Here is a 244,885-nt window from a genome sequence, read left to right on the forward strand (position 1 = left end):
GGTTGCGAGGATATTGTCACATATTACGTCAACAAGTTATTAGCAATACCGGATTCATGTATATTACTGTATGATACTGTGGTCGGTTTGAACTGGTCTTTAGCTGGGAGCCCAGAAGTAACCTGTAATCACATCACAAGATTAGGTGTCACTCAGTGTTCCAGCTGACCAATGACACACAGTGTACTGAATATGTCCCGCCCCTGGACCAATGGAAGACCTTACATTCCCCATTGTACTGTTATTGGAACATTGTATAAAAGGACGCACCTGGCCCAGGTTTCAGTCACCTTTCTCAGAGGTCATCTTGTAAGACGACTGAGGCCTGGAATCTGGTGGCGCAGCGTATGTATGAAGGTAACTTACTATTGTATTGTTATAGTTGTATTGCTAATTGTACTCGCATTTATTTCCCGTCTGTTGTATATTATTGCATGTATTACTGTATCTTTGAATTGTATTGTGTTGCTACAGTGCAGCATTGTTATCCCTTTGTGTCCGCTAGGGACTAATATATATGGTTATTGGGTTGGACCTCTAATCCTAATTTACCCATCTGTCTCCACTAAGTTATTTTGTTAATCTGGCGAAGCGTCAGGGACACTTCCGACACTATACTAAGGTCTAAGTGTGTTATATTGCTGTAGCCATATATATTCACGAAGGTGTTACGAGAGCGTCACACCGCTCAAAAGGTACGCTAAGTGGTGCTACACATAGCGTAACATTGAGGAAACTGCGCAACTGACTTATCGTCCATCGGTTTATTTTAAAAACAGTTTATCACAAAGTTAAAAAAAACAACAGTACATTTGAATAGACATAATTTATTTAAAACCAACAAATGATAAAACTATTTAATTACACAGAGAGACCCCCCCACCCCCTTCCCCCGTAATATCATCCAACTATTCAAATGAGCTGTCAAAATCAGACATAGCCAAAATTAAACTGGAAATATTTTGCTTTTAAACAACTTTATTTCATATCTTTAATACACATATTTTTGTCTATATTTTAAACTTAAAAAATACTTTACTCTGCACAACAGCCTATGGGGGTCATTCAGACCCAGCCGCAATAGTGGCCCGCAGCAGTTTACCCGGTGGTGGCAAAATGCACATGCACAGCGGCCACACAGACACACACATTGTGGTCGCATCCCTGAGGGGTGAACGCGGGCAGGGTGGGACGATTTTCTGGGGGGGCTGCGTGGTGTCACATCTGTGTTCATCTCTGATTAACCCCCTATAAGCTTCTAGAGTGTACCTCATATCTCATCTTTTCCAAGTTACTACAAATGATATGGATCGGTAGCAGCACTACTTTCAGGATTATTACACAGAACACACATAGAGGCTGACACAGCAAATAACAGTAACACATATAAGGGATTAACTAGAAATAAGGAAGCATGATCATCATTAAGTCTAATTATCAACTGGTTCTGTGCGGGACCCATACACCTCTTTACTGTCTCCAGCAGCCCCTAGTACTACACTGCAGCCACCTGCCCTGTCTACCACCCACTACTGCCACTATCCTGTCTCCCCCCCACTACTGCTACCCACCTTGTCTCCCCCCAGTACTGCCATCCACCCTGTGTCTCCCCCACCACTGCCACCCACCCTGTCTCCCCCCACTACTGCTACCCACCTTGTCTCCCTACCTACTGCCACCCATCCTGTCTCCCCCCTACTGCCATCCACCCCGTGTCTCCCCCCACTACTGCCATCCACCCCGTGTCTACCCCCACTACTGCCATTCACCCCTTGTCTCCCCCCACTACTGCCATCCACCCCATGACTCCACTACCACCCACCCTGTCTCCCTGCTCTGACACTTCAGCGCTGCTTGGGGACGTTTACCCACATAGATACTGCCTACAGCAGCCCCCGCTACTGCACTACTGCCACCCACCCTGTCTCCCCGACATCTAAGCACTGCTTGGGAATCTATGGTACTGCTAAGTCCTTCATCAACAGATGGAAGAAGCTTGGGCAGTACGGAGGCAGAAGCTGCTTCTGGTACCGTGGTCATGCAAGGCTGGGAGAGTCAGTAAGATTATTTAATAGCGGGTCTAATTCAGTAAGGATTGCAGATGCTACTAATTAGCAGAATTAGCAATCCTTTTCCTAGCGCGCTAGGGGCCGCCCATCACAGGGCAAGGCCACCCAGCATGCTGACCGCCGCCTCCTCCCTGATGAAGCAGAAAATGCGATTGCCTCACAATTTCTGCTTCATCGTAGAAGTTAGTGAAGCCTCCTGCTGCAGCTCAGTTGCGCCCGCAGGAGGCCCGACGCATTCTTCTCGAATACAGCGGCTGCATGTCACAAAGCCACCATGATGATGTCCGTTTGTCCGCCTTTGCCCTCTGTTCGCGCTACACTGCCCCCGCACCGATTCGCACCTCCCTGGAAATGGAGCATTGCCCACCAACCCTCGTGACCGCCTCTGCCTGACAGGCAATCACATTTTCTGTGGCCTCTCCGCAGAAAATGCGGGCGCATGCACAGGATGGGTGCAGTGGATGCGCCCGCAACTTTTTCAGAATAATTCCATTTGGATCACACACTGCGATCCAACCTGAATTAGGCCCAGTCACCATCTTACAGGCAGCCGGTGCAGGGACCAGAGAATGGGTGTTATGTGGCAGGAACGGGCTAGTTAGGTAACAGCCTGGCTGCTGCATTCTGTACATGCTACAACTGGTGCAATTCTTCTGCTGGGAGACCCAGGTAGATGACATTGCAGTAGTCTATATGAGATGATACAAGTGCATGTACGACATCAGGTAGAGAATTAAGTGCTGGAGTCTGGCTATGGTCCACATATGAGGATCTGATTCTGGCTGATACCGGATGTCTAATGGTGTCACTCCACCATCCAGGACACTAATATTCTGCACATGACCAGCATTTTGTAATTCTGAACCCCCAAGCGTAAGTCTGGCTGGTAGCAAAGCTGAGCTGTAGCCCTGCCCTTTGTTGGTGAGCTTCTATCATAAGGACCTGTTTCACCAGGACTGAGTCACAGCGAACTGGCATCACCCACACCTGGAGCTCAGCTAGACATTTAGGATTGGTGCTGGGTTCTCAGTACCCAGAGCAAAAGACAGGTCATCTGCATAGCAGTGGTAGATGAGGGCATGACACCTGATTATTTCACACTGTGGTAACATGTGTATTGCAAAAAGTATAGGAGATGATAAGAACCTTGAAGAACAACACATGGCAATGATAAGTATACTCCAGAAGATTAAAATGGCTTCTCACCTGTGTGTCTTCTCTGGTGTGTAACAAGTTGTGATTTCTGTGTAAAACATTTCCCACACTCAGAACATTGAAATGGCTTCTCACCTGTGTGATTTCTGTGATGTATAACAAGAGCTGAGTTGTCTGCAAAACATTTCCCACACTCAGAACATGGAAATGGCTTCTCACCTGTGTGACTTCTGTGATGTATAACAAGAGCTGATTTGTGTGCAAAACCTTTCCCACACTCAGAGCATGGAAATGGATTCTCACCTGTGTGACTTTGCTGATGTCTAACAAGATGTGATTTCTGTGTAAAACATTTCCCACACTCAGAGCAAAAAAATGGCTTCTCACCTGTGTGACTTCTGTGATGTATAACAAGATCTGATTTGTGTGCAAAACATTTCTCACACTCAGAACATGCAAATGGCTTCTCACCTGTGTGACTTCTCTGATGTTTAACAAGTTGTGATTTCCGTGTAAAACATTTCCCACACTCAGTGCAAGAAAATGCCTTCTCACCTGTGTGACTTTTGTTATGACTAACCAGATCTCTTCTCACCTGTGTGACTTTTGTTATGACTAACCAGATCTGATTTGTGTGTAAAACATTTCCCACACTCATGACATGGAAATGGCTTCTCAGCTGTGTGACTTTGCTGATGTGCAAAAAGATGTGATTTCTGTGCAAAACATTTTCCACAGTCAGAACATGGAAATGGCCTCTCACCTGTGTGAATTCTTTGATGTCTAGCAAGTTGTGATTTCTGTGCAAAATATTTCCCACACTCAGAACATGGAAATGGTGATATACCTGTGTGACTTCTCTTATGTGCATCAAGAGTTGATTTGTATGTAAAACATTTCCCACACTCAGAACAGGAATATGGTTTCTCACCTGTATGTATTCTCTTATGTATTACAAGAAGTGATTTGTATGTAAAACATTTCCCACACTCAGAACATGGAAATGGAGTCTCACCTGTGTGACTTCGCTGATGTTTAACAAGTTGTGATTTCCGGGTGAAACATTTCCCGCACTCAGAACATGGAAATGGCTTTTCACCAGTGTGATTTCGCTGATGTGTAACAAGATGTGATTTCAGTGTAAAACATTTCCCACACTCAGAACATGGTAATAGGTTCTCACCTGTGTGACGTCTCTGATGTGTAACAAGATGTGATTTCTCTGTAAAACATTTCCCACACTCAGAACATGCAAATGGCTTCTCACCTGTGTGACTTCTCTGATGTTTAACAAGTTGTGATTTCCGTGTAAAACATTTCCCACACTCAGTGCAAGAAATTGGATTCTCACCCGTGTGACTTCGGTTATGACTAACAAGATCTGATTTGTGTGCAAAACATTTCCCACACTCAGGACATGGAAATGGCCTCTCACCTGTGTGACTTCGCTGATGTATAACAAGATTTGATTTCTGGGCAAAACATTTCCCACACTCCGAGCAAGAAAATGGCTTCTCACCTGTGTGACTTCGCTGATGTCTAACAAGTTCTGATTTCCGGGCAAAACATTTCCCACACTCAGAGCAAGAAAATGCCTTCTCACCTGTGTGACTTTTGTTATGACTAACCAGATCTGATTTGTGTGTAAAACATTTCCCACACTCATGACATGGAAATGGCTTCTCAGCTGTGTGACTTTGCTGATGTGCAAAAAGATGTGATTTCTGTGCAAAACATTTTCCACAGTCAGAACATGGAAATGGCCTCTCACCTGTGTGAATTCTTTGATGTCTAGCAAGTTGTGATTTCTGTGCAAAATATTTCCCACACTCAGAACATGGAAATGGTGATATACCTGTGTGACTTCTCTTATGTGCATCAAGAGTTGATTTGTATGTAAAACATTTCCCACACTCAGAACAGGAATATGGTTTCTCACCTGTATGTATTCTCTTATGTATTACAAGAAGTGATTTGTATGTAAAACATTTCCCACACTCAGAACATGGAAATGGAGTCTCACCTGTGTGACTTCGCTGATGTGTAACAAGATGTGATTTCAGTGTAAAACATTTCCCACACTCAGAACATGGTAATAGGTTCTCACCTGTGTGACGTCTCTGATGTGTAACAAGATGTGATTTCTCTGTAAAACATTTCCCACACTCAGAACATGGAAATGGCTTCTGACCTTTGTGACTGCACTGATGTGAAACAAGTTGTGATTTGCAGGTAAAACATTTCCCACACTCAGAACATATCAGTGGCTTCTCACCTGCCTTAGCTGCCAGATGGGTAATAAGCTTTGTGTTCTGTGTAAAACATTTGGCATCTATAGAACAGGGAAACACTGTATCTACTCTCAGAGCTGTAACAGATGCACCAATATCAGAGTGATCAGGAGAACATTTCCCAGGATCAGAGGGATCAGCTGATAGAGCTGGATGTATAATTGGGGTAATGGGATTATCTCCTGGAGAATCCTGTCTGCTGTCATTATCTTTTATGTCACAATCCGGGGATAACATTAGATGTCCTTCTGAGATATTCCTGCTTGTGGGTCCATCTGCTGGAAATAAAATACATTATGGGAATGTGACATTTTCTGTAACAATATTAATCTTGTAAACAATAGGAGAAAATTACATTTTGGGACACTTAATAGTAAATGTGTGTATTAAAACATAACATTTAATGAAGGCTTTATAATAATGTCTCCTAACGTTACTCCTGGAAGCATTGGTAAACCTGTACATGTGTTACTCACCCTTATATAAGGTATATTGCTACAGCAGAGTAGGTGTGGAACAAGGTATTTTACATGCAATACACCATATAATACACTGCAATCATCATCTGCTAGGTTATAATCCATTGTTACACCCCCATCATCAGTGTCTTACTGTACCTCTACTCTCAATAGTAATAAGGAAGATGTGTGTACGGTATGATATAGATAATAACATATCAGAATCTATACAGCTGCCGCCATACTTCTGCTTCTCATATGTGTGCTATTGGCAGCAGTGAACATCTGAGTGAGAGTGCAGGGAAGACAGCAGAGTCTGATGAGAAAGAGATTGGATCTGCCTTTGCAGGGATGTACCACACCTGTCACCCCGGTTATTATATAATATAATAAATAAGAGGGGCGTGGACTATCCAGACGTGCTTTCTGGAGCTCTCCTCACTAAGTGGCTTCTTATCTACCCTACCTAAAAGCTCTCAGCCACCGCTGGGACCAAGACCCAATCTATTAAGTCCCCCACTCCTCCTGCCCTAAAGCCGCTCACTCCGCTCAGTCTGGGCACCGTTCACTGCTGCAGCCTAGTGACGCAGCTGAAGCCACGGGCTGTATTCTGGGACTACGTGTGCCCAGTCTTTCCTGCACGCTCCGGAGACCTGACTTGGAGGCGCTTTTGCCTCAGGTGGGAGCACTGGCTCTTCCGCTACTGCTGGGGGCAGAACGGGCTGCGCACAGTCACCGGAGCCCGGCAGTGTATTGGAAAGTGAGGTGATGATCAAGCACTCTTGCTCCGTTGCTCTTTCTCCAAATTCCACTAGCCGATCTGCTAAGATATCCGTGTCGAACCCCCTACCCCGGAGCTGTTGGACCTCTGGCCCTGCTAGGTATGAAACATAGCTGCTGCTAGGAGAGAGGGTGGGGCTTGTGGAGCTCACCGGTTCTGTACGAATGTCTACTGGTAGGCCACCATCTTCAATGCCAACGCCCTTAGCACTCTACCTCCGCCCAGAGGGACATCTCCAAGCTCACAAGTGCCGCCCTCATGATGCTTCTGGATGCGTTGAAAGGGATATCCACACCCTTCTCCTGATACACGATCTACAGATCGTCCTTAGACATTCCGCTGAAATCCACCATCTTGTGCTTTCTCCTGCGCTGCAGTTACTCCTCTATTAACTTGGCTTCTCCAATCAGGTGACCGAAAAGCCACCTAGGATTATCCCACCGCTATGCTAGCAATTTCTGTGACCGGATGGTTCTCTATGAAAACCCTCGCCCTACCTCGCGTCCCGCCCCAGTCACAGAATGGATGTTTAGGTCACAGGGGATCTGGCCAATTAGGGGATTCCCACTTACTGTCGGTAACCGCCTACTACTGACACCACCCACTGCGCAGTGGGCGGGTACTACACTGTTACCACTAGACTCCTTGTTGCCATGGAGTCAGGAACCATGGTACTGCTCTGTATGCATCGACACGCTAACCACACCTGTGTGGTGTTGACGAATCACTAGTGGCTGGACTAGGACTCTGCACGGTAGCTGGCGGGAGGCAGAGCTTGGAGACGCTGAGTGCACCCTGGACAGCCAGAAAACAGAACTATGTTTGGTATAGCTCTGCAGATCACAAGATGAAGCTGTCGTCTTGAGGCAGATGTTTATTCACCCAGTCTTAAAAAAGACTTCCCTACTGCTAGGGGCAACAAGAATACAGCAAGATGTTTACAGCAGAGTGAAAATGGTATAATACCTTTGGATGCTCATAGGCCTCCTCTTTTTATCTTACTCTAATATACATACCACAGGGGGTAAGTCCACCATGCTATTCTCAACCATTGTTTATCCATGTGATGTGCATGCCTTGGCCACATGCACAGCTACCATTGTCCTCTATGGACGGTGGGGAGTAGTCACTCTCCTTTGACCGTCCCATCCTGGAGGGTTAGTATCCGCCCTGGTGACGCTCAGTCTAGGCTGGGGGAAGTTTTCCCATCTAAACTACTTCCAGGAATCTGCCCGGGTACCCAGCTCACCATCTCCAGCCTAAAATTGGGCTCCAGAGATGGGCAGCCTAGAACCCCGGTCAGGGTTTCCTGCCCACCGACGGTGATCACTATGGAGCTCCAGAAAACCACTCAGCTTGTTTTAAAGCTGAGCTGCTCCTCTTTCTCCCCATGATACTTCCATGTGGGAGGCTAGAGAGGAAGGCATTCCATTTTGGGGGGAAAGTACTGGGGGAATCCAACAGCCTACACCAGGCATGTCCAAACTGCTGCCCTCCAGCTGCTGTGAAACTACATATCCCAGCATGCCCTGACACAGTTTTGCTGTCAGAGAATTCTAAAGCTGTTTCAGGGCATGCTGGGATGTGTAGTTTCTCAACAGCTGGAGGGCAGCAGTTTGGACATGCCTGGCCTACACAGTTATGGATTCACCCCTCCTGGAACACACAACCAAGTGCTTAGAGATTAGAGATATAGATATATATATAGAGGTACAAATCAGCCGGCACTCACTCGTCTATTAAGCAGCTTGCCCCGGTGCCGTAATCCAAATAAATGCATATAGGTCCAAACGTGGAAAAAAAGGCACTCCAGAGGCACATGAAATAAGCAAACTTGTATTGAAAGTGTGACGTTTCGGGGATAACCCCTTCCTCAAGACATAACCATATATCTTGAGGAAGGGGTTATCCCCGAAACGTCACACTTTCAATACAAGTTTGCTTATTTCATGTGCCTCTGGAGTGCCTTTTTTTCCACGTTTGGACATATATATATATATATATATATGTTGAAAGATAAGCCCGGCACTCTGTTTGTAGTCCAGATTTAGCCCCGTTGCCTCCAGTGTGGAAATCAATAGTAAATAAAGGAGTCTGCGGCACTCAAGGTCTTATCAAAAAGCTGATTGTTATTGAAACATCAAAACAGGGATGTTTGATGTTTCAATAACAATCAGCTTTTTGATAAGACCTTGAGTGCCGCAGACTCATTTATTTACTATATATATATATATATATATATATATATATATATATATATAGCATCACATGTCCATCCCGCAACAAAGTCACTAGTATAGACAGGACCAGCACACTGTAGTCTAGTCAAAATGCAGTATTTACTCCATATGTGTGAATAAAGATACATGGCTCAGCATATACTCATCGTTAGCAAGCACAGGGAAACACAATAGACCTCCCGAACAGCTGTTTTCGGACTTAATCCATCATCAGGGGAACAGTCATCAAAAGTGCCATAGTGCCTTGTGCAAAAAATGCCTGTATAAAGTGCCAAAACCAAGCTCACTTGTGTGCTCTATTTAAGCACACCTACTGGTGCTTACCTGCCGCACCTGTGATCTCCACCACCGCCCCCCCCTCCCCCCGATGATCGTATCCACCACCCTGCCTGTCTGGGTCCCCCGCCGTTGGAACGCAGTGGTGCAATGTGAATTGGTACTATGATGTGGCCACGCCCCTTCTCCACAAAGCGATGCCCCTACATTTTTGATGGGCGCACACTGACTTTGCTTTACAATATGGGAGGGGGAGCACCAATGCACTTTCTGACAAATTGTCTAGTTCCATCTCTGGTGCAGAGTGTCCGGTATAGCTACACAGCCCAGCAGCACTGTCACCCCCCCCCCCCTCCCTCCCCCCTCACAGCACTTTTGTAGTGTCCAAATCAAGGCTGAGTTTTTATATTTAAATCATTAATAAGAACCTTAATTCCGATGGAACCCAGAACAGCACAGGTAGGACCCCAATTTTGAAAAGTGAAGGGTCCCTGGGACCCACTTTTTTTTGGGATCATCGCGATCACTCCCTGGAGTGCTGAGGTGCCGGGAGCATAGCTCCCAGACCCCAGCGCCCTACGATCCCCCGTGAGTGGCGCACGCTCCTGCAGCTTGGGGCGCTCGTACCGGCTGCCGTGGCTTGCCACCTCTGTAGTGCTCCGCTCACAACGGCACACACAGCGCTGCCACAGGAGCGGATCTCCTGGCTGCAGTGGTTCCGCTCTTCCCCGGCACACCGGGGGGGGGTTCCCTCACTGCCGCGGTCGCCGGAGAGGTCCATACATTTTAAAGATGTCACCTAGCGCCAGTATACACCACCGTTCAAAAGTTTGGGGCCACCAAGACAATTTCGTGTTTTCCATGAAAACTCAGCTATTTATCAAATTAGTTGCACAATGAATAGAACATATAGTCAGGACATTGCCAAGGTTAGAAATAATGATTTTTATTTGAAATAATAATTTTCTCCTTCAGACTTTGCGTTCGTCAAAGAATGCTCCCTCTGCAGCAATTACAGCATTGCAGACCTTTGGCATTCTAGCTGTTCATTTGTTGAGGTATCTGAAGAAATTTCACCCTACGCTTCCTGAAGCTCCTCCCACAAGTTGGATTGGCTTGATGGGCACTTCTTGCGTACCATACGCTCAAGCTGCTCCCACAACAGCTCAGTGGGGTTGAGATCTGGTGACTGCGCTGGCCACTCCGTTACAGACAGAATACCAGCTGCCGGCTTCTTCCATAAATAGGTCTTGTATAATTTGGAGGTGTGCTTTGGGTCATTGTCCTGTTGTAGGAGGAAATCCCTTTTACCTTGTACAAATCTCCCACTTTACCAGCACCAAAGCAGCTCCAGACCATCACATTACCTCCACCATGCTTGACAGATGACGTCAGGCACTCTTCCAGCATCTTTTCACTTGTTCCGAGTCTCACAAATGTTCTTCTGTGTGATCCAAACACCTCAAACTTCGATTCATCTGTCCATAACACTTTTCTCCAATCATCCTCTGTCCAATGTCTGTGTTATTTGGCCCATATGAATCTTTTCCTTTTATTGGCGTTTTCTTTGCCACTCTGCCTAGAAGGCCAGCATCCCGGAGTCGCCTCTTCACTGTAGACGTTGACACTGGCGTTTTGCGGGTACCATTTAATGAAGCTGCCAGTTGAGGACCTGTGAGGCATCTATTTCTCAAACTAGAGACTCTAATGTACTTGTCTTCTTGCTCAGTTGTGCACCAGGGCCTCCCACTTCTCCTTCTGCTCTGGTTAGAGCCTGTTTGTGCTGTTCTCTGAAGGGGTTATGAACCACAGGTAGTGGTTCATTCCTGTTTTCCGTATTTTATGTTTATAGTTGTCTTGCAGGCCAGGATTTCCCGTTGCTCTGGTTTAAGAAGATTCTTGTTTGCTGCCAGTGGTGAGTCTGTGTAATTGCAGCTCGTTCCCATGTGTTCAGCCTCACCTGTCTGTTGATTGCACCTCTCAGTTGTGCAGCAGGGCAGCTGCACGACATAATTAATTAAGACTCTGTTATATTTTGGCTCAGTGCAATTCACAGACGCTGGTGATATTTCCAGGGTTCCAGAGTTCTGAGCTAGTCCCTGCCAGTTCCTGAGCTCCTGTCTAGCAGTGTCTGTCTAGCTGCTTCCAGTGTCAGTTCCTGAGTGTCAGTTCCTGTGTCTGATTCCGTGTCCTGCCATGAAGCATTCCTGTCCAGAAGTCCTGTGGCTTTGTCTGTGCCTGGTCGAATATCTGGCTTCTTGTTGTCCACCAGTCTGTCGTTTGGGACTCTGCCTGTTCTCCAGTTCTGAGAGTCTGTGTCGGCTACATTGGGGGTTCCTGTCCGTTTGCCAGTATTTGTACCGGTTCCGTGAGTAGCGGCTTTGCTGCATCCGTCGGCCTAGGCCGCAGTATTCTTTAGTTATATTTAGTTACTGGTGTTTTGCAGAGGGTTCTGCTTATGCTGTCACCGCCGGTATGCAAAAGTATTGTGTCGTCGTGTGGACAACATTTCCTTTGTTGTTCTTTTCCTTTGGCGGCGTGCCGCACATATATTTAGTTTTAGGGTAGTTAGTAGCCCCTAGCTTTCTGTTTTAGTTAGAGGTCCGCTTTTTATTATCCTGTCTCTATTCACGCCTTGTTTCACACCAAGACCTGGGGGCATCGGAGTTGGGCAGACATAATTCGCCCTTCAAATGCGGCTGCCATGGGCCCAAGAACCCATAGTTACTCAGGCGTGAACTGACCACAAGGGTAAAACAACGGAGGTAGGGTGCTAGTGGCTATTTCCACACCACACCTTATTTCAACGTCACGTTCTGGTGCTCAGGACTCACTACGCAACATCTCCCTTGTTCTGAGCACCAGGAACCTAACATTATCACCAGCCATACCACAAAAAAGAAAAAAAAACAAAAACTTTTTTTGGCCCAGTCCAGTGTCTAGTCTAGAATCCAGTCTTGTCAAAAATCCAGTCCTGTCTAAAACTCAGTGTGCAGAATCCAGTCCGGTGTTTAGAATCCAGTCCTGTCTAAAACTCTGTGCAGAATCCAGTCCGGTGTTTAGAATCCAGTCCTGTCTAAAACTCTGTGCAGAATCCAGTCCGGTGTTTAGAATCCAGTCCTGTCTAAAACTCAGTGTGCAGAATCCAGTCCGGTGTTTAAAAATCCAGCCCAGTCTTGTCTTGTTTAAAAGTCCAGTCTAATCTTGTCTTACAATCTTGTCTTGTCTAGTTTGAAATCCTCCTATGCAAGCCCTGCAAGCATCTCTCAGCCCTGAACTCTGCTTTCAGTGCTTTGAAACCTGAGTGGCTGGAAGTTTTGCAGCAATCCTTAAGGCAACTGCAAACCTTCTGACCAAATTTTTGCTTATTTTGCCAGAAGTTGTTGAGAGTTCATCCTATAAAGAGACTCTTGCTCACAGTATGGTGACAAGTGAATCCTCAGGTTTAATTAAAGAGAAAAGGTTTAAAAGTTTTCCACGGCCCAGGCTAGTCTAGAATCCAGCCCTGTCTAAAACTCAGTGTGCAGAATCCAGTCCGCTGTTTAAAAATCCAGTCTTGTCTAGTTTAAAAGTCTAGTCTTGTCGTGTCTAACAACAATCGTGTCTAACAACAATCGTGTCTAACAACAATCGTGTCTAGTCTTGTCTTTTTTGAAATCCTCCTATGCCTACTATGCAAGCCCTGCAAGCATCTCTCTCAGCCCTGAACTCTGCTTTCAGTGCTTTGAAACCTGAGCGGCTGGAAGTTTTGCAGCAATCCTTAAGGCAACTGCAAAACCATCTGACCAAAATTTTGCTTACTTTGCCAGAAGTTGTTGAGAGTTCATCCTATAAAGAGACTCTTGCTCACAGTATGGTGACAAGTGAATCATCAGGTTTAGTTAAAGAGAAAAGGTTTAAAAGTTTTCAGCGGCCCAGGCTCTCAGAATAGGAGCGTCTGCATCGCAGAATCTTAGATTTATGCCTATATTGTGGGGGTTTAGGCCACTATTTGCAGACCTGTGAGTTGAGCAAGCCAAAGTGTGGCGACAAGTCATGCCCTCTGGCCAAGTTGAGTCAGGATACATGACCTACTCCTGTCAACTGTGGCAGAGGTGCTTGTCACACAACCCACACTAAAAAGCTCTCTGTCCTATAATTGGGGTTTTTGGGCTAGGGAGCCCCATTATAGATTCAGGAACCAAAGGAGAATGTTCCTCTCCTCTCTTGATTTTCCTGTGGAAGCAGAGTTGCAAACCCCTGGAGCCGGGCCCGATGCCCAGAGTCCTGGAGCCGTGCCCAATGCCCAGAGTCCTGGAGCCGTGCCCAATGCCCAGAGTCCTGGAGCCGTGCCCAATGCCCAGAGTCCTGGAGCCGTGCCCGGTGCCCAGAGTCCTGGAGCCGTGCCCGGTGCCCAGAGTCCTGGAGCCGTGCCCGGTGCCCAGAGTCGTGCCCGGTGCCCAGAGTCCTGGAGCCGTGCCCGGTGCCCAGAGTCCTGGAGCCGTGCCCGGTGCCCAGAGTGGAGCCGTGCCCGGTGCCCAGAGTCGTGCCCGGTGCCCAGAGTCCTGGAGCCGTGCCCGGTGCCCAGAGTCCTGGAGCCGTGCCCGGTGCCCAGAGTCCTGGAGCCGTGCCCGGTGCCCAGAGTCCTGGAGCCGTGCCCGGTGCCCAGAGTCCTGGAGCCGTGCCCGGTGCCCAGAGTCCTGGAGCCGTGACCGGTGCCCAGAGTCCTGGAGCCGTGACCGGTGCCCAGAGTACCGGGTGCTCTAGGTTATAGAGGGACATCGAATATTATAGCTCAGGTGTCAATACCAGAAGGGGTCTCAGAAGCTGTTACCCCAGGTAAGGACTTGAAAAGAGCAACCCCAGAAAGGGTATCTAAAACCATATAGTTCCAGAAGGGAACTCGAGAAGCAAAACTCCAGAAGGGATCTTTGAAGTAATATCCCCAAGTGGGGTCTCGAGAGACGCAGCCCCTAAGAAGGGTCTAGAGGTCGCTTCCCCAGGAAAGCACTTAAGAGGCATAGCGTTAGTGGAGGTTCTGAAGGTTATAGCTTCAGCAAAAGTCCCGGAAGTCATAGTCCCGAGAGAAGTTTTTACTGGAACCGACGGCCCGGTCCCAGTAAAAGAATCCGAGGTGCTGACAGCAGCGGGGTTCCCGAAGGCCACTGCCCCAGCGGGGTTCCCGAAGGCCACTGCCCCAGCGGGGTTCCCGAAGGCCACTGCCCCAGCGGGGTTCCCGAAGGCCACTGCCCCAGCGGGGTTCCCGAAGGCCACTGCCCCAGCGGGGTTCCCGAAGGCCACTGCCCCAGCGGGGTTCCCGAAGGCCACTGCCCCGGGTGGGGTTCAGAAAGTCACTGCCCCGGGTGGGGTTCAGAAAGTCACTGCCCCGGGTGGGGTTCAGAAAGTCACTGCCCCGGGTGGGGTTCAGAAAGTCACTGCCCCGGGTGGGGTTCAGAAAGAGTCTCAGCCCATTGCTTTGACTACAGGATGTGCTTTTCTGTCATCTTCTAAAGTTTCGGTACCTAGGGGAATGCAACCAATCTATGGTCTGCTCTCAGATTCCGAAACTGATAAGGTTTCTTATATGCCGGGGCACTCTGGTAGGAGACGGAAGAAGCATCTGATTGCTCGACCTATATGTTTTGAAGAATGTTATGAGCCAGAGATTTCTTCCTTTCCTGGTGTCGCCAAGCAAGCACAGGGTAAAAAAGAAAAATAAATTTCTCTTTCATCCACTAGGGGACACTGGAGTCCTATACAATAGGGGTGTGAAGCTTGCAACCGGAGGTGTGGTACAATCTAAAATTAGCATTGCCTGCACAGCCGGTTCCTCCCCCTTCACATCCCTCCTCCCTCAGTTTAGAAAATTGTGCCGAGGTGGTAACAGGCACTGAAGAGAGCTCCTGCTCCATGAAGTTTTGTTTATGTATTTATTTATTTTTAATCCTTTATGACTGGCCCAATCCCTCCTAACTAAAGGGAGGGTGCAGGTCTTAAAAGACAAGATGGTAAATGCCCTATCCCACCTAAATGAAAGGGGGTGCAGGCTTTACCAGAAGTGAAAGCTGCGTCCCCCTAATAAAAGGAGGACAAGGTTCAGGATTGAGAGACAAGGATTCCTTCTAAAGGGGTCTGCATCTCTCTCAACATACAACTGTGAGTACTGGTTGTTTTATTGCAGGCGCGCCGGACAGCGGTCAGTGTGGGGCGGGATCCCCTGTCAGCAGGTGCCGCTACGGGGCCCGGGGAGAGGAGGAGGAGAGCGTTCCCGGTGCATGCCGTCTAAAACATAGTGCCGCGCGGTTGAGATCCTTCAGTCGCATGTGGGGGAGGCCAGCGGGGAGCGCACAGTAGATAGCGCACTTTAAGTCTTCCCTGCCAGCAGAGAAAGACGCCGCTACGGGAGCTGTGAGAGCGGTCCCGGCGCGCGACGGCCAGCGGGAGATTTGTATTACAGCGCTGTGGAGCACTTAACCTCAGCCGCCGGAGGCGGGGAGGAGACGCTACAGCGAGCACGAAGCTGAGGAGAATTCCTCAGCCGCGTGAAGACACGGCCATAGAGTGTAAGCAGGGGGGCTCACCAGTGGAAGATCCCCCTTCTAAATAAAGTGTCCAAAATTTTTAATTGTCGGCCATCTTAAAAATCATGCAAGCATGGAGTGCACCTACCCCTATTATAGATTAATAGTAACACAGCGCACCCTGCTGGTGAAATGTTATATGAGAATCTCCTGAAGAATATAATGGGATTATGAGGTCTTTTCAAAGGAACTCTATTACAAAGAGCCTACAGAAAATACGTAGAAGCAAGTGAAGCCAACTCTAACACCGTAGCTGACGTACAGTTGGGTGTGAGGCGGTTGCAAGTCGGCTGGTGTAAAGACAAAAGAAATTAAATATTTTTAATTTATTTTTTATTTATATTTTCTTCTCTACAATATAGAGATATTTCCAGCCAGGCAACTCAATACCTTTTGCTTCCGTCATATATCACAGTCTTTCTCTTCCTAGTTTAAAGGGTGAAAGCGCTGCGACACGGTCTGGTAAGGGGTTTAGTCAACATGTCTAAAACACCAACCAAGACATCCAAGACCTTTTATGTTTGCATGTAACGGAATGAGCATGCGGATGGCAGCTCCGAGGTGTGCGATTCCTGCTTAGACAAGGACATTCCACCTGAGAGCAGTGCTCCGGCTAGGTCATGGAAAAATAACCTTGCAGATAAAATCTCCAATGAGATGGCGGACTCCCGCACGCAACAATCAAAGGCTGCAGGATTCTCAAAGACGATGGAACACGTTCTCATCAGGTTAACGCCGCCCGCACAAGCCGTAACAAATGTATGCAGGGCAGTTAAAAGGCCTAATCCTCTTGTACCAGAAGCAGAGGAGAAAAGGGTCTTCTCATTGATACAGAAGCGGAAGAGGGCTTCTGATCCTGGGAACTGGCTGCTTGCTGCAGTCTTTTTCCCCTCCCTATGCCCCGGGGCAGAAATGAGGAGCCTTTCGCTCGCTTTCCTTTATTGGAACGAAAGGACTGCGCCTGATAATACGGCGTCTTCTTATTTTGAGAGGCGACCTGGGGTAAAAATTTGGATTTTCCAGCCGTTGCCGTGGCCACAGAGTCTGAAAGACCTACCCCAAATAACTCCTCCCCTTTATAAGGCAGCACTTCCATATGTCGTTTGGAATCTGCATCACCTGACCACTGTCGTGTCCATAACCCTCTTCTGGCAGAAATGGACAGCGCACTAATTCTTGATGCCAGTCGGCAAATATCCCGCTGTGCATCACGCATATATAGAAATGCATCTTTTAAATATTCTATAGTCGGTAAAATACTGTCCCTGTCTAGGGTGTCAATATTTTCAGTCAGGGAATCCGACCACGCTACCCCAGCACTGCACATCCAGGCTGAGGCAATCGCTGGTCGCAGTATAACACCCGTATGTGTGTAAATACATTTTAGGATACCCTCCTGCTTTCTATCAGCAGGATCCTTAAGGGCGGCCGTCTCAGGAGAGGGTAGAGCCACCTGTTTTGATAAGCGTGTGAGCGCTTTATCCACCCTAGGGGGTGTTTCCCAACGTACCCTAACCTCTGGCGGGAAAGGATATGATGCCAATAATTTTTTAGAAATTATCCGTTTTTTATCGGGGGAAACCCACGCTTCATCACACACTTCATTTAATTCCTCAGATTCGGGAAAAACTATAGGTAGTTTTTTCTCACCGAACATAATACCCCTTTTAGTGGTATTATCAGAAATATGTAAAACATTTTTCATTGCCTCAATCATAACGTGTGGCCCTACTGGAAGTCACATTCGTCTCTTCACCGTCGACACTGGAGTCAGTATCCGTGTCGACGTCTGTATCTACCATCTGAGGTAATGGGCGTTTTAGAGCCCCTGATGGCTTTTGAGACGCCTGGACAGGCACAAGCTGAGTAGCCGGCTGTCTCATGTCGTCAACTGTCTTTTGTAAAGAACTGACACTGTCACGTAATTCCTTCCAGCATCTCATCCACTCAGGTGTCGACTCTCTAGGAGGTGACATCTCTATTATAGGCAATTGCCCCGCCTCCACATCATTTTCCTCCTCATACATGTCGACACACCGTACCGACACACAGCACACACACAGGGAATGCTCTGACAGAGGACAGGACCCCACTAGCCCTTTGGGGAGACAGAGGGAGAGTATGCCAGCACACACCAGAGCGCTATATTAATATACAGTGATAACCTTATATAAGTGTTTTTCCCTTATATAGCTGCTATATGTTCAAATATCGCCAATTAGTGCCCCCCTCTCTTTTTTACCCTGTTTCTGTAGTGCAGGACTGCAGGGGAGAGTCAGGGAGACGTCCTTCCAGCGGAGCTGTGAGGGAAAATGGCGCCTGTGTGCTGAGGAGATAGGCTCCGCCCCCTTCTCGGCTGCCTTTTCTCCCGCTTTTATGAGGAATCTGGCAGGGGTTAAAATTCATCCATATAGCCCTGGGGGCTATATGTGATGTATTTTCGCCAGCCAAGGTGTTTTTATTGCTGCTCAGGGCGCCCCCCCCTAGCGCCCTGCACCCTCAGTGACCGAAGTGTGAAGTGTGCTGAGGAGCAATGGCGCACAGCTGCAGTGCTGTGCGCTACCTTGGTGAAGACAGGATGTCTTCTGCCGCCGATTTTCCGGACCTCTTCTTGCTTCTGGCTCTGTAAGGGGGCCGGCGGCGCGGCTCTGGGACCGGACTCCATGGCTGGGCCTGTGTTCGATCCCTCTGGAGCTAATGGTGTCCAGTAGCCTAAGAAGCCCAATCCACTCTGCACGCAGGTGAGTTCGCTTCTTCTCCCCTTAGTCCCTCGATGCAGTGAGCCTGTTGCCAGCAGGTCTCACTGAAAATAAAAAACCTAAAAACTAAACTTTTCACTAAGCAGCTCAGGAGAGCCACCTAGTGTGCACCCTTCTCGTTCGGGCACAAAAATCTAACTGAGGCTTGGAGGAGGGTCATAGGGGGAGGAGCCAGTGCACACCAGCTAGTTCTAAAGCTTTACTTTTGTGCCCAGTCTCCTGCAGAGCCGCTATTCCCCATGGTCCTTACAGAGTTCCCAGCATCCACTTAGGACGTCAGAGAAATTTAGTTACTGGTGTTTTGCAGAGGGTTCTGCTTATGCTGTCACCGCCAGTACGCAAAAGTATTGTGTCGTCGTGTGGAGAACATTTCCTTTGTTGTTCTTTTCCTTTGGCGGCGTGCCGCACATATATTTAGTTTTAGGGTAGTTAGTAGCCCCTAGCTTTCTGTTGTTTTAGTTAGAGGTCCCCTTGTTATTATCCTGTCTCGGTTCACGCCTTGTCTCACACTAAGACCTGGGGGCATCGGAGTTGGGCAGACATAATCCGCCCTTCAAACGCGGCTGCCGTGGGCCCAAGAAACCATAGTCACTCAGGTGTGAACTGACCACACGGGTAAAACAACGGATGTAGGGTGCTAGGGGCTATTTCCACACCACACCTTATTTCAACGTCACGTTCTGGTGCTCAGGACTCACTACGCAATATCTCCCTTGTTCTGAGCACCAGGAACCTAACAGAAGGGAGTAGTACAGACCGTTGTAGGAAATGTTCAGTTTCTTGGCAATTTCTTGCATAGAAGTAGTCTTCATTTCTAAGAACAATAATAGACTGTCGAGTTTCACATGAAAGTTGTCTTTTTCTTGCTATTTTGAGAGTATTATCAAACCCACAAATGTGATGTTCCAGATACTCAACTAGCTTAAAGGAAGGCCAGTGTTATAGCTTCTCTAACGAGCAAACCCGTTTTCAGCTGTGCTAACATGATTGCACAAGGGTTTTAAAGGATTTTCTAAACATCCATTAGTCTTCTACCGCGATTAGAAAACACAATGTACCATTAGAACACTGGAGAGATGGTTGCTGGAAATGGGCCTCTATACAACTCTGTAGATATTCCATTAAAAACCAGACGTTTGCAGCTAATATAGTCATTTACCACATTAACAATGTATAGAGTATTTCTGATTAAATTTAATGTTACCTTCATTGAAAAAAACAGTGCTTTTCCTTCAAAAAAATAAAATTTAAATTTAAAAAAAAAAAGGAAATTTCTAAGTGACCACAAACTTTTGAACGGTAATGTATGATCCGGTGCATCTGAAGATGTGAAACAGACCACTACCTCAGGAGATCCAATTGAAATGTTCTGGCATGGAACCTTCTGTACTAGAGCGCCTGGTCGTAAAACCACTCGGACCACATCCTGGAGCGTCCTTGCCTTGTCCTCTGGGAGGAACACTCTCTGAGCCACTGTATCCAGAAACAGCCACTGAGTAGGCTCCTGTTCCTGGGAATGTTCCTCAGAAGTAGGGACTTCTGTAAATTGAGGATCCACCTATGATGTGACAGAAGCTGAATAGTGCGGCCTATATTGAGCAATAGAAACTCCCTGGATCTCACCTTTATCAAAAGCTCGCCTAGGTAAGGGACAATATTGATCCCCTGGACTCGGAGCTGGAACATTATCTCTGCCATCACCTTTGTGAAGACCCTTGGAGCTGTGGCCAGGCCGAAGGGTAGCGCCTGGAACTGGTTGGGATCGTTCAGCAGGGCAAACCGCAGTTAGGTAATAAAAATAAATAGCGCTAGTGGGTCATAGATGAGATAAGTATATCAAACAACATATTTAATACTTAATAAAATCAATATAACATCTATATGGAGTAACAATATATGATGAATAAAATATTTAAAAAACCTTAATGAAAAAGGATTTTAGGAAAAAACCGCAGGTAGGCCTGATGGGGTGGCCAAATCGGGATATGGAGATGATCATCCTTTATATCCAGCAAGACCATGAACTCCCGTTCTTCCAGACCCGCAATCACTGCTCACAAGGATTCCATCTTGAACTTGAAAACCTTTCCTTAAAGGATTCAGCAATTTTAGTTTCAAAATGGGTTTTACTGAACAGTCTGGTTTTGGTACCACAAACAGGATGGAGTAGTAACCCTTTCCCTGTTGTTGTAGTGGCACTGGAACAATGACTTGGGACTGGGCTTACTTTAGTTGCGGCAGCGGGGAGCTGCTTTCAGTGGGTCCTTGGGCGCATGTGTGGCTTCCGGAGGTCGGGGGCCGGGTGCTGCGGTGGGTAGTTGCTGCAGCAGAGCCCTGTATCAGTGACTCAGTCTCAGGAAGTCGGGGCCGGAGCTGGGTTAGCTAAAGTGCTGCAGCTGAGAATGTCCCCAGTGCTGGGGGTGGCCATGTTGGAGACCTGAGATCTGCCAATGAAATCCACACTCTGTATCCAGCCAATCCAGTGTAGTCTTCCCTTATAAAAGGGAGGCTGGCTCAGGGAGAGAGAATGCCAGTGCTTCAAGTTACTTTCCTGTGAAAGGTGCTCCAGCTCTATGCTCCCAGGCTGCTCCTGGTTCCCCAGTTTCGGTTGCTATTATCTGTCCATGACCTATCACTGCTGCAGTCCTGTCACTTATCCCGTCGCCACTCATGGAGGCGCTCACGGGGATCCCGGTCGTTAAGGGGCTTCTGGTGGTAAACACTGGTTCCTGCGAGCGTCTCGCAAGCCCAAGCCATAGTCTTCATTTCTTCAAAGTCAGTTTCTCAGCCTCGTCTACCAGTCACAAGCCACAGACTTTCAGTTCTTGAAAAACCCAGTCTCCTTCAGCCTTGTCTACCAACCACAAACCACAGTCTTTCAGTTCCGCAATACTGGTGATCTTCAGCTCCATTTCTCAACTCGTTTAATCATAGACTTCAGTTCATTATTCCGTGTCTTTCAATTCCTCAAGTATCGGTGTACAGTTTCTTCATTAAAAACAGTTATCCATCTACAGAGTTCTCATTCTTTTTATGCCCTCCAGCCAACTCTAACACCCACTAGGCCTCCACCTCATGAGGAAGAACTACATTCAACCTTCTCGTCTACTTCCTACACAGTCAGCTGTCCTCCCAGCCCAAGTTCTATTGCCAATCTCCACCGATCGGGACCACGCAGCCGAGATACCACCTTGAGATTCCCTCGGGGTGGGGGAGCACCATCATGCCAAGGCCCTAGTGGAAGCTGAACTGGTGCTTTGTTCCCGAGAACCTGTGGTGGCGGTTTTCTTATCTTGTCTCTGGTGCCTCTCGCCGCATTTCAGGTGCCTCCGGCTCTTGATCTGAACCTGGCAGTCCGAAAGGACTGGGTAGACCTCCTTGGGTAGGAACGCCTAGCCAGCTGGGCCCCAGAGGGGAGAAACGTGGATTTACCTGCAGTAACCTTTGAAATCCATGTATCCAACTCAACTCCAAATAGCCACTCCCCTGAGAAAGGAAGATACTCCACACTCTGCGCTTGGAATCTGCGTCCGCTATCCACTGACGCAGCCACAAAGTTCTGCGCACAGACACTGCCATAGCAGTAGACCTAGCGTTAATAGCGCCTTTCCCCTTGAGAGAGTCACACAGGAGGCGTGCAGTGTCCTGAATGTGCTTTATGAGAGTCACCAGGGACGTATCTCCCACAAGGCTTTCTTGAATTTGGGCCGCCCATGTATGAATGGCATGTGTCATCCAGCAACCCGCTATCACAGGTCTTTGTGATACACCAGCCGCTGTGTAAATAGACTTTAATGTAGTCTCTATTTTCCTATCCCCAGGGTCCTTTAATGCAGAGGAGCCAGGGACTGGTAATAGCACTTTCTTTGATAGGCGAGAGACTGATACGTCTGCTGCCGGGGGCTCTCCCCAGTGTTTCCTGCCTTCTGGAGTAAATGGGAAAGTGTGCAGAAACCGATTTGTCACCTGGTATTTTTTATCAGGATTTTTCCAGGTTAACTTAAACATGTCATCTAGTTCCTTAAGCTGGGTACACACTGGCAGATATATCTGCTGTCCAATCGATCTGCAGCTATATATGCAGATGGGGATTGTTCATACACACTGAAAGATGCACTAATATATCTGCAGATATATTGCAGCTGCTGTGTCTTTCACAGACATATTGCTTGTACACACCTGCAGATCAGCAAAAGATATATTGGACAACCAACTGATTGGCCAATATATCTGCCAGTGTGTACCCAGCATTGGAATCAGGGAAAGGGACACTTTTTTTCTGTACTAAGAAAAACGACTGCTGTACTGCAGCGTCTTCCAAAGGGACTTTTATCACATCCCTGATAGCAAGTATGAGGGGCTTGATACTCTGTGCAGGTGGTTAATCCTCTGTAATAGGATCCCATTCCTCCTGTACCTCGGTAAATCAGGCAGCCCACGCTTATGTGGCCCTGAACTAGGGAGGGGGGGCTGTTTATCATCTGCCCTTCCAGCTAGGTCTGCTACAGCCTGCTGCAGTTGTTGTGTCTTTTGATTATTAGCAGTGAGCTGGGATGACATGGCTGCCATCATGGTTTTTATGGCACTGAGCCAGGATGCTCCTGACCCTCCCCCCCTTCCCCAGCCTCCTCACTAACTTGGAAGGATTGGCTGCATTGTTCACATGAGAGGGAACCATCCGCAGAGGGAGAATCTGGTGTGACATACACTGCATAATTGGTGTTTTACCATGTTTACAGTACACACACGTGTATATATAGCAAGCCTGCCCTTACTGTATGTGAGAAGGAGACACAGAGAGAGGAACAGCACACCCAAACCTGTCAGACTCAGTATAACACTGGAGTCTTGTCCTTTTTAGGACACTATAGTGTGTATAATAGCGGCTCTCCCCCTTATTTACACCCCTGTACCAGTTTCCTGTGTGTCCCGAGTGTCTGGAAGACCCGTCTGTCCTTGCTGCTGCAGCTGCAAGCAGAGGAAGGCGCCAAAACGCTGCTGCACCCGCTTTAGGTAGCTCCGCCCCCTATAATTGCGCCATAGATAAGCATATATTTATACTGGCAATGTCTTCTAACAGGTGTAAAACGTAACATGAATGCCTGTTTCTACCACCGCTGCCAGTGTACACAGGAAACTATAGCGGATTCCTCCGTGGAGCGTCCCCTGTAATCGTGCCGCACCAAGAGCCGGGAGGACCCCTTGGGGGTCCTCTGGTTTGTACTCACCACTCGTCTCACCTCCCGGCATTGCTAGGTGTGTGCGGCATGCTGAGATTGCGTTTGGTAAGGCGGAGTGCCCTGCGGTACCAACAACCTCTCAGGACGGTGAACCTGCAGCGGGGAAGCGGCTCTGATGCCTGAAGAGACCGGTAACCCCCCCCCCCCCCCCCCCCAACTCCCTCAGTGCAGGTCTACTGTTATGCTGTATGGGCAACAGTATACCGACAATAACAAAGTTTAAAATAAACTGAAGAAAAAATCCTCTGGAGCTCCAGAGTGGCATCCTCTCCTGAGGGCACATTTTACTAAACTGGCTTATATATTATAGATATATTAATATATCTATTAGCACACGCCGGTCTATATGGTTTATGTATAGACCGGCGTGTGCGAATAGAGACACTCAGGGCATCTAATACCATAGGCTGAGGTACTGCTAGCACACAGTATGGCTGCTGGTGAAAGTGACATGATGTGAGGGGAGAGCAGGAGTATAATAGGGGCTGATGTCTCCTGATGTACGAGATACACCAGAGAGTGTGGAGAGGAGACTGGTCAGATCTCTGGGCTGGTAACACAGTGACATGATGTGAGGAGGTGAGCAGGAGTATAATAGGGGCTGATGGCTCCTGATGTATGAGATACACCAGAGAGTGTTGGGAGGAGACTGGTCAGATCTCTGGGCTGGTAACACAGTGACATGATGTGAGGGGGAGAGCAGGAGTATAATAGGGGCTGATGGCTCCTGATGTATGAGATACACTAGTGAGTGTTGGGAGGAGACTGGTCAGATCTCTGGGCTGGTAACACACAGTGACATGATGTGAGTGGAGAACAGGAGTATAATAGGGGCTGATGGCTCCTGATGTATGAGATACACCAGAGAGTGTGGGGAGGAGACTGGTCAGATCTCTGGGCTGGTAACACACAGTGACATGATGTGACGAGGAGAGCAGGAGTATAATAGGGGCTGATGGCTCCTGATGTATGAGATACACCAGAGAGTGTTGGGAGGAGACTGGTCAGATCTCTGGGCTGGTAACACACAGTGACATGATGTGAGTGGAGAACAGGAGTATAATAGGGGCTGATGGCTCCTGATGTATGAGATAAAACAGAGAGTGTGGGGAGGAGACTGGTCAGATCTCAGGGCTGGTAACACACAGTGACATGATGTGAGGGGGAGAGCAGGAGTATAATAGGGGCTGATGGCTCCTGATGTATGAGATACACCAGATAGTGTGGGGAGGAGACTGGTCAGATCTCTGGGCTGGAAACTGTGACATGATGTGAGGGGGAGAGCAGGAGTATAATTGGTGCTTGCTGCCGGAGACCCTGGCGGCCACATGGTTAATAGCAGCCATGGCACTGAAGAGGTTAACACTAAGTGTCCGGCGCCATTTACAGGACAATAGGCGCTTGGCGCCACTTTTAAAATGCACTGATGCTAGGCACCAGGTATTGAAATGTAAAAAAATCATCATCGATGGCGCGCTGCTGCGGCCCGGATCCTCTCCAGTGGCAGCGAAATGGTAAACCCCCGGCGCGTACACACACCAGCGCCAGAGGAGAGAGTGCTGCAAGGCGCCGCAGCTGGGAGACCAGGACCTCCGACTCCCGGTGTATGCGCCGGAGAAAGGAGCCACAGATGACCAGATTGCGCCACAGATGGGGGACCAGGCTAGCCGGCTCCCTGTGCGGCGGGAGGAGACAGGTGCTGAGGTCCAGGAGCTGGGCTCCCTGCGCCTCAACATTGCACAGGTACAGGGCCGCGGGGGCCAGGATGAGCGTCATGGGCTGCCGGGCTCCAGGAGGGAGCAGACACTGACGCCATGGGTGCGCCACTCACAGGGGACCGGGCTAGCTGTCTCCCTAGCGGCGGGGGGCACATAGAGCGATATGCACTGAGTTATGGGAGCTAAAGGCACAGAGCCGCGGTGGCCGGGAGGAGCGTCCCGAGATGCCGGGCTATCAGATAGGGGGGTGCGCCGCAGCCTCAGATCTGGGGGCTGCGGCGAGGCAACAGATTTTGGCCACACTGGGTGGTGGTGGGGGGCAGCAGCGGGGCAGGTAACAGTTAGCCCCTGCTACAGCCAGCCCCCCACTCAGTGCACCCTGCCGACCCCTGGGGAGAGGCCTAGCAGTCAGGCTGCAGAGCTAGGGCAGCTGAGCGCTGGGCACAGTACAAACAAACCTAATAATGTATTGAAATGTATTTAATATATATAGTATGGTGAGGCACTGCAGTGCCTGGGTAAGTGGAGCCTGTGCAGGGCACTGGCTCAGTGTATATATAGGCAACAGTGTGTATAATTTATTTGATTTGTATTTTAAGTGAAATGCACTTACTTGGTGGTGTGTCCCAGGAGGGGGGAATCCATTACTGTGCAGGCTGATGGATTCCTCCAGACCTTTTCCCCAAAAATGTAATCCCTTCCTCTCTAGCCTCCCACATAAAAGTATCATGGGGTTAGAGAGGAAAAGCTCAGCTTCCCAACAAGCTGACTGGTTTTCTTGAGCTCCATAGAGATCACCCTCGGTGAACAGAAAACTCTGACAGAGGATCTAGGCTGCCCATCTCTGGAGCCCGAATTCAGGAAGCAGCTGGTGAGCTAGATCCCGGGCAGATTCCTGGAAGTAAGTTTCAGCAGGAAAACTTTCCCCCAGCCCAGACTGATCATCACCAGCGTGGATCCCAACCCTCCAGGATGGGACGGTCAAAGAAGAGTGACAACTCCCCACTGTCCATAGAGGACAATGGAAGCTGTGCATGTGGCCAAGGTTTGCACAGCTCATGAGTAAATAGTGATTGGTTACCCCCTGTGGTACTGTGTGGAACATGGACATAAAAAGGAGGCCTGCAAGCCTCCAGAGTGTGTTATACCATTTGCGTTCTGCTGTAAACATCTGCAGTATTGCAGAGTCTTTTTTAAGACTATTTTGGGCAAATAAACATCTTCTGCCTCAAGATGACCGCTTCATCTTGCGACCTGCAGAGCTAGGCGAAACCTAGCTCAGTTTTCCGGCTGTCCGGGGTACACTCAGTGTCCCCAAACTCCGCCTTCCGCCAGCTACCGTGCAGAGGTCTAGACAAGCGACAAGTGTGGAATAGTCAGCACCACACAGGTGTGGTAAGACAATGTGTCGACGCATACAGAGCAGAACCGTGGTTCCAGGCACCACGGCAGGGTAGGAGTCTGGTGGTGGCATCATAGTCGGTAACATGCGATTACTGACGGTAAGTGGGAATCCCCTATCTGGCCAGGTACTGTGTCACCTAAACATCCATTCTGTGACTGGAGGCGGGACTCGAGGTGGCGAGGGCCCTCTTACGGAACAGTCAGGTCACAGTGCTGATGGCTCCCGACTCCCCCACTGGAAAAATACACATTCATTAGTTTGTACTGACAGAGGAGGGTGTCAGATTGCTGTAGTCACTGAGTAAGGAGAATATGTGTTTATTACTCACCTGTGCTGATATCTGTAGGGATCTCCTCCTCCTTACACTGCTGATCACCCCTCACATACGTGTCTTCTTCTCCCTCTATATCTTCTGCCTTTATATCAGTGACATACGTCTCTACTTCTCCCTCTATATCTTCTGTCTTCATATCAGTCACATACGTCTCTTCTTCTCCCTCTATATCTTCTGCCTTTATATCAGTCATATATGTCTCTTCTTCTCCCTCTATATCTTCAGTCTTTATATCAGTCACATACGTCTCTTCTTCTCCCTTTGTATCTTCTGCCTTTATATCACTCACATACGTCTCTTCTTCTCCCTCTATATATTCTGTTTTAATATCAGACAGACGTTCTACCTAAAAACACAAAAATTTGCACAGTCAGACTTAACTGAGGTGAAACAGTATAATATCAGTGTATAAGACACACAGCTCCTCTACAGATCATATAGTGACAGTCACTGAGGTATATTGGAGAGACCCTAAATCCCACCTACCTGATCCTCCTGTGGGATCCTGTGATTCTCCTCTGTACAATCCTGGGAATACAGAGGACGGGGACATCTCTCTGGGGTATCTCTGTTACTGGGACCATCTGTAGGAGACACATAGTGAATGAGTACAGTATATATATGTGATTATCAGATGATGTGTGTGTATATAGGGGGCCCCCATACCTGCTCTCCCCTGTACAATACATGACAGTCTCCTCTTACCCAGTGATGTGAGGGGCCGGTGATTCTCCATCATCACGTCCTTGTACAGACCCCTGTGTTCCTCTATATACTCCCCCTCCTGCATGGAGACATAGACAGTGACATCCTGACACCTTATAGGAACCTGACACCCACAGTGATACAGTCATCACCCAGACACATCCCCTGGTGTTACTGTAGAATGTCCCATTCCCAGCAGTCACCTCTCCAGTCATCACCCAGACACGTCCCCTGGTGTTACAGTATAATGCCCCATTCCCAGCAGTCACCTCTCCAGTCATCACCCAGACACATACCCTGGTGTTACTGTATAATGCCCCATTCCCAGCAGTCACCTGTCCAGTCATCACCCAGACACATCCCCTGGTGTTACTGTATAATGCCCCATTCCCAGGAGTCACCTTTTCCAGTCATCACCCAGACACATCCCCTGGTGTTACTGTATAATGCCCCATTCCCAGCAGTCACCTCTCCAGTCATCACCCGGACACATCCCCTGGTGTTACTGTATAATGTCCCATTCCCAGCAGTCACCCAGACACGTCCCCTGGTGTTACTGGATAATTCCCCATTCCCGGCAGTCACCTCTCCAGTCATCACCCAGACACATCCCCTGGTGTTACTGTATTATGTCCCATTCCTAGCAGTCACCTTTCCTGTCATCACCCAGACACGTCCCCTGGTGTTACTGTATAATGCCCCATTCCCAGCAGTCACCTCTCCAGTCATCACCCAGACACATCCCCTGGTGTTACTGTATTATGTCCCATTCCTAGCAGTCACCTTTCCTGTCATCACCCAGACACGTCCCCTGGTGTTACTGTATAATGCCCCATTCCCAGCAGTCACCTCTCCAGTCATCACCCAGACACATCCCCTGGTGTTACCGTATAGTGTCCCATTCCCAGCAGTTACCTCTCCAGTCATCACCCAGACGCATCCCCTGGTGTTACTATATAATGTCCCATCCCCAGCAGTCACCTTTTCCAGTCATCACCCAGACACATCCCCTGGTGTTACAGTATAATGTCCCATTACCAGCAGTCAACTCTCCAGTCATCACACAGACACATTCCCTGGTGTTACTGTATTATGTCCCATTCCTAGCAGTCACCTTTCCTGTCATCACCCAGACACGTCCCCTGGTGTTACTGTATAATGCCCCATTCCCAGCAGTCACCTCTCCAGTCATCACCCAGACACATCCCCTGGTGTTACTGTATTATGTCCCATTCCTAGCAGTCACCTTTCCTGTCATCACCCAGACACGTCCCCTGGTGTTACTGTATAATGCCCCATTCCCAGCAGTCACCTCTCCAGTCATCACCCAGACACATCCCCTGGTGTTACTGTATTATGTCCCATTCCTAGCAGTCACCTTTCCTGTCATCACCCAGACACGTCCCCTGGTGTTACTGTATAATGCCCCATTCCCAGCAGTCACCTCTCCAGTCATCACCCAGACACATCCCCTGGTGTTACCGTATAGTGTCCCATTCCCAGCAGTTACCTCTCCAGTCATCACCCAGACGCATCCCCTGGTGTTACTATATAATGTCCCATCCCCAGCAGTCACCTTTTCCAGTCATCACCCAGACACATCCCCTGGTGTTACAGTATAATGTCCCATTACCAGCAGTCAACTCTCCAGTCATCACACAGACACATTCCCTGGTGTTACTGTATTATGTCCCATTCCTAGCAGTCACCTTTCCTGTCATCACCCAGACACGTCCCCTGGTGTTACTGTATAATGCCCCATTCCCAGCAGTCACCTCTCCAGTCATCACCCAGACACATCCCCTGGTGTTACTGTATTATGTCCCATTCCTAGCAGTCACCTTTCCTGTCATCACCCAGACACGTCCCCTGGTGTTACTGTATAATGCCCCATTCCCAGCAGTCACCTCTCCAGTCATCACCCAGACACATCCCCTGGTGTTACCGTATAGTGTCCCATTCCCAGCAGTTACCTCTCCAGTCATCACCCAGACGCATCCCCTGGTGTTACTATATAATGTCCCATCCCCAGCAGTCACCTTTTCCAGTCATCACCCAGACACATCCCCTGGTGTTACAGTATAATGTCCCATTACCAGCAGTCAACTCTCCAGTCATCACACAGACACATTCCCTGGTGTTACTGTATTATGTCCCATTCCTAGCAGTCACCTTTCCTGTCATCACCCAGACACGTCCCCTGGTGTTACTGTATAATGTCCCATTCCCAGCAGTCACCTCTCTCCAGTCATCACCCAGACACATCCCCTGTTGTTACCGTATAATGTCCCATTCCCAGCAGTTACCTCTCCAGTCATCACCAGACACATTCCCTGGTGTTACTGTATAATGTCCCATTCCCAGCAGTCACCTCTCCAGTCAGCAGCTGAATTATCTTGTTAGGGAGTTCCAGGATCTTCTGGTCAATGTGTCTCATGTGTCAGTGAGTGAGGTGGAGGCACCGTGATGGGGCTCTGGGTCCTGCGCAGTCCTCCTGACACACGGGGATGGCTGCTCGGTGTCTCACACTCACCGGATGTCTTCTTCACTACTGTGTAACCCTGCGAAATGGGGGGAGACATCACTGTAAATACACACGGATCCCCTCACCTCCCCAGTCATGTCCCTGTATTATTAATATAGATATGTGATGTCACTGTGATGCTCCCAGTTCCCCTCACGTCCCCAGTCATGTCCCTGTATTATTACTATAGATATAAGTGATGTCACTGTGACACTCCCAGATCCCCTCACCTCCCCAGTCATGTCCCTGTATTATTACTATCGTACCAATAGACACGCTCATCCCAACCCACACAGTGCACCTGTCCTGTAACGGGCACACTTACCTCTGCATTATGATTACCTCCTTTCTACTCAATGTACCTACCAGACATACACACCAGGGACGTGCGGTGAGGTACATTTATCAGGAGGCACTGGCTAGTACAAGAGCCAGATTTACACACAATATATGAGCCCAAGGATTACACATAGGTGCAGCGGTATACACACGTGGGCATTATACACAGGTGCAGCGGTATACACACGTGGGCATTATACACAGGTGCAACGGTATACACACGTGGGCATTATACACAGGTGCAACGGTATACACACGTGGGCATTATACACAGGTGCAGCGGTATACACACGTGGGCATTATACACAGGTGCAGCGGTATACACACGTGGGCATTATACACAGGTGCAGCGGTATACACACGTGGGCATTATACACAGGTGCAGCGGTATACACACGTGGGCATTATACACAGGTGCAGCGGTATACACACGTGGGCATTATACACAGGTGCAGCGGTATACACACGTGGGCATTATACACAGGTGCAGCGGTATACACACGTGGGCATTATACACAGGTGCAGCGCTATACACACGTGGGCATTATACACAGGTGCAGCGCTATACACACGTGGGCATTATACACAGGTGCAGCGCTATACACACGTGGGCATTATACACAGGTGCAGCGCTATACACACGTGGGCATTATACACAGGTGCAGCGCTATACACACGTGGGCATTATACACAGGTGCAGCGCTATACACACGTGGGCATTATACACAGGTGCAGCGCTATACACACGTGGGCTATATACACAGGTGCAGCGGTATACACACGTGGGCTATATACACAGGTGCAGCGGTATACACACGTGGGCTATATACACAGGTGCAGCGGTATACACACGTGGGCTATATACACAGGTGCAGAGGTATACACACGTGGGCATTATACACAGGTGCAGCGCTATACACACGTGGGCATTATACACAGGTGCAGCGGTATACACACGTGGGCATTATACACAGGTGCAGCGGTATACACACGTGGGCATTATACACAGGTGCAGCGGTATACACACGTGGGCATTATACACAGGTGCAGCGGTATACACACGTGGGCATTATACACAGGTGCAGCGCTATACACACGTGGGCATTATACACAGGTGCAGCGCTATACACACGTGGGCATTATACACAGGTGCAGCGCTATACACACGTGGGCATTATACACAGGTGCAGCGCTATACACACGTGGGCTATATACACAGGTGCAGCGGTATACACACGTGGGCTATATACACAGGTGCAGCGGTATACACACGTGGGCTATATACACAGGTGCAGCGGTATACACACGTGGGCTATATACACAGGTGCAGAGGTATACACACATGGGCTATATACACAGGTGCAGAGGTATACACACGTGGGCTATATACACAGGTGCAGAGGTATACACACGTGGGCTATATACACAGGTGCAGTGGTATACACACGTGGGCATTATACACACGTGGGCATTAGACACAGGTGCAGTAGTATACACACGTGGGCATTAGACACAGGTGCAGTGGTATATAAATGTGGGCATTAGACAGGTGCAGTGGTATATACATGTGGGCACTATACACAGTTGCAGAGGTATATACATGTGGACATTATACACAGGTGCAGCAGTTTATACACATCTGGGCATTATACACAGGAGGAGTAGTATAAATTTGGTGAGTGCGGGTAAGGTAGGTGGAGGAGGGGGGGGGGGGGGGAGCACTGCCTCACCTACCATAGAATTTTTACTTTAGACTTTTGACTACAGAAATGATTAGAATAATACAAAGATGATATTTATATGTTCTTTGTATTTTTTATATACTGTATACAGTCTAAACTGGGGCGTATATGTTAGTATGACAGGAAAAGCTCCGTCTCCCCGCACGTCACTGATACACAGGTACACCCAACCCCGTGTGTGCGGAGCGTTCTACCCTCACTTCTGCTGTGCACACTTCTCCCACCACAACCTAACTGTGATGTGTGCGCATCCTACCCTCACTGATGTGCCTACTGGTCACACACCCCACCCCCATGCAGCTACAATCACACATCCCACCCTCACTATGCTGTGCCTGCTGGTTATACCCCCAATGCAGCCACCGGTTACGCAACCTCACCCCCATGCAGCCACAAGGTCACACAACTCCTCCCTCATGCAGCCACCGGTCACGCAACTCCTCCCCCATGCAGCCACCAGTCACGCCGACAGGTGACGGCCAGGGGGAGAGGGGGGGGGGGAGGCGGGAACGACAGGTGACGGCCGGGGGGGGGGGGGGGACACACAGGTGACGGCCGGGGGAGGCGGGTGGCGGGGAAACGACAGGTGACGGGGTGGGTTTGAAACGACAGCTGACGGCCAGGGGGGCGGGGGAGAACGACGACAGGTGACGATCAGGGGTGGGGGAACGACAGGTGACGGCCATGGGGGGGGAACGCCAAGTGACAGTCAGGGGGGACGGCAGGTGATGAAAAGGGGGTGGCAGGAGAGGAAGATGCGTCAGGGTACAGCCAGGCAGATGGAGGAGAGGCAGGTGATGAGTAGGGGGCTGCAGGTGAGGCAGCAGGGTACAAGCAGGAGAGCCAGGTGACGGACATGTGGGTGGCAGGAGATGCAGGTGGTGAAAGATGACGGGCAGGGGGTGGTAGAAGGGGCAATGGAGGAAAGGTACAGGCAGAGAGGCACAGGCAAGACAGGCGGTGGCAGGTGAAAGACAGCGGGTGGTAGTAGAGGCAGGTTACAGGCAGGAAAGTGGCAGGTGATGGGCAGGGGGGTGGTAGGAGAGGCAGGTGGTGGCAGGTGACAGACAGGGGGTGGTAGGAGAGGCAGGGGGCAGCAGGAGTGTCAGGCAACTGGCAAGCGGCTGCAGACGACTGGCAGGGTACAGGACAGGGTGGTAGGGTATAGACTGAGGACGGCAGGTGGTGGCAAGAGAGACGGGTGACAGATGGGGTGGTAGGGTACAGGCAGGGGGTGGAAGGAGCGGTGGGTGGCAGGGTACAGAAGGGTACAGGCAGGGGGTGGCAGGTAAAGGCGGGTGACAAACAGGGAGTGGCAGATGACATGCAAGGGATGGCATAAGAGGTGGGTGACATGCAGGGGGTGGCAGGAGAGGTGGGTGACATGAGAGGCAGGTGACATACAGGGAGGGGCAGATGACAGGCAGTGGATGGCATGAGAAGTGGATGACAGACAGGGGGTGGTAAGGTACAGGACAGGGTGGTAGGGTATAGACTGGGGGCGGAAGGAGAGGCAGGTGGTTGGGTACAGGCAGGGGGTGGCAGGAGTGGTGAGTGACAGGCAGTGGGTGGCAGGGTACAGGCAGGAGGTGGAAGGAAAGGTGGGTGACAGGAGTGGTGGGTGACAGGCAGCGAGTGGCAGGGGCGTCAGCAGAGGCAGGTGACATACAGGGAGTAACAGATGACAGGCAGGGGATGGCATGAGAGGTGGGTGACAGGCAGGAGTGGAAGGGTAGAGGCAGGGGGTGGCAGGAGAGGCGGGTGACAGACGGGGTGGTAAGGTACAGGCAGGGGGTAGCAGGTGACAGGCAGGGGGCAGCAGGTGAGGGGGCATTAGGACAATGTCAGGGGCCGCAGGTGAGGGGGCATTAGGACAATGTCAGGGGCCGCAGGTGAGGGGGCATTAGGACAATGTCAGGGGCAGCAGGTGAGGGGGCATTAGGACAATGTCAGGGGCAGCAGGTGAGGGGCATTAGGAGAATGCAGGGGCAGCAGGTGAGGGGGCATTAGGACAATGTCAGGGGCGGCAAGTGAGGGGGCATTAGGACAATGTCAGGGGCGGCAGGTGAGGGGGCATTAGGACAATGTCAGGGGCGGCAGGTGAGGGGGCATTAGGACAATGTCAGGGGCCGCAGGTGAGGGGGCATTAGGACAATGTCAGGGGCAGCAGGTGAGGGGGCATTAGGACGTCAGGGGCCGCAGGTGAGGGGGCATTAGGACAATGTCAGGGGCAGCAGGTGAGGGGGCATTAGGAGAATGTCAGGGGCCGCAGGTGAGGGGGCATTAGGAGAATATAGGGGCCGCAGGTGAGGGGGCATTAGGAGAATATAGGGGCCGCAGGTGAGGGGGCATTAGGACAATGTCAGGGGCCGCAGGTGAGGGGGCATTAGGACAATGTCAGGGGCCGCAGGTGAGGGGGCATTAGGACAATGTCAGGGGCCGCAGGTGAGGGGGCATTAGGACAATGTCAGGGGCCGCAGGTGAGGGGGCATTAGGACAATGTCAGGGGCCGCAGGTGAGGGGGCATTAGGACAATGTCAGGGGCCGCAGGTGAGGGGGCATTAGGACAATGTCAGGGGCCGCAGGTGAGGGGGCATTAGGACAATGTCAGGGGCCGCAGGTGAGGGGGCATTAGGACAATGTCAGGGGCCGCAGGTGAGGGGGCATTAGGGCAATGTCAGGGGCAGCAGGTGAGGGGGCATTAGGGCAATGTCAGGGGCAGCAGGTGAGGGGGCATTAGGGCAATGTCAGGGGCAGCAGGTGAGGGGGCTTTAGGGCAATGTCAGGGGCCGCAGGTGAGGGGGCATTAGGGCAATGTCAGGGGCCGCAGGTGAGGGGGCATTAGGGCAATGTCAGGGGCCGCAGGTGAGGGGGCATTAGGGCAATGTCAGGGGCCGCAGGTGAGGGGGCATTAGGGCAATGTCAGGGGCCGCAGGTGAGGGGGCATTAGGAGAATGTCAGGGGAAGGAGAGGGGGTAATAGGATAGGTTGGGGGCAGGGGAGGGGGTATTGGGAGAGGATGGGGGCAGGAGAGGGGGTATTGGGAGAGGATGGGGGCAGGAGAGGGGGTATTAGGAGAGGATGGGGCAGGAGAGGGGGTATTAGGAGAGGATGGGGGCAGGAGAGGGGGTATTAGGAGAGGATGGGGGCAGGAGAGGGGGTATTAGGAGAGGATGGGGGCAGGAGAGGATGGGGGCAGGAGAGGGGGTATTAGGAGAGGGGGTATTAGGAGAGGATGGGGGCAGGAGAGGGGGTATTAGGAGAGGATGGGGGCAGGAGAGGGGGTATTAGGAGAGGATGGGGGCAGGAGAGGGGGTATTAGGAGAGGATGGGGGCAGGAGAGGGGGTATTAGGAGAGGATGGGGGCAGGAGAGGATGGGGGCAGGAGAGGGGGTATTAGGAGAGGGGGTATTAGGAGAGGATGGGGGCAGGAGAGGGGGTATTAGGAGAGGATGGGGGCAGGAGAGGGGGTATTAGGAGAGGATGGGGGCAGGAGAGGGGGTATTAGGAGAGGTGGGGGCAGGAGAGGGGGTATTAGGAGGGTTGGGGCAGGAGAGGGGGTATTAGGAGGGTTGGGGCAGGAGAGGGGGTATTAGGAGAGGTTGGGGCAGGAGAGGGGGTATTAGGAGAGGGGGTATTAAGAGAGGATGGGGGCAGGAGAGGGGGTATTAGGAGAGGTGGGGGCAGGAGAGGGGGTATTAGGAGGGTTGGGGCAGGAGAGGGGGTATTAGGAGAGGATGGGGGCAGGAGAGGGGGTATTAGGAGAGGATGGGGGCAGGAGAGGGGGTATTAGGAGAGGATGGGGGCAGGAGAGGGGGTATTAGGAGGGTTGGGGCAGGAGAGGGGGTATTAGGAGAGGATGGGGGCAGGAGAGGGGGTATTAGGAGAGGATGGGGGCAGGAGAGGGGGTATTAGGAGAGGATGGGGCAGGAGAGGGGGTATTAGGAGAGGATGGGGTAGGAGAGGGGGTATTAGGAGAAGATGGGGTAGGAGAGGGGGTATTAGGAGAGGATGGGGTAGGAGAGGGGGTATTAGGAGAGGATGGGGGCAGGAGAGGGAGTATTAGGAGAGGGGGTATTAGGAGAGGATGGGGGCAGGAGAGGGGGGTATTAGGAGAGAATAGGGCAGGAGAGGGGGTATTAGGAGAGGTTGGGGCAGGAGAGGGGTATTAGGTGAGGTTGGGGGCAAGAGAGGGGGTATTAGGAGAGGATGGGGCAGGAGAGGGGGTATTAGGAGAGATGGGGGCAGGAGAGAGGGTATTAGGAGAGGTTGGGGGCAGGAGAGGGGGTATTAGGAGAGGATGGGGGCAGGAGAGGGGGTATTAGGAGAGGTGGGGGCAGGAGAGGGGGTATTAGGAGAGGATGGGGCAGGAGAGGGGGTATTAGGAGAGGATGGGGGAAGGAGAGGGGGTATTAGGAGAGGATGGGGGCAGGAGAGGGGGTATTAGGAGAGGTTGGGGCAGGAGACAGGTGGGATGAGGGGACATTACCTGGAGGATAAGGCAGCAGCTCACACCCTGGCCTGGACGGAGAAATGTGTTCAGGAAGTGGGCGGGACGGCATTTCCGTGGGATCGTCAGCATAACGCATGGGATTATGGGTAGTGAATACCACGGTAACTCAGCAACCAGGAGCAGCCCCGCCCACTCACTGCTTATAGGCCGCAGCTTCCAGTCACTATCACACTCAGCCCCGCCCTTACTCCCTCTCATAGGCCGCAATGCTCTGTCACTCATTTACCTCCAGCCCGCCCACTCATTGCCCATTGGATGCAGCTTCTCTTCACACAACAACCTCTCCCTGCCCGCCCACTCTCCCGCCCATTGGCCGCCGTATCCTATCACTCTCCTGCTGTACATTGGCCGCGGCCACGCCCACTCTGCTGCTCATAAATCGCAGCTTCCAGTCACAGTTACACCCAGCCCCGCCCTCTCTCCCTCTCATAGGTCGCAATGCCCCGTCACTCAACTATCTCCAGCTCCGCCCACAGCACGCAGATTCCCGTCACTCAGCCATCATTAGCCCCGCCTACTCTCTGGCCCCGGCTCCCTGTTACGTCATTATCAGAGCTCAGACTCATTCCCACAAGGCAGCAGGAGCAGAGAGCAGCCATTGCTGTGTCTGGCAGCAGGTAATGATATTATTATTATTATTCTATAGGCTGAGCAGCTCTGGTGTCAGGTTCTGTACTACAGGGGGAGCAGCCTCTGGTGCCTTGTTATAGTGCAGCTGGAGCAGCCTCTGGTGCTGCATTATCCCTGTACAGGTGGCTGACACTCTAGTGTCCTATTACTGTAATACAGGTAGCGCAGACCCCGCCGCTACCGTAATACAGGTGGTGCAGACCCCGCCGTTACCGTAATACAGGTGTCGCAGACCCCACCGTTACCGTAATACAGGTGGCTCAGACCCCGCCGTTACCGTAATACAGGTGGCGCAGACCCTGCCGTTACCGTAATACAGGTGACACAGCCCCCGCCGTTACCGTAATACAGGTGGCGCAGTCCCCACTGTTACCGTAATACAGGTGGCGCAGACCCCGCCGTTACTGTAATACAGGTGACACAGCCCCCGCCGTTACCGTAATACAGGTGGCGCAGTCCCCACTGTTACCGTAATACAGGTGGCGCAGACCCCGCCGTTACCGTAATACAGGTGGCGCAGACCCCGCCGTTACCGTAATACAGGTGGCGCAGACCCCGTCTTTACCGTAATACAGGTGGCGCAAGACCGCACCGTTACCGTAATACAGGTGACGCAGCCCCCGCCGTTACCGTAATACAGGTGGCGCAGACCCCGCCGTTACCGTAATACAGGTGGCACAGAACCCGCCGTTATCGTAATACATGTGGCGCAGACCCCACCGTTACCGTAATACAGGTGACACAGCCCCCGCCGTTACCGTAATACAGGTGGCGCAGACCCCACCGTTACCGTAATACAGGTGGCGCAGTCCCCACTGTTACCGTAATACAGGTGGCGCAGACCCCGCCGTTACCGTAATACAGGTGGCGCAGACCCCGTCGTTACCGTAATACAGGTGGCGCAAGACCGCACCGTTACCGTAATACAGGTGGCGCAGTCCCCACTGTTACCGTAATACAGATGGCGCACATCCCGCCTTTACAGTGATTCAGGTAGCACAGAACCCGCCGTTACTGTAATTCTATAAACGGGACATTACAGGTGTTGTGTCCTGTGGCATTGTACTATACAGGTGGAGCGGCATATGTTGTATTAATATTCAGTGGAGCTGTATTAAAATACAGGGGAGTGGCATGTGTTGTCCTACTGTACAGGGGGAGCGACCTGGGGCATCCTCCTATACGGGGTAGTGGATTATGACATCCTACTATACAGGGGGAGCAGCCTGTGTTGCCCTTTTATACAGGGTAAGTGGCCTGTGGTGTCTTGTTACTTTTATTATATAGGGTGAGCGACATGTATTGTCTTTCTATACAGAAGGAGTGGCCTGTGTTGTCATATTACAGGGGTAGCATCCTGTACTGTCATAGTATACAGGGGGAGTGGCCTGTGTTGTCATAATATACAAGTGGAGAGACCTGTGGTGTCTTGTTACTATTATTATATAGGGTGGGCGGAATGTATTTTCTTTCTATACAGAATGCGTGGCCTGTGTTGTCATAATATACAGGGGCAGCGGCCTGTGTTGTCATAATATACAGGGGTAGCATCCTGTGTTGTCATAGTATACAGGGGGAGCGGCATGTGTTGTCATAATATACAGGGGCAGCGGCATGTGTTGTCATAATATACAGGGGCAGCGGCCTGTGTTGTCATAATATACAGGGGTAGCTATCTGTGCTGTCATAGTATACAGGGGCTGCGGCCTGTGTTGTCATAGTATACAGGGGTCGCTTCCTGTGCTGTCATAGTATACAGGGGGAGCGACCTGTGTTATATTTATTAGCAGTTTCTTATATAGCGCAGCATATTCTGTTGCGCTTTACAATTAGAACAGCAGTAATAGAACAAAACTGGGTAAAAACAGACAGACATAGAGGTAGGAAGGTCCTGCTCGCAAGCTTACAATCTATAGGGAAATAGGCATTGATACACAAGGATAGATGCTACCTGTTGCATAATGGTCCACCAGCTTGCCAGTTTCTTAATGGGTTGTATGATATGATCACCCAGCGATGAGATGAGGTACAGACTGAGAACAGCAGAGGACCCAAGACTGAGCCTTGCGTTACTCCAACTGATAGAGGTAGAGAAGAAGAGGTAGAATCAGAGAAGTAAACACTGAAAGAGCGATTAGATAGGTAGGATGAGAACCAGGAGAGGGCTGTGTCCTGAAGACCTAAAGATTGTAGTAATTGAGAAGAGAGTGGTCAACAGTGTCATAAGCAGCAGAGAGATCTAGAAGAATGAGTAGTGTGTAATGGCCTTTAGATCTAGCAGTGACTAGATCATTCACTACTATGGTCAGCGCCGTCTCTGTGGAGTGTTGGGCATGAAAGCCTGACTGAAGTGGGTCCAATAAGTTGTGGGAGTTAAGAAAGTGTGTTAGGCGAGTGTAGGCAAGTCTCTCAAGTAGCTTGGAGGGACTGGGTAGCTGAGAAATGGGACGGTAGTTAGAGAGTGTGTTTGGGTCAGAGGTGTGTTTTTTTAGTAATGGGAGTAATCACTGCATGCTTAAACAGAGAAGGAAAGATACCAGTAGAGAGAGAGATTACAGATTTTAGTTAAGGTTGGGATAAGCACAGGAGACAAAGTTTTACTGACCTGTGAGGGTATAGGATCAAGAGGAGAATGTTGATACTTCATCTTCACTTGTGGGATCAAATGAAGAGAAAGTGCCAGAGGGTTCAGGTAGGGAATTGAGCAGGTCACTGGCTAAGGAAGAGCATACCATTTCATCTCAGATTTTATCAACCTTATCCTTGAAGTAGGAGGCAAGTTCTTGTGCACTGATACACAAAACACTATTATTTGCAGCGCCTGCATCAATTAAATAAAATCAGAAAAAATATTTAAAAAAATTCATTGGTGGGGACAATGCTTGGTATACGTTCACCAATATATAGGAGTTGTGTATTGCTCCAATTAGGAATAACTACATGAAAGAAATATGATAGGGGCGCTCATATATCAAAACACTGTACCCAACAAGATAACAGCCATGGAGTCCCAATAGTTATTAAAATGACTTTATTATAAATAACAAATACTTTTGTATCTGTATATATTGCTATTAAATATTAACTATTCTTGTACAATTGTGTAGCAATTTCATAACACTTGTATAATTAATTAACAGTACTTACAGAGTCATATAAAAAGCATCTAGAAACCAAATACATATATTAATGTAATTGTTCAGTGGTAATATGTCCAATATATCCAACCGGGCGTCCCCGGAAAGAAAATATTGGTTGTGGCTTAAAAACAACTGCTGGAAGATAAAAACACGTTTATATGCCAAGCCCAGGTGGGTGCCGGCGCGGAACTGATGAGAAGAGAACCGTCAAGTCCATTGGTGGAAAATCCGTTATGCGCTTGATGTATATTCTCCTCCAGGATTACGTCACCTCTTCCACTATAGCTGGATTGTATGGGTAACGGTCCCAAGATGTTAACACTGTTGATAGAAGCGGCGTGTGGACCGTGTCCACAGCGGAGATGGAATTGCCGCTAAATAGTGAAGATCTCGTGGTGGATATATAAACCATAGTCAATTTTTCAGACTGGGGGCAGTTTGGATTCCCGTCTCTTATATGGGACTTGAGGTGACTCGTACCTTGTTTGTGCTGCCGCTACAGCTTTATCGTTGGGCTGATTGGCCCTGGGATATGGGCGCTGTTGGTAATGTCAGCATGTGAACCGCTGTATAAGGCCGTATGGTGAGAGTCCCGTGGTGGATGATATAAGCTGCAGGGGGATTAGCTTCCTGACTCCCATGCAGGGCTTGAGATGGATTGATCGGTAACATTCAAACAGGGCCGGTATATGGAGTAACCACCTGGACTGGTTTGTGCTGTTGTAGGCACTGATAGTAGCTAGTGGGGGAGGTGAGGGAGGGTAAAGAAGTGATTTAAATGTATTAAAAAGTTGCTTGGGGTTGGTGGCATGAGAAGAGATGAGAGACTGGAAATATGTTTGGCAGTGTCCAGGGCCTGATGATAGGAGTGGTAGGTGGTCTTGTATCTGAGGATTCTGAGATTTACGCCACTGACGTTCTACTTTACATGACAGTTTTTGTAGGTGTCTTGTTGATTTAGAGTTCCATGGTTGGCATCTAAGCCTATGTAGAGTGTGATGGGTAGCTGGAGCCACTTCATCAAGAGTATGATGGGTAGCTGGAGCCTCTCTAGGGTCTTGTGCAGGTGGGATACAGCAGTGTCAGGTGTGGTAAATGTAGGGATTGGTGAGAGCAGTTGTTGCAGAGAAATGGAAAGTTGGTGAAAATGTATATTGTTAGTATTTCTGCGGGTTAGAGGAGGCTTGCTAGGTTATAGTGTCATAGAATTTAGAGTAATAGAAGAGATTGTGAAGGTGATCAGGTTGTGATCAGAGAGAGGGAAAGGAGTGTTAATGAATTCAGAAACTGGGCAGAGCCTGGTGAACACAACATCAAGGTAGTGGCCCTCCTGGTGAGTAGAGGAGTCAGACCATTGGGTGAGGCCAAGAGAGGAGGTTAGAGAGAAGAGTTTGGAGGCATGAACAGATTGTGGACTGTCAAGAGCTATATTGAAATCCCCCATAATGATGGTGGAGATGTCAGAGGATAAGATGCGTAGAAGCCAGGCAGAAAAATCTTCTAGAAATTGTTATTCGAGTTGCCCAGGAGGGCAATAGATAGCTGCAAAATGCAGAGAAAAGATTTGAAAATCCTGATAGAGTGAACTTCAAATGATGTGAGTGCGAGTGATGGAACCTGAGGTAGAACAGTGTATGTGAAAAATTGGAACAGTAAGATTCCAACCCCACCACCTTTACTATTACCAGGCCTGGGGGTGTGTGTGTGAAGTGGAAACCACCGTGTGACAGTGCTGCAGGGGAGGCTGTGTCTGATTGTGTGAGCCAGGTTTCTGTTATAGCCAGCAGATTAAAGTTGTGAGAGATAAAGAGGTCATGGATGGATGGCAATTTGTTACAAACAGAGCGTGCATTCCATAAGCCACATTTTAGTGACTTGGAGGGGGATGGAAGACACGTGATATTTATGAGGTTAGATGGATTTCTATGTTGTTTTGAGATAGCTGAGTGTGAGAGGGACAGGTGGTTTGGGGCCTGGATTTGGTGATATGGCACCAGCTAATAAAAGCAGAAGAGTGAGATAAATATTGGTGGATGTTTGCGAGTGTTTATTCTAGTGGCCAATTGTGGTTGTCAAAGTACTTGTAGAGAAGTAAGTATAAAGCTCATGAGTGGTTAGAAGAGGGGAGTGGAGAATAGAAGCTGTAATGTGCACAGAGGGGTGAGTTTTAGGGTGAGTGTAGAATGTGTTACATTTGGTGAGAATTCCATGAATTGAAATAAGAAACAGTAGTTTGATGAACATGCTGTGGTCGTTTGTGAGATAAAAGTTCTTTAAGTAAATTACCTTTCCTTAATGGTGCTCAATGTTTGTTCAACTGTTTATTTAACTGTTCGGATAACACACTTCTTAATTCCACACTTATTAAATTCCACGCAAGCTACCCCCAGAAAGCTGACCCCTTGACATTACACAGTGACACCAGGGGATGTGTCTGGGTGATGACTGGAGAGATGACTGCTGGGAATGGGGCATTATACAGTAACACCAGGGGATGCGTCTGGGTGATGACTGGAGAGGTAACTGCTGGGAATGAGACACTATACGGTAACACCAGGGGATGTGTCTGGGTGATGACTGGAGAGGTGACTGCTGGGAATGGGGCATTATACAGTAACACCAGGGGATGTGTCTGGGTGATGACTGGAGAGGTGACTGCTGGGAATGGGACATTATCAGTAACACCAGGAGACGTGTCTGGGTGATGACTGGAGAGGTGACTGCTGGGAATGGGACATTATACAGTAACACTAAGGGATGTGTCTGGGTGATGACTGGAGAGGTGACTGCTGGGAATGGGGCATTATACAGTAACACCAGGGAATGTGTCTGGGTGATGACTGGAGAGGTGACTGCTGGGAATGGTACATTATACAGTAACACCATGGGACGTGTTTGGGTTATGACTGGAGAGGTGACTGCTGGGAATGGTACATTATACAGTAACACCAGGGAACGTGTCTGGGTGATGACTGGAGAGGTGACTGCTGGGAATGGGGTATTATACAGTAACACCAGGGAATGTATCTGGGTGATGACTGGAGAGGTGACTGCTGGGAATGGAACATTATACAGTAACACCGGGGGACGTGTCTAGGTGATGACTGGAGAGGTGACTGCTGGGAATGGGGCATTATACAGTAACACCAGGGGATGTGTCTGGGTGATGACTGGAGAGGTAACTGCTGGGAATGGGACATTATACAGTAACACCAGGGGATGTGTCTGGGTGATGACTGGAGAGGTGACTGCTGGGAATGGGACATTATACAGTAACACCAGGGGACATGTCTGGGTGATGACTGGAGAGGTGACTTCTGGGAATGGGGCATTATACAGTAACACCAGGGGACGTGTCCGGGTGATGACTGGAGAGGTGACTGCTGGGAATGGGACATTATACAGTAACACCAGGGGATGTGTCTGGGTGATGACTGGAGAGGTGACTGCTGGGAATGGGGCATTATACAGTAACACCAGGGGATGTGTCTGGGTGATGACTGGAGAGGTGACTGCTGGGAATGGGACATTATACAGTAACACCGGGGGATGTGTCTGGGTGATGACTGGAGAGGTGACTGCTGGGAATGGGACATTATACAGTAACACTAGGGAACGTGTCTGGGTGATGACTGGAGAGGTGACTGCTGGGAATGGGACATTATACAGTAACACCAGGGGATGTGTCTGGGTGATGACTGGAGAGGTGACTGCTGGGAATGGGACATTATACAGTAACACGAGGGGACGTGTCTGGGTGATGACTGGAGAGGTGACTGCTGGGAATGGTACATTATACAGTAACACCAGGGGACGTGTCTGGGTGATGACTGGAGAGGTGACTGCTGGGAATGGGACATTATACAGTAACACCAGGGAACGTGTCTGGGTGATGACTGGAGAGGTGACTGCTGGGAATGGGACATTATACAGTAACACCGGGGGATGTGTCTGGGCGATGACTGGAGAGGTGACTGCTGGGAATGGGGCATTATACAGTAACACCAGGGGATGTGTCTGGGTGATGACTGGAGAGGTGACTGCTGGGAATGGGGTATTATACAGTAACACCAGTGGATGTGTCTGGGTGATGACTGGAGAGGTGACTGCTGGGAATGGGGCATTATACAGTAACACCGGGGGATGTGTCTGGGTGATGACTGGAGAGGTGACTGCTGGGAATGGGACATTATACAGTAACACCAGGGGACGTGTCTGGGTGATGACTGTATCACTGTGTGTATCAGGTTCCTATAAGGTGTCAGGATGTCACTGTCTATGTCTCCATGCAGGAGGGGGAGTATGCAGAGGAACACAGGGGTCTGTACAAGGACGTGATGATGGAGAATCACCGGCCCCTCACATCACTGGGTAAGAGGAGACTGTCATGTAATGTACAGTGGAGAGCAGGTATGGGGGCCCCTATATACACACATCATCTGATAATCACATATATACACTGTACTCAGTCACTGTGTGTCTCCTACAGATGGACCCAGTAACAGAGATACCCCAGAGAGATGTCCCCGTCCTCTGTATTCCCAGGATTGTACAGAGGAGAATCACAGGACCCCACAGGAGGATCAGGTAGGTGGGATTTAGGGTCTCACCAATATACCAAAGTGACTGTCACTATATGATCTGTAGAGGAGCTGTGTGTCTTATACACTGATATTATACTGTTTCACCCTTAGTTTAAGCTAACACTATGCAAATGCCATTGTATTATTTTCTCATACGTCCTAGAGGATGCTGGGGTCACATCAAGAACCTTGGGGTATAGACGGGATCCACAGGAAACATGGGCACTTTAAGACTTTCAAAGGTGTGTGAACTGGCTCCTCCCTCTATGCCCGTCCTCCAGACTCCAGTTTAGAATATGTGCCCAGGCAGACTGGATGCACACTGAGGAGCTCTACTGAGTTTCTCTGAAAATACTTTATGTTAGGTTTATTATTTTCAGGGAGCACTGCTGGCAACAGTCTCCCTGCTTCGTGGGACTGAGGGGAGAGAAGTCAGATCTACTTCTGTGAGTTTAAAGGCTCTGCTTCTTTGGCTACAGGACACCATTAGCTCCTGAGAGTCTGATCGCTAGGTACGCCTAGATGCTCGTTCCCAGAGCCCGCCGTCACCCCCCTTGCAGAGCCAGAAGTCAGAAGACAGGCGAGTAGAAGATGATCAGAAGACTTCAGTGACGGCTTTGAGGTAGCGCACAGTGGCCGCGCTGCGCGCCATGCTCCCACACTCAGAGGCACTGCAAGCTGCGGGGGGGGGGCAGCAATTTAACCACAAAATAACTGACTGGCAGGAGCAAACATGGTGCCAGGGCACTGTCCGGACCCCCGCCAGTATAAAAAAGTTTAAAAAAGAGCGGGTCTGAAGCGGGCCATTATGGTGGCGGGGCTTAGCCCTCACAGCACACAGCCCGGCGCCATTTTCTCTACACAGGCTGCAGAGACGCTGGTCCTTCCTCACACTGCTGTACAAGTAACAAGGTGCAAAACGGGGAGGGGGGGGGGGGCACAGTGATTTTGATGCATTGTATGTAATTTATAAAAGCGCTGCAGGTCTGTGACATTTTCTGTAGTATTTTCAGACCGGGTTTGGGCGCTGGGGTGTGAGTTGGCAATATCTCCCTCTGTGTCTCTCTGACAGGCTTTACTGTGGGTCTGTCCCCTATATGCGTCTGTGGGTGGTGGGTGCACGTGTGTCGGTATGTCTGAGGCGGAGTGCTCTTCCCAGGAGGAGACTATGTCAGGGACACAAACGGCTGTGGGAGTGACCCTATCGGCACCGCCGACACCTGATTGGGTGAATGTTTTGAGTGCTTTGAATGATAAATAAAAGATTGGATAAATCTGAGTCCCAGAACCAGGCTTGGAAGAAATCCGTAGAGGATGTGTTGTTTCAAGTCCAGACCCCCTCGGGGTCACAAAAACGTTCATTTGCCCAGCTGACAGACAGGGATACCGACACGGACACTGACTCAAGTGTCAACTATAGTGATGCCAGATTAGAACCAAAACTGGCAAAGAGCATTCAGTACATGATTGTGGCAATAAAAGACGTGTTACATATCACTGAGGACCCTACTGTTCCTGATGCTAGGGTCTGTATGTATAAAGGAAAGAAACCTGAGGTAACATTTCCTCTCATGAACTGAACACGCTTTGTGAAAAGGTTTGGAAAAGTCCTGACAGAAAGTTTCAGATTCCCAAAAGGATTGTAATGGCGTATCCGTTTCCCTCTGGGGATAGGGAAAAATGGGAGTCACCCCCCATTGTGGACAAAGCTCTGTCACGGCTGTCCAAAAAGGTGGCTCTCCCGTCCCCTGACACGGCAGCCCTAAAGGATCCTGCGGATCGTAGGCAGGAAAATACATTGAAATCCATTTATGTCACCACGGGTACGCTACTCAGACCAGCCATTGCATCTGCGTGGGTGAGCAGTGCTATCGAAAAATGGGCAGATAACCTGTCGTCTGAATTGGATACCCTAGATAGGAATAGCATTCTTCTGACACTGGGTCATATCAGGGACGCTGCAGTCTACCTAAAAGAAGCTGCGAGAGATATTGGCCTCTTGGGATCAAGGGAGAGCATTGTGGATTCATCAATGGAATGCTGATGCTGACTCTAAGAAAGCTATGGAGTCTCCACCGTATAATGGTGGTGTGTTGTTTGGTGACGGCTTCGCTGATTTGGTATCTACGGCTACCACGGGTAAATCATAATTTTTACCTTATGTTCCTGCATAACAAAAGAAAACACCACTATCGGATGCAGTCCTTTCGGCCCAATAAATACAGAAAAGGCAGAGGGTCTTCCTTCCTTGCTACTAGAGGAAAGGAAAAAGGTAAACGATCACCGGCCGTGGCCGGTTCCCTGGAGCAGAAGTCCTTCCTGGCTTCTGCCAAGTCCACCACATGACGCTGGGACTACTCTGCGGAAGTCTGCACCAGTGGAAGCATGTCTCAGGCTCTTCAGTCAGTTCTGGGCTCATGGGTTTTGGAAATAGTGTGCATGTGGTACAAACTGGAGTTTCAAGACGTCCCCCCTCACCGATTTTTCAAATCAGCCTTACCAGCTTCTCTTCTAGACAGGGAGGTGGTATGCGCCGCAATACAAAAATTGTGTCACAATCAAGTCATAGTCAGGGTTCCTCCGTCGCAACAGAGAGAAGGCTTTTATTCGAGCCTGTTCGTGGTCCCTAAGCCAGATGGCTCAGTCAGACCAATCCTGAACCTCAAATCCCTCAATTTCTACCTAAAAAAATTAAAATTCAAGATGGAATCTCTCCGGGCAGTGATATCCAGTCTGGAGGAGGGGGATTTTATGGTGTCAGTAGACATAAAGGATGCCTACTTGCATGTTCCCATTTATTTCCCACATCAGGCTTACCTGAGGTTCGCAGTTCGGGATTGTCATTACCAATTTCAGACGTTGCCATTTGGTCTGTCCACGGCTCCGAGGGTTTTTACCAAAGTAATGGCCGAAATGATGGTTCTCCTACGCAAACAAGGAGTCAAGATTATCCCGTACTTGGACGATCTCCTGATAAAGGCGAGATCCAGGGACCAATTGATGCAGAACATTATGCTCTCCCTGACAATTCTGCAGCAACATGGTTGGCTCCTAAACGTGCCAAAATCACAGTTGGTTCCGACGAGACGGCTGTCGTTTTTGGGAATGATTCTGGACACAGAATTACAGAAAATCTTTCTTCCAGTGGAAAAGACTCTGGAACTTCAATGTCTGGTCAAACAATTGCTGAAACCAGCAAGAGTATCGATGCACTCGGTTGCTGGGAAAGATGGTGGCAGCCTACGAGGCCATTCAGTTTGGCAGATTCCATGCCAGAGTGTTACAGTGGGACCTGTTGGACAAGTGGTCCGGGTCCCATCTGCACATGCACTGAAGGATAACCCTGTCTTCCAAGACCAGAATCTCACTCCTGTGGTGGCTGCACAGCTCTCACCCCCTAGAGGTACGCAGGTTCGGGATCCAGGACTGAATCTTAGTGACCACGGATGAGAGTCTCCGAGGCTGGGGAGCAGTCACGCAGGGGGAAAGCTTCCAGGGAAGATGGTCAAGCCAGGAAATGTGTCTACACATAAACGTTCTGGAGTTAAGGGCCATTCACAATGGCCTTCTGCAAGCGAACATCTTCGTAATCGGCCCGTCTTGATTCAGTCGGACAACATAACAGCAGTAGCGTACATAAACCGCCAGGACGGAACAAAGTGCAGAGCAGCAATAGCAGAGGCCACAAAGGTGCTCCGTTGGGCGGAAAGGCATACAAGCGCTCTGTCAGCGATCTTCATTCCAGGAGTGGACAACTGGGAAGCAGACTTCCTCAGCAGACACAATCTCCATCCGGGAGAGTGGGGTCTTCATCAAGAGGTCTTTGCAGAAGTGACAAGTCTTTAAGGGAATTCCTCAAATAGACATGATGGCGTCTCGCCTCAACAAGAAACTTCAGAGATATTGTTCCAGGTCAAGAGACCCTCAAGCAATAGCAGTGGATGCCCTAGTGACACCGTGGGTGTTTCAGTTGGTGTACGTGTTTCTTCCGCTTCCACTCATTCCAAAAGTGATAAAGAGCATAAGAAGAACAAAGGTTCTAGCGATCCTCATTGTTCCAGACTGGCCAAGAAGGGTTTGGTATCCGGATCTTCTGGAATTACTCGTAGGAGATCCCTGGCCTCTTCCTCTGGGGGAGGATCAGTTACAGCAGGTGCGTGTTCCAAGACTTACCGCAACTTCGTTTGACGGCTTGGAGGTTGAACGCCGGATCCTAGCCCGGAAGGGTATTCCCGAGGAACTTATCCCCACTCTTATTCAGGCCAGGAAGGGAGTAACGTCTAAACATTACCACCGTATTTGGAGAAAATACGTGTCTTGGTGTGAATCCAGGAAGGTTCCTACGGAAGACTTTCAGCTAGTACGTTTTCTCCATTTTCTACAAGTCGGTATGGATGCAGGCCTTAAGTGGGCTCAATTAAAGTTCAAATTTCAGCCTTATCGGTTTTCTTCCAAAAACAATTGGCCTCTCTTCCAGAAGTTCAGACCTTCGTGAAAGGAGTGTTGCACATCCAACCTCCCTTTGTGCCCCCTGTGGCACCGTGGGATCTTAACGTGGTGTTGCAATTCCTGCAATCTCATTGGTTTGAACCTTTGCAGAAGGTAGAGTTAAAATTTCTTACTTGGAAACTGGTCATGCTGTTGGCCTTGGCATCCGCAAGGTGGGTGTCTGAATTGGCGGCCTTGTCTCACAAGACCCCTTATTTGATCTTTCATGAAGATAGAGCAGAATTGAGGACTCGTCAGCAGTTTCTGCCGAAAGTGGTTTCGACGTTACGCTTGAACCAACCTATTTTGGTGCCAGTGGCTACTGACGCCTTGCTGGAATCAAAGTTTCTCGATGTAGTAAGAGCTTTGAAAATTTATGTCGCTAGAATAGCTCAGTTTAGGAAAACGGAGGCTCTGTTTGTCCTGTATGCTCACGATAAAATTGGGGCTCCTGCTTCCAAGCAGACTATTGCGCGCTGGATCTGTCCTACGATTCAGCAGGCTCATTCTATGGCTGGATTGCCGTTACCAAAATCGGTAAAGGCCCATTCTACCAGAAAGGTGGGCTCGTCCTGGGCGGCTGCCCGGGGGGTCTCGGCATTACAACTTTGCTGAGCAGCTACTTGGTCGGGTTCAAACACCTTTGCGAAGTTCTACAAGTTTGATACCCTGGCTAATGAGGACCTCATGTTTGGTCATTCGGTGCTGCAGAGTCATCCTCACTCTCCCGCCCGTTCTAGTGCTTTGGTATAACCCCATGGTTCTTGATGTGACCCCAGCATCCTCTAGGACGTATGAGAAAATAGGATTTTAATACCTACCGGTAAATCCTTTTCTCTTAGTCCGTAGAGGATGCTGGGCGCCCGTCCCAGTGCGTACTGTATCTGCAGTTTTTAGTTGTGGTTACACACATGTTGTGTTACGTTTATAGTCGGTCTGTTGCTGATGATGTTCATGCCGTTGACTTGCGTTGTGTTAAATGCCATGTTGCACGGCGTGCTTGAGGTGTGAGCTGGTATGTATCTCACCTTAGTTTAACAATAAATCCTTTTCCTTGAAATGTCCGTCTCTCTGGGCACAGTTCCTATAACTGGAGTCTGGAGGAGGGGCATAGAGAGAGGAGTCCGTTCACACCCCTTTGAAAGTCTTAAAGTACCCATGTCTCCTGTGGATCCCATCTATACCCCATGGTTCTTGATGTGACCCCAGCATCCTCTACGGACTAAGAGAAAAGGATTTACCGGTAGGTATTAAAATCCTATTTTTTGGGTAATTTAGGAAGAATGTCTGATATAAAGGCAGAAGATATAGAGGGAGAAGAAGAGACGTATGTGACTGATATAAAGGCAGAAGATATAGAGGGAGAAGAAGAGACGTATATGACTGATATGAAGGCAGAAGATACAGAGAGAGAAGATGAGACGTATGTGACTGATATGAAGGCAGAAGATATAGAGGGAGAAGAAGAGACGTATGTGAGGGGTGATCAGCAGTGTAAGGAGGAGGAGATCCCTACAGATATCAGCACAGGTGAGTAATAAACACTTATTACAGAAGTCACATATTCTCCTTGCTCAGTCACTACAGCAATCTCTTATCCTACACCCTCCTCCTCCATCAGCCCTGTTGTCAGTTGGGAGACTCTAACACAAGGCTATCCATGACAAATATCACATGTAGAGAGTTATTACACACAAACTAGAATGTTATGAAAAGTAACAAGCAGAAGTTTATTATTAGTGATTATATATAAATGTGTATATAATATAATTAGTATTGTTTTTTGTGGAGTGCCTAATTTATATGCATTTTGTTAGATGATGCAGGTATGAAATATTTCCTGCTATACAGTAGACCTGAGCTCACCAAATACAATTCGTATAAGATTCAGAAATAAAATGAAATTTGAATCTAGAACTTCAAGTAAAACAGATTAAAAGCTTATCACAAGTACATATCTGTATAATCATAAGACAAGCATTTTGCACTTGTTGTCACCCTTGCATGGGCGGGCTTGTTCTTATCCACTCCAATTCACTCTAAATCAACCAACGCGTTTCTTCAATAGTGACTTCTTCAGGGGTGTTTTCTGTTAAAGGCTTTATCCTCAAATATCAGTTGTGTAGACCTGAAATAATTGTGTAACCTTCAGACAGTAATTGTGGACTTGTTCATGATGAACACATTCCTAATTACTTGTGAATAATAGTTCCTGCTCTGTGCAGTTCTGAGGTTATGACTTTAGGGAATGTAATGGCCAGATCCAATATTGCTCAATCTAAGGTCTCCCAGTAGCCTTACTACATACATAAATGTGTCTTGCACTCACTATATTAACTAACCATAATAAACAGTGGCGTTTTAGTTCATGTATTGCTCAATGCATTTAAGCCTGCAGCCCCCGACAAGGGACCCCACTATACTGCAGGTCCTACTCTATTGCCCAAAATAATTACCATAAAAACAGCTATAGCATTAGTGTTAACCTTTAGGTATGCGCTCAGCGGTGGAACAGTGACCGAAGGCTTGGATTGGTTTTAAGAGCACCAGTCTGACGTGCCACCACATCTCACGTGGCCCTCCAGTTCACCAGATCTGGGACTGTGGGACTGTTTGGCTGGGTCCGGCATTGTACTGTTGGTGCAGTTCCTGGTGCGTTTGGAACGATTGGTGGTTGCTAGGCGACCTAAATGCCTGTGGTCCCGATTTGTCATGATTACTTTCGCCCACTGTTCCGCCGCTGAGATTCTTGGTGTCCATGCTTCTTTCACTGTAGATGGATACTACTCATGGTCTACAAGGGATCACCAACAAACAAATGCCGGTCTCAGCCACAACCAATGGCTCCCTTTTGCCAGTCGCATCACGTGCACGACCCATGGTTCCATCTGAAAAAGAAACAATATCTCAACAAATTTGCATTGTATCAATACCTCAGACATTCACAATGATCATCCAGTAACTTTAGTGTCACCATCTACACGCATGTGCACGTCCCGTGTCATTGTACTTTTTTATATATATATATATATATATATATGTGTGTGTGTGTGTGTGTGTGTGTGTGTGTGTGTATATATATATGTATATATATATATATATATATATATATATATATATAACACACATATACATATATATATTTTGGATTTTGGTAAAGCGGCACTCCTCAAGAAGACCTGAAGTAAATATTAAAGAATCAATAGCCGGTGCCCTCCAAACCAGGCTGTATCAGCTGGTGTAACGTAATGTAGAATCCATACAAGGAGGCACTCAGAATAAATAGACCAGGCAGGTTTAGTGTACCAACGTTTCAATGCTGTATTCGCGGCATTTTCATCAGGGTGCAGAACAAAAGAGACATACAACCACTCACCTAATATACCCGGTGGAACCGTCCATGTCGCCATCCGTCGCACTCCAGCGCATCAAAGGGACTTCATCTGACAAATGCTACGTCCGGAGACACGGAGAGAACCTCGTCCACGTGACCTATAGAAACCAATGGGGACAAAAGTATAAAGTAACCTGCCAACAAAACAGTGTAACAACACCGATCAAATTCTATCCTCTTAGATATATATCTATTTCTCTGACAGGGTCTACAGGTTATCCACAAGATAACATTGGGATATGATGAAGTGACAGCGGATTTGCAACAAATGGTCAAAGCTTTCGGCCTCCCAGCATGCAACGGGCCTGTCCATATATCCCCGCCTCCTGGCTCAGGCAAATCAGTTTTTTGTTTGGTGCGGCAGGAGCCGAACCATGGCCCTCATTCCGAGTTGTTCGCTCGCTAGCTGCTTTTAGCAGCTTTGCACACGCTAAGCCGCCACCTACTGGGAGTGAATCTTAGCATAGTAAAATTGCGAACTAAAGATTTGCAGAATTGCGAATAGAAACTTCTTAGCAGTTTCTGAGTAGCTCGAGACTTACTCTGCCACTGCGATCAGTTCAGTCAGTTTCGTTCCTGGTTTGACGTCACAAACACTCCCAGCGTTCACCAAGACACTGCCCCCGTTCCTTCAGACACTCCCGCGTTTTTCGCACACACCCATAAAACGGCCAGTTTCCGCCCAGAAACACCCACTTCCTGTCAATCACATTACTATCACCAGAACAAAGAAAAAAAACCTTGTAATGCCGTGAGTAAAATACCTAACTTCATAGCAAATTTACTTGGCGCAGTCGCACTGCGGACATTGCGCATGTGCATTAGCGACTAATCGCTCCATTGCGGAAAAAAAAATAACGAGCGAACAACTCGGAATGACCACCCATGGTCAGAGGGCTGCTGTTTTTTTGCAACCATCAGTTTTCTTATTTTATTTTAGTATTACTATTTTTTTTTGAGTGATTTTTCTAAAAAGCATCTTATACGCACCTTAGAGTCGCTCCAACAACTCCCCGCCCGGTCGCGACAACGCTTACCCACGTGTATAGTGAGGCAGGCACAGGTTCTGGTGAACCTTCATGGGCTACTTTGCACAGACATTATCCAATGTAGCTGAGCAGTTTATACCAGTGATAGGTTTCCCTATTAACCCTTACATGCAACATTCATTCTGAGGTTTATACACCTAGGGAATTGTCAGCCTCTCAAAAAAGCAGAAAAGGATTTTTTGGGAAAATCGTTGACGCTCCTCTTCAAATCTCTGCTGCCTCCCGCTTTTAATCTGGATCTATCCCAGAAGATCCAGAGAAAATACAGGAAAGTGATAAAAAGTGGAAAGAAAGGGTTGGCGCTGAGGGTGAAATAAAAGATTGATACTTATCTAAATAACGGGGTGTGTTGACTTTATGGCGCGTCTCTTCTTTCCCCTTTATATTCTTAATGGTATTCCTCCAAAGAATTTCGGACAGTGCATGTAAAATAAGGATTGCAATGATTGTAGATTATATGTTGAACCCAATTACGGATGAATTATTGCTGTCTGGTTATTCTTATATGTAATTTATAGTAGGATGCCGTTTGGAGGACTGTGAAGAGAATGTATAGTGATGTCATCTGCTCCAATTTCCGGATTTTTAATATAAATACATTCTCTTCACAGTCCTCCATCAGCCTTGATAAAGAGTAGTAAACTCGAAACGCGTTGGGTTAGGACCATTGCCTGCTGGACAATACACGTTCGTTTTTGGGAGAAAGGTACGGCCATTGTTTTTACTATATTTAGCCTATAGATGCCGGTTCTTGTAGACTGAATATTGGTCCTCCCAATCCCTAACACGGACGGTGCTTTCCTGCAATCAATGCTTTACTTATTCTCTGTAATTCTTTTATAAGATTTTTTAATTAAAATTTGTTATACTTTTTAAATGAGCCTCCATCTTCTTGAAAAGAAGACAAAGATACCTTGATGTGACTGCAATATATAAGAACACCTGTGAGTACTGGTACGCCCTTTTGTACTTGAAAGATACCTTTATATGAGGATATTACACCTAACCAGTGTAAGTTAGGTACGCACTGTAGGAACCCATTCTGTGCACTGTTTTGTTGTACTGTATTGGAGCGTGGTCTTGTCTTAAAGATACGTTGATAAGTCTGCTATCAATTTTCATTGTTTAAGTTGAGGTACGCGTCCACCTCATGAGATTACCCTATTGAAATATGTGCGGTTCCTAAATCTTCTGAAAAGAAACTGCTATGGGTTTCATTATACCATTTATTGTGTAAGCTTGGTACATCTATTAAGATAAATTACATATAAGAATAACCAGACAGCAATAATTCATCCGTAATTGGGTTCAACATATAATCTACAATCATTGCAATCCTTATTTTACATGCACTGTCCGAAATTCTTTGGAGGAATAACATTAAGAATATAAAGGGGAAAGCAGAGACGCCATAAAGTCAACACACCGTGTTATTTAGATAAATATCAATCTTTTATTTCACCCTCAGCGCCAACCCTCTCTTTCCACTTTTTATCACTCTCAAAAAAGCAGGCTGAAAGGCTGGTGGTGAGTAAATCACATAGACATGATACAACATCTTCACAGTCTACACATGATTTAGATGAGGATTCGTTGGAGGATGAGGACTCATTGCACTGCAGATGGTCTCAGCTCAGTGGACATACCTGAGCTAATTAGTGCTATGTAAGCCATTCTATCCTTAGAAGAGGCAGCAGAGCCTGTGTTAAAGACTAAGGCAACTGTGTTTAAACATCCCAAAACAGCTGATGGAAATTTTGGGTTACGCTCAGTAGGAAGTTAGTATTCCAAGAAATGGAATTCCAATTATCCTCGTCCAGCTGGGGACTGTTTAAAAAAAAAAAAAAGGAAGGTGGCTCCCAAAGTAGATTCGCAAGTCTTAGATTGGTGCGAAAATCTGCATTACTTTTGTTTTCAACATCAATAAATGATGTCATGGATAGAAGAGTTGATGGTTTTCTAAAGAACATTTTTTTCTTTTGTCTTGTACAATCGTTAGACCAGCCATGGCTTGGGCTGATGCATCGAAGGAGGATATTTTAGTGGCATCTAGAGTAAAGATCCCATATTGCACATATCAAACAGGCAGCGATAAGTGGACCTGGATATGGGTACAATGGCCTCCCAGACAGCAGCGAGTTGGCTATGTACATGGGTGACAACGCTTATACGAGTATTTTTTCCCGTCAAAATTGTTTTACTGTGGCTATGTACATGGTAAGCTGACTCAGAATCCAGGAAGGTTCTGGGGTCTTATCTTTGCTTACTGGAGATATTTTTTTGGTAAGGAATTAACAGTATATTGGAGTCAGAATCAGACTCTAAGAAAGTGAAGTTTTCTTTCACACAAAATTTCAATCCTAGTTTCCAGCTTTCCGGTCCTTTCCGAATCAAGGAAAAGCAAATGGAAAGGGTAAAGGCAAACAGTCCCAATCCAACAGGTCTGGAAAAACTAAAAGGTATTGGGCTACCAGACCGGTTTTCAAATCTGAAGATAAGCCATCAGCCTGATGGTGCAGGCCTCCTCCTGGTGGGACCCAGGGTGGGAGGCTGACTTCTTCAGTTTGCACAAATCTGGCAGCAGTCTACTACAACCAAGAGGTCATCAGTTTAAATCGGGTAGTGTGCCACTTCAGACCTAAGACCATTTTGGTAAAACAACCAATGCCATTTCTGTAGATGCCATGAAAGTATTGGCATATGCTGGGGCCACTTAGGACCCCATGGCACAGCCTGGCACTTGTAAATAGTACCCATTATCATAGAAAAGATAATTTCGGGTCTGAAGTGGCACTTTATTTGAGATTTATTGATGACCTCTCGATTGTTAGGACAGCAGAAGAGTTAATGTGGATACTAGACACACACAATGAATGAGGGAGTGTAGTGCAAGTAACGTATGTGCTGCAGAGTAATGGGCAGAGATGTTGTCCTACCGCTTATGTGCTGCGCCTGCTGTGAATCAAGTGCTGCTTCCTCAGGTGGGTCGGCTTCTACTAGGGGCCCACTGCATAATCCAGGAAAGGCATATACCGACGCACCAGCGCCGCACATCACACGCAAGAGCCACACATCGTCATGCGCCATCTTTGATTACTTTTGCACATATGCACTATGGGTGAGACACTTTTGTTTGTTTTTTCATATTTTTGCTCTGCCGGCCAGCGTGTTACACATTAAATTTGTGTAGTAATATTGTTGCTTGGGGCCCCTTGGCACTTTGATGCCCAGTACAGGGGTCACATTTGTACCCTCGCTGGGCCTTCATATGAATATTGGGAATGGTTTCTGCAAGCTTGGAGACAGCAGTGTTTTCCCTCTTCATCCTCCATGTCAGCCATTGCAATGGGTAACTTCCTTGTATGCAGTATTTACAAAGGGAACTCTCTTCATGCTCCTTACATCCCTGCCGCTCTAGTCCATATACTGATGGTTTCATCATCCATCAGAAGCAGGAGACATATGGTAATAATATAACCCTCCAAGCACTGGGACTAATGCTGAGAACTCAGTCCTTTTACTATAAATCACTTTTCCAAGGAGCGTAATCTGCATCAGCGGGCCCGTGTCCAGGAACCTGGCAGTGGTAGGCAACGGTTGAGGACCTCCGTCTGCAGTTACCAACAGCACAGAAGTTGTCTGCAGGGGGTATCTGCAGATCTTCTTATGCTATCCCCTCAACAGCCCCTACCCCATCCTTTGGGCCTTACATCACTGTTGCCCCCTCAGTGGATTATTGCTGGATGTCACCTGGAGGATCCTCCATCTTCCCCAGATCGCTCACCTCTCCCATCCTGACCGGCTGAGGGCCTGGCTGAATGCTATTCTTACTCTTGCTGGCATCTCCTTCATGACCCCAGGTGCATTATCCCTTTCTCTCCTCTGTGCTATGCTGGCTAGACTTGAGTCTTCTACATCACAGAGAAGACTGGGTTGCAAGTGTTGTCTCCTAACATCCACTGTATCAGCATTTGCTTGGATGTCTCCTAGTGCTGACATAGTTACAGTCCACAAAACTTTTATGGGGCTTACAGTAGCGCAACATATCCCCATCTAGTTCCCGCTCTGATCTTGGGTTATCAGCCTCTGATACACATGTCCTTTCTAAACCACAAGGTACAGACCAGCTCTCAGATTTCAGCTCCTCACTCTCTAAATTGCTAAGTGGGAACAATAATTCATAATTGTCTTGTCAGCTGAATATGCTGGTCAGCCTGGGGCATGATGCCACCCTCCACTGGTGGTCAGGAAGTAGGACAATAATACCCCATCCATGGTTATCTCCTCTTGGACACAGTCCTCATAGATCCCCTGCCAGCTGGTTAATAGGTGTCCATCTTCTATATCAGCAAATGGGAAGGTGTAGTTGTGCAATACCCACTGCTTGCCACCAAATGTGAAGGTCCTAGGTCTATGTATGTGCCAAACTGGCACCCTGGTTCCTTCTCCAAGTCCTACAGATCACACAGGACACACAATAGCAGATACAAATGATACTTCTATTTTACACACACTGAATATACATGTAACATCAGTAAATACAATCTATATACACTACATACAGAATGGCCAGCAGTATTAACCACACTCTGAGAACCTTATCATGTCCAAACCACTTTGGCCTGAGGAGTCCCCTGGACAGGAACCAAGACGCCACAGTTCCAGTATCTCAGGTTTCAGGAAGTGATCTGAGATAACATATAAAGTCCTCGGTTTGCCGTTATAAAACTTCTGCTTTTACCTGATGGGTGACACCCTTGAGGCCTAGCTTTGGGTGATATGAATGAAGGGACTGGCTACAGAACAGTCTGTTTTCCCCACTTACCCCTGCGGATTTTGGTGCCTGGCTGTCTGACAAAGACAAGGTTACAATAAAGCCCACTCCATCACATTGACAGGGGGATTTGCATCTCGGGGCAATAAAACTGGTTGCTATTAACCCCTTGCAGTTATTTGTGATGTCAGAGCCCCTTCAGCTATTCATGGCCTCCAGTAAGAGAGGGGGCAGTGTGGGGTGTCAGCCTTGGGACTTCCTGTAGGTCACACAGCAACACTGCCAAAGAGACACAGGATAGCTTACCTGGCTGGGCAGTCACCATGGTGACCAAGACATTACACCCTATAATACAATAATCAATATCTTCATGTATAAACAGGTCATACACATTCTGTAAGGAACAAATCCGCCTTAGAGCCCTCATTCCCTGATAGGCACACCCATATAACAAGAGGGACGATTTCCCACACCAAATACCTATATTTAATGACAGGCCTGGATGTCACCAACTGTTATCTGCCCATGCGTGTGCAATGCATCATGGGAGGTAGCTAGATTCAGGGGACCATGCCGTAGATAGGACCCAAAACGGCTGCTTAGTTCCCAATTTCTAAAACAGTAATGGGAACTGTGTGTGACATCTGGATACCTTTAAGGGTAATTGGATAGGGAGTTTTTGCAATGAACTGAATCCCCCCCATAAAGTGTTTATACATACAGTGTGATGTTACATTGAGATTACCGCTGGAGGAAACTCTGCCACAATATAATTGAATGTAATTTAGCCCGTCCTCGTATGGGTGTAATATATAAATATATTCTTACTGAACAGGATTACCAGCACTGAATCAGTTATCACCCAATATAATATACATGCCGATTGTGTAACAACAAATACACTTGTTTCTTTATTACTTTATTCACCTTTATACATTTACCTTTGTGTTTAATATATCACTGATTTCATTTACATACTTTACTGTACTTAATAAAGGTTATATATTATTTATTAGTGCGCAAACAGGACATCACTTTCTCTTCTTTGCCGTTTTATTATTGCAAAACCCATGTCACCTCTAGTAATCCCACATGAGCGTCGGTGTCACCTCTAGTAATCCCACATGAGCGTCCATGTCACCTCTAGTAATCCCACATGAGTGCCCATGTCACCTCTAGTAATCCCACATGAGCTTCCATGTCACCTCTAGTAATCCCACATGAGCGTCCATGTCACCACTAGTAATCCCACTTGAGCATCCATGTCACCTCTAGTAATCCCACATGAGCGTACATGTCACCACTAGTAATCCCACATGAGCGTCCATGTCACCTCTAGTAATCCCACATCAGCATCCATGTCACCTCTAGTAATCCCACATGAGCGTCCACGTCACCTCTAGTAATCCCACATGAGTGTCCATGTCACCTCTAGTAATCCCACATAAGCGTCCACGTCACCTCTAGTAATCCCACATGAGCGTCCATGTCACCTCTAGTAATCCCACATGAGTGCCCATGTCACCTCTAGTAATCCCACATGAGCGTCCATGTCACCTCTAGTAATCCCACATGAGCGTCCATGTCACCACTAGTAATCCCACATGAGCGTCCATGTCACCTCTAGTAATCCCACATGAGCGTCCATGTCACCTCTAGTAATCCCACATGAGCGTCCACGTCACCTCTAGTAATCCCACATGAGCGTCCATGTCACCTCTAGTAATCCCACATCAGCGTCCATGTCACCTCTAGTAATCCCACATCAGCGTCCATGTCACCTCTAGTAATCCCACATGATGAATCTCCAGTATAAGCATCCTAGCTTTTTTGTTTTTTAATGATTACAGGTAAAAAAAATGTCAGTTATAGAATTATATATTGTATCCTGTAACACCCTCGGTCTTGTCTACTCATTTTATATTTTAATGTATTTTATTTCCAGCAGATGGACACACAAGCAGGAATATCACAGAAGGACATCTAATGTTATCCCCGGATTGTGACATAAAAGATAATGATAGTAGACCTTATTCTCCAGGAGATAACCCCATTACCCCAATTATACATCCAGCTCTATCAGCTGGTCTCTCTGATCCTGGGAAATGTTCTCCTGATCACTCTGATATTGGAGCATCTGTTACAGCTCTGAGAGTAGATACAGTGTTTCCCTGTTCTATAGATGACAAATGTTTTACACAGAATACAAAGCTTATTACCCATCAGCCAGCTAAGGCAAGTGAGAGGCCATTTCCATGTTCTGAGTGTGGGAATTTTTTTACACACAAATCAGCTCTTGTTACACATCAGAGAAGTCACACAGGTGAAAAGCCATATTCCTGTTCTGAGTGTAGGAAATGTTTTCCACGGAAATCAGAACTTGTTACTCATCAGAGAAGTCACACAGGTGAGAAGCCATATTCTTGTTCTGAGTGTGGGAAATGTTTTGCACAGACATCAGCTTTTGTTACACATCAGAGAAGTCACACAGGTGAGAAGCCATATTCCTGTTCTGAGTGTGGGAAATGTTTTCCACGGAAATCAGATCTTGTTACACATCAGAGAAGTCACACAGGTGAGAAGCCGTACTTCTGTTCTGAGTGTGGGAAATGTTTTGCATGGAAATCAAATCTTGTTACACATCAGAGGAGTCACACAGGTGAGAAGCCATATTCCTGTTCTCAGTGTGGGAAATGTTTTCCACGGAAATCAGATCTTGTTACACATCAGAAAAGTCACACAGGTGAGAAGCCATATTCCTGTTTTGAGTGTGGGAAATGTTTTGCATATAAATCAAATCTTGTTACACATCAGAGGAGTCACACAGGTGAGAAGCTATTTTCATGTTCTGAGTGTGGGAAATGCTTTACATATAAATCATATCTTGTTACACATCAGAGAAGTCACACAGGTGAGAAGCCATATTCCTGTACTGAGTGTGGGAAATGTTTTGCATTGAAATCAATTCTTGTTACACATCAGAGAAGTCACACAGGTGAGAAGCCATATTCCTGTACTGAGTGTGGGAAATGTTTTGCATTGAAATCAATTCTTGTTACACATCAGAAAAGTCACACAGGTGAGAAGCCATATTCCTGTTCTCAGTGTGGGAATTATTTTGCACATAAATCAAATCTTGTTACACATCTGAGAAGTCACACAGGTGAAAAGCCATATTCCTGTTCTGAGTGTCGGAAATGTTTTGCACGGAAATCAGATCTTGTTACACATCAGAGAAGTCACACAGGTGAGAAGCCATATACCTGTGCTGAGTGTGGGAAATGTTTTCCACGGAAATCAGATCTTGTTACACATCAGAAGTCACACAGGTGAGAAGCCATATTCCTGTTCTGAGTGTGGGAAATGTTTTCCACGGAAATCAGATCTTGTTGCACATCAGAGAAGTCACACAGGTGAGAAGCCATTTTCCTGTTCTGAGTGTGGGAAATGTTTTACACAGAAATCAGATCTTGTTACACATCAGAGAAGTCACACAGGTAAGAAGCCGTACTTCTGTTCTGAGTGTGGGAAATGTTTTGCATGGAAATCAGTTCTTGTCAAACATCAGCGATTTCACAGGTGAGAAGCCATTTTCATGCTGAGAGATAAATAAATCCGCTCTTGTTGAACATATTAGACATTACCCAACTACGGAACCATTTAAAATAAGATTTTACTCACCGGTAAATCTATTTCTCGTAGTCCGTAGTGGATGCTGGGACTCTGTAAGGACCATGGGGAATAGCGGCTCCGCAGGAGACTGGGCACAACTAAAGAAAGCTTTAGGACTACCTGGTGTGCACTGGCTCCTCCCCCTATGACCCTCCTCCAGACTTCAGGATACTGTGCCCGGAAGAGCTGACACAATAAGGAAGGATTTTGAATCCCGGGTAATACTCATACCAGCCACACCAATCACACCGTATAACTCGTGATACAATATCCAATTAACAGTATAAAAAATTAACTGAGCCTCTCAACAGATGTCTCAACAATAACCCTTTAGTTTAACAATAACCATATACAAGCATTGCAGACAATCCGCACTTGGGATGGGCGCCCAGCATCCACTACGGACTACGAGAAATAGATTTACTGGTGAGTAAAATCTTATTTTCTCTGACGTCCTAAGTGGATGCTGGGACTCCGTAAGGACCATGAGGATTATACCAAAGCTCCCAAACAGGCGGGAGAGTGCGGATGACTCTGCAGCACAGAATGAGCAAACTGAAGGTCCTCCTCAGCCAGGGTATCAAATTTGTAGAATTTTGCAAAAGTGTTAGACCCTGACCAAGTAGCCGCTCGGCAAAGTTGTAAAGCCGAGACACCTCGGACAGCCGCCCAAGAAGAGCCCACCTTCCTTGTGGAATGGGCTTTTACAGATTTAGGATGTGGCAGTCCAGCCGCAGAATGCGTAAGCTGAATTGTGCTACAGATCCAGCGAGCAATTGTCTGCTTCGAAGCAGGAGCACCTATCTTGTTGGGTGCATACAGGATAAATAGCGAGTCAGTTTTCCTGACTCCAGCCGTCCTGGAAACATATTTTCAAGACCCTGACTACGTCCAGTAACTTGGAATCCTCCAAGTCCCTAGTAGCCGCAGGCACCACAATAGGTTGGTTCAAGTGAAAAGCTGATACCACCTTAGGGAGAAACTGGGGACGAGTCCTCAATTCTGCCCTATCCATATGGAAAATCAGATAAGGGCTTTTACATGACAAAGCCGTCAATTCGGACACACGCCTGGCCGAAGCCAAGGCCAACAGCATGACCACTTTCCACGTGAGATATTTAAAATCCACGGTTTTAAGTGGCTCAAACCAATGTGACTTTAGGAAATCCAATACCACGTTGAGATCCCAAGGTGCCACTGGAGGCACAAAAGGGGCCTGAATATGCAGCATTCCTTTAACAAATGTCTGAACTTCAGGCAGTGAAGCCAGTTCTTTATGGAAGAAAATCGACAGAGCCAAAATTTGGACCTTAATGGAACCCAATTTTAGGCCCATAGTCACTCCTGACTGTAGGAAGTGCAGAAAATGGCCCAGCTGAAATTCCTCCATTGGGGCCTTCCTGGCCTCACACCAGGCAACATATTTTCGCCATATGCGGTGATAATGGTTTGCGGTCACTTCTTTCCTAGCCTTAATCAGTGTAGGGATGACTTCCTCCGGAATACCCTCTTCCTTCAGGAACCGGCGTTCAACCGCCATGCCGTCAAACGCAGCCGCGGTAAGTCTTGGAACAGACAGGGCCCCTGCTGCAGCAGGTCCTGTCTGAGCGACAGAGGCCATGGGTCCTCTGAGATCAGTTCTTGAAGTTCCGGGTACCAAGCTCTTCTTGGCCAATCCGGAACAATGAGTATAGTTCTTACTCTTTTTCTTATTATCCTCAGTACCTTGGGTATGAGAGGAAGAGGAGGGAACACATAAACCGACTGGTACACCCACGGTGTCACTAGAGCGTCCACAGCTATTGCCTGAGGGTCTCTCGACCTGGCGCAATATCTTTCTAGCCTTTTGTTTAGGCGGGACGCCATCATGTCCACCTGTGGCCGTTCCCAACGGTTTACAATCAGCTGTAAGACTTCTGGATGAAGTCCCCACTCTCCCGGGTGGAGGTCGTGCCTGCTGAGGAAGTCTGCTTCCCAGTTGTCCACTCCCGGAATGAACACTGCTGACAGTGCTAACACATGATTTTCCGCCCATCGGAGAATCCTTGTGGCTTCTGCCATTGCCATCCTGCTTCTCGTGCCACCCTGTCGGTTTACAGTAGACGTGTCGTAGGGACCAGCTGTGACTTTGGAATATTTAGAATCCAACCGTGCTGTTGTAGCACCTCCTGAGATAGTGCTACCCCGACCAACAACTGCTCCCTGGACCTCGCCTTTATCAGGAGATCGTCCAAGTACGGGATAATTAAAACTCATTTCGGCCATTACCTTGGTAAATACCCTCGGTGCCGTGGACAGACCGAACGGCAACGTCTGGAATTGGTAATGACAATCTACCACAAATCTGAGGTACTCCTGGTGAGGATGGTAAATGGGGACATGCAGGTAAGCATCCTTGATGTCCAGTGATACCATGTAATCCCCCTCATCCAGGCTTGCAATAACCGCCCTGAGCGATTCCATCTTGAACTTGAATTTTTTTATATACGTGTTAAGGATTTCAAATTTAAAATGGGTCTCACCGAACCGTCCGGTTTTGGTACCACAAACATTGTGGAATAGTAACCCCGTCCTTGTTGAAGGAGGGGCACCTTGACTATCACCTGCTGGGAATACAGCTTGTGTATTGCCTCTAACACAGCCTCCCTGCCTGAGGGAGTTGTTGGCAAGGCAGATTTGAGGAAACGGTGGGGGGGGGAGATGTCTCGAATTCCAGCTTGTACCTCTGAGATACTACCTGAAGGATCCAGGGATCCACCTGTGAGCAAGCCCACTGATTGCTGAAGTTTTTGAGACGGGCCCCCACCGTACCTGGCTCCGCCTGTGGAGCCCCAGCGTCATGCGGTGGACTTAGAGGAAGCGGGGGAGGGCTTTTGCTCCTGGGAACTGGCTGTCTGCTGCAGCTTTTTTCTCTACCTCTGCCTCTGGGCAGAAAGGACGCGCCTTTAACCCGCTTGCCCTTATGGGGTCGAAAAGGACTGTACCTGATAATACGGTGCTTTCTTTGGCTGTGAGGGAACATGGGGTAAAAATGCTGACTTCCCAGCTGTCGCTGTGGAAACAAGGTCGAGAGATCATCCCCAAACAACTCCTCACCTTTATAAGGCAAAACTTCCATGTGCCTTCTAGAATCTGCATCACCTGTCCACTGCCGAGCCCATAACCCTCTCCTGGCAGAAATGGACATTGCACTTATTTTAGATGCCAGCCAGCAAATATCCCTCTGTGCATCTCTCATGTATAAGACTGCGTCTTTTATATGCTCTTTGGTTAGCAATATAGTGTCCCTGTCTAAGGTATCAATATTTTCCGACAGGGAATCTGACCACGCAGCTGCAGCACTGCACATCCATGCTGAAACAATAGCTGGTCTCAGTATAATACCTGTGTGTGTGTGTGTGTATATATAGACTTCAGGATAGCCTCCTGTTTTCTATCAGCAGGCTCCTTTAGGGCGGCCGTATCCGGAGACTGTAGTGCCACCTTCTTTGACAAGCGTGTGAGCGCTTTATCCATCCTAGGGGATGTTTCCCAACGTGACCTATCCTCTGGCGGGAAAGGGTACGTCATCAGTAACGTCTTAGAAATTACCAGTTTCTTATCGGGAGAAGCCCATGATTCTTCACACTTCATTTAATTCCTCAGATGGGGGAAACACCACTGTAAGTTTTTTTCTCCCGAAACATAATACCCTTTTTTGTGGTAGCTGGGTTAATATCAGAAATGTGCAACACATTTTTCATAGCCTCAATCATATAACGTGTGGCCCTATTGGAAGTTACATTAGTCTCATTGTCGTCGACACTGGAGTCTGTATCCGTGTCGACATCTGTGTCTGCCATCTGAGGTAGCGGGCGTTTTAGAGCCCCTGATGGCTTTTGAGACGCCTGGGCAGGCACGGGCTGAGAAGCTGGCTGTCCCATATTTGGTATGTCGTCAAACCTTTTATGTAAGGAGTTGACACTGTCACGTAATTCCTTCCACATGTCCATCCATTCAGGTGTCTGCCCCGCAGGGGGTGACATCACATTTATTGGCATCTGCTCCGCCTCCACATAAGCCTCCTCATCAAACATGTCGACACAGCTGTACCGACACACCGCACACACACAGGGAATGCTCTGACAGAGGACAGGACCCCACAAAGTCCTTTGGGGAGACAGAGGGAGAGTATGCCAGCACACACCAGACCGCTATATAACACAGGGATGAACACTATAACTGAGTGATTTTCCCTTATAGCTGCTTATATATCACTACTGCGCCTAGATTTAGTGCCCCCCCCCTCTCTTTTTTACCCTTTTGTAGCTTGACACTGCTGGGGAGAGCCAGGGAGCTTCCTTCCAGCGGAGCTGAGGGAAAAATGGCGCCAGTGTGCTGAGGGAGATAGCCCCGCCCCTTTTTCGGCGGGCTTCTCCGGCTTTTTTCTGGAATTCTGGCGGGTATTTTTCACATATATAGCCTCTAGGACTATATATTGTGATTTTTTTGCCAGCCAAGGTGTTAATATTGCTGCTCAGGGCCCCCCCCCCAGCGCCCTGCACCCATCAGTGACTGGAGTGTGAGGTGTGCATGAGGAGCAATGGCGCACAGCTGCAGTGCTGTGCGCTACCTTGTTGAAGACCGAAGTCTTTTACCGACGATTTTCAGGACCATCTTCTTGTTTCTGGCTCTGTAAGGGGGACGGCGGCGCGGCTCCGGGACCGGACGATCGAGGTCGGGCCCTGTGTTCGATCCCTCTGGAGCTAATGGTGTCCAGTAGCCTAATAAGCCCAAGCTGGCTGCAAGCAGGTAGGTTCGCTTCTTCTCCCCTTAGTCCCTCGTAGCAGTGAGTCTGTTGCCAGCAGATCTCACTGAAAATAAAAAAACTAAATTATACTTTCTTTTCTAAGAGCTCAGGAGAGCCCCTAGTGTGTATCCAGCTCAGCCGGGCACAAGATTCTAACTGAGGTCTGGAGGAGGGTCATAGGGGGAGGAGCCAGTGCACACCAGGTAGTCCTAAAGCTTTCTTTAGTTGTGCCCAGTCTCCTGCGGAGCCGCTATTCCCCGTGGTCCTTACGGAGTCCCAGCATCCACATAGGACGTCAGCGAAATCTTCTGGAGTATAATTATCACTGTCATGCAATGTTCCTCAAGGGTCAATCCTATCTCCTATGCTTTATAAAACATACATGCTACCATGGGTTATATAATCAGACATCATGGCCTGGTCTACCACTGCTATGCAGATTACCTGCTTTTTGCTCCATGTACTGAGAACCTAATACCAATCCTAAATGGTTGTCTAGCTGAGCGCCAAGGGTGGATGATGCCAGCCCAGCATTACATGGTCCAAGGTACTAGAAGCAGCTTCTGCCTCCTTACTGCCCTGCTTGCTTCTACAGATGAAGGACTGTTACCAGCAGTACCAAGAATCTCCTGTAATTCATTTATGGGTTGAACTTTTAGTTTTGCAGCCCTGACCATGGAACTCACTGCCTTGCACAGTCCAAGAGGCCTCCACTCTAGAGACCTTCACAAACAGACTAATGACTGTTACTCACGCTTTTCATTAATGTACCTCTATTTACTTCCTAAATAATACATCCCAAATGCTTAGGTCTTTTTTCTGCTGTTTATTTAGTATCTTGTGCTTTGTGTAAATGTGAATGTCTAATACCAGTTTCCACAATCTGTATTGCTGCACGACAGTATGGCGGCCATTGGAACGTGTTTTCACTTCTTCTAGTTTGCCTAACTTGTTGCAGACACTCATCTTGATCAGGAGTGTTGAGTGTTTTCTGATACAAGATCCTATCCATATACACCCTGTACATTATCATGTGCATTAGAGTCACCCGGGTTCCATCTGCGGTGGTTTGTTGTATGTTACATCTATATGGTGCGGATACTTCCCTGTATGATTTCATAATAAAAGCTTTTGTTTGCATCTAATTATTGCTGTATAGCTTTTATTTCTCTTACGTCCTAGAGGATGCTAGGGGCTCCGTAAGTACCATGGGGTTTAGACGGGCTCCGCAGGAGATATGGGCACTATAAAGAACTTTTAGTATGGGTGTGCACTGGCTCCTCCCTCTATGCCCCTCCTCCAGACCTCAGTTAGATTCTGTGCCCAGAGGAGAAGATAGAAGCCGGGTGAGTATAAGAAAAAAGAAGACGTCTCAGGCGGCAGAAGACTTCTGATCTTCACTAAGGGAAGCGTGCAGCGTTTCCGCTGCGCGCCATTGCTCCCGCATGTTACACACACGGCAGGCACTGATGGGTGCAGGGCGCCCTGGGCAGCAATATATACTTCTTTTTTAGGCATATTAGTCACATATAGGCTGCAGAGTCAGTGAATATGTTTATCCACCGCCATTAATTGTAAATTTGAGCGGGACCGAAGCCCGCCCCTAGAGGGGGCGGAGCTTGGTCGCACAGCACTAACCAGCGCCATTTTCTCCACAGTGTGCTGAAGAGAAGCTGTCTCCCCGGACTCTCCCCTGCAGAACGGTGATACAGGGCTGAAAAAGAGGGGGGGGGGCACATTTTGGCGCAGTGAGTGTATTACACGATTGACATAATATAAAAGCGCTATATCTGGGAATTGTTTCCAGTGTCAGTTGGCGCTGGGTGTGTGCTGGCATACTCTCTCTCTGTCTCTCCAAAGGGCCTTGTTGGGGACCTGTCCTCTTATAGGAAGATCCCTGTGTGTGTGTGAGAGAGAGTGTCGGTACGCGTGTGTCGACATGTCTGAAGCGGAAGGCTCATCCAAGGAGGAGGTGGAGCAGATGATTGTGGTGTCTCCGTCAGCAATGCCGACACATGTTTGGTATGATATGTGGAATATTTTAAATGCTAATGTGACCTTATTACATAAGAGAATGGACAAAGCTGAGTCCAAGGGAACAGCAGGGAGTCAATCCGCGGATTTGACTGGGTCACAGGGCCCGTCAGGGTCTCAAAAGCGTCCCTTATCACAAATAGTAGACACATGGATTCTGATTCCAGTGTCGACTATGATGAGGCAAGGTTGCACACTAAGGTGACCAAGAGTATTCATTATATGATTGTGGCAATAAAAGATGTTTTGCATATTACAGATGACCCCTCTGTCCCAGACACGAGGGTGCGCATGTTTAAGTGGAAGAAACCTGTGGTAACGTTTCCTCCATCTCAGGAACTGAACAAATTATTTGAAAAAGCGTGGGAAACTCCAGACAAAAGGATCCTTATGGCGTATCCTTTCCCTGCAAAGGACAGGGTACGTTGGGAATCCTTGCCCAGGGCAGACAAGGCATTAACGCATCTGTCTAGGAAAGTGGCGCTACCATCTCCAGACACCGCGGCCCTTAAGGACCCTGCTGATCGTAGACAGGAGACTACCTTAAAATCTATTTATGCACATACAGGGGCTTTACTCAGGCCGGCAATAGCATCGGCATGGGTCTGTAGCGCTGTTGCAGCATGGACAGATATCTTGTTGACTGACATGGATACCCTGGACAAGGATACTGTTGTCCTGACTTTAGGCCACATTAAGGACGCAGTCTTGTATATGAGAGACGCTCAAAGAGACATGGGGCTGCTTGGTTCCAGGGCCAACGCCATGGCAATTTCGACAAGGCGAGCTCTGTGGACCCGCCAATGGTCGGGTGATGCCAACTCAAAAAAGCATATGGAGGTTTTACCTTACAAGGGTGAGGTTTTGTTTGGGGATTGTCTAGTGGACCTGGTGTCCACAGCTACCGTGGGTAAATCTACATTTTTGCCTTTTGTTCCCCCACAGCACAAGAAAACCCCCAATATTAGATGCAGTCCTTTCGGTCGCATAAGTCCAGAAGAGGTTGGGGTTCCTCTTTCCTCGCCAGAGGTAAGGGTAGAGGTAAGAGAACACCTGCTTCGGCGAGTTCCCAGGAGCAGAAGTCCTCCCTGACCTCTGCTAAATCCACCGCATGACGCTGGGGCTCCACGGAGGGAGTCCGCACCGGTGGGGGCACGTCTTCGACTCTTCAGCTAGGTCTGGGTCCTATCGGGCATGGATCCTTGGGCGTTAGAAATTGTATCCCAAGGTTACAAACGAGTTCGAAGAGGTGCCCCCTCGCCGATTTCTCAAGTCGGCCTTGCCAACTTCTTCCCCGGAGAGGTGAGTGGTTTTAGGTGCAATTCAAAAGCTGTGTCAACAGCAAGTGATTGTCAAGGTTCCCCTAGGCCAAAAGTGAAAAGGGTACTAAAGTCTCCTGTGGTGGCTGCAAAGTGTTCACCTTCTAGAGCAGGCATGTCCAAACTGCGGCCCTCCAGCTGTTGTGAAACTACATATCCCAGCATGCCCTGACACAGTTTAGCTGTCAGAGAATTCTAAAGCTGTGTCAGGGCATGCTGGGATGTGTAGTTTCTCAACAGCTGGAGTGCCGCAGTTTGGACATGCCTGTTCTAGAGGGTCGCAGGTTCGGCGTTCAAGACTGGGTTCTGGTGACCACGGAAGCGAGCCTCCGAGGATGGGGAGCAATCACAAAAGGAAAACATTTTCAGGGGATATGGTCAAGCCAGGAGGCTTGTCTACACATCAGCAATGTTTGTGGTCCCGAAGCCGGATGGTTCGGTTAGACCAATTTTGAATCTCAAGTCACTAAACCTATACTTGAAAAAGTTCAAATTCAAGATGGAATCACTCCGGACGGTGATATCCAGTCTGGAAGCAGGTGATTTTATGGTGTCGCTAGACGTGAAGGATGCCTACCTTCATGTCCCCATATTTCCTCTTCATCAAGAATACCTAGTACAGGACTATCATTACCAGTTTCAGACGCCGTTTGGGCTTTCCATGGCCCCGAGGATTTTCACCAAGGTAATGGCAGAAATGATGGTGCTCCTGTGCAAGCAGGGTATCACAATTATCCCGTACTTGGACGATCTCCTGATAAAGGCGAGATCAAGGGATCAATTGCTTAAAAACATGTCCCTCTCCCTGAGAGTGTTACATCAATACAGTTGGATTCTCAATCTGCCAAACTCACAGTTGCTTCCAACGACTCGACTATCCTTCCTAGGCATGATTCTGGACACGGAACAGAAAATGGGTTTTCTACCAATAGAAAAAGCCCAGGACATCCAGAACATGGTCAGGGACCTACTAAGACCAAACAGAGTGTCGGTGCATTAATGCACTCGAGTTCTGGGAAATATGGTGGCAGTCTACAAGGCCATTCCCTTCGGCAGGTTCCATGCGAGGACATTTCAGTGGGACCTTCTCGACAAATGGTCAGGGTCCCATCTACAGAATAAAGGGCCATATACAATGGCCTACGACAAGCAAAAAGTCTTCTTCACGACCTACCGATTCTGATTAAATCAGACAACATCACAGCAGTGGCTCATGTAAACCACCAAGGCGGAACAAGGAGCAGAGTGGCAATGGTGAAAGCCACTAGAATTCTGCGCTGGGCAGAAAACCATGTAAGTGTTCTGTCAGCAGTCTTCATACCGGGAGTAGAATCTGGGAAGCAGACTTCCTCAGCAGACACTATCTCCATCCGGGAGAGTGGAGACTTCATCAAGAGGTCTTTGCAGAGATTGCAAGTCTTTGGGGACTTCCTCAAATAGATATGATGGCGTCACGCCTCAACAAAAAGCTTTGGAGGTATTGTGCCAGGTCAAGGGACCCTCAGGCAGTAGCGGTAGACGCCCTAGTGACACCATGAGTGTTTCAGTCGGTCTATGTGTTCCCTCCTCTTCCTCTCATCTCAAAAGTGTTGAGAATCAGAGTGCAAGCAATAATCATGGTTCCAGGTTGGCCTTGAAGGGCCTGGTATTCGGATCTTCAGGAAATGCTCACGGAAGATCCGTGGCCTCTTCCTCTGAGGGAAGTCCTGTTACAACAGGGGCCTTGCATGTTCCAAGACTTACCATGGTTGCGTCTGACGGCATGGCGATTGAACACCGAATCCTAGCAGAGAGAGGTATTCCGGAGGAAGTTATCCCTACTCTGATAAAGGCTAGGAAGGAGGTAACGGCAAAGCATTATCACCGTATCTGGAGAAAGTATGTATCTTGGTGTGAAACCAAGAATGCTTCTACGGAAGATTTCCATCTGGGACGGTTTCTCCACTTCCTACAGACGGGAGTGGATTTGGGCCTAAATTTAGACTCCATTAAGGTGCAGATTTTGGCCCTATCTGTATTTTTTCAAAAAGAATTGGCTTCTCTCCCAGAAGTCCAAACTTTCGTGGTGGGGGTGCTGCACATCCAGCCTCCTTTTGTGCCACCAGTGGTGCCATGGTACCTTAACGTGGTGTTACAGTTCCTTAAGTCACACTGGTTTGAACCTCTTCAAACTGTGGAATCAAAATTTCTCACCTGGAAGGTGGTTATGTTATTAGCCTTGGCATCTGCAAGGCGGGTGTCGGAGTTGGCGGCCTTGTCTCACAAGAGCCCCTACTTGATTTTTCATGTGGATAGGGCAGAGTTGAGGACTCGTCCTAATTTCTGCCTAAGGTGGTTTCTTCGTTTCATTTGAACCAACCTATTGTGGTGCCTGTGGCTACGCCTGACTTGGAGGACTCCAAGTCCCTGGATGTGGTCAGGGCCTTGAAAATTTACATAGCCAGGACGCTAGGGTTAGGAAAACAGAGGCTCTGTTTGTCCTGTATGCAGCCAACAAGATTGGCGCGCCTGCTTCTAAGCAGACTATTGCTTGCTGGATCTGTAACACGATTCAGCTAAATCTGCAAGGCTTGTATATAGTTGTTGCTTACATAAGGGTTATGTTACAGTTGGAGTCGGTCTTTGGCTGATACTGTTTTTTTCATTCATACTGTTAACTGGTTATGTGTATTCCAGGTTATATGGTATGATTGGTGTGGGCTGGTATGAATCTTGCCCTTAGATTTACAAAACACTTTCCTCGTATTATCCATCTCCTCTGGGCACAGTTTCTCTAACTGAGGTCTGGAGGAGGGGCATAGAGGGAGGAGCCAGTGCACACCCATACTAAAAGTTCTTTAGAGTGCCCATATCTCCTGCAGAGCCTGTCTATACCCCATTGTCCTTACGGAGTCCCCAGCATCCCCTACGGACTAGGATAAAAAGATTTACCGGTAGGTTTAAAATCTTATTTTTTATTCTGTTTTATATTCCCGTCTGAGTAATTACGCCATAATGTCTAATCTCGGAGTGGACAGCAGAAGATTTAAAGAAACCGTGTATGTGTAAGCATACAGGTAAGTGATGTCATGGTGGTCACTGTCACATTCAGGTGGTATAATGGAAGTGGGACTGTCTGGACTTATTTTAGTCTACTGCAGAAATAAAAAAATCAGCCTTTATCCTGCTTAAAAAAATTAAAAAGCCCATAAATCAAGCTTGGTCGGACAAGACATCATATAGGCCGAGGACCTATACTTCTGGGATATATGGCATAACTCCCTCTTCGCCCACAAAATCTTCCCTTCACCATTCACAATGTCCACCATTGCCCCTTCAGAAGGGACACAACTTTCTTTTGCTTGTTCCACCTCTTCCTTCACAGAGCCCAGGACCACCTCCATGACCATTACATGTTTATCTGGAGGCCTGGTATCTGGGAGGTTTGTGGTCTGAGATGACCACAGAACCACCAGGTAGTGGGCAAGAAGAATCCACAGCCTCATGAGGAACTGGAGAGTCCAAGGATCCACCCCACATGAGGCAAAGAAGGGTCAACCACAGGGTCTACCTTACCTATTTCCTTCCTAAAAGCTGCTCTTTACCCAGTTTGGTACTTGTGGGCTCCCACTCCAATTTTCCTTGAGAGTCCCTACCCTCACTAATCCATTCTAGGTCCCACCACCTGGTTTGTGGTGTTTAATGACTTTATTTTCATTTTACTTCACTTTGGCTGCAGCGTCCAGAGTCCCATCCAACTACTCCATTCCTTTACTCATTGGTGTCGCAACCCCTTCCGCCCCCCCCCCCCTCCCCCAATACACTGCCTTACTGCAGTGGAGCAGTGAGGCATGCTGCTGGCAGTACTCACTAAGCATATATACACACAAACATGATGGAGACACACTCCCAGGAAGGCATGTATGTAGGAGTACGGACAGAGTGGATGCAGTGGGGCTGCATGACTAACAGCTGAGCCTGTCACTTCAGTGAGGTGGATGGGGCATCTTATTCCCAGCTGGTACAGCACACTATTTGTAAGAGGTAGGGCTGCTGGCTGACAATTTAGCAGCTCTGTACAGCGGCAGCAGTCTGCAAATGATGGGAAAAAACATCTGGACCATGTCTACTATTGATGGCGGGGAACTAACTTGGTCTCCACCTTTCATTGTAAAACTAGTTAACGTCAGGTATAGACCATCAATTATTCCTGAACATCAATTGTTGATTGCCAATCCTAGACCAGACCCTGAGAGACCACAGCCACCACCGGATCCACATTTGTCACCCACCAGCAGATCTACTTTCTCCTGGAGAGCCACCACTCCATGGCTTCCCACAACTAAGCTGGAACTCTCCAGGTCTCCTTCATCCCCAGCTTGGATCTCCTCTGCATCAACATTCCGACCGGTCTCAGACAGCTCCATGGAAGCAGCATTTGGGATAAGTTTTTACTCTTTATTTGCTGCAGCTCCAGTATAGTTCCTGTGATTTCCTCCAGGTCATCCCAGCTGCACCAGCTCCTCATTCCATGTAACTCTCTCCCAGCTGCACCAGCTCCTCATTTCATGTAACTCTCTCCCAGCTGCACAAGCTCCTCATTCCATGTAACTCTCTCCCAGCTGCACCAGCTCCTCAGTTCATGTAACTCTCTCCCAGCTGCACCAGCTCCTCATTCCATGTAACTCTCTCCCAGCTGCACCAGCTCCTCATTCCATTTAACTCTCTCCCAGCTGTACCAGCTCCTCATTCCATGTAACTCTCCCAGCTGCACCAGCTCCTCATTTCATGTAACTCTCTCCCAGCTGCACCAGCTCCTCATTTCATGTAACTCTCTCCCAGCTGCACCAGCTCCTCAGTTCATGTAACTCTCTCCCAGCTGCACCAGCTCCTCATTCCATGTAACTCTCTCCCAGCTGCACCAGCTCCTCATTCCATTTAACTCTCTCCCAGCTGCACCAGCTCCTCATTTCATGTAACTCTCTCCCAGCTGCACCAGCTCCTCATTTCATGTAACTCTCTCCCAGCTGCACCAGCTCCTCATTCCATGTAACTCTCTCCCAGCTGCACCAGCTCCTCATTCCATGTAACTCTCTCCCAGCTGCACCAGCTCCTCATTTCATGTAACTCTCTCCCAGCTGCACCAGCTCCTCATTCCATGTAACTCTCTCCCAGCTGTACCAGCTCCTGATTCCATGTAACTCTCCCAGCTGCACCAGCTCCTCATTCCATGTAACTCTCCAAGCTGCACCAGCTCATCAGTTCATGTAACTCTCTCCCAGCTGCACCAGCTCCTCATTCCATGTAACTCTCCCAGCTGCACCAGCTCCTCATTCCATGTAACTCTCCCAGCTGCACCAGCTCCTCATTCCATGTAACTCTCTCCCAGCTGCACCAGCTCCTCAGTTCATGTAACTCTCTCCCAGCTGCACCTGCTCCTCATTCCATGTAACTCTCTCCCAGCTGCACCAGCTCCTCAGTTCATGTAACTCTCTCCCAGCTGCACCAGCTCCTCATTCCATGTAACTCTCTCCCAGCTGCACCAGCTCCTCATTCCATTTAACTCTCTCCCAGCTGTACCAGCTCCTCATTTCATGTAACTCTCTCCCAGCTGCACCAGCTCCTCATTCCATGTAACTCTCTCCCAGCTGTACCAGCTCCTGATTCCATGTAACTCTCCCAGCTGCACCAGCTCCTCATTCCATGTAACTCTCTCCCAGCTGCACCTGCTCCTCATTCCATGTAACTCTCCCAGCTGCACCAGCTCCTCATTCCATGTAACTCTCTCCCAGCTGCACCAGCTCCTCATTCCATGTAACTCTCTCCCAGCTGCACCAGCTCCTCATTTCATGTAACTCTCTCCCAGCTGCACCAGCTCCTCATTCCATGTAACTCTCTCCCAGCTGCACCAGCTCCTCATTCCATGTAACTCTCTCCCAGCTGCACCAGCTCCTCATTCCATGTAACTCTCTCCCATCTGCACCAGCTCCTCATTCCATGTAACTCTCCCAGCTGCACCAGCTCCTCCTTCCATGTAACTCTCCAAGCTGCACCAGCTCCTCATTTCATGTAACTCTCTCCCAGCTGCACCAGCTCCTCATTCCATGTAACTCTCTCCCAGCTGCACCAGCTCCTCATTCCATGTAACTCTCCCAGCTGCACCAGCTCCTCATTCCATGTAACTCTCCAAGCTGCACCAGCTCATCAGTTCATGTAACTCTCTCCCAGCTGCACCAGCTCCTCATTCCATGTAACTCTCCCAGCTGCACCAGCTCCTCATTCCATGTAACTCTCCCAGCTGCACCAGCTCCTCATTCCATGTAACTCTCTCCCAGCTGCACCAGCTCCTCATTCCATGTAACTCTCCCAGCTGCACCAGCTCCTCATTCCATGTAACTCTCTCCCAGCTGCACCAGCTCCTCATTCCATGTAACTCTCCCAGCTGCACCAGCTCCTCATTCCATGTAACTCTCCAAGCTGCACCAGCTCATCAGTTCATGTAACTCTCTCCCAGCTGCACCAGCTCCTCATTCCATGTAACTCTCCCAGCTGCACCAGCTCCTCATTCCATGTAACTCTCCCAGCTGCACCAGCTCCTCATTCCATGTAACTCTCTCCCAGCTGCACCAGCTCCTCATTCCATGTAACTCTCCCAGCTGCACCAGCTCCTCATTCCATGTAACTCTCTCCCAGCTGCACAAGCTCCTCAGTTCATGTAACTCTCTCCCAGCTGCACCAGCTCCTCATTCCATGTAACTCTCCCAGCTGCACAAGCTCCTCAGTTCATGTAACTCTCTCCCAGCTGCACCAGCTCCTCAGTTCATGTAACTCTCTCCCAGCTGCACCAGCTCCTCAGTTCATGTAACTCTCTCCCAGCTGCACCAGCTCCTCAGTTCATGTAACTCTCTCCCAGCTGCATCAGCTCCTCATTCCATGTAACTCTCTCCCAGCTGCACCAGCTCCTCATTCCATGTAACTCTCTCCCAGCTGCACCAGCTCCTCATTCCATGTAACTCTCCCAGCTGCACCAGCTCCTCATTCCATGTAACTCTCCCAGCTGCACAAGCCTCTCAGTTCATGTAACTCTCTCCCAGCTGCACCAGCTCCTCAGTTCATGTAACTCTCTCCAAGCTGCACCAGCTCCTCATTCCATGTAACTCTCCCAGCTGCACCAGCTCCTCATTCCATGTAACTCTCTCCCAGCTGCACCAGCTCCTCATTCCATGTAACTCTCCCAGCTGCACAAGCTCCTTAGTTCATGTAACTCTCTCCCAGCTGCACCAGCTCCTCATTCCATGTAACTCTCTCCCAGCTGCACCAGCTCCTCATTCCATGTAACTCTCCCAGCTGCACCAGCTCCTCATTCCATGTAACTCTCTCCCAGCTGCACCAGCTCCTCATTCCATGTAACTCTCTCCCAGCTGCACCAGCTCCTCATTCCATGTAACTCTCCCAGCTGCACAAGCTCCTCAGTTCATGTAACTCTCTCCCAGCTGCACCAGCTCCTCAGTTCATGTAACTCTCTCCAAGCTGCACCAGCTCCTCATTCCATGTAACTCTCCCAGCTGCACCAGCTCCTCATTCCATGTAACTCTCTCCCAGCTGCACCAGCTCCTCATTCCATGTAACTCTCCCAGCTGCACAAGCTCCTCAGTTCATGTAACTCTCTCCCAGCTGCACCAGCTCCTCATTCCATGTAACTCTCTCCCAGCTGCACCAGCTCCTCAGTTCATGTAACTCTCTCCAAGCTGCACCAGCTCCTCATTCCATGTAACTCTCCCAGCTGCACCAGCTCCTCATTCCATGTAACTCTCTCCCAGCTGCACCGGCTCCTCATTCCATGTAACTCTCTACCAGCTGCACAAGCTCCTCAGTTCATGTAACTCTCCCAGCTGCACAAGCTCCTCAGTTCATGTAACTCTCTCCCAGCTGCACCAGCTCCTCATTCCATGTAACTCTCTCCCAGCTGCACCAGCTCCTCATTCCATGTAACTCTCCCAGCTGCACCAGCTCCTCATTCCATGTAACTCTCTCCCAGCTGCACCAGCTCCTCATTCCATGTAACTCTCTCCCAGCTGCACCAGCTCCTCATTCCATGTAACTCTCCCAGCTGCACAAGCTCCTCAGTTCATGTAACTCTCCCAGCTGCACCAGCTCCTCAGTTCATGTAACTCTCTCCCAGCTGTACCAGCTCCTCATTTCATGTAACTCTCTCCCAGCTGCACCAGCTCCTCATTCCAGGTAACTCTCTCCCAGCTGCACCAGCTCCTCATTCCATGTAACTCTCCCAGCTGCACAAGCTCCTCAGTTCATGTAACTCTCTCCCAGCTGCACCAGCTCCTCAGTTCATGTAACTCTCTCCCAGCTGCACCAGCTCCTCATTCCATGTAACTCTCCCAGCTGCACAAGCTCCTCAGTTCATGTAACTCTCTCCCAGCTGCACCAGCTCCTCATTCCATGTAACTCTCTCCCAGCTGCACCAGCTCCTCATTCCATGTAACTCTCCCAGCTGCACCAGCTCCTCATTCCATGTAACTCTCTCCCAGCTGCACCAGCTCCTCATTCCATGTAACTCTCTCCCAGCTGCACCAGCTCCTCATTCCATGTAACTCTCCCAGCTGCACAAGCTCCTCAGTTCATGTAACTCTCTCCCAGCTGCACCAGCTCCTCAGTTCATGTAACTCTCTCCAAGCTGCACCAGCTCCTCATTCCATGTAACTCTCCCAGCTGCACCAGCTCCTCATTCCATGTAACTCTCTCCCAGCTGCACCAGCTCCTCATTCCATGTAACTCTCCCAGCTGCACAAGCTCCTCAGTTCATGTAACTCTCCCAGCTGCACCAGCTCCTCAGTTCATGTAACTCTCTCCAAGCTGCACCAGCTCCTCATTCCATGTAACTCTCTCCCAGCTGCACCAGCTCCTCATTCCATGTAACTCTCTCCCAGCTGCACCAGCTCCTCATTCCATGTAACTCTCTCCCAGCTGCACCAGCTCCTCATTCCATGTAACTCTCCCAGCTGCACCAGCTCCTCATTCCATGTAACTCTCCAAGCTGCACCAGCTCATCAGTTCATGTAACTCTCTCCCAGCTGCACCAGCTCCTCATTCCATGTAACTCTCCCAGCTGCACCAGCTCCTCATTCCATGTAACTCTCCCAGCTGCACCAGCTCCTCATTCCATGTAACTCTCTCCCAGCTGCACCAGCTCCTCATTCCATGTAACTCTCCAAGCTGCACCAGCTCCTCATTCCATGTAACTCTCTCCCAGCTGCACAAGCTCCTCAGTTCATGTAACTCTCTCCCAGCTGCACCAGCTCCTCATTCCATGTAACTCTCCCAGCTGCACAAGCTCCTCAGTTCATGTAACTCTCTCCCAGCTGCACCAGCTCCTCAGTTCATGTAACTCTCTCCCAGCTGCACCAGCTCCTCAGTTCATGTAACTCTCTCCCAGCTGCACCAGCTCCTCAGTTCATGTAACTCTCTCCCAGCTGCATCAGCTCCTCATTCCATGTAACTCTCTCCCAGCTGCACCAGCTCCTCATTCCATGTAACTCTCTCCCAGCTGCACCAGCTCCTCATTCCATGTAACTCTCCCAGCTGCACCAGCTCCTCATTCCATGTAACTCTCCCAGCTGCACAAGCTCCTCAGTTCATGTAACTCTCTCCCAGCTGCACCAGCTCCTCAGTTCATGTAACTCTCTCCAAGCTGCACCAGCTCCTCATTCCATGTAACTCTCCCAGCTGCACCAGCTCCTCATTCCATGTAACTCTCTCCCAGCTGCACCAGCTCCTCATTCCATGTAACTCTCCCAGCTGCACAAGCTCCTTAGTTCATGTAACTCTCTCCCAGCTGCACCAGCTCCTCAGTTCATGTAACTCTCTCCAAGCTGCACCAGCTCCTCATTCCATGTAACTCTCCCAGCTGCACCAGCTCCTCAGTTCATGTAACTCTCTCCCAGCTGCACCAGCTCCTCATTCCATGTAACTCTCTCCCAGCTGCACCAGCTCCTCATTCCATGTAACTCTCCCAGCTGCACCAGCTCCTCATTCCATGTAACTCTCTCCCAGCTGCACCAGCTCCTCATTCCATGTAACTCTCTCCCAGCTGCACCAGCTCCTCATTCCATGTAACTCTCCCAGCTGCACAAGCTCCTCAGTTCATGTAACTCTCTCCCAGCTGCACCAGCTCCTCAGTTCATGTAACTCTCTCCAAGCTGCACCAGCTCCTCATTCCATGTAACTCTCCCAGCTGCACCAGCTCCTCATTCCATGTAACTCTCTCCCAGCTGCACCAGCTCCTCATTCCATGTAACTCTCCCAGCTGCACAAGCTCCTCAGTTCATGTAACTCTCTCCCAGCTGCACCAGCTCCTCATTCCATGTAACTCTCTCCCAGCTGCACCAGCTCCTCAGTTCATGTAACTCTCTCCAAGCTGCACCAGCTCCTCATTCCATGTAACTCTCCCAGCTGCACCAGCTCCTCATTCCATGTAACTCTCTCCCAGCTGCACCAGCTCCTCATTCCATGTAACTCTCTACCAGCTGCACAAGCTCCTCAGTTCATGTAACTCTCCCAGCTGCACAAGCTCCTCAGTTCATGTAACTCTCTCCCAGCTGCACCAGCTCCTCATTCCATGTAACTCTCCCAGCTGCACCAGCTCCTCATTCCATGTAACTCTCTCCCAGCTGCACCAGCTCCTCATTCCATGTAACTCTCTCCCAGCTGCACCAGCTCCTCATTCCATGTAACTCTCCCAGCTGCACAAGCTCCTCAGTTCATGTAACTCTCCCAGCTGCACCAGCTCCTCAGTTCATGTAACTCTCTCCCAGCTGTACCAGCTCCTCATTTCATGTAACTCTCTCCCAGCTGCACCAGCTCCTCATTCCATGTAACTCTCTCCCAGCTGCACCAGCTCCTCATTCCATGTAACTCTCCCAGCTGCACAAGCTCCTCAGTTCATGTAACTCTCTCCCAGCTGCACCAGCTCCTCAGTTCATGTAACTCTCTCCCAGCTGCACCAGCTCCTCATTCCATGTAACTCTCCCAGCTGCACAAGCTCCTCAGTTCATGTAACTCTCTCCCAGCTGCACCAGCTCCTCATTCCATGTAACTCTCTCCCAGCTGCACCAGCTCCTCATTCCATGTAACTCTACCAGCTGCACCAGCTCCTCATTCCATGTAACTCTCTCCCAGCTGCACCAGCTCCTCATTCCATGTAACTCTCTCCCAGCTGCACCAGCTCCTCATTCCATGTAACTCTCCCAGCTGCACAAGCTCCTCAGTTCATGTAACTCTCTCCCAGCTGCACCAGCTCCTCAGTTCATGTAACTCTCTCCAAGCTGCACCAGCTCCTCATTCCATGTAACTCTCCCAGCTGCACCAGCTCCTCATTCCATGTAACTCTCTCCCAGCTGCACCAGCTCCTCATTCCATGTAACTCTCCCAGCTGCACAAGCTCCTCAGTTCATGTAACTCTCCCAGCTGCACCAGCTCCTCAGTTCATGTAACTCTCTCCAAGCTGCACCAGCTCCTCATTCCATGTAACTCTCTCCCAGCTGCACCAGCTCCTCATTCCATGTAACTCTCTCCCAGCTGCACCAGCTCCTCATTCCATGTAACTCTCTCCCAGCTGTACCAGCTCCTCATTCCATGTAACAGGGAATTCCATGTGTCCAGGGGGTACATGCTGGAGTTTCAAACTCTCCCGCCTCACCATTTCTTCAAATCAGGCTTGCCAGCTTTGCTGGCAGACAGAGCAATTCTGGATGCTATCCTATAATTGGTAGTGTCCGAGGTCATTGTTTCAGTTCTGCCTCATCAGTGGAACAAAGGTTACTATTCAAACCTTTTTGTGGTACCGATGCCGGATGGTTCAGTAAGGCCAATTCTGAACTTAAATTCTTTGAACCCTTATCTCAGAGAGTTCAAATTCAAGATGGAGTCTCTGAGAGCTGTCATCTCAGGACTGATGGAGGGGGAGTTCCTGGTGTCCCTGGACATCAAGGATGCGTACCTCCACATTCCCATTTGGTCGCCGCATCAGGCATATCTCAGGTTTGCACTGTTAGACGATCACTATCAGTTTCAGGCACTGCCGTTCGGTCTCTCCACGGCACAGAGGGTCTTCACCAAGGTGATGGCAGAGATGATGGTTCTACGCAAGCAAGGGGTGAACATAATTCCATATCTGGACGATCTTCTGATCAAGGCGTCGACCAGGGAGAAGTTGTTAAGATCCATTGCTCTCACGACACATCTGCTCAAAGAGCACGGTTGGATCCTGAACCTTCCAAAAACTCAATAAAGACTGCCTGGGTATCGGTTCATCAGTGCATCCACCTTCTGGGGAAGATGGTTGCCTCCTACGAGGCTCTGCAGTATGGAAGGTTTCATGCTCGATCCTTTCACCTGGATATCTTGGACCAGTGGTCGGGATCTCACCTACATAGGCACCAGAGGATACATCTGTCAGCCAGGATTTCGCTCCTCTGGTGGCTACAACTACCACACCTTCTAGAGGACCGAAGGTTCGGAGTTCAGGACTGGATCCTTCTAACCATGGATGCAAGTCTAAGAGGTTGGGGAGCAGTCGCTCAGGGGAAAACCTTCCAAGGAAGGTTGTCGGATCAAGCATCCCTTCTACCAATAAACATCCTGGAGCTAAGGGCCATATACAATGGCCTTCTTCATGCAGCACACCTTCTACAGGATTGGGCTGTTCAGGTGCAGTCGGACAATGTGGCCTACATAAACCGACATGGCGGGTCTAAGAGCAGGGCTGCAGTGACAAAGGTGTCAAGAATCCTCTGGGTGAAAAGACACACAGTGGTGGTGTCGGCAACCTTCATTCCGGGAGTAGACAACTGGGAAGCAGACTTCCTCAGCAGACACGATCTCCATCCAGGAGAGTGGTCTTCCATCCGGAGGTGTTCGAGGAGGTAACCGGTTGGTGAGGGGTTCCTCACATAGCCATGATGGCCTCCCACCTCAACAAAAAGCTGCGGAGGTACTGTTCCAGGTCGAGAGACCCACAGGCAGTGGCGGTGGACACACACTGGTAACACTGGGGGTGTTTTCTCGTCCGTGTAGGTGTTCACTCCACTTCCTCTGATTCCAAAAGTTCTTCAACTTGTAAAAAGAACAAATGATCTGTCAATCCTCATTGCTCCGGACTGGCCAAGGAGGACTTGGTACGCAGATCTGCTGGCCCTTACCTCTTCAGGAGGATCTGCTGCTGCAGGGGCCGTTCGCTTATCAAGACTTACCACGGCTATGTTTGATGGCATGGCGGTTGAGCACCATATCTTAACTCGAAAGGGTATTCTGAGCGAGGTTATTCCTACCCTGATACAGGCTAGGAAGGGGGTAACGTCTAAACATTACCATCGAATTTGGAAAAAAATGTGTATCTTGGAGTGAATCCAAGAAATTTCCTGCGGTGGGGTTTCAACTTGGACGTTTTATCCTTTTCCTGCAGGCGGGTGTGGATATGGGCCTGAGATTGGGCTCCATCAAGGTCCAGATCTCAGCTTTGTCCATTTTCTTCCATAAACAATTGGCTGTCATCCCTGAGGTTCAGACCTTTTTGAAAGGGGTTCTGCACATCCAGCCTCCCTTTGTGGCACCAACGGCACCCTGGGATCTTGATGTGGTATTACAGTTCCTGCAATCGGATTGGTTTGAGCCTCTACAGGAGGCTGAAATCAAATTTCTCACGTGGAGGGCGATCATTTTGTTGGCCTCAGCTTCTGCTCAACGCGTGTCGGAATTGGGGGCTTTGTCCTGTAAAAGTCCCTATCTGGTCTTACATGAAGATAGGGCGGAACTCAGGAATCGTCCGCAATTCCTGCCTAAGGTTGTGTCAGCTTTACATATCAACCAACCTATTGTGGTGCCAGTGGCTACTGACTCCTCATTTGATTCAAAGGCCTTGGATGTTGTGAGGACTTTGAAGATTTATGTGAAGCGGACGGCTCGTCATAGAAAATCTGACTCTGTTCGTCCTCTATGATCCCAAGAAAATTGGGTGTCCTGCTTCTAAGCAGTCGATTTCATGCTGGATCAGGTTCACCATCCAGCATGCATATTCTACGGCAGGACTGCCGTGTCCAAAATCTGTAAAGGCCTACTCTACTCGTAAGGTGGGCTCTTCCTGGGCGGCTGCCCGGGGTGTCTCGGCTATACAGCTTTGCCGAGCAGCTACTTGGTCTGGGTCGAATACATTTGCTAAGTTTTACAAGTTCAATAATTTGGCCTCTGATGACTTAAGTTTGGTCAAGCAGTTTTGCAGGAGTCTCCGCGCTCTCCCTCCCATTCTGGGAGCTTTGGTACATCCCCATGGTACTAATATGGACCCCAGCATCCTCTAGGACGAAAGAGAAAATAGGATTTTAATTACTTACTGGTAAATCCTTTTCTCATAGTCTGTAGAGGATGCTGGGATTCTGCATTCTTTACTGTTTCAGTACTGTTTCAGCTGTTGCTGAGTTTTTTGGCATGTTGGACGGATTTGCCTGTTGGGTGAGCCTGGTATGAATCTCGCCACTATCTGTGTATTTCCTTCTCTCGAAGTATGTCGTCTCCTTGGGCACAGTTTCTAGACTGAGTTTGGTAGGAGGGGCATAGAGGGAGGAGCCAGCCCACACTCTCAAACTCTTAAAGTGCCAATGGCTCTTGGTGGACCCGTCTATACCCCATAGTATAAATATGGTCCCCAGCATCCTCTACGGACTGCGAGAAAAGGATTTACTGGTAGGTAATTAAAATCCTATATTTTGGGGTTAATTTTTTTTGTTTGACGTTTTATTTTTTGGAGGGAAGGTTCTTTTTTGTTTTTTTATTTTGTTTTTTCCTCTTGGTGGTGCAGCAGTGGATGAGGATACTGGACAGTTGAGCAGAGATCTCCAAAGCAAATCCAGATCTCCAGAGGGATCGTATACGGGATCTCACCCTCGCTGTCCGTCCCAGAGACTTTGTGATCTTCACTGGAGGTAACGCACAGCGCTGCAGCTGTGCGCCATTGCTCCACACTCCTCACATACTCCGGTCACTGTAAGGGTGCAGGGCGCAGGGGGGGCGCCCTCGGCAGCATTTGGGACCTCATATTGCCAAAAGACCACATATAAACAGCTGGGCACTGTATATATGTAGGAGTCCCCGCCAAAGAAATAACATTTAAGCGGGGGCGGGGCTTCTCCCTAAGGAATCACCAGCACCATTTTTTCTCCACAGCACGCTGAGAGGAAGCTCCCCAGGCTCTCCCCTGCTGATTCATGGTAGAAGAGGGTTGAAAAGAGCACATAATTAGGCGCAAAAATAAGATATAAACAGCAGCTACTGGGTTGACATTAAGTTACTGTGTTATTCCTGGGTTATATAGCGCTGGGGTGTATGCTGGCATACTCTCTCTCTGTCTCTCCAAAGGGCCTCGTGGGGGAACTGACTTCAGAAAGGACATTCCCTGTGTGTGTGTGTGTGTGTGTGGTGTGTCGGTACGCTTGTGTCGACATGTCTGATGAGGAAGGCTATGTGGGAGAGGAGCGGGAGCAAATGAATGTGGTGTCTCCGCCGACGGCGCCGACATCTGATTGGATGGATATGTGGAAGGTTTTAAATGATAATGTTAATTCCTTGCATAAAAGATTAGACAAGGCTGATGCATTGGGGACGGTCAGGGTCTCAACCCGTGCCTGATCCTATGTCGCAGGGACTGTCAGGGTCTCATAAGCGCCCACTATCCCAAATTGTTGACACAGATACCGACATGGATTCTGACTCCAGTGTCGATTACGATGATGCAAAGTTACAGCCAAAATTGGCTAAATCCCTTTCGATATATGATTATAGCGATAAAGGATGTTTTGCACATCACAGAGGAAACCCCTGTCCCTGACACGAGGGTGTATATGTATAAGGGGAAGAAGCCTGAGGTAACTTTCCCCCCTCACACGAACTGAATGAGTTATGTGAAAAGGCTTGGGCATCTCCAGATAAAAAACTGCAGATTTCCAAACTGATTCTTATGGCGTATCCTTTCCCGCCAACGGATAGGTTACGGTGGGAATCCTCCCCTAGGGTGGACAAAGCTTTAACACGCTTATCCAAAAAGGTAGCCCTGCCGTCCCAGGATACGGCTACCCTCAAAGATGCTGCTGATCGCAAACAGGAGGGTACCCTGAAGTCCATTTATACACATTCGGGTACCTTACTCAGACCAGCAATCGCTTCAGCCTGGGTCTGTAGTGCTGTAGCGGCATGGACGGATACCTTATCTGAGGAATTTGATACCCTAGATAAGGATACTGTTTTATTGACCCTGGGGCATATCAAAGATGCAGTCCTTTATATGAGAGATGCTCAAAGAGACATTAGTCTACTGGGTTCTAGAATAAACGCTATGTCGATTTCTGCCAGAAGGGTCCTGTGGACTCGGCAATGGACAGGTGATGCCGACTTAAAGAGGCATATGGAGGTTTTACCTTACAGGGGTGAGGAATTGTTCAGAGAAGGTCTCTCGGACCTGGTCTCCACAGCTACAGCTGGAAAGTAAAATGTTTTGCCTTATGTTCCCTCACAGCCTAAGAGAGCACCACATTATCAAATGCAGTCCTTTCGTTCACAAAGAAACAAGAAAGTTTGAGGTGCATCCTTTCTTGCCGAGGTAGGGGCAGTGGAAAGAAGCTGCACAACACAGCTAGTTCCCAGGAACAGAAGTCCACCCCGGCCTCTGCAAAATCCACCGTATGACGCTGGGGCTCCACTGGCGGAGTCGGGGCCAGTGGGGGCGCGTCTTCGGAATTTCAGCCACGTGTGGGTTCACTGCCAGGTGGATCCCTGGGCAATAGAAATTGTGTCTCAGGGTTACAAGCTGGATTTTGAAGAGGTGCCTCCTCACCGGTATTTCAAATTGGCCCTACAGTCTTCCCCCCTAGAGAGGGAGATAGTGTTAAATGCAATACAAAAATTGTATCTTCAGCAGGTGGTGGTCGAGGTTCCCCTCCTTCAACAGGGAGGGGGTTATTTAAATGTTTTTTTTATTGGGTAGATGAGATACATTACATAGGTGGACATAGATTAGGTACAATAGTGAACTTGTATGATCTTATGAATACAGACGAGTAAACATCCCAATCGGGGAGATCAAGAACCATAGCAAGCAATTTCCGTAAATCTTATAGTCATTTCTAAAGACAGCTTAAACTCATAAATTTTCAGAATAGTGTTGGATAGCGTGGAGAGACAGGGGAAAGAAAGAAAAACAAAGAATGAGAGAGAGAGAGCAGGGTGGAAGATTGGTATAGAGGAGGTAGATTAGGGAAGACTCGACCGGTCCCGTCCCGAGAATATGGGGCTATGGATGATGTGTAAAGCTAACGGTTTAACTTGATCCTGTTAAAAGAAGGGAGGAGAAGCCTTAAAAAAGGCCGTCCAGGGTTCCCAAGTCCTAAGAAAGGTCTCCGAAGAGCCCTTCAAGATGCCAGTGATGTGTTCCATAGTGTGAATGTGCCATATTTTCCCTATAATTTCTCCCGTGGTTGGAACCTGCAGGGATTTCCAATGTGCTGCTATGGCACATCTAGATGCGAGGACCATGTGAGTGAATAGTTTATTTTGACATCGCGATGCCCCAGTCAGTGACACAGAAAGCAGGAAATACTTGGGGAACAGGGGAATGGGGATTCCCAAAATTGCGGAAAATAGGGAGCCCAGTTCCCTCCAGAGGGGGAGCAGTCTAGGGCATTCCCACCAGATATGCAAGAACGTCCCATCCATTGTCTTACATCTCCAGCATAGGGGAGATAGGTCTGGGAACATCCTGGCAAGACGGGTGGGAACATAATACCATCTATAGAAAAGTTTATATGCGTTTTCCTTTGTACGAACACATATGGAACTAGATGCTAAGCTAGCGTATATGTCGGACCAGTCTTCGGAATCAAATGTTTCTCCCAGGTCCAACTCCCATGCCCTCTCGTGTGGTTCTTTATCTACCTGTGAGGCGGGCCCCAACAATTTATAAACGGTAGAGATAAGTCCCTTAGCCGATTCCGTTCGCGTTGCAAGAGCCTCCAGAGAAGTCAGTGGTCTATGATTGATTTGCTTTAGTAGTGTTGAGTGGAAGTGTCGGATTTGTAGGTATTGGAAGAAGAGGGAGTGCGGTAACGTGGCTTGGAGATCCATAAAAGATGGGAAAGTGTGGTCTGTAGCTATGTCATTTAATAATTTGATCCCCTTCTCCCGCCACTGTGGTAGGGCATTGGGGTGTCAGCCTGGTTGGAACAGGGGGTTATCAAATAGTGGAACTAAGGGACTAGGGGGCAGCGCCAGGTGGAATTTACGGGTAGCCGTGTCCCATATGTCCAAGGAGTGGGAGATTACTGGGTGTGATTTAATGGAACTGGGGCGTGACAGACAGGGAAGCCATAGCAAAGAGGGGATATAGTTCAATTTCGCAGAATCGGTTTCAATTGCGACCCAGACTCTCTCCGTTTTTGGTGTATTCCATTGAATACATTGTGCAAGTTTGGACGCAATGTAGTAAGCCTTGAAATCCGGTACCCCCAGACCGCCCTCCGATGTGTGTTTTTGCAAAGTTATACGCTTCACTCTGGGGTTTTTTTTGGACCAGATAAAATGGGACGTGGCGTGTTGAAGGTTTTTGAAGACGTAAGGCGGCACCCGCACCGGGAGGGTTTGGAACAAATAGAGGAGTCTGGGCAAGAGGTTCATTTTAACTGCATTGATACGCCCGATCCACGAGATATAATGGGTACCCCAATTTGCGAGATCCCTTTGAAGCTGGGAGAGAAGCTTGGGGTAATTCGCTTGAAAAAGATGGGAATAGTTAACTGAGGTCTGGAGGAGGGGTATAGAGGAAGGAGCCAGTGCACACCAGGAACTAAATTCTTTCTTAAAGTGCCCATGTCTCCTGCAGAGCCCGTCTATCCCCATGGTCCTTACAGAGTCCTCAGCATCCTCTACGGACTACGAGAAATAGATTTACCGGCAAGTAAAATCTTATTTTATTAACAGTTTCTTATATAGCGCAGCAAATTCCGTTGTACTTTACAATTGGAAATAATAATGATATAACAAAACTGGGTAATAACAGTCATAGAGGTAGGAAGGCCCTGCTCGCAAGCTTGCACTCTATAGGGAAATAGGAATGTATATATAAGGAAAGGTGCTATCTATTGCATAGTTGTCCGCCAGATTGCAAAGGTTCTTGGAGGGCTGTATGATATGGTCATACAGCAATGATGAACCGTGTTTGAGAGGAAGGGAAAGTGAAGAATGAGAAGACATGTGAGGATGTGTGGACTGTGCAGAATGGATGCAGTTTGATAGGAAGGTTTATGAAAGTTATGTGGGCGGTTCTGGAATTTGATATGCTTGCCTAAAGAGGTGAGTTTTCAGGAAACTTTGAAGGTTTGGAGACTAGAGGAGAGTCTTATTGTACGTGGTAGGGCATTCCACAGAGTGGGCGCAGCCCGATGAAAGTCCTGCAATCGTGAGTGGGAGCGAGTAATGAGTGTGGATGAGAGACGTAGGTCTTGTGAAGAGCGAAGAGATTGGGTTGGGAGATATTATGAGATAAGCGAAGTGATGTACTTTGGTGTAGTTTGGTTAATGGCCTTGTGTGTGAGTAAAAGTATTTTATATTGAATACGGTAGAATACAGGTAACCAATGGAGGGACTAACAGAGTGGATCAGCAGACGATGAACATCTAGCGAGGAAGATTAGCCTCGACGCTGCATTCAGAATGGATTGTAATGGTGAGAGTCTTGATTTGGGAAGACCAGTTAGGAGACTATTGAAATAATCAATGCGGGAGATAATAAGAGTGTGGATTAGAGTTTTAGCAGTGTCTTGTGTAAGGTATGGCCATATTTTGATATGTTTTTTAGATGCATGTAACATGATTTTGAGATAGATTAAATGCGGGGAACAAAGGACAGATCAGAGTCAAGGATGACACCTAGGCAGCGGGCTTGTGGGGTAGGGTAGATAGTCGAGTTTTCAACAGTGATAGAGATATCAGGTTGGTACCTACTATTGGCCGGTGGAAATATAATTAACGCTGTCTTTGAAATATTAAGTGTGAGGTGGCGAGATGTCATCCAGGCAGAAAGGCATTCAGTGACACGGCCCAGTACAGATAGGGACAAGTCAGGAGAGGATAGGTAGATTTGAGTATCATCTGCGTACAGATGATACTGAAATCTAAAAGCTGATTAGTTTACCAAGAGATGAGGTATAGATAGAGAAAAGCAGAGGACCCAAGACTGAGCCTTGCGGTACTCCAACTGAAAGAGGTAACGAAGAGGAGGTAGATTCAGAGAAGAGAGCACTGAAGGAGCGATTAGATAGGTAGGTAACCTATTTCAATGACCATAACTAATTTGATTTGGTGATGGACCACCAACCCTAGGCACCCATGCAAGTGTCCTGAGGCACCCAGGGTGCCACGGCACACAGTTTGAGAACCACTGCCCTACCCTCATCATCCAGACAATAGTTTAAAGAAGCCTGGACCTCTAGGCTTGGCAGACAATATGTGTGTCTAGGCAGTCCTTTCGTTGGCCATATAGAAAGAATAATGCCAGACAATGACTACTACTGCCCTCTTCCAGTAGGAGCAAGGCTTCAGAAATTTGCAGAAAGGTGGAAGACATTTGAGTTTTAAATAATGTATCAAACGGTTACCATATAGAGTTTTTTTGAAGATTCCAAGAGGAAATGGATTTGTAGAATCAAAAATGCCAAGCCTACCTTTACAGGTGACAGTGTTGAAATAAAGTTTAGGACACCTGTCAGATTTCCAGGCTGTGGAACCAGTGCCAGTTTTTCAAAAAAAGAGAACAAAAAGCTTTTATTTATTTTAAAGAAAAAATACAGAAGGTTTCAGGACAATTCTGAACCTCAAGGAATTGAATCAGTTCATGAAAGAAAACCGTTCTGCTTTGAAACATTAAAATTGATCCTTGCAGGTTTCAGAAGAAAAGATTTCCTAGCCTCAATCAATTTAAGAGATGCTTAATTTCACGTGCCAGTCAATCAGCAAAGCCGAAAGTTTCTCAGATTCTGTGTTCAGGGCATACACTTCCAATGTACCTGCCTGCCATTTGTCCTATCAACATCACCCTAAATATATTCACAAAGGTTCTTATAAACATTGATGGCTTATGTGAGGAAACCCAACATGGCCGATCTTCTGTAATGACTTATTGGAAGGAGAGTGTAAAAGATTCTTTAGGAAACGATAGCCTCTAGGTCTAACCTGTAACTCCTGGTTACCAAAGCCTTTAAACATTGATCTGGGCTGGATTGCATCCAGGTATCCCTGAACCTGAGTAAAGGAGCTCCCACCAGAGGCCAGGTCCCTGTTCCTATATAGTCAAGTGGATTGTAAAGTGACTTTTTCAGCAGGACAATGGCTGTTGGGAGCCCCTCGCCCTCTGAAGGCACTTCTATGAAAACTTCTGGGCATACCCTGAAAGGTCTGGAATCTTCCCCTGCCTTGGGGACAACAGGAACTGAACCTGGGACTTTTTTGTTTTGATACCAGTAAATCCACAATCTTCCCACCTGTAATCTGGGAAATAGTCTATACCAATTCAGGTCCAAATAGATTTACAGATTGAATACAGATTGAACTGCTGGAATAACTATATTCCTCACCAACCTAGCAATCGGTGCATCCAGCATTCGTGGATTTTTCCAAAGGCTAGTATCTTCTTCCGAAAAAGGGCTACAGATATTTGATCCTTTTTGGAATATTACATTTTGAATCTGGTGTTAACCGTGCTTCACCTAGAATTTCACCAAAGTGAGGGAAACCTGGAAACACAGATACCTGCTTCTTCTTCCATTTGAAGAAAGAATTTGAACTGGCCACTGGCACACTGGATTCCTTTAAATTCAAGGTCTCCCGGACCAAATCTACCAAAAGAGACACCCCTGAATAGGGGTGAGAATCATCCTGCTAATTTGAGGAATCCTCCCATTCCCAATCCAGTTCCCCTTCTTCCTGAGGAGTTGCCAAAACTTCCTCTTCATGGAACTCAAAAGGTGATCTAACTTTAGAATATATATTTTGTAACACTGTAAGGGTACAAGGTGCCGTTTCCTGGGGTAACTGACAGCACGCAGCAGCTGAGGAACAACACAAGTCCAGTTTCTGGTACAACTGGCCCCAGACAGTTTTATTATACAGAAAATAAAACAAACACCAAAAGAAAATACCTTGCCTGTCCGGCACTAACTAAACACAAGATTTCCTAACTATCACTAAACAAAAAATACAGAGTTCTCCAGCAAACACTGTATAGCTCACTTATATCAGAAAGCATGTTTCTCTCACAGAGATCCTGCAGTCTTGCCAGGCAGTCTGCACACATTAATCAGGCTAGAAGCCCTATAAGACTCTTGCACAGCTGAAAGCCCTGATTAGCCCTCTGTGAGGCCAAAGATCCAAACTGGGCCCAATGTCTGGAACTTGCCTTATCTCTCTCTCAGGGCCCTTATCCAGCTTTTCCAGCAAACTGAAAAGGTTCTAACAAAACAAAAGCATTTTCCTAGAAGTTTTCATTTTCTAAAACATGTAAGACAAGAACCTGGGACAAACATACCTGTCCTCAAACACTATCCCAGTGTTCTTGTCACATATCCCCCTCCCCTGTATCGACCTAGGGGCCGGAACACTTGTAGCCCCCAAACAGAAGAAGCGGGACAATGCATCTGCGTTGGCCAATTGTGTACCCGGTCTATGTTCGACAATAAACTTAAAATCCTGCAATGCTAGAAACCATCTAGTTACACGAGCATTCTTCTCTCTATTTACATACATCCATTTTAAAGGGACATGATCTGTCACTAGTCTGAATTGTCTACCCAAGAGGTAATATCTCAAGGTATCTAGTGCCCACTTAATGGTCAAAGCCTCCTTTTCCACAATGGCATACCTTTTTTCACGCTCATTGAGTTTCCTACTCAAATAAATGATAGGGTGTTCGTCCCCATCTCTGGTTTGGGACAGCACAGCCCCTATCCCTACCTCTGAGGCATCTGTACCACAAATTCTTTTGAAAAATCTGGTGTTATCAATACCGGTTGTGAACACAAAGCCCCTTTTAACGCTTGGAACGCTTTTTCTGCATCAGGGTTCCATTTCACCATATTTGATTGCTTCCCTTTGGTAAGGTCTGACAACGGCACCGCTGTGGTCGCAAAATTTGGAATAAACCGTCTATAGTACCCAGCTATTCCTAAAAAAGCCCTTACCTGTTTTTTATTCCCTGGACGAGGCCAGTTTTGAATAGCATCAATTTTATTCAATTGGGGCCTATTTAGACCTCTGCCTATGATGAAGCCCAAGTATTTGACCTCCTCCATTGCGAGGCAGCACTTCTTTGGGTTAGCAGTTAACCCTGCCTCTCTGATTGAGTCCAGTACTGCTTGTACTTTAACCAAATGGGACCCCCAGTCTGTATTATGAATTACCACATCATCCAAATAGCAAGCTGCATATTTTCTATGGGGCCTCAAAATGTTATCCATCGCCCGTTGAAAGGTTGCTGGAGCCCCATGCAACCCAAAGGGTAACATCTTATACTGGTACAGCCCCTCCGAAACCGAAAAGGCTGTTTTTTCTTTTGCGCTATCAGATAAAGGTATTTGCCAGTAACCTTTGGTCAGGTCCAACGTGGTGAGAAACCTGGCTGTTCCCAGCCTTTCTATAAGCTCATCCACACAGGGCATGGGTATGCGTCAAACTTGGACACCTCATTTAACTTACAAAAGTCATTACAGAAGCGTATACTACCGTCGGGCTTCGGGATGAGAACTATGGGACTGGACCACTCACTGTTAGATTCCTCTATGACTCCAAGTTCTAACATGGTTTTAACTTCTTTAGAAACAGCTTCTCGCTGAGCTTTAAGAATCAAATATGGCTTTAAATGAACCCTGAGCCCTGGTTCTGTGACAATGTCATGTTTTATTACGGTCGTTCGGCCAGGCAGCTCTGAAAATATCTCCCTATTTTGGATGAGAAATTCTTTAACCTGATTGTTCTGATCAGTTGATAACGTCTCTGACACCTTTACTGCGGGAAGCAACCGAGGTGAAGACAACGAAGGGCAAGGCTCAGCTGACAGAGACAACCTATCTTTCCAGGGTTTGATTAAGTTAACATGGTAGATTTGTTCGGGTTTTCTCTTTCCCGGCTGGTATACTTTGTACTTAACCTCATTCACTTTTTCCCTAATCTCAAATGGACCCTGCCATTTAGCTAGGAATTTGCTTTCCGCAGTGGGTACCAAAACAAGAACTCTATCTCCAGGAGCAAATTCCCGTATCTTGGCACTCCGGTTATATACCCTCTGTTGAGCACTTTGGGCCTGTTCCATGTGCTCTCTGACAATAGGTACCACGGCTGCAATCCTATCCTGCATTTGTGATACATGTTCAATAACGCTTCTATAAGGAGTGGGCTGTCCTTCCCACGTCTCTTTGGCAACGTCCAACAGCCCTCTGGGGTGTCTACCATACAACAAATCAAATGGAGAAAACCCCGTAGAGGACTGAGGGACTTCTCTGATGGCCATTAACAAGTAGGGCAACAAACAATCCCAATTTTTCCCATCTTTATCAACCACCTTTTTTAACATACTTTTTAATGTTTTATTAAACCTTTCCACCAACCCATCAGTTTGGGGATGGTAAATGGACGTCCTGAGGTGAGTGACCTTAAATAATTTGCACAATTCTTTCATGACCGTTGACATAAATGGAGTACCTTGGTCAGTCAAAATTTCTTTTGGTATTCCCACTCTACTAAAAACCTGCACCAGCTCCCTAGCTATCACCTTGGTTGTGATAGTGCGTAAAGAGACAGCCTCAGGATATCGAGTGGCATAGTCCATTATTACCAGGATATACTGATGGCCCCGAGCGGACTTTAACAAGGGCCCCACGAGATCCATGGCTATTCTGTCAAATGGGACCTCTATAATAGGCATGGGAACTAGTGGGCTCCTGAAATGGGGTCTAGGGGCATGATACTGACATTCAGGACAGGAAGAACAATATTCAGACACTTCTTTATAAACCCCTGGCCAAAAGAACCTTTGTAAAACTCTTTCAGTGGTTTTTTCTGCCCCTAAATGTCCTGCTGTAACGTGACTATGAGCTAAATCTAGTACCGTTCTCCGATAAGGCTGGGGTACTACCAGCTGTTCTACCACATCCTCACCCTTTTTGACAATGTGGTACAAGAGCTCATTACAGATGGCCATGTGGGGATACGTAACCCTATCACCTGGTACCACAGGCTCCCCATTAACAATCTTAACATTCTCTCTAGCCTTTATCAAGGTAGGATCCTTTAACTGTTCAGATGCAAACAGATCCTTTTTTACCTCCAGGTCAGGCACGCTTTCGTTTCTAACCACTATGTCTCTGTTCCCAGCAAGAACTGTCACTTCCCCAGCCAAACTGGCAAAAGGCAAAGGGTCAGAAAGTTCTGAAGACACACCTACATCCATACAATCACCGGTATTACCAACTGGCTCTTCACTTCTCACATCTGCTGGTAAACGTGATTCCCACAGTTTCCAGAAATGAGGAAAATCCCTCCCTATTATGGCCTTATGCACCAAGGTGGGGACCAGTCCTACTTTAACCATTGCTGACCCACAACAAGTTTCTATATTCACTTCAGCAGTGACATAATACTGGGTATCCCCATGTATGCAAGTTACCCCAATCGGTATTTGCTGGACCTTTAAGGGGTTCACTAACCCAATTTTCACGAGGGTAACTAAACTTCCTGAATCTAGCAAGGCCTCTACCCGGTTACCCTCTAAGAACACATCACACATTTGTTTTTCCAGCTCAGGTGAAGGTACCACAGTACAGGCTAACCTAGCAAAGAAAGACATTCTGCGACATTCAAAGGCAGCATCACATTGCATCGGTTCTTGCATGACTGGGCAATTGGCAATAACATGGCCTGGCATACCACATCTAAAACATTTAACCACACAATTATCAACCCGTTTGGGCAACAGACCGTTCTAGCCCCATTGGCCTGTCTACAGGGCCAGTGTTTACAGTCTCTCCAGCCTTGCGCTCTCTTAACCGCCCAGCAACGTTTTCCCACGGAACAGTCTTACTGTTACGATTCCTGTACTCCAGACTGGAGAAGATCTTATGGCAGAGATCTGAGTACAGGAATGAAATACAGGTTGTGGGAGCTGGAGAAACCAGTGATGATATAAACTTAGACCCAGCAACGGGGAACACGATCCGACAGTGGCGTCCCCGTTGCTAGGCGCCGGCCGCACTGACGAGCGGACCCTCGGCGCCTAACAGTACCCCCCCTTGAGGAGGGGTCAAGGAACCCCTAAATCCGGGTTTCTGAGGAAATTCTTGAAAAAATGCCCTTTTGAGCCTTGGGGCATGAAGGTCCTCATCTAGGACCCACGACCTTTCCTCAGGACCATAACCTCTCCAATGCACCAAAAAATAAAGCCGACCCCGGGACAACTTGGAATCGAGAACCTTCTCAACCACGAACTCCTGCTGACCCTGTACATTAACTGGTGATCTCCCCTGAGGTTTTTTACGAGGAAATCTGCTAGATGAAACATATGGTTTGAGCAAAGAGCAATGGAAGGTATTTCCGATCCGTAACGTTTTTGGTAGCTGTAACCGGAAAGCAACTGGATTGACTTTTTTAATAATGAGAAATGGTCCAATAAATCTAGGACCCAATCTGGCTGAGGTTTGTCGAAGTTTGATATTGCGAGTCGACAGCCACACCCTGTCTCCTACTCTAAAAGTGCACGGCCGCCGGAACCTGTCCGAAAAATCTTTTTCCCTGAAAGCTGCTTTTCTGAGAGCTATGTGCACTTTTTTCCAAATAAGTTTAAGATGAGAGGTCAGGGCCAGAGAGGAGACAGAGGAATGTTGGAAAAATGAATTAGCTCTGGGGTGAAAACCAAAAACTGCAAAAAATGGAGACACATTGGTGGAGGAATGACAGGCATTATTATAAGCAAACTCTGCCAATGGAAGAAACTCAGACCAGTCATTTTGGAGTTTGGCCGAGTACAAACGCAAATATTGTTTTAAGGATTGGTTCACTCGCTCAGTCTGTCCATTTGATTGTGGATGATAACCGGAGGTTAATGATAATTTCATTTTTAACGAAGCACAAAAAGACTTCCAAAACTGTGCAATGAATTGTGGACCCCTGTCAGAAACAATATCAGTGGGTAACCCATGGAGTCTGAAAACATGACGGAGGAACAAGACTGCCAATCCCTGGGCAGATGGCAATCGGGGAAGACCAATAAAATGAGCCATCTTACTAAAACGGTCCACTACCACCCATATGACTGTGCATCCAGCTGACAGAGGGAGATCCACCACAAAATCCATGGAGATATGCGACCATGGTCTAAGGGGAACATTCAATGGCATAAGTTGACCAATAGGCAAAGAACGGGGAACTTTATGCTGTGCACAGACCTGACACGAAACAACAAACTCTTTAATGTCTTTAGAAAGACCAGGCCACCACACTGAGCGGGATACCAATTCAAAAGTTTTAGCGACTCCCAGATGCCCTGCAACTTTGCTATCATGAAATTCCTCCAAAACAGTTGCTCTCAAAAACTCAGAAACAAAAAGACGGCCAGCAGGAGTATTTCCCGGAGCTTGACGTTGAAGCAGCTTCAATTGAGAAAAAACATCCTGTGTGAGACCTGCCTGAATGACTGAAGGCGGAAGTATGAGAGTAACCGGACTGTTGTCTTGAACGGGAAGAAAACTGCGTGAGAGGGCATCTGCCTTGGTATTCTTGGAACCAGGTCAGAAGGTGATAATGAATTTGAAACGAGTGAAAAATAAAGCCCAACGAGCCTGTCGGGCATTCAGTCGCTTAGCTGATTCAATGTATTGAAGATTTTTGTGATCCGTCAAAACAGAAATGGTATGGGTCGCTCCTTCAAGCCAATGTCTCCACTCCTCAAAAGCCCATTTAATAGCCAGCAACTCCCGATTACCAACATCGTAGTTGGATTCAGCAGATGAGAATTTCCTGGACATAAAGGCACAAGGATGTAACTCAAGGGAATCTGGATCCTTCTGAGAAAGGATAGCCCCTACACCAACCTCCGAGGCATCTACCTCAACGATGAAAGGCAATTCTGGGTTGGGATGTCTAAGGACAGGGGCTGAGACAAAGGCTTGTTTCAAGGCCTGAAAAGATACTTTAGCTTCACATGACCAATTGGTAGGATCTGCTCCCTTCTTAGTGAGTGCCACAATGGGAGCAACTATGTCAGAGAAAGAGTGAATAAACCTTCTATAGTAGTTTGCAAACCCTAAAAAGCGCTGAATTGCTTTTAAGTTGGTGGGTTGCGCCCAACTCAGGATGGCTTGGAGCTTCTTAGGTTCCATTCGGAATCCCCGAGGGGAAATAATGTACCCTAAAAAGGATACCTCCGTGACATGAAATTCACACTTCTCCGGTTTGGCATACAAGTGATTTTCACGTAATTTCTTAAGTACCTGACGCACCTGGGTAACATGTTGTTCTATAGAGTCAGAATAAATCAAAATGTCGTCTAAATAGACCACAACGAATCTTCCCAGAAACTCACGGAGCACATCATTAATGAGATCCTGAAAGACTGCCGGAGCGTTAGATAGGCCGAATGGCATGACCAGATACTCATAGTGACCTGATTGAGTACTGAATGCCGTTTTCCACTCATCCCCTGATCTGATTCTAATGAGATTATATGCTCCTCTCAGGTCAATCTTAGAAAAAATAACAGCCGAACGTAGCTGATCAAAGAGGACAGAGATCAGAGGCAGAGGGTAAGTATTCTTTACTGAGATTTTATTCAGGGCTCGAAAGTCAATGCAGGGTCTGAGGGAACCATCCTTCTTCTCTACGAAGAAAAAACCTGCACTTAAAGGGGATTTAGATGGCCTGATAAACCCTTTCTCAAGACTTTCTTTCACATACTCATTCATGGCCACAGTTTCAGGACCAGACAATGCATATAACCTTCCTTTAGGCAACGTGGCACCAGGAATTAACTCAATGGTACAATCATAAGGCCTATGGGGAGGCAAAATATCCGCATTGCCCTTGGAAAACACATCCAAAAAATCTTGGTATTCTCCAGGAATATGTGCGGACCTGGCAGCAGCTACTCGGATAGGAAGTGTAATACATTCTTTATCACAGATGGTACTCCATTGTAGGATCTCCCCAGACTGCCAATCTATGATGGGATTATGAAAGGCCAGCCAAGGGTGACCCAGAACCACAGGAACTGCTGGACAATGGGTAAGAAAAAACTCAATCTTTTCAGAATGTAGAGCTCCCACCGAGAGCAAAACAGGAGGTGTACATAGAGAAATAACCCCATTGGATAAGGGACTCCCATCTAAACCATGCATGGTGATACACCTACTTAAGGTTAACTGAGGAATACCTAAGGCCTTGGCCCATGTTAAGTCCATAAAGTTTCCTGCAGCTCCACTGTCCACAAAAGCAGAGACCGAGGAACAGAGGCTGTCATAAGAAACTTTAGCAGGAACCAATAGTGAATTATTTGAGGAGATGAGCTGTAGACCAAAGTGAACCCCCTCACTATTCACTTGGTCAGAAATTTTCCCGACTTGTTTGGGCAACTACGGGCAAAATGTCCCTTACCTCCGCAGTACAAACACAGACCAGAATTTTGCCTCCTGGTTCTTTCTTCCGGAGACAATTTGGAAAGACCAATCTGCATAGGCTCCTCCATGTCTACCGGAACGGAAGAAACACAGGGAAAAGAAACTACAGATGCCCCTTTCTCAGTCCTCCGCTCTCTGAGCCTACGATCTATTTTAATAGAGAGCTCCATGAGTTTATCAAGGTTCTCAGGAGCGGGATACTGAAGGAGGCTGTCTTTTATAGATTCAGATAAGCCGAGGCGAAACTGACTGCGCAGGGCAGGATCATTCCAGCCACAGTCGTTCGACCAACGGCGAAACTCTGTACAATAATTCTCTGCAGGATTCCTACCCTGTCTTAGAGCACGCAACTGACTTTCTGCGGATGCCTCTCTATCAGGGTCGTCATACAATAGCCCTAAAGATTTCAAAAAGGCGTCTACAGACGATAAGGCCGGATCGTCTGTCTTTAAACCAAAAGCCCAGGTCTGAGGATCCCCCTGAAGCAGAGAAATTATAATTCCAACCCGCTGAGCCTCCGTACCTGAGGAAACTGGTCTTAAACGAAAATACAGTTTACAAGACTCTTTAAAATTAAAAAACTGTTTTCTATCCCCAGAAAAACGGTCAGGCAGATGCATTTTTGGTTCAGGGATGACCCTCGGGGAAGTCCGTAACAGATCTTCCTGTGAGCTTACCCGGAGGGACAAATCCTGAACCATCTGGGTAAGTTCCTGAATCTGACTAACCAAAAACTGGCCAGGATTTGGCCCAACACCGGTGGGATTCATGAGGCCGACAAAATTCTCCCAACTGGATAAGTGAAAAAATTAACTCCTGTTGAAAATTTTTTCTTTTGTCAGGCCGGTGATAATGTTACGATTCCTGTACTCCAGACTGGAGAAGATCTTATGGCAGAGATCTGAGTACAGGAATGAAATACAGGTTGTGGGAGCTGGAGAGCCTAGTAACCCCTGGCGCCCTAACTCCGTTGTCTCGCCCGTGTTATCAGAAATCCCCTGCGAGACTATGGTTGCTTGAGCCCATGGCAGCCGCGTTCGAAGGGCGGATTATGTCTGCCCAACCCCGATGCCCCCGCAGGTCTTAATGGGAGACAAGGGGAAGTCCGAGACAGGGTGATAACAAGGGGCCCTCTGACTAAGCAACCAAGCCAGGGGTTACAAGCTAACTAAACTAAATCAAAAGGTATGTGCGGACTAGCCGCCAGGGAAAAGGACAACCAAAGATCCACGGATCCGACACTCCTATCCGGCACCGCTGGACACCAGAGTGGATCTTGTGGAAGCGGAATCCTCCGCAAAGCTCCAGAACTCAAAATAAACACAATAATAAATAGTAGCGGACAAGCCGCAACACACGGCTGCGCCGCGACTCACGAACGCCACCAGATGTTAAAGGTGCTCGATCAGACTCCAGGAACAGATGGTAACTTCCGAGTACAGGATCACTGAGAACAGGAACAAACGAACAGACCGGGACTGGGAACTCTCTCTGCAGCAGAATCAGGCAAACAGGAAGCTATCACCGGCGTCTGTGAGGAGTCCTGGGAGTGCTTTTAACAGAGAGTCTTCCAATCAGCTGTTTGGAGGCTGATTGGATTAAATGCCATGCAGCTGACAAGCTGCATGGCCAGGGAAACAGATGAGTGATAATTACAACATGCCGTGCAGCTGCATGCTACACAGCCAGGAAACCAGTGATGATATAAACTTAGACCCAGCAACGGGGAACACGATCCGACAGTGGCGTCCCCGTTGCTAGGCGCCGGCCGCACTGACGAGCGGACCCTCGGCGCCTAACACTTACCAGTCTTTACTGAAGGGCGCTGTCGAGGATCTATGGGTTGCTGGGTGGTCATCAGTAGTTCCTCTGCTGCCAAATACCGCTCTACCATGTCCACTAATTGGTCAGCAGTACCCGGGTTTCCATGGCTCACCCACTTGCGCAGGACCATGGGCAAAGATCTTAAGTAGCGGTCCATGACGACTCTTTCAACCATCTGGGGACCATTTAATGTCTCTGGCTGTAGCCATTTTTTTGTTAGCTGAATAAGGTCGTGCATCTGGGAGCGCGGAGGCTTCTCCATGGCGTACACCCAACGGTGCACCCATTGTGCTCGTACTGACAGCGTGACTCCCAGGCGGGTCAGGATCTCCGTCTTTAGTTTATCATAGTCCCGAGCCTCAGCAGGGCTTAAATCAAAGTACGCTTTTTGGGGCTCACCTGACAAAAAAGGTGCCAGCAGACTGGCCCACTGCGCTTTCGGCCAGTTCTCACGCTCGGCAGTCCTTTCAAACGTGGTCAGGTAGGCCTCCACATCATCAGCCTCTGTCATTTTCTGCAGGAAGTGACTGGCTCGTATAGAACTAGAGCTGGTCGGAGCACTGACGGCCACATCTCTAATCCGGGCTGCAAGGCTCTGCACCACTTCTGTTAAAGCCTCACTGTCCTGACGCTGTTGCCTGTAAAGTTCGTCAATAGCCACCTGCTGTTGTCTCCTATTTTCCTCCATTGCCACCTGCTGCTGTCTCCTATTTTCCTCCATAGCCACCTGCTGCTGTCTGTTGGCCTCCTGCTGAGCCGCTGTAGCTTGCAGCAAGGCTTTAAGCAGATCCTCCATGTCGACAGATTTTTTAGGCGGCCTTTTAGCTGCTTTCACCGAGGACATATATCAAACCCTCAGGGGTGAGTCTCAGTAACTTTACACTGGGCTGTATCTGCATAAACCACCGTTTTCTGCAGGCCTCACAAAGCTGCTGCTTTCACTTATGCGCAGAACGGCATGCTCGCATTCTCCACCAAGTTGTAACACTGTAGGGGTGCAAGGCGCCTCTTCCTGGGGAATATGGCAGCACGCAGCAGCCGAGGAACAACACAAGTCCAGTTTCTGGTAAAAATGACCCCGGCCAGTTTTATTGAAACAGCAAAATAAAACAAAACACCAAAAGAAATACCTTGCCTGTCCGGCACTAACTAAACACAAGATATTCCTAACTGTCACTAAACAAAAACACAGAGTTCTCCCGTAAATACTGTATGGCTCACTTGTATCAGAAGCGTGTTTCTTCCACACAGATTCTGCAGCCTTCCCAGGCAGTCTGCCCCTGCTAATCAGGCTAGCAGCCCTATAACACTCTTACACAGCTGAAACCCTGATTAGCCCTCTGTGAGGCCAAAGACCCGAACTGGGCCCAATGTCTAGAACTCTCCTTATCTCTCTCTTAGAGCCTATACCCAGCTTTTACAGCAAACTGAAAAGGTTCTGACAAAACCAAAAGCATTTTTCCTAGATGTTAACACTTTCTAAAACATGTAAGACAAGAACCTGGGACAAACATACCTGCCCTCAAACACTATCCCAGTGTTCTTGTCACACTAGATATTCTTTAATCCAATATGTTATAAGAAGGTCTGCCAGCAAATTGTTAATGGCTTGATCCTTGTGCTGTATTGCGATAAGAAGATAAAGTTTTTTCCCTGTAATTTAAGTAAAACGTTTTTCCCTGTAATATAAGTCTTCGGTCTCCAAAGCTGTTGTAGCACATACTTGCCTACCTGACCCTCTCCATGAGGGAGAAAATGTTCTGTTCCTGGACTTTCCTGGTGATGTATGATTGCCATCACGTGTGGTGAGCTAGGTAATTGATAAGAAAGGTGTTTCACCACAGGTGATGGCAATCATACATTACCAGGAAAGTCCAGGAACAGAGCATTTTCTCCCTCATGGAGAGGGTCAGGTAGGCAAGTATGTTGTAGCATGGTGAGCTACACGGGAATCCCAGATTAGTGCCCCCCTTCCTGCATAGCAGAAGGCTATGACGCAGTGGAAAAAATATATATTTTTATTCATTGAGTTTTTTGTTTTTTTCATCTAATGAGATGGATCATAATAAGTATAAGCAATACTCTAGATATGTTTTGTGTTACGATATCCGACAAATGCTGTAGGAAGACAATGATTTGTAATTACAAATGTTTGTCATATAAACGATCTACTGTATTGTTAAGATGAGAACTCATTTAGTAAACTGATAATTTAGCAGATAGTCTGTAGAGAAAGCTGCAATTCAAAGAAAGTGTAAGTTACAGGGATAGAACTGTAATCAGGAAAAATCCCAGCAGTATACACAAGCTAGATTGTCTCAGAATTGAATATGTTAGGCATGTGGAATTTATGGACACAGCTGGCCGTCATCTGTGGCACTACAGATATCAGCAAATGTCTCCCTCCTTTAGACTCTTCCCCTTCCAGAGCTAACAGAAATGTATCTCTCGCTCCTACTGGAAATTGTCCAAAAGACACAATGCCTGACTGCTGAGCAGATCTCTGCCCCCCCCCCCCCCCCCCCCGTTCTCATACACAACCCTAGACAGCAAGGGGGGAGTTTTCGAAGCTGCTGCAAGTAGAATCAAAGGAAAAGATAAAGGTATCATTCCTAAAACATCACAGATTGCTACAAGCAATTACTTACTACGCTAAGTTACAGTGTACAATATACTGTATCACGATGAGGTATTTCTACAGATTCCAGAAAGAAGTACACAGTAGGGACAGGCTCAGTTGGATACATAGCATATATATATATATATATATATATATATATATATATATATATATCACTTACCCTGTGATTCTATGAATACAGGTAAAGGATATGCTTGCTGAAATCCATACCAAAGTATAGGCATTGATATACAAGGAAGATGCTAACTATGCATAATTGTCCTCCGGATTGCAAAGGTCCTTAGTGGACTGCACCATATGCAGTGATGAACCAGGTTCAGTAGAAAGAAAGTGTGGGGGTATGATTGTATAGAAAAGATAATGTGAGAAGTTCTAGGATTTGATAAGCTTGTATGAATAAGTGAGTTTTCAGGGAACGCTTGTACGTGATAGGGCATTCCATAGAATGGATGTAGTCAGTTTGTAATCATGCATGGGAGCAAGTAATGGGTGTGGATGAGAGACGTAGATCTTGTGAAGAGCGAAGGATTTCTAGACAGTTTTTCTCTATACTTGAAAAAAACAACCTAGAATCTTCTGAAAAATAACTTGCAATCTTTTGTACCTACAGAAAGTATATCCAGTATGTGGATGACCTGCTGCTGTTGTGCTCCAAATCATTTGAAGCATCAGTGTCAGCAGTGCCGTTTCTAGCGGCGGGCGAGCCGTGCAACCGCACGGGGCGCCCGCCGCGGCACTTCGTGGGTCTTTTTCTCCTCTCCTCCCTCTTCCCAAACGCTCCTGCTCGGGGGGCGGAGTTTCGCGGAATGAGGCGTTTGCGTCATGACGTCACAACGCAAATGCGTCATTCCGCGAAACTCCGCCCACCGAGCAGAAGCGCTCGGGAAGAGGGAGGAGAGAAGATAAGCGTGGAAGGAGGAGGCGGCCGGCGGACGTGAGGCGGCCGGACCTGAAGAGCGGGAACATGTAAGTATAATCTCTATCTCTCTCTCTCCCTCTTCCTCCCCCCCCCCACTTGACACCTGCCTGCCGCACTGTGAAAAATGGGGATACCTGCCTGCCGCACTATATAAAATGGGGATACCTGTCTGCCGCACTATATAAAATGGGGATACCTGCCTGCCGCACTATATAAAATGGGGATACCTGCCTGCCGCACTATGCAAAATGGGGATACCTGTCTGCCGCACTATATAAAATGGGGATACCTGCCTGCCGCACTATATAAAATGGGGATACCTGTCTGCCGCACTATATAAAATGGGGATACCTGTCTGCCGCACTATATAAAATGGGGATACCTGTCTGCCGCACTATATAAAATGGGGATACCTGCCTGCCGCACTATGTAAAATGGGGACACCTGCCTGCCGCACTATGTAAAATGGGGATACTTGTCTGCCGCACTATGTAAAATGGGGATACCTGCCTGCCGCACTATGTAAAATGGGGATACTTTTCTGCCGCACTATGTAAAATGGGGACACCTGCCTGCCGCACTATATAAAATGGGGATACCTGCCTGCCGCACTATATAAAATGGGGATACCTGCCTGCCACACTATGTAAAATGGGGATACTTGTCTGCCGCACTATGTAAAATGGGGATACCTGCCTGCCGCACTATATAAAATGGGGATACCTGTCTGCCGCACTATATAAAATGGGAATACCTGTCTGCCGCACTATATAAAATGGGGATACTTGTCTGCTGCACTATGTAAAATGGGGACACCTGCCTGCGTACTGTGTAAAATGGGGGCACGTGCCTGCGTACTGTGTAAAATGGGGGCACCTGCCTGCGTACTGTGTAAAATGGGGGCACCTGGCTGCGTACTGTGTAAAATGGGGGCACCTGCCTGCGTACTGTGTAAAATGGGGGCACCTGCCTGCGTACTGTGTAAAATGGGGACACCCGCCTGCCGCGCTGTGTAAAATGGGGATGCCTGCCTGCCGTGCTGTGTAAAATGGGGAAACCTGCCTGCCGCGCTGTGTAAAATGGGGATGCCTGCCTGCCGCACTGTGTTTAAATTGGGACTTTTTATTTTTTTTCCCCTGTGGTAAGCGTGATGATATCAGATGAGGCCACGCCCACTTTAATGAGACCACACCCATTTGAATCAGGCCACACACCCTGTTCGGCGCGCGCATGCATTTTCTTTTTATAGCTATATGGGGGGAGGGGGGCGCAGTTTTTTTTTATAGCAATGGGGGGGGGGGGGGGCGCATTTTGAAATCTCGCACTGGGAGCCAAATTGTCTAGAAACAGCCCTGGGTGTCAGATACTAAACAGTGTTGTGCTTTCTTACAAAACAGGATACAAGGTGTCGCAAGACAAAATTCAATGGTGTACTGACAAAGTTAAATACCTAGGCCATTACTTGGCACCAGGCCAAAGACAAAAACCCTCAGAGAGCGAAGCTTCGGTACACATTTATTAAGATATATATATATATATGTCCAGATGATAAATCCCTTAATACAGTAAAAAAAAAAATAGCAAGTGCTATATTGCATGCATTCAAGTATACAATATATTACACTTTATCATGAAGTAAAAATAATGTTTAAAACTGTGGTTAAGCAGTAGATTTTGTATGATGTGTACATCGTTACTTCTGATAGTATACAACTGTGATATAGCTGCATACTTGTCTTCCTCGTCCTCAAAAGTTAGGAGTATAAAGGAATACAATGTGGATGAGTAAGACAATGATAATTATTACATCGCATTTAAAAAAACCTGATAGTAATAGGAGAATACATTCTCTAGCATCCATAGGGGATACTGGGATGGTGAATTACAGAGGGGTAACTGAAATTAGTATGTGAGTTAGTGAATTAGTAATAGTAAAGTGTTGCTGCCAACGTTTGCTATAGGAAATGTCATGAGTTATGCACATCTAAGGGTAATTAACATGAAATAGAATGACAGTAGTTTGAAGTTTAATGGAGAAATATACATTGTGGTTTTTTTTGGGATGTTTAAAAACAACATTGTTTTAAATACAACATAGTTTAATGCTAAAAAGGAACTATAGTATAGTATAGTATGTGTAGCAGGCGTTAAGGGGTGAAGCAAAGCCAGATGTGTGGTCTACTGTATCAAATGCAGTACGTTTTCTTACTGATAGAAATAGTTCATAGGAGTTTTGAGGGGGGGGACGGGACTATGGTGATGTTACAGGAATTGGTATGAAGACATGATTTAACCACTTGTTATAGGGAATATTTTTCAAGGCATATGTGTAATGTTGAGAACAAAAAGTCATAATTTGACAGGGAAGGTTTGAAGAATGAAGCATTATTAATCTACAAAAGAGACAGGAAAGGCAGAATGTGAATCATGCATGGTCCAATCGTTGGTTCAATAGTGGTAGAATTACACCTAAGCCTCTGCTTAGTCTCTTCTGTATCTTTTTTTGGTTATTTTTTTTTTGGAATCCAGCAAAGATATATTATCCAGAGCAAAGATATATTATCCAGAGCAAAGATATATTATCCAGAGACTGATTCAAAACTACAAAATGATTTGACGGTTCAATGTGTCACACAAATTATTTAAACAGTTACAAGAATATCAAAAGCTGCTGGAACCTTGGAAGGATATATAACCAACACGAACACTCAGTCCGACACAGGACAAATCATTGAGAGAGAGGAGACGGTGTTATGGTGAGAAGTTGCTTATGTTTTGGTTCCATTACAGATCGCATAGGATGGTCCTGGGCAAGTACCGCTGACTACTGATACAGCCGTTGCAAAGGCTGCAGAAGAAGGACACCTAGATCCATGAGCTCGCATTGGAATGAAAAGGTCAGAGACCGGAGCTTAAAGGAACCTAACACTAAAAACTATTGTATGGAGATACAGAGACTGTTACTACTGTTACTACCACAGAGTTTTATTCGAATGAACCCTCGAGATGGAGATGATTATGATCATTGATAATAGACTATGTGCTTATAAGCTAATGTCCTACAAAACGTTTAACATTTCTGAAAGTATACGGGAGCAATGTTATTTATAACAGTATTAGGACTTGATTTCTTTTCTTTGAAGAGAGAGCAAGCAGACGTGTGGTGTAGGTATGAGTACTCATCCATTATTGTGGATGGGAATTATTTCAATAAGACCAATCCTTCCTCTTTTCTAAGCGGGAAATCCAGAGAGATTTATGACCGGTGTAACGATCACCCTGTGAAAAATGTGGTTGTGAGTATTGTACTCCACTTGAAGAGAGATGTATAGATGGATGTATGGATAATTTAGGATATTATTCTGAGGAAGATCCAGTCCAGCAATACCATTAATTGTTGGAAAGATTTTGGGTACTGCTGTTATATAAATATTATTGTGAATTGTTATAATTGTTGGGTATGTATACAAAGACAACAGCATTGTATAGTAACAAGGCCAAAGTTCTCTATGTAAGTTACATTTGATGTGATTACCAAAACTTTATAGAGTTCTGATAACAGTGAAACAGGTACATGTGTATAGAAAGTTACAGCATCTCAAGCTAGAACCACTAGTGGTAATATTAACTACATATATATGGGGTGTATTTCATTTAGGGGAAATAAAATAGGTCAATAATACAGGAAAGATTCCCTTATGCAGATAGGAAAGATTGAGTTAAGGAAATGTGAAAGGATGGTTACCCTATACAAACCTAATGTTTCTATATGTACTAGATATAGTGAGTTCGGTATATAAAATAGGATTTTAATACCTACCGGTAAATCCTTTTACATAGTATCTAAACATAGTATCTAGGGTTGAAAAAAGACAATTGTCCATCGAGTTCAACCTATTTGTGGTCTCCTATGCACGATTATTTTTAATATAATTTTGACTGAAATTGATGACTGCCGTTACGTTTTACCCCTCTTTTTTATAATAACCATAGTGCGTGACTACGTCCCGTAACCCTAGATATCCTTATCCATTAGGAATTTATCTAACCCATTCTTAAAGGTGTTGACAGATTCCGCCATTACAACTTAGGCAGGGAATTCCAAACACGTATTGTCCTTACCGTAAAAAAGCCTGTACGCCGATTTGTGCGGAATCTCCTCTCCTCTAACCTGAGCGAGTGTCCACGAGTTCTCTGTGTTGATCTAACCAAAAACAGGTCCTGCGTAAGATCTGTATATTGTCCCCTTATATATTTGTAGATGTTGATCATGTCCCCTCTTAATCTCCTCTTTTCCAGTGTAAACATGCCTAGTCTTGCAAGCCTTTCCTCGTATTCCAGCATCTCCATACCCTTAATTAGTTTGGTCGCCCACCTCTGAACCTTTTCTAACTCCAGGATATCCTTTTTGTAGTAAGGGGCTCAGAATTGAACACAGTATTCAAGGTGTGGCCTCACAAGTGATTTATATAACGGGAGTATAATACTCTCATCCCTAGTATCAATTCCCCATTTTATGCAAGCTAATATCTTATTAGCCTTCTTTGCTGCAGTCCTACTTTAGGTACTGCTGCTTAGTTTGCTATCTATGAGGACACCTAAGTCATTTTCCAGTACAGAATCCCCTAATTTTACCCCATTTAGTAGGTAGGTGTTATTTTTGTTCTTGTCACCACAGTGCATTACCTTACACTTGCCAGTGTTGAAGCGCATTCTCCATTTCGCTGCCCAAGCTTCTAATTTAACTAAGTCATTCTGAAGCGACTCAGCATCCCTTTCTCTTAGTCCATAGAGGATGCTGGGGATGCTTCAAGAACCATGGGGTATAGATGGGATCCGCAGGAGACATGGGCACTTTAAGACTTAAAAAGGGGTGTGAACTGGCTCCTCCCTCTATGCCCCTCCTCCAGACTCCAGTTATTGGAACTGTGCCTAGGGAGACGGACATTTAGAGGAAAAGGATTTATTTAATTTTTAAACTAAGGTGAGATACCCACCAGCTCACACCTCAACACGCCGTACCACATGGCATTCAACAACAATGCATGCAATGGCATGACCAACATCAGCCACAGACTGACTGAACTTAACTCAACATGAGTGTAACCATAACCAAACTGCAGAAACAGCCCGCACTGCGACGGGCACCCAGCATCCTCTACGGACTAAGAGAAAAGGATTTACTGGTAGGTATTAAAATCCTATTTTCTCATATGTCCTAGAGGATGCTTCAAGAACTATGGGGTTTATTCCAAAGCCCTCAAACGGGCAGGAGAGTGCGGATGACTCTGCAGCACCGATTGACCAAACAAGAGGTCCTCCTCAGCCAGGGTATCAAACTTGTAAAACTTTGCAAAGGTGTTTGATCCCAACCATGTAGCTGCTCGGCAAAGCTGTAATGCCGAGACCCCTCGGGCAGCCGCCCAGAATGAGCCCACCTTTCTGGTAAAATGGGCTTTCACCGATTTCAGTAATGGCAATCCTGCCGTAGAATGAGCCTGCTGAATCGTATTACAGATCCAGCGTGCAATAGTCTGCTTGGAAGCAGGAGCCCCAATCTTATTGGGAGCCCAGAGAACAAACAGAGCCTCTGTTTTCCTAATCTGCGCCATTCTGGCGACATAGATTTTCAAAGCTCTAACCACATCGAGAGACTTCGATTTCGCCAAGGCGTCACTAGCCACTGGCACCACAATAGGCTGGTTTACGTGAAATGATGAAACCACTTTTGGCAGAAATTGCTGACGAGTTCTCAACTCCACTCTATCAGCATGGAAAAAGCCACCAACTCGGACACCCGCATTGCGGACGCCAAAGCCAACAACATGACTGCTTTCCAAGTAAGGAATTTTAACTCAACCTTACGCAAAGGTTCAAACCAATGAGCTTGCAGGAACTGCAACACCACATTAAGATCCCACGGTGCCACAGGAGGCACAAATGGAGGTTGGATGTGCAGGACGCCATTCACGAAGGTCTGAACTTCTGGAAGGGAGGCCAATTCTTTCTGAAAGAAGATTGATAAGGCCGAAATTTGTACTTTAATGGAGCCTAACTTTAGGCCCGCATCCATGCCTGCTTGCAAAAAAATGGAGCAAACACCCCAGCTGAAATTCTTCCATAGGAGCCTTCTTGGATTCCCACCAAGACACATATTTCCTCCAAATACGGTAGTAATGCTTTGTCATTACTTCTTTTCTAGCCTGAAGAAGTGTGGGAATGACTTCACTGGGAATACCCATTCGGGCTAGGATTTGGCATTCAACCGCCATGCCATCAAACGCAGCCATGGTAAGTCTTGATACACGCATGGTCCTTGTTGTAACAGGTCCTCCCATAGAGGAAGAGGCCAGGGATCTTCTATGAGCAACTCCTGAAGATCTGGATACAAGGCCCTTTTTGACCAATCTGGAACAATGAGTATTGCCTGAACCCTTGTTCTTCTTATAATCTTTATCATCTTTGGAAGTGGAGGGAACACATAGATCAACGGAAAACACCCACGGTGTCACTAGGGCGTCCACCGCTATTTCTCGAGGGTCCCTCGACCTGGAACAATATCTCTGAAGTTTCTTGTTGAGGCGGGACACCATCATGTCTATTGAGGAATTCCCCAACGACTTGTCACTTCTGCAAAGACCTCTTGATGAAGACCCAACTCTCCTGGATGGAGATCGTGTCTGCTGAGGAAGTCTGCTTCCCAGTTGTACACTCCTGGAATGAAGACTGCTGACAGAGCGCTTGCAAGTCTTTCCGCCCAGCGAAGAACTTTCGTGGCCTCTGCTATCACCGCTCTACTCTTTGTTCCGCCCTGTCGGTTTATGTACGCCACTGCTGTTATGTTGTCTGACTGAATCAAGACGGATAGGCCGTGAAGAAGATGTTCTGCTTTCAGAATGCTGGTGTAACTGGCCCATTTTCCTGAAAGTTTCTCCCCCTGTGTGACTGATCCCCAGCCTTGGGGGCTTGCATCTGTGGTCACCAGGATCCAATCCTGAATCGCAAACCTGCATCCTTCCAGAAGGTGAGAACTGTGCAGCCACCACAGAAGGGAGATCCTGGTACTGGAAGATTGGATTATTTTCCGGTGCATGTCCAGGTGAGACCCGGACCACTTGCCAAACAGGTCCCACTGAAACACCCTGGCATGGAACCTGCCATACGGAATGGCCTCGTAGGCCGCCACCATCTTCCCCAGCAACCGAGTGCATTGAAGAATTGACACTCTTACTGGTTTCAAAATCTGTTTTACCATGTTCTGTATTTCCAGCACCTTTTCCACTGGAAGAAAAACTCTCTGTAATTCTGTACCAGAATCATATCGAGGGACGACAGCCATGTTGTCGGAACCAACTGTGAGTTTGGCAAGTTTAGGAGCCAACCATGTTGTTGCAGTATCATCAGTGAGCGCGCAACATTTTTCAGCAATTGCTCCTTGGATCTCACCTTTATGAGGAGATCGTCCAAGTATGGGATAATTGTGATTCCCTGCTTGCGCAGGAGAACCATCATTTCCGCCATAACCTTGGTGGAAATCCTCGGAGTCATGGACTGACCAAACGGCAACGTCTGAAATTGGTAATGACAATCCTAAAAAGCAAACCTCAGGTATGCCTGATGTGGAGGATATATTGGAACGTGTAAGTAGACATCCTTTATGATGACTGACACCATAAAATCCCCCTTCTCCACTCCAGACTGGAGATCACTGCTCGGAGAGATTCCATCTTGAACATGAATCTTTTTAGAAAGAAATTGAGGGCTTTTAGGTTCAGAATCGGTCTGACAGAGCCATCCGGCTTTGGGACCACGAACAGACTCGAATAAAAGCCTTCCCCCTGTTGTGACGGGGGTACCGTGACAATGACTTGATTTTGACACAGCTTCTGTATTGCAGCACATACTACCTCCCTTTCTAGAAGAGAAGCTGGCAAGGCCGATTTGAAAAATCGGTGAGGGGGCATGTCTTCAAACTCTAATTTGTACCCTTTAGTTACTATTTCTAATATCCAAGGATCCAGGTCCGAGTGCACCCAGACCTGACTGAAGAGTTTGAGACGTGCCCCCACTGGAGTGGAATCCCGCAGAGGAGCCCCAGTGTCATGCAGTGGATTTGGTAGAAGCCGGAGGGAACTTCTGCTCTTGGGAACTTGCCACAGCCTGTGACCTTTTTCCCTTTCCTCTTCCTCTCGCAGCAAGGAAGGAGGACCCTCGTCCTTTTTTGTATTTATTGGGCTGAAAGTACTGCATCTGATAGTGGGGCATTTCTTTTGTTGTGCAGGAACATAAGGTAAAAATTATGACTTACCCGCGATAGCCGTAGATACCAGGTCAGTGAGGCCGTCACCAAACAAGACACTACCATTAAACAGTAGAGACTCCATAGTCTTCTTAGATTCAACATCAGCATTCCATTGATGAATCCACAATGCCCTCCTAGCCGAGACTGCCATGGCATTGGCCCTTGATCCCAAAAGGCCAATATCCCTTGCAGCTTCTTTTAAATATGCTGCAGCGTCCCTGATATAACCCAGAGTTAAAAGCACGCTATCCCTGTCTAGGGTATCTATCTCAGATGACAAGTTATCTGCCCACTTTTCAATAGCGCTACTTACCCATGCCAAAGCAATGGAAGGCCTGAGTAGCGAAACCCGTAGTGACATAAATGGATTTTAGTGTATTTTCCTGCTTATGATCTGCAGGATCCTTTAGGGCTGCCATGTCAGGAGACGATAGCGCCACCTTTTTGGACACACGCGATAGAGATTTGTCCACCGTGGGGATTGACTCCCACCTTTCCCTGTCCCCAGAGGGGAATGGATATGCCACTGTAATTCTTTTGGACCTGTATCTTCTTGTCAGGATTTTCCCAAGCTTTTTCAAAAAGAGTGTTCAGTTCATGAGAGGGAGGAAACGTTACCTCAGGTTTCTTTCCTTTATACATACAGACCCTAGTATCCGGAACAGCAGGGTCCTCTGTTATATGCAATACTTCTTTTATTGCCACAATCATGTACTGAATGCTCTTAGCCAGTTTGGGATTTAATCTGGCATCACTATAGTCGACACTGGAATCAGAGTCCGTGTCGGTATCTGTATCAGCTTTCTGGGTAAATTAATGCTTCTGTGACCCCGAAGGGGTCTGAGCTTGTGACAATGCATCCTACATGGATTTCCTCCATGTCTGGTTCTTAGACTCAGATTTATCTAATCTCTTAGTCAACCGAGCCACATTTGCATTCAAAACACTCAACATATTTACCCAATCATCCGTCGGCGGTGCTGACACGGTCACTCTCACAGTCTTTTCTGTCCCCACTTCAGCCTCCTCCTGGGAAGAGCACTCAGCCTCAGACATGTTGACACACACGTACCGACACCCACAACCACACTGGGGCTATAGGAGACAGACCCACAACAAAGCCTGTAAGAGAGACACAGAGGGAGTTCTGCCAGCTCACAACCCAGCGCCTATCCCGGTTCTGAAGCAAGTAATATACTGACCAGACCTGGTTTTAATTTCAACAAATTAGCACCAAATCTCTTGTGCCCCCCCCCCCCCCCCATTTTGCACCCTGTTACTTGTACAGTAGTGTGGGAGGCCAGGCTCAGCATCTCTGCCACTTCTGTGAAGAGAAAATGGCGCTGGTCAGAGCTGTGAGGGCTAAGCCACGCCCCCTTAATGGCGTGCTTCAGTCCTGCTTAATTTCACATATTTATACTGGCAGGGGTCTGTAATTAGTGCCCAGGCACTGTATACACTCTTGCCAGTCGCTATTTGAGGATTTATGCTGCCAGGGTGCCCCCTCTGTGCCCTGTACCCTGCAGTGCCATTTTGTATGTGGGAGCATGGCGCGCAGTGCGGTACCTCAAAAGCCGTCTTCTGCCATCACTGAAGTCTTCTGATCTTCTTTTACTCACCCGGCTTCTGACTTCTGGCTCTGCAAGGAGGTTGACGGTGCGGCTCCGGGAACGAGCATCTAGGCATACCTAGCGATCAGACCCTCTGGAGCTAATGGTGTCCTGTAGCCTAAGAAGCAGAGCCTTGAAACTCACAGAAGTAGGTCTGCTTCTCTCCCCTCAGTCCCACGATGCAGGGAGCCTGTTGCCAGCAGGTCTCCCTGAAACTAACAAACCTAACAAAAGTCTTTTTTCTGAGAAAATCTGGAGAGCTCATCAGTGTGCATCCAGTCTCACTGGGCACAGAATCTAACTGGAGTCTGGAGGATGGTTATAGAGGGAGGAGCCAGTTCACACCCCTTTTTAAGTCTTAAAGTGCCCATGTCTCCTGCGGATCCTGTCTATGCCCCATGGTTTTTGAAGCATCCCCGGCATCCTCTAGGATGTATGAGAAAAAGTAATGGTTACATAGGATGTTCATTAAAGTTTGTGATTTAGTACTGTACTTTACCAGAAGTAGATTTAGAGGCTCAAGGAGATCTCATACATAACTGGGAATGTTAGTTGCCACTATGTCCTTAGGATATGATATACAATTTTTTACCTCTTAATTCTGAAGATGATTATTTATGAAGATTAATTTAGCAATTTTATACAAAAACACATAATAACTTGAGAAAAGTTTTCTTGCAGAGTGAACTATTCCTAAAAGAGTGATTGACTCAGTAATCAGAAAACATGTTCCTGTCACCAGAGCATCAATAAAACCTCGAATTGGTGGAGGTGCCGCTAATAAGTTCTCCTATGGCTAATGGAGTTTTATGATTAATCAACTGGGAGTTGACGTTTTATTTCATCTAAAGTTATTGATAACAAGACTGAACTTTATGATAAGACAATCCAGGACATTGGACATTCCAGGACATTGGACATGAACTATTACGATACCACATTGTTCTACATTCTTTAATACCACAAATTGAAGGATATTGTTTGATTTCCGGATTAGCACTTTGAGGTCACTGCTATACTTATTTGACCAATGACATTACAGATCCAGATACGTGTATTGCCAAGTATATAAAGGAGGCCCAAGATATAAAAGAAGAACTTTACAAAGACATTATGATATGGACTAGAAAGGATAAATGTTTAAATCCTAGTATTCAATTTTCAGGATTAGGATTATTTTTTTTAAGTATATTGTATGTGATGATGTATTCTGTGATGAGGTTCATCCTTGTGATCATTATAGCCATTCTTTTGATGTACACTGCCTACAGGTGCGGCCTATGGGGGTAATTCCAAGTTGATCGCAGCAGGAAATTTTTTAGCAGTTGGCCAAAACCATGTGCACTGCAGGGGAGGCAGATATAACATGTGCAGAGAGAGTTAGATTTGGGTGGGTTATTTTATTTCTGTGCAGGGTAAATACTGTCTGCTTTATTTTTACACTGCAAATTAGATTGCAGATTGAACACATCACACCCAAATCAAACTCTCTCTGCACATGTTATATCTGCCCCCCCTGCAGTGCACATGGTTTTGCCCAATTACTAACAGAATTCCTGCTGCGATCAACTTGGAATTACCCCCTATGTTGTATTTAGAAGGCTACTGCCAGACGCAGAACAGCAGTACTACATGAAATGATTATTAGTGAACTATACGTTCCCAGAAATTCCCCTGAGATGACCGGACACATGGATAATGTCCCTGATCAGAGAGTGGAACTGTCAAATACTGTGACAGAGGCAACATTCTAAAGGCCTAACAATTATATATATCTGTACTACGGTATAGTACGTATATTATGCATACACATAATAATCACAATATCAAAGGTAATCTATATTCACCATGATAGTATAAAAGCATAACAGACTCCATTTTGTTTCTAGCTTAAATAGGAAAGTATATTCATATGAACTCTATACAGACTAAAAGTACAAAAACAACTTAATTAGCTGGTTTGGAGTTATCAAGGACACATGGCTGAGAACAGGAGCCATCTTCGTCACAAGGATGTGTTGCTAAATATCTCTTGGTTGTTTTGGCCAATTGTCCTAATATGAGCATAACACTGTACTCAAGATGCATGAAATCATATGGGAGGGTTATAAGAATGGGGCGTAACTTGATGGTATAAAAATCATTGTATTGACATGTTTCTTGGGTTGATTCATTTTGACCCAGGCTGAGAGATGTTCCCTCTCAACCCGTATACCTGCGTGGTCCTTAAAATAAATATTCACTTGCTTTTCTAAATCTTCAATTCAGTCTTTTACTTAACATAAACTCAAACAGCAACAATATAGTTAAAGTAGTAAGATACATTCGGCCTTCCAAGAACGAGGTTATCCTGACTATGTGTTGACAAAAGCCCTACAAGAGGTGGCCCTTAGGGATAAAACCACTCTATTGGGGGATAAAAAACAAAAATTACATGGAAGTAAATCTGAAGAATTAGGCTCTTGCAGAGATAATTGTGTGTTCGTTACACAATACAACACACATGCCACTCAAATAAGACAGATCATAAGAATACTCCTTTACTTAAAATTGATCCCTTATTAGAATCCGAAATTGGGAACAAAATAAAAGTAGTTAACAAAAAATCAGAAACCCTTCAATCTAAACTAGCTCCTAGTATGCTTAACCAAAATAAGAATACCTATTTAGATAAAAAGAAAGATGGACAAAGAGACTCTAGTGGGGAGGTAACAAGTGTTGTAACCATGGGGGCCAGTTCTTTTGAGTGGCTGAAAATGAAACCTCAGGGATTTTTTAAATGTGCTTCATCTAGATATTTAACATGCAATAATATAAACCCTAAAATAAACTATATAGATCTAAAACCACAGGTGAAGAGTTTGTTATAGCACAGTTTCTGAACTGTAACTCCACTTATGTAATATATCTAGTGGAGTGTGGTTGTGGTATCCAGTATGTAGGCCCCACCATGAGGAAACTGAAGGTGCGGTGTCTTGATCATAGAAGGAACATACTTAAGAAATGTCTACTACATAGCTTATCTAGGAATACTAGTTCCTGCGAACATGGGGTTTATTTATGAATATTCGTGTTTTTGACGCTTTTAAGGGTGTTTGATCTCGAATGGTATCGGGTGCATTTTCCTGCAACTTTTTGAATCCTGATACAGTCATTTACTAAGCTGCCGACTTTTGCACATTCGTTTTTTCCGATGTCGATGTGATTCGTAATATCAGGCAGTGTTTTACAGGAGTGATGAGTAAAACACTGCCTGACAAAACACAAGGAATCCCGGCCTGATCTGTGAGATCTGTGCAGGGCTTCATTGTGTACCGTAAAAATAGTTTAAAGTGTTAAAAACTCTGAAAAAATGATAGCCAAGTGTAATAATCAGAATACTGTTTTTTGCAGCAGTACTACAAGTCCCAGCAAGCCTCCCCCGCAAGCTGGTACTTGGAGAACCACAAGTACCAGCATGCAGTGGCAAACCGGGCCTGCTGGTACCTATAGTACTACTACTACAAAAAAATACCCAACAAAAAACAGCACACACACCATGACAGTAAAACTTTATTACATACATGCACACCTACATACACACATACTTACCTATGTTCACATGAGGCTCGATGTTCACATGTCTAATGCTCGAAAGCGTGTGGCCTACACTGAGGTTCACACGTGGCGGACCATTGTACAACTCGAGTGGCAGTGGTCTGGCCTCCACCGCCATCAGCCGCACTTGCTGGCTCAGCTGCGCCACCATATACTTGACATTGAGTAATGCACACTGTGGCATTTCTGTTTACATGAGTGTTTGTTAGCAGGTAAATGTATAATAATATTTGCTGCCATAAATGTGTGTTTGGCCTGTAGATAGTGGTAGTGTATGTACAGTACCAGTCAAGAGTTTGGACACACCTTATTCAATGGTTTAATTCATTATAAGTATTTTCTATATTGTAGATTAATACTGAAGACATCACAACTATGAAAGAACACATATGGAATTATGTTGTAAACAAAAAAGTGTTACTGTACATCAAAATCTGTTTTATATTCCTCAAAGTAGCCCCTTTTTGCTTTGATGACAGCTTTGTACACTCTTGGCATTCTCTCAATCAGCTTCATGAGGTAGTCTCCTAGAATGGTTTTCCAACAGTCTTGAAGGAGTTCCCAGAGGTGCTGAGCACTTGTTGGTTGCTTTTCCTTCACTCTGTGGTCCAACTCATCCCAAGCCATCTCAATTGGGTTTAGGTCAGGTGATTGTGGAGGTCAGGTCTTCTGACACAGCACTCCATCATTTTCCTTCTTGGTCAAGTAGCCCTTACATAGCCTGGAGGCGTGTTTGGGGTCATTGTCTTGTTGAAAAACAAATGATGGTCCCAGTAAACGCAAACCAGATGGGATGGCATGGCGCTGCAGAATACTGTGGTAGCCATGCTGGTTAAGTGTGCCTTGAATTTTGAATAAATCACCAACAGTGTCACCAGCAAAGCTCCTCCTCCATGCTTCACAGTGGGAACCACACATTCAGAAACTAGAGATGAGTGGGTTTGGATTTAACACCAGAATTAATGCAAGTTCGGTTTTATACGGATGTTTCTTATTGCAGGTAGCATGCCTTTCCCACCTGTGGCTCAGGTATATCTGGAAGGGACAGAGGCGGCACTCCAAGGACTTTGAAAATACTTTATGTGCAAAGCATGGCAAATCCAAAAAAACTGTGCAAGCAATCAAAACATGGAAGTCTTACAACGTTTCAAGGCAAAGCCTTTTCTTCAGGTAAGTTAACCCATGTGAAGCGTGTAGTGAGGAACAGCAAGAACCAAAACATACCAAGAAAAAGACTCACCTTTTAAAGCCGTGCAGAGACAGGTGTTCCCGGCGTCCGTGTTCAGTGCTTCCGGGTGCGGCGCCCGAGTGGCGCATGGATGACGTCATCGTTGCTAAGCAACGTGAATGCGCACAGCCGCCGGGGAGACCCGTCATCGTTGCTACGCAACGTGAATGCGCACAGCAGCCGGGGAGACCCGTCAGATCTAAGAAGAGTGTAAATGGGAGTGATGTTAAATAAGAATGTACGACACCCAGACAGGGTGAGTAATGCTAGTGGAAGTGAACAAGCAATAAAACCAATTAAGAAGTTAAAAACTGAAGCTCCGCTGCAGATACACTAGAGAAATGTAACATGGAAAGGGGATTAAGGAAAAACACCATATGATTAGCCAATGTAAGTACATGCAGAATAATAATGCAATTGGCCCAAAAGGGCTAGCAGACTGTGGTGTAATCAAGATGGGTCCCCATAGGGCTATCCCAAACACGTGATGTCCGTGACCCAATAAGATGGGGTTTTGAGAACCGAGTAAAACTGAACCCACTCATCTCTAACAGAATTCATCCACTCACCTTCTCTGCGTCTCACAAAGTCACGGTGGTTGGAATAAAAAATCTCAAATTTGGACTCAGACCAAAGTACAGTTTTCCACTTGTCTAATGTCCATTCCTTGTGTTTCTTGGCCCAAACAATTCTCTTCTTCTTGTTGTAAAATGTAGGTGGGAGTCTTCCGGGTGTTTCGCTTGGTACAGTGGCTGCCTCTTAATTTCACAAAAAGGACTTATCCCAACAAGTCCAAATTAGAACTATAGAAACAGGGGAATGTGAATAGGATGGCGCTACTGTGCCTATATAAATGGACGTGTGGTAAATTATACGGAAAATTATATTTAATACTTATCCTAAGTTAATTATGATAACTGGAATTCCTTGATCCAATAGATAGCCTCTTTTTGTGCTGTCACAGTGGACTCACAGGTACATAGAAGACATAATGGTACGGAAATTATGTGTAGAAACTTTCAATGAAATATGTGGATGTATCTATGTTCAAGATTATTCCATACATGAGATTATAATGCGGTACTCCTTATGAAAGTGAATGATCTTTTTTTAGTAGATTAGAGGTGGCGTACCTCAATTACACAATATAATGTGCTATAACCCTTATAATGGTTTCTTTATATCTTAACCCCACAAATAAGATATGCAGGTGATCTTAGGAACAGCATACCTCACTTACATAGTGAGGAACAGTATAACACACATCAAGGTATCGTTATCATAAGGTACGTCTCAAGCGTACCATTACTCACAATGAATACAGCATAACTCCACATATAAAGGTCTCTGCGTCAAATAGACTTGTACAGTGATGCAATAAAGGTACAATTTATTTAACAAATGGTTTAAAATGGCTGAAAAAATAAACATACAAGCCTTAGGGGGAGGGGGCTGTGCGAGATCCCAGCAAGGAAGAATATATTATTTTGTTGAGCTGAGGTCCGGTAACGAAGCTCCAAATGCCAAATATAGAGAAATAAAATAGGTTTTACCTTACATGGGAGACACACATCCACCTCACCTGTGCAAAGACCCCCTTTGGGCAACGTGTTTCGAGTCTGCGGTGACTTTTTCAAGGCATGCCTTGAAAAAGAGTCACCACAGACTCAAAACGCATACAGAAAGAGTCCCTACCCCTGTAATGTCATCCCACTATTTAAATGAGCTGTCAAAATCGGACATAGCCACAATCACAAGTACATAGTCACTATTGGTGGTTCTGGGCTCCGGCCAGTTCAAGGGAAATCGCACAGTCACAATGGCAGCGTGTGTACCCACCTTTACACACCAGACGGGGTATTTATACACAGCAGCACTGATATTATATGGACGCAAAAGTAACAATACAAGTGACACATTAACAGGAAATTGTTTCTGTCACCATAGCGACAATTATCTGATAATAATATAATACACAGACACATAAAAAGACTCAACAGAAATCTTTTTTTAAATGACTTTATTTCATATCGTAATACACATATTTTTGTCTATCTATATTTTCAACTTAAAAATGACTTGACTCTGCACAACATGGATAAAATATCCTTTAAAGCACAGAAACAATTCAAGTTACGTGTTAGTATTGCAGGTAAGTAAAACAGATACATATCAGGAGAGCCAAAACCCTATGGGGGGCATTCAGACCATGCCGCAATAGCGGACCGCAGCAGTTTGCTGGTGTTCGCATGGCTGCTGCACATGTGCATTTTGCTGACATACATTGTGGCCGCATACCTGAGGGGTGAACGCGGGCGGGCCGGGACCATTTTCCGGGGGGCTGCGTGATGTCACATCTGCGTTAATCTTTAACCCCCTATAAGCTTCCAGAGTGCACCTCATGTCTCATCTTTTCCTCAATTTTTGCAGGTTAATTCAAATGATATGAGATCGGTAGCAGCACTACTTTCAGTATTTCACAGAACACACATAAAGGCTGACACAGCAAATAACAGTAACACATACAAGGGATTAATTAGAAATAAGGAATAATAATCATCATTAAGTCTAATTATCAAATGGTTCTGTGTGGGACCCATACACCTCTTTACTGCCTCCAGCAGCCCCCGGTACTGCACTGTGACCATCCGCCATGACTCCCACCACCAGCCCTATCTCCCTAAAACCTTTCCCCCCCCTACTGCCAATCGCCCTGTCTCCCCCCACTACTGCCACCCACCCTGTCTCCCCCCCTACTGCTCGCCACCCTGTGTCCTCTTCCTCTTCTGCCTCAGCACTGCTTGGGGACAATATTAACCACATACAGTGCCTCTGGCAGCCCCCGCTACAGCAATAGTGCCACCCACCCTGTCTCACCCTCTGACATCTCAGAACTGCTTGGGGATTCTTGGTACTGCTGGTAACAGTCCTTCATCTGCAGATGGAAGTAACCAAGGCAGTAAGGAGGCAGAAGCTGCTTCTGGTACCTGTGGCCCTGGTCATGTAGGGCTGGGAGAGTCAGTAAGACTATGTAATAGAGTCACCATCTTCCAGGCAGCCGGTGAAGGGAGTAGAGAATGGGTGTTATGTGGCAGGAACGGGCTGGTTAGGTAACAGCCTGGCTGCTGCATTCTGTACAAGCTACAAGCACTGCAAATTCTTTTGGTGGGAGACCCAGGTAGATGACATTGCAATAGTCTATGTGTGATGATACAAGTGCATGTATGACTGTAGGTAGATCTTCTGAGAGAAATAAGTGCTGGAGTCTGGCTATGTTCCTCAGATGAGGATCCGATTGTGGCTGATACCTGATGTCTTTGTCACTCCACCATCAAGGACACCAATATTCCGCACAGGATCAGCATTTTGTAACTCTGAACCCACAAGCATAAGTCTGGTTGGTAGGCAAAGCTGAGCTGTAGCCCTGCCTTTTGTTGGTGAGCTTCTATAATAAAGACCTGTTTCACCAGGACTGATTCACAGCCAACTGGCATAACCCACACCTGGAGCTCAGCTAGATAACCATTTAGGATTGGTACTGGGTTCTCAGTACCCGGAGCAAAAGACAGGTCATCTGCATAGCAGTAATAGATGAGGACATAACACCTGATTATTTCACCCTGTGGTAACATGAATATTGCAAAAAGCATAGGATAGGATAAGAACCTTGAAGAACAACGCATGGCAATGATAAGTATACTCCAGAAGATTAAAATGGTTCCTCACCTGAGTGATGTCTATTGTGTGCAATATGAGATGATTTATTTCTCAGAGTATGGAAATGGCCTCTCACCTGTGTGACTTCTCTGATGTATAACAAGATCTGATTTCTGTGCAAAACATTTCCCACACTCAGAACATGGAAATGGCTTCTCACCTGTGTGACTTCTCTGATGTCTAACAAGATGCGATTTGTTTGTAAAACCTTTCCCACACACAGAACATGGAAATGGTTTCTCACCTGTGTGACTTTGCTGATGTTTAACAAGATCTGATTTGTGTGCAAAACATTTCCCACACTCAGAACATGGAAATGGCCTATCACCTGTGTGACTTCTCTGATGTCTAACAAGATGCGATTTGTTTGTAAAACCTTTCCCACACACAGAACATGGAAATGGTTTCTCACCTGTGTGACTTCGCTGATGTTTAACAAGATCTGGTTTGTGTGCAAAACATTTCCCACACTCAGAACATGGAATTGGCCTCTCACCTGTGTGGCTTCTCTGATGTCTAACAAGATGCGATTTGTATGTAAAACATTTCCCACACTCATAACATGGAAATGGCCTCTCACCTGTGTGACTTCTCTGATGTTTAACAAGATCTGATTTGTGTCCAAAACATTTCCCACACTCAGAACATGGAAATGGCTTCTCACCTGTGTGACTTCTGTGATGTATAACAAGACGTGATTTAAGGATAAAACATTTTCCACACTCAGAACATAGAAATGGCTTCTCCCCTGTGTGACTTCTCTGATGTGTAACAAGACTTGATTTGTGTGCAAAACATTTCCCACACTCAGAACATGGAAATAGATTCTCACCTGTGTGACTTCTTTGATGTATAACAAGATGTGATTTCTGGATAAAACATTTCCCGCACTCAGAGCAAAAAAATGGCCTCTCACCTGTGTGACTTCTTTGATGTATAACAAGATCTGATTTGTGTACAAAACATTTCCCACATTCAGAACATGGAAATGGATTTTCACCTGTGTGACTTCTTTGATGTATAACAAGATGTGATTTAAGGATAAAACATTTCCCACACTCAGAACATGGAAATGGCTTCTCACCTGTGTGATATCTCTGATGTGTAACAAAACTTGATTTATGTGCAAAACATTTCCCACACTCAGAACATGGAAATAGATTCTCAGCTGTGTGACTTCTTTGATGTATAACAAGATATGATTTCTGGATAAAACATTTCCCACACTTAGAGCAAGAAAATGGCCTCTCACCTGTGTGATTTCTGTTATGTCTAATAAGATGTAATTTGTTTGCAAAACATTTCCCACACTCAGAACATGGAAACGGCTTCTCACCTGTGTGACTTCGCTGATGTATAACAAGATCTGATTTGTGTGCAAAACATTTCCCACACACAGAACATGGAAATGGCTTCTCACCTGTGTGATGTCTCTGATGTTTAACAAGATCTGATTTGTGTGCAAAACATTTCCCACACTCAGAACATGGAAATGGCCTCTCACCTGTGTGACTTCTCTGATGTCTAACAAGATCTGATTTGTATGGAAAACATTTCCCACACTCAGAACATAGAAATGGCCTCTCACCTGCCTTACTTATCTGCGGGTTAATAGGCTTTGTGTTCTGTGTAAAACATTTGGCATCTATAGCACATGGAAACTCTGGATCTACTCTCTGAGCTGTAACAGATGCACCAATATCAGAGTGATCAGGAGAACATTTTCCAGTATCAGAGGGATCAGCTGATAGAGCTGGATGTATAATTGGGGTAATGGGGTTAGCTCCTGGAGAATCCGGTCTACTGTCATTATCTCTTATTTCGCAATCCGCGGATAACATTAGCTGTCCTTCTGTGATATTCCTGCTTGTGTGTCCATCTGCTGGAAATAAAATACATTATGGAAATGTGACATTTTCTGTAACAATATTAATCTTGTAAACAATAGGAGAAGACGACTCTCTGGGACACTTAATTGTAAATGTGTGTGTATAATAAAACATAACTTCTAATGAAGGCTTTATAATATTGTGTCTCAGACTATCATTGTGTCCACCCTCCTGAGAACACACACAATAACAAATGTAATATTATAATAAGACTTAGATATATCTCTCTCTTGTACTGGTAACTAACCATGAAGTATAAATGGAGATGTAGTCACTCGCCAAGTCCTATGTCAGCACCAATGTAAAACAATGGATGGGGAACATATCGTATGAATTGGAGATTCTAGATGAACAATAACATCAGTCATATGAGCTGATGGATCAGAGAAATGTCTCCTAACGTTACTCCTGGAAGCATTGGTAAGGTAGCATTCCTTTATGTGTGTGCTCATACGCTGGTAAGCCTGTACATGTGTTACTCACCCTTATATAAGGTATATTGCTACAGCAGAGTAGATGTGGAACAAGGTACTTTACATGCAATACACCATATAATACCCTGCAATCATCATCATCTGCTAGGTTCTAATCTACTTTCTTTTGCGTCCTGGAGGATGCTGGGGTCCATTTAGTACCATAGGGTATAGATGGGTCCTTTGGGAGCCACTGGCACCGTAAGAGTTTAATATTGTGGGCTGGCCCCTCCCTCTATGCCCCTCCTACCAGACTCAGTTTAGAAAATGTGCCCGGAGGAGCCGGTCACAGCTATGGGAGCTCCTAAGAGTTTTCGTAATTTTTTATTTTCTAGAGTTCGTTAGGTTACAGGAAGGCTGCTGGCAACAGCCTCACTGCTTCATGGGACTTAGGGGGGGTCGGGAATAGGAACCAACATCCTGAAGAGTTAATGGTTCTCTACTCCGCTGACAGGACACTGAGCTCCTGAGGGTGCTGATCGCAAGACCACGAGGCAACTGCTCACTCCTGCAGCACAGCCGCCACCACCTAACAGGGCCAGAAGAAAGAAAAGTGAGTACAGTGCCGGCGTCCCGGTTAGCAGCAGGGTATGGCGGCACAAGGGTGGGAGCACAGCTCTGACAGGCTGCACTCCAGGAAGGCTCAGCAACACACAGTGTAGGCGCTTTGAGGGACGTCCTGAGCCAGCACGGATAAACCCTACACTGGTCACACAACTAACAGGGGCTAATACCCCTGTTAGCACTAAAATCCACGGGCCAGTATAAACAATTAGTACGGGAAGACGCTCGACATTACAAGGGGCGGGGCTTCCTCTCAGAGCGGATCAAGCACTCACCAGCGCCATTTTCTCCCTGCAGATTATAGGAACTAGGACACTGACAGGGAGCGCTGCCCTCCCTATTAAGGTTAGTTAGCGCCAGGCTTTTATCATAATAACTGCCTACAGGGACGCTGTGTGGCTGGCTCCTTATACTCTGTGACTCTCTGAAGGTACTCTGGGGGAAACTGTGTCTGACATTTTCCTGTGTGTGTGTGTGTGTGTGTGTGTAAGTGTATATCCACATTACCATGTCTAAGGACTCTGTGTCCTGTGCTGCAGAGTGTGTATCTTCTCCTGAGGAGTCTATTCCATGTACTCAGGACTGCAATGTGCTGTCTCAGCCTTCTGAATCCAAACCACCATGGGTGGATTCTTTAAGGAGAATGATATCCCAGATTTCAACAAGGATGTCACATACTGAGAAAGAGACGCAGTTTTTGAGACAATCTGTAGTGGGTTTGAAGTATTCAGCTCCCACTACTTTATCTAAAACCCCACCTACATACCCCCAAAAACATATACTTTCCCAGATAATGCAACCTGACACTGATACCGACTCTGGTACAGAGGACGGTGATGGGGATATGCATCCATTGCTAAAGGGGTGCAGCTAATGATTGAAGCCATTAGGGATGTTTTCCATATTTCTGAAAAGGTTCCAGAACAAGTATTATTTATATTACAATAAATAAGAAATCCTTGCTTACCTACCCTGCTTCTAAGGCGTTAAACTCTTTCAAAAATCCTAGGAAAACACAGAGAAAAAATTCCAGATCCCTAAAAAAATTCTCATTGCTTTCTCTTTCCCTGAAGAGGATAGGAAGAAGTGGGAAAACTCACCTACAGTAGACGCTTCTGTATCTAGGCTGTCTAAAAAGGTGGTTTTACCTGTCCCTGGTTCAACCGCCTTAAATGAGCCGGCTGACTGCAAAATTGAGACTACGCTCAAATCACTATACACTGCTACAAGCATGGCTTTAAGGCCCACTATTGCTTGTGCATGGATTTCTAAAGCCATAGTAAAGTGGTCAGGCACATTAAAAGAGGACTTAGATACTATGAATAGGAGTGACATTGGCTATCCCTGAGGTTCAGGCTTTCTTGAAAGGATTTCTGCACATCCAACTACCTTTTGTGCCTCCTACGACACCTTGGGATTTTAATGTGGTGCTGCAGTTCCTGCAATCAGATTGGTTCGAACCTTTACAGGAGGTAGACGTAAAGTTTCTTACTTGGAAGGCGGTCACGTTGTTGGCCTTGGCTTCTGCCAGACGTGTGTCAGAATTGGGGGCATTGTCGCACAAGAGTCCCTACTTGATTTTCCATGAGGATAGAGCTGAGCTCAGAATGCATCAGAAATTTCTCCCTAAGGTTGTTTCGGCTTTTCATATCAACCAACCTATTGTGGTGCCAGTGGCTACTGACACCTCAATTACCTCAAAGTCCTTGGATGTCGTGCGGCTTTGAAAATCTATTTGAAGAGAACTACTCGTCACAGGAAGTCGGATGCACTATTTGTACTTTATGATACCAACAAGATTGGGTGTCCTGCTTCTAAGCAGACAATTTCACGCTGGATCAGACTTACTATCCAGCATGCTTATTCCACAGCAGGATTGCCAATTCCAAAATCTGTTCAGGCGCACTCTATCCGTAAAGTGGGTTCTTCCCGGGCAGCTGCCTGGGGTGTCTCGGCTATTCAGCTTTGCCGAGCAGCTACTTGTGAGGGTCGAACACGTTTGCTAAGTTTTACAAGTTCTATACTTTGGCCTCTGAGGACCTCAAGTTTGGTCAATCAGTTCTGCAGGAACCTCAGCACTCTCCCTCCTGTACTGGGAGCTTTGGTACATCCCCATGGTACTAAATGGACCCCAGCATCCTCCAGGACTTAAGAGAAAATAGGATTTTAATTACCTACCGGTAAATCCTTTTCTCGTAGTCCGTAGAGGATGCTGGGCGCCCGCCCAGTGCTTCGTATTACTGCATTGTTACTTGGTTCAGTATTGTTGGTTCAGCCGTTGCTGAATTGTTCCAAGTTGGTTAGTTTGGCTTTTTGTTATGTGTGAGCTGGTGTGAATCTCACCACTATCTGTGTATTTCCTTCTCTCGAAGTATGTCTGTCTCCTAGGGCACAGTTTCTAGACTGAGTCTGGTAGGAGGGGCATAGAGGGAGGGGCCAGTCTACACTATTAAACTCTTAAAGTGCCAGTAGCTCCCAAAGGACCCATCTATACCCCATGGTACTAAATGGACCCCTGCGTTTTTCCTGGCATGCCTACGTTTTTCCGAAAACTCCCTGAAAACGGTCAGTTGACACCCTGAATTGCCCACTTCATGTCAATCAGTCTATGACCAGAGCGACTGAAATGCTTCGCTAGACCCTGTGCAAAACGACATAGTTCGTTGTGCCCATACGACGTGCGTCCGCATTGCACCGCATATGCATGCGCAGAACTGCCATTTTTTAGCCTGATCACTGCGCTGAGAACAAATGCAGCTAGCGATCAACTCGGAATGACCACCTAAGTGCCTTCTTATCTACCCTACCTGATAACTCTCAGCCGCCGGTGGGACCAAGTCCCAATCTATTAAGTCCACCACTCCTACTGCCCTAAAGCCGCTCACTCCGGGCACCGTTCACTGCCACAGCCTAGTGACGCCTATGAAGCCACGGGGTGTATTCTGGGGCTATGTGCGCCCAGTCTTTCCTGCACGCTCCAGACACCTGACTTGGAGGCACTTTTGGCTCAGGCGGGAGTACTTGCTCTCCAGATAACACGGGTGCTCAGCTCCCGCTACTGCTGGGGACAGAACGGGCTGCCCACAGTCACCGGAGCCCGGCGGTGATACTGGGAAGTGAGGTGGCTGCCATTTTGTATCCTGGTGCCCGGCCATCGCATGCTTTGTCTTCTGCCTTCAATAAGTTTTAATATAAATATGTGTCCTGATGGCCGGACCGGGGTCACTACACTAAATTGAAGCATTTGCCTGGAGGTGAAACTACCTTCTATTTATATGGTACCACTATAATCTACTTCCTCTCAGTCTACATGCAGAGCCCACTATCAAGTATCGTCTTGGTACAGCTCATTACACTATGATTACAACCTCACAGTATATCATTTTGTGGATTTATCCACTGAATATATTTAGCCATTTGTGTCTCTGTGCTGAGTACTTCACGTCTGTGATCACGCTGACCTCTAGTGGAATTTCTCTGTCATTACTGTGTTATTTGAGTTGCATTACATCAGGTTTACTTGAAATTTTGGCTCGGATTCCCCCGTCACCCCGACTAAGAATGTCATTTTGAACGGAGTCATCTTGATGTAACCTCCTGACAGCGTACTACTGCTCCTTTTATTTATAGATTGTTTGTATTTTCCTATCTCTGAGAGGTCAGTCTCTTTGTAGCCGGCTTATCATGCCTCCAAAAAAGGTTAAAAGGTATCAAATCGGCCCCACCTGTCCATCTCTTTGGTACCTTGAATTCAGGTGGTCCTTCTGTGACCTCTACAACAATATCTGCTTCTTCTTGTCAGATGCACAGCCCAGCTGTAATGGCTGAAGACGTCTTAAGACACTCTAGATGGTCCTGTTACTCTACGCTCTATACATTCTATGTTATCTGCATTAAAGGACTAAAATAATCTCAGAATTTAACTCTAATATTCAAGCTTTGAGGTCCAGTATCCATGAGATTGGCACTCGTACAGACTAAGATGAAAGAAATTGTTGCATCTCACAAAGATCTGATTTCAGCACATGACACCCTTCAGGAAGACATGGGGGTATATTTACTAAGGTCCCGATTTTGACCGAGATGCAGTTTTTTTCTCGGGAAATTACTAAGCAAAAATCTCGGCAGTGATGAGGGCATTCGTATTTTTTTGGAAGTCCAATTTTAAAAATACGAATGAATACACCATTGGTCAAATACACCTGCAAATTGGTAGAACTCGGTAATTTACTAAAAAGTGCAAATCACAAAATAACCAAACACTGCCGTGAAAAAATACAAATCGCAATAAAGTGCTAAAATAAAACAGACCTGCTTTTTTTTACCGTGATTGGATAGGCATGCACGGATCCATGAGATCCGTGCATGTTTATCAGTGGGAAGGGGTGGGAAAGTGTTAATTTTCTGAAAAAAAAATGCGTGGGGTCCCCCCTCCTAAGCCAAACCAGCCTCGGGCTCTTTGAGCCGGTCCTGGTTGAAAAAATATGGGGAAAAAAGTGACAGGGGTTCACCCATATTTAATCAACCAGCACCGGGCTCTGCGCCTGGTCCTGGTTCCAAAAATACGGGGGACAAAAAGCGTAGGGGTCCCCCGTATTTTTGAAACCAGCACAGGGCTCCACTAGCTGGACAGATAATGCCACAGCCGGGGGTCACTTTTATACAGCACCCTGCGGCCGTGGCATTAAATACCCAACTAGTCATCCCTGGCCGGGGTACCCTGGAGGAGTGGGAACCCCTTCAATCAAGAGGTCACCCACCTCCAGCCACCCAAGGGCCAGGGGTGAAGCCTGAGGCTGTCCCCCCATCCAAGGGCTGCGGATGGGGGGCTGATAGCCTTTGTTAAATGTGTTGAATATTGTTTTTAGTAGCAGTACTACAAGGCCCAGCAAGCCTCCCCGGCAAGCTGGTACTTGGAGAACCACAAGTACCAGCATGCGACGGAAAACCGGTCCCGCTGGTACCTGTAGTACTACTACTAAAAAAATACCCCAATAAAGACATAAGACACACACCTTGACAGTAGAACTTTAATACATACATCCACACCACCATATACACATACTTACCTATGTACCCACGCAGTTCGGCCCTCTTCTCCATGTAGAATCCATGGTGTACCTGTTGAAAAAATTATACTCACCAAATCCAGTGTAGAAGGCTCCTCGTTTAATCCATTTGTAATCCACGTACTTGGCAAAATAACAAACCGAACACCCGACCACGCACTGAAAGGGGCCCCATGTTTTCACATGGGACCCCTTTCCCCGAATGCCAGGAACCCCCTCTGACTTATGTCTAAGAAGGTTCCATCAGCCAATCAGGGAGCGCCACGTTGTGGCACCCTCCTGATTGGCTGTGTGCTCCTGTAGTGCATGACAGGCAGCACCCGGCAGTGTTACAATGTAGCGCCTATGCGCTCCATTGTAACCAATGGTGGGAACTTTGTGGTCAGCGGTTGACCGAGAGTAACCTCACCGCTGACCGCAAAGTTCCCACCATTGGTTACAATGGAGCGCATAGGCGCTACATTGTAACACTGCCGGGTGCTGCCTGTCATACACTACAGGAGCACACAGCCAATCAGGAGGGTGCCACAACGTGGCGCTCCCTGATTGGCTGATGGAACCTTCTTAGACATAAGTCAGAGGGGGTTCCTGGCATTCGGGGAAAGGGGTCCCATGTGAAAACATGGGGCCCCTTTCAGTGCAAGGTCGGATGTTCGGTTTATTATTTTGCCAAGTACCAGGATTACAAATGGATTAAACGAGGAGCCCTCTACACTGGATTTGGTGAGTATAATTTTTTCAACAGGTACACCATGGATTCTACATGGAGAAGAGGACCGACCTGCGTGGGTACATAGGTAAGTATGTGTATATGGTGGTGTGGATGTATGTATTAAAGTTCTACTGTCAAGGTGTGTGTCTTATGTCTTTATTGGGGTATTTTTTTAGTAGTAGTACTACAGGTACCGGCGGGCCCAGTTTTCCGTTGCATGCTGGTACTTGTGGTTCTCCAAGTACCAGCTTGCGGGGGAGGCTTGCTGGGCCTTGTAGTACTGCTACTAAAAACAATATTCAACACATTTAACAAAGGCTATCAGCCCCCCATCCGCAGCCCTTGGATGGGGGGGGGGGATAGCCTCAGGCTTCACCCCTGGCCCTTGGGTGGCTGGAGGGGGGGACCCCTTGATTGAAGGGGTTCCCACTCCTCCAGGGTACCCCGGCCAGGGGTGACTAGTTGGGTATTTAATGCCACGGCCGCAGGGCGCTGTATAAAAGTGACCCCCGGCTGTGGCATTATCTGTCCAGCTAGTGGAGCCCGGTGCTGGTTTCAAAAATACGGGGGACCCCTACGCTTTTTGTCCCCCGTATTTTTGGAACCAGGACCATGCGCAGAGCCCGGTGCTGGTTGATTAAATATGGGGGAACCCCTGTCACTTTTTTCCCATATTTTTTAAACCAGGACCAGATCAAAGAGCCCGAGGCTGGTTTGGCTTAAGAGGGAGGACCCCACGCAATTTTTTTAAATATTTTTAACTATTTTACAATCTTAAAAAAGGTGCACAATGAACCCCAGCACGGATCTCACAGATCCGGCTGTGATTCATTGTGTTAAAGTCGGCAGTGTTTTACAATTCACTCCCGTAAAACACTGCCAAAAAAACCGAATGACATCGACATCGGTAAATTAGAAAAAGCAGAATACGACAGCTTAGAAAATTAGTCGTAATAAATTCAAAAAGTTGCACTTTTACACTTTCGATGTCATTCGTGATTAATCTCCCTCCAAATCGGGAGAAATATGAATTTTAGTAAATATACCCCATGGTCTCTGTTCGTGATAAAGTCATTGATTTAGAAGACAGGTCTCAGAGAAATAATATCAGAATAATGGGCGTTCCGGATTCTGCTACAAATGCTGAGATTTATGATTATGCCACGGTTCTCTTTTCAGAAACTTTCACCGAAGGCTTCTGCCGCTGACCTTCTTATTGATAGGATCCATAGACTTCCAAAACAGGCCCCTATCCAAGCACCGAGGGACACTCTGCTCAGGGTCTACTTTTTTCATATTAAAGAACACATTCTACAGGCTGCTTTGTCTTCCTCATCCACAGCTGAGTGCCTGGATAATCTGCAGATATTTCCAGATATGTCTCCTGTGACGCTGGCCAAAAGGCATCTATTCCACCCAAGGAAATGTACAATACAAATTCGAAATGGCACCTTCACAGTGATATCTTCAACCAAGGATGACCCTGCTATTCTGAAAAAATAGGATTTTAATACCTACCGGTAAATCCTTTTCTCGTAGTCCGTAGGGGATACTGGGATGGTCTTAGCACCATGGGGTATAGATGGGGTCCATTGGAGCCTGGCACTTTAAAACTTCTTCAGAGTGTGCTGGCTTCTCCCCTCTATGCCCCTCCTGTAGACTCAGTCTAGGAAAACGGTGCCTGAGGAGACGGACATACTTTGAAAGGAGGAAAAGAGACAAGAAAGTGGTGAGAGGGTTGTAGAAGAAAGCTATATACATAAAATGCAGTCTTGTGGCCTGGCAGCCATTCAGGTCTGATGTGTCATTCTGTGGCTCCTGCTACTTAGTGGATTCACTCTCTCCTGGTCCACCAAGTCATGCTCCAACCCCCCTCGTTCGAACCCCCCTCCTCTCCACCGACTAAGGGATGGTGTCCGCGGAGCCGGAAGGGTCTCTGTGGGTCGCGGTCTGCTCCCCTTTTACGGCCCGGGACCTAGAGTTTCCGGATCCGCCCAGCGGACGTGCCGCAGGATTCAGCCAGCCCTCCCGATCCCACCTGTGACCCAGTGACATCCAGCCCAACTCCCACTGTGCCTCCCGTGGACGGAGCCCTCTTCTCACCATGAGATCCCGCTGATCGCTCGTCCTCCCAGCCTGAGCGCACTTCCGCCATCTTGTGATTGGTGGCTCCCTCCTCTCTGAAGACTCCCGGCGCTGCTCCCCAGGCCGCGCAGACACAGAGTGGCGGCTCCACGCGATGGAGGACCCGGCACTCCACCTGTCTTCTGCTGCCTGTCGAGGGGTTCAACTGTGGACCACAGGACCTGCTGGCGGGAGGTAAGACCCGCAGGCATGCGGTGGTGACTGTCAGACGCCCCAGGTGCTCCATTTGCACTGATCCCCGGCCCGTGGTGCGCGCTGCAGTGGTTCTCCCGGGCGCCGGCGAGTGACCGCCGCATGTACTATTTTCACACCCCCACCGGCAGCCCTCACCATCAAGGGGCATCAATAAGAGATTGTCTATGCCTGCTCTCCACTAACTCATAGCCCTCACTCGACACTTGCTGCCCAGTCCTGACATCCATCATTCCAGTCCTCACTCCTGCCCCCCCCCTCATACCTCACTACTTCCCTAACCCACACTGCTTATAAGGAGCGGACCTCCAGAATCAGAGAGCACCGTACTCCCTGTGGATTGCGACCCACCCACCCCCTGAAAGCAGACATCTTAACTTAATCTACCTGGGGGCTCACAGTCTACATCAGGCAATATTGGAAACCACCGCTTTCTGCGGACCCCCCGCAGTGGTGACTGCAGGCGTGCGGCAGTCCTCCCCGTTCTACTATATACTGCCCTGGTGTGAGACTGAACCCCCCAATTGTTGGTGGCCATCTCGCCCATGTTAGTTGCTGCCTTTACCCATCTGCGATCTGTATTGGCCAACTGCACATTGCCCATCAAGGCTCCCGTGGTTCACGGCCTGTCTTGACTGCCCTGCAGGGAGTGGTTCCCCACGAGGGGATGCTGGAGTGCCTCGTAACTCCCCACGATGCAAAACTGCCTCCATGCCCCGTTGATTGCACCATAACTCAGCCCACCAGTGGTTCTCTCTCTGGCTGTCTGGTTACTTCACTGTAGTCTCCCTCTCCAAAGCTCTATTTATTCACCTGTCTATGCTTCAGCCTATTTGCCAAGGTGCAACCATGTCTAAGTCCACCGCGACTACGAGAAAACATGCAGGAACGGATATCTCTCAACACTTCACTAAAAACGATAAGAGCGACAAACATTCCTTGCCTTCAGGCCCCCCTTCTCCTAGTCTATCCTCATCAGACAGAGATGATCCATCCCCCTCACCTGCTCTATCGACCAAAGAGGATATCTTAGCCCTGAAATCGCTTATAGTGGACTTTAAAGAATCACTAGAGTCCAAATTAGATTGAGCGGTCACCTCAATTAGATCGGATATCTCATCTCTATCCTCTAGGACCTCCAAATTAGAATCCAGACAGGACATTCTCCAAAAGGATCACATAGAAACGGTCAGGGATGTCGACGACCTCAGCCAGGAAATATCTGAGCTGCCTACAAAAAACGAAGACCTGGAAAATCGTGAAAGGAGAAATAATTACCGAATCCGCAACGTTCCTGAGTCTGTTCTCCCAGCGGCTCTCGAGTCATATCTACAAAGGTTGTTCTCCACACTTGTGCCAAGTATAGGCCCTCGGGAGTTACCCTTGGAAAGGGCTCACAGGGCTCTCCGGCCTAGACCTCATGAAGGCGACCTCCCTAGGGATGTTATCCTGCGCTTTCTCAGCTTCAAGAATAAAGAACTGGTTCTTCTCCCGATGCGGGGCAAACCGCATATCATGTTCGAGGACTCCAAGTTGCCGTTGTTTCAAGATATGGCCCCCTCAACAATCCTTAAATGGAGAGAACTTAAGGATTTAACATTCGCGCTCTGCACACGTGGGATCCGATACCACTGGGGTTTTCCCTTTAAGCTGCTGATCGACTACAACGGCAAAACAATCGTCATCAAGGATCCGAGAGAAGGAGGGGACTTTCTGTCACACTTGGAGGACTCCGACCCCCCACCTGGGCCGATCTCTAGTTCTCGGTCTGATTGAATACATCCACACCTGTGATCCTGCGACCACTTATCTCGTTATGTTGTTCCAGTTACTGCACCGATTGTTTTTTCTGTTTTAGACTATCATTCTGGTTATTACTGAATGCCTACTGTTAATTATCTGCCCCTTATCTCCCTCATAACACTTCACTATTTTCGTTACTCATATACCCGAGGCTAAGTTTATCTTACTGTCCCTATTCCCTCGGTTCTTAATGTCGCCCAATTGTTATTGATGTATAACCTATAACCATGTTTATATGTCAGGATGTATGGTTAGGACTCTTCAGTAACTTTGTTGCTTAGGTTGTTGTAATACGGTCAATGCTACGACTACCTCTAGGTTCTGCACTTTCTCTCTTTTACTCTAACACATGTTTTTCACACTCTGGCTCTTTACCCTCATAGCCATAACTGTTTATTCCTCATAGACCACCACTGGAGGGACTTGTTCCCCCACTATTTCTGCCTACCACACAAGTTCATCCTGTAGATTTCTAATCTTTAGCCTCACCCTCCCGCCCTCTCCCTTCTGTTGAGGGAGTACGATTGACACCCGGAACTCCCCCACTTCGGATCCATTGATCCTACTCTCTGTTCCTTCTCACTGGTTGTAAGGAACTCCTGCACAGACCCTTCCCCTCACCTGATACTCTTACATAGTATCTGCCTCCTCCTTCTTCTTTCTCTTTCTTCCTTCCTCCTTCTTTCTTCCTTCCTCCTATGTTGGATCGGGGCCCGTACTTCGTTTTCTTTCTCTCCCCTTTCCCTTTTTTTCCCCTCTGCCTTTCTTCCTCTCTCTTCCTCTCCTCCTCTCTGCCCCTCATGTTTCTTCCAGACTCCTCCTCTTAAACACCCTTCAAAATGCTCCTAATCTTAAGATCTCTGAATGCCAAGGGACTCAATACCCCTCAGAAACATTCATCCCTGTTTCGCTCTCTCTACAGACTCTTAAAGCGGGAAGTGTTTACTCATTTCAAATCTCAGCTACACCCGACCCTATCATCTAGACGCTATCCAATGACTTTTTATTCTTCAAGCCAATCGAAACACAACGGGGTGGCCATCTTGACTCATTCAAAAATCCCATTTACACTACACTCGATTCACACGGACACTGACGGCCGCTACATTATTTTGACGGGCATACTGGGACATTTGGAATGCACGATTGCCACTGTTTATGCCCCCAACACTGGGCAACCATCTTTCTTCAACTATTTTTTCGCAGAATTGACGAAAGTCAGAAAAGGTTATTTATTACTAGGAGGAACTTTAACAACATTCCAGATGCCTACCTAGATAAATCTTCTGGCCCGTCCCACCCACAGAGCGATTCTTCCTCGCGTTCCTTAAATAAACATGAGTCACAATCCGGGTAACTAGACACCATTTTCTGTCAGTTACGTGCCTCCTGAGATTGGCTCAGCGCTCCAGGGCCGGGGGTTCAGCTTGCTAAGTGGTGTATTGTTTACATTACCTTGTTTGTCGTTCCACAGCGCTGGCTCAGCGGCCTTCTTAGTGATGTCAATTACTACCAGTATGGTGTTCTCAGTCCCGCCGCGGCCAGTGCCGCCGCGTGCACGATCTTGCGGCATTGGAGCCGAAGGTGACGTTCTCTCTGCACTGCGGCTGCCGCCGCCATCCTTATGCCAGTGTGTGTGTGAGAGTGTGGAGCCTTCTGTTAACGCTGGCCTTCGCCGCCATTGTAGTTTGGCGGTTCTTTTCCCCTTCAAACTCATGGGTGCAGCCATGTTGGATGTAATCACATGTTACTCTTTCCACCAATCTGCTGTGCTGCTGGAGCCTGGGGTAAATGTCAACCAATGCCTGCTTCCAAGCAGGTATAAATATCCTGTCCCAGCAACCAGGAAGCTGTCAGTGCTTCATTTGTCATTCCGGTGATTCCAGTCTCTCCTCTGCTGTGAATGTTCCAGTCTTCAGTTCCCCAGAGACCAGCACCAGTTTAACACCTTGCGGTGCAGCCTGACTTCCCTGCCTTTGCACTCTGTTCTACTATCAGCTTCCACCAGCAGCTTCCAGCGGTGCCTGGTTTATATTTCCTATCAGGACTTTGCTACTAATACCATTCGTTACATCACATATCATTTCAGTGCTACACCAGTGATCCCCAGCATCCACAAGCACTCCCAGCTAAGTTCCTCGGTCACCGGTCTCATCTGGCAACAGACTTGCAATGGGAGGGAAAGAAGGCTCTTGTGTGGGCGCACATTTGTACAAGGAAAATACATCTTCCAGTAATGTATATTACACAAGAGCCTTCTTTCCCTCCCATTGCAAGTCTGTGTACTTTCTGGCTCTGCGCGCACCACCAACTAGGACAGCATATAATAGGAGAATATTGTGAATATTTCTCTCCTTCCCACTAACAAGGGTAACTCACTGTCCCATTTTGGTTCCTTCTCTATAAACGTTATTACATCTAATGTGACCTGTGCCCGATCGCCCTGTGTCTTCTCATCTGGTAACACTCTGAGACTCTCAAGAACGGTCTTATACCTTCTACAAATAACCACTGTCTTAAAAGTTATTTCCAGTTGTCGTGGTCACGCCTTCGGGCTTTGGTGCTGCAGCTGCTCTGCATGTCTAGGAGTTTCATCTCACCTCCTAAGTTCAGCTATCCGTCAGCCCCTGCAACTGAGGCTTCCCACCACCAGTGCCAGCCCTCAGTTGTGACAACATGTCCGCGAATCTGGCCTCTTTGATGTCTGGCGAGCCCTATTGACAGCTAAAGACTACACCTTCTTCTCGATCCCGCACCAATCATACTCCCGAATCGATCTCTTTTTCTGCGGCACGTTAGTCTCTAAACACATAATGGATTCCTCTATTGTCACCAACCCCTGGTATGACCATTCTATCATCAGAGCCACCTTTGACATTCTCGACACCTCGACAACCTGCCCCAATTGGCGATTGAATGAGACACTCTTGAAAATCTGTAAGTTTCAAGACAAAATTAATCAAGCCATTGCTGACTATTTTTCCTTGAATATTACGGACTCCTCCTGTACCCCATTGGTCTGTGAAGCTCACAAGGCCGTTATGAGGCCACATTATCAGCTACGCGTCACATAGGAACAGGGAACACTAGCAGAAAATATCGTCCCTTTCAGATGAGATACACATACTAGAACCCCTACACAAGCAAAGGCCCTCACGCTCTCTCTACACACAACTGACATCTGCCAGGGCAGCTCTGAACGCCTTGCTGGCCTGAAAAAACTGAGCGCTCACTCCGCTGGCTAAGACAAAAATTCTACGAAAAAAGCAATAAAGCTGATATGCGATTGGCTAGCAGACTGAGAGCCCGGAAATCACACACTGCCATTCCGGCCATTAGGAACTACAGAGGCTACCTCCAGTACAATCCAGCGTCTATTAATTCTCTTTTCAAGACTTACTATGAGCGGCTTTACAATTTACCTGTCCCCTCACCTTCTTTAACGCCGATTCACCCAACGATCCCCGACTATTTAACGTCCTCTGACCTACCTTGCATCGACTCAAATACCTCTTCGGACCTCGATAAACCTATTGCCCCATAGGAAATCTACCTTGCTATCATATCTCAGAAGCCGTCCAAAGCCCCAGGCCCAGATGGCTTCCCGATGTCCTACTACAAAACTTTTCAGTCCGCGCTACTTCCCCACCTCACAACAGTATTTAATCTTATACTAGCCGGATCCCCCTTCCACTACCACACAACCAAGGCTGTTATTACAGTGATCCCAAAACCTGATAAAGACCCCCAGCTTATCTCTAACTTCCGGCCTATGTCACTTCTGAACTCTGACTTGAAAATCTTCGCTTAAGTGTTGGCCAATAGTCTCAACCCTATTCTCCCCTCGCTCATAGAGTGGGTTTCGTCCCATCGAAACAGGCTCTTGATAATACTAGACGCGTAATTGATATCATTCACCATATTAACCTACAGAAGATCCCGTCTTTGGCACTCGCTTTAGACGCAGAGAAAGCCTTTGACAGGGTATCTTGACCCTTCATGCAGCAGACCCTCCGTTTTGGCTTTCAAGGTTAATTTCTCCAGGCCATTCAGGCCTTATACCAAAACCCCTCGGCGTCGGTACACTCTAATGGCTTGCTGTCAGACACCTTTAAAATCTCAAACGGAACCCGCCAGGGGTGCCCACTATCTCCTCTTATATTCGCACTTGTCATCGAGCCCCTCGCAAATCGCATCCGCGCTAACCCTGACATCTCCGGGATCTGTGTCAATCGCGCCCAAAACACAATATCCCTTTTTGCCAATGATATCCCTTTGACCTTGACGAACCCAACTATTTCCCGAACCTCTTCCGAGAACTATCAATATATGGCACCCTCTCGGGATACAAGATTAACCAGACAAAATCTGAAGACCTCTCCCTACACATCTCTAAACCTATAAAATCCCAACTGCAAAGGAATTTTAACTTTTCATGGCGCAAACACTCGCTTAAATATCTTGGGGTTTCCATCACTAAATCCTACAGTTCCCTCTACCGAGCTATCTCCCGCTAATTGTTTCTATTTCTAAGGATATCCACCAATGGGAATCCTACTTACTCTCTTGGGTGGGATGTATCAACGCAATAAAAATGTTCTCCCTTCCCAAACTCCTATACTTATTCCAGACGCTTCCAATCTCAATCCCTCACCAGACTCTTGCTACCCTCCAATCTTCTATGTAAATTTGTTTGGAATCATAAAAAACCCAGAATACGGTGAGATATTCTAGCTAAACATTCTCGATGCAACTAGGTTGAGCCAAATGATCGCCTGGCATGCTCCACAACACACTAAACGGCGGGTTGATTTGGAAAGTGATCTCCTGGGAATCCCGTCGGTCTCATATTTACCTTGGCTTTCTAGCAAGCAACGCCCACCACCTCACCACCCTTCACCCACAATAGATTTGACACTTAGCCATTGGCAGAATTTGAACAAAAAACTAAAACTATCCACCCATCCCACCCCTTTGACCCCCATCTGGTATAACTCAGCATTTCCCCCCGGGGCTCTCCCACCAAATGGCCCGCCCTTGGCTTTCTGCAGGCGTCACCAGAATTCACCACTTCACAGGGACACATGCCATTAGATCATTTTCTGATTTACAAAACACATAATCATCCCAACTCTCTGTTTTACCAATATCTTCAAATCCGTCACTTTATTTCTTCTCTTCGTCTACCATTTCCATTGCCGGTTCCCTCCCCTCTTGAGAGATTTTGCATATATAACTCAACTGATAGGGGCGCTATTTCTCTTCTCTACAAATCCATCCTCATCCCTGACTATCTCCCTCTTGAACTGCACGAGCTAGCATGGGAAGCGGATCTTGGGCAAAACTTCGATGAGTAGGGGTGGAGCGCAATTCGTTCCGCAATCTCACAATGCTCAATCAGTGTAGCAACTCGCAAAAACTCATAAAAAATATATACGAGATGGTACTTGGTACCTGATCGGCTACAAAGAATTTATCCGGATACCTCTGACCTTTGCTGGAGGAACTGTGGCCATGTGGGCACCTTTTACCACATCTGGTGGACCTGCCCGGTAATCGCTAAGTATTGGGCGATGGTCCGCATGCTATCGTCTTAACTAATTGATTTGCCCACACCTCTCTCACCCGCTAACCTTATTCTCTTATTCTCTGCGCTCCGCCCGACGCTATTTCTAAGGATTCGAAAAGATTGATCCTCTTCATCTCTTGCGCAGCTAAATATCAAATAGCGCGTAATTGGAAGAGCCCCGGAGCGCCCAATTGTCAGGCACTAATTAACAGAATTTGGTTCGTCGCAAACATGGAATATATTACTAGCCTCCAACGCAACACAATACAAAAATTCCACTCCACCTGGCTCCCTTGGTACCGATATCATGACCACCCCCTTCCTGGATTGTACTAAAAACGAATTCCAATCTACAACTTTTTTCCCTACCCCTCTTTTTTTTCCCTTCCCTTCCTCTCTTCTTCTTTCCATCTCTCATTTCCTCCACACTTAACGGACCCCCGATCCAGGGGAGGACCTCTTCTTCTTTATCTTCTTCCCCTTTCTCCACCTCTTGATTTCTCTCTCTAGTTCTCCTCTTCCCATCAGCTTGACCTTCCTACATTTCCACATGTCTATCACTTCTACATCAGCTCGTAACTTCACGAGCTCGAGCGTCTTCCCGAAGCTATGTCTCTACTTTCTCTAAAACTGTCCTAATATTCCCACTCACAATATCCAGATGTAACATTATCATGATATTTAGTCTTATCCCTCTACTGTCTTTTTCACTTTTTTCGGAGAAATTTGTTATGTATGTACTAATATCGGCTTCCTAGCCACAGGTATACTGATTGTGTCACTGTTATTTCACCATTCGCTGTTCCACATGCTTCTCCCTTTCAATTTTTTTTTACATGATTGAAAAAAAAAGGGGTGAGAGAACGAACCAGCACACAACATAACAAGAGGATAGCAACACGAACCACAACTTGAAAATAGGGACAGCAAAAGCAGACCCAAACTACACCACATAAGAACAACGCTTGCTGGAAAATATCAAAGCACAAAGGCGGGTGCCCAGTATGGACTACGAGAAAAGGATTTACCAGTAGTTATTAAAATCCTATTTTCTCTAATGTCCGAGGGGATACTGTGATGATCTTAGTACCATGGGGATGTTCCAAAACTCCAAACCGGTGGGAGAGTACTGAGACCCCATCAAAACTGATTGACCAAACTGAAGGCCCTCAGTTGCCAAGGTGTTAAACCTTTAAAACTTTACAGCATGTTCAAACTCAACCAAGTAGCTGCCCAGCATAACTGCAAAGCCGAGACACCCCTTGCAGCCACCTAGGAAGAACCCACTGACCGTGTGGAGTGGGCCTGAACAGACCTTGGCAGTGGCAAAGCCGCCAAAGAGTGAGCCTGTTGGATTGTAAGCCTGCTCCAACACGCAATAGACTGCTTCAAAGCAGGACAACCAATCTTTGAAGCATTATAGAGAACAAAAAGTGAGTCTGATTTTCTGAGACGAGCTGGCCTCTTGACATAAATCTCCAAAGCTCGAACCACGTCCAAGGACATTGGTGTAACAGACGTGCCAGTGACAACCAGAACCACCATCGGCTAATTGATATGAAATGCTGACACCACCTTAGGCAAGAATGTCCAGCGAGTTTTAAGCACCGCTCTATCCTCATAAAACACCAGAGAAGGACTCTTACAGGATAAGGCCCCTAATTCCAAAACATGCCTCACTGAGGCCAAGGCCAACAACATGATAGCCTGCCATGTCAAATACTCCATGTCCACCTTGTGGAAAGGTTCAATCAAACCGACTGGAGAAAGTCCAGAACCAAACTGAGAACTCACGGTGCTGTGGGAGGCACAAGGGGTGGTCGAATATGAAGGACACCTGTCAAAAACATCTGGACCACTGGGAGAACAGCCAATTGTTCCCTGGAAGAAAAAGACAAGTCTGAGATTTGAACTTTTATGTAGCCTAAACGTAGGCCCACATCCACAACAGCCTGCAGGAAGTGCAAGAAATGTCCCAGATGAAAATCCACAGCAGAATACTGTTGACCCTCACACCAAGAGACATTTCTTCCATAAGCGATGGTAATGTTTTGTCAAAGTCGAAAAATATAATGATTCACAATGCCTTGTACTAACCCCAATGCACATGCCCGCTGCTCGTGCACCCACTGCCCCGTGCGTATGCATCCCCTCAGGTGGCGTAAGGGATGCTCTTACGTCTCGTGCGCATGAAGATGCGCATTTATGGTAGAGTTTGTGAGCGTGTAGCGGGAGACTCGATTGGCAACATATTTAACCTATATAGTGTGTTTTGTAGATAATATTCCCCTAGACAATGACAGCAAGTATGTTTAGTTTAAGATGTTCCTGAACCGAGAGATTTCTCTTTACATGATAGGAAGGGACAGGTAAAGGGTGGAAGGTGGTGTTTAGTATCCAGCTGTGGGGTATTTTGAAGGTAACATTTTGGTGTTAGTTAGGAAGGGATCGCTCGCTTCTGCGTATAGATATGTATAGTAGTATGTTTTGAGCATTAAATATATTTACTGATAATTACACATGCGGCGGGAATCCGGAGGACACCACCCACAAGAGCAGTTGAGGAAAGACACTGCCCACCTGTTTAAACCCACCTATTACCTTTCTTGTAATGTAAAGACGCATGCCTTTGTCCAATGAACAATAAGGTTACAGTGGCCATTGTATTGAGAATGAATGTTGTGTATAAAAAGGCCACTGTTCTCTGACCGGCCAGTACTTTCTCTCATCAACAACTATCAACTTGATATTTGGAGGACTGGATCCGGGTTGCGCATGCGAGTATTCTCACGTATGGTATGTTCTCTGTAGCCATTTTGTTATCCTGTTTGCCATCTGTTCTTATTAGGTACTCATTCTGTTTGCTTGTGTTTGCGATCGTTCGCTATTGTTTGTATTAATCCTTGTTATTCTGTTTAGATATTGATGTTAGGTTTGTAGTGTATGAACTGTACTGTTATCCCCTTTTATACTAAAAGAATCTTCTACGAAGGTGTTGGAACTTTACCAGGTCTTGTGTATTTCACCATTTATTACAAAGGGTTTATGAGCGTCTCAATCGCTCAAACAGCTTTCATATTATCAAGGTCAATAACGTTACATCATTGTAGTATTACAGTACTAAGGTTTACAGTATAAGCATACCCTTACAGTGTGTTGTTAACAAGGTTTACTGTATATAATTCTGTGAGCGTCCGTGCCGCTCGTGTTTCACTTCCACGGCACAGCATCTCATACGCTATTAGCGTATCAGTGCGGTATTCGGTACGCCAATAGCGTGCTCGGTACGAAGCGCGAGCCGTGAGCGTACGTGTCGCTCCCATGGCCTAGCGTCTGTTACGCTAAGTACGTACCCTTACGGTACTAAGTACGCAAATAGCATACTTAGTCCTTTGTGTGTGTATTAAGTCTAGCGGCCATAGCGGCCCCACGGTAATAGTATATTGCTTTATGTTTCAAGGTAATTAGGCATTATCAGTTTTGATGCGTCCATCTGGCCGGCTTTCAGCATAGTCGAGATAACCTTGCCCGGAATCTCTTTACTGGCAAAAATCCTCCCAATATACTTCCATGGTAAGTCTGGATAGACAAACGGCCCTTGTGTAAGATGATCATCCTGAATTGGTGATAAAAAAAAAAGAAGGGGCAGACTAGATGGGCCAAGTGGTTCTTATCTGCCGACAAATTCTATGTTTCTATGTTTCTAGGCCAGGGGCCAATGAGTAATAAGGCTAGAATGTCTACATACCAGGCCCTGCTGGGCCAGTCTGGGGCAATCAGAATTGCCTGAACCCTGTCCATTTAAGTCCTTTGAGAACTTTTGGAATTAGAGGAAATGGAGGGAACAAGTACACCAACCGGTAAATCCACGGTGTCGCCAGAGCGTCCACTGCTGTGGCCTGTGGATCCCTCCTCCCATAAAAGTAACGCAGAAGCTTCTTGGTGAGCTGAGAAACCAACAAGTCGATTTGCGGGTAGCCCTACCGATGAAATATCTGCTGAAACACTTGCGGGTAGAGGCCCCATTCCCCCAGGTGCAGATCATGTCTACTGAGGAAGTCTGCTCCCCAATTGTCTACTCCCGGAATTAATATGGCGGAAATGGCCTTGGGATACCGCTCCACCCAGAGGAGTATCTGTGACACCTCCCTCATTGCAGCTTTGCGGTTTGTACCTCCTTGTTGATTTATGTACGCCACAGTCGGTGGGTTTTCCGACCATACCTGTATTGCCTGATACTGAAGGATATAAAAGAGGTCAGCAGAAGGGCATTGTAAATCGCCCTGAGTTCCAAAATATTTATCGGAAGGGAAGCCTCTTGATCAGACCACCTTCATTGGAACCGAGCCCCTAGGTTCACTTCACCCCAACCATAGAGGCTTTCATCCATTGTCAACAGAATACAATGTTGAATTCCGAAGTGTCAACACTCCAGGAGGGAGATCAGCAACCACCATAAAAGGGAAATCCTGGCGTTTCGTGTAAGGCATATCATCTGGCGCATGTGCAGATGTGACCCAGACCATTTGTCCAGCAGATCCAGCTGGAATGGTCATGCATGAAATCTTCTGTACCGAATTGCATCGTAGGAGGCCATCATCTTTCCCAGTAAGCGTATGCAAAGATGTACCGAGATTTTGTTCAGCTTCAAAATGGAACGTACCATCGTCTGAATTATCTTTGCCTTGTCCATAGGAAGGAACATCTTCTGAGATACCGTGTCCAGTATCATTACCAGGAACTGAAGCCTCTGCATAGGTTCTAGGTGGGATTTCTGCAGATTGAGAATCCACCCATGATCCGTGAGTAGTCGTGTTTGAAGGCTGGATCTTTTCCATCAACTGTGCTCTGAATATAGCCATTATGAGGAGATCGTCCAAGTATGGAACAATATTCACTTCCTACTTGTGGAGTTGTAGCAACATCTCTGCCATCACCCCTGATAATACCCTCAGTGCTGTTGATAGACCGAAAGGCAAGGCCTAGACCTGGTAGTGACTGTGCTGCAGTGCAAACATGAGGTAAGCCTGAAGAGGCAGCCACATTGGGATGTGAACCGTACCGGAAGACCTTGCTGCTGTAGCTCCTATCCATCACAGCAACATCAGCCAGCTCCCAGAGAAGCGGCTGGTTTCAGGAGGGCATGTGGCTATATTGGCAGTTTTCAAGATGGCCACTTCTGGCAGGGAAGCCCAAATCAGAAGAAACTGGCCGGCTATGGCGGGTGAACAAAGGTCAGTAATAAGGCAGGAGAGGAGAGGGTACTAGGATGCAGTAGCGCAGGGTAGCGTATCTGGCTGCGTAGGAACTACACATGTATGTCCTCTATAATTCACAGCTCTACCAGATTCCCCCGTAGCACCATGGGTTAGGAGGAGAGGGGGAAATGCCGGGACACTGCTGGAGTGATCACAGGAAAGCGCTCCGTTTATTCCCCGCTGCCATGACTCAAGGCTTCAATGGCCGGACAGTAGGAGAAGGCAGGCTGCGGGCGGGTGAGCTGACTAACCTGACGCGTCCCTGCTGAGGCCACCAATCCCTGTAGTATGAACCGCATCAGATGCCGGGATAGGAGCTCCGCTCCGTGTCTCCCGCTGTGGTCACTGCTAATCCCCAGTCAGCCTCTCCACACGACTCCAACAGCACGGCTAGGCACATGAGTGGACAGGGCGCACAATCCTCGGTGAAACAAAAATAATGTTGATTTTCGCACCAATCTAAGACCTGCGAATCTACTTTGGGAGCCACCTCCTTTTTTGTTTTTTTTAAACAGTCCCCAGCTGGATGAGAATAAATGGGATTTTAATACCTACCGGTAAATCCTTTTCTCCTAGTCCGTAGAGGATGCTGGGGTCCACTTCAGTACCATGGGGTATAGACGGTTCTGCAGGAGCCATGGGCATTTTAAGACTTTTTCATAGTGTGAACTGGCTCCTCCCTCTATGCCCCTCCTCCAGACCTCAGTATAGTAACTGTGCCCAGGACATTTTGAGGAAAGGATATACTTTTTTAGTTAATGGTGAGATTCATACCAGCTCACACTTCAACCATGCCGCACACATGGCATTCAACAAAATACATGCCAAGGGGCATGAACATTACAGCAACCGTGCTGAAATTTTTTTTAACAAATTAACAACTGCAGGAAAAGTACGCACTGGGCTGGGTACCCAGCATCCTCTACGGACTAGGAGAAAAGGATTTACCGGTAGGTATTAAAATCCTGTTTTCTCATATGTCCTAGAGGATGCTGGGGTCGACTTTAGTACCATGGGGTTATACCAAAGCTCCAGTACAGGTGGGAGAGTGCGGATGACCCTGCAGCACCGATTGACCAAACTGTAGGTCCTCATCGGCCAAGGTGTCAAACTTGTAAAACGTAGCAAACATGTTTGCCCCTGACCAAGTAGCTGCTCGGCAAAGTTGTAATGCCAAGACCACCCGGGCAGCCGCCCAGGACGAGCCCACCTTTCTAGTAGAATGGACAGTCACCGAATTCGGTACCGGCAATCCTGCCGTGGAATGAGCATGCTGAATCGTACCTCTGACCCAGTGCGCAATCTTCTGCTTTGAAGCAGGACACCCAATCTTGTTGGAAGCATACAGGACAAACAGCGCCTCTGTTTTTCTTATCCGAGCTGTTCTGGCGACATAGATTTTCAAGGCCCTGACCACGTCTAGAGACTTTGAAGCCGTGCAGGTATCAGTAGCCACTGGCACCACAATAGGTTGGTTTATATGGAAAAAAGAAACCACCTTTGGAAAAATTGCTGACGAGTTCGTAACTCGGCCCTATCTTCATGGAAAACCAAGTAAGGGCTCTCGTGAGACAAGGCCCCCAACTCAGACACCCGTCTTGCGGATGCCAAGGCCAACAGCATGACCACTTTCCAAGTGAGAAATTTTAACTCTATCTCCTGGAGAGGTTCAAACCAATCCGATTGAAAGAATCGTAACATCACGTTAAGATCCCATGGTGCCATAGGAGGCACAAACGGAGGTTGGATGTGTAGCACCCCTTTTACGAATGTCTGAATTTCTATAAGGGAGGCCAATTGTTTCGGAAAGAAAATGGACAAAGCCGAAATCTGGACCTTGATTGAACCCAATCGTAGGCCTGCATCCACACCCGCCTGGAGAAAATGGAGAAAACGTCCTAACTGAAACTCTTCCGTTGCACCAACTTTTCCCTGGACCTCACTTTTATCAGGAGATCGTCCAGGTAAGGAATTATATTGACTCCTTGCTGTCGAAGGAGGACCATCATCTCCGCCATCATCTTAGTGAACACCCTCGGAGCCGTGGAAAGTCCGAACGGCAACGTCTGAAATTGGTAATGACAATTCTGCATGCGAATCTCAGATAAGCTTGATGCGGAGGATAAATGGGAACATGTAAGTAGGGATCTTTTATGTCCACTGACACCATGAATTCCCCTCCTCCAGACTGGACATCACTGCCCTCAGAGATTCCATCTTGAACTTGAACCTTTGCAGGTAGAGATTCAGATTTTTCAGGTTTAGGATTGGTCTGACCGAGCCATCCGGCTTCGGAACTACAAATAGGCTTGAATAAAACCCTTCTCCTTGTTGTGACAAGGGAACCAGGACAATGAATTGATCCTGACACAATTTTTGTATTGCTGTTGCTACTACTTCCCTGTCTGGAAGCGAAGCTGGTAAGGCCAATTTGAAAAATCGGCCTGGGGGAACGTCTTGAAACTCCAGTTTGTACCCGTGGGACACTATTTGTAAAATCCACCGGCCCAGGCCAGATTAAACCCAGAACTGACTGAAAAGTTTCAGACGTGCCCCCACTTGAGCGGACTCCCCGCAAGGGAGCCCCAGCGTCATGCTGAAGATTTGTTAGAAGCAGGGGTTGATTTCTGCTCCTGTGATCCCAGAGACGCTGCAGACTTTTTTTCCTTTTCCCCTTCCTCTACCCGCAAAGAAAGGGGAACCTTTACCCTTTTTGTATTTATTGGGCCGAAAGGACTGCATCTGAGAGTAATGTGTCTTTTTCACCGGCCCAGGAGCATAAGGCAAGAATGTTGACTTACCTGCGGTAGCCGTAGAGACTAAAGCATCCAGTCTAAAGCATCCAGTCCATCTCCAAACAAGGCCTCACCTTTATACGGGAGAGCCTCCATATTTCTTTTAGAATCTGCATCAGCATTCCATTGGTGAATACACAACGCCCTCCTTGCTGAAATAGCCATAGTAGTGGCTTTGATCCCAAAAGCCCAATATCTTTCATGGCCTCTAGCATATATACAGCAGCGTCTTTGATATGACCCAACGTTAGGAGAATCTCGTCTTTCCCAATCTCTGATGACAAGTTTTCTGACCATTTTTCAATAGCACTACTCACCCACGCACAGGCAATGGTAGGTCTGAGTAATGTCATATTGGCCACATTAATAGATTTTAACGTAGTCTCTAACTTGCGGTCTGCCGGCTCCTTTAGGGAAGCAATCCCAGATGCAGGGAGAATCACCTTTTTTGTTAAAAGTGACAGGGCGGGGGGCGGGGCCACGGCGGTGAAGGAGTAGGCAGCAGATCCCGGGAGCTCCCCGTTCAAATAACTCCTGAATCCATCCTGAGTCCCTCCGGAGTGTCTACGCCCCAGTGCTGGTCCCCCCTCACCTCCGAGCAGCGGCGGGCACCCTAGTCCGCGGTCTCCATGTGCTGGCTGGCCGCAGCGGACGACTTCTGGAATTGCGGCATGTGACTCCTACGGATCCCTGGCCTCGAGTTTGGCGCTCCCGGGGCCTCATTGGCGGGCGGGCGGCGCTGTCTGGCTGCAGGAGGCACCTTGGAGGACACAGTTATCCCTCCTACGCCTGGTTGGATGAGGCCCAGGACTGCTGGCTGGTCAACAAAGACAGGTACTCCAGGGGAAGGGGAGAAGTGGAGAAATGCCTGTGAAGCCGGGGGCCATTTTGGGTGCAGCTCCACACATAGCCTCAATGCACAGCTCTCCCAGTCTACCCTGCAGGGGCTGCATATAGCTTGGAACTGACTGAACTGCTGTGCTGCTCTAATATCTCACAGTGTACTACACACCAATATCCTACCTTTGCCTCCTGGAATTTGCTGCAGGATATTCTCTCCTCAATATTACCTTTATTATTTTACTTTTACACAAAGCCTGTGCTTCCTATCCATTGATATATTGACCTAAAGATCGGGCACGGTTGCTTTCCAGCACTGACATACAACCTCGCTGCTGCTGCCGCCTTCTGCTTGCACTTCTGTATTGCAACCCTATCTGGGGGTGTGTGAGACTGCTCCTTGTTCAACATGGTTAGGAACGGCCAGAGTGCGGCCGCGGCCAAACTAGAGAGATGTGCTAGGCAACCCAACCCCAGGGTGTCATCGGCTCCTCCTCAGGGAGCCTCTCCAACACACTCAAGCTCCCCCTCTGCGTCTATTACCAACTCCCCAGCGGCAGCAGAGGCAACGTCTATGCAGCAGGTGCTGGAGGCTATAGCGGGCAGTGAACAGCGTCTCTCCGATAAGATGGAAAAGGTGCAGTGCGACCTCTCCTTACTCCAAGATGTTCAGCGCATCCGTGAGAGAGTGGGTGAGGCGGAGACACGCGTTTCCAACTTGGAAGATATGTGTGGCCCCCTCAAGCAATCAATGTCCACGGTGACCCAGCAGGTTTCCTCCCTCCAAACCAAGCTTCTAGACATGGAGGGTCGGCTGCGCAGAAACAATGTAAGATTTGTGGGCCTGCCTGAGAGAGAGGAGGGCTCGCAGCCGGAGGACTTCCTCGAATCTTGGCTTAAAGAGATGTATGGCGCTGAGTCCTTTATGGCCCAATTCACGGTGGAGCGTGCACATAGGATACCATCTCGGCCGCTACCTCCTGGTGCCCCTCCTCGCACCTTCATCGCCAAATTCCTGAATTATAAGGATCGTGACTCGGTTCTCCAACTGGGTCGTACGAAGGGCCCGCTGATCCGTAATGGAGTCAGGGTGTCGGCCTTCCCGGACTTTGCCGCAGACGTCCAGAAGGACCGAGCCCAGTTTATGCCTATGAAACGACGTCTGCGAGACCTCAATCTTTCCTACTCCATGCTGTTTCCCTCTCGGCTCCGGGTTGTGGCGGATGGGGAGACCAAGTTCTTTAATTCTCCTAGAGAGGCGGCCCAATGGCTGGACAGATTTGCGCTGGGTGCTCGTCAGCTGGCTCCGGACTGACTCCCTGCGTTGAAGATGCTGGGATCTTGACTACCGGAGGAGACGACCATAGTTCGTATCTATGTATTTTCTGAAACAAGGATGTTTAATATACTGGATGTTATGGCTTACAACGCAGGGCTTGTATAGGATATATGTTGCGGTTACAAATAGTGCTGATTCTCAGATATATTTGGAGAGATGTCTATCCGTGTGGCACATAGAGTTTACCTGGGGTCATGATTAACCTGAAATTTCTGGCATGGAATGTCCGAGGTTTGAATAACAAAATCAAACTGTTACGATTCCTGTACTCCAGACTGGAGAAGATCTTATGGCAGAGATCTGAGTACAGGAATGAAATACAGGTTGTGGGAGCTGGAGAGCCTAGTAACCCCTGGCGCCCTAACTCCGTTGTCTCGCCCGTGTTATCAGAAATCCCCTGCGAGACTATGGTTGCTTGAGCCCATGGCAGCCGCGTTCGAAGGGCGGATTATGTCTGCCCAACCCCGATGCCCCCGCAGGTCTTAATGGGAGACAAGGGGAAGTCCGAGACAGGGAGATAACAAGGGGCCCTCTGACTAAGCAACCAAGCCAGGGGTTACAAGCTAACTTAACTAAATCAAAAGGTATGTGCGGACTAGCCGCCAGGGAAAAGGACAACCAAGGATCCACAGATCCGACACTCCTATCCGGCACCGCTGGACACCAGAGTGGATCTTGTGGAAGCGGAATCCTCCGCAAAGCTCCAGAACTCAAAATAAACACAATAATAAATAGTAGCGGACAAGCCGCAACACACGGCTGCGCCGCGACTCACGAACACCACCAGATGTTAAAGGTGCTCGGTCAGACTCCAGGAACAGATGGTAACTTCCGAGTACTGGATCACTGAGAACAGGAACAAACGAACAGACCGGGACTGGGAACTCTCTCTGCAGCAGAATCAGGCAAACAGGAAGCTATCACCGGCGTCTGTGAGGAGTCCTGGGAGTGCTTTTAACAGAGAGTCTTCCAATCAGCTGTTTGGAGGCTGATTGGATTAAATGCCATGCAGCTGACAAGCTGCATGGCCAGGAAAACAGATGAGTGATAATTACAACATGCCGTGCAGCTGCATGCTACACAGCCAGGAAACCAGTGATGATATAAACTTAGACCCAGCAACGGGGAACACGATCCGACAGTGGCGTCCCCGTTGCTAGGCGCCGGCCGCACTGACGAGCGGACCCTCGGCGCCTAACAGTACCCCCCCCTTGAGGAGGGGTCAAGGAACCCCTAAATCCGGGTTTCTGAGGAAATTCTTGAAAAAATGCCCTTTTGAGCCTTGGGGCATGAAGGTCCTCATCTAGGACCCACGACCTTTCCTCAGGACCATAACCTTTCCAATGCACCAAAAAATAAAGCCGACCCCGGGACAGCTTGGAATTGAGAACCTTCTCAACCACGAACTCCTGCTGACCCTGTACATTAACTGGTGATCTCCCCTGAGGTTTTTTACGAGGAAATCTGCTAGATGAAACATATGGTTTGAGCAAAGAGCAATGGAAGGTATTTCCGATTCGTAACGTTTTTGGTAGCTGTAACCGGAAAGCAACTGGATTGACTTTTTTGATAATGAGAAATGGTCCAATAAATCTAGGACCCAATCTGGCTGAGGTTTGTCGAAGTTTGATATTGCGAGTCGACAGCCACACCCTGTCTCCTACTCTAAAAGTGCACGGCCGCCGGAACCTGTCCGAAAAATCTTTTTCCTTGAAAGCTGCTTTTCTGAGAGCTATGTGCACTTTTTTCCAAATAAGTTTAAGATGAGAGGTCAGGGCCAGAGAGGAGACAGAGGAATGTTGGAAAAATGAATTAGCTCTGGGGTGGAAACCAAAAACTGCAAAAAATGGAGACACATTGGTGGAGGAATGACAGGCATTATTATAAGCAAACTCTGCCAATGGAAGAAACTCAGACCAGTCATTTTGGAGTTTGTCCGAGTACAAACGCAAATATTGTTTTAAGGATTGGTTCACTCGCTCAGTCTGTCCATTTGATTGTGGATGATAACCGGAGGTTAATGATAATTTCATTTTTAACGAAGCACAAAAAGACTTCCAAAACTGTGCAATGAATTGTGGACCCCTGTCAGAAACAATATCAGTGGGTAACCCATGGAGTCTGAAAACATGACGGAGGAACAAGACTGCCAATCCCTGGGCAGATGGCAATCGGGGAAGACCAATAAAATGAGCCATCTTACTAAAACGGTCCACTACCACCCATATGACTGTGCATCCAGCTGACAGAGGGAGATCCACCACAAAATCCATGCAGATATGCGACCATGGTCTAAGAGGAACATTCAATGGCATAAGTTGACCAATAGGCAAAGAACGGGGAACTTTATGCTGTGCACAGACCTGACATGAAAAAACAAACTCTTTAATGTCTTTAGAAAGACCAGGCCACCACACTGAGCGGGATACCAATTCAAAAGTTTTAGCGACTCCCAGATGCCCTGCAACTTTGCTATCATGAAATTCCTCCAAAACAGTTGCTCTCAAAAACTCAGGAACAAAAAGACGACCAGCAGGAGTATTTCCCGGAGCTTGATGTTGAAGCAGCTTCAATTGAGAAAAAACATCCTGTGTGAGACCTGCCTGAATGACTGAAGGCGGAAGTATGAGAGTAACAGGACTGTTGTCTTGAGCGGGAAGAAAACTGCGTGAGAGGGCATCTGCCTTGGTATTCTTGGAACCAGGTCTGAAGGTGATAATGAATTTGAAACGAGTGAAAAATAAAGCCCAACGAGCCTGTCGGGCATTCAGTCGCTTAGCTGATTCAATGTATTGAAGATTTTTGTGATCTGTCAAAACAGAAATGGTATGGGTCGCTCCTTCAAGCCAATGTCTCCACTCCTCAAAAGCCCATTTAATAGCCAGCAACTCCCGATTACCAACATCGTAGTTGGATTCAGCAGATGAGAATTTCCTGGACATAAAGGCACAAGGATGTAACTCAAGGGAATCTGGATCCTTCTGAGAAAGGATAGCCCCTACACCAACCTCCGAGGCATCTACCTCAACGATGAAAGGCAATTCTGGGTTGGGATGTCTAAGGACAGGGGCTGAGACAAAGGCTTGTTTCAAGGCCTGAAAAGATACTTTAGCTTCACATGACCAATTGGTAGGATCTGCACCCTTCTTAGTGAGTGCCACAATGGGAGCAACTATGTCAGAGAAAGAGTGAATAAACCTTCTGTAGTAGTTCGCAAACCCTAAAAAGCGCTGAATTGCTTTTAAGTTGGTGGGTTGCGCCCAACTCAGGATGGCTTGGAGCTTCTTAGGTTCCATTCGGAATCCCCGAGGGGAAATAATGTACCCTAAAAAGGATACCTCCGTGACGTGAAATTCACACTTCTCCGGTTTGGCATACAAGTGATTTTCACGTAATTTCTTAAGTACCTGACGCACCTGGGTAACATGTTGTTCTATAGAGTCAGAATAAATCAAAATGTCGTCTAAATAGACCACAACGAATCTTCCCAGAAACTCACGGAGCACATCATTAATGAGATCCTGAAAGACTGCCGGAGCGTTAGATAGGCCGAAAGGCATGACCAGATACTCATAGTGACCTGATTGAGTACTGAATGCCGTTTTCCACTCATCCCCCGATCTGATTCTAATGAGATTATATGCTCCTCTCAGGTCAATCTTGGAAAAAATAACAGCCGAACGTAGCTGATCAAAGAGGACAGAGATCAGAGGCAGAGGGTAAGTATTCTTTACTGAGATTTTATTCAGGGCTCGAAAGTCAATGCAGGGTCTGAGGGAACCATCCTTCTTCTCTACGAAGAAAAAACCTGCACTTAAAGGGGATTTAGATGGCCTGATAAACCCTTTCTCAAGACTTTCTTTCACATACTCATTCATGGCCACAGTTTCAGGACCAGACAATGCATATAACCTTCCTTTAGGCAACGTGGCACCAGGAATTAACTCAATGGTACAATCATAAGGCCTATGGGGAGGCAAAATATCCGCATTGCCCTTGGAAAACACATCCAAAAAATCTTGGTATTCTCCAGGAATATGTGCGGACCTGGCAGCAGCTACTCGGATAGGAAGTGTAATACATTCTTTATCACAGATGGTACTCCATTGTAGAATCTCCCCAGACTGCCAATCTATGATGGGATTATGAAAGGCCAGCCAAGGGTGACCCAGAACCACAGGAACTGCTGGACAATGGGTAAGAAAAAACTCAATCTTTTCAGAATGTAGAGCTCCCACCGAGAGCAAAACAGAAGGTGTACATAGAGAAATAACCCCATTGGATAAGGGACTCCCATCTAAACCATGCATGGTGATACACCTACTTAAGGTTAACTGAGGAATACCTAAGGCCTTGGCCCATGTTAAGTCCATAAAGTTTCCTGCAGCTCCACTGTCCACAAAAGCAGAGACCGAGGAACAGAGGCTGTCATAAGAAACTTTAGCAGGAACCAATAGTGAATTATTTGAGGAGATGAGCTGTAGACCAAAGTGAACCCCCTCACTATTCACTTGGTCAGGAAGTTTCCCGACTTGTTTGGGCAACTACGGGCAAAATGTCCCTTACCTCCGCAGTACAAACACAGACCAGAATTTTGCCTCCTGGTTCTTTCTTCCGGAGACAATTTGGAGAGACCAATCTGCATAGGCTCCTCCATGTCTATCGGAACGGAAGAAACACAGGGAAAAGAAACTACAGATGCCCCTTTCTCAGTCCTCCGCTCTCTGAGCCGACGATCTATTTTAATAGAGAGCTCCATGAGTTTATCAAGGTTCTCAGGAGCGGGATACTGAAGGAGGCTGTCTTTTATAGATTCAGATAAGCCGAGGCGAAACTGACTGCGCAGGGCAGGATCATTCCAGCCACAGTCGTTCGACCAACAGCGAAACTCCGTACAATAATTCTCTGCAGGATTCCTACCCTGTCTTAGAACACGCAACTGACTTTCTGCGGATGCCTCTCTATCAGGGTCGTCATACAATAGCCCTAAAGATTTCAAAAAAGCGTCTACAGACGATAAGGCCGGATCGTCTGTCTTTAAACCAAAAGCCCAGGTCTGAGGATCCCCCTGAAGCAGAGAAATTATAATTCCAACCCGCTGAGCCTCCGTACCTGAGGAAACTGGTCTTAAACGAAAATACAGTTTACAAGACTCTTTAAAATTAAAAAACTGTTTTCTATCCCCAGAAAAACGGTCAGGCAGATGCATTTTTGGTTCAGGGATGACCCTCGGGGAAGTCCGTAACAGATCTTCCTGTGAGCTCACCCGGAGGGACAGATCCTGAACCATCTGGGTAAGTTCCTGAATCTGACTAACCAAAAACTGGCCAGGATTTGGCCCAACACCGGTGGGATTCATGAGGCCGACAAAATTCTCCCTACTGGATAAGTGAAAAAATTAACTCCTGTTGAAATTTTTTCTTTTGTCAGGCCGGTGATAATGTTACGATTCCTGTACTCCAGACTGGAGAAGATCTTATGGCAGAGATCTGAGTACAGGAATGAAATACAGGTTGTGGGAGCTGGAGAGCCTAGTAACCCCTGGCGCCCTAACTCTGTTGTCTCGCCCGTGTTATCAGAAATCCCCTGCGAGACTATGGTTGCTTGAGCCCATGGCAGCCGCGTTCGAAGGGCGGATTATGTCTGCCCAACCCCGATGCCCCCGCAGGTCTTAATGGGAGACAAGGGGAAGTCCGAGACAGGGAGATAACAAGGGGCCCTCTGACTAAGCAACCAAGCCAGGGGTTACAAGCTAACTTAACTAAATCAAAAGGTATGTGCGGACTAGCCGCCAGGGAAAAGGACAACCAAGGATCCACAGATCCGACACTCCTATCCGGCACCGCTGGACACCAGAGTGGATCTTGTGGAAGCGGAATCCTCCGCAAAGCTCCAGAACTCAAAATAAACACAATAATAAATAGTAGCGGACAAGCCGCAACACACGGCTGCGCCGCGACTCACGAACACCACCAGATGTTAAAGGTGCTCGGTCAGACTCCAGGAACAGATGGTAACTTCCGAGTACTGGATCACTGAGAACAGGAACAAACGAACAGACCGGGACTGGGAACTCTCTCTGCAGCAGAATCAGGCAAACAGGAAGCTATCACCGGCGTCTGTGAGGAGTCCTGGGAGTGCTTTTAACAGAGAGTCTTCCAATCAGCTGTTTGGAGGCTGATTGGATTAAATGCCATGCAGCTGACAAGCTGCATGGCCAGGAAAACAGATGAGTGATAATTACAACATGCCGTGCAGCTGCATGCTACACAGCCAGGAAACCAGTGATGATATAAACTTAGACCCAGCAACGGGGAACACGATCCGACAGTGGCGTCCCCGTTGCTAGGCGCCGGCCGCACTGACGAGCGGACCCTCGGCGCCTAACACAAACGCTCTTTGGTTCTAAATATGATTAGGAAATATGACCCGGATATTGCATGCCTCAGGTTGTTATCTCTACGACGGGCTTGGGTGGGATGGGCTTAGCCTCTCATTCCTCCTTCTCCAGGGGTGTGTCTGTTCTGATTAAAAAATCGATGCAATTTGAGTTAATATCGATCAAAACTGACCCGTATGGAAGATTTGTATTCCTGGAATGCAAACTGAGTTCCCAGCCCTATTACATTTTAGCGGTGTATGTCCCCCCTCCCTTTTCATATGCTGTGCTGCAGCAAGCTGCCTCTTTTATAGCTTCTTCTCCTACCACCTCGGTGATACGTCTGGGCGATTTTAATAATATACTAGATTTGTCTTTGGATATATGGCATTCTCAGAATGCTCCGGTGGTGGGTAGTGGTTCTACCAAGTTTGCTGATTTCTTGGATAGCTTGCAGTGGGTAGATGGGTGGAGGCTTCGTCACCCTGCGGCCCGTCAGTTCTCCTGTTTCTCCAGCACATATGGCTCCTTTTCTAGAATCAACCGGATACTGGTGTCCCCCGCCCTCGTCCCTGTGATCACTGACGTCAACTACGAGGCCCGAGGGGTCTCTGACCACTCCCCTTTGTTGATGACTCTTGCTGTGGAAAGTCAGAGGGGGCATTCTTATTGGAAGCTGCACTCTTCTTGGCTGACTCAGCTGGGTGACTGCAGTGACCTGGAGACTCAGTGGAGGGGTTACTTTAACGACAATACGGGGTCTGCCCCGGGGATGATAGTTTGGGATTCATTTAAGGCATTTTTGAGGGGTTCTTATATAGGACGCATAGCAGCTCATAAAATATCCTCTAGGGAGAGGGAAAAGGCCCTTGAGAGTGATGCCAGGGATCTGGAATCCCAATAATTGCTGGATGATACCCCCACGATGAAAGCACGCTGGCTGGTGGCTCAGTCGGCTTGGCTGGCCCACCTCTCTGATTAAAAACTCTCGGTCCCTCCTTTTTAAGGCTACTAATATTTATATGCAGGCTGATAGGACGGCCGGCCTCCTGGCCCGTCTGATACATCATGATCGTCCTGGGACTACGATCACCCAAATGTCCAACAGTGATGGCTCCTTTGTGGACACCACGCCGGACATTGCGCAGTTATGCCGATCTTATTACACTAAGGTTTATAGCTCACAGTTGACATGCTCTACTCTAGATCTCTCATATTACCTGGGGGGTATTCCACTGCCCGCGCTCTCCTCTGAGGCCCGTGAGGTACTGGAGGCGCCTTTAACGCTCGCGGAGGTGACTGCGGCTATTGGTGTGTCCCCTAATGGCAAGGCTCCGGGGTGTGACGGAATTCCCTCCGAAGTATACAAAACTCATATTGATTTTTTCAGGCCCAGGCTCCATGCTTTATACTTAGATATATTTGCCAATAACGAACTTCCCCCTTCTATGTCAGAGGCAGTTATAATAGTGATTCCAAAGCCCGGTAAAGACCCTAGGTCTCCAGACTCCTATAGGCCGATATCTCTGATTCCCACCAATGCTAAGATCCTGGCAAAGATATTGGCAGTACGGCTTAACACAGTGATCACCTCCCTCATTCACCCGGACCAGACTGGCTTCATGCCAGGGAAGTCCACGTCTATTAACCTACGTAGATTGTATACCATTTTACAACTCCCACATGACTCCCCTTCTGACTCGGCTGTGGTCTCGTTGGACGCGGCCAAGGCCTTTGACAACATTGAATGGGCTTATTTATGGGAGGTGATGGCTTGTATGGGCTTTGGGCTCAACGTTATCAGATGGACTAAATTACTGTATCAACATAAGAGTGCCAGGATCTTGGTGAATGGCTATGTATCCCCCTCCTTACAATTGTACCGTGGGCTGCCCCATATCCCCCACACTGTTTGCCTAGGCTATCGAGCCCTTGGCCTGTCTGGTAAGATCGCACCCAGATATTGTGGGAATCTGTACGGGCCCACGTGAGGATAGGATAGCTCTCTATGCCGACGACATGTTGTTGTTTTTGCAAGATTACACCAAGTCAATGCCCATTCTGCTGCGTGTGATAGAGAGCTTTGGTGCTCATTCGGGTCTTCAGATCAACTGGTCTAAATCATACATTATGCCAGTCATAGGCCCCCCTCCAATTGTTCCCAAAATCTCCCTGCCATTATGTTGGACAATACAATTTAAATACCTCGGGATCCAAATAACTAACGACCCTTCTGATTTTATCCCTCTGAACCTGGACCCGACCATGCAGCAGGTCATGTGCAAATTCAAAACTTGGTGTAAGCTTCCACTGACGGTGTCTGGCAGGGCTAATCTCATTAAAATGATCATACTGCCCAAACTTTTATACATTATTCTCCAGTCCCCTGTATATATCTATCCATTATTCTTTAGGAAATTGAATAGCGTTTTATCCTCACTGATATGGGCTAAAAAACGACCTAGGATACGGTTAAATACCCTCACCAGGCAAAGCTCTGATGGTGGCCTGGCTATGCCTAACTTTCAGATGTATTACTGCGCTGTTCAGCTGACTCATATTAGTGTATGGGTGCAGGATTCTGACGTTGACTCTTTACATTGTGAGTTCATTCGCTGCTACTTTCCTCACCTCTCTCCTATGCAGGTGCTGCTGAGTGGGAGCATAGCTCTGTTTCTTCCCCCTATTATTTTCCAGGCCTTAAAGATATGGCGGGCCCAGAGGGACCTCTTGGGGTACGACGACCTGGACCCAGATACCCCCCTTTGGTACTCTGACTGGCTTCCTGAATTGCATGCGCTTGAGGGGCGGGAGGTATGGGCCCCTAAATCTGTGGTTTCTATTTCCCAACTTTACCTAGTGTACTCAAATCCTTTCAGCAACTGAAGGATGAGTTTGATTTACCCAACTCCTACTTTTTCAAATACCTCCAGCTTCGTCACGCCCTTCAGTTCCAATTTGCTGAGTCCCCCCCACGAATCCTCCCATTTCCCATCAAGAACTTTGTGACTACACTGGGTCGAGTTAAGATGGTCTCCCTTGCGTATGGATATCTTCTTACCAAACTCCATACGGACCCTTTGACACGCCTCCGTGGAAAATGGGAGGAGGATATGGGTCTAATAACTGAGGACTGGGCCCTTGCTCTGGAATATCCTGCTACAGTTACCAAGTCTCTCACGTAGCAACAAATTCAATTCTTCATTCTACATAGAACATATATGACTCCAGCTAGACTGGCCACTTTTGGGACTGGCGGGTCTAGCCTCTGCCCTAAGTGCGGGGTAGATGTGGGAACATTTTGGCATCTAGTGTGGGACTGCCCGAGGCTGCAGGTGTTCTGGTTGGGGGTCAGGTCGATTCTGGAGAGTACAGGAGTTACTGGCGGACTGCTTACCCCACAGTTTTGTATTTTGGGGATGGGATGCTCTACTTCTGTGTCTGTTCCGGCGGGTCTATATGCTCGCACTGTATGTGCCTTGGCTAAGGTTTGCATTGCAAGGCTCTGGATGGCCCCTAGTGGCCCTTTAGTCTCTGCGCTCAAGACCCTAGTCAACGATACAATATCCAAGGAAAGATATATATATATGAAACAAAACGCATCAGCCAAATTTGAAAGAGTTTGGTCTCCATGGCTGGAACCTCCCCACTCCGACCTGATCCCTCATTTATAGGGGGCACTGAAGTGCTATTGTGTCACTGAATTAATGTGTAATGATGTATGCTCAGATGTTTGGCTGCTGAGCTCTGCGTGTTCGCCTAAATACATGCACGACTGAAGAGGTCCTGAACTAGATGATTCCTCCTTACTGTGCTTCTTTCTATGTTTTTTCTTTCTTTCTTTCTCTTTTCTTTTACCCTTTTTTTGGGGGGGGTTAGTTTAAGGGCGAAAAACAAAAAGGTTAATGGGGATTTATATATCAGTTGCGGATCTTGCAAGTCCAAGTGTTTCGAACAATTGTATATCTTTGCTCATTTCATCATGGACACAGGCTGTTACTCCACTGCTGTAAACTTATCTCATAAATGAAGATGTGATTTGTTTGATATATGTGATATGTAACTTAATCTCCATTTTATTGAATAAAAATTACTTCATTAAAAAAATTCCTCCTTCTCCAGGGGTGTGTCTGTTCTGATTAAAAAATCGATGCAATTTGAGTTAATATCGATCAAAACTGACCCGTATGGAAGATTTGTATTCCTGGAATGCAAACTGAGTTCCCAGCCCTATTACATTTTAGCGGTGTATGTCCCCCCTCCCTTTTCATATGCTGTGCTGCAGCAAGCTGCCTCTTTTATAGCTTCTTCTCCTACCACCTCGGTGATACGTCTGGGCGATTTTAATAATATACTAGATTTGTCTTTGGATATATGGCATTCTCAGAATGCTCCGGTGGTGGGTAGTGGTTCTACCAAGTTTGCTGATTTCTTGGATAGCTTGCAGTGGGTAGATGGGTGGAGGCTTCGTCACCCTGCGGCCCGTCAGTTCTCCTGTTTCTCCAGCACATATGGCTCCTTTTCTAGAATCAACCGGATACTGGTGTCCCCCGCCCTCGTCCCTGTGATCACTGACGTCAACTACGAGGCCCGAGGGGTCTCTGACCACTCCCCTTTGTTGATGACTCTTGCTGTGGAAAGTCAGAGGGGGCATTCTTATTGGAAGCTGCACTCTTCTTGGCTGACTCAGCTGGGTGACTGCAGTGACCTGGAGACTCAGTGGAGGGGTTACTTTAACGACAATACGGGGTCTGCCCCGGGGATGATAGTTTGGGATTCATTTAAGGCATTTTTGAGGGGTTCTTATATAGGACGCATAGCAGCTCATAAAATATCCTCTAGGGAGAGGGAAAAGGCCCTTGAGAGTGATGCCAGGGATCTGGAATCCCAATAATTGCTGGATGATACCCCCACGATGAAAGCACGCTGGCTGGTGGCTCAGTCGGCTTGGCTGGCCCACCTCTCTGATTAAAAACTCTCGGTCCCTCCTTTTTAAGGCTACTAATATTTATATGCAGGCTGATAGGACGGCCGGCCTCCTGGCCCGTCTGATACATCATGATCGTCCTGGGACTACGATCACCCAAATGTCCAACAGTGATGGCTCCTTTGTGGACACCACGCCGGACATTGCGCAGTTATGCCGATCTTATTACACTAAGGTTTATAGCTCACAGTTGACATGCTCTACTCTAGATCTCTCATATTACCTGGGGGGTATTCCACTGCCCGCGCTCTCCTCTGAGGCCCGTGAGGTACTGGAGGCGCCTTTAACGCTCGCGGAGGTGACTGCGGCTATTGGTGTGTCCCCTAATGGCAAGGCTCCGGGGTGTGACGGAATTCCCTCCGAAGTATACAAAACTCATATTGATTTTTTCAGGCCCAGGCTCCATGCTTTATACTTAGATATATTTGCCAATAACGAACTTCCCCCTTCTATGTCAGAGGCAGTTATAATAGTGATTCCAAAGCCCGGTAAAGACCCTAGGTCTCCAGACTCCTATAGGCCGATATCTCTGATTCCCACCAATGCTAAGATCCTGGCAAAGATATTGGCAGTACGGCTTAACACAGTGATCACCTCCCTCATTCACCCGGACCAGACTGGCTTCATGCCAGGGAAGTCCACGTCTATTAACCTACGTAGATTGTATACCATTTTACAACTCCCACATGACTCCCCTTCTGACTCGGCTGTGGTCTCGTTGGACGCGGCCAAGGCCTTTGACAACATTGAATGGGCTTATTTATGGGAGGTGATGGCTTGTATGGGCTTTGGGCTCAACGTTATCAGATGGACTAAATTACTGTATCAACATAAGAGTGCCAGGATCTTGGTGAATGGCTATGTATCCCCCTCCTTACAATTGTACCGTGGGCTGCCCCATATCCCCCACACTGTTTGCCTAGGCTATCGAGCCCTTGGCCTGTCTGGTAAGATCGCACCCAGATATTGTGGGAATCTGTACGGGCCCACGTGAGGATAGGATAGCTCTCTATGCCGACGACATGTTGTTGTTTTTGCAAGATTACACCAAGTCAATGCCCATTCTGCTGCGTGTGATAGAGAGCTTTGGTGCTCATTCGGGTCTTCAGATCAACTGGTCTAAATCATACATTATGCCAGTCATAGGCCCCCCTCCAATTGTTCCCAAAATCTCCCTGCCATTATGTTGGACAATACAATTTAAATACCTCGGGATCCAAATAACTAACGACCCTTCTGATTTTATCCCTCTGAACCTGGACCCGACCATGCAGCAGGTCATGTGCAAATTCAAAACTTGGTGTAAGCTTCCACTGACGGTGTCTGGCAGGGCTAATCTCATTAAAATGATCATACTGCCCAAACTTTTATACATTATTCTCCAGTCCCCTGTATATATCTATCCATTATTCTTTAGGAAATTGAATAGCGTTTTATCCTCACTGATATGGGCTAAAAAACGACCTAGGATACGGTTAAATACCCTCACCAGGCAAAGCTCTGATGGTGGCCTGGCTATGCCTAACTTTCAGATGTATTACTGCGCTGTTCAGCTGACTCATATTAGTGTATGGGTGCAGGATTCTGACGTTGACTCTTTACATTGTGAGTTCATTCGCTGCTACTTTCCTCACCTCTCTCCTATGCAGGTGCTGCTGAGTGGGAGCATAGCTCTGTTTCTTCCCCCTATTATTTTCCAGGCCTTAAAGATATGGCGGGCCCAGAGGGACCTCTTGGGGTACGACGACCTGGACCCAGATACCCCCCTTTGGTACTCTGACTGGCTTCCTGAATTGCATGCGCTTGAGGGGCGGGAGGTATGGGCCCCTAAATCTGTGGTTTCTATTTCCCAACTTTACCTAGTGTACTCAAATCCTTTCAGCAACTGAAGGATGAGTTTGATTTACCCAACTCCTACTTTTTCAAATACCTCCAGCTTCGTCACGCCCTTCAGTTCCAATTTGCTGAGTCCCCCCCACGAATCCTCCCATTTCCCATCAAGAACTTTGTGACTACACTGGGTCGAGTTAAGATGGTCTCCCTTGCGTATGGATATCTTCTTACCAAACTCCATACGGACCCTTTGACACGCCTCCGTGGAAAATGGGAGGAGGATATGGGTCTAATAACTGAGGACTGGGCCCTTGCTCTGGAATATCCTGCTACAGTTACCAAGTCTCTCACGTAGCAACAAATTCAATTCTTCATTCTACATAGAACATATATGACTCCAGCTAGACTGGCCACTTTTGGGACTGGCGGGTCTAGCCTCTGCCCTAAGTGCGGGGTAGATGTGGGAACATTTTGGCATCTAGTGTGGGACTGCCCGAGGCTGCAGGTGTTCTGGTTGGGGGTCAGGTCGATTCTGGAGAGTACAGGAGTTACTGGCGGACTGCTTACCCCACAGTTTTGTATTTTGGGGATGGGATGCTCTACTTCTGTGTCTGTTCCGGCGGGTCTATATGCTCGCACTGTATGTGCCTTGGCTAAGGTTTGCATTGCAAGGCTCTGGATGGCCCCTAGTGGCCCTTTAGTCTCTGCGCTCAAGACCCTAGTCAACGATACAATATCCAAGGAAAGATATATATATATGAAACAAAACGCATCAGCCAAATTTGAAAGAGTTTGGTCTCCATGGCTGGAACCTCCCCACTCCGACCTGATCCCTCATTTATAGGGGGCACTGAAGTGCTATTGTGTCACTGAATTAATGTGTAATGATGTATGCTCAGATGTTTGGCTGCTGAGCTCTGCGTGTTCGCCTAAATACATGCACGACTGAAGAGGTCCTGAACTAGATGATTCCTCCTTACTGTGCTTCTTTCTATGTTTTTTCTTTCTTTCTTTCTCTTTTCTTTTACCCTTTTTTTGGGGGGGGTTAGTTTAAGGGCGAAAAACAAAAAGGTTAATGGGGATTTATATATCAGTTGCGGATCTTGCAAGTCCAAGTGTTTCGAACAATTGTATATCTTTGCTCATTTCATCATGGACACAGGCTGTTACTCCACTGCTGTAAACTTATCTCATAAATGAAGATGTGATTTGTTTGATATATGTGATATGTAACTTAATCTCCATTTTATTGAATAAAAATTACTTCATTAAAAAAATTCCTCCTTCTCCAGGGGTGTGTCTGTTCTGATTAAAAAATCGATGCAATTTGAGTTAATATCGATCAAAACTGACCCGTATGGAAGATTTGTATTCCTGGAATGCAAACTGAGTTCCCAGCCCTATTACATTTTAGCGGTGTATGTCCCCCCTCCCTTTTCATATGCTGTGCTGCAGCAAGCTGCCTCTTTTATAGCTTCTTCTCCTACCACCTCGGTGATACGTCTGGGCGATTTTAATAATATACTAGATTTGTCTTTGGATATATGGCATTCTCAGAATGCTCCGGTGGTGGGTAGTGGTTCTACCAAGTTTGCTGATTTCTTGGATAGCTTGCAGTGGGTAGATGGGTGGAGGCTTCGTCACCCTGCGGCCCGTCAGTTCTCCTGTTTCTCCAGCACATATGGCTCCTTTTCTAGAATCAACCGGATACTGGTGTCCCCCGCCCTCGTCCCTGTGATCACTGACGTCAACTACGAGGCCCGAGGGGTCTCTGACCACTCCCCTTTGTTGATGACTCTTGCTGTGGAAAGTCAGAGGGGGCATTCTTATTGGAAGCTGCACTCTTCTTGGCTGACTCAGCTGGGTGACTGCAGTGACCTGGAGACTCAGTGGAGGGGTTACTTTAACGACAATACGGGGTCTGCCCCGGGGATGATAGTTTGGGATTCATTTAAGGCATTTTTGAGGGGTTCTTATATAGGACGCATAGCAGCTCATAAAATATCCTCTAGGGAGAGGGAAAAGGCCCTTGAGAGTGATGCCAGGGATCTGGAATCCCAATAATTGCTGGATGATACCCCCACGATGAAAGCACGCTGGCTGGTGGCTCAGTCGGCTTGGCTGGCCCACCTCTCTGATTAAAAACTCTCGGTCCCTCCTTTTTAAGGCTACTAATATTTATATGCAGGCTGATAGGACGGCCGGCCTCCTGGCCCGTCTGATACATCATGATCGTCCTGGGACTACGATCACCCAAATGTCCAACAGTGATGGCTCCTTTGTGGACACCACGCCGGACATTGCGCAGTTATGCCGATCTTATTACACTAAGGTTTATAGCTCACAGTTGACATGCTCTACTCTAGATCTCTCATATTACCTGGGGGGTATTCCACTGCCCGCGCTCTCCTCTGAGGCCCGTGAGGTACTGGAGGCGCCTTTAACGCTCGCGGAGGTGACTGCGGCTATTGGTGTGTCCCCTAATGGCAAGGCTCCGGGGTGTGACGGAATTCCCTCCGAAGTATACAAAACTCATATTGATTTTTTCAGGCCCAGGCTCCATGCTTTATACTTAGATATATTTGCCAATAACGAACTTCCCCCTTCTATGTCAGAGGCAGTTATAATAGTGATTCCAAAGCCCGGTAAAGACCCTAGGTCTCCAGACTCCTATAGGCCGATATCTCTGATTCCCACCAATGCTAAGATCCTGGCAAAGATATTGGCAGTACGGCTTAACACAGTGATCACCTCCCTCATTCACCCGGACCAGACTGGCTTCATGCCAGGGAAGTCCACGTCTATTAACCTACGTAGATTGTATACCATTTTACAACTCCCACATGACTCCCCTTCTGACTCGGCTGTGGTCTCGTTGGACGCGGCCAAGGCCTTTGACAACATTGAATGGGCTTATTTATGGGAGGTGATGGCTTGTATGGGCTTTGGGCTCAACGTTATCAGATGGACTAAATTACTGTATCAACATAAGAGTGCCAGGATCTTGGTGAATGGCTATGTATCCCCCTCCTTACAATTGTACCGTGGGCTGCCCCATATCCCCCACACTGTTTGCCTAGGCTATCGAGCCCTTGGCCTGTCTGGTAAGATCGCACCCAGATATTGTGGGAATCTGTACGGGCCCACGTGAGGATAGGATAGCTCTCTATGCCGACGACATGTTGTTGTTTTTGCAAGATTACACCAAGTCAATGCCCATTCTGCTGCGTGTGATAGAGAGCTTTGGTGCTCATTCGGGTCTTCAGATCAACTGGTCTAAATCATACATTATGCCAGTCATAGGCCCCCCTCCAATTGTTCCCAAAATCTCCCTGCCATTATGTTGGACAATACAATTTAAATACCTCGGGATCCAAATAACTAACGACCCTTCTGATTTTATCCCTCTGAACCTGGACCCGACCATGCAGCAGGTCATGTGCAAATTCAAAACTTGGTGTAAGCTTCCACTGACGGTGTCTGGCAGGGCTAATCTCATTAAAATGATCATACTGCCCAAACTTTTATACATTATTCTCCAGTCCCCTGTATATATCTATCCATTATTCTTTAGGAAATTGAATAGCGTTTTATCCTCACTGATATGGGCTAAAAAACGACCTAGGATACGGTTAAATACCCTCACCAGGCAAAGCTCTGATGGTGGCCTGGCTATGCCTAACTTTCAGATGTATTACTACGCTGCTCAGCTGACTCATATTAGTGTATGGGTGCAGGATTCTGACGTTGACTCTTTACATTGTGAGTTCATTCGCTGCTACTTTCCTCACCTCTCTCCTATGCAGGTGCTGCTGAGTGGGAGCATAGCTCTGTTTCTTCCCCCTATTATTTTCCAGGCCTTAAAGATATGGCGGGCCCAGAGGGACCTCTTGGGGTACGACGACCTGGACCCAGATACCCCCCTTTGGTACTCTGACTGGCTTCCTGAATTGCATGCGCTTGAGGGGCGGGAGGTATGGGCCCCTAAATCTGTGGTTTCTATTTCCCAACTTTACCTAGTGTACTCAAATCCTTTCAGCAACTGAAGGATGAGTTTGATTTACCCAACTCCTACTTTTTCAAATACCTCCAGCTTCGTCACGCCCTTCAGTTCCAATTTGCTGAGTCCCCCCCACGAATCCTCCCATTTCCCATCAAGAACTTTGTGACTACACTGGGTCGAGTTAAGATGGTCTCCCTTGCGTATGGATATCTTCTTACCAAACTCCATACGGACCCTTTGACACGCCTCCGTGGAAAATGGGAGGAGGATATGGGTCTAATAACTGAGGACTGGGCCCTTGCTCTGGAATATCCTGCTACAGTTACCAAGTCTCTCACGTAGCAACAAATTCAATTCTTCATTCTACATAGAACATATATGACTCCAGCTAGACTGGCCACTTTTGGGACTGGCGGGTCTAGCCTCTGCCCTAAGTGCGGGGTAGATGTGGGAACATTTTGGCATCTAGTGTGGGACTGCCCGAGGCTGCAGGTGTTCTGGTTGGGGGTCAGGTTGATTCTGGAGAGTACAGGAGTTACTGGCGGACTGCTTACCCCACAGTTTTGTATTTTGGGGATGGGATGCTCTACTTCTGTGTCTGTTCCGGCGGGTCTATATGCTCGCACTGTATGTGCATTGGCTAAGGTTTGCATTGCAAGGCTCTGGATGGCCCCTAGTGGCCCTTTAGTCTCTGCGCTCAAGACCCTAGTCAACGATACAATATCCAAGGAAAGATATATATATATGAAACAAAACGCATCAGCCAAATTTGAAAGAGTTTGGTCTCCATGGCTGGAATCTCCCCACTCCGACCTGATCCCTCATTTATAGGGGGCACTGAAGTGCTATTGTGTCACTGAATTAATGTGTAATGATGAATGCTCAGATGTTTGGCTGCTGAGCTCTGCGTGTTCGCCTAAATACATGCACGACTGAAGAGGTCCTGAACTAGATGATTCCTCCTTACTGTGCTTCTTTCTATGTTTTTTCTTTCTTTCTTTCTCTTTTCTTTTACCCTTTTTTTGGGGGGGGTTAGTTTAAGGGCGAAAAACAAAAAGGTTAATGGGGATTTATATATCAGTTGCGGATCTTGCAAGTCCAAGTGTTTCGAACAATTGTATATCTTTGCTCATTTCATCATGGACACAGGCTGTTACTCCACTGCTGTAAACTTATCTCATAAATGAAGATGTGATTTGTTTGATATATGTGATATGTAACTTAATCTCCATTTTATTGAATAAAAATTACTTCATTAAAAAAAAAAACGTGACAGGGCACTGTCTAAATCGGGGGGTGACTACCACCTTTTCCTGTCCTCTGCCGGGAAAGGATAAGCTACCTGAATTCTTTTGGGAATCTGAAATTTCTTTTCAGGGTTCACCCAGACTCCCTGAAAGAGTGTGTTCAGCTCATGAGATGGAGAAGTTACGTTAATTATCTTTCTTTATAAAAGTAAGCCTTCTCCTGAGGTAAAGGAGGGGCTTCTGTAACTTGTAAGACCTCCTTTATAGCAACAATTCTGTACTGAATGTTCTTCGCTAATTTTGGATCTATTCCTCTGGAATCACTAGTGTCGACACAGGAATCAGAGTCCGTGTCGGTATCAGTATGTACTATTTGTGCAAATGGTCTTTTATGTGACCCAGAGGTTTCCCCTTTGGATGAATAAGCAGAACCACTAAAAATCACATCTTCCACTGATTTTCTCCAGGTTTCTGCATGAGACTCAGACTTATCCAATCTCTTACTGATATGACTCACACCATCACGTAACTCTTTCACCCATTCAGGCTCGTGGTGTGCTGGCAGCGCCACCACATTACAACTCTGTGTCCCTAAAATGGCTCCCTCAGGGGAAGAGCTCCCTGCCTCAGACATGTCACACACGTGTACACCACACCACAGACACTCCGGGGCTTATAGGGGACAGACCCACAGTAAAATCTGTCAGAGGGACACAGAAAGGATTTGCCAGTACATAACTCAGCGCCAATATAAAATACCTGTGTAATATAAAATGTCCAGAGACCTGTAGCGCTTTTATAATGTCAAATTATACAATACGAATACACTGTGCCCCCCCTTATTTACACCCTGATACTTGGTTCAGCAGTGGGAGAACCAGCGTTTCTTCTCCTGCAGCCTGTGTGGAGAAAATGGCGCTGAGCAGTGTGCTGGCTGACTGAGGAGAAAGCCCCGCCCACGTAATGGTGCGTTTCTCCTCAGAAATTTCAACACTATTTTTTATACTGGCGGGGGGCTAGGAATGTGCCTTGGCATCTTATGTCCCCTTTTAGCCAGTTTTGAGTAGGTTTCATGCTGCCCAGAGCGCCACCTGCTGCGACTGTGTAATGGGTAGCATGGCACGCAGCGTTCCCGCCCGCTGCGCGGTACCTTTTAGCCGTCACGATGACTGAAGATTCTTTCTTCTGTACACTCACCTGTCTTCTGACTTCTGGCTCTGTAAGGGGGGTGATGGCGTGCTGCGGGAGTGAGCACATAGCCGCAGCTAGTGTTCAGTACCCTTCCGGAGCTAATGGTGTCCTGTCAGCAAGAAGCAAAGCCATGAAACTCTTTAGGAAGTTGGTTCCTACTTCTTCCCCCTAAGTCCCACGAAGCAGGGAGACTGTTGCCAGCAGACTCCATGAAAATAAAAAACCCAACATAAAGTCTTTTTAGTGAAACTCAGTAGAGCTCCACTAGAGTGCGACCAGTCTGCCTGGGCACATTTTCTAAACTGAGGTTTGAAGGAGGGGCATAGAGGGAGAAACCAGTTCACACTCTGAAAGTCTTAAAGTGCCCATGGCTCCTGTGGAACCATCTATACCCCATGGTACTGAAGTGGACCCCAGCATCCTCTAGGACGTATGAGAAATTGGAATTCCATTTTTTGGAATTCTAACTTCCTACTGGGCATAACCCAAAATTTCCATCAGCTGTTTTGGGATGTTTAAACACAGTTGCCTTAGTTTTTAACACAGGCTCTGCTGCCTCTTCTAAGGATAGAATGGCTTACATAGCACTAATTAGCTCAGATGATATGTCCACTGAGCTGAGACCTTCCGAAGTGCAATGAGTCCTCATCCTCCAACGAATCCTCATCTAAAACATGTGTAGACTGTGAAGATGTTGTATCATGTCTATGTGATTTACTTACCATCAGCCTTTCAGCCTGATTTTTTGAGAGGCTGACAATTCCCTAGGTGTATAAACCTCAGAATGAATGATGCATGTAAGGGTTAATAGGGAAACCTATCACTGGTATAGGAGCTGGTATAAACTGCTCAGCTACATTGGATAATGTCTGTGCAAAGCAGCTCATGAAGGTTCACCAGAACCTGTGCCTGCCTCACTATACACGTGGGTAAGCGTTGTCTCGACCCGGCGGGGAGTTGTTGGAGCGACTCTAAGGTGCGTATAAGATGCTTTTTACAAAGATCACTCAAAAAAAATAGTAATACTATAAAAATAAAATAAGAAAACTTACGGCTGCTAAAAAACAGCAGCCCTCTGACCATGGTCCAGCTCCTGCCGCACCAAACAAAAAACTGATTTGCCTGAGCCAGGAATATATGGACCGGCCCGTTGCATGCTGGGAGGCCGAAAGCTTTGACCTTTTGGTGCAAATCCGCTGTCACGTCATCATATCCCAATGTTATCCTAAGGATAACCTGTGGACCCTGCCGGAGAAAGATATAGATATATATATATATATATATATATATATATATCTAAGAGGATAGAATTTGATCGGTAGGTTACTTGATACTTTTGTCCTCAATGGTTACTATAGGTCACGTGGACGAGGTTCTCTCCATATCCCCGGACATAGCATGTGTCAGATGACGTCACTTTGATGCGCTGGAGCGCGTGACGGCTGGCGACATGGCGGTTCCACCGGGTATATTAACGACATGGGACGTGTACATGCGTGTAGATGGTGACACTAAAACTACTGGATGATCATTGTGGATGTCTGAGGTATTGATACAATGCAAATTTGTTGAGATATTGTTTTTTTTTCAGATGGAACCATGGGTCGTGCACGTGATGCAACTGGCAAAAGGGAGCCATTGGTTGTGGCCGAGACCGGCATTTGTTTGTTGGTGATCCCTTGTAGACAGTGAGTAGTGTCCATCTACAGTGGAAGTAGCATGGACACCAAGAATCTCAGCGGCGGAACAGTGGGCGAAAGTAGATCATGACAAATCGGGATCACAGGCATTTAGGACCCCTAGCAACCACCAATCGTTCCAAACGCATCAGGAACTGCACCAACAGTACAATGCCGGACCCAGCCAAACAGTCCCAGACCTGGGGAAATTGGAAGGCCACGTGATATGTGGCACATCAGACTGGTGCTCTGAAAACCAATCCAAGCCTTTCATCAACTATTCCACCACTGAGAGCATACCTAAAGTTTAACACTAGCTGTTTTTATGGTAATTATTTTGAGCAATAGAGTAGGACCTGCAGTATAGTGGGGTCCCTTGTCGGGGGCTGCAGGCTTAAATGCACTGAGCAAACTGAGCAATACATTAACTAAAACTCCATTGTTTATTATTGTTAGTTAATATAGTGAGTGCAAGACACATTTATGTATGTAGTAAGACTACTGGGAGACCTTAGATTGAGCAATATTGGATCTGTCCATTACATTCCCTAAAGTCATAACCTCAGAACTGCACAGAGCAGGAACTATTATTCACAAGTAATTAGGAATGTGTTCCTCATGAACAAGTCCACAATTACCGTCTGAAGGTTACACAATTATTTCAAGTCTACACAATTGATATTTCAGGATAAAGCCTTTAACAGAAAACACCCCTGAAGAAGTCACTATTGATGAAACGCGTTTATTGACACGCAATTTGGCTTTAGAGTGGAGTGGATAAGAACAAGCCCGCCCATGCAAGGGTGACAACAAGTGCAAAACGCTTGTCTTATGATTATACAGATATGTACTTGTGATAATCTTTTAATCTGTTTTACTTGAAGTTCTAGATTCAAATTTCATTTTATTTCTGAATCTTATACGAATTGTATTTGGTGAGCTCAGGTCTACTGTATAGCAGGAAATATTTCATACCTGCATCATCTAACAAAATGCATATAAATTAGGCACTCCACAAAAAACAATACTAATTATATTATATACATACATATATACACATTTATATATAATTACTAATAATTAACTTCTGCTTGTTACTTTTAATAACATTATAGTGTTGTGTGTAATAACTCTGTACATGTGATATTTGTCATGGATAGCCTTGTGTTAGAAAATAAGAATTTACTCACCGGTAATTCTATTTCTCGTAGTCCGTAGTGGATGCTGGGGACTCCGTAAGGACCATGGGGAATAGCGGCTCCGCAGGAGACTGGGCACAAAAGTAAAGCTTTAGTACTACCTGGTGTGCACTGGCTCCTCCCCCTATGACCCTCCTCCAAGCCTCAGTTAGGACACTGTGCCCGGAAGAGCTGACACAATAAGGAAGGATTTTGAATCCCGGGTAAGACTCATACCAGCCACACCAATCACACCATATAATTTGTGATAGGAACCCCGGTTAACAGTATGATAACAATGGAGCCTCTGAACAGATGGCTCGCAATAACAACCCGATTTGTGTAACAATAACTATTTACAAGTATTGCATACAATCCGCACTTGGGATGGGCGCCCAGCATCCACTACGGACTACGAGAAATAGAATTACCGGTGAGTAAAATCTTATTTTCTCTGACGTCCTAGTGGATGCTGGGGACTCCGTAAGGACCATGGGGATTATACCAAAGCTCCCAAACGGGCGGGAGAGTGCGGATGACTCTGCAGCACCGAATGAGAGAACTCCAGGTCCTCCTCAGCCAGGGTATCAAATTTATAGAATTTTGCAAACGTGTTTGCCCCTGACCAAGTAGCAGCTCGGCAAAGTTGTAAAGCCGAGACCTCTCGGGCAGCCGCCCAAGATGAGCCCACCTTCCTTGTGGAATGGACTTTTACAGATTTAGGCTGCGGTAGTCCCACCGCAGAATGCGCCAGCTGAATAGTGCTACAAATCCAGCGCGCGATAGTTTGCTTAGAGGCAGGTGCACCCAGCTTGTTGGGTGCATATAGAATAAACAGCGAGTCAGTTTTCCTGACTCCAGCCGTCCTGGAAACATTAATTTTCAGGGCCCTGACTACGTCCAGAAACTTGGAATCCTCCAAGTCCCTAGTAGCCGCAGGCACCACAATAGGTTGGTTCAAGTGAAAAGCTGATACCACCTTCGGGAGGAACTGAGGACGAGTCCTCAATTCTGCTCTATCCATATGGAAAAATAAGAATTTACTTACCGATAATTCTATTTCTCGTAGTCCGTAGTGGATGCTGGGGACTCCGTCAGGACCATGGGGAATAGCGGCTCCGCAGGAGACAGGGCACAAAAGTAAAAGCTTTAGGATCAGGTGGTGTGCACTGGCTCCTCCCCCTATGACCCTCCTCCAAGCCTCAGTTAGGATACTGTGCCCGGACGAGCGTACACAATAAGGAAGGATTTTGAATCCCGGGTAAGACTCATACCAGCCACACCAATCACACCGTACAACTTGTGATCTGAACCCAGTTAACAGCATGATAACAGCGAAGCCTCTGAAAAGATGGCTCACAACAATAATAACCCGATTTTTGTAACAATAACTATGTACAAGTATTGCAGACAATCCGCACTTGGGATGGGCGCCCAGCATCCACTACGGACTACGAGAAATAGAATTATCGGTAAGTAAATTCTTATTTTCTCTGACGTCCTAAGTGGATGCTGGGGACTCCGTCAGGACCATGGGGATTATACCAAAGCTCCCAAACGGGCGGGAGAGTGCGGATAACTCTGCAGCACCGAATGAGAGAACTCCAGGTCCTCCTCAGTCAGGGTGTGCCCCTGACCAAGTAGCAGCTCGGCAAAGTTGTAAAGCCGAGACCCCTCGGGCAGCCGCCCAAGATGAGCCCACCTTCCTTGTGGAATGGGCATTTACATATTTTGGCTGTGGCAGGCCTGCCACAGAATGTGCAAGCTGAATTGTACTACAAATCCAACGAGCAATAGTCTGCTTAGAAGCAGTAGCACCCAGTTTGTTGGGTGCATACAGGATAACAGCAAGTCAGTTTTCCTGACTCCAGCCGTCCTGGAAACCTATATTTTCAGGGCCCTGACAACATCTAGCAACTTGGAGTCCTCCAAGTCCCTAGTAGCCGCAGGTACCACAATAAACTGGTTCAGGTGAAACACTGACACCACCTTAGGGAGAAACTGGGGACGAGTCCGCAGCTCTGCCCTGTCCGAATGGACAATCAGATATGGGCTTTTGTGAGACAAAGCCGCCAATTCTGACACTCGCCTGGCCGAGGCCAGGGACAACAGCATGGTCACTTTCCATGTGAGATATTTCAAATCCACAGATTTGAGCGGTTTAAACCAATGTGATTTGAGGAATCCCAGAACTACGTTGAGATCTCACAGTGCCACTGGAGGCACAAAAGGGGGTTGTATATGCAGTACTCCCTTAACAAACTTCTGGACTTCAGGAACTGAAGCCAATTCTTTCTGGAAGAAAATCGACAGGGCCGAAATTTGAACCTTAATGGACCCCAATTTGAGGCCCATAGACACTCCTGTTTGCAGGAAATGCAGGAATCGACCGAGTTGAAATTTCTTCGTGGGGCCTTCCTGGCCTCACACCACGCAACATATTTTCGCCACATGTGGTGATAATGTTGTGCGGTCACCTCCTTCCTGGCTTTGACCAGGGTAGGAATGACCTCTTCCGGAATGCCTTTTTCCCTTAGGATCCGGCGTTCAACCGCCATGCCGTCAAACGCAGCCGTGGTAAGTCTTGGAACAGACATGGTACTTGCTGAAGCAAGTCCCTTCTTAGCGGCAGAGGCCATGAGTCCTCTGTGAGCATCTCTTGAAGTTCCGGGTACCAAGTCCTTCTTGGCCAATCCGGAGCCACGAGTATAGTTCTTACTCCTCTACGTCTTATAATTCTCAATACCTTGGGTATGAGAAGCAGAGGAGGGAACACATACACCGACTGGTACACCCACGGTGTTACCAGAACGTCCACAGCTATTGCCTGAGGGTCTCTTGACCTGGCGCAATACCTGTCCAGTTTTTTGTTCAGGCGGGACGCCATCATGTCCACCTTTGGTCTTTCCCAACGGTTCACAATCATGTGGAAGACTTCCCGATGAAGTCCCCACTCTCCCGGGTGGAGGTCGTGCCTGCTGAGGAAGTCTGCTTCACAGTTGTCCACTCCCGGAATGAACACTGCTGACAGTGCTATCACATGATTTTCCGCCCAGCGAAGAATCCTTGCAGTTTCTGCCATTGCCCTCCTGCTTCTTGTGCCGCCCTGTCTGTTTACGTGGGCGACTGCCGTGATGTTGTCCCACTGGATCAATACCGGCTGACCTTGAAGCAGAGGTCTTGCTAAGCTTAGAGCATTGTAAATTGCCCTTAGCTCCAGTATATTTATGTGGAGAAAAGTCTCCAGACTTGATCACACTCCCTGGAAATTTTTTCCCTGTGTGACTGCTCCCCAGCGTCTCAGGCTGGCATCCGTGGTCACCAGCATCCAATCCTGAATGCCGAATCTGCGGCCCTCTAGGAGATGAGCACTCTGTAACCACCACAGGAGAGACACCCTTGTCCTTGGAGATAGGGTTATCCGCTGATGCATCTGAAGATGCGATCCGGACCATTTGTCCAGCAGATCCCACTGAAAAGTTCTTGCGTGGAATCTGCCGAATGGAATCGCTTCGTAAGAAGCCACCATTTTTCCCAGGACTCTTGTGCAATGATTCACTGACACTTTTCCTGGTTTTAGGAGGTTCCTGACTAGCTCGGATAACTCCCTGGTTTTCTCCTCCGGGAGAAACACCTTTTTCTGGACTGTGTCCAGAATCATCCCTAGGAACAGCAGACGTGTCGTCGGAAAAGGCTGCGATTTTGGAATATTTAGAATCCACCCGTGCTGTCGTAGAACTACTTGAGATAGTGCTACTCCGACCTCCAACTGTTCTCTGGACCTTGCCCTTATCAGGAGATCGTCCAAGTAAGGGATAATTAAGACGCCTTTTCTTTGAAGAAGAATCATCATTTCGGCCATTACTATGGTAAAGACCCGGGGTGCCGTGGACAATCCAAACGGCAGCGTCTGAAACTGATAGTGACAGTTCTGTACCACGAACCTGAGGAACCCTTGGTGAGAAGGGCAATTTGGGACATGGAGGTAAGCATCTTTGATGTCCAGGGACACCATATAGTCCCCTTCTTCCTGGTTCGCTATCACTGCTCTGAGTGACTCCATCTTGATTTGAACCTTTGTATGTAAGTGTTCAAAGATTTCAGATTTAGAATAGGTCTCACCGAGCCGTCTGGCTTCAGTACCACAATATAGTGTGGAATAATACCCCTTTCCTTGTTGTAGGAGGGGTACTTTGATTATCACCTGCTGGGAATACAGCTTGTGAATTGTTTCCAATACTGCCTCCCTGTCGGAGGGAGACGTTGGTAAAGCAGACTTCAGGAACCTGCGAGGGGGAGACGTCTTGAATTCCAATTTGTACCCCTGGGATACTACCTGTAGGATCCAGGGGTCCACTTGCGAGTGAGACCACTACGCGCTGAAACTCTTGAGACGACCCCCCACCGCACCTGAGTCCGCTTGTACGGCCCCAGCGTCATGCTGAGGACTTGGCAGAAGCGGTGGAGGGCTTCTGTTCCTGGGAATGTGCTGCCTGCTGCAGTCTTCTTCCCTTTCCTCTATCCCTGGGCAGATATGACTGGCCTTTTGTCCGCTTGCCCTTATGGGGACGAAAGGACAGAGGCTGAAAAGACGGTGTCTTTTTCTGCTGAGATGTGACTTGGGGTAAAAAAGGTGGATTTTCCAGCTGTTGCCGTGGCCACCAGGTCCGATGGACCAACCCCAAATAACTCCTCCCCTTTATACGACAATACTTCCATGTGCCGTTTGGAATCTGCATCACCTGACCACTGTCGTGTCCATAAACATCTTCTGGCAGATATGGACATCGCACTTACTCTTGATGCCAGAGTGCAAATATCCCTCTGTGCATCTCGCATATATAGAAATGCATCCTTTAAATGCTCTATAGTCAATAAAATACTGTCCCTGTCAAGGGTATCAATATTTTCAGTCAGGGAATCCGACCAAGCCACCCCAGCGCTGCACATCCAGGCTGAGGCGATCGCTGGTCGCAGTATAACACCAGTATGTGTGTATATACTTTTTAGGATATTTTTCAGCCTCCTATCAGCTGGCTCCTTGAGGGCAGCCGTATCTGGAGACGGTAACGCCACTTGTTTTGATAAGCGTGTGAGCGCCTTATCCACCCTAAGGGGTGTTTCTATCGGGGGAAACCCACGCATCATCACACACTTCATTTAATTTATCTGATTCAGGAAAAACTACAGGTAGTTTTTTTCACACCCCACATAATACCCTTTTTTGTGGTACTTGTAGTATCAGAAATATGTAACACCTCCTTTATTGCCCTTAACATGTAACGTGTGGCCCTAATGGAAAATACGTTTGTTTCTTCACCATCGACACTGGAGTCAGTGTCCGTGTCTGTGTCGACCGACTGAGGTAAATGGGCGTTTTAAAGCCCCTGACGGTGTTTGAAACGCCTGGACAGGTACTAATTGGTTTGCCGGCCGTCTCATGTCGTCAACCGACCTTGCAGCGTGTTGACATTATCACGTAATTCCCTGAATAAGCCATCCATTCCGGTGTCGACTCCCTAGAGAGTGACATCACCATTACAGGCAATTGCTCCGCCTCCTCACCAACATCGTCCTCATACATGTCGACACACACGTACCGACACACAGCACACACACAGGGAATGCTCTGATAGAAGACAGGACCCCACTAGCCCTTTGGGGAGACAGAGGGAGAGTTTGCCAGCACACACCAAAACGCTATAATTATACAGGGACAACCTTATATAAGTGTTTTCCCTTATAGCATCTTAATATATAATAATATCACCAAATAAGTGCCCCCCCTCTCTGGTTTAACCCTGTTTCTGTAGTACAGTGCAGGGGAGAGCCTGGGAGCCTTCCCACCAGCAGTTCTGTGAGGGAAAATGGCGCTGTGTGCTGAGGAGAATAGGCCCCGCCCCCTTTTCGGCGGGCTTCTTCTCCCGTTTTTCTGACAACCTGGCAGGGGTTAAATACATCCATATAGCCCCAGAGGCTATATGTGATGTATTTTTAGCCAGCATAGGTACTTTCATTGCTGCCCAGGGCGCCCCCCCCAGCGCCCTGCACCCTCAGTGACCGTTGGTGTGAAGTGTGCTGAGAGCAATGGCGCACAGCTGCAGTGCTGTGCGCTACCTCATGAAGACTGAGAAGTCTTCAGCCGCCGATTTTTGGACCTCTTCTCTCTTCAGCATCTGCAAGGGGGTCGGCGGCGCGGCTCCGGTGACCCATCCAGGCTGTACCTGTGATCGTCCCTCTGGAGCTAGTGTCCAGTAGCCTAAGAAGCCAATCCATCCTGCACGCAGGTGAGTTCACTTCTTCTCCCCTAAGTCCCTCGTTGCAGTTAGCCTGTTGCCAGCAGGACTCACTGAAAATAAAAAACCTAACAAAAACTTTTACTCTAAGCAGCTCTTTAGGAGAGCCACCTAGATTGCACCCTTCTCGGCCGGGCACAAAAACCTAACTGAGGCTTGGAGGAGGGTCATAGGGGGAGGAGCCAGTGCACACCACCTGATCCTAAAGCTTTTACTTTTGTGCCCTGTCTCCTGCGGAGCCGCTATTCCCCATGGTCCTGACGGAGTCCCCAGCATCCACTTAGGACGTCAGAGAAATCAGATAATGGCTTTTACAGGACAAAGCCGCCAATTCTGACACACGCCTGGCCGAAGCCAGAGCCAACAGCATAACCACTTTCCACGTGAGATATTTCAAATCCATAGTCTTAAGTGGCTCAAACCAATGCGATTTTAGGAACTCCAAAACCACATTGAGATCCCAAGGTGCCACTGGGGGCACAAAAGGAGGCTGAATATGCAGAACTCCCTTGACAAAGGTCTGAACTTCAGGCAGTGAAGCCAGTTCTTTCTGGAAGAAAATCAACAGGGCCGAGATCTGGACTTTAATGGACCCCAATTTGAGGCCCAAAGTCACACCTGCTTGCAGGAAATGTAGGAATCGACCCAGTTGAAATTCCTCCGCTGGGGCCTTCTTGGCCTCACACCAAGCAACATATTTCCGCCAAATGCGGTGATAATGTTTTGCGGTGACATCCTTCCTGGCCTTGATCAGGGTAGGGATGACTTCTTCCGGAATGCCTTTTTCCTTTAGGATCCAGCGTTCAACCGCCAAGCCGTCAAACGCAGCCGCGGTAAGTCTTGGAACAGACAGGGTCCCTGCTGCAGCAGGTCTTGTCTGAGCGGCAGAGGCCAAGGGTCCTCTGCAGGCATCTCTTGAAGTTCCGGGTACCAAGCTCTTCTTGGCCAATCCGGAGCCACGAGAATAGTTCTCACTCCTCGCCTTCTTATTATTCTCAGTACCTTGGGTATGAGAGGCAGAGGAGGAAACACATAAACCGACTGGTACACGCACGGTGTCACTAGAGCGTCCACAGCGATCGCCTGAGGGTCCCTTGACCTGGCGCAATACCGTTTTAGCTTTTTGTTGAGGCGGGACGCCATCATGTCCACCTGTGATTTTTCCCAACGGTTTACCAGCATTTGGAAAACTTCTGGATGAAGTCCCCATTCTCCCGGGTGGAGGTCGTGCCTGCTGAGGAAGTCTGCTTCCCAGTTGTCCACTCCCGGAATGAATACTGCTGTCAGTGCTAACACATGATTCTCTGCCCATCGGAGAATCCTTGTGGCTTCTGCCATTGCCTTCCTGCTTCTTGTGCCGCCCTGTCTGTTTACATGGCGACCGCCGTGATGTTGTCTGACTGGATCAGCACCGGCCGGTTCTGAAGCAGGGGTCTTGCCTGACTTAAGGCATTGTAAATGGCCCTTAGCTCCAGAATATTTATGTGAAGCGAAATCTCCTGATTTGACCACAGTCCTTGGAAATTTCTTCCTGTGTGACTGCCCCCCAGCCCCGAAGGCTGGCATCCGTGGTCGCCAGGACCCAGTCCTGTATTCCAAATCTGCGGCCCTCTAGTAGATGAGCCCTCTGCAGCCACCACAGCAGCGACACCCTTGTTCTTGCCGACAGGGTTATCCGCTGTTGCATCTGGAGATGGGACCCGGACCATTTGTCCAACAGGTCCCACTGGAAAGTCCTTGCGTGGAACCTTCCGAATGGAATTGCCTCGTACGAAGCTACCATTTTTCCCAGTACTCGTGTGCATTGATGTACCGACACCTGACCCGGTTTTAGGATGTTTCTGACTAGAGATGACAACTCCTCGGCTTTTTCCACTGGAAGAAACATTCTTTTCTGGTCTGTGTCGTCGGGACCAGCTGTGACTTTGGAATGTTGAGAATCCAGCCGTGCTGTTGTAGTACTTCCCGAGAAAGTGCTACCCCCACTACCAACTGTTCCCTGGACCTCGCCTTTATCAGGAGATCGTCTAAGTACGGGATAATTGAAACTCCTTTCTTGCGAAGGAGAATCATCATTTCGGCCATTACCTTGGTAAAGACCCTCGGTGCCGTGGACAACCCAAACGGCAGCGTCTGGAACGGATAGTGACAGTCCTGTACCACAAATCTGAGGTACTCCTGGTGAGGAGGGTAAATGGGGACATGTAGGTACGCATCCTTGATGTCCAGGGAGACCATGTAATCCCCCTCGTCCAGGCTCGCAATAACCGCCCTGAGCGATTCCATCTTGAACTTGAACCTTTTGATATAAGTGTTCAAGGATTTTAAATTTAAGATGGGTCTCACCGAAACGTCCGGTTTCGGTACCACAAACATTGTGGAATAGTAACCCTTTCCTTGCTGAAGGAGGGGTACCTTGACAATCACTTGCTGTGAATACAGTTTTTGAATAGCCACCAACACTGCCTCCCTGGCAGAGGGAGTTGCCGGTAAGGCAGATTTTAGGAAACGGCGGGGGGAGACGTCTCGAATTCCAGCCTGTACCCCTGAAGTACTACCTGAAGGACCCAGGGATCCACCTGTGAGACAGCCCACTGTGAGCTGAAATTTCTGAGACGGGCCCCCACCGTACCCGGGTCCGCCTGAGCAGCCCCAGCGTCATGCTGTGGACTTACCGGACGCAGGAGAGGACTTCTGCTCTTGGGAACTAGCTGTGTGTTGCAGCTTTTTTCCTCTACCTCTGCCTCTCGGCAGAAAGGATGAGCCTCTAGCCCTCTTGCTTTTCTGGGGCCGAAAGGACTGTACCTGATAATACGGTGCTTTCTTTTGCTGTGGGGCAGCCTGTGGCAAAAAGGTCGATTTCCCAGGAGTAGCTGTGGACACGAGGTCCGAAAGACCATCCCCAAACAGTTTCACCCCCTTATAGGGTAAAACATCCATGTGCCGCTTTGAGTCGGCATCGCCAGACCATTGCCGAGTCCATAACCCTCTTCTGGCGACAATGGACATAGCGCTTATTCTTGATGCCAGCCGGCAAATATCCCTCTGTGCATCACGCATGTATAAGACTGCATCTTTTATATGCTCAATCGTCAGCAAAATATTGTCCCTATCCATGGTATCAATATTATCCGACAGGGAATCTGACCACGCAGCAGCAGCACTGCACATCCAAGCTGATGCAATCGCTGGTCGCAATATAATGCCCGTGTGTGTGTAAATAGCTTTTAGGGTAGCTTCCTGCTTTCTATCAGCAGGTTCATTCAGGGTGGCCGTATCCGGAGACGGTAGTGCCACCTTCTTTGATAAGCGTGTCAGCGCTTTATCTACCCTAGGGGGTGTTTCCCAACGTGACCTATCCTCTAGCGGGAAAGGGTACGCTGCCAATAACCGTTTTGAAATTAGCAATTTCTTATCGGGGGAAGTCCACGCTTCCTCACACACCTCATTTAATTCTTCAGATGCAGGAAAAACTACAGGTAGTTTTTTCTCACCAAACATAATACCCTTTTTTGTGGTACCTGGGGTATTATCAGAAATGTGTAAAACATTTTTCATTGCCTCAATCATGTAACGGGTGGACCTATTGGAGGGTACACTAGTCTCATCATCGTCGACACTGGAGTCGGTATCCGTGTCGACGTCTGTATCTGTCACCTGAGGTAGCGGGCGTTTTAAAGCCCCTGATGACATTTGAGACGCTGGAACAGGCACAAGCTGTGTAGCCGGCTGTCCTATGTCGTCAAACCTTTTGTGCAAGGAGTTGACACTTTCACGCAATTCCTTCCATAAGTCCAACCACACAGGTGTCGATCCCTCAGGGGGTGACATCACATTCACAGGCATTTGCTCCGCCTCCACATCATTTTCCTCCTCATACATGTCGACACAGCAGTACCGACACCCAGCAGACACACAGGGAATGCTCTTACAGAGGACAGGACCCCACAAAGCCCTTTGGGGAGACAGAGGGAGAGTATGCCAGCACACACTAGAGCGCTATATATCACAGGGATATCACCTATAGAAACGTGTTTTCCCCTTATAGCTGCATAAATATAGTTATACTGCGCCTAATTAGTGCCCCCCCTTCTCTTTTTTACCCTTTCTGTAGTGCAGGATTGCAGGGGAGAGCCAGGGAGCTTCCTTCCAGCGGAGCTGTGAGGGAAAAATGGTGCCAGTGTGCTGAGAGAGATAGCCCCGCCCCTTTTTCAGCTGGCTTTCTCCCGCTATTGTAAAAGTTCTGGCAGGGGTTAATAAGCACCAATATAGCCCCTGGGGCTATATATGGTGCCAGTTTGCCAGCCAAGGTGTTAGTATTGCTGCTCAGGGCGCCCCCCCCCAGCGCCCTGCACCCATCAGTGACCGCAGTGTGTGGTGTGCATGAGGAGCAATGGCGCACAGCTGCAGTGCTGTGCGCTACCTTGGAGAAGACAGAAGTCTTCAGCCGCCGATTTTCCGGACCACCTTCTTGCTTCTGGCTCTGTAAGAGGCACGGCGGCGCGGCTCCGGGAACAGACGACGAGGTCGGGTCCTGTGTTCGATCCCTCTGGAGGTAATGGTGTCCAGTAGCCTAAGAAGCCCAAGCTACCACCACTTAGGTAGGTTCGCTTCTTCTCCCCTTAGTCCCTCGATGCAGTGAGCCTGTTGCCAGCAGGTCTCACTATAAAATAAAAAACCTAAACTATACTTTCTTTCTAGAAGCTCAGGAGAGCCCCTATTGTGCATCCAGCTCGGCCGGGCACAGAAATCTAACTGAGGCTTGGAGGAGGGTCATAGGGGAAGGAGCCAGTGCACACCAGGTAGTCCTAAATCTTTCTTAGAGTGCCCAGTCTCCTGCGGAGCCCGTCTATTCCCCATGGTCCTTACGGAGTCCCCAGCATCCACTAGGATGTCAGAGAAACACCCTACTGAGAACAGGGCTGATGGCAGAGGAGGGTGTAGGATAAGAGATTGCTTTAGTGACTGAGCAATGAGAATATGTGACTTCTATAATAAGTGTTTATTACTAACCTGTGCTGATATCTGTAGGGATCTCCTCCTCCTTACACTGCTGATCACCCCTCACATACGTCTCTTCTTCTCCCTTCATATCTTCTGCCTTTATATCAGTCACATACGTCTCTTCTTCTCCCTCTATATCTTCTGCCTTTATATCAGTCACATACGTCTCTTCTTCTTCCTCTATATCTTCTGCCTTTATATCAGTCACATACGTCTCTTCTTCTTCCTCTGTATCTTCTGCCTTTATATCAGTCACATACGTCTCTACTTCTCTCTCTATATCTTCTGCCTTTATATCAGTCACATACGTCTCTTCTTCTCCCTCTATATCTTCTGCCTTTATATCAGTCACATATGTCTCTTCTTCTCCCTCTATATCTTCTGCCTTCATATCAGTCACATACGTCTCTTCTTCTCCCACTACATCTTCTGCCTTCATATCAGTCACATACGTCTCTTCTTCTCCATCTATATCTTCTGCCTTTATATCAGTCACATACGTCTCTTCTACTCCCTCTATATCTTCTGCCTTTATATCAGTCACATACGTCTCTTCTTCTCCCTCTATATCTTCTGCCTTTATAGCAGTCACATACATCTCTTCTTCTCCCTCTATATCTTCTACCTTTATATCAGTCACATACGTCTCTTCTTCTCCCTCTATATCTTCTGCCTTTATATCAGTCACATACGTCTCTTCTTCTCCCTCTATATCGTCTGCCTTCATATCAGTCACAGACGTCTCTTCTTCTCCCTCTGTATCTTCTGTCTTTATATCAGTCACATGCGACTCTTCTTCTCCCTCTATATCTTCTGCCTTCATATCAGTCACATACGTCTCTTCTTCTCCCTCTATATCTTCTGCCTTTATATCAGTCACATACGTCTCTTCTTCTCCCTCTATATCTTCTGCCTTTATATCAGTCACATACGTCTCTTCTTCTCCCTCTGTATCTTCTGCCTTTATATCAGTCACATACGTCTCTTCTTCTCCCTCTATATCTTCTGCCTTTATAGCAGTCACATACATCTCTTCTTCTCCCTCTATATCTTCTACCTTTATATCAGTCACATACGTCTCTTCTTCTCCCTCTATATCTTCTGCCTTTATATCAGTCACATACGTCTCTTCTTCTCCCTCTGTATCTTCTGCCTTTATATCAGTCACATATGTCTCTTCTTCTCCCTCTATATCGTCTGCCTTCATATCAGTCACAGACGTCTCTTCTTCTCCCTCTGTATCTTCTGTCTTTATATCAGTCACATGCGACTCTTCTTCTCCCTCTATATCTTCTGCCTTCATATCAGTCACATACGTCTCTTCTTCTCCCTCTATATCTTCTGCCTTTATATCAGTCACATACGTCTCTTCTTCTCCCTCTATATCTTCTGCCTTTATATCAGTCACATACGTCTCTTCTTCTCCCTCTATATCTTCTGTCTTCATATCAGTCACATACGTCTCTTCTTCTCCCTCTATATCTTCTGTCTTCATATCAGTCACATACGTCTCTTCTTCTCCCTCTATATCTTCTGTCTTCATATCAGTCACATATATCTCTTCTTCTCCCTCTATATATTCTGCCTTTATATCAGTCACATACGTTCCTTCTTCTCCCTCTATATCTTCTGCCTTTACATCAGTCACATACGTCTCTTCTTCTCCCTCTATATCTTCTGCCTTTATATCAGTCACATACGTCTCTTCTTCTCCCCCTGTATCTTCTATTTTAATATCAGACAGACGTTCTTCCTAAAAAAACAAAAAATAATACAATGGCATTTGCATATTGTTAGACTAAACTGAGGTGAAACAGTATAATATCAGTGTATAATACACACAGCTCCTCTACAGATCATATAGTGACAGTTACTTTGGTATATTGGTGAGACCCTAAATCCCACCTACCTGATCCTCCTGTGGGATCCTGTGATTCTCCTCTGTACAATCCTGGGAATACAGAGGACGGGGACATCTCTCTGGGGTATCTCTGTTACTGGGCCCATCTGTAGGAGACACACAGTGACTGAGTACAGTGTATATATGTGATTATCAGATGATGTGTGTATATAGGGGCCCCCATACCTGCTCTCCCCTGTACAATACATGACAGTCTCCTCTTACCCAGTGATGTGAGGGGCCGGTGATTCTCCATCATCACGTCCTTGTACAGAACCGTGTGTTCCTCTATATACTCCCCCTCCTGCATGGAGACATAGTCAGTGACATCTAGACATATTATGGGAACCAGACACACACAGTGATACAGTCATCACCCAGACACGTCCCCTGGTGTTACTGTATAATGCCCCATTCCCAGCAGTCACCTCTCCAGACATCACCCAGACACGTCCCCTGGTGTTACTGTACAATGTCCCATTTCCAGCAGCCACCTCTCCAATCATCACCCAGACACATCCCCTGGTGTTACCGTATAATGTCCCATTCCCAGCAGTCACCTCTCCAGTCATCACCCAGACACATCCCCTGGTGTTACTGTATAATGTCCCATTCCCAGCAGTCACCTCTCCAGTCATCACCCAGACACATCCCCCGGTGTTACTGTATAATGACCCATTCCCAGCTGTCACCTCTCAAGTCATCACCCAGACACATCCCCTGGTGTTACTGTATAATGCCCCATTCCCGGCAGTCACCTCTCCAGTCATCACAAAGACATGTCCCCTGGTGTTACTGTATAATGTCCAATTCCCAGCAGTCACCTCTCCAGTCATCACCCAGACACATCCCCTGGTGTTACTGTATAATGTCCCATTCCCAGCAGTCACCTCTCCAGTCATCACCCAGACATGTCCCCTGGTGTTACTGTATAATGCCCCATTACCAGCAGTCACCTCTCCAGTCATCACCCAGACACATCCCCTGGTGTTACTGTATAATGTCCCATTCCCAGCAGTCACCTCTCCAGTCATCACCCAGACACAACCCCTGATGTTACTGTATAATGTCCCATTCCCAGCAGTCAACTTTCCAGTCATCACCCAGACACAACCCCTGGTGTTACTGTATAATGCCCCACTCCCAATTCCCAGCAGTCACCTCTCCAGTCATCACCCAGACACGTCCCCTGGTGTTACTGTATAATGCCCTATTCCCAGCAGTCACCTCTCCTGTCATCACAGGGACACGTCCCCTGGTGTAACTGTATAATGTCCCATTCTCTGCAGTCACCTCTCCAGTCATCACTCAGACACATCCCCTGGTGTTACTGTATAATGTCCCATTCCCAGCAGTCACCTCTCCATTCATCACTCAGACACATCCCCCGGTGTTACTGTATAATGTCCCATTCCCAGCAGTCACCTCTCCAGTCATCACCCAGACACATCCCCTGGTGTTACTGTATAATGCCCCATTCCCAGCAGTCACCTCTCCATTCATCACTCAGACACGTCCCCTGGTGTTACTGTATAATGTCAAGGGGTCAGCTTGCTGGGGGTAGCTTGCGTGGAATTCAATAAGTGTGGAATTCAGAAGTGTGTTATCCGAACAGTTAAAAAAAAACAGCTGAACATACATTGAGCGCCATCAAGGAAAGGTAACTTACTTAAACAACTTATTCCTACACCAGTTAACCCAAAATTATCTCACAAACGACCACAGCATGTTCAAACTACTGTTTCTTATTTCAATTCATGGAATTCTCACCAAATGTAACACATTCTACACTCACCCTAAAACTCACCCCTCTGTGCACATTACAGCTTCTATTCTCCACTCCCCTCTTCTAACCACTCATGAGCTTTATACTTACTTCTCTGCTAGTACTTTGACAACCACAATTGGCCACCAGAATAAACACACGCAGACATCCAATATTTATCTCACTCTTCTGCTTTTATTAGCTGGTGCCATATCAAAAATCCAGGCCCCAACCACCTGTCCCTCTCACACTAAGCTATCTCAAAACAACATAGAAATCCATCTAACCTCATAAATATCACGTGTCTCCCATCCCCCTCCAAGTCACTAAAATGTGGCTTATGGAATGCACGCTCTGTTTGTAACAAATTACCATCCATCCATGACCTCTTTATCTCTCACAACTTTAATCTGCTGGCTATAACAGAAACCTGGCTCACACAATCAGACACGGCCTCCCCTGCAGCACTGTCACACGGTGGTTTCCACTTCACCCCGCCCCCAGGCCTGGTAATAGTAAAGGTGGTGGGGTTGGAATCTTACTGTCCCAATTTTTCACATACACTGTTCTACCTCAGGTTCCATCTCTTGCATTCACATCATTTGAAGTTCACTCTATCAGGATTTTCACCCCCTTCTCTCTGTGTGTTGCAGCTATCTATCACCCTCCTGGGCAACCCAAACAACAATTTCTAGAAGATTTGTCTGCCTGGCTCCCACACATCTTATCCTCTGACATCTCCACCATCATTATGGGTCGATATCAATATAGCTCTTGACAGTCCACAATCTGTTCATGCCTCAAAACTCCTCTCTCTAACCTCCTCTCTTGGCCCCACCCAATGGTCTGACTCCTCTACTCACCAGGAAGGCCACTGCCTTGATCTTGTGTTCACCAGGCTCTGCTCAGTTTCTGAATTCATTAAGACTCCTTTCCCTCTCTCTGATCACAACTTGATCACCTTCACAATCTCTTCTATTACTCTAAATTCTATGACACTAAAACCTAGCAAGCCTCCTCTAACCCACAGAAATACTAACAATATACATTTTCAACAACTTTCCACTTCTCTGCAACAACTGCTCTCACCAATCTCTACATTTACCACACCTGACACTGCTGTATCCCACCTGCACAAAACCCTAGAGAGTGCCCTTGATGAAGTGGCTCCAGCTACCCATCACACCCCACGTAGGCTTAGATGTCAACCATGGCACTCTAAATCAACAAGACACCTACAAAAACTGTCATGTAAAGTAGAACGTCAGTGGCGTAAATCTCAGAATCCAAGTGACTTCCTCACATATCAGACCACCTACCACTCCTATCATCAGACCCTGGACACTGACAAACAAATATATTTCCAATCTCTCATCTCTTCTCATGTCACCAACCCCAAGCGACTTTTTAAAACAATTAAATCACTTATTTACCCTCCCTCACCTCCCCCACTAGCTACTATCAGTGCACAAGAACTTGCTTCCTACTTCAAGGATAACATTGATAAAATCTGAGATGAAATGGTATGCTCTTCCTCAGCCAGTGACCTGCTCAATTCCCTACCTGAACCCTCCGGCACTTTCTCTTCATTTGATCCCACAAGTGAAGATGAAGTATCAACATTCTTCTCTTGATCCTATACCCTCACAGGTCAGTAAAACTTTGTCTCCTGTGCTTATCCCAACCTTAACTAAAATATGTAATCTCTCTCTCTCTACTAGTATCTTTCCTTCTCTGTTTAAGCATGCAGTGATTACACCCAGTCTAAAAAAACACAACTCTGACCCAAACACACTCTCTAACTACCGTCCCATTTCTCAGCTACCATGTCCCTTCAAGCTACTTGAGAGACTTGCCTACACTCGCCTCACACACTTTCTTAACTCCCACAATTTATTGGACCTACTTCAGTCAGGCTTTCATGCCCAACACTCCACAGAGACTGCACTGACCAAAGTAGTGAATGATCTAGTCACTGCTAGATCTAAAGGCCATTACACACTACTCATTCTTCTAGATCTCTCTGCTGCTTATGACACTGTTGACCACTCTCTTCTCAAATACTACAAGCTTTAGGTCTTCAGGACACGGCCCTCTCCTGGTTCTCATCCTACCTATCTAATCGCTCTTTCAGTGGTCACTTCTCTGATTTTACCTCTTCTAATCTACCTCTATCAGTTGGAGTACCGCAAGGCTCAGTCTTGGGTCCTCTGTTGTTCTCAGTCTGTACCTCATCTCATTGCTGGGTGATCATATCATACAACCCATTAAGAACCTAGCAATCTAGTGGACCATTATGCAACAGGTAGCATCTATCCTTGTGTATCAATGCCTATTCCCCCATAGATTGTAAGTTTGCGAGCAGGGCCCTCCTACCTCTATGTCTGTCTATTTTTACCCAGTTTCGTTCTATTACTGCTGTTCCTTTTGTAAAGCGCAACAGAATATGCTGCGCTATATAAGAAACTGCTAATAAAATAAGAATTTACTTACCGATAATTCTATTTCTCGTAGTCCGTAGTGGATGCTGGGAACTCCGTAAGGACCATGGGGAATAGCGGCTCCGCAGGAGACTGGGCACAAAAGAAAAGCTTTAGGACTACCTGGTGTGCACTGGCTCCTCCCCCTATGAACCTCCTCCAAGCCTCAGTTAGGATACTGTGCCCCGACGAGCGTACACAATAAGGAAGGATTTATGAATCCCGGGTAAGACTCATACCAGCCACACCAATCACACCGTACAACTTGTGATCTGAACCCAGTTAACAGTATGATAACAGAGGAGCCTCTGGATAGATGGCTCACAACAACAATAACCCGATTTGTTACCAATAACTATGTACAAGTATTGCAGATAATCCGCACTTGGGATGGGCGCCCAGCATCCACTACGGACTACGAGAAATAGAATTATCGGTAAGTAAATTCTTATTTTCTCTGACGTCCTAGTGGATGCTGGGAACTCCGTAAGGACCATGGGGATTATACCAAAGCTCCCAAACGGGCGGGAGAGTGCGGATGACTCTGCAGCACCGAGTGAGAAAACTCCAGGTCCTCCTCAGCCAGAGTGTCAAATTTGTAAAATTTCACAAAAGTATTTGACCCTGACCAAGTAGCAGCTCGGCAAAGTTGTAAAGCCGAGACCCCTCGGGCAGCCGCCCAAGATGAGCCCACCTTCCTTGTGGAGTGGGCTTTTACAGATTTTGGCTGTGGCAGGCCTGCCACAGAATGTGCAAGCTGAATTGTACTACAAATCCAGCGAGCAATAGTCTGCTTAGAAGCAGGAGCACCCAGCATGTTGGGTGCGTACAGGATAAATAGCGAGTCAGATTTTCTGATTCCAGCCGTCCTGGAAACATATATTTTCAGGGCCCTGACAACGTCCAGCAACTTGGAGTCCTCCAAGTCCCTAGTAGCCGCAGGTACCACAATAGGCTGGTTCAGGTGAAACGCTGAAACCACCTTAGGGAGAAATTGAGGACGAGTCCTCAGTTATGCCCTGTCCGTATGAAAAATCAGGTAAGGGCTTTTACAGGATAAAGCCGCCAATTCTGACACACGCCTGGCTGAAGCCAGGGCCAACAGCATGACCACTTTCCATGTGAGATATTTTAAGTCCACAGTGTTGAGTGGTTCAAACCAATGTGATTTTAGGAAACACAAAACAACATTCAGATCCCAGGGTGCCACTGGAGGCACAAAAGGAGGCTGTATATGTAGCACTCCCTTAACAAATGTCTGGACTTCAGGCACTGAAGCCAGTTCTCTCTGAAAGAAAATCGACAGGGCCGAAATCTGGACATTAATGGATCCTAATTTTAGGCCCATAGACACTCCTGTTTGCAGGAAATTCAGGAATCGACCCAGTTGAAATTCCTCCGTCAGGGCCTTTTTGGCCTCGCACCACGCAACATATTTTCGCCAGATGCGGTGATAATGCTTTGCGGTTACATCCTTTCTAGCTTTTATCAAGGTAGGGATGACTTCGTCTGGAATGCCTTTTTCCTTTAGGATCCGGCGTTCAACCGCCATGCCGTCAAACGCAGCCGCGGTAAGTCTTGGAACCGACAGGGTCCCTGCTGGAGCAGGTCCCTTCTCAGAGGTAGAGGCCACGGGTCCTCTGTGAGCATTTCTTGAAGTTCCGGGTACCAAGTCCTTCTTGGCCAATCCGGAGCCACGAGAATAGTTCTTACTCCTCCCCGCCGTATAATTCTCAGTACCTTGGGTATGAGAGGCAGAGGAGGGAACACATATACTGACTGGTACACCCACGTGTTATCAGAGCGTCCACAGCTATTGCTTGAGGATCCCTTGACCTGGCGCAATACCTGTCCAGTTTTTTGTTGAGGCGGGACGCCATCATGTCCACCTTTGGTTTTTCCCAACGGTTTACAATCATGTGGAAGACTTCTGGGTGAAGTCCCCACTCTCCCGGGTGGAGGTCGTGCCTGCTGAGGAAGTCTGCTTCCCAGTTGTCCACTCCCGGTATGAACACTGCTGACAGTGCTATCACATGATTTTCCGCCCAGCGAAGAATCCTTGTAGCTTCTGCCATTGTCCTCCGGCTTCTTGTGCCGCCCTGTCTGTTTACGTGGGCGACTGCCGTGATGTTGTCCGACTGGATCAGCACCGGCTGACCTTGAAGCAGAGGTCTTGCTTGGCTTAGAGCATTGTAAATGGCCCTTAACTCCAGGATATTTATGTGAAGTGATGTCTCCAGGCTTGACCACCAGCACTGGAAATTTCTTCCCTGTGTGACTGCTCCCCAGCCTCGCAGGCTGGCATCTGTGGTCACCAGGACCCAGTCCTGAATGCCGAATCTGCGGCCCTCTAGAAGATGAGCACTCTGCAACCACCACAGGAGAGACACCCTTGTCCTTGGGGACAGGGTTATCCGCTGATGCATCTGAAGATGCGATCCGGACCATTTGTCCAGCAGGTCCCACTGGAATATTCTTGCATGGAATCTGCCGAATGGGATTGCTTCGTAGGAAGCCACCATTTTTCCCAGGACCCTTGTGCATTGATGCACGGATACTTGGCCTGGTTTTTAGGAGGTTTCGGACTAGCTCGGATAACTCCCTGGCTTTCTCTTCCGGGAGAAACACCTTTTTCTGGACTGTGTCCAGGATCATCCCTAGGAACAGCAGACGTGTCGTCGGGATCAGCTGCGATTTTGGGATATTGAGAATCCAACCGTGCTGCCGCAGCACTACTTGAGATAGTGCTACTCCGACTACCAACTGTTCCCTGGATCTTGCCCTTATCAGGAGATCGTCCAAGTAAGGGATAATTAAAACTCCTTTCCTTCGAAGGAGTATCATCATTTCGGCCATTACTTTGGTAAAGACCCGGGGTGCCGTGGACAATCCAAACGGCAGCGTCTGAAACTGATAGTGGCAGTTCTGTACCACAAACCTGAGGTACCCTTGGTGAGAAGGGTAAATTGGGACATGGAGGTAAGCATCCTTGATGTCCAGAGACACCATATAATCCCCTTCTTCCAGGTTCGCGATTACTGCTCTGAGTGACTCCATCTTGAATTTGAACCTCTGTATGTAAGTGTTCAAAGATTTTAGATTTAAAATAGGTCTCACCGAGCCGTCCGGCTTCGGTACCACAAACAGCGTGGAATAATACCCCTTTCCCTGTTGCAGGAGGGGTACCTCGATTATCATCTGCTGAGAATACAGCTTGTGAATGGCTTCCAATACCGCCTCCCTGTCGGAGGGAGACGTCGGTAAGGCAGACTTTAGGAAACGGCGAGGGGGAGACGTCTCAAATTCCAATTTGTACCCCTGAGATACCACCTGAAGGATCCAGGGGTCCACTTGTGAGTGAGCCCACTGCGCGCTGAAATTGTTGAGACGGGCCCCCACCGTGCCTGAGTCCGCTTGTAGAGCCCCAGCGTCATGCTGAGGACTTGGCAGAAGCGGGAGAGGGCTTCTGTTCCTGGGAACTGGCTGTTTGCTGCAGCCTTTTTCCTCTCCCTCTGCCACGGGGCAGAAATAAGGAGCCTTTTGCCCGCTTGCCCTTATGGGGCCGAAAGGACTGCGCCTGATAATACGGCGTCTTCTTATGTTGAGAGGCTACGTGGGGTAAAAATGCGGATTTCCCAGCAGTTGCCGTGGACACCAGGTCTGATAGACCTACCCCAAATAACTCCTCCCCTTTATAAGGCAATACTTCCATATGCCTTTTGGAATCAGCATCACCTGACCACTGCCGCGTCCATAACCCTCTTCTGGCAGATATGGACAGCGCACTTACTCTTGATGCCAGTCGGCAAATATCCCTCTGTGCATCACGCATATATAAAAATGCATCTTTTAAATGCTCTATAGTCAGTAATATACTGTCCCTATCCAGGGTATCAATATTTTCAGTCAGGGAATCCGACCAAGCCACCCCAGCACTGCACATCCAGGCTGAGGCGATTGCTGGTCGCAGTATAACACCCGTGTGAGTGTATATACATTTTAGGATATTCTCCTGCTTTCTGTCAGCAGGTTCCTTAAGGGCGGCCGTATCAGGAGACGGCAATGCCACCTGTTTAGACAAGCATGTGAGCGCTTTATCCACCCTAGGGGGTGTTTCCCAATGTGCCCTATCCTCTGGCGGGAAGGGGTATGATGCGAATAACCTTTTAGGAATTATTAGTTTTTTATCGGGAGAAACCCACGCTTCATCACACACTTCATTTAATTCCTCAGATGCAGGAAAAACTACAGGTAGTTTTTTCTCACCAAACATAATACCCTTTTTAGTGGTACAGGTTGAGTATCCCATATCCATATATTCCGAAATACGGAATATTTCGAAATACAGACTTGTTTGAGTGAGTGAGATCGTGAAACCTTTGTTTTTTGATGGCTCAATGTACACAAACTTTGTTTAATACACAAAGTTATTAATAATATTGTATTACATGACCTTCAGGCTGTGTATATAAGGTGTATATGAAACATAAATGAATTGTGTGAATGTAGACACACTTTGTTTAATGCACAAAGTTATAAAAAATATTGGCTAAAATGACCTTCAGGCTGTGTGTATAAGGTGTATATGTAACATAAATGCATTCTGTGCTTAGATTTAGGTCCCATCACCATGATATCTCACTATGGTATGCAATTATTCCAAAATACGGAAAAATCCCATATCCAAAATACCTCTGGTCCCAAGCATTTTGGATAAGGGAGACTCAACCTGTACTTGTACTATCAGAAATGTGTAAAACATTTTTCATTGCCTCAATCATGTAACGTGTGGCCATACTGGAAGTCACATTCGTCTCTTCATCGTCGACACTGGAGTCAGTATCCGTGTTGGCGTCAGTATCTGCCATCTGAGGTAGCGGGCGTTTTAGAGCCCCTGATGGTCTTTGAGACGCCTGGACAGGCACAAGCTGAGTAGCCGGCTGTCTCATGTCATCAACCGTCTTTTGTAAAGAGCTGACACTTTCACGTAATTCCTTCCATAAGCCCATCCACTCAGGTGTCGACTCCCTAGGGGGTGACATCTCCATTACAGGCAATTGCTCCGCCTCCACATAATTTTCCTCCTCATACATGTCGACACAGTCGACACAGTCGTACCGACACACAGCACACACACAGGGAATGCTCTGATAGAGGACAGGACCCCACTAGCCCTTTGGGGAGACAGAGGGAGAGTATGCCAGCACACACCAGAGCGCTATATATATATTGGGATAACACTATACAGAGTGTTTTTCCCCTTATAGCTGCTGTTTTTATTATTATACTGCGCCTAATTAGTGCCCCCCCCCCCCCCTCTTGTTTTACCCTTTTCTGTAGTGCAGGACTGCAGGGAAGAGTCAGGGAGACGTCCTTCCAGCGGAGCTGTGAGGGAAAATGGCGCCAGTGTGCTGAGATAGGCTCCGCCCCCTTCTCGGCTGACTTTTCTTACGCTTTTTTCTGGAATCTGGCAGGGGTTAATATACATCCATATAGCCCTGGGGGTTATATGTGATGTATTTTAGCCAGCCAAGGTGTTTATATTGCTGCTCAGGGCGCCCCCCCCCCCCCCCCCCAGCGCCCTGCACCCATCAGTGACCGAAGCGTGTGGTGTGCATGAGGAGCAACAGCTGCAGTGCTGTGCGCTACCTTGGTGAAGACTGATGTCTTCTGCCGCCGATTTTCCGGACCTCTTCTTGCTTCTGGCTCTGTAAGGGGGCCGGCGGCGCGGCTCTGGGACCGGACTCCGAGGCTGGGCCTGTGTTCGGTCCCTCTGGAGCTAATGGTGTCCAGTAGCCAAGAAGCCCAAGCTGGCTGCAAGCAGGCAGGTTCGCTTCTTCTCCCCTTAGTCCCTCGATGCAGTGAGCCTGTTGCCAGCAGGTCTCACTGAAAATAAAAAACCTAAAACTAACTTTTCCTAAGAAGCTCAGGAGAGCCCCCTAGATTGCACCCAGCTCGGTCGGGCACAAAAATCTAACTGAGGCTTGGAGGAGGGTCATAGGGGGAGGAGCCAGTGCACACCAGGTAGTCCTAAAGCTTTTCTTTTGTGCCCAGTCTCCTGCGGAGCCGCTATTCCCCATGGTCCTTACGGAGTTCCCAGCATCCACTAGGACGTCAGAGAAATAATAAATACAACACAGGCCGCTCCCCCTGTATACGATGACAGCACAGAAAGCTACCCCTGTATATTATGACAACACATGCCGCTCCCCCTGTATACTATGACAGCACAGGAAGATGCCCCTGTATATTATGACAACACAGGCCGCTCCCCCTGTATACTATGACAGTACAGGATGCTACCCCTGTAATATGACAACACAGGCCACTCCTTCTGTATAGAAAGACAATACATGTCGCTCACCATATATAATAATAGTAACAAGACACCACAGGCCACTTCCCCTGTATAAAAGGGCAACACAGGCTGCTTCCCCTGTGTAGTAGGATGTCATAATCCACTACCCCTGTATAGGAGGATGCCCCAGGTCACTCCCCCTGTACAGTAGGACAACACATGCCACTCCCCTGTATTCTAATACAGCTCCATTGAATATTAATACAACATATGCCGCTCCACCTGTATAGTACAATGACACAGGACACAACACCTGTAATGTCCCGTTTATAGAATTACAGTAACGGAGGGGTTTGCGCCACCTGTATCACGGTAACGGCGGGGTGTGCGCCCTCTGTATTACGGTAACGGTGGGGACTGCGCCACCTGTATTATGGTAAAGGGGGGGTCTTGCACCACCTGTATTACGGTAATGGTAGGGTCTGCGCTACCTCTACTACGGTGACGGCGGAGTCTACGCCAGGGCCGTAACTACGTGTGTGCCAAGTGGGCTTGGCACACAGCGCAGTTGCCCTGAGGGCGCAACGGCCAGCGGCATGTAATGAGTCAAATTGACTCATTACATGCCGCCTCTGTGTGCGCCGCGCTGGAGGGAGAAGAGACCAGCGCCGGGCAGCGTTTAAGGAGGAGGAGGGAGGGGGAGCAGGGAGCCGCAGCAGCGCTATTTGATTGGTAGTAAGGGCCGCTGCAGCATCCCCCTCTCCTTCTGCATTGGCTGCCCGGCGCTGCTATGGATGCTGGGATGCGGTTCCCAGCATCCTCCTCCTTCTCATCTCACTGCCTGCACCGAGAGGGAGATGCCAGCATGAGGAGCCTGTCAGCGGGGAGAAGGTAAGTATATCCCTCTCTCTCTTTCTTTCTCTCTCTCAGGGGGACACCGTCTGCCGCAATGTGTAAAAAGGGGGATGGCTGCGCAATGTGTAAAAAGGGGGCCTGGATGCCGCAATGTGTAAAAAGGGGGCCTGGCTGCCGCAATGTATAAAATGGGGCCCTGGCTGCCGCAATGTGTAAAAAGGGGGACTGGCTGCCGCAATGTGTAAAAAGGGGGCCTGGCTGCCGCAATGTGTAAAAAGGGGGCCTGGCTGCCGCAATGTGTAAAAAGGGGGACTGGCTGCCGCAATGTATAAAAAGGGGGCCTGGATGCCGCAATGTGTAAAAAGGGGGCCTGGCTGCCGCAATGTATAAAATGGGGCCCTGGCTGCCGCAATGTGTAAAAAGGGGGACTGGCTGCCACAATGTGTAAAAAGGGGGCCTGGCTGCTGCAATGTGTAAAAAGGGGGCCTGGCTGCCGCAATGTGTAAAAAGGGGGCCTGGCTGCCGCAATGTATAAAATGGGGCCCTGGCTGCCGCAATGTGTAAAAAGGGGGACTGGCTGCCGCAATGTGTAAAAAGGGGGCCTGGCTGCCGCAATGTGTAAAAAGGGGGCCTGGCTGCCGCAATGTGTAAAATGGGGTCCTGGCTGCCGCAATGTGTAATATGGGGTCCTGGCTGCCGCAATGTGTAAAAAGGGGGACTGGCTGCCGCAATGTGTAAAAAGGGGGACTGGCTGCCTCAATGTATAAAAAGGGGTCCTGGCTGCCGCAATGTGTAAAATGGGGTCCTGGCTGCCGCAATGTGTAAAAAGGGGTCCTGGCTGCCGCAATGTGTAAAAACGGGGACTGGCTGCCGCAATGTGTAAAAAGGGGGACTGGCTGCCGCAATGTGTAAAAACGGGGACTGTCTGCTGTAATGTATAAAAGGGGCTCTACCTGGTGTAGTGGCGCTACTGTGCAGCGTAATTTGAATAATGTAGACTACTGTGCACCGTAGTATGAATTGCTATTATTTTGTGGCCACGCCCCTTCCCCGTGAACTGCCCCCATCTTACATGGGGGGGGCACCACTGTCGTTTCTTGCACACAGCGCTAAAATGCCTACTTACGGCACTGGTCTGCGCCACCTGTATTACGGTAACGGCGGGGTCTGCGCCACCTGTATTACGGTAACGGCGGGCTCTGCTCCACCTGTATTACGGTAACGGCGGGGTCTGCGGCACCTGTATTACAGTAATAGGACACTAGAGTGTCAGCCACCTGTACAGGGATAATGCAGCACCAGAGGCTGCTCCAGCTGCACTATAACAAGGCACCAGAGGCTGCTCCCCCTGTAGTACAGAACATGACACCAGAGCTGCTCAGCCTATAGAATAATAATAATAATATCATTACCTGCTGCCAGACACAGCAATGGCTGCTCTCTGCTCCTGCTGCCTTGTGGGAATGATAGAAGGAAGGCGGAGCTCAGACCAGGGGAAAATGGCCGCCGCTCCTGACGTCACTACACGGCCAGGGAACCTATTGCTGCTGCCGCACTGGTCTACAAGAAAATGGCCACCGGACTCCTGCACTGAGGACATGTATGTTAATAGTCCTTACAGAGGGCGGGGTGTAGGAGGGGAGGAACCAGTCACTAGGAATCAGCTTGTGCCAATCACTCTTTACTTCCGGACTGTGCGTTCCACATACAGGAAGTGAGTTTTCATCGACTGCTGCAGCCTCCCAGTGTCCGTGGAAATCAGGTAATGGCGTCTTACTATACAGGAGGAGCAGCCTGTGGTGTCCTGTTATTATTACTATACAGGAGGAGCAGCCTGTGGTGTCCTGTTATTATTACTATACAGGAGGAGCAGCCTGTGGTGTCCTGTTATTATTACTATACAGGAGGAGCAGCCTGTGGTGTCCTGTTATTATTATACAGGGGGAGCAGCCTGTGGTGTCCTGTTGTTGTTGTTGTTATTATTATTTATTATTATTATTATTATGTCAGCTGCAGAGCATTACTACACCACTGGCAGTGTGACAGCTGCAGAGCATTACTACACCACTGGCAGTGTGACAGCTGCAGGCTGAGCCCCCTCATTGCCGCCCCCCCCAGCAGTCACGTCACTATAATGGTGTAACATGTGACATTCCCGCTAGGAGAGCGCCACACGTATAACGACGGCCATCTGCTGTAGAGACACCGGGCTGTATTATATAATGCCAGTATCAGAAGAGACTGATACCTTTATTTATACTCATTATCATTTATACCTGAGATATCATACACCTCAGCGTAACACCCATTAGTATATGTTTTGGTCTATATTATGGTTTATATTGTTTTTATTTTCTTGTGTGTAATTAACAGTGTTTTAATTATTGTTTTGGCTGCATCATTTGGATAGAGCGCCTACCTGGTATCCCCACATTTGTCTCTGTTTGAGGAGGCCGGCTACCCCTCTCCAGGTGGCTGCTAATCCTAAGGTGTATTCCATCACAGACCTGCCCAGCGCCAACAGACCTTGTGTTTTCATGCTGTGTGCGCTGCCAACATCTGCACCCATGCAGCAAGTAGGGGAGGGCAGCATCTAGAAGCAGGCACAGAGAGAGTGGCACTTACTCCTCCAGGGGGCTTCCTCGCTCATCCGCCTCAGGGGGCTCCCAGCAGCTCATCCTTCCTAGGCTGCAGAGGGTGTGGGTAGGAGGCAGGGGGCTGCGGGTCTAGCATGGCAGGAGTCTCTGGTATGGGAGGGCCGGGTTATAGCCTGCAGGCAGGCTATAACGCTCGTGGCTGCTGCTGGTGACCCCGTCTGAGCCCCATCTCATGTTACTCCATGCAGCTGCTCCCCTGCCTGTCTTCAGCCGCCTTTCCCCTGTCTGTCTCCGGCTGCCTTTCCCTGTCTGTCTCCAGCTGCCTTTCCCCTACCTGTCTCCAGCTGCCTTTCCCCTATCCTGTCTCCTGCTGCCTTTCACCTGTCCTGTCTCCTGCCACCTTTCCCCTGCCTGTCTCCTGCCGCCTTTCCCCTGCCTGTCTCCTGCTGCCTTTCCCCTGCCTGTCTTCGCCTTTCCCCTGCCTGTCTCCTGCCACCTTTCCCCTGCCTGTCTCCTGCCGCCTTTCCCCTGCCTGTCTCCAGCTGCCTTTCCCCTGCCTGTCTCCAGCTGCCTTTCCCCTATCCTGTCTCCTGCTGCCTTTCACCTGTCCTGTCTCCTGCCACCTTTCCCCTGCCTGTCTCCTGCCGCCTTTCCCCTGCCTGTCTCCTGCCGCCTTTCCCCTGCCTGTCTCCTGCTGCCTTTCCCCTGCCGCCTTTCCCTGCCTGTCTCCTGCCGCCTTTCCCCTGTCTGTCTCTTGCCGCCTTTCCCCTGCCTGTCTCCTGCTGCCTTTCCCCTGCCTGTCTCCTGCCGCCTTTCCCCTATCTGTGTCTTGCTGCCTTTCCCCTGCCTGTCTCCTGCCGCCTTTCCCCTGCCTGTCTCCTGCCGCCTTTCCCCTGCCTGTCTCCTGCTGCCTTTCCCCTGCCTGTCTCCTGCCGCCTTTACATTGTCTGTCTCTTGCCGCCTTTCCCCTGCCTGTCTCCTGCTGCCTTTCCCCTTCCTGTCTCTTGCCGCCTTTCCCCTGCCTGTCTCTTGCCGCCTTTCCCCTGCCTGTCTCCTGCCGCCTTTCCATGTCGGTCTCCGGCTGCCTTTCCCCTGCCTGTCTCCGGCTGCCTTTCCCCTGCCTGTCTCCTGCTGCCTTTCCCCTTCCTGTCTCTTGCCGCCTTTCCCCTTCCTGTCTCTTGCCGCATTTCACCTGTCTGTCTTCTGCCGCCTTTCCTTGTCTGTCTCCGGCTGCCTTTCCCCTTCCTGTCTCCTGCCGCCTTTCCCCTGCCTGTCTCCTGCCGCCTTTCCCCTGTCTGTCTCTTGCCGCCTTTTCCCTGCCTGTCTCCGGCCGCCTTTTCCCTGCCTGTCTCCGGCCGCCTTTCCCCTGTCTGTCTCCTGCCGCCTTTCCCCTGCCTGTCTCCTGCCGCTTTCCCCTGCCTGTCTCCTGCCGCTTTCCCCTGCCTGTCTCCTGCCGCCTTCCCCCTGCCTGGCTCCTGCCGCCTTTACATTGTCTGTCTCTTGCCGCCTTTCCCCTGCCTGTCTCCTGCTGCCTTTCCCCTGCCTGTCTCCTGCCGCCTTTCCTTGTTTGTCTCTTGCCGCCTTTCCCCTGCCTGTCTCCTGCCGCCTTTCCCCTGCCTGTCTCCTGCCGCCTTTCCCTGTCGGTCTCCGACTGCCTTTCCCCTGCCTGTCTCCGGCTGCCTTTCCCCTGCCCGTCTCTGGCCGCCTTTCCCCTGCCTGTCTCCTGCCGCCTTTCCCCTGTCTGTCTCTTGCCGCCTTTCCCCTGCCTGTCTCCTGCCACCTTTCCCCTGTCTGTCTTCTGCCGCCTTTCCCCTGCCTGTCTCCGTCTGTCGTTCCCCTGCCTGTCTCCGTCTGTCTTTCCCCTGCCTGTCTCCTGCCGCCTTTCCCCTGCCTGTCTCCTGCTGCCTTTCCCCTGTCTGTCTCCTGCCGCCTTTCCCCTGCCTGTCTCCTGTCGCCTTTCCCCTGCCTGTCTCCTGCCGCCACCTACCCTACAGCCTCATGCCAGTTTACTGCCACCCCCACCCTGCCGCCCCCTTGCCTGTCTCCAGCCACCTTCCCCCTGCCTGTCTCCAGCCGCCTTTCCCCTGCCTGTCTCCTGACGCCTTTCCCCTGCCTGGCTCCTGACGCCTTTCCCCTGCCTGGCTCCTGACGCCTTTCCCCTGCCTGTCTCCTGCCGCCTTTCCCTGTCTGTCTCCTGCCACCCCTTATACTAACAGAACAAAATGTAAGTTGCTCAAATCAATTAGGAAGTACAATTCAGGTGCATGAAAGGGAGGGGGTAGTCTGGCTAGAAATACATTGGGGATAAACCCCTGGTGTCCCCGAGCACACCGAGCTGTACCTGTACCAAGACATGAAAGACTATATATATACATATAATAGAAATCCAGAGGTCTTAGTTACATACAGTTTGGGTCTGGGGTGCGGTTCCCCCTGGATTGGTGGGGCTGGGCTGCTCTGGGGTAGCACACTGCGAGATCTTATTTAGCACCCCCTTAACACATTTATTAATCCTTCTGGTCTTTTAATTACACTCTCACTAGTATATTAATTTTTGTATATAGATTTTGTTTTCCTTTTATTAACACATACTAACACTTTACCTTCTCGCGTTGTGCTGCTCTGGGGTAGCTGACCTTTGCCGGTTTGTGGGGTCCTGCACCCCAGGCCCAGACCTAGAGTTAGGGACCACCAGCATCAGAGGAGCCTTGTCGGGGCCTGGTGGCTTGTCATACGTTTGCAAACTGTATGTAACTAAGACCTCTGGATTTCTATTATATGTATATATATATATAGTCTTTCATGTCTTGGTACAGGTACAGCTCGGTGTGCTGGGGGACACCAGGGGTTTATCCCCAATGTATTCCTTCCACCCCTTGCCTGTCTCCTGCCGCCATTCCCTTGCCTGTCTCCTGCCACCTTTCCCCTGCATTTCTCCTGCAACCTTCCCCTGCCTGGCTCCTGACGCTTTTCCAGGAGACCCTGTCCCTTCTCAGTGTACTGAATATCAGCTCATTGTGACTCCACCCACAATAGCGCTACAATCTAGATCAGGCCCACTATGCAGTACAGCCTTATGGGGCTGGGTCACAGGAACCTCAGAGACACTGACCATAACTCTATGGCTGTGGGGAAATAGGAGACTTAATGACCACTCTATTCCATATTTACTATGTTACATGTACAATATGTTTTATGTATTATATTTATTCCAAGGAACTCCAGCTGTGGGGAACGGAGTCTTTATTACAGATCACACGTTCTGTATTCTCTCTGATTCACCAAGGATGGACAAAGACAGGAGTCACAGGACTGAGAAGATAATAAATATCACCCTGGAGATCATTTACCTGCTGACTGGGGAGGTGAGTGGATCTGGAAGCGTCACAGTGAACTCATATCTATAGTAATAATACAGGGACATGACTGGGGAGGTGAGAGGATCTGGGAGTGTCACAGTGACATTACTTATATCTGTAGTAATAATACAGGGACATGACTGGGGAGGTGAGTGGATCTGGGAGCATCACAGTGAACTCATATCGATAGTTATAATACAGGGACATGACTGGGGAGGTGAGAGGATCTGGGAGCGTCACAGTGACACCACTTATATCTATAGTAATAATACAGGGACATGACTGGGGAGGTGAGAGGATCTGGGAGTGTCACAGTGACATTACTTATATCTGTAGTAATAATACAGGGACATGACTGGGGAGGTGAGTGGATCTGGGAGCATCACAATTAACTCATATCTATAGTAATAATACAGGGACATGCCTGGGGAGGTGAGAGGATCTGGGAGTGTCACAGTGACATCACTTATATCTATAGTAATAATACAGGGACATGACTGGGGAGGTGAGAGGATCTGGGAGCGTCGCAGTTACATCACTTATATCTATAGTAATAATACAGGGACATGACTGGGGAGGTGAGGGGATCTGGGAGTGTCACAGGGACATCACTTATATCTATAGTAATAATACAGGGACATGACTGGGGAGGTGAGAGGATCTGGGAGCATCACTGTGACCTTATATTTCTAGTAATAATACCGGGACATGACTGGGTAGGTGAGAGGATCTGGGAGCATCACTGTGACATCACTTATATCTATATTAATAATACGTAGATGACTGGAGAGGTGAGGGGATCTGGGAGTGTCACAGTGACATCACTAATATCTATAGCAATACAAGGACATGACTGGGGATGTGAGGGGATCTAGGAGAGGCACAGTGACGTCACTTATATATAGTAATAATACAGGGACATGACTGGGGAGGAGAGGGGATCTGGGAGCATCACAGAGACATCACTTATATCTATAGTAATAATACAGGGACATGACTGGGGAGGTGAGGTGATCTGGGAGCGTCACAGTGACATCACATATCTATCGTACTAATACAGGGACATGACTGGGGAGGTGAAGGGATCTGGGAGTGTCACAGTAACATCACTTATATCTATAATAATAATACAGGGACCTGACTTGGGAGGTGAGGGGATTTGGCAGCCTCACTGTGACATCACTTATATCTATAGTAATAATACAGGTATATTACTGGGGAGGTGAGGGAATCTGGGAGCATCACAGTGACATCACTTATATCTATAGTAATAATACAGGTATATGACTTGGGGAGGATGAGGGGATCTGGAAGTGTCACAGTGACATCACATATATCTCTAGTAATAATACCGGGACATGATTGGGGAGGTGAGGGGATCTGGGAGCGTCACAGTGACATCACTAATATCTATAGTCATAATAGAGGGATATGACATGGGAGGTGAGGGAATCTGGGAGCGTCACAGTGACCTAACTTATATCTATAGTAATAATACAGGGATGTGACCGAGGAATGATGGAATCTGGGAGCGTCACAGTAACCTAACTTATATCTATATTAATAAGGGGACATGACTGGGGAGGTGAGTGGATATGGAAGCGTCACTGTGATGTCACATATATCTAATAATAATTCAGGGACATGACTGGGGAGGTGTGGGGATCTGGGAGCGTCACAGTGATGTCACTTTTATCTATAGTAATAATTCAGGGACATGTCTGGGGAGGTGAGGGGGTCTGGGAGCATCACAGTGACTTCACTTATATCTATAATAACAGGATTTTAATACCTACCGGTAAATCCTTTTCTATAAGTCCGTAGAGGATGTTGGGGACACCAAAAGAAACGTGGGATATAGACGGATCCGCAGGAGACATGGGCACTTTAAGACTTTTAAAGGGGCGTGACCTGGGTCCTCCCTCTATATCCCTCCCCAGACTCAGTTTGGAACTGTGCCCGGAGAAATGGACATTTTGAGGAAATTACTTAACAAACAAGGTGAGCATCATACCAGCTCACGCCATAAACATGCCGAATAACATGGCATTCAACTGAACACATTTCAATGGACATGAACAAAATTCAGCAACAAGCTGAATAAACTATAACACAGTATGTGTGTAACCAGAACTAAACTGCAGATACAGTACGCACTGGGACGGGCGCCCGACATCCTCTATAGACTTATAGAAAAGGATTTACCGGTAGGTATTAAAATCCCATTTTTTATTACGTCCTTGAGGATGTTGGGGACACCAAAAGAACCATGGGATCATACCAAAGCTCTATAACGGGCGGGAGAGTGCGGACAACTCTGCAGCACCGATTGACCAAACTTTAGGACTTCATCGACCAAGGTATCAAACTTGTAAAACTTAGCAAACATGTTTGACCCCGACCAAGTAGCTGCTCGGCAAAGTTGTAATGCCGAGACACCCCGGGCAGCCGCCCAGGACGAGCCCACCTTTCTAGTGGAATGGGCTTTTACAGATTTAGGTAACGACAAACTTGCCGTGGAATGAGCCTGCTGAATCGTGTGACATATCCAGCGGGCAATAGTCTGCTTGGAAGCAGGATACCCAAGTTTATTGGGAGCATATAGCACAAACAGAGACTCTGTTTTTCTAACTGGAGCTGTTCTGGCAACGTAAATTTTCAAAGATCTTACGACATCCAGAGACTTTTCCTCAGCCAAAGTGCCAGTTGGTTAATATGAAAAGAGGAAACCACCTTTGGCAGAAATTGTTGCTGAGTTCTCAATTCTGCCAGTTTCGAAGAAGATGCTTCGCTTGTAGAAGGCCGTTGTAAATGGCCCTCAACTCCAGCACGTTTATGTGAAGAAGAGTTTCCTAACTTGACCATCTTCCTTGGAAGGTCACCCCTTGTGTGACTTCTCCCCAACCTCGGAGACTTGCATCCGTGGTCACTAGGATCCAGTCTTGGATCCCAAATCTGCATCCTTCTAAGAGGTGAGAGCTGAGGAGCCACCACAGGAGTGAGATCCTGGTGTTGAGGGATAGAACTCTCCTCCGGTGCATATGGAGGTGGGATCCAGACCATTTGTCTAACAGGTCCCACTGAAATACTCTGGCATGGAACCTCCCGAATTGGAGGGCCTCGTATGCCACCACCATTTTTCCTAGCAACCGAATGCATTGATGAATGGAGACTGTTGGTGGTTTCAGAATGAGTTTTACCAAACTCTGAATTTCCAGTGCTTTCTCCGGAGGGAGGAACACTCTCACCTGGACCGTGTCCAAAAACATACCCAAAAATGCCAACCGGGTTGTTGGAACTAATTGTGATTTCGGCAGGTTCAAGAGCCAGCCGTGCTGTTGTAGAAGCGACAGAGACAGTGTAATGTCCTGTACCAGTTTTTCCTTGGCCCTCACCTTTATCAGGAGATCGTCCAAGTACGGGATAATTGTAACTCCTCTTTTTCTGAGGAGAACCATCATTTCTACCATGACTTTTGTGAAAATCCTCGGAGCCGTGGCCAGGCCAAACGGCAACGTCTGAAATTGGTAATGAGTATCCTGGATTGCACACCTGAGATAACTCTGATGAGGGGGATAAATGGGAACATGATGGTAGGCATCCTTTATGTCCAAAGACACCATGAATTCCCCCTCCTCCGGTCTGGAGATCACCGCTCGGAGAGACTCCATCTTGAATTTGAATTTCTTCAGGAATTTTTTTAGAGATTTTAGGTTGAGGATTGGTCGTACCGAGCCATCCGGCTTTGGCACTACAAATAGGCTTGAATAAAAACCTTCCCCTTGTTGCTCCCGGGGGACCGGGATCACAACCTGATTTTGACATAATTTTTGTATTGCTCCACAGACTAGAGCTCTGTCTGGAAGCGAAACTGGTAAGGGTGATTTGACAAAACGACGGTTGGGGGGAACGTCTTGAAATTCCAGTTTGTACCCTTGGGTTACAATTTGTAACACCCAAGGGTCCAGGTCCGAGCGAACCCAAACCTGACTGAAAAGCCTTAGACGTGCCCCCACCAGTGCGGTCTCCTGTAGGGGAGACCCGGCGTCATGCGGTAGATTTGGCGGAAGCCGGGGAGGACTTCTGTTCTTGTGAACTCGAGGAAGCGGGAGTTCTCTTGCTCCTTCCTCTACCTCTGGTAGCGAGGAAGAAGTTACCTCGGCCTTTTCTATATTTGTTGGGCCGAAAGGATTGCATTTGATAGTGCGGTTTCTTCTGTTGCCCAGGAGCATTAGGTAAATAAGTAGACTTACCCGCAGTGGCCGCTGATACTAAATCAGTAAGGCCGTCACCAAACAGTTCCCCACCCTTAAAGGGAAGGGACTCCCTATTTTTCTTGGAATCCGCGTCAGCATTCCATTGATGAGTCCATAGTGCACGCCTAGGCGCAATCGACATAGCATTATCCTTAGCACCCAGGAGGCCAGCGTCTCTTGCAGCCTCTTTCAAGTACGCAGCCGCGTCCCTGATATAACCAAGCATCACTAGGATGCTATCTCTATCCAGATTATCCAAATCAGCAGATAAACTTTCAGCCAATTTTTTAATGGCGCAACTAACCCACGCTGACGCAATAAGCGGTCTAAGCTGCGTCCCAGTGGTAGTAAATATAGCTTTTAAAGTAGCCTCCTGCTTACGATCAGCCGGCTCCTTAAGAGTCGTCGACTGAGCCGCAGGGAAGGCTACCTGTTTTGACAAGCGTGCTAGGGCTTTGTCTACTGTGGGTGGTGTTTCCCACTTATCCCTAAACGCTGCGGGAAAGGGGTACGCCACCTTGGTCCTATTAGGAATGAGAAATTTCTTATCTGGTGTATTCCAAATGCCATCAAAAAGGTCATTTAGTTCAAAACAAGGAGGAAAAGAAACCGAGCGTCTCTTTTCTTTGTAAATAAGGACCCTCGTTTCTGGTGTAAAGGGGTCCTCGTCAATACGTAATATGTCTTTGACAGCCACAATCATATATTGAATACTCTTAGCCAATTTAGGATCTAATCTAGAATCGGCATAATCGGCACCGGTATCAGAGTCCGTGTCGGTATCTGTGTCATCTAATTGGTCAACACTACGTTTCAGTGACCCTTGTAATAAAGCGTCATCTACTGATCTCTTCCAAATCTGCAGTTGAGAGTCAGATTCAGTAAACTTTTGATTTAACAGTGTAACATTAGCATTTAAAGCAGTTAACCAATCAGCCATCGGCGGTGCCGACAGGACCCCCAAAACATTTGGTGTCCCCAATAAATTATCCCCCTGAGAGGAAAGTTCTGCCTCAGACATGTTGTCTCCCTACCAGCACCCAAAAGAAAGCCTGTGAGGGAACAAAAGGAAAGGAGCCAGCTCACACCCCAGCGTTAAAGTGCAGGTCTGAAAACACCCTCAAGTGTCTCAGAGCTGCAGCGCTATATATCTGTATAGAAATAATCTGCCCCCCCCTCATTTTTATAGCCCCTGGTTCTTGTCTGCTGTGAGGAAGGACCAGCGCTGCTGTTTGGAGGAGGAAATGGCGTCGAGTGAGCCTGGAGGAAGAAGCCCCGCCCCCGACATGGAGCGCTTCTTCCTGCTTATTTTTACATGTTTATCCTGGTGGGGGTTTGCAGGCAGTGCCAGGGCACTGTACAGATATGCCAGCCTTATTTTTGAGGTATTTTTTGCTCCCCAGAGTGCCCCCCCCCCCAGCGCTCTGCACCCAGCGGTGTGTACAGTCCGGGAGCCTGGCGTGCACTGAGCAAATCATGCTGCGCGATACCTCTATATGCCGTCTTTGTTGAAGAGAAGATGTCTTTTCCTCACATACTCACCTGTCTTCTGGCTTGAAGAGGGGGGACGGCAAGATGTGGGAGGGAGCATCCAGGAGAGCCTGGCGTTCATCTCCCCTCAGTAGCTGAAGGCATCCTGTCAGCAGCAGCAGAGCCCTGAAACTCATTAGAAGTGGGTCTAGACTGCTCTCCCCTCTTTCCCACAAAGCAGGGAGTCTGTAGCCAGCAGATCTCCCCAAAATAAAAAACCTAACATTAAGTCTTTTCAGAGAAACTCTAAGAGCTCCCCCGAGTGCCTCCATCTCGCAGGGCACATTTTCTAAACTGAGTCTGGGGAGGGATATAGAGGGAGGAGCCAGGTCGCGCCCCTTTGAAAGTCTTAAAGCGCCCATGTCTCCTGTGGATCCGTCTATATCCCATGGTTCTTTTGGTGTCCCCAACATCCTCAAGGACGTAATAGAAAATAATAATAATAATACTATAGGGACATGACTGGGGAGGTGAGTGGATCTGGGAGTGTCACACTGACATCACTTATATCTGTAGTAATAATACAGGGACATGAATGGGGAGGTGAGGGAATATGGTAGCGTAACTGTGACATCACTTATTTTTAGTAATAATACAGGGACATGACTGGGGAGTTGAGGTGATCTGGGAGCGTCACAGTGACATCACTTATATCTATAAAAATAATACAGGGACATGACTGGGGAGGTAAGGGGATCTGGGAGTGTCACAGTAACATCATATATCTATAGTAATAATACAGCGACCTGACTGGGGAGGTGAGGGGATCTGGGAGCCTCACTGTGACATCACTTGTATGTATAGTAATAATACAGGTATATTACTGGGGAGGTGAGGTAATCTGACAGCATCACAGTGACATCGCTTATATCTATAGTAATAATACAGGGACATGACGGGAGGTGAGGGGATCTGGGAGCTTCACAGTAACAACTTATATCTATAGTAATAATACAGAAACATGACTGGAGAGGTGAGGGGATATGGAAGTGTCACTGTGATGTCACATATATATCTATAGTGATGATACAGGGACATGACTGGGGAGGTGAGGGGATCTGGAAGCGTCACTGTGATGTAACTTATCTCTATAGTAATAATACAGGGACATGACTGGGGAGGTGAGGGGATCTGGGAGCGTCACTTTGACATAGCATATTTATAGTAATAATTCAGGGATGTGACTAGGGAGGTGAGGGGATCTGGGAGCATCACAGTGATGTCACTTTTATCTATAGTAATAATTCATGGACATGACTGGGGAGGTGAGGGTATCCGGGAGTGTCACTGTGACATCACTTATATCTAAAGCAATAATACAGGGACATGACTAGGAAGGTGAGGAGATCTGGGAGCGTCACTGTGACATCACATATCTATCGTACTAATACAGGGAAATGACTGGGGAGGTGAAGGGTTCTGGGAGTGTCACAGTGACATCACTAATATCTGTAGTCATAATAGAGGGACGTGACTTGGGAGGTGAGGAAATCTGGGAGCTTCACAGTGACCTAACTTATATCTATAGTAATAATACAGGGACATTAATGGGGAGGTGAGGGAATATGGTAGCGTAACTATAACATCACTTATTTTTAGTAATAATACAGGGACATGACTGGGGAGGGTGAGGGGATTTGGGAGTGTCACAGTGACTCACATCTATAGTAATAATACAGGGACATGACTGGGGAGTTGAGGGTATCTGGGATTGTCACTGTGACATCATTTATATCTATTGTAATAATATGAGAACATGACTGGGGAGGTGAGGGGATCTGGAAGCGTCACTGTGATGTAACTTATATCTATAGTAATAATACAGGGACATGACTGGGGAGGTGAAGGGATCTGGGAGCGTCACTTTGAAATAGCATATTTATAGTAATAATTCAGGGACGTGGCTAGGGAGGTGGGTGGATCTGGGAGCATCACAGTGATGTCACTTTTATCTATAGTAATAATTCAGGGACATGGCTGGGGAAGTGAGGGTATCTGGGAGTGTCACAGTGACATCACTTATATCTAGAGTAATAATACAGGGACATGACTGGGAAGGTGAGATCTGGGAGCGTCACTGTGGCATCACATATCTATCGTACTAATACAGGGACATGACTGGGGAGGTGAGGGGTTCTGGGAGCACTACAGTGACATCACTTTTATCTATGGTAATAATACTGGGACATGACTGGGGAGGTGAGGGGATCTGGGAGCGTCACAGAGACATCACTAATATCTGTAGTCATAATAGAGGGACGTGACTTGGGAGGTGAGGGAATCTGGGAGTGTCACAGTGACCTAACTTATATCTATAGTAATAATACAGGGACATGACTGGGGAGGGTGAGGGGATCTGGGAGTGTCATAGTGACTCACATCTATAGTAATAATACAGGGACATGACTGGGGAGTTGAGGGGATCTGGGATTGTCACTGTAACATCACTTATATCTATTGTAATAATACGAGAACATGACTGGGGAGGTGAGAGGATCTGGGAGCGTCACTATGAAGTCACATATCTATAGTAATAATACAGGGACATGACTGGGGAGGTGAGGGGATCTGGGAGAGGCGCAATGAAGTCACATATCTATAGTAATAATACAAGGACATGACTGGGGAGGTAAGGTGACCTGGGAGTGGCACAGTGATGTCACTTATATCTATTGTAATAATACAGAGATGTGACTGGGGAGGTGAGGGGATCTGGGAGCATCACAGTGACGTCACTCATATCTATAGTAATAATACAGGGACATGACTGGGGAGGTGAGATCTTGGAGCGTCACAATGACATCACTTATATCTGTAGCAATAATTTAGAGATGTGACTGGGAGGGGTGAGGGGATCTGTGAGTGTCACAGTAATGTCACTTTTATCTATAGTTATAATACAGGGATATGACGGGAGGTGAGGGAATTTGTGAGTGTCACAGTGACATCACTTATATCAATAGCAATAATACAGGGACATGACTGCGGAGGTTAGCAGATCTGGGAGCTATACAGTGACATGACTTTTATCTATATTAGTAATACAGGGACATGACTGAGAAGGGGATCCGAGAGCATTACAGTGACGTCACTAATATCCATAGTCATAATACAGGGACATGACTGGGGAGGTGAAGGGATTTTGGAGCTTCATAGTGACGTCACTCATATCTATAGAAATAATACAGGGACATGACTAGGGAGGTGAGATGATTTAGAAGCGCCACTGTGAAGTCACTTATATCTATAGTAATAATACAGTGACATTAATGGGGAGGTGAGGGAGTATAGTAGCATAACTAACATCACTTATTTTTAGTAATACAGGGACATGACTGGGGAGGTGAGGGGATCTGGGAGAGTCACTGTGACATCACTTATATCTATAGTAATAATACAGGGACATGACTGGGGAGGTGAGGGGGATCTGGGAGCATCACTGTGACTCACATCTATAGTAATAATACAGGGACATGACTGGGGAGTTGAGGGGATCTGGGATTGTCAATGTGACATCAATTATATCTATTGTAATAATACGAGAACATAACTGGGGAGGTGAGGGGATCTGGGAGCGTCACTGTGATGTCACATATCTTTAGTAATAATACAGGGACATGACTGGGGAGGTGAGGGGATCTGGGAGAGGCGCAATGATGTCACTTATCTATAGTAATAATACAAGGACATGACTGGGGAGGTAAGGTGACCTGGGAGTGGCACAGTGATGTCACTTATATCTATTGTAATAATACAGAGATGTGACTGGGGAGGTGAGGGGATCTGGGAGCTTCACAGTGATGTCACTCATATCTATAGTAATAATACAGGGACATGACTGGGGAGGTGAGGGGATCTGGGAGAGGCGCAATGATGTCACATATCTATAGTAATAATACAAGGACATGACTGGGGAGGTAAGGTGATCTGGGTGTGGCACAGTGATGTCACTTATATCTATAGTAATAATACAGGGAGATGACGGGAGGTGAGGGAATCTGGGAGTTTCACAGTGACGTCACTTATATCTATAGTAATAATACAGAGATGTGACTGGGGAGGTGAGGGGATCTGGGATCGTCACAGTGATGTCACTCATATCTATAGTAATACAGGGACATGACTGGGGAGGTGAGGGGATCTGGAAGCGTCACTGTGAAGTCACATATCTATAGTGATAATACAATGACATGACGGGAGGTGAGGGGATCTGGGAGAGTCACAATGACCTCACTTATATCTGTAGCAATAATACAGAGATGTGACTTGGTGGGGTGAGGGGATCTGGGAGCGTCACAGTAATGTCACTTTTATCTATAGTAATAATACAGGGATATGACTGGGGTGGTGAGGGAATCTGTGAGTGTCACAGTGACATCACTTATATCAATAGTAATAATACAGGGACATGACTGGGAAGGTGAGGAGATCTGGGAGCGTCACTGTGACATCACATATCTATCGTACTAATACAGGGACATGGCTGGGGAGGTGAGGGGTTCTGGGAGCACTACAGTGACATCACTTTTATCTATGGTAATAATACTGGGACATGACTGGGGAGGTGAGGGGATCTGGGAGCGTCACAGTGACATCACTAATATCTGTAGTCATAATAGAGGGACGTGACTTGGGAGGTGAGGGAATCTGGGAGTGTCACAGTGACCTAACATATCTATAGTAATAATACAGGGACATGACTGGGGAGGGTGAGGGGATCTGGGAGTGTCATAGTGACTCACATCTATAGTAATAATACAGGGACATGACTGGGGAGTTGAGGGGATCTGGGATTGTCACTGTGACATCACTTATATCTATTGTAATAATACAAGAACATGACTGGGGAGGTGAGAGGATCTGGGAGCGTCACTATGAAGTCACATATCTATAGTAATAATACAAGGACATGACTGGGGAGGTAAGGTGACCTGGGAGTGGCACAGTGATGTCACTTATATCTATTGTAATAATACAGAGATGTGACTGGGGAGGTGAGGGGATCTGGGAGCATCACAGTGATGTCACTCATATCTATAGTAATAATACAGGGACATGACTGGGGAGGTGAGATCTTGGAGCGTCACAATGACCTCACTTATATCTGTAGCAATAATACAGAGATGTGACTGGGAGGGGTGAGGGGATCTGTGAGTGTCACAGTAATGTCACTTTTATCTATAGTTATAATACAGGGATATGACGGGAGGTGAGGGAATTTGTGAGTGTCACAGTGACATCACTTATATCAATAGCAATAATACAGGGACATGACTGGGGAGGTTAGCAGATCTGGGAGCTATACAGTGACATGACTTTTATCTATATTAGTAATACAGGGACATGACTGAGAAGGGGATCCGAGAGCATTACAGTGACGTCACTAATATCCATAGTCATAATACAGGGACATGACTGGGGAGGTGAAGGGATTTTGGAGCTTCATAGTGACGTCACTCATATCTATAGAAATAATACAGGGACATGACTGGGGAGGTGAGATGATTTAGAAACGTCACTGTGAAGTCACTTATATCTATAGTAATAATACAGGGACATTAATGGGGAGGTGAGGGAGTATAGTAGCATAACTAACATCACTTATTTTTAGTAATACAGGGACATGACTGGGGAGGTGAGGGGATCTGGGAGAGTCACTGTGACATCACTTATATCTATAGTAATAATACAGGGACATGACTGGGGAGTTGAGGGGATCTGGGATTGTCACTGTGACATCAATTATATCTATTGTAATAATACGAGAACATAACTGGGGAGGTGAGGGGATCTGGGAGCGTCACTGTGAAGTCACATATCTTTAGTAATAATACAGGGACATGACTGGGTAGGTGAGGGGATCTGGGAGAGGCGCAATGATGTCACATATCTATAGTAATAATACAAGGACATGACTGGGGAGGTAAGGTGATCTGGGTGTGGCACAGTGATGTCACTTATATCTATAGTAATAATACAGGGAGATGACTGGGGAGGTGAGGGAATCTGGGAGTTTCACAGTGACGTCACTTATATCTATAGTAATAATACAGAGATGTGACTGGGGAGGTGAGGGGATCTGGAAGCGTCACTGTGAAGTCACATATCTATAGTAATAATACAATGACATGACTGGGGAGGTGAGGGGATCTGGGAGAGTCACAATGACCTCACTTATATCTGTAGCAATAATACAGAGATGTGACTTGGTGGGGTGAGGGGATCTGGGAGCGTCACTGTAATGTCACTTTTATCTATAGTAATAATACAGGGATATGACTGGGGTGGTGAGGGAATCTGTGAGTGTCATAGTGACATCACTTATATCAATAGTAATAATACAGGGACATGACTGGGGAGGTGAGGGGATCTGGGAGCGTCAATGTGACATCACATATCTATAGTAATAATACAGGGCCATGACTGGGGAGGTTAGCGGATCTGGGAGCTATGCAGTGACATTGCTTTTATCTATAGTAGTAATACAGGGACATGACTGAGAAGGTGAGGGTATCCGAGAGCATTACAGTGACGTCACTAATATCTATAGTCATAATACAGGGACATGACTGGGGAGGTGAAGGGATTTTGGAGCTTCATAGTGACGTCACTCATATCTATAGAAATAATACAGGGACATGACTGGGGAGGTGAGATGATTTAGAAGCATCACTGTGAAGTCACTTATATCTATAGTAATAATAAAGGGACATACCTGGGGAGGCGAGGGGGGGGGGGTCTGGGAGTGTATATATTGATATTTGATGTCTCCTCCATTACTCAGGATTACACAGTAGTGAAGAAGACATCCAATGAGTGTGAGATACTCAACAGCCATCCCTGTGTGTCAGGAGGTCTGAGTAGAACCCAGAACCCCATCCCAGTGCCTCCACCTGACTCACTAATACATGAGAGACCCAATGACCAAAAGATCCTGGAACTCACCACCAAGATCATTCAGCTGCTGACTAGAGAGGTGACTTCTGGGAATGGGGCATTATACAGTAACACCAGGGGACGTGTCCGGGTGATGACTGGAGAGGTGACTGCTGGGAATGGGACATTATACAGTAACACCAGGGGATGTGTCTGGGCGATGACTGGAGAGGTGACTGCTGGGAATGGGACATTATACAGTAACACCAGGGGATGTGTCTGGGTGATGACTGGAGAGATGACTGCTGGGAATGGGGCATTATACAGTAACACCAGGGGATGTGTCTGGGTGATGTCTGGAGAGGTGACTGCTGGGAATGGGACATTATACAGTAACACCAGGGGATGTGTCTGGGTGATGACTGGAGAGGTGACTGCTGGGAATGGGACATTATACAGTAACACCAGGGGATGTGTCTGGGTGATGACTGGAGAGGTGACTGCTGGGAATGGGACATTATACAGTAACACCAGGGGATGTGTCTGGGTGATGACTGGAGACATGACTGCTGGGAATGGGACATTATACAGTAACACCAGGGGATGTGTCTGGGTGATGACTGGAGAGGTGACGGCTGGGAATGGGACATTATATAGTAACACCAGGGGATGTGTCTGGGTGATGACTGTAGAGGTGACTGCTGGGAATGGGACATTATACACTAACACCAGGGGATGTATCTGGGTGATGACTGGAGAGGTGACTGCTGGGAATGGGACATTATACAGTAACACCGGGGAACGTGTCTGGGTGATGTCTGGAGAGGTGACTGCTGGGAATGGGACATTATACAGTAACACCAGGGAATGTATCTGGGTGATGTCTGGAGAGGTGACTGCTGGGAATGGGACATTATACAGTAACACCAGGGGACGTGTCTGGGTAATGATTGGAGAGGTGATTGCTGGGAATGGGGCATTATACAGTAACACCAGAGGAAGTGTCTGGATGATGACTGGAGAGGTGACTGCTGGGAATGGAACATTATACAGTAACACCGGGGGATGTGTCTGGGTGATGACTGGATAGGTGACTGCTGGGAATGGGGCATTATACAGTAACACCAGGGAATGTGTCTGGGTGATGACTGGAGAGGTGACTGCTGGGAATGGGGCATTATACAGTAACACTGGGGGATGTGTCTTGGTGATGACTGGAGAGGTGACTGCTGGGAATGGGACATTATACAGTAACACCAGGGGATGTGTCTTGGTGATGACTGGAGAGGTGACTGCTGGGAATGGGACATTATACAGTAACACCGGGGGATGTGTCTGGGTGATGACTGGATAGGTCACTGCTGGGAATGGGGCATTATACAGTAACACCAGGGAATGTGTCTGGGTGATGACTGGAGAGGTGACTGCTGGGAATGGGGCATTATACAGTAACACTAGGGGATGTGTCTTGGTGATGACTGGAGAGGTGACTGCTGGGAATGGGACATTATACAGTAACACCAGGGGATGTGTCTGGGTGATGACTGGAGAGGTGACTGCTGGGAATGGGACTTTATACAGTAACACCAGGGGATGTGTCGGGGTGATGACTGGAGAGGTGACTGCTGGGAATGGGACATTATACAGTAAAACCAGGGGATGTGTCTGGGTGATGACTGGAGGGGTGACTGCTGGGAATGAGACATTATACAGTAACACCAGTGGACGTGTCTGGGTGATGACTGGAGAGGTGACTGCCGGGAATGGGACATTATACAGTAACACCAGTGGATGTGTCTGGGTGATGATTGGAGAGGTGGCTGCTGGAAATGGGACATTATACAGTAACACCAGGGGATGTGTCTGGGTGATGACTGGAGAGGTGACTGCTGGGAATGGGACATTATACAGTAACACCAGGGGATGTGTCTGGGTGAGGACTGGAGAGGTGACTGCTGGGAATGGGGCATTATACAGTAACACCAGAGGACGTGTCTGGGTGATGACTGGAGAGGTGACTGCTGGGAATGGGACATTATACAGTAACACCAGGGGATGTGTCTGGGTGATGACTGTATCACTGTGTGTGTCAGGTGTCTATAAGGTGTCAGGATGTCACTGTCTATGTCTCCATGCAGGAGGGGGAGTATATAGAGGAACACAGGGGTCTGTATAAGGACGTGATGATGGAGAATCACCGGCCCCTCACATCACTGGGTAAGAGGAGACTGTCATGTATTGTACAGGGGAGAACAGGTATGGGGGCCCCCTATATACACACATCATCTGATAATCACATATATACACTGTACTCAGTCACTGTGTGTCTCCTACAGATGGGCCCAGTAACAGAGATACCCCAGAGAGATGTCCCCGTCCTCTGTATACCCAGGACTGTACAGAGGAGAATCACAGGATCCCACAGGAGGATCAGGTAGGTGGGCTATAGGGTCTCCCCAATAAACCAAAGTGACTGTCACTATATTTGTGTAGAGGAGCTGTGTGTCATTATATTTGTCTTGTTTACATAGGGTGAAGCCCAATTAAATAATATTAAAATCAAAGATACAGAGGGAGAAGAAGAGACGTATGTGACTGATATAAAGGCAGAAGATATAGAAGGAGAAGAAGAGACGTATGTGACTGATATAAAGGCAGAAGATATAGAGGGAGAAGAAGAGACGTATGTGACTGATATAAAGGCAGAAGATACAGAGGGAGAAGAAGAGACGTATATGACTGATATAAAGGCAGAAGATATAAAGGGAGAAGAAGAGACATATGTGACTGATATAAAGGCGGAAGATATAGAAGGAGAAGAAGAGACGTATGTGACTGATATAAAGGCAGAAGATATAGAAGGAGAAGAAGAGACGTATGTGACTGATATAAAGGCAGAAGATATAGAGGGAGAAGAAGAGACGTATGTGACTGATATAAAGGCAGAAGATATAGAGGGCGTAGAAGAGACATATGTGACTGATATAGAGACAGAAGATACAGAGGGAGAAGAAGAGACGTATGTGAGGGGTGATCAGCAGTGTAAGGAGGAGGAGATCCCTACAGATATCAGCACAGGTGAGTAATAAACACTTATTATAGAAGAGAGTCACATATTCTCCTTCCTCAGTGACTACAGCAATCTCTTATCCTACACCCTCCTCTGTCAGTACAAATTAATGAGGAATTTGTTTTTTCCCAGTATGGAGTCAGGAGCCATCACCTCTATTATACTCCTGCTCTCACCCTCACATCATGTCACTGTGTGTTACCAGCCCAGAGATCTGACCAGTCTCCTCCCCACACTCTCTGGTGTATCTCATACATCAGGAGCCATCAGCCCCTATTATACTCCTGCTCTCCCCCTCACATCATGTCACTGTGTGTTACCAGCCCAGAGATCTGACCAGTCTCCTCCCCACACTCTCTGGTGTATCTCATACATCAGGAGACATCAGCCCCTATTATACTCCTGCTCTCCTCACATCATGTCACTGTGTGTTACCAGCCCAGAGATCTGACCAGTCTCCTCCCCACACTCTCTGGTGTATCATACATCAGGAGCCATCAGCCCCTATTATACTCCTGCTCTACCCCTCACATCATGTCACTGTGTTACCAGCCCTGAGATCTGATCATTCTCCTCCCCACACTCTCTGGTGTATCTCATACATTAGGAGCCTTCAACCCCTATTATACTCCTGCTCTCTCCTTCACATCATGTCACTGTGTGTTACCAGCCCAGAGATCTGACCAGTCTCCTCACAACACTCTCTGGTCTAACCCTCCCTCCCCCACAGCCTAACCCTCCCTGGGGGATGCCTAACCCCCCCTACACGCTGCCTAACCATTCCTCCCCCACAGCCTGTTCCTATCCCTACCCAGCGGTGCTAACCCTTCTCCCTGAAGCCTAACCCTAACTCTCCCTCCCCCACAACCGAACCCTCCCTCCCCCATAGCATAACCCTCCCCGGGGGGTGCCTAACCCCCCCTATCCGCAGCCTATCTCCCTCACAGCCTAACCCTCCCCTGGGGATGCCTAACACCCCCTACCTGCAGCCTAATCCTCCCTCCCCAACAGCCTGTCCCTAACCCTCCCCAGTGGTGCTAACCCTTCTCCCTGCAGCCTAAACCTAGCACTCCCTCCCCCACAACCTGTCCCTAACCCTCCCCAGTGGTGCTAAGCCTAACCCCTCCCCCACAGCCTAGCCCCCCCACCCTAGCAGCCTAACCATATCCCTCTCTGGGGATGCCTAACTCTAACCCCCTACCTACCCACAGCCTAACCCTAACCATCCCACCCCTGCAGCCAAAAGCACCTCCAAGTCAGATGTCCAGAATACAGCCTGTGGCTTCAGCAGCATTGCTAGGCTGCGGCAGTAAACGCTGCCCGGAGTAAGTGTAGCCAGTGGCTTTAGGGCAGTAGGAGTGGGGTGACTTAATAGATTGGGTCTTGGTCCCAGCAGCGGCTGAGAGCTATCAGGTAGGGTAGATAAATAGCCACTTAGTGAGGAGAGCTCCAGAAAGCACGTCTGGATGGACCACACCCCTATTATTTATTATTTTATATACTAACAGGGGTGACAGGTGTGGTACATCCCTGCAAAGGCAGATCCAATCTCTTTCTCATCAGACTCTGCTGTCTTCCCTGCACTCTCACTCAGATGTTCACTGCTGCCAGTAGCACACGTATGAGAAGCAGAAGTATGGCGGCAGCTGTATAGATCCTGATATGTAATTCTCTGTATCATACTTACCGTACACACATCATCCTTATTACTATTGAGAGAATAGAGGTAAAACACTGATGATAGGGGTGTAACAGTGGATTATAACCTAGCAGATGATGATGATGATGATGATTGCAGTGTATCATATGGTCTATTGCATGTAAAGTACCTTGTTCCACACCTACTCTGCTGTAGCAATATACCTTATATAAGGGTGAGTAACACATGTATAGGCTTACCAGCGTATGAGCACACACATAAAGGAATGCTACCTTACCAATGCTTCCAGGAGTAACGTTAGAAGACATTTCTCTGATCCATCAGCTCATATGACTGATGTTATTGTTCATCTAGAATCTCCAATTCAAACGATATGTTCCCCATCCATTGTTTTACATTGGTGCTGACATAGGACTTGGCGAGTGACTACATCTCCATTTATACCTCATAGTTAGTTACCAGTACAAGAGAGAGATATCTAAGTCTTTTGTTATTGTGAGTGTTCTCAGGAGGGTGGACACAATGATAGTCTGAGACACAATATTATAAAGCCTTCATTAAAAGTTATGTTTTATTATACACACACATTTACAATTAAGTGTCTCAGAGAGTCGTCTTCTCCTATTGTTTACAAGATTAATATTGTTACATAAAATGTCACATTTCCATTATGTATTTTATTTCCAGCAGATGGACACACAAGCAGGAATATCTCAGAAGGACATCTAATGTTATCCCCGGATTGTGACATAAAAGATAATGACAGTAGACAGGATTCTCCAGGAGATAACCCCATTACCCCAATTATACATCCAGCTCTATCAGCTGATCCCCCTGATCCTGGGAAATGTTCTCCTGATCACTCTGATATTGGTGCATCTGTTACAGCTCTGAGAGTAGATACAGAGTTTCCCTGTTCTATAGATGCCAAATGTTTTACACAGAACACAAAGCTTATTACCCATCAGCCAGCTAAGGCATGTGAGAGGCCATTTCCATGTTCTGAGTGTGGGAAATGTTTTACATACAAATCACATCTTGTTATACATCAGAGAAGTCACACTGGTGAGATGCCACTGACATGTTCTGAGTGTGGGAAATGTTTTGCACGGAAATCGCATCTTGTTATACATCAGAGAAGTCACACAGGTGAGAAGCCATTTTCTTGCTCTGAGTGTGGGAAATGTTTTTCCCAGAAATCAAATCTTGTTCAACATCAGAGAAGTCACACAGGTGAGAAGCCGTTTTCTTGCTCTGAGTGTGGGAAATGTTTTTCCCAGAAATCAAATCTTGTTCAACATCAGAGAAGTCACACAGGTGAGAAGCCATTTTCTTGCTCTGAGTGTGGGAAACATTGTTTAAATAAATCACATCTTGTTATACATCACAGAAGTCATACAGGTGAGAAGCCATTTTCTTGTTCTGAGTGTGGAAAATGTTTTTCCCAGAAATCACCACTTGCTAGACATCAGAGAAGTCACACAGGTGAGAAGCCATTTTCTTGCTCTGAGTGTGGGAAAAGTTTTACACTGAAATTACATCTTGTTAGACATCAGAGAACTCACACAGATGAGAATATATTTCCATGTTCTGAGTGTGGGAAATGTTCTGCACACAATTCAGATCTTAGAAACCATGAGAGAAGTCACACAGGTGAGAAGCCATTTTCTTGCTCTCAGTGCGGGAAATGTTTTACACAGAAATCACAACTTGTTACATATCAGAGAAGTCACAGGTGAGAGGCCATTTCTATATTCTGAGAAATAAATCCGCTCTTGTTGCACACAATAGACATCACTCAGGTGAGGAACCATTTAATCTTCTGGAGTATTCTCATCATTGCCATGTGTTGTTCTTCAAGGTTCTTATCCTATCTCCTATGCTTTTTGCAATATACATGTTACCACTGGGTGAAAAAATCAGATGTCATGTCCTCATCTACCACTGCTATACAGATGACCTGTCTTTTGCTCCAGGTACTGAGAACCCAGTACCAATCCTAAATGGTTGTCTAGCTGAGCTCCAGGTGTGGGTGATGCCAGTTGGCTGTGACGCAGTCCTGGTGAAACAGGTCCTTATGATAAAAGCTCACCAATAAACGGCAGGGCTACAGCTCAGCTTTTCCTACCAACCAGACGCCACATAACACCCATTCTCTGTTCCCTCCACCAGCTGCCTGTAAGATGGTGACTATTACATAATCTTACTGACTCTCCCAGCACTACATGACCAGGGTCCAAGGTACCAGAAGCAACTTCTGACTCCTTACTGTCCTACGTGCTTCCATCTGCAGATGGACTGTTACCAGCAATACCAAGAAACCCCAAGCAGTGCTTAGATGTCAGAGGGGAGACAGGGTGGGTGGCACTGTCTGGGTAATATTATCCCCAAGCAGAGCTGAGGGGGTACTCAGGGTGGCTGGCAGTAGTGGGGACTGCAGGAGGCAGTGTCTGTGTGAGAATCTTGTCCTCAAGCAGAGTTAAGGTGTCAGAGGGGGAGACAAGGTGGTGGTAGTAGTGGAAAGGAGACAGGGCGGGTGGCAGTAGTGAGCGGAGACAGGGCGGTGGAAGGAGACAGAGTGGGTGGCAGTAGTGGCCGGAGACAGGGTGAGTGGCAGTAGTGGGGGGGAGGCAGGGCGAATGACATTAGTGGAGGGAGGCAGGGCGAATGGCATTAGTGGAGGGAGGCAGGGCGGTGGCAATAGTGTGGGGGGAGATGGCGGTTAGCAGTAGTGGGGAAGACAAGGCGGTGGCAGTAGTGTGGGGGGAGACGGTGGGTAGCAGTAGTGGGGGGGAGACAGGGTGGGTAGCAGTAGTGGGGGGAGACAGGGTGGGTAACAGTAGTGTGGGGGAGACAGGGCGGTGGCAGTAGTGGGGAAAGACAGGGTAGGTAGCAGTAGTGGGGGGAGACAGGGCGAATGGCATTAGTGGAGGGAGGCAGGGTGGTGGAATTTGTGGAGGGAGGCAGGGCGGTGGCAGTAGTGAGGGAGACAAGGTGGTGGCAGTAGTGGGGGAGGCAGGGCGGGTGGCAGTAGGGGGGAGACGGGGTGGGAGGCAGTAGTGGGGGAAGACAAGGTGGTGGCAGTGGGGGAGACAGGGCAGAGGCAGTAGTGGGGAAAGACAAGGTGGTGGCAGTAGTGGGGGGAGACAGGGCGGGCGGCAGTAGTGGGGGAGACGGCGGGTGGCAGTAGTGGGGGGAGATAGGGCGGGTGGCAGTAATGGGGGAGACAGGGTGGATGGCATTAGTGGGGGGGAGACAGGATGGGTGGCAATAGATGGTTAAACAAGATGGGTAGCAGTAGTGGGGGGAGACGGGGCGGGTGGCAGTAGTGGGGGGAGACAGGGCAGGTGGCAGAAGTGCGGGGAGACAGGGCGGTGGCAGTAGTGGGGGGAGACAGGGCAGGTAGCAGTAGTGGGGGGAGACAGGGCAAGTGGCAGTAGTGGGGGGAGACAGGGCAGGTGGCAGTAGTGGGGGGGAGACAGTGTGGATGGCCGCAGTGGGGGGGAGACAGTGTGGATGGCCGCAGTACAGTACCAGGGGCTGCTGGAGGCAGTAAAGAGGTGCATGGGTCCTGCACAGAACCAGTTGATAATTAGACTTAATGATGATTATGCTTCCTTATTTCTAATTAATCCCTTGTATGTGTTACTGTTATTTGCTGTGTCAGCCTTTATGTGTGTTCTGTGTAATAATCCTGAAAGTAGTGCTGCTACCAATCTCATATCATTTGTAGTAACTTGGAAAAGATGAGATATGAGGTGCACTCTGGAAGCTTATAGGGGGTTAATCAGAGATGAACGCAGATGTGACATCACGCAGCCCCCCGGAAAATGGTTCCGGCCCTCCCGCGTTCACCCCTCAGGGATGCGACCGCAATGTGTTTGTCTGCGTGGCCGCTGCGCATGCATATTTTTCCAACACCAGCAAACTGCTGCAGGCCGCTATTGCGGTTGGGTCTGAATGACCCCCATAGGCTGTTGTGCAGAGTAAAGTATATTTTAAGTTTAAAATATAGAGAAAAATCTGTGTATTAAAGATATGAAATAAAGTTGTTTAAAAACAAAAGATTTCCGTTGAGTCTTTTTATGTGTCTGTGTATTATCTTATTTCCAGATAATTGTCGCTATGGTGACAGAAACAATTTCCTGTTAATGTGTCACTTGTAGTGTTACTTTTGTGTCCACATAATATCAGTGTTGCTGTGTATAAATACCCCGTCTGGTGTGTAAAGGTGGGTACACACGCTGCCATTTTGGCTATGTCCAATGTGACAGCTCATGTGAATAGTGGGGTGACATTACGGGGGGGGGGGGTCTTTCTGTGTAAATAAATAGTGGCAGACATTTTATATCAGTGCGTTTATGCGGAGTGGGGGCAGTGGCCTGGCAGGAAGCTGCAATTACATCATGTGATTTCCTCTCATTTCCAAATTCGTGTGTATATATTTTTTTATTATTTATTTCTGTTCAAAGGTTTTTTTTTTTGTTTTTTTACCTGTAGGGGAATTAGGGTTGTTGTATTTTAAATAAACATACCTGACCCTTTCCTGGAAATGTCCATGTATGAAGGTATGGGAGATACCTGCTGCAGTCCCTTCTACTTACATTTGGGAGGTCCAGTTGTATTGGGGGAATTAGAAGCAAATAGTAAATAATATATTGGCTCCATAACGTCTCACTGACCCTCTGATTTTTACAAAAATACACTCCTATAAGCGCTCTTATTAAATAAGATGATATACATTCCTTATCTATTGAGCAGTAATGTCCTTCATCTCCGGACTTTCCTTGTATTCACACAAAGTTTCAGAGATGGACTCCCAGTTTCATTATGTATGGAAAAAATAGGATTTTAATTGCCTACCGGTAAATCCTTTTCTGGTAGTCTGTAGAGGATGCTGGGGTCCATTTAGTACCATGGGGTATAGACGGGTTCACTAGGAGCCACTGGCACTTTAAGAGTTTAATAGTGTGGGCTGTCCCCTCCCTCTATGCCCCTCCTACCAGACTCAGTCTAGAAACTGTGCCCAAGGAGACGGACATACTTTGAGAGAAGGAAATACACAGATAGTGGTGAGATTCACACCAGCTCACACAGAATAAAAGGAAAGCCAAACTAACCAACTTGAAATGATCAGCAACCAACAATACATTACCAAGTAACAAAGCAGGAATACGAAGCACTGGGCGGGCGCCCAGCATCCTCTACGGACTACGAGAAAAGGATTTACCGGTAGGTAATTAAAATCCTATTTTCTGCTGCGGGTACACTGGGTTCCACAGGGAATAACATCGGGTGTAGCGTAGGATCTTGATTCGAGGCACCAACAGGCTAAAAGCTGTGACTGTTCCCAGAATGCATAGCGCCGCGTCCTCTATAGCCCCTCCTCCGTGCACAGGAGCTCAGTTTTGTAGTTGGTGCCATGCAGTGCAGGCATACAACAGGTGGGCTGCTCCAGCAGCCCGCAGAAGAGCTTTCTTAAGTGAAATTTGAAGACTTCAACAGCTGCAGCAGAGACACTGAGTGTTAGATGTCAGTTAGACATCTGCTGCAGCTCCATCACCTCCTCCAGCGGCGCTGTATACTCCCGCGCCCTGGTCGCCGGGTACTTACAGCAAAGGTTCTGGTTTGCTTCAGTCACACACCCCACCGCAGCTCTCCAGGATCACGTGACTGCACTTTGGGAGGAGGTAAGAGGGTCCCCCAGGCGGAACCCGCTGGAAACCGCGATCTGGCGCGGCCGGTGGGAGGTGGGCCACACACGCGTTGGCGTGGGCACTGTTTGTAGTACAGGGACCCCACTAGACCACCAGGGCAAGGGCACAGGTTGGTTTTACAAAAGAACATTTGTTACATGGCCTGCAGTACCCGGTGGTGAAGTCCAGCAAGGGGGATAAGGCTTTGACCTGTAGACCCTCCCCCAGCCCAAGGGCACCATTTAGATTAAATGTTCCCACCCTGGAGCTGCATCTCTCTGTCTCCCTCACTCCCTGTCAGCGTCTGGGCGCCATTTCCACATGCTATGCTGATCCTGGGACTGTTTGGGCAAATCCTCCTCTGTAAAGCCGCCTGCATGTCAGCACTGTGCATATTACAGGACACTTAGGTATTCTACATGTCTGCTGACAGTGTTAGTTAAGAAACAGTTAGTCGGGGTTATATAGTACAAGTACCATGTTATATACATCCAGTATTTACTGTGCATTGATATATCTATTGAGTGTATAGCTGTACTTAGTGTTACTTTGTATTGCTAGTCCAGTGCAGTTTTATTGCATGTCATAAATTCTGCATTGTACATATGACTGTGTGTGCATATAGCTGCTGTGTGATATCTACTCAGTGTATCTCACTCATACTGCTATCTCTATATTCTGTGTCCTGAGGGGGCTAAGTGCGTCAGGGTTATTGTTTAATATAGGTGTTTCACAGAATATACTCATTGTGTGTTTTTTCTCTGTGATTTTCAGTCACCATATACCTCTTGAGTTCTCTGTGTTAATGCACTGCACAGGGGGTTCTTGTTAAGGTATTAGATTGCTGATATTGTACTAGGTTGCCCGTAAATTGAGCTTTCAGATATGTCACCTACACAGGGTGACGGAGCTGGGGCTGATCACACATTGCGTGGTGGTGATGCTGCAGACACATTGGAGGAAAATATAGCAGCAGAGGGTTCAGGTTCTACTTAGTTACAGCAATTGAACTCATTGACTAAACAAAAATCTACCTCTTGCCCGCCTAAGACCAAGGGGTCCTCTAAGCAGGCCATTACTTCCTCGCAATCCACCCAGGTCCCAGACACCTCGTTGGATCAGGATGGCGTGTATACTGACCCCACAGACACTGATCCAGATAATTCTGATGGGGAATCTGTCTCACAGGTGGATGTTCCTGACTTATTGGAGGCTATCAGACTAATTCTTCAAGTTACTGATGACCCAGAGCCTGACGCTGCCTCTAAGAAACCGGACAGATTTAAACGTCAGAAGGTTGTTACATAAGTTTTACCTTACTCTGACCATTTAGTTGACATACGTCAGGAATCCAGGGAATATTTGAGTAAGCAGTTCACACCTCACAAGAAAATGCTGGCTCGCTATCCCCTCGCTGCTGAGTGAAGTAAAAATTAGGAAACACCCCCGCCGGTGGATTCGCAGGTGGCGCGGATAGTGGTATCCTCAGTGCCTGTAACTACCGTCACTTCTCTAAAAGAGCCGATGGATAGCGTGTGGAGAGTTGCTTAAAGGCAATTTACACCCTAGCAGGAACTGTGTATCGGCCCACTCTTGCAGCGACATGGGCTGGAGAGGCTATTGAAGCGTGGGCTCAGGAGGTGGGTGCGGAGTTGCCTTCCAACTTTTCTGATAATACTAGACAATGTATATCGTATATTGTCACAGCTTCTCATTACATTAAGTGGGCGGCTTCTGATGCCGGTATTCTGGCGGCCAAGGCTTCTACTACGTCCATTTTGGCCCGCCGGATTCTCTGGTTACAGTCCTGGTCTGTGGATCTGGATTCAAAGAAAACCCTGGAGTAGCTCCCTTTTAAGGGAGATATTCTTTTTGGAGAGGACCTCAACAAGATAGTGGCTGACTTAGCTTCTGCTAAAACAGTGTGTCTAACAAGTACTGCCCCTTCGGTGCCGAAGGTTAAGAGTACTTCCTTTCGTCCTTCAGGTAAAGCAAAAGGTCAAGCATACCCAAAACAGGTCCGCACTTCCAAAACCCCTAAGCCCAAACCTAAACATGCCTGGGCTGCCCGTCAGCCTGCTTCCAAAACCGACAAGCCTGCCGCATGATGGGATGGGCCTCCCTCTGGGGGGATCCCAGGGTAGGAGGCCGACATCTAGGGTTTACCCAGGAATGGTTGGAGACCACTTCCGATGCCTGGGTATGGGAAGTCGTCACTCACGGTTATGCCATATCCTTCAAGAATTGTCCCCCTCATCGATTTTGCCTGACAGACGTTCGTTTGGATAAGGTGAAGGCAAAAACTCTGCATTCAGTGGTATAGTCCCTCCTGGACACATGACTGGTGGTACAGATGCTTCTGGCTCAGAGAGGCAAGGGGTACTATTCACCGCTGTTCCTAGTCCTGAAACCGAATGGGTCCTCTCAGCCCATTCTCAACCTCAAGTCCTTAAACAAATTTGTGAGAGTCTCTAAGTTTCGTATGGAAACTCTTCGCTCTATTGTTCTGGCCTTGGATCCCGGGGATTATATGGTCTCCCTGGGCATACAGGATGGTTACCTGATTATTACTATTGCAATGTCACATCAACAATACCTGAGGTTTGCTTTAGGCCACCTCCATTATCAATTTCGGGCTTTACCTTTTGGTTTGACCACGGCTCCGCGAGTCTTCACAAAGGTCATGGCGGTAATGACGGCTGTACTCCACCATCAAGGGGTCAGGATCCTCCCGTATCTGGATGACTTATTGATCCTGGCAAATTCCCCAGATGTTCTCCTTCGTCATCTGGACTTGACGCTCCAGTTTACGTAAGCCCACGGGTGTCTCATGAACTGGAAGAAATCTAGCCTGGTCCCTGCTCAGAGCATGGTGTATCTTGGGGCATTGTTGGACACTCACAACCAGCGGTTGTTCTTGTCTCAGGAAAAGGTCCTGAAACTTTAGGACAGGATTCGATGCTTCCTATCTCGTCCGCAAGTGTCGATACACCCGGCAATGCAAGTGCTAGGTCTCATGGTGTCGGCTTTCATTCAATTCCATTCTCGCCCTCTGCAGAAACTGATTCTTGCCAAATGGGATGGCCTGCCTCACCGGATCAGGTCTCACATAATCTTGTCGTCGGAGGTCCGTCTGTCACTATGTTGGTGGCTGCAGGACCATTGTTTGAGCAGGGGTCATCCCTTCTGGATCTCCAACTGGGCCCTTCTGACGACGGATGCCAGTCTGCGAGGTTGGGGCGCAGTGTTGGAGCAACACTCCCTTCAGGGTTGGTGGACCAGGGAGGAGTCTCTCCTCCCGATAAACATTCTGGAACTTCGGGCGGTGTTCAATGCACTGAATTTGGCCCAGCATTTAGTACAAAACAGACCTGTTCAAGTATAGTTGTACAACGCCACCACGGTGGCGTACATAAATCATCAAGGCGGCACTCGAAGCTGCATGGCAATGAGGGGAGTATCAAGGATTCTTCAGTGGGCGGAACGCCATCTACTAGCCATATCGGCAGTGTTCATTCCGGGGGTCCTAAACTGGGAAGCGGACTTCCTCAGTCGTCAGGACGTATGCGCCGGAGAGTAGAGCCTTCATCCAGAAGTGTTTCAACTCCTAGTGGACAAGTGGGGCCTACCAGATGTGGATCTGATGGCGTCTTGACACAATCACAAGGTTCCGGTATTCAGAGGGGTCCTCAAGCAGCATTCGTAGATGCACTGGCAATTCCATGGAACTTTTGGCTGCCATACGTGTTCCCTCTGGTGTCACTTCTGCCCAGAGTAATAAGGAAGTTCAAGCAAGAAGGAGGAATCCTCCTTATGATCGCTCCAGCGTGGCCCAGACGGCATTGGTTCTCCGGTCTTCACGGTCTCTCGATAGAGCGTCCCCTTCTACTTCCGCAGTGCCCAGATCTCCTCGTTCAGGGCCCCTGTGTGTATCAGGATTTGGCTTGGTTGGCTTTGACGGCGTGGCTCTTAAAGCTTCGGTTCTGAGGGCCAAAGGATTTTCTGAGGCGGTCATTCATACCATGTTGAAGGTGCGTAAACCGGCTTCTGCTCGGATTTATCATATGGTCTGGAATTCTTACTCTGCTTGGTGCGCCACTAACAATCATGACACTTACAAGTTTAGTACGGCCAAACTTTTGGCCTTTCTGCAACAGGACCTGGACTTTCATCTGGCCTCCCTCAAGGTTCAAATTTCTGCCTTCTTGGTTTGGTTTCAGAGAAAAATGGTGACTCTACCTGATGTTCATACCTTCACTCAGGGTGTGTTGCAGATTCAACCTCCTTACATCCCGCCTGTAGCTCCTTGGGATTTATCCGTGGTTCTGGAGGCATTACAGGAGTCTCCATTTAAGCCTCTTGAATCTGCTGACCTTAAGTGGCTTTCTCTTAAGGTGTTGTTTCTACTGGCCATTGCCTCTGCTAGACTGGTGTCGGATTTGGGTGCCTTGTCATGTAGGTTCCCCTATCTGCTTATTCACCGTGACTGGGCGGGTCTTAGAACACGTCCCGGGTACCTACCTAAGGTGGTGTCTTCTTTCCACCTTAATCAGGAGATTGTGGCTCCTGCCTTTGTCTCTCCTGAATTGTTTACCAAAGAGTGGTCTTTGGATGTGGTACGGGCTCTCCGTATCTATGTGAAGAGGACAGCTCCCATCAGGAAGACTGATTCTCTCTTTGTACTGTTTGGTTTTCGCAAACGTGGCTGGCTTGCTCATAAGCAGACCCTGGCCCGATGGATTAGAATGGTGATTGCACATGCTTATGTACAGGCTGGTCGTCCAGCTCCTGCAACTATCAATTTCCATTCTACTCGGTCTGGTGGACCTTCTTGGGTGGCCCGCCGTGGTGCCACCCTTGAACAATTGTGCAAGGCAGCTACGTGGTACTCAGTGAACACGTTCATAAGGTTCTATGCCTTTGATACATCCACCTCCCAGGATGCTTCCTTTGGACGCTGGGTTCTTGTGCCTGCTACAGTGCATCCCCCTCCCATGCTTTAGGACATCCCCAATGTTTTACCCTGTGAATCCCAGTGTACCCCGCAGCAGAAAATGAGATTTATGGTAAGAACTTACCATTGTTAAATCTCTTTCTGCGAGGTACACTGGGTTCCACAGGGCGCCCACCCTGACGCACTTAGCTTCTTTGGGTTGGTATGGCATTAGCTGCGGACACCTTCTCCTGTCGTGAGAATGTGGGGGGTCATTCCGAGTTGTTCGCTCTGTAAAAATCTTCGCTTCGCAGCGATTTTCCACTTAATGCGCATGCGCAATGTCCGCACTGCGACTGCGCCAAGTAAATTTGCTATGCACTTAGGAATTTTACTCACGGCTTTTTCATCGTTCTGGCGATCGTAATGTGATTGACAGGAAATGGGTGTTACTGGGCGGAAACAGGCTGTTTTATGGGCGTGTGGGAAAAAACGCTACCGTTTCCGGAATAAACGCAGGAGTGGCCGGAGAAACGGAGGAGTGTCTGGCCGAATGCTGGGTGTGTTTGTGACGTCAAAACCAGGAACGACAAGCACTGAAATGATCACAGATGCCGAGTAAGTCTGGAGCTACTCAGAAACTGCTACGAGGTGTGTAATCGCAATATTGCGAATACATCGTTCGCAATTTTAAGATGCTAAGATTCACTCCCAGTAGGCGGCGGCTTAGCATGAGCAAATCTGCTAAAATCCGCTTGCGAGCGAACAACTCGGAATGACCCCCGTGGTGTATGTGGCTTCTAACGGTTGTTGTCTCTTTTACCTGCTACTGCACTGTACTGGTTAACAAAACTGAGCTCCTGTGCATGGAGGCGGGGTTATAGAGGAGGCGGTGCTATGCATTCTGGGAACAGTCAAAGCTTTTAGCCTGTTGGTGCCTCGGATCAAGATCCTACTCTACACCCGATGTTATTCCCTGTGGAACCCAGTGTACCTCGCAGAAAGAGATATAACGGTAAGTTCTTACCATAAATCTTGATTTCTCTTACGTCCTAGACGATGCTGGGGTCCAATTTAGTACCATGTGGATGTACCAAAGCTCCCAGTACAGGAGAGTGAGTGCTGAGGTTCCTGCAGAACTGATTGACCATACTTGAGGTCCTCAGAGGCCAAAGTATTGAACTTGTAGAACTTAGCAAACGTGTTTGACCCTGACCAAGTAGCTGCTCTGCAAAGCTGAAGAGCCGAGACACCCCGGGCAGCCGCCCAGGAAGAACCCACTTTACGGGTAGAGTGGGCCTGAACAGATTTTGGAATCGACAATCCCGCCGTAGAAATAAGCATGCTGGATAGTAAGTCTGATCCAGCGTGAAATGGTCTGCTTAGAAACAGGACACCCAATCTTGTTGGGATCGTAAAAGTACAAATAATGCGTCTGACTTCCTGTGACAAGCAGTTTGTTTCACATACATTATCAAAGCCCGTACAACATCCAAGGACTTTGAGGTAATCAAGTTGTCAGTAGCCACTGGCACCATAATAGATTGGTTGATATGAAAAGCCAACACAACCTTTGGAAGAAACTGCTGACACGTTCTGAGCTCAGCTCTATCCTCATGGAAAATCAAGTAGGGGCTCTTGTGCAACAATGCCCCCGATTCTGACACCCCTTGTGCAGATGCCAATGCCAACAGAGTGACTGCCTTTCAAGTAAGAAACTTTAAGCCTACTTCCTATAAAGGTTCGAACCAATCCGAATGCAGGAACTGCAGCACCACATTAAGATCCCAAGGTGCCGTAGGAGGCACAAAGGGTGGTTGAAAGTGGAGAACTCCTTTCAAGAATGTCTGAACCTCAGGAAGAGCAGTCAATTGTTTCTGGAAGAAAATGGACAAGGCCAAAATCTGGACCTTAATGGTTCCCAAGCATAGGCCCACATCCACACCTGCTTGCAAAAAGAGGAGAAAACATTGTAGTTGAAACTCCACTGTTGGAAACTTCCTGGATTCACATCAAGACACATATATTTTTTACAAATCCAATGGTAATGCTTAGACGTTACCCCCTTCCTAGCTTGGATCAGAGTAGGAATGACCTTGTTCGGAATGCCCTTCCAAGCTAATATCTAGCGTTCAACCTCCATGCCGTCAAATGTAGCACCGGTAAGTCTTGATAGGTGAACAGCCCCTGTTGTAGAAGGTCCTCGCAAAGAGGAAGAAGCGTTGGGTCCTCCAGCAGTAATTCCAGAAGATCTGCATACCAAACTCGTCTTGGCCAGTCCGGAGCAATGAGGATTGCCTGAACTCTTGTTCTTTTTATCAGTCTGAGAATCCTTGGGATGAGTGGAAGTGGAGGGAACACATACACTGTCTGGAACACGCACGGAGTTACCAGGGTGTCTACCGCCACTGCTTGTGGGTCTCTTGACCTGGCACAGTACCTCTGAAGCTTCTTGTTGAGGCGAGAGACCATCATGTCTATGTGAGGTACACCCCGCCGGCTTGTTACCTCTGCGAATACATCCGGGTGGGGGCCCCATTCTCCTGGATGGAGATTGTGTCTGCCGAGGAAGTATGCTTCCCAGTTGTCCACTCCCGGAATGAAGACCGCCGACAGTGCCACCGCATGCCTTTCTGCCCAGAGGAGGATTCTTGTTACCTCTGACATTGCGGCTCTGCTCTTCGTTCCACCCTGCCTGTTTATGTAGGATACCGCTGTGATGTTGTCTGACTGAACCTGAAGGGCACAATCTTGCAGAAGATGTGCCGCTTGTAGAAGGCCGTTTATATGGCCCTTAGTTCCAGAAAGTTTATCGGAAGGACATATTCCTGAATTGACCAGCTTCCTTGGAAGTTTTTCCCCGGGTGACTGCTCCCCAACCTCTTGCATCTGTGGTTAGAAGAATCCAGTTCTGAAACCTGAACTTGCAGCCGTCAAGCAGGTGAGAAGTTTGCAGCCACCATAGGAGTGAAATCCTGGCTTTCGGTGACAGGCATATCCGCTGGCGCATGTGAAGATGTAATCCCGACCACTTGTCCAGGTGATCCAGCTGGAAGAACTGTGCATGGAATCTTCCGTATAGTAGAGCCTCGTAGGAGGCCACCATTTTTCCCAGAAGGCGAATGCACTGATGAACTGATACCCAGGTTGGCTTCAGGACATCCCGGACCATTGATTGTATCACCAATGCTTTCTCCGCCGGTAGAAACACCCTCTGCACTTCCGTGTCGAGTATCATCCCCAGGAAGGGCAGTCTCCTTGTCGGTGCCAAATGTGACTTTGGAAGGTTCAGGATCCACCCATGATCCCGGAATAGTTGAGTTGAGATAGAAATACTCTGCAACAGCTTTGCCCTGGAAGATGCCTTTATCAGCAGATTGTCCAGATATGGAATTATGTTCACTCCCTGTTTGCGGAGAAGGTGCATGATCTCCGCCATGACCTTGATGAACACCCATGGTGCTGTTGAGAGGACAAATGGTAATGTCTGGAACTGATAGTGACAGTCCTGTAGTGCAAACCGCAGATAGGCCTGGTGAGGCGGCCAGATAGGAATGTGAAGGTACGCATCCTTGATATCCAGGGATACTAGGAATTCCCCCTCTTCCAGACCTGAGATCACCGCTCTCAGAGACTCCATCTTGAATTGGGAAACCCTTAAGTAGGGGTTCCATGACTTCAGGTTCAGTATAGGCCTCACCGAACCATCCGTTTCGGTACCACAAACAGGTTTGAGTAATGACCCTTGTTTTTTTGGTGAGGTGGAACTGGAACAATGACATTTGTTCGTACCAATTTTTGAATGGCTTCCTGTAGGATAGCACTTTCTGTCAGCGAAGCTGGTAAGCCTGATTTGAAGAATCTGTGAGGTGGGAGTTCCTGAAACTCCAGTCTGTACCCCTGGGCAACAATATCTGTCACATAGGGGTCCAGGCACAATGACGCCCAGATGTGACTGAAATCTTTTAGTCTCGTTCCCACCTGCCCGATCTCCAGGTTGGGAGGTCCACCGTAATGCTGAAGATTTGAAGGAAGCAGAGCCTGACTTCTGTTCCTGGGAACCTGTTGGTGTAGGTTTACTGGATTTCCTCTTCTAAAGGTGGGGTCGGTTTGGATTTTTTTAATTTTGCAGTGTAGACGTAGGATAAGATTTCCTAGCCAGTGTTGGTGCAGAGGGAAGAAATTACGACTTACCCGCAGTCGCTGTGGAAATCCACACATCCAATGCGTCCCCAAATAGTGCCTGACCTGTGAAGGGCAGGTTCTCCACACTTTTCTTGGATTCTGCATCCGCAGACCATTGGCGTACCCAGAGTCCACTGCGCGCGGACACTGCCATGGAAGTAGCCCTTGCATTAAGCAGGCCAATGTCCTTCATGGCCTCCACCATGAAATTTGCAGAATCCTGTTTGTGACGTAAAAACAAGTCATAGTATCTAAGTCCTCTAGTAAGGTGCCTGACCACTTTACTATGGCTTTAGAAATCCACGCACAAGCAATAATGGGCCTTAAAGCCATGCCTGTAGCAGTGTATAGTGATTTGAGCGTAATCTCAATCGTGCGGTCAGCCGGCTCCTTTCTGGCGGTTGAACCAGGGACAGGTAAAACCACCTTTTTAGACAGCCTAGATACAGAAGCATCTACTATAGGTGGGTTTTCCCACTTCTTCCTATCCTCTTCAGGGAAAGGGAAAGCAACGAGAATTCTTTTAGGGATCTGGAATTTTTTCTCTGGGTTTTCCCAAGATTTTTCAAACAAGGAGTTTAACTCCTTAGAAGCCGGGAAGGTAAGTGAGGATTTCTTATTTACTGTAATATAAGATTCCTCTACTTGTTCCGGAACCTTCTCAGAAATATGCAAAACATCCCTAATGGCTTCAATCATTAGCTGCACCCCTTTAGCAATGGATGCATCCCCTCCCCCCCTGCATATCCCCATCACCGTCCCCTGTATCAGAGTCGGTATCAGTGTCAGCTTGCATTATCTGGGCAAGTGTACGTTTTTTGGGGTACGTAGGTTGGGTTTTAGATGAAGTAGTGGGAGCTGAATACTTCAAACCCACTACAGATTGTCTCAAAACCTGCGTCTCTTTCTCAGTATGTGACATCCTTGTTGAAGTCTGGTATATCATTCCCCTTAAATAATCCACCCATGGGGGTTCGGATTCAGAAGGCTGAGACAGCACATTGCAGTCCTGAGTACATGGAATAGACTCCTCAGGAGAAGATACAGACTCTGCAGCACAGGACACAGAGTCCTTAGACATGGTAATGTGGATATACACACACACACAGGAAAAAGGACACAGTTTCCCCCAGAGTACCTTCAGAGAGACACAGAGTATAAGGAGCCAGCCACACAGCGCCCCTGTAGGCAGTTATTATGATAAAAGCCCGGTGCTGACTGACCTTAATAGGGTAACTAGTACTATAATCACACTCCCCCCTGTCTATAACACCCAGAGGCGTATCTAGTACGGGGCGAGCAGGGCACGTGCCCTGGGCGCCGTGGCAGCCCCAGCAGAGGGGGGCGCCACCGGCACCTGCACGGCCCGCTCGCCCCATGCATCAGGGTTTCGGCTGCGCTGGCGAAGGAAGCGAGCGGGTCCTCGGCGTGTACAGTCTCAGAGGCAGGGGCAGAATGGGGCAGGGTCTCTGGCAGAGCGGTGCAGTGCCGTGTATCCGGAGCCGGGCAGCGTGCTGTGTGCTGGGCAGGGAGCTCCCGGACCCCCTGCTCTCCGGGGTGATGGTCGGTGGAAGCTCTCCATTTCAGCAGACACATGTCCGGCCCCGGATTGGCGCTGGCCGTGCCCGCCCTGCCTGCTGTCACCACAGCAGCCAGGCTGGCTGACAGGGGCCAGTACCCAGCTGGCGGGATACACCGGGGGCGGTGGGAGAGTCCCTGCAGTGTCTTCCCAGTGTACTGCAGGCTGCACACAGTGTGGCCTGGGCGGTTAGTGTGTGTGGACTGCGGAGGAGGGATGAGGACACTGAGCGCCGGCGCAGCCCCCGGAGTGCGGCCACTGAGAGAACGGCTCCTGCGCCCTCAACATGTGGGCCATCAACAGAGCAGGCGAGCAGGCCGGGGGGAGCGGGGACACGATAGTGTGAGTGTGTTCATTCTTCCAGTCCAGCGTGTGCGTGTCTCGGGGGGGGTTTGGTGCAGGTCAGTGTGAGTGTGTTAATTTTTCCAGTGTGTGTATGGGGGGGGGGGGGGGTGCAGGACAGTGTGAGTGTGTGTGTTAATTTTTCTAGTCCAGTGTGTGTGTGTGTATGGGGGGGGGGGGGGGGGTGCAGGACAGTGTGAGTGTGTGTGTTAATTTTTCTAGTCCAGTGTGTGTGTGTGTGGGGGGGGGGGGGTGCAGGACAGTGTGAGTGTGTTATTTTTCCACTCCAGTGTGTGCGTGAGGGGGAGGGGGGTTGGGGTGCAGGACAGTGTGAGTGTTTTAATTTTTCCTGTCCAGTGTGTCTGGGGGGGGGGGGGGGGGGGGGGTGCAGGACAGTGTGAGTGTGTTAATGTTTCCAGTCCAGTGTGTGTGTGTTGGGGGAAGGGGGGGTGCAGGACAGTGTGTGTGTGGAAGGGGGGGTGCAGGACAGTGTGTGTGGGGGGGGGGACAGTGTGAGTGTGTGTTAATTTTTGCAGTCCAGTGTGTGTGGGGGAGGGGAAAGTATGATTGTGTGTGTGTGTGTGTGTGTGTGTGTGTGTGTGTGTGTGTTGTCTGAGTGGGTGTGTGTGGGGTTTGGGGTGGCCAGTCTGTGTATGTGTAATCTACAGTCTGTGTGTGTGTGTGTGTAAGTAAGGGGGTGGGGCAGTCTGTGTGTGTGTTTGATATTGGCTTTACACCTATAGGGCGGGATGTATTAATGCTTACCGCCACGGTAAGCATTAGTACCATTTACCACAGGGACCATTTATTGAAGATGAATACGTATTAAAACCAAGGGCACCGAGATGCCCATCTCACTCACCATCCGGAGCCAAGCTGGTGGAAAGCCAGCAGCAGGGGCAACATGCCGGATATCAGCAGCCGAGGGTGCCGGTTGTGAGGCACCTGCGGAGTGGTGCAGAGCCCAAAGCCGGAGATCGGCAGCATGTTGACCGGCAACAAGTGGCTTCTTCCGCGTTCAACATGCTGCCGATCTCCGGCTTTGGGCTACGCAGGGTTCGGGGGATGGGTGTCCTCTGCCAGTGTACTGCAGCTCCGGGGGTGCGTGCTCCGGAGGCTCTCAGCACTGTTGAATATCCAGCTGCCTAAAGTATGTACAGTCCGCGCCCTCGGCTGCTGATATCCGGCATGCTGCTGCTGGCTGTCCCCCCGCCCGGCTCGGCCACACAGCTGTACGGTGAAAGGGCATCTCAGTGCCCAAGGTTTTAATACATATGCCTCAGTAAATGGCCTCTGCGGTAAACTATACTAATGCTTACCGTTGCAGTAACAGCGCGGGAGGACGGCGCACATCGGGATCCTGCAGCAGGAGAGAAGAACCCCCTTCGGAGTGCAGCAGACCACACTTAAAAGGGTGCATCCCCGGTGCGGTGTTCTGCATCCCGGGTGGCGCCGAAGATGTGGAGTGTCGGAGGTGGCAGAAGCGCCGCAGCTTGGGGTGAGAAACTGCTGCAACCCTTCCGCTGCTAAACTCTGCAGGCCTTGTTAATTCAGGGGGTAGGCTCCCCTCACTCTATAATTTGAATTTTGTCTCATACCGTGTGCTATAATGTGAATTTCGGCTCATACCGTGTGCTATAATGTGAATTTCGGCTCATACCGTGTGCTATAATGTAAATTTCGGCTCATACCGTGTGCTATAATGTAAATTTCGGCTCATACCGTGTGCTATAATGTGAATTTCGGCGCATACCGTGTGCTATAATGTGAATTTTGGCTCATACCGTGTGCTATAATGTGAATTTCGGCTCATACCGTGTGCTGTAATGTGAAAGGGGCAACAGTACTAGATAGTATAAGGGGTCCTACTACACTGAAGGACACGCCCCTTTTTTGAGTGGCCACGCCCCCTTTTCAGGAGTGCGCGCGCCTTCGGCGCGCGCATAATTGCTACCTTCACTATTTCATTCCCCCTTCAAAAATCACTCTTCGACCACTGCACCTACATCTAAACATACATACCCTGACATCTTTATATACAGTGACACCAATGGTGTGCACACTTACTTTCCTTTGGTAGTTTTTTTTTTTTTGAGGGGGGGGGGGGCGCCATTATTGATCTTGCCCTGGGCTCCAAAAACCCTAGTTACGCCTCTGATAACACCCTAGTACCGCAGAGGATATCTGGAGTTAAGTGGAGGGCAGCGCTCCCCATCAGCATTATGTTCCTATGATCTGCAGGGAGAAAATGACGCTGGTGAGTGTTGGATCCGCTCTGAGGAAGCCCCACCCCCCGTAATGGCGCACGGCTTCCCGCACTTATTGTTTATACTGGCCTGAGGATTTGTGTGTGATAACAGTGGGATTAGGCCCTGTTACTATGTGACCAGTGTAGGGTTAACGTGCTGGCTCAGGCGTCCCTTAAGCGCTGCATGTGTGTGTTGCTGAGCCTTCCAGGAGCACAGCTTTGCCAGAGCTGCGCTCTAACCCTTGTGCCGCCATACCCACCGGCGACCCAGTAACCGGGACACCGGCGCTGTACTCACCACTCTTCTGTCTTCTGGCTCTGTTAGGGGGTGGCGGCTGTGCTGCGGGAGTGATCGGTCACCTCGTGGGCTTGTGATCAGCACCCTCAGGAGCTCAGTGTCCTGTCAGCGGAGTGGAGAACCATTATCTCTCCATTAAGTTGGTTCCTACTCCCCCACTAGGTCCCACGAAGCAGCGAGGCTGTTGCCAGCAGCCTTCCTGTAAAACAACAAACTCTAAACTTTAATAAAATAATAAAACTAAGAACACTCGTAGGAGCTCCCCTAGCTGTGACCGGCTCCTCCAGGCACATTTTCTAAACTGAGTCTGCCAGTGGCTCCTAGTGGACCCGTCTATACCCCATGGTACTAAATTGGACCCCAGCATCCTCTAGGACGTAAGAAAAAAATGAAACACACAATGTGTAGAATTGTCTGCAAGTAGATGGTCTTGGCTCAGCCCACCGTATCCCCAGAAAGAGAAGGATGGTGTGTGTAAAAACAGCGTACCCCAGCTCACAGATAAGTCACACCAGCTGTGTGCATAAAGGTATCTTTGTCTTCATTAACCACTTAACTGACGATTTATTTCGCCGAAAACCTCTCTGAAATTGTCGGGTTTTTTATGAGTGAATTAGGTGAAGAACATGAATTTAACCCTATTCCAAAAGATTTTAGTAAAAAAAAAAAGGAAATAAAATATTTATTTTTCTCTAACGTCCTAGTGGATGCTGGGGACTCCGGCAGGACCATGGGGATTAGCGGCTCCGCAGGAGACAGGGCACAAAAGCAAGCTTTTAGGATCACATGGTGTGTACTGGCTCCTCCCCCTATGACCCTCCTCCAAGCCTCAGTTAGGTTTTTGTGCCCGTCCGAGTAGGGTGCAATCTAGGTGGCTCTCTTAAAGAGTTACTTAGAAAAAGTTTTTAGGTTCTTTATTTTCAGTGAGTCCTGCTGGCAACAGGCTCACTGCATCGAGGGACTTAGGGGAGAGAATTTCAACTCACCTGCGTGCAGGATGGATTGGATTCTTAGGCTACTGGACACCATTAGCTCCAGAGGGAGTCGGAACACAGGGCTCGCCCTGGGGTTCGTCCCGGAGCCGCGCCGCCGACCCCCCTTGCAGATGCTGAAGATGAAGAGGTCCGGAACCAGGCGGCAGAAGACTTTCAGTCTTCATCAGGTAGCGCACAGCACTGCAGCTGTGCGCCATTGTTGTCAGCACACTTCTCACAGCAGTCACGGAGGGTGCAGGGCGCTGGGGGGGGGGGCGCCCTGGGCAGCAATGTATAATACCTGTATGGCGAAAAATACATCACATATAGCCCTTGAGGCTATATGGATGTATTTAACCCCTGCCAGATATCACAATCTCCGGAGAAGAAGCCCGCCGAAAAGGGGGCGGGGCCTATTCTCCTCAGCACACAGCGCCATTTTCCCTCACAGAAATGCTGGTGGGAAGGCTCCCAGGCTCTCCCCTGCACTGCACTACAGAAACAGGGTTAAAACAGAGAGGGGGGGCACTGATCTGGCGATATGTACATATATATTAAAATGCTATAAGGGAGGAACACTTATATAAAGGTTGTCCCTGGATAATTATAGCGTTTTGGTGTGTGCTGGCAAACTCTCCCTCTGTCTCCCCAAAGGGCTAGTGGGTCCTGTCCTCTATCAGAGCATTCCCTATGTGTGTGCTGTATGTCGGTACGTGTGTGTCGACATGTATGAGGTAAATGTTGGTGAGGAGGCGGAGCAAATTGCCTGTAATGGTGATGTCACTCTCTAGGGAGTCGACACCGGAATGGATGGCTTATTTATGGAATTACGTGATAATGTCAACACGCTGTAAGCCGGTTGACGACATGAGAGGGCCGGCGAACAAATTAGTATCTGTCCAGGCGTCTCAAACACCCTCAGTCGGTCGACACAGACCCAGACAAGGACACTGATTTCAGTGTCGACGGTGAAGAA

General features: G+C 47.7%; 2 protein-coding genes across 2 annotated transcripts; one reads left to right on the top strand and one right to left on the bottom strand.

Moving 5' to 3' along the window:
• Positions 1-3,716: 3,716 nt before the first annotated feature.
• Positions 3,717-201,792, bottom strand: LOC134984041 (uncharacterized). The gene is made up of 13 exons (XM_063949682.1): positions 201,719-201,792; positions 189,134-189,212; positions 188,918-189,015; positions 187,018-188,761; positions 124,623-126,445; positions 124,400-124,466; positions 121,416-121,604; positions 119,613-119,804; positions 94,829-94,897; positions 59,474-59,512; positions 58,660-58,847; positions 27,281-27,470; positions 3,717-5,790 (listed from the first exon to the last, which is right to left on the bottom strand). The coding sequence occupies exons 2-13, from the start codon at positions 189,165-189,167 to the stop codon at positions 3,800-3,802; spliced, it is 6,624 nt and encodes a 2,207-aa protein (XP_063805752.1). The 5' UTR covers positions 189,168-189,212; positions 201,719-201,792; the 3' UTR covers positions 3,717-3,799.
• A 1,245-nt stretch (positions 201,793-203,037) lies between these two features.
• Positions 203,038-226,348, top strand: LOC134984042 (oocyte zinc finger protein XlCOF6.1-like). Its single transcript, XM_063949683.1, has 4 exons — positions 203,038-203,053; positions 206,120-206,268; positions 210,109-210,136; positions 224,345-226,348. The coding sequence occupies exons 1-4, from the start codon at positions 203,038-203,040 to the stop codon at positions 225,391-225,393; spliced, it is 1,242 nt and encodes a 413-aa protein (XP_063805753.1). The 3' UTR covers positions 225,394-226,348.
• The last annotated feature ends 18,537 nt before the right edge of the window (positions 226,349-244,885 follow it).

The sequence above is a fragment of the Pseudophryne corroboree genome (genome assembly GCF_028390025.1).
Source record: "Pseudophryne corroboree isolate aPseCor3 chromosome 3 unlocalized genomic scaffold, aPseCor3.hap2 SUPER_3_unloc_32, whole genome shotgun sequence".
In the NCBI taxonomy this organism is placed as follows: Eukaryota; Metazoa; Chordata; class Amphibia; order Anura; family Myobatrachidae; genus Pseudophryne; species Pseudophryne corroboree.

Bases quoted from the DNA above. Each gene is read 5' to 3' on its own strand.
- LOC134984041 (XM_063949682.1), bottom strand. From the start codon at position 189,167: ATGATGGAGAATCACCGGCCCCTCACATCACTGG. The intron at 126,446-187,017 runs GTTAGTAATAAA...TTTTATTTCCAG, and splicing joins CCCTACAGATATCAGCACAG to CAGATGGACACACAAGCAGG. The intron at 58,848-59,473 runs GTAAGCTATCCT...TGTGATCTGTAG, and splicing joins CATGGTGACTGCCCAGCCAG to GACTTGGAGAAGGAACCAGG.
- LOC134984042 (XM_063949683.1), top strand. The intron at 206,269-210,108 runs GTGAGTGGATCT...ATTGCTCCACAG, and splicing joins TTTACCTGCTGACTGGGGAG to ACTAGAGCTCTGTCTGGAAG. The intron at 210,137-224,344 runs GTAAGGGTGATT...TATTTCCAGCAG, and splicing joins TCTGTCTGGAAGCGAAACTG to ATGGACACACAAGCAGGAAT.